This window comes from Oryctolagus cuniculus, chromosome 1 (genome assembly GCF_051225735.1).
Source record: "Oryctolagus cuniculus isolate XC-2025 breed Fujian yellow rabbit chromosome 1, ASM5122573v1, whole genome shotgun sequence".
NCBI classification, from domain to species: Eukaryota; Metazoa; Chordata; class Mammalia; order Lagomorpha; family Leporidae; genus Oryctolagus; species Oryctolagus cuniculus.
The window spans coordinates 133,233,707-133,508,460 of record NC_142867.1 but is presented as its reverse complement, the minus strand read 5'-3'; the positions used below and the strand labels follow the sequence as shown (position 1 = coordinate 133,508,460).

Sequence of the window (274,754 nt, the reverse complement as noted above, 5' to 3'; positions counted from 1 at the left end):
GGGCCCCTGCAAGCACATGGGAGATAGGAAGGAACTCCCTGCTCCTGGCTTCAGATCAGCTCAGCTCTGGCCATTGCGGCTATCTGGAGAGTGAACCAGCAGATGGAAGACCTCTCTCTCTACCTCTCTCTGTAACTCTCTGTCAAATAAATAAAATAAATCTTTAAAAAAACACTACAGCATTATAAACAAGCATAATGGAGTCAAAATCAATTGTGATGCCATACACCATCATTGTGATCACAAAAACAATGACTAGAAGACTACTATTGTGAGGTCATAATCTATCGCAAAGCTGTTAAAATAATTGTGGTGTCATAAACCTACCACTGTGGTATAGTAATAAATTGTGATGTCATGAATAACTTTTGTGTTGTCACAATGATCTTTGTGATATTATAAAACTACCTCTGTGGTGAAAAAGGGATACTAACCCACTGTTGGTGGGAATACAAACTGGTTAAGCCACTATGGAAGTCAGTCTGGAGATTCCTCAGAAACCTGAATATAACCCTACCATACAACCCAGCCATCCCACTCCTTGGAATTTACCCAAAGGAAATTAAATGAGCAAACAAACAAGCTGTCTGCACCTTAATGTTTATTGCAGCTCAATTCACAATAGCTAAGACCTGGAACCAACCCAAATGCCCATCAGCAGTAGACTGGATAAAGAAATGGGACATGTACTCTATTGAATACTATACAGCCATCAAAAACAATGAAATCTGGTCATTTGAAACAAAATGGAGGAACCTGGAAAACATCATGCTGAGTGAATTAAGCCAGTCCCAAAGGGACAAATATCATATGTTTGCCCTGATTGGTGACAACTAACTGAGCATCAAAAAGGAAACCTGATAAAGTGAAATGGACACTATGAGAAACAATGACTTGATCAGCCCTTATCATCACTGTTGATCTACAACTTAATACTATATCCCTTTTAGTATTTTTGTTTGTTCTACTTAATACCATTGGTTGAGCCATGTAATTAACACACAATTATTCTTAAGTATTGAAATTTAACTGAAAAGTGATCTCTGTTAAATATAAGAGTGGGAAAAAGAGAGAGTGGGGATCTACAATTTGGGACATGCTCAATCTGACTTGTCTCAAGTGGTGGAGTTAGAAATATGACAGGGGATTCCAATTCAATCCCATCAAGGTGGCATGTACCAATGCCACCTCACTAGTCCAAGTGATCAATTTCAGTTCACAATTGATCATAATGATAGGCCTAAGAGTCAAAGGGTCACACAAACAAGACTAGTGTCTGCTAATACTAACTGATAGAATAAAAAAGGGAGAGAACGATCCAACATGGGAAGCGGGATACACAGCAGACTCATAGAATGGCAGATGTCCTAAACAGCACTCTGGCCTCAGAATCGGGCCTTGATGCATTCGTATCTGGCTGAAGAGCCCATGAGAGTATTTTAGGCATGAAAAGCCAAGACACTCAGGCAAAACAACAACAACAACAACAACAAAAAAAACACCTAAATTAAAGATCTCTGTGAGATCCCAGTGGAAAGAATGGGCCATCAAAGAAGGAGGTACCTTTCTCTGAAGGGAGGAGAGAATTTCCACCTTGACTATGGCCTTTTTATGATGACCTATTATCAATTCACCTAGTGATCTTATAGTTAGCCTTACTCTAAGTAGAGTATTTCAGCAAATAGTGTAAAGATAAAGAAAACAAAACAAAATAAAGCAAAACTGAAGATTGTTCATAAATGGAAGAAACCAGGGCTATAAACAATCACCCATTCTCCAAATGACTATCCTGCTTGAATACATTACATTTCAGGTATTCTGTTAGTTGCATCAGATCAGGGAAAACATATGGAATTTCTTTTTTGGGGGGACTTGCACATTTCACTAAGTATAATGGTATAAGTGGTGATCATCTTGTTGCAAAATAAAGGATTTCATTTTTTTGTTTGCTTTTACAGCTCAGTAGTACTCCATAGTGCATATATACAATATATGTATATGGACAGCTGGGTTGATTCCACATCTTAGCTATTGTAAATTGGTCTGCAATGAACTTGGGGGTACAGGTATCTCTTTCATGTACTAATCTTTTGATTTGGTTAAATTTCAGGCATGAAATGGCAGGATAATACGGAAGGTCTATACTCAGGTTTCTGAGTTATCTCCATACTGTCTTCCACAGTGGTTGCACCAGTTTACATTCCCATGAGCAGTGGATCAGAGTACCTTTTTTTGCCACATCCTTGCCAGCATTTGTTGATTATTGTTTTCTGTATGAGAGGCATTCTAACTGGAGTGAGACCAACTTCATTGTGCTTTTGATTTGCATTTCCCTGATGGTTGTGAACCTGAGCATTTTCCCAAGTGTCTCCCATATAAATTTCCTCTCTTGAAAAACACCTGTGTATGTTCCTTGCCCATTTCTTTATTGGATTGTTTATTGTGTTGTTGTTGAATTCCTTGAGCTCTTTATATAATCTGGATGTTACCCTTTATCAGTTGCACAGTTTGCAAATATTTTCTCCCATTCTGTCAACTGCCTCTTCATTTTGCTGAGTGCTCCTTTGCAGAGCAGAAGCTTTTCAGCTAGATTAATCCTATTTGTTGATTTTGGTTTTGATTGCCTGTGCGTCTGGGGTCTATCCAAGAAGTCTTTGCCTATGCCAATGATTTGCAGAGTTTCCTCACTGCTCAATAATAATTTGATGCTATTGGGTCATAGATTTAATTCCTTTATCCATTTTGAGTGGATTTTTGTGTAGGGCATAAATTAGGAGTCCAATTTCCTACTTCTGCACTTGGAGGTCCAGTTTTTCCAGCATCATTTGTTAAAGAGACTGTCCCTGTACATGGATTGATTTTGCTATTTTATTAAACCTAATAACATCACAGCTTTCTGTAGACACATGGATTGAATTTGGGAGTTTCTATTCTGTCCCATTAATCTATACTTCTGTTTTTCTCCCAGTACCAGGCTATATTGATTATCCTGTAGTTTGTTTTGAAATCTAGAATTGTGAGGTCTCTAGCTTTGTTTTTGTTGTACAAGATTGCTTTAGCTATCCAGGTTCTCTTGTGTTTCCATATGAATTCTAGCATCATTTTTTTTCTGGATCTGAAAAGAATGTCATTGAAATTTTGATTGATATCTTATTGAATCTCTAAATTGATTTTGTAAGTATGGATATTTTGGTGATGTTGATTCTTCCAATCCATGAATATGGGAGATTTTTCCATTTTTAATGTCTTCTTCTATTTCTTTCTTTAGTGTTTTATAATTTTCATCATAGTAATCTTTGAATTCCTTGGTTAAGTTTATTCCAAGATATTTGATAAATTTGATTCTTTATGGAGCTACTGTGAATGGCACTGATCTCATAAGTTCTTTTTCAGCCATGGCATTGTCTGTGCATACAAAGGCTCTTGATTTTTCTGTGTTGATTTCATATAGCACCGCTTTACCAACTCTTTTATGAGTTCCAATAGTCTGAGTGAAGATTTTTGGATCTTCTAAGTATAGGATCATGTCATCTGCAAATAAGAATAAAATAAGAATAACTTGAGTTCCTCTTTTCTAATTTCTACCCTTTTGATTTTTTTTCTTGTCTGATGGCTCTAATTAAAACCTCCAGAACTATATTAAATAACAATAGTGAAGGCCAGGCCGGCGCAGTGGCTCACTAGGCTAATCCCCCACGTGCAGCTCTGGCTCCCTGGGTTCTAGTCCCGGTTGGGGCACCAGATTCTGTCCTGGTTGCTCTTCTTCCAGTCCAGCTCTCTACTGTGACCCGGGAGTGCAGTGGAGGATGGCCCAAGTGCTTGGGCCCTGCACCTGCATGGGAGACCAGGAGAAGCACCTGCTCCTGGCTTCAGATCAGCGTGGTGCACTGGCCACAGTGGCCACTGGGGGGTGAACCAAGGAAAGGAAGACCTTTCTCTCTGTCTCTCTGTCTCTCTCACTTACTCTGCCTGCAAAAAAAAAAAAAAAAAAAAAAAAAAAGAGTCGACATCCTTTTCTGGTGTCAGTTCTGGGGGGTGGGATGTTGACAGTTTTTCTCCATTCAATAGGATGCTTGCCATGGGTTTGTCTTATGTTGCCTTGATTGTGCTGAAAAAGGTTCCTTCTATACCCATTGTTCTTGAGGTTTTCAATCATAAAAGATGTTGTATTTTATCAAACGCTTTCTCTGAAACTATTGATATTATCATATGATTTTTATTCTTATTATTTGTGAATGTGGTTTATCACATTGATTGATTTGTGAATATTGAACTATCGCTGCCTTCCGGGGACAAATCCCATGGGGTCAGGGTGCATTATCTTTGTGATGTGTTGCTGGGTTCGACTAGCTAATATTTTGTTGAGGAGTTTTGTGTCTACGTTCATGAGAGAAATTGTTCTATAGTTCTCTTTGTTGCATATAGTTTCCAGGTTAAGTATTAGGATAATGCAGGCTTTGTAGAAGCAGTTTGGGAGGATTGCCACCCTTTCAATTGTTTTGAATAGCTTGGGAAGAATTTAAATTAATTTAGTCCCTGCATCCAATGGCGCGGCCTCCTCTGGGCGCCGGCCCCGCCCCTGAACCTGTCACTCAAATCTCTGCAGCCAATGGCACAGCTGCCTGTCACTCACACTCCCAGCGCCCGCCTCCAGAACTGTCACTCAAGCCCCTCCAGGCGATAGTGTAGCCGTCAGTCATTCCCAGCCGCTGCGCCCGCCCCCTGACCCATCCAGCCCCTCCGACCGATACCCCCGGGGCCTGCGCACTGTCCCCACCTCTTCCCTGTCACTCAAGTCCCTCCAGCCAATGGCACAGCCGTCTGTCACTCACACTCCCTGCGCCAGCCCCTGCCTGTCAATCAAGCTTCTCCAGACAATGCCCCTGCGCGTTTGTCCCGCCTTCGGCTGTCACTCAAGCCCCTCTGGCCAATGCCTTGGCCCCTGTATTCTTTTCCCGCCCCTGATGTCATTCAAGTATCTCCAGTCAATGCTGCGGAGCTTACGCTGGTCCCGCCCAGGAATTAGATTGACAGCCCCTCCAGCCAATGTCCCGGAACCCTGGCGCGGGCCCGCCCCCAGCGCAGACGGACCACCGTGCCCATCATGGCTGCCAGCGCGGTGCTGGCGATGTATGCGGTGCTGGCCGCCGGCGCGGGTCCCGGGGCGGTAGGCGCGGGGTCGCTGCGGGCCGGGGGCGTCCAGGGCTCGCGCTGCGCGGCCCGGTGCCTGAGTCTGCGGCTGTTGCAGGTACGCGGGGCCCCGCCAGGGGGGTGCGCGACGCGGAAATCCGCCCGGAACGCGATCGCGGGGCTCCCCCGGCGCCCCCAGACCCCCAGGGACCCCCGCGGGTCTCTCAACCAGCGGCGTTCCAAACGTGCCCGGCCGTGGGCCGTCGGTGTCCCCTTAGAGGAGCCCCGGCCCCCAACCTGGAGGCTTCCAGACGCGAAAATGCGCCAGGGACTCGATCTCGGGGCTCCTCCAGCGCCCCCAGACCCCCAGGGACCCCCGTGGGTCTTCTTCAACCAGCGGCGTTGCAAAAGTGCCCGGGTGTCGGCCGTCGGCCATCTGTGTCAACTCAGAGGAGTCTCAGCCCCCAACCAGGGGATTCCCAACGCGAAAATCCTCCCGGGACGCGATCGCGGGACTCCTCCAGCGCCCCAGACCCCCCACGGAACCCAGAAACCCTCAGGGACCCCCGCGGGTTTCCTTAAACCAGCGGCGTTGCAAAAGTGTCCTGGCATCGGCCATCGGTGTCCCCCTCAGAGGAGCCCTGGCCCCCAACCAGGGGATTCCAGAGGCAGAAATCGGGCCAGGACTCGGTCTTGGGTTCCCCTGGTGCCCCCAGACGCCCAGAGGCCTCCGAGACCTCCACGGATCCCCGGAGATCCCCATGGGTCTCAGTAAACCGGCGGTGTTGCAAAGGTGCCCGGGCGTCGGCCTTGGTGTCCCCCTAGAGAAGACTGGCTTTCACCAAGGGGGGGATCCCGACATGGAAATCAGGCCAGGAAGTGATTGCGGGGCTCCCCCTGCGCCTGGAACCCTCTAGGTCCTCAGGGACCCCCACGGATCCCCAAGACTCCAGTAAACCTGCGTCGTTGCAAAAGTGCCCTGACATTGGCCCTTGGTATCCCCTTAGAGGTGTACTGGAGGTGAAAATCTGCCCTAAAGGCTATTGCTGGGCTCCTCCAGACCCCCAAGGCTCCACAGAGACCCCCCAGCGACCCCTGAGACCCCTGGGCAGCAGCAGCTTTGAAAAAGTGCCTGGGCCTCGGCCATCGCTGCCCCCCACGCAGGGCCCCCAGAGTCTCCAGGGTTCCAGACCTTTCTGTGGGGGCTGGGGACAAGGGGCATGGGGAGGCTCTGACTAGAGGAGACTTGAGAACCCCCCTAGGGTCCTAAGGAGATGGGGGGGCGGGTAGAAAATAAAGGAAAAAAATCACTGTAGGGTGCTGTGCCTGGGGGATGTGAATGTGTGTGTCTATTGGTTAATACTTAATGGGGTCCTGAAACTTGGAAAAAAATCACTGTGGGGTGCTGTGCCTGGGGATGGGGGGTGTGAATGTGTGCCTGTTTTTTTTTTTTTTTTCTTCCCTCCCGCAGAACAACGGTTCCCTGGTTTGGTGCCAGAATGACAAGCAGTGTTCGACGGTAGGATTCCTAGACGTGGATGCAATCCATGTATGAAACACACGTGTTGGACACGGGAACTCCACAGGGAGCAGGTGCACAGTTGCCCAGGTTATTGATAGACATTCCTATGTACAATGTCAGGGATCAGCCCAGGCTCTTGTCATTGACTCGGGGACCCCGTGCACCTGCTGAAGACGCAAATGGAGTCCCCGGGGACCCCGTGGACCTGCTGGAGACCAGGATGGGGCTCCTGGGAGACCCAGATGGAGTTCCTGGCGCAGGCTCAGGGCCCTGTGTACCTGCTAGAGACCTGACGGAGCTCCTGGGGGCTCCGTGCACCTGCTGGAGACTGGGATGGAGCTCCTGCTGCAGGGACAGGGTCCCGTGAACCTGCTGGAGACCCGGATGGAGCTCTTGGGGATCTGTGCACCTGCTGGAGACCCGGATGGAGCTCCTGGTGTAGGCTCATGGCCCCGTGCACCTGCTGGAGACCCGGATGAGCTCCTGGTGCAGGCTATGGACCCCGTGCACCTGCTGGAGACCCGGATGGAGTTCTGGGGACACTGTACACCTGCTGAGCGCCGGATGGTACTCCTGGTGCACCTGCTGAGCCCCAGATGGACTCCTGTTGCCATCTGATTAACCTCCTTCTTCTCTCCCAACAGTGTCTGGAGCCCTGCAAGCACCCAGGGGAACTGGAGACACAGCCATGTCAGAGTTTCTGTGAGGTGAGTATGTCGGTTTCTACCCCCCCCCCCCCCCCAGCGGCTGACTGCGGGTTTCAAAGCCTCTCATGGCCAGCTCTGCCGGTTTCAAGGCCCGCCGTCTTTCTCCCCTCCCCCCAGCCGCTGTTCCCTGTGTGGAGCCACGAGTGCCTGAGCAGCTGCACCTTCGTCCGCTCGGCGCTGGCGGCCAAGCAGGGGACGTGTCCGGCCCCTACCCAAGCCAGCGGCTTTGCCGCGGCCTGCGTGGTCAGCTGTGAGGCCGATGCCGAGTGCCCCGGGGGCCGGAAGTGCTGCCCCAACGGCTGTGGGCGCACCTGCCAGGCGCCCCGGGGGGCCTTCCGAGGTCAGCAGGGCTGTCAATCACGGTGGGGGCGGGGCGGGGTTGCTGTGAGCTCCAGGGGTCTCAGGGGTCTCCAGGGGTCTCTGTGACTCCCAGGGGTCTGTGATGGTCCCAGGGGGTCTCTGGGGGTCCCTGGGGTTCTCTGAGGGTCTCTCTGACTCCCAGGGGTCTCTGGGGGTCTGCAAGGGTCCCAGGGGTTCTAAGGGATCCCTAGGGGTCTCCGAGGGTCCCAGGAGTTCTCAGGGGTCTCTGTGAGCTCCAGGGGTCTCAGGGGTCCTTGGGGGTCTCTGTGACTCCCAGGGGTCCCCTGGGGTCTCCCTGACCCGGGCTCCTCCACCCTAGGGGTCCCCCTAAAACCCCGGAGGCAGCTACGGCTCAGGGAGCTGGGGTCAGGGCCCCTGGAGGTCCGGTGGTCGTCCAGGTTCAACGTTTCCCTGGAGCCCGTGGTGTACGTGGTGCAGCGCCGGTGGAATTATGGGATGGCGCCCAGTGAGCGTGGGGCCACTGCATGGGAGACAGTGGCCCAGGTCAGTTATTGAAATATTTAGATTGGTGGGAGGGGCCTGGTGGCCATCTTGGGTCCCCATCCATCATTTTTAATTTCCGGTTCACATCTGGGCCATTTTCTGTATCCTCTGTTCCAGACCACAGACCAGCGAGTCTGGCTGCCCGATGTCCGGCCCGGCCGCTGGTACCAGTTCCGAGTGGCCGCCGTCAACGTGCACGGTACCCGGGGCTTCACCACTCCTGGCAGGCACTTCCAGTCATCCAGAGGTCAGTGAAGGGCCCCACCCCTCCAGGCTCCTCCGTGCCTGGTCGATCGGGGGCTCCGTGGCTGTGGCTTCCCCAGCCGTGGCTCCGTGGCCTTGGCCCCTGTGGCTCCCCACACCTGGTCCATGAAGCTCCTGTTGTCCGTGGCCCGCTCCATGACCCTGGCTCCCATGGGGGCCATGGGCCCCCAAACCCGGTCCACCGGAGGCTCCTGTGGCCGTGGCTCCCCCACATCCGGTCCCTGTGGCCATGGCTCCATGGCCCATGCCCACGCTCAGACCAGCCCCCGGGTGGCTTTGTCATGCCTCACAGGCCCCTCTCCACTGGGTTGCAGCTCCGTCGGCCCCACCGGCCCCGGCCGACCTGCGTGTGCTGAACTCCACCGTGCGCGATGCCGACGGGACCGTGGCCGCCACCGTGATCTGGGAGCCCCCCGAGGACCCCGACGTCCCTGTGCACCACTACAGGGTCTCCTGGGGCCACGCGACCGAGGGGCAGTGGCGGAGGAAGACGGTGGACAGGGTGAGCGTGGTGGGGGCGGGGCTGCGGCCCCCTCGCAGGGGTCCCGGTAACCCGAGGGATCCCAGTGATCTCAGGGATCTCAGAGATCACTGGGATCCCAGGTAATCTAAGGAATCTCTAAGGAATCCCAGTATTCGGACGGATCCCACTGAGGGATTCATGTAATCTGAGGGACCCCTGGGATCTGAGGGACCTCCCCCCCATTCCGCAGCGCCAGAGTTCAGTGACCCTGCAGCGCCTGCGCCCCAGTAGCGTCTACACCGTGCAGCTGCAGGCTGTGAGCCACTGGGGGCCGACGCGGCTGCGGGGCCCCAAAGCTGCCCTGCACTTCACGGCCGCCGGTGGTGAGTGACCTTTCCGGACACCGGAAGTCCTGCCCACTCCCGCTCACGGTGAGTGGCATTTCTGGACACCAGAAATCCTGTCCACGTACTTCTGCTTACGGTGAGTGACGTTTTCTGCAGTAGTCCCGCCCACTCCCGCTCACGGTCAGTGACGGTCCGGACACTGGAAGTCCCACCCACTCACTTCCGCACACTGGAAGTCCCTGTGACACCTCCTGACTCTTTTAGAGCTGTCGTCAGATGTGAATGTCACTCTGATTGACATGTGTCTATTACCTTCACAGATGTATTGTTCCCATAGGGCCCCAGCTCCAGTGCAAGGCATTGACAGAGTCAGCATCACTTGGACTTCCCAGGAGCCTTTGCAGTGAGCGCTCCTGTCAATCATGGATCATCAGCATTTTGAACGGACTTCCCAGAAGCCTTTGCAGTTGGGGCTCCTGTCAATCATACGTCATCATGGAAACGCCAAGAGGACTTCCTAGAAGCCTTTGCAGCAAGTGCTCCTATCAGTCATGTGTCATCTGTGTGCCTAATAGACTTCCCAGAAGCCTTTGCGGTCGAGGCTCCTGTCAATTGGTACACAGTTCCAACTCACACACGCATGACTGCCACACCCATGAACATGCATGTGCGAGCCTGGCTACATACGTGTGCACCCACACGGCAGCCACATGCAGGTCCGGGGTCACAACCTTTGATGGACAGGCGGCTGCATGACCATGTGACTTTTTTTATTTAATTCTCATCCCTCCCAGTTGGGCCATGTGGAAAATTGCAAGATGGCTTTCCTGTCACCCGGTTATTTATTGACTGAAATAAACGTGGTCAGGGGTTTTGGGGGTCTTTCTGTGCGGTGGCCATGTTGTCCTGAGGGTCCGGGCTGCCCCATCCATCAAATCCGGGGGTGGGTGGAACCTTCAGTTTCCTGGAGTTCACCCTTGGGCCCCTAGACTGGGGTTACTGGTTCTGAGCTGCTGCTCCATACTTGCCAAGTCATGTTTCTATACCTGCTAAGTCATGGTTTCATACCTGCCAAGTCATGATTTCTATATCTGCTGTCATGCTGAGTCATGTTTCCATATCTGCTGAGTCATATACTTGCTGAATCACCCTTCCATGCCTGCTGAGTCATGCTTTCCATACATGCTGTCATGTTTCTACACCTGCTGAGTCATGGTTTTACACCTGCCAAGTCATGCAGCTATCAGCTCTTGTGGTGACTCAGCAGAAAGTGCTCAGTGCCAGGGACTGACTCTGCTGTGCAGTGACTGACAGCATGGCTTCTCTGTGACTGACAGCTGCTCCAAGAGACCTGGGGTCTCCACCTGGGCCCCTGAAGATCCTCTGAGGGCCACCCCTGATCCCTGCTCCATTCTGCACAACCAGGGCTGGATTGACGGTTTCCCAGTCCAGTCAGGGGCGGGCTCTGAGGGTGAGTGACAGGTTCCTGGTACAGTCGGGGGCAGGCTCTGAGGCAGACGGACAGGTTCCCAGTTGGTTCATCTGCATCTATAAGGAACACCTGTTGCTTCGTTTGTGATGAACACTTTATGGGAGTCATTGTGGACCCTGAGCCCAGGTTCATGTCTGTGTCAAAGATGGCCGACTGATCCATGGATGGAGCCACAGGTTCATGTCCAGGATAAAGATGGCCGACCGAGCCACACGTGGCCCCAGGACCATGTCCAAGATAAAGATGGCCAACAGCCACGGATGGAGCCAGATTTGTGTGTGTGACAAAGATGGCCAACAGCCATGTTGGGAGTGGCCCCAGCTGCCCAGCAGGTGCATGGCTACGGCCCTGAGGCCCCAGCCGCCCAGAGCTTCAGCCATGGCTTCCAGACCATGTGGGGCCAGCTGGTTGGGGACATTGGACACAGAGCCCCGGTGCTCTGCCACCACCTCTAGGATGGCCCCTAGGATTGCCTGGTGGTGCGGCTCGGTGTGTGGTGTGAGGGGCGCAGCCTCGCCAGGGTCACGGGCCAGGTTGAAGAGCAGGGGTGGGTCATAGCTCGTCATGTGGGTGGGACCCTGGCACAGGCACACGTGGGTGGGGAAGCAGCTGTTGGCACCAGCTGGGCGGAACTTGGGCGTGAAGAAGGCCTTGAACACGGCTGAGCCTGGGGGCGGATCCAGGCTGTCAGTCATGGGGAGGGATGGGGCTGGGCTGTCAGGGTTGCGGGTGGGGCCAGGTCTGTCAGTCACAGGGAAGGGCTGGGCCAGGACTATCAGTCATGGAGGACCTGTCAATCAACTATGGATGACCTGTCAATCATGGGGATGACCTGTCAATCAATAAATCACGGGGCTGACATCTACCTCTATCCAGCATGCCCCAGGGTCCATGACCGCCCTTCCCAGCATGCCCTGGGATGCACACTCACTGTTGTATGGCAGCCAGCGCACGGCCTGCAGGTAGGCGTTGCAGTAGTGGAACAGGAACTCATGGGCCAACCGCTGGCTCTGCCCCCAGAGGAGGAGCATCAGGTCCCACCCATCAATCACCCTGGGGGAGTGGGGGCTTGTGCGTGACTGACTTTGGGGTCCCTGGGGGAGTCTTCCTTGAATCCCAGGTCCCATATGTCAACCACCCTGGGGGCAGGGCTTGCATCTGTCAATCACCCTGAGAGGAAGGCTTGTGTGAGATTGACTTTGGGGGTCCCATGTCCCATCTGTCAATCACCCTGGGGCAGAGCCTGCATCTGGCAATCACCTGTTGTGGGGCAGCAGCGCCCCTGTGAGCTCAGCCACGGTGGGGAAGATGTCCATGTTGCTTGTGGCCGCATCCACCTCGCATCCGGCAGGGATGACCCCAGGCCAGCACAGAATGCCCAGCACCCAGATGCCGCCCTCCCAGTTGTTGGCTTTGCCACCTGCAGGGGACAGATGGGGGAGAAGGCAGCTGCTGGATCAGCCTTATCCATGGGGTCTCATTATGACATGGTCTGGTTCCATCCTATAGGTTCAATGATTCTATGTTGAACATGACGGACTCTTATTATGACAGAGTTCCCTCTCTGACCTCATAGATGCTATCTGGACCATGGGGGACTTTTATATTGACAGTTTGCTCTAGGAGGTACTCTTATTATGACACAGACCCCTCCATGATGACCCAGAAGCCTGCAGCTCGACCCTGGGGACTTTTATTATGACACGGCCCTCTCCATAACATCTTAGGTTCAATATTGACCAGGAGGGACTTTTATTGTGATAGGATCAGCTCTAGGGGAAACTTTTATTGTGGCATGACTACCCAGATGCCTGTACTTCAACCACCGGGGACTCTTATTATAATAGTGTCCTTTTCATGACATCATAGGTTTGAGCTGGACCATGGGGGAATTTTATCACAGGATCTGCTCTAGGAGGGACTGTTATTATGACACGGTCCTCTCCAGGACAAACCAGATGCCTCCATTTTGACCGTGAGGGACTTTTATTATAACGGGGCCTGCTCTGGCAGAGACACTTATTATGACAGCGTCCCCTCCAGGATGCCCCAGATGTCTCCATTTTGACCATGGGGGCTTTTATTGTGACACGGTCCCCTCCAGGATGCACCTGATGCCTCCCCCTGGGCCTTGGGGGACTCTTATTGTGACACTGTGACCCTGAGACTGGTCTGTACCCCTGCTGACCCCTGTAGATGCCATTACTGCCCCTGTGGACCTCGCCTGTGGCCATCACCTCCTCCACGTGGGCGCCCTGGTCAGATGAGAAGTAGACGAGGGTGCAGCCAGCCAGGCCCAGCTTGTCCAGGACCTGCAGGATCCTGCCTGGACCAGAAAAAAAAACAAATTATCCGGTGCCAACCAGCTCGGGGACCAAGATGGCCTACAGGGACAAATTCACATTGCAATTTGAGATTTGGCCCCCTGTGGCGCCAAATTCACGTTGCAATATGAGATTCAGCGCCAGAGACACATGCGCATACCCACGCTCCAGTCTAACTCCTCCACTGTGTCGCCATAAGCCCCATGCCAGCTTCTGTGGGCAAACTCTGGGGAGGCGAACAGGGCTGTGTGCACATGGATATAGGACAGCAGCAGCAGAAAGGGCTTCTGGGAGTTCCTGGAGGGAGGTGGGCAAAAAAAAAAAAAAAAAAGGGCAAAATACTTGAACAGGTAATTTTTTGGTTCATAGAAGGCAATGCAAAATAGACACCGGAAATAGGCAAGAGGGGTTCAGAGTATATCTAAAATGGCTGCAGGAAATGGGTATAAAACATTCACAGCCAATCTGGAATGGCCACTGGAAGTAGATGAAAAAGCGTTTAGAGCCGATCCAAAGTGGGCACTGGAAGTAGGCATAAAACGCTCAGACCCTACCCAAAATGGCCACCTGAAGTGGGTGTAAAAGCCCTCAGACCCGACCCAAAATGGCCTCTGAAAGTGAGCTGAAAAGCACTCTGAGCTAATTCAAAATGGCCACCGGAATTGGGTAAAGAAGCTCAGAGCTGATCCAAAATGGTCACCGGAAGTGGGCATACAGCATGCAGATCCACTCAAAATGGCCACCGCGGACTCACCACCGTATGAACCCCGTGGCCTCCTCCGTGAGCCTCTGCGTGAGGTTCCCATAGTCCAGAGGCTGCTGGGCCACTTCGAAGTTGCACATGAGGAAGCAGTGGAGTGGCCAGAAGTAGCGTCGGAACAGGAAATGGCCACCCAGCAAGATGACCACGGGCAGCAGGAGGCCCAGGAAGGCAGCAGGCGGCAGCGGGCCAAGCCGAGGCAGCGCAGGGCGGCCAGGGTCAGAGCAGCGGCACCCAGGGCCTGCATGGGGACCACCACGATCCAGCACACGGCGCCCTCAAACACTGTGCCAGCCCCCAGCTTGCAGTCCCGCAGGTTGGTGGTTGGGAGCCCGAAGAACTGGTCGAAGCCGTGGACCTGCAGGTGGTGGCAGAAGTCGCGCGGGTGCCGGCAGCTCAGGCCCAGGTGCCACTTCCCTGGGACGGGAAGTTCATTGGTGACAGACAGCCTGGTCCCACCCTGAGGCTCAACTTCCTGTCACGTGACTGGAAGTGCCTTCTCCTGCCTTCCCTGTCTGCATTTGACAGGGGTGAGGGCCGGTGATTGACAGCCTAAGCCCACCCCCGATGGCCAACTTCCAGTCACGTGACCGGAATGCCTTCTGCTGCCTTCCCCTGGATGGGGTCCATCCTTGCATGTTGCTGCTACTTGACCGCATTTTGCCTACCTTTTTTATAAACGGAATTCCCGCCTACACCAGAAGTCCCGCCCACTCCAGAAGTCCCACTTCGGAAGTTCTGCCCACCCTGGAAGTCCTGCCCCCGCCCTGGGCATTCCAGAACCTTCTGTACCGACAATCGCTGTGGTGTAGCCGCGGGCTTTGGCCAGCCTAGCGAACGTGACCTCGGTGGCTGGGAGACCCCCAGATGAAGCCGGGAACAGGAAGACACCCACCCGCGACTGCGCAGCCATGCCTGGGGGGTGGGGAAGAGATGAAGCCCCACCTCCTATACCCCTGCCACGCCCCCACCTCAGAGGACAAGGTCAACCCTCCCCGGCCCTTCCCCCACCCCAGGGCAAGCCCCACATTTTCCCAGCCCCACCCCCATGAACCACAGACCTGAGCGCACCGGGTAGTGTCCAGTCAGGCTGCGAGCCTGGTGTGCACAGTGGAGCTGCAGCCAAATGCTGGGTCAGTTTTCACGCCATCACGTGCCAGCTGGTCAATGTTCAGGGTTCTAGAGGGCGGAAGAGACCCAGATGAGCTGTGGAGGCTTCAAGATGGCTAAGGGACCCGGATGACTGTGCTACAAGCTGGCCGCCATGGAGGTACAAGCTGGCCACCTGAGAGACCCAGATGAGCCCCTGAGGCTACAAAATGGCTACCCAAGAGACCTGGATGAGCCCTGGAGGCTAGAAGATGGCCGCCTGAGAGACCCAGATGACAGTGTCACAAGATGGCTGCCCGAGAGACCCGGATGTCCGACCTGAGTGTCCTGTTGCCATAGCTGCCGAGGTCACCAATGCCGAGGTCATTGGCCAGAAGCAGGACGCTGTTGGGGGCCGTGGTGGCAGTGTTGGTGTGGCCTTGGCTGGGACCCAGGAAGAGGAGGAGGAGGAGCACAGAGAGACAGCGGTGTCAAGGCTCCCTGCCCCTCTCTGTTTCAAGGCTCACCCTCTTGTCTTCTTCAAAGCTCTCCGCCATGACTTTCACTACAATAAAACAGGGCGTGGCTCTCAGCCTTGAGTGGCGGGCTCTCCATTCCAATGATTGTCAGGAGGAGACAGGGCTTTGAGTTGATTGGCTTTCTGGCTTGCATCAGTGATGGGCGGGTCACTGAGTAGCTATGGACTACTTATTGAGTGCTTATTGTTTAATGACCAATTATTGGTTATTGATAAACTATGGACTATCGATTGGTTATAGATTATTGATTGGTTGTCGGTTATTGGTCATTGGCTGATTATTGGTGATTAATTACTGGTTATTGATTAATTTTTAAGTTTATTTTTCATTGATCTCTGAAATTGAGGCTTAAATTTTATTCATTTTTCTGTGAGAGACCAATATCAGAAACCAATAACTGATCAATGAGTGACTGATAAGCACCAGCCACCAACCAATAGCTAATCAATAATAACTAATCTATAATTGATAACTGATGAACAGTCAATGCCCAACAGCGATAACTAAGAGCTAACCAATAACCGATAGCTAATCAACAACTAAATAATAATCGATAACTAATCAACAACTAGCCAATACCCAATAAGTAAGCAATAAGAACTAAGCAATAAGAACTAACCAATAATCAATAGCTAACCAACAGCTAAACAATGATCAATAACTTGCTAATAACTAATCAATAAGCAATCAATAGCTAATCAATAAACAATAATTTACCAATAACTAATCAATAACTAACCGATAACTGCTAATCAAAAACCAATCGCTGACCAATAAGGAATAGCTGATCAATAACCAACCAATAACTGACCAATAACCAATAACTAAGCAATGGCTGATCAATAACTCAGTGATCACCAACCCATCACTGATCCATAACTAACCAATCACGGACAAAAAACCAATCACTGATCCATAACGAACTAATCACGGACCAAAAAACAATCACTGACCAATCAGCCATAGCTAATTGATAACCCGATCCAGACACGTCTTCACCGGCGGTCCTGTTATCCACAGTGGTCAGACATGGTCAGACTCGAATGCCCATTTCCTGGGTTCTAGAACCTTCTGCACTGGCCCTGGCCAGAATCTTCTGCTTCTTGGGCTGCTAATTTTACTTCTGTGATAGATGGTACTATGTTTGCTATAACTATATTGGATTTTTTAACATTATTTTTTCAATTCAGTTGAAATGGTCTGTGCTGTCATTTGGTCTATATTAACTTATTTTTATTTTTCCTCCCAAGTCATTCATTTTTTCTTACAGTGATAATAGACTTTTCACAATTGCTTGACTTTTTCAATTATATCTATTACCAGTGTGTGTGTGTGTGTGTGTGTGTGTGTGTATACACACACATATTTATTTGAAGATCAGAATTATACAGAGAGAAGAGAGGCAGAGAGGGAGAAGGAGAGAGAGAGAGGTCCTCCATCAACTGATTGTCTCCAATTGGCTGTGACTGCTGGAGCCAAGAGCCAGGAGCTTCTTCTTGGTCTCCCACATGGGTGCAGGGACCCAAGGACTTGAGCCAACTTCTGTTGCTTTCCCAGGCCATAGCAGAGAGCTGGATCAGAAGTGGAGCAGCTGGGGCTGGTACCATGGCTCAATAGGCTAATCCTCCACCTGTGGTGCCAGCACACTTGGGTTCTAGTCCTGGTCAGGGCACTGGATTCTGTCCTGGTTGCTCCTCTTCCAGTCCAGCTCTCTGCTGTGGCCCTGGAGTGCAGTGGAGGATGGCCCAAGTCTTTGGGCCCTGCACCCACATGGGAGACCAGGAGGAAGCACCTGGCTCCTGGCTTCAGATCAGCGCTGTGTGCTGATTGCAGCAGCTATTGTGGGGTGAACCAGTGGAAAAGGAAGACCTTTCTCTCTGTCTCTCTCTCTCACTGCCCACTCTGCCTGTCAAATAAATAAATAAATAATAATAAATAAAAAAAATAGAAGTGGAGCAGCTGGGACATGAACCAGCGCCCATACGGAATGCAGCACTGTAGGCAGCAGTTTTAACCACTATGCCACAGAATCAGCCCCACCAGTGTATATTTTTAATATCTTAGTCTGAGCCAGCACAACACTATGTGTTTAGCCTGGTTAGCTTTTTTTGAAGGCATCAGCACAAAATCTGTAGGTTTTCTGAAAACTGTCATGTACACAGTTTCTCACAGTCATGTTATTTCATTTAGCAGGTAACATGTTTTATACTTTTTGCGTATTTATGAAACTCTCAATTTTGCCTTTGATTTTTAAAACTTCCACACTATAATCCAAAATATGTAAATCTGTCCTTTCATACATATATTATAGAACATAACATGATCTTTGTATTATTTAAATTTCTGAGATTTTTTCATATTTTTAATATTAATGAAATTGTGAACTATTTATCAATAACTTCTGTTATTGATAAAAAAAACTTTGTTTTTCAAACAATTATTTCCCCTTGCAAATGACTTATTACTTCTCACAGTAATCATATCTTATTTCATAATGTGTATGTCCATTTTTATTTTTGTCAGTAATCACACACATGTTTTTATAACAGATGTATAACCTGTGTATCACTAACATCCTAGTAAGACGGGGGTGATACTATGATCCCATGCCAATCTTGGTTTACATTTTCATTGCTAGTTCATCAGATTGCTCAAAGTTCTGTAAGATCTGGAATACTTCATGTATATACTTCAGAGTCTTGGATCAGTTGTATTCATTCTTCCTTTCCAATTAGCACATTTTACCTTTTCCAGATCTTTACCACTTGTGTATGAAATTTTCTATCATGCATTTTAGACACTGCTATAATTCCTGTACCATTCCATGTAAAATGGAAACATCATGATTTAAGGGACTCCAGTTAAGAATATTTTTAAAAGATTTTCATTCATTTTAGAGGTAGCTTTAGTTACATACAGATAGAGGGAGAGACAGAGATAAAGTTTTTCAATCCACTAGTTCACTTCCCAAATCGCTGTTACAGCTGGAGCAGGGCAAATCCAAAGCCAAGGGCAGAGATTTTCTGGGACTCCCAAGCAGGTTTGGGGCCTAAGTACTTGGCCCATTCTCTCTACTGCATCCCCAGGCCATAGCAGAAGGCTGGATTGGAAGAGGAGCAGCCAGGACATGAACCAGCACACATCTGGAATGCCAATACCACAGGCAGGGCTTAGCCTACTACACCACAGCATCAGGCCCTAAAAAATATGTTAAACTTTGCTGTAATGAACTATTTTTCATCAAATACCTTTATGTTTGCTAATTTCTCTATTATTACTCCACCAAGTTTTTCACTTTTTCTTATAGACTTAGGACAATATTTAATGTACATCTCTCTCTCTCTCTTTCTGGCCAGGAGCCAGAAGCTTCTTCCAGGTCTCCCACATTGTTGCAATGAACCAATGACTTGGGCCATTCGCTGCTACTTTATTAGGGTCAATAGCAGGAATCTGGATTAGAAGTGGAGCACCCAGGAATTCATTTGCTCCCTATACGGGATGCCAGTACCAGTCCTGCAGTTTCTAATTCTGCCCTTACAGTGCACTGCCTACCCTTTTATTTTTTAACTATTAATCCCTAATCAAGTGTGGTACATCATTCCCTATTCCACCTTCATCCAGTCATCCATTAATGAACATGAAGATTGATTCCATATATTAGATATTGTGAATAGAGTGCTATAAAAATCGGGTACAGAAAGCCCTTTCTTATACCAATGTCATTTTGTTTGGGTAAATTCCCAGGAGTGGGATGGCTGTGTTATATGGTACATCTGTAGATTTCTTAGAAATCTTCATATCGTCTATAATGGTTTACATGCCCACCAACAGGGTATTAGAGTCCACTTATTCCCATATCCTCACCAGAATTTTTGATTGTGTGGAAGATAGACATTCTAATCAGGTTGATATGATACATAATTGTGTCTTATTTGCATAACTATCCTGAACATTTCATGAGTCTGTTGGCCTTTTGAATTTCATCTGTTGAAAAATGTCTTTTCATGTCCCTCACCCATTTCTTACCTGTGTTGTTTATTTTGTTGTTGTTGAGTTTCCTGTGCTTCTTATTTATCATGGATGTTAATCTTTCTTCACATGTATGAGTAATAAAAATTTTCTACCACTCTGGCTGTTCTCATTAAAACCATCCTATATGTCTTGAAGTCTGATATTTTGCCTCTGGCTTTGTTTAGTGTTTAAGATTGTTTTAGCTTTTTTTTTTTTTTTTTTTTTTGACAGGCAGAATGGACAGTGTGAGAGAGAGACAGAGAAAGGTCTTCCTTTTGCCGTTGGTTCACCCTCCAATGGCCACCGTGGCCGGTGCTCGGCGGCCGGGGCACCGCGCTGATCCAAAGGCAGGAGCCAGGTGCTTCTCCTGGTCTCCCATGGGGTGCAGGGCCAAGCACTTGGGCCATCCTCCACTGCACTCCCAGGCCACAGCCGAGAGCTGGCCTGGAAGAGGGGCAACCGGGACAGAATCCGGTGCCCGGACCAGGACTAGAACCCAGGGTGCCAGTGCCACAGGTGGAGGATTAGCCAATTGAGCCACGGCTCCGGCCTGTTTTAGCTATTTGGAGCCTCTTATATTTCCCTATCAGTTTTAGGATTTTTGAACTAGATATATGAAGAATGCCCTTGGTATGTTAATTGGGATTACATTAAATCTGTAAAATGCTTTGGGTATTATGGGCATTTTGATGATATGAATTCTTACAATCCACATAGAAATTCTTTTCATTTTTTTGTGTCTTTTATTTCTTTCCTTAATGTTTTGTAATTTTCATTGTAGAGATCTTTCACATCTTGGTTAAATTTATACCAAGCTATTTTAATTTTTATCTCTATTGTGAGTTGGACTGATCTTAGAAGTTCTTTCTCAGCAATGGCATTGTTTGTTTATACAAATATTATTGATTTTTGAGTATTGATTTTATAATTTGCAACTTTACCACACTCTGAGTTACAAAATTGTCTTAGTGGATTCTTTTGTTTTCCCAACAACAAAACGGGGATAATTAGATGGTATCCCTTTTATTTGTTTTTGTTTTCCAATGTAGCCAAATCCAAAACTATATTGGATAGCACTGGTGGATATAGGCATACTTTTCTGGTTCTGGATATTAATGGAAATGCTTCCAATTATTTCCCGTTCAATGTGATGCAGGCTGTTTTGTTCCTTCTGTACTCATTTTGCTTAAGGTTTTTTATCATGAAAGGAAGATGTATTTTATCAAATGCTTTTCTCTGTGTTGAGATAACCCTGCAGTTCTTATTCATCAATTTGATAATGAGATGCATCATGCTTATTGATTTCTGTGTCATGAACCATTGTTATATACTTGTTTCTCTGGGATAAATTCCACTTGCTCTGGGTGGATGATCTTTTTGACTTGTTGGATTTTTTAGCTAGGATCTTGTTGAGGAACTTTGTGCCAGTGTTCATCAGGCATATCAGTTTATTGTTCTCTTTTTATTGTATCTTTTTCCAGTTTTGGAATTATGATGATGCTGGCCTGATAGTAGTTTGGCAGGTTTCCTTCCCTTTTAAACTGTTTTAAATAATTTAAGATGAATTTAAATTAGCTTTTTAAAAGTTTGGTAGAATTCAGCACTGAAGCCATCCAGTCCTGGGCTTTTCATTGTTGGGAGGGTCTTTATTACTGATGCGGCCTCCATCTTGGTCATTTGTCTATTCAAAATTTCTGTGTCTTCATGCCTTAATTTTGGTAGATTGTATGTACCCAGAAATCTATCCATTTCTTCTAAGTGTTCCAATTTGCTGCCATGTAGCTATTTGTAATGATTTTAATGATTCTTTTTGTTTCAGCACCATCAGTTAAAAGAACTCTTTTACATTTCTATTATTATTAATTTGGGTCTTCTGCCATTTTTCATTAGTTGGGCCAGTGCTTTATTGATTTTGCTTATTTTTTTCCAGAGGACAGACTCTTTGTTTCACTGATCTTCTGCATCATTTTTGGTTTTCACTTTTTAAAAAATTTTCTCTAATTTTATTATTTTCTTCTGATTTGTGCTTATTTTTCCATGTCCATGAGATTTGTTCTTAGGTTAATACTTGATGTATTTCCAAATTCTTGATGTGGATAGTAATTGCTATAATCTTTTCCCTTAATACTGTTTTTGCTGTATCACAAATATTTGCTATGCTATTTTATTGACATTCATTTCAAGGAATTTTAAAATTTCTCTCTTTGTTTTTTTTTTTTTTCTATGACCCTTTATTTATTCAGGAGCTTTCTGTTCAGCCTTCATGTGTTTTTATACTTTCTTTTTTTTTTCATATTTTTTGACAGGCAGAGTGGACAGTGAGAGAGAGAGAGACAGAGAGAAAGGTCTTCCTTTACTGTTGGTTCACCCTCCAATGGCCGCTACAGCCGGTGCACTGCAGCCAGCACACCACACTGATCTGAAGCCAGGAGCCAGGTGCTTCTCCTGGTCTCCCATGTGGGTGCAGGGCCCAAGGACTTGGGCCATCCTCCACTGCACTCCCGGGCCACAGCAGAGAGCTGGCCTGGAAGAGGGGTAACCAGGACACAATCCGGTGCCCTGACCGGGACTAGAACCCAGGGTGCCAGTGCCACAGGTGGAGGATTAGCCTATTGAGCTGCGGCACCGGCCAGTGTTTTTATACTTTCTAGAGTGTCTTATTTTAGTATTTTCCAGCTTCATTCTATTGTGATAAGAAATTATACATGATGTGACTTCATTTTAAAAAATTGAGATTTGCAGCTGGAGCCGTGGCTTAACAGGCTAATCCTCTGCTTTGCTGTGCCGGCATACCGGGTTCTAGTCCCGGTCGGGGTACTGGATTCTGTTTCGGTTGCCCCTCTTCCAGGCCAGCTCTCTGCTGTAGCCAGGGAGTGCAGTGGAGGATGGCCCAAGTGCTTGGGCCCTGTACCCCATGGGAGACCAGGAGAAGCACCTGGCTCCTGCCATTGGAGGGTGAACCAACAAAAGGAATACCTTTCTCTTTGTCTCTCTCTCTCACTGTCCACTCTGCCTGTCAAAAAAAATTGAGATTTGCGTTATTTATTAGTATAGAGTTTATCCTATAGAATGTTCAATTTACAGACGAAAACTGTGTATTCTGTGGCGGTTGGATGAAACATCCTAGATATCAGATCCATTTTGTCTATAGTGTAGATGATCTCTTTGCTTTTTGATTTTTCACTTTGTTGATCTATGCACGATGAAACTCAGGTGTTGGAGCCCTCCATTATTATCACCGTGGAGCCTCTATTTCCCTTAAATCCATTAACATTGTTGTAAGTAACTGGGTGCTCTAGCATTGAGTGGATATTCACTTAGTATAGTCACATCTTCCTGTTGAGTTGATCTTTCTATTATGACATAATGGCTGCTTTCCCTCTTTTAACAGTTCTAGTTTCAAATTCTATTTTGTCTCATATTAAAAGAGTTACTCCTGCTCATTCTTGATTTACAGTTGCATGGAGCATCATTTCTCATCCTTTCACTTTTAGTATGTGTATGTTTGTGAGGTATGTTTCTTGTAGGCAGCATATAAATGGATCTGGCTTTTTAATCCAAGCACCCTGTCTTTATATTTAAAATGGAGCATTCAGTCCATTTACATTCAAGGTTATTATTGATAAGTGGTGATTTGGTCTTGTCATTTTTCTGTACATATTCATGTTATCTACTTTGGATCTCCTTTATACTATTATTAGATTTTTCTACCTTCAAATTCTTCCAAGAAACTATCTTTATCTATTTCTGTGTGTAAGACAACCTTAACTATGATTTGTAAGTCTGGATCAACCATGACAAATTCAATTTGTTTGTTCTGGAAGGTCTTTATTTCATCTTCATTTATAAATGAGAACTTTTCTGTGTATAGCATTTTGGGTTGACAGTTTCTTATTTTTTTAGACTTGAACTATCACTCCATTCTCTTCTCACCTGTACAATTATTGATGAGAAATCTACTGTCAATCTAAATAAAGATCCTTTAAAGATAATCTGCTGGTACTGTGGTGCAGTGGGTTAAAGCCCTGCCCTGAAGCGCTGGAATCCAGTATGGGCGCCAGTTCTGGTCCCGGCTTGCTCTTCTTCCAGTCCAGCTCTATGCTGTGGCCTGGGAAAGCAGTAGAAGATGTCCCATGTCCTTGGGCCCCTGCACCCACATGGGAGACCTGGAGGAGGCTCCTGGCTCCTGGATTTGGATTGATGCAGCTCTGGCTGTTGCAGCCATCTGGGCATTAAACCAGCAGATAGAAGACATCTTTCTCTATCTCTACCTCTCTCTGTAACTCTTTAAAATAAATAAAATAAATGTTTATAAAAATTAAGATAATCTGGCAGTTCTCTAGCACATGTTAGGACAATTCAGTTTCTTTGTGTTTTAATTTTGAAAGTTTGAATATAATGTGTAGTGTTGAAGATCTACTCTGATCTGGATGTATGGGATTCTGTGCTTCCTGTTCTTGGTTGTCCATGTCATTGTGCAAATTACAGAAATTTTGAAATGTTCTGCTTTTATTTCACTAAATATGTTTTCTGAGTCATTCTGCCTGTCCACTCCTTCAGGAATGGCCAAGAAATGTGTACTTTGTTGCTTGATGGTGCCCCATAAATCACAAACACTTTTTTCCCCCAGTTTTTTCTTGTGCTTTATTGTCTGAGAGATTTCAGAAATGTTGTCTTCCAGCTCAGCTCTTCTTCAGCCTGAGTCTGTTGTTCAGGCTTTCCCTGTGTTTTCTCTTTGACATGTTGAATTCTTCATTTCTAATATTTCAGTTAGATTTTTAACATCTTATTAGCAGAATTCCTCATCCATATAATTCACAGATTTAGCTGATGTAATTTCTCCTCTGTTTTTGAATTATCTTTCAATCTTTTGACTCCATTTCCATGCATTTCATCAGTTTCCTCATGTTCACAGTCTAATACTGAAGTCTTATGATGTTCCTTTTTGGAACCAGATTGTATTCCTTATTTACGTTTCTTATATTTCTATTCTAATTTTTATGAATCTGGATAAGCAGTTGTTGATATTTCCTGTGAATTCTTTGTTTTTGGAAATGTTCCTCTAGGCATAGTGGGATGTCAGCAACTTTGGGAGATATCTAGAAGTGTGTACTAGGTGGAGCAGGAGCTCTGGCCAACATTTGTGGTTGGGGCAGAATTCAGTGATAGCTCTCTGTAACGAGTGAGGTTGAAGAGATCATTACCCTGGCTTGTGTGATCATGCCTGTGCCCTTCTCTTTGCCAAGGTGACCCCTTTGTGCCTGCACCCCCATCGCTAAGGCACATGAACTACATAATCTGTGCATTCTGTAGTGTGAACGTTGAGCCATCTTCATTGTCCATTCCCAGCACTGTGTGAATTCTAAACTTCTGAAATTGGACTTGGTAATTGCCCAAAGACCCAGCCACACCCTGTTAACTTATTGATCCCCCCACCTATTGCACAGTCACAGCATTCCCACAGTCACAGGGTGCAGTATTCCTGCAGTCACAGGCTTCATGGAATCCACTCTGCCCTGCAAGCCTCCCCATCCAGAGAGCCACCCCATACCTGATCTAGGTCCCTGATCCAGGAGTGAAGCAACATGGCCTCTGTTCCCAGAGTTAAGTGGGCACATTGCCCTCTGCCAGCTAGTGTTCCTGCACTCAAAGTCAGTGTGGATTATGGATTTCACATTCTGACAAAATTCACCAGATATGCTTGGGCTGCTACAGCCTTATTCTGGTAAAATGGAGCTGTCCCATCTAGCTGATGCATAACCTGGTTGAGGGGTGAAGAGAAAATAAATATGCCCCCCATTCAAAAATTTTAGAACTCTTTCCACTGCCAACTCCTCTGCCTGGATCCAGTGGTCATTTTCCATGCATGTCCTGACCAGTTCTCAGCTACAGTACTCCAGGGTACTCCTACTCATCTCAGGTCTACTCAGTGTGCACATAATTCCTTTTTGGGGGCACATTTAAATCTGCCTTCATTTTCATTTTCATTTCTTTTTTTATTTTTATTTTTGCCAAGCAGAGTAGTGAGAGAAACAGAGAGAGAGTTATAGACAGTGAGAGAGAGACAGAGAGGAAGGTCTTTCTTCCATTGGTTCACTCCCCTAATGGCCACTATGGATGGCGTGCTGCACCCATCTAAAGCCAGGAGCTGGGTACTTCCTCCCGGTCTCCCATGTGGGTGCAGGGACCCAAGTACTTGGGCCATCCTCTGCTGCCCTCCCGGGCCTCAGCAGAGAGCTGGACTAGAAGAGGAGCAACCGGGACTAGAACCTGGGGTGCTGGTGCCGCAGGCAGAGGATTAGCCTAGTGAGCCATGGCACCAGCACATTTTCACTTCATTGATTGTAAAAGTTGCTTTTTTATTTTGGATAATGCATATATTCTTTATCATAAATGACTTTTGTGAGTATTTTCTTTCAGTTTTGACCCTTTTTCCTTGACATTGTCTGTCAGAAGAGATGTTTCTCATTTTCATAATGTCCAGTTAGTAATAATTTATTTCATATATTATGCCTTCAGTGTTGTATCAAACCTCAACATCACACCTAAATTTTTCTACATAATTATTTTTTTGGATAGATTTTCATTGAATTATACGGTCAATGTTTGTAGCAAGATTATTTCTGATCCATTATTTTGTATTCACTCCTTTGTCAGTTTACTACCTACACTTGGAAAGGTCAGGAAGCCATGACTGGGAGTGGAGCAATATATTGAATTCCAGCCCCTCCAATATAGGATGTAGGCATTTTAACCAATGCAAAACACACACCACTTTATTCATTTCCTTTAAGATATAGGCCTATTCAGAATGCATACTTTTTCTGGTGTGAGTTGAAACACATAGTTTTTCTAGGAACTTGTGTGTTTCTTCTAGGTTACAAATCTAATACCTTAAAGGGCAATTTAATACCATTAATCCAGGATTATATATGCTTTAAGTGGGAAGGCTGGTCAGTGCTACTCCAGCATAACCAAAGGGAATAGACAGCTTTCTTTGCCTCCTGTGTTTACATTTGTTCTTATAAGCCATCTTGTCTGAACAAATCTGGGCTTATTTAGTGTTGATTTCCAAAGTATTTTAGTAAGTTATAAAATAAGTCTGCTTACTGCTAATATAAAAACTTCCATGATCTCATTTAGATGCCTTTAGTGTTAACAATATGTTAACAATGTCTTTGTTGGGTTAGACTTCAGATAATCCCTAAACTAAATATCTTGTAATCTAGCTGTTCTCCTCCATCCCAATAAGTTCACTCCATTGAGCCTCATGTAGTTCACCTGATCCATGCCCATCCACCCCTTGATCATGGACTTGTAGGGACTCAAGCTTTCATCTTTGATGTTTCCCCCTCTTTAGCTTATTTCCTGTACAGATTAGAGATATATTAGCTGCCCCAAAATTTGACAGCTTCTGCAGTTCTGTACTGACAAGTTGTGCCTGAAATCCAGCCCATTGTGCAGTAGGAAGCTGTTTTCCCAGAATTACCCAAAAAAGCTATATTACCTGATTTGAAATTTTCTGCCCAGTTGCCCCAAACATATATTTCCTGCTGTCATGCTGTTATGGCAGGAGATTACAACTAGGCATTGAAAATGAAATTATCTGATATGATTTCTACATCCATATTTTGATCCATTGAGAGTATATGCTGGTTTGTCATATGAGAAAACATGTATTTTTTCAAATATATTTTGATACAATTTAAGATTCTAAAATCTTAGTTTTATGAATTTTAACTCTTGAAAATTTGACAGAAGTTAGATGATTTCTAGTTTGGGAGGGGGCTTTAGTTGTTTCTGTATACTTTTTAGCATTCTTTAGATTTTTAATTATGTATTATTTGAATTATTCAAAAGTAATATAATGCAGTGGTTAAGAACATAAAATGAGGTACTACTACCGTGAAATACAACTTTGCCTACCACCAAAATTCATGTTAAACTTCTAACCTAAACAGGGATGCTGTTTGGTATCGAGGCCTTTGCGGGGGAGATAATTAGTTTTAGATGAAATCATGGAGGCTCCATGATGAAATTAATGGTTTTGTGAGAGGCCAATGGAGACAATGGTTTATTCTGTACCCCATGAGGACATGGAAAGCAGTTGTCTGCAAGCCAGGGAGCAATAATTTATCAGGAACAGAATCTGCCAACATCATGACCTTGTACTTCCCAGTCTCCACAGCTGTGAGATAATTGTCTATTTCTTAAGCCACCCAGTCTATGGTATTTTGTTATAACAGCCAGAACTGACTCATGGAGATTTTTATAAAGGGTTTCACATGGTATCCAGTTAGGAGATCCAGATGCTTCTGTGATCAATTACAATAATGAATTCTGTTCTTATTTAATAATTATCCCCTTTAGACCATGAACTCCCACAAGCACAATCTATGTCTGTCTCATTCATAGAACAGTGCTGTCAAAGTAAAGCCACATCAAAAGTTACCTGATAAATGAGTGAATGAACCAGTTAAAGGAGTAGGAAGAGACACACATGCACACATGCACACATGCACACACACACACACATGCACCTTGAAAGTTTATATGTGATAAGGAAGTAGTTGTGCCATCTGTTGTTTCTTCTAAACTCTTCCATGGGATGAAGGGAGCCAGCCAGGAGCTTCCACCCCACTCTCAGCTCAGAAAGAACCCCTATTCTTTCTAGGGGCTGCCACTCACCTCCCACCCCGGATGAGTCCTAGAGCTCATATGAACATTTTAAAACAATATAGCAATTTCCTAATCAAACACTTTCTATTCTTCAGTCTTAAGACAAAATCCAAATAATTAATATGATCATGTAAAGTTGTCAGATCCAGTCATGGTCCACCTCAGTTTCCTCCATTCTTGCCTCACCCCAGCCCCATCTGAAGTATTGTTCTACGTCATATTGAGGGGCAGGACTTGTGCATTGAGTCTTCACTCTGCCTTAGACAGTACAGACCCCAGAGCTTGATATTAGTACTGCTTCTTCTTAAAAGACTTGCAGATCACACATGTAATCTTCCCAACCTGGAAGCACGCTGGGCCCCCTTGATTTACTCTTTCAAAAAACCTGGACTTCTTTTCCAAACAGTAATAATTATACACTCTTTCATGCAGTAATTTGTGTGATGTCTGTCTCCTCTAGCAAGCCACTAGCTCAATTATAGCTCCAACTCAGAGTATGGCACATTTGCATGTGCTCAGTTATGGCTGGTAGAATGAACAGAAATGTCCATTAGAGATGTGTCCCTAAAGCTGTCCCAGCCTGGGAAATGCAGTGTTAAATGAGCCATAGTGGTCTTCTGGAGCAGCTCAGGTTTTAGGATGACAACAAAAACAGGCTTCGTGGGACAGTGGTGTAGTGCAGTAGGTTAAGCCACCATCTGCAGTGCTGGCATCCCATGTCATAGTTCCAGTGTTAGCACTGGCTGCTTTGCTTTCAATACATCTTCCTGTGAATGTTGGAGAAAGCAGTGAAATATGGCCTAATCCTTGGGCCATAGCTCCCAATGGAGAGACCTGAATGGAGTTCCAGGATCTTGGCTTTGGCCTGGTCAAACCCTGCTGTTGCGACCATTTTGGGAAAGAATCAGTGGATGGAAATCTCTTTCTCATTTCCTTTCTATCCACTTCATGATTCTACCATTCAAATAAATAAAATAAATGTTAAAAAAATCAACACTGTAATAATGGAGACCAAAGTCATTTCTAAAAGAGTCTTAACATGTGTGTGACTGTGGAGGAAGTCTAGAGATAAGGTGAATCAGGTAAGGCCATTGGAGCTGAGGAAGTTATTTTCTTTACATTTGGGGGCTAGAGGCAAACAAATTGAATTTGTCCTATGTACTCTTGAAAGGCCAGAGCTTTTCAGGCTTTCCAGATTAGGCTCATGAATGGCAAACATTTTAAGCCTATAGCATATGCACATATAAATATGCATATGCTATTTACTAACTTCATCTGTACACATTAAAAATCAATAGAGGTGTGGGTGCTGTGGCATAATAGTTTAAGCATCTTTCTGTGGTGCCAGCATACCATGTGGGCATTAGTTTGAGTCCCAGTTGCTCCACTTCCAATCCAGCTCCCTGCTGATGATCTGAGGAAATACTGTGGTATGGCCCAAATTCTTAGGCACTTGCATCCACACAGAAGACACAGAAGAAACTCCTGGCTTTGAAATGGCCCAGGTCTAGCCATTTCAGCCATTTGGGAGTGGGCCAACAGATGGGGAGTCTCTCTCCCTCTCTCTGTAACTCTGCCTCTCAAACACATAAAATAAATGTTAAATAAAGAAAAGGCACTGCAGTGATGGTGAAGGAAAAAGCCTAGGCTATTGCACAGCATGCAGTGTGTGTGTGAGGGTGGGAGTTGGGTGGGGTGGGAGCAAGGGACCTGCACAACTTCCATGGTGACAGTAAAGTCAAAGCAATTTGGTGTTGCAGAACATTGTAGAAATAAAGATAGGAAATGGAAGGACAATTGGCAAGAAGGTAAGTGGGAGAGACAACTAGGGACAACTGTGCATGGAATGAAAGGATGCCATAGCAAAGTCTGCAGGAGTTTGGCTGTGTCCCACAGGACCTGTGAAGAAGTGATCACATGACAAAAGGTGACTGGTCTTCACCCAGATTGCCTGTAGGCTAGTAGTCCCACTTCAAGCCATAGGATATTTTGTCAGCCTAAACAGTGGAGAATGCATGAGTCAGGCACTGTGACTGACGTGCCTGAGCAGCTTTACCTACTTCAACTGAGTGAGCTTAATAAACTTGCAGTGTGGCACGTGTGGATGAGCCATGCCACTGAGCCTGGGTGGGGAGCTGTAAAGCTGTCTCCCTGAATTGCTGGAGAGAGCATGAGCTGGAGAACAACAATCCTGTCATGGTGGGAACCAAGGGTCCTGTTTGGAGAATTAATTCACTAGGGATGGGTTATTTGGTCTGGGGGCTTTTGAAATCAGTGGACCAGCATGTTAGGTGCCAGGGTCAAGGTCAATGTTAGTGTTTGGAAGGGAGCAGATGGGAGACTCAGTAAACAACCAGGACCTATTATTGTATGAAGCATGCAGCTCAAAACCACCTACCATTAAAAGGCTGGGAACTGAGTGCTTAGTTGGCCCCACAGGCCCAGAGGATGGGGTCTCACCTCTATGCTGGTTTCAGATTTTTGCAGGTGGTTACTAGGTGGCACCAGTATGGGACAGCACAGTTGGTCTAAAACTGACTACAAAAGCTTTGAGCTGAGTTGTAGCCTTTAGCTCAGAGTTCTTGGAAGATGGGTGATGAGGGGCTGGGGTTGCAGTGAGAGTTGGGGGTGGGGTGGGTGCAGAGAGATTCTTCCCTAGAACTCCAAGGACTTCAACCTGGACATATGCTGCAGGCAGAGGGTCTCACCCCATTAGATATCCACCTGCAAGAGGCAACTGTGGCTTGCATTGGCACTGACAATTGTCCACATGCTGACTAGCCCCAGGAAAAGGTTCCCCTGGCTTCTATGCAAAAGACTTCCTGGCCCCAAGGAAGTATGTCTTCCCACAGGCTTTCTGAAGATCTTGGCATTGCATTGTGTACCCATAGATCCCAGATATCCTGTTTGGTGGCTAGCATGTGTAGCTTCCCCTGGCCCAACACCTTAAACTCCACTCCATCCAGTTTTGACTCCTTGGGCCTCAGAAACCTAAGGCTCCAATCCTGTCCAAGTTGTTCCCCTCCCCTACACAGACCTCTCCCCCCTTTCCCTCACACACAAGCTTCCAACCTTCACAGGATCTCTGACACTACTTTGGCCAGTTTCTTGAGCCCAAACGCACATCTGCTTACACCATTACAACTCTCAACTCTTCTGTATGAAATGCAGCCTGACAAAAATCCAGGAGCTGATGAGAGATTGGAGCCTGCAAAGTTTAGCACGACCCCGGGGTGGGGCTGCATGCACTGTCTCACCTTGTCCCCCTCAGAAAGAGAACACAAAAGTGCAGGCAATGGGCTCAGGGAACTTGCTGCCAGCCCAGATGAAATGAGACATCTTGCCAATACCCTACACATTGCCCCTCTCCCCGCCAAAGTCCCTGGAACAGTGGTGACCATGCCTTCCTGCAGCTTGATGGTGGGACCCAGGATGTTCTCAGGGTGTATCCTAAAAGGGGATGGGGAAGATGCAGATGCTGGAATGCCACCAAATCTTCCATGTAACATGTCATTGACATGACATGGGAAGACATCTTCCTGGAAAGGGATGCATGTCAACACACAAAGTGTGATGCAAGCAGTTATGGTCAACTGGTTCATGACAGGTTTTTTTCACTGACACACTGGGGTACCTCTATTATGCTTGCCCATCATATTTTGTCCACTTTGGTTGTGCAAGGTGTTAATCCATTCTGGAAGGCTCAACAGTGTTCTGGATGAGAAGTTCATTGGATCCTTCCATGAGAAGCATTGTGAGTCCTGAGCACATGCCCGACACCTACTCCCATTTATAGACAATACTCTGGGTGGTAATGCATCCCTTCTTGTGAGCTACTAGCATTGACCCCTTGATCATGCCCCTCCAGGCAGGCCACGTGGATACCAAGAAATAACACTGTGCCCTTGTGGATCCTGACAACCCAGAGCCCTGGCCCCAGGCTGGTTCTAGGCCAACCTGGCCACAGAACCCCTAGTTGAGTATGATTATGGGAAGGAAATGCTGAACATTCTTTGGTATTGAGGTCAGCCACTGGGCTCTGGGTCCATTCTCTGTGGGATCTGGCCTGGAATGCTGGAGGCCAGCCAGTGTGGCAGGGACCAGGTAATGCCTACATATGTTCAAAGCCACCCAAACCCACTGTGGACTCTGAAGGCAACTGTTTGTGGCCCAAGCCTTGAGTGCTTTTCCCCAACTCAGCATGGCATGGACAGGACAGTTGGATATATTCCTTTTTCCCAGTGCCCTATATTAATAGATCACCCTACCTCCCCTTGCAGTTGATGAAGCAGGGCATTGCATCTCTGACTGGAATGCCTGTTGACCAAAGCTTGCCACAGTTTTGAGGTCTGCAGAAGTTCAATTAGAGCCTGGAATAAATCTTAACTAAGGAATGGTTCTTCTGTTGGGGGTCCCCCTTCTAGACACCTAGATTCCCAAAGGTTGGTGCCATCTCACAGAACCCCAGACTGGACAGCAGTTAGTCAACAGGTTTGATGCTTCCACTGGGTGCTGGGATTCTTGCCTAGGTGGCTGAGAGCACTGCTGGCATGTTGTTGCCCTTGTCTGCCATTGCAATATGTGTGCCTGTGCAGGCAAATGAGGCACCCATTGGGTGGGTGTCCATTACAACATAAGACCCTGGGGCCCTTGATCCTATCCTTGATAGAAGTACAAACCTGACATGGGTTGCTTGGAATATGTGCAATGGGGCAAGTAGAGTCCCTAAGTATAATAGAGTAGTATGTGTGAATCAGTCTCCTTAGTGTGGGAGCCATAAATGTGTCAGTGTGAAAGAGAATCAGCTGCTCATGTGGGTAGGGGAGAAATGGAAATGTGGCATGCTGGTATGGAATGAGAGGTAGGTTGACCTTGAATACAGGTAACAGGTTCCCACATAATAAATTGTGATTTTATATGATTTATAGAGGTCATAATCATTTGCAAAATAATAAAAACTATTAGATGTCATAATTGTAGCACTGACATCATAATCAATGTTGATATCACCATTGAGATGTGATAAAATATACCATTGTGGTTTTATAAAATCCATTGTAATCCCATTTTATATACCATTGTGATATCATAAACCAGCATTGTATAATAAAGTGTGGTGACAAAAAAATTGTGATATCACAATAAATTTTAGTGTCACTATCATTGTGATGTCATAAACCCAAGATTATGATGCAGTAATCAATCATAGTTTCATCAACCACCAATGTGAATTCATAATTTATTGCATCATAAAATTTATGATTTTATAATTGATTGGTATGTCATAGGTTCCATTGATATGTTAAGATGAATTGTTATAAAAACAATTTTGATGCCCTAAAGCCCAATGTGAAGCAATAAACCTAACTTGTGACATTATAACCAACTGTGATGTAAAAGAAATGCAGATGATATCATAATCTATGGTGATGAGATAAGCCAAAATTTTGATAGCATAATCCTACCATGTGGTGTTATAAAAAACAGATGTCAGGCTGGCACCATGGCTCACTTGGCTAATCCTCGGCCTGTGGTGCCGGTACCCCAGGGTTCTAGTCCTGGTTGGGGTGCTGGTTCTGTCCCAGTTGCTCCTCTTCCAGTCCAGCTCTCTGTTGTGGCCCGGGAAGGCAGTGGAGGATGACCCAAGTGCTTGGGCCCTGCACCCACATGGAAGACCAGGAGGAAGCACCTGGCTCCTGCTTTGGATTGGTGCAGGTGCTGGCCATAGTAGCCATTTGGGGAGTGAACCAATGGAAAGGAAGACCTTTCTCTCTCTCTCTCCCTCTCACTAACTCAGCCTGTCAAAAAAAAAATAAAAAAAAAACAAAAAACTGAGATGTCATAATCCACCATGTGATGTCACTTTCTTCATGGTGTTATAGATTTTATTGTGATATCATAATAAACCTTAGGTCATGAAATATTGTGGTATCATTAATATTTTATAGATGTCATGAACTTATCATTGTTACATTATAAACCAGCAATTTTGTTATAATAATTTCTATGACATAAACCTGTGGAAAAAAAAAACCATCCTTGTGATGTCATAATTATTGTCATAAAGGCACTGCAATGTCATAATCATTGGATGTGATTAACTACAACATTCTTATCATAATTCAGTCTTTGTGATGCTATAATTTTATATCATAAAAACATTCACTGTGTCATAATTTTATATGATAAAACATGCTAGGCTCATAAAAAACAATGTGATGTCATAAGCCACCTTTGTGAAATCATAATTTCAGTGTTATTAAAAGGATTTGATGTCAACTGTGATGTCATAAAATCCATTGTGATGACATAGGTCAATATTTAGTCTTAATGAATTGTGGTAACATACAGCACTATAATGATGTCATAATTTTTGTAATGATATGTACAAGTCTAAAAACCACTGTGAATAAAAACATTGGTATGCTATCAACCTACCATTGTGATGTCATAAACCACCTTTGTGAAGTCTATCAATTTTGATGTCATGAAAACAGTTTGATGTTATAGGCCAACACTGTGATTATAAAACAAACCACTGCGATCTCATAGAGCAACCATTATTTTTTATTTTTTTATTTTTCAATTTTTTATTACTCATTTTGAAGTGAGTACACAAAATAACACAACAGTTAAGAGAGTTTGAAAATATGACAATTGGGGGGGCTAGAAACATACATTTTGGTATTATTACAAGCTAAAGTTAGAAATATTGTTTACTTTTATTTGAAAGGCACAGAGAATGAGAACGAGAGGAATAGACACAGAATTTCTCAGTTTGTTCACTCTCCAAATGCCTGCATCAGAAAGGGAACGGCTGCACCAGACTAAAGCCAGGTGCCTGGAACTGAATATGCATCTCCCACGTGGGTAGCAGGGATCCAGGTATTTGAGTCATCACCTGCTGTCTCCTATGGTCAGCATTACTCACGGGAAGCTGAAATTAGAAGTAGAATTAAGGCTCAAGCACACACACTCAAAAAGGGATTCAGGAGAGGCAGCAGGCGCATTTGTCAACATTGTTATTTATTTTCATTTTATTTGAAAGGCAAAGAAACACACACAGAGATCTTATATCTTCTGACTCAATTTCCAAATGCCCACTTCAGCCAGACCTGGGACATGAGTTGACCTTGATTGGCCTCTCATGCGCGTGGCAGGGAATCATCAAAGATGGATGATGAGAAACAGTAGTGAGAACCCAAATCAGGTATTCTGATATGGAATGCAGGCATCCTAAGCAGCAAGCTCAGCTTTTATACAAAGGTCCAACCATGAAGAGGCATTTTGGCCACTGTGTCAAATACTCAACACAAGAAAAATTATTAAATCTGTGTTGCCTGACTTTTTTCTTCATGTAGCTTTCCTTTGACTCTGGTTCACAAATATGCTCTTAATTTCTGAGTGTTTTCTCATACTCCTATGCCTGTCACAATTTAGGAGGGATAAAAGCTTATCACTGATCTAACAGACTCTCTTAAAGAGTTTTTTCAAGAGTGACATTTCTCATATAAAAATGATTTTTTGTTTAAGTTTATTTTATTTGAGAGGTGAAGTAGAATTACAGAGACAGGACAGAGAAAGGCCTTCCACCCACTGGTTTACTCCTCAAAGGTGGACACAGTGGCCATAGCTCAGATCAGGAGCTTCTTCCAGGTTTCCCACATGGGTGCAGGGGTCCAAGCACTTGGTCCATCTTCCACTGCTTTCCCAAACCACAGAGAGTTGGATCAGAAAGGGCACAGCCAGGACATGAACCAGCCCTCATATGGGAGGCCGGCGCCACAGGTGGAGGCTTAGCCTACTATGCCACAGCACCAGCCTCAATGACTTTGTTTTTAATGAATAGCACCTCTTCTTTTACACACTGCATAAAACATTGAAAAACAGAAACAGAAACAAAAGTAGCAATATTTGACAACAGATGAAATTAAACATGAGAAAGTTGCAGAAGACTAGGAAAAAAATTCTATTTTGTGATTTGGCCAAGGCTTGCTGATAATAACCCCTTAAACAAGTAAATGGAGAAATTAATGATGTAGTTTTAATTTTAGACTTGTTGATCTTGAGTTGAAAATTGCATAGCTACAAAGAAACATCCAACAAGAAGTACAGACTGTAGTCTGAAGGCTGTGGAAGAGGCCCGTGATGTAGGGAAACAGGATTTTCAGAGCACAAAGGGTCAGATTCGTTAAGGAGAATTACAGAAATTTATGAATGAGAGATCACATGGGATACTTGCATGAGTGATGATGAGAAATAGAAGAATTCAAGAAAAAGAAACCATCAGTGGTATCATGACAAAGAAAAAATTTTCGGGGCCAGCGCTGTGGTGCAGCAGGTTAACACCCTGGCATGAAGCGCTGGCATCCCACATGGGTGCCAGTTCTAGTCCTGGCTGCTCCTCCTCTGATCCAGCTCTCTGCTATGGCCTGGGATAGCAGTGGAAGATGGCCCAAGTCCTTGGGCCCCTGCACCCATGTGGGAGACCCGGAAGAACCTCCTGGCTCCTGGCTTCGGATCAGCGCAGCTCCAGCATTTGGGGCCATCTGGGGAGTGAACCAGCAGATGGAAGAACTCTCCTTCTCTGTGTAACTCTTTCAAGTAAATAAAATAAATCTTTTTTTTTAACAGGCAGAGTGGACAGTGAGAGAGAGAGAGAGACAGAGAGACAGGTCTTCCTTTGCCGTTGGTTTACCCCCCAGTGGCCACTGCAGCCGGCACGCTGCGGCTGGCGCACCATGCTAATCCGAAGGCAGGAGCCAGGTGCTTTTCCTGGTCTCCCATGCGGATGCAGGGCCCAAGCACTTGGGCCATCCTCCACTGCACTCCCGGGCCCAGCAGAGAGCTGGCCTGGAAGAGGAGCAACTGGGACAGAATCTGGTGCCCTGACCAGGGCTAGAACCTGGTGTGCTGGCACCACAGGCGGAGGATTAGCCTATTGAGCCGCAGCACCGGCCAAATAAAATAACTCTTTTCAAAAAAAGAAAAAACAATTTTCAGGAGAAGATCATGTATAGCAGTTCAGAAAAGCAGTTTAAATCAGACATGAATTTAGCCTTTTGTTTATGATGCCAGTCAAGATAACTTAATCATATTACAGAGTGCCTTGATTTGATTTCCAGGTCTGGCCCTTGAGTCCAGGTTTCTACTAATGCTGCAATCTTTCTACTTCTGAAATATGTAAGTTCAAAATGTGGTAAAGATTCAGTAAGGCAAAGTCTAGAGAATAGTTTTCAGCTTAGACTATACTTGACAGTATTGATACATTTAATAATTGAATTAAGGAGTCAGCTCTGTGGCTCAGGGATTAAAGCAACCACCTGCAGTGCTGGCATCCCATATGGGTACCAGTTCAAGTCCTCGATGCTCCACTTCCAATCAAGCTCACTGGTAATGTGCCTGGGAAAGCAGAGGAGGGTGGTCCAAGTCCTTGGGCCCCTGGACCCATGTGGGGGACCCACAGGAAGCTCCTGGCTCCTGGATTTGGATCAGCTCTGCTCTGGCCATTGTAGCCATTTGGGTAATGGACTAGGATGAAAGATCAATCGCAATCTCTCTCTTGATCTCTCTCTCTCTCTATCTCTGCCCTCTGTAACTCTGCCTTTCAAATAAACAAATCTTTAAAAATAATTGAATTAAGACTACTTTGAGTAGCTTAAAGTGCAAATGTAGAATGAAATTATTTGCCTGAGTATATACTTTAGGATAGTCTGCACCACAACCTGCTGGGAAAAATATATGGAGAGTTAAGAACATCCAAATGCAGTTAAGAGTTAGGAAACAGCTTGAATAGATATTTCTCAGAAGAAGAAATACAAATAAATGGTCAACAAGTATGTTGAAAAATGCTCAGTATCACTAGTCATAAAGGAAATGCCTATTAAAACATACTGAGGGGGGAGGGTTGATGCCATGGTGTAGTGGGCCAAGCCTCCATCTGCAGTGCCAGCATCTCAGATGGGCATGGGTTCTAGTCCTGGCTGCTGCTCTTCCAATTCAGCTCTCAACTATGGCTTGGAAAAGCAGTGGGAGATGGCCTAAGACCTTGGGCCCCTGCACCCATGTGGGAGACCTGGAAGTAGCACATGGCTCCTGGCTTCAGATCAGCCCAGCTCCAGCCATTGTGCCCATTTGGGGAGTGAACCAGTGGACAGAATACCTTTCTCTCTGTTTCTCCCTCTCTCTTTCTAAAACTCCATCTCTCAAATAAATAAATAAAATCTTCACACACACACACACACACACACACACACTGGAATATCATCTTACTCCAAAAAGACAAAAAAAGGGGGGGGGGTCTAGTGATCATGTAGATTTTTAAAAATCATTATATATTGTTAATGGGAATGGAAATTAGTACAGGAATTATGGAAAACAGTATGGTCCTTCATAAAAGAAAAAAAAAAAACTAAAAATCAATCTACTACTCTATTCCCAGGTAAAAAGGAAATGAAATCAGCATATCAAAGAATTACCTGCACTACTGTATTGACTAAACACTGCTGACAATAGTCAAGATAATTCAGTCATAAAAGAATGAAATATTGTTTACTGCAAAATGAATGGAACTGGAGATCATTAAGTCAACTGAAATAAGCCAGATACAGAAAAAAAGTGTTCTCTACATTAAACAATAATGGGTCAAAATACAGGATAATGTAGTTGATACTATATGCACCTTGAGTTAAGCCATTGCCTGTAGCACCAGCATCCCACATGGACACTAATTCAAATCCTGGATATTCCACTTTACTTTTTTTTTTTTTTAAAAAAGATTTATTTATTTATTTGAAAGGCAGAGGGACACACACACACACACACACACAGGTGTCTTCCATCCCCTGGTTTACTTCCAGAATGGCCACAATGGTAGGATTGGGTCAATCTGAAGCCAGGATCTTCTTTTGGATCTCCCATGTGGATGCAGAGGCCCAAGGACTTGGGCCATCTTCTACTGCTTTCTCAGGCCATTAGCAGAGAGCTGGATCAGAAGAGGAGCCTCTGGGACTCAAACATGTGTCCATATGGGATGCTGGCACTGCAGGCAAAAGCTTTTCCCAGTACACCACAGCACCAGCCCTCTGGCTATTCCTCTTTCAATCCAGCTCCCTGCTAATGGCTTGAGAAGGCAGTGGAAGAAGGCCAACGTATTTAGGACCCTGCACCTTTGTGGGAGACCCAGTTGAAGCTCCTGGCTGCTGACTTCAATATGGCCCAGTCTTGGCATTTATAGACTTTTAGGGAGTGAACCAAGAGATGGAAGATCTCTCTTTCCCTCTCTCTTTATCTCTCTCTATGTAATTCTGCCTTTCAAATAAATAAAAAAAAAAACAGAATTATGATTACTAGAGACTGGGAAGAGTGAGGGCTCTGGGTAGAGGGAGTTTGAATAGCAATCACCAAAACAAAGTGAGATAGAAGTAAGAAGTTCCAGTGTTTCATAACACATGGTGCCTGTAGTTCACAATATGATATTCTGTAAAAAGAACAGGAAGAAAGGGGAAAAAACACTGGAAGAGAGCAGCTGGTAAGACCTAAACACAAAGAAAAAGGTATATAAAAGCTAGTTCTCTGGTTTGTTCAAATTCTGTTGTGTGTATGTGCTCAAATATAATATTATATAAGGAATACATGTTGGGGCTGGTGCTGTGGCATAGCAGGTAAACCCACCACCACCTGCTGTGCCAGCATTCCATATGGGCACCAGTTCAAGTCCCGGCTTCTCCTCTTCCTACCCAGCTCTCTGCTACGGCCTGGGAAAGCAGCAGAAGATAGCCTAAGTCCTTGGGCCCTTGTACCAGCATGGGAAACCTGGAAGAACCTCCTGGATCCTGGCTTCGGATCAGCACACCTCTGGTCATTGCAGCCAATTGGGGAGTAAACCAGTGGATGGAAGACCTCTCTCTCTTTCTCTGTCTCTCCTGCTCTCTCTGTGTAATTCTGACTTTCAAATAAATAAATAAATCTTTAAAAATAATTTATGAAAAAGAGAGTACATGTTTATAAACAAAAACTGCCTAAATAAAATTACAAAAAAAGCAGCAATGAGGTCTCTGAAAAAAATTAAGAAAACAATCCCATTTACAAAGCACAAGAGAAGAGGAGCCTAAATTCTCCAATGATGTTAGGGATTCTTTAAATACACATAGTCTTAGAATCAACAAGTCAGCTGACACCATGGCTCACTTGGCTAATCCTCCGCCTGCAGCACTGGCACCCCTGGTTCTAGTCCCAGTTGCTCCTCTTCCAGTCTAGCTCTCTGCTGTGACCCGGGAAGGCAGTGGAGGATGGCCCAAGTGCTTGGGCCCTGCACCTGCATGGGGGACCAGGAGGAAGCACCTGGCTCCTGGCTTCGGATTGGCTCAGCGCACTGGCCATAGTGGCCATTTGGGGGATGAACCAACAGAAAAGGAAGACCTTTATCTTTGTCTCTCTCTCTCACTGTCTAACTCTGCCTGTCAAAAGCAAACAACAAAAAAAAGAATCAACAAGTCATGATTGTCTTTTCATTGTACTTTCTACTCAGTCCTTACTTGATTTACAGCAGGGTTATCTGATATTCTGTAAGTGCCACCATTGGAAAATTAACCTTGAACTTAGATAGAAGGATAGTTAACACTGGTTTTTTTGAGATTTATTTATTCATTTGAAAGGCAGAGTGAGATAGAGACAAAAAGAAATTTTCCATCCTCTGGTTCACAACTCAAATGCCTACAACAGCTGAAGACTGGGCCAGGCCAAAGCTAGGAACTCCTTTTGGGTCTCCATGTAAGCAGAAGGTACCCAAGGAATTGAGACATCATCTGCTGCCTCTCAGGGGCATTACTAGAAAACTGGATTGTAAATGTGGAATGTCCATGACTTGACTAAGACATTCCAACATGGAATGTGGTGTACCACACCACAAACTGCCTTATGCTGCTTTATTTATTGTTAATACTGCTGTCAAATTAAAGACAAGGTGTTTATAAACTTGGAACCATATATCAGTTTAAAAATCAGGCTGATGTTGAGTGTTTATCCAGGTCATTAAGAAGTCTGTGTCCTACATTAAAGTAGCTGGGTTCAATCTCCAGCTCTTTCCCCTGACTCCAGCTTTCTTTTAATGCAAACACTAGTAGTGGTGATGGCCCACTACTTCCCATCACCTATGTAGGAAACCTGGACTAAGTTCACAGCTCCTACTTTTAGTCCTGATGCCTCCCTCACAGTTGTGGGTATTTGGTAGAGTGAACCAGTGCACGTAAGTTCTGTCTTTCTATGTCCCTACCTCTAAAATAAAAGCAAACAATAAAAAATGAATTAATCATACATTGCACAACATGTTTTTTGAAGTCAGATCACATAAAGAAAAAAAGTGTTTGAAAACAATTAAATGAAGATACAACAAAAGATTTACCTTATTTCCACATGATCTGTAAGAAAAATGCTTATTCAAAATGATGATGTCAACAGTTGGCTGGGTTGATATAACTTCTGCTAACTCACAGGAATGATGGAAATTGTATACAGGACAGGAGAAAAGAATTGGGAACATTCTGTTATAAGATATCTATACTACCAATAAAATGATATTATATTATTTCAATTGAGTTTGGGGATATTGAAAATATATACTGAAAACTCTTATGGCAATTACTAAAACAATTTAAGAAATCTGTATCCTGGACAATTTTTTTTAAAGGTGATTGGATTTGATTCCTCTTTTTTATTTTTTTTTATTTGAAAGGCAGACAGTTACAGAGAGGCAGAGGCAGAGAGAGAGAAAGAGAAGTCTTCTATCCACTGGTTCACTCCCCAAACAGCCTGGGCCCATAAAAAGCCAGGAGCCAGGAGCTTCTTCTGGGTCTCCCATGTGGGTGAAGGGGACTAACGACTTGGGCCATCTTCTACTGCTTTCCGAGGCCACTGTAATTTACTTTATTTGTGACTTGCCAACACTGGAGAGAGCTGGATCAGAAATGCAGGAGCGGAGACTCAAACCAGTGCCCATATGAGATGCCAGCATTGCAGGCAGGGGCTTTACCTGCTACACCACAGAACCAGCCCCTCCTTGGTATCTTAACCAAAGACAGAAAATGGACTCCTCCAAAACCCTCAATTAAAATAAAAGAGCTGTGGGCATTTCACATAGTGGTAAGGAGGCCGTTCTGAATGCCCTCCTCTCACATTGGTGTGCTTGTACTTGAGTCCTGGCTCTACCCCAAATTCCAGGTTTCCACTACCGCATACACTGGAAAACAGATGACTCAAGTACTCAGGTCTTTGCTAACACGATCTGGAATATACATTAAGTTCCTCCATTCTGGCCAGGGCCGTCTCCAGATCTTGGCAGGCATTTGAAGAGTAAAACAGATGGTAGATTACTCTGTCTCTCACTTACTGTGTGTCTGCCCTTTATAAATAAATGAATAAAACAATTTAAAAACAGAAGGCTGGAATTGTGGATAACTAACTTTGATTCCAGTATCTGATACCTGAACACCAGTTTGAGCCCTGGTGCTCAGCTTCTGATCCAGCTCCCTGGGAACATGGTGTACGTACTTGGGCCCCCATCACATATATAGGAGACTCAGAAGGAGTTCTTAGTCACCTGGCCATGGTGACTACTTGGAGAATGTACCAAGGAGATAGTCTTTCTATAATCTATATAGGTAATCTATACAGATTATATAATTATATATAATTTACATATAAAATATAATATATATAATCTATATAGGTAATCTATATAGATTATAGAAAGATTCTATAATCTATATAGCCTTTCTATAATCTGTCTCTGACTTTCCATCGTTCAATTATGTATTAATTCTACTATATCAAAAGTATTTAAAAATGCATTATCTAAATAAATCATTTAAAAGGTAGAGACTGACACATGAAAATTAAAATAGAGATCCAACTTCTTGTTGTCTCCTGGAAAACCATTTAAATATAAAGACACACAGAGGAAATTTGAGGCCATTTTGGTCAAAGAACAACAAATTTCTCTGGCGTAGGAGAAATAAAGAAGTCTGTTGTACAACATGGTGGCAATATTTAATCACAGTATACTCTACTATGGCAAATAACAAAGAGATTAGATTTTAAGTGTCTTCATCATTAAAAACAGGTATGTGATGTAATGGATGTGGTGACTGACTAGATTTATTCATTACCAGTGCATGAATAGTTTTAAACATCATTTTATGTGCCGTATGTTCAATTCTGTCAACATAAAATAAGTATGTATTTAAAAGGTCAACATGAAGGCATAGATTGATTAAACATAAACATTCAGTCTATTATAACACCTTTACCATGATATCTGGAAACCCAATATTCATTTCAGACTAATTAGTGTTTAAATCAGAAAACCTACAAGTGAAGCAGCAGCCAGTCCTCCAAGAAGACATTACAATGAGTCTACCAAAGTACTTAATTAGAGCATCAAACTACATAGGAAAAATGTACAGAACTCCAAGGAGAAATACATCCACCACTGGTAATCAGTATAAATAAATACAATAGTATCCATGCTTAATCAGTGGCTTTTAGTAGTTAGCAATATGCAATCATATAGAAATATCAGTTAACAGTGGATGGAGAAAATAAATCAGGTCACCCCAAGTGTTGGCAAGACACAAATAAGCAAACACACATGAAAAGTTAGACAGTTTATCCATCTACTCTATCAACACTTCTTACAGAATCAGAATTTAACCACAATCTCTAACCTAACAATATTTTCCTATTATTTTAAATAATTTACCATAAACTAGCATGTGAGGAACATGAACCAGGAAATACTGTCAGGGCCAGCATTGTGGCAAAGCTGGTAAAAAATGTCTGTAACACCAGCATCCCTTATGGGCACCAGTTCGAGACCTGGCTGCTCCACTTCTGATTAGCTCCCTGTTAAGGTGCCTGAGAAAGAAGCAGACCATGGTCCAACTGCCTGGGCCCCTGCACCCACATGAGAGATTGGGAAGAAGCTCCTGCCTCTGACCTGACCCAACCCCAGCCATTGCAGGCACTTGAGTGAACCAGCAGATGGAACATCTATTTCTCTCCCTTTGTCTCTCCCTTTCTGCCTTTCAAATAAATAAATCTTGAAAAAAGAAAAAGAAAGGTATTGTCACCAATATAAAAAAGTAAATTTCATGCTATTCAAGTCACATGTAGTGAATTGGCAGAATCACACCCTCAGACAGTGATATGCATGGATGAAACTGAGGCAAAAGAAAAATGGAGGGGGGAGGGGCTGTGGCATAGAGGGCTAAACTGCTGTCTGCAGTGCTGGCATCACATTTGGCCTTTGGTTCAAGTCCTGGATGCCTCACTTCTGATCCAGCTCTCTGCTAATGTGCCTGGGAAATCAATAAGATCGCCCATCTTAATCACTGATTTTTTTTTTCACATTGGGGTGTCAGGTAGGCATTCTTTGCTTCCCTGTTATATATAATGTTCCTAGATACAAAACAAGTGTTTTTTTTTTTTCTTTGACAGGCAGAGTTAGACAGTGAGAGGGACAGAGAGAAAGGTCTTCCTTCCATTGGTTCACCCCAAAATGGCTGCTACCACTGGTGTGCTGTGCTGTTCCGAAGCCAGGAGCCAGGTGCTTCCTCCTGGTCTCTCATGTGGGTACAGGGCCCAAGCACTTGGGTCATCCTCCACTGCTCTCCTGGGCCACGGCAGAGAGCTGGACTGGAAGAGGAGCAACTGAGACAGAACCAGCACCCCAACCGGGACTAGAACCCAAGGTACTGGTGCCAAAGGTGGAGGATTAGCCTAGTGAGCCATGACGCCGGCCCAAAATGAGTCTTTTAAAGAGAGAATTTTCTTGTGGAAAAAAATATTATTAATAATATTTTACCTGAAGCTGAATGAAATGTGACATAGGTTAAATACTTGGTAGTTGGCCAACGCCGTGGCTCAATAGGCTAATCCTCCACCTAGCGGTGCCAGCACACCGGGTTCTAGTCCCGGTCAGGGTGCCAGATTCTGTCCTGGTTGCCCCTCTTCCAGGCCAGCTCTCTTCTGTGGCCAGGGAGTGCAGTGGAGGATGGCCCAAGTGCTTGGGCCCTGCACCCCATGGGAGACCAGGAGAAGCACCTGGCTCCTGCCTGCCTTTGGATCAGCACAGTGCACCGGCTGCAGCGCGCCGGCCGCGGCAGCCATTGGAGGGTGAACCAACGGCAAAGGAAGACCTTTCTCTCTGTCTCTCTCTCTCACTGTCCGCTCTGCCTGTAAAAAAAAAAAAAAAAAAAAAAAAAAAAAAAAAACAAACTTGGTAGTACCGTGAACTTCTTAGGGCAATTGGCTTTTGGCAATATGGGAGATCTATACATTTAGAGAAATTTTCTTTGCCAGGCTTAATGCTTCCCATAAACACGGTTTATCCCCCTCAATCTAACGGAAAAATTTAATCCCAATTTTAGAAATTAAGAGGTGGGACCTCCTAAGTGGTGACTAAGACACATCCACTCACGTGAATAATGGGGTAATGGGGGTCATCTCCCAGAGGCTCTGTTCTGTTAGACACTTTGTATTGGCCTCTCCTGCTTGCCCCTTTTTTTTTTTGACAGGCAGAGTGGGCAGTGAGAGAGAGAGACAGAGAGAAAGGTCTTCCTTTTGCCGTTGGTTCACCCTCCAATGGCCACCATGGCCGGCGCGCTGCGGCCGGCGCACTGCGCAGGAGCCAGGTGCTTCTCCTGGTCTCCCATGGGGTGCAGGGCCCAAGCACTTGGGCCATCCTCCACTGCACTCCCTGGCCACAGCAGAGAGCTGGCCTGGAAGAGGGGCAACTGGGACAGAATCTGGCGCCCCGACCGGGACTAGAACTCGGTGTGCTGGCACCGCAAGGCGGAGGATTAGCCTGTTGAGCTGTGGCGCCGGCTCCTGCTCGCCCTTTATTTGGCCACGTGGTCTCTGTGCTACCCCAGGCCTCTGCCACAAGACCATCACCAGAGGCTGCTGTGGAACTTCGGAGAAAAACCCATGAGACAAGTAATATTTCTAATAACTTACCCAGTCTATGATACTGGGTTATTATCAACAGAAAGGAGACTCGGGTTCCCAGGAAGAACTGCTCTGACCAGACTGGTTACCAACATGAAACCCTGTTTCCAACTCAGAAGAATCAGGTCACCCCGGGGCAAAAAGGTGGCACAGAGGACCCCCAGATCACAGCCCCCCCCACACTCACAGTCCCCCCCCCCCACAAAGGCCATGTGTAAAGTCTGGAGTCTAAGGACTCTCCTGGCACAGAGGACCCCCAGATCACAGCCCCCCCCACACAAAGGCCATGTGTAAAGTCTGGAGTCTAAGGACCCTCCTGGCACAGAGGACCCCCAGATCACAGCCCCCCACGCACAAAGGCCATGTGTAAAGTCTGGAGTCTATGGACCCTCCTGGCACAGAGAACTCGCAGATCACAGTCCCCCCCCCCCCCACATACACAAAGGCCATATGGAAAGTCTGGAGTCTGAGGACCCTCCTGTCCTCGCCACAGATTCGTGGAAGATGCAGGACTTGAGGACTGAGCCAAAGCCACGGACTGCAGTGATGGGAGGAGATGCCCAGGGCCCATCTGCTGGCCCAGCTCAGAGGGAACTGGGCCCACACTCACCATTTTCCAGCTGTGAGGCATCTGGTTGTCCTGAGAACTCGGTAACGACGCTAACGATCGAAGCTCACAGAGAGGCAAAGCGGAGCCACCTGGAGTCACCTGGAGCCACCACCAGAAACAGAGCCGGGAAGCGGAGAATGGCGGCGGGCAGAAGGAAGACGCATGCGCAGTGCTCTCCAGGCGAGGCTGATGCAAAGGATCATTCACACAGCCAGTGAGCATGCACGACAAAAGAGAAGACGCAGCCAATCAGAGTCGCCTGTGGCAGGAAGGCGCTCTACGGGGATTGTGCCGCCTTGGGAAACTAAGGGGTGTGGCTTGAGCGCACAGCTGCCGCTGACTCGGATTCTTCGGATGGATACTGCCAACAGTAGGTGGCGCTGTCACCCCCTGACGAGCTCCCCTCTTGAGATAGCTCCTTCCTCCGTTTTCTCTGATCCTGCTAGGCTCTTGTGACTTCTTAAGGTGAGTTATACTTGCCAAATGTTTACTGGATTCTGGGTCTTTATATTTTTTCAGGGAGTTTATTTAAGATTTTTAGTACCGACTTGAATACTCGATTCATCATTCTTCGTCTCGTTTCTCTTACATTCCTACTCTATATCCCTTAAAATTGTTTCTATTTGTTTCTTGGTGGTGCGTAGTAACACCCTTTAATGTGTGTATTGCTGTTGTATTCAGTAATCGTGCTTAATTCTTTTTTAATAAAAAATTATTTATTTAATTATTTGAAAGGTAGAGCTATAGACAGGCAGAGACAGAGAGACGTCCTCCAACCCCTGCTGCACTCCCCAGATGGCCACAATGGCTGGAGTTGTGCCAATCCAAAGCCAGGAACCAGGAGTTTCTTCTAAGTCTCTCACACAGAAGCCATCTTCTGCTTTCCCAGGCCATGGCAGAGAGCTGGATTGGAAGTGGAGAGTGCCCATATGGGATAGCTGCACTGCAGGCGGTGGCTTTACTCGCTACACCACAGCGTCAGCCCCAATGCTTAATTCTCTTATCAGCTTGTTTTTAATTTGATTGTATCTGATTAACTCCATGTATAATAGTGGCATTTTTAAAAGATTTATTTATTTGAAAAGCAGAGTTACACACAGAGAGAAGGAGAGACAGAGAGAGAGAGGTCTTCCATCCACTGGTTTACTCCCCAATTGGCCACAACGGCCAGAGCTGCACTGATCCAAATCCAGGAGCCAGGAGCTTCTTCCAGGTCTCCCACATGGGTGCAGGGGCCCTTGGATGTGGGCCATCTTCTGCTGCTTTCCCAGGCCATAGCAGAGAGCTGGATTGAAAGTGGAGCATCCAGGACTCAAACAGTGCCCATATAGGGTGTCTGCACTGCAGGTGGTGGCTTTACTTGCTATGCCTCAGCGTCAGCCCCAATAGTGTCATTCTTGTATATAAATTTAGTTGCTTGGGGGACAGCACTGTGGCATAGTGGGTAAAGCCACTGCCTGCAGTGCTGGCACCCCATATGGGTGCCAGTTCGAGTCCCAGTTGCTCCACTCCCAATATAGCTCTCTGCTATGACCTAGGAAAGCAGTAGATGATGGTCCAAGTCCTTGAGCCCCTGCAACATGTGGGAGACCTTGAAGAAGCTCCTGTCTCCTGGCTTTGGATCTGTGCAGCTCCAGCCCTTGTGACTATTTTGGGAGTGAAGCAGCAGATATACAATCTCTCTCTGTGTCTCTCTTTCTGCCTCTGCTTCTCTGTAACTCTGCCTTTCAAATAAAATAACTCTTAAAAAAGGTCACTTAAAAACTGAGCCTTGTACCTAATTTATCTGTTTCTTGTTTAGTTTCCTTTATTGCAACTTCAAAATAATATTAAGGAGAGATAGTGAGAGGAGGCAGCCTTGTCCAGGTGTGTGGGATCTCAAGAAAGCATGTTTTAATGTTCTGTGTTTATTATACTGTTCGTTATAGATCTATTGTAGACCATTTTAACCATAATAAGAGAATAGCTACTTTTGTTTTTTAACATTTATTTATTTATTTATTCGAAAGAGTTATAGAAAGAGAGAGAGGTTGATTTTCCATCTGCTGGTTCATTCCCCCAAATGGCTATAGCAACCTGGGCTGGGACAGGTTGAAGCCAGTAGCCAAGAGTTTCTAGGTCTCCCAAGTGGGTGCAGAGGCCCAAATTCTTGGTTCATTCTCTGCTGCTTTCCCAGGTGCATTAGCAGGGAGCTGGATCAGAAGCAGAGCAGCCGCATCCATATGGGATGCCAGCACTGCAGACAACTGCTTAATCTGCTGTGCCACATTGGTGGCCCTAAGAATTGTTCTTTTTTTCTCTTCTGCTAACAGTTTTTTTTTCTGGATGCTTCATTTTATTAAATACATTTTAATATTTAATCCAGATGATCATGTGATTTTCTTGTGTTTCACCCACATGATTTATTTTGGAATGCTAATGACTTTTGCATTTTGTGGTATATTCTGCTTGTTACATATCTATTATGTTTTCATGTTTGGTTAAATAAAATATTTTTCTCAAAATATGTGTATCTGCCTTTATAAAAAGTGATATTTTATTCTACCTTTTATTTCATGTTGATATGACCCTATCATCTGTGGAATGCTGGATTCAGAAAAGAATTTCAAACTTGGTTCTTACTCATTGCCACTGTGGGTAAATCTGGGAAGTTGAGAATTTTTTTCTTCCTCAATTATTTAGAATGTTCTATAAGTCTGGGTATGAAACTGGACTCTTAAAAATCTTGCCTTTAAATATTTCAGAAAATGCTCTATCTTGTTGACACCAATCCATGCCTTTTCTTATGTATCTCAGACAACACCACAAGAGCCTTCTATGTCCTCATCCACTGTTGTACATCAAGTACCCCACTTTCTGTGACAGTTTGGTCATCTGTTAATCTACTGAAGTACATAATGATTTCATACGAGTGAGAGCTATTATAAATAAAATTGTCGCATGCATTTTCTTGCTGGACTGTACATGGGTATGTTTTCACACCAACTGAGGAACTTTATAGGGACATCTTTTTTAAAAGATTTTATTTATGTATTTTAAAGTGAGAGTTATGTAGAAGGAAAGAGAGAGATATCTTCCCGCTGCTGGTTCACTCTCCAAATGGTTGGGACTTGGACAGGCCAAAGCCAGGAGCCAGGAGGTTCTCTCCCAGGTCTCCCACATGGATGCAGGGGCCCAAGAATGTGTAACATCTTCTGCTGTTTTCCCAGGTACATTAGCAAGGCGGTGTATTGGAAATGGAACTTCCAGGATTGGAAATGTAACTTCCAGGACTCTTAACCAGCATCCATATGAGATGCCAGTGCTGTATGCAATGAATTAACCTGCTATGCAACAGTGCTGGCCCCAGGGACAACATTCTTTTAAAGATTTATTTATTGGAAAGGAGAATTACAGTGAAAGACAGAGATCTCCTATCACTGGTTCACGCACCAAATGGCTGCAACAGATAGGTCTAGGCCAGGCTGAAGCCAGGAGCCAAAAGCTTCTTCTGGGTCTCCCATATGTATGAGTAACAGGAGCCCAAGTACTTGGGTCATTTTCCATTGCTTTCCCCAGGCAATTAGCAGGGAGCTAGATCAAAAGTGGAGTAGCCACAATAAAAGCCTCAGCCCATACAGGATGTCAGCATCACTTATGGTGGCTTAACCCACTGCACCACAAAGCCAAACCCAGAAGGACATCTTTGCTGTGTTGCAAGGTGATACTGTTGGATGTTTTACAGTATCATCCATCACCAGATGTCTTGTAAATTGCCATTATGTGTTCTGACTGATAATGAATGTGATTTTTTAATATTCCATCTTCATAAACTTTTGGCACTACCACATTTATTTGCTCTTTATAACTATTTTAAAATTGTTTCATGTGTTTGTCTCATTGCTGTTTTAATTTGCATTTTAATTCTCAATTCACTCTTTTATCTCATAATTTTCTAATGTTCAGTATATTCTGTGTGCCTATTTTGGATCTGTGTGTATTCAATGTAAAGATTATTCTTTATTAATTCGGTGTTTTAAATTGGAGAATTTATTGCCTTATTGTTAAGTTTTACAAGCCCTTAATAAACTTTACACTCAATTCCTGTAAGCAAATATTTTGAAATATTATGTCCTAGTGTGAGATCTAGCTTCCATATTTTCAATGGCATTTTTGAGAAGGCATTTTTAATTTAACAGACATCACATGACATTTTTATGGATAATACATTCAGTGTTTTACATAACAGAATTTTTCTCATGTGTTTTAATACTAGATTTAACATTTTTTCCACTCTACATAGGAGTCTCTACATCGTGCTGAATGAGTTTATATTTTATGCACAAAACATTTGTCTTTTATTTATTTACATTGTCATCCATTTGCACCATCTCCATTTATTGGAAAGACTACATATTCTAATATTCTCTAGGGACTGACTCTGTTCCTTTGGCTAAGATCAGTTAAGCATAAGTATTTATGCCTTTCCACTTATCCATGTCTAATTTTTGTCTAGCATCATGTAGGTTCACAAAAAGCCATGAAATCAAGAAATGTAGATTCCTCATGGTTTCTCTACACTTCTCAGTATTGTCTAGACTTCTAAAGTTTGGACAAATGTTTGTCATTTTCTCCAGAATAACCTGATATGATTTTTATTACATTGTACTGAATCTGTTGGTCCAAATAGGAAGAAAAGATATCTTAAAAATATACTGTCTGTCAGTCATTAAGAAAGCATCTATTCCATTTATTTAGATTTTCTTCATTTTCTTTTATAGGTTTTCATAATTTTGGCATACATAGTTGCATACATGGCCCTGAATTTACAGTTCACTTCTTATTCTTTACTTCTTCATTGTCATCCTTGTTTTCTTTCTCTTTCTCTTTCTATAGATACAGATGACATGACCCTTTTTTCTCTTTTTTGTTATTATTAATGCTATTATTTTTCTTTTACACTCTAGTTTTTCCTTCCTGGTATTTATAATAGTAGTTTACTTTGTGTGTGAACATTTTGCTTCATTTCCTCCATCAGTTTTCATCATAATTTGGATTATGGACTCCATTTCTGCTTGAGTATCCAAAATGATATTATTATTTGAATTAAAATGATTTAGTGAAAGGACATAGAGTGAGAGCCCATGGCTATCAGTTAAATCCTCTTATTGTCCTGCACTTAGAGCTAATACAGGGTATAAAAATATGCCTTTCTTGCCTGCCATGTGTTGCCTACAGTTACCTGGCTTGAAACATTCACCTCATCCTTAGTTACTCCTGAATTACTCTGAAGTAGACTAAAGATTACATGGGGTTTGAAATTACTATCTGCTTTGGGAGGCCAGCACTGTGGTGCAGTAGGTTAATGCCCTGGCCTGAAGCGCTGGCACCCCATATGGGCACTGGTTCGAGACCCAGCTGCTCCAATTCCAATCCAGCTCTCTGGTATGGCCTGGAAAAGTAGTAGAAGATGGCCCAAGTCTTTCGGCCCCTGCACCTATGTGGGAGACCCTGAAGAAACTCCTGGCTCCTGGCTTCAGATAGGCGCAGCTCTGGCCTTTGTGGCCAACTGAGGAGTAAACCATCAGATGGGAGACTTCTCTATCTCTCTCTGCCTCTCCTCTCTCTGTGTAACTCTGACTTTCAAATACATCTTAAAAAATATAGTGATTGCTTTGGTTCATGGATATGGAAATGAACATGTTAAAGTCACACAAAATTTCAGTGTAAATGCATATTCAGTCTCTTCAGATTTTAAAAAACAAAACCTAATATTGTACACAAATGACATGACTATGAGGAATGCATGGTCTGAAATAAGGAAACATAAACCTCATTACTGTGTGGCACAGTTTTGCAAAACAGTCATACATGTGTGCTGGGCATTGAAATGTAGAAGGATTATTGGAATAGAGGTGTTTATTGTTGGATCTGAGGAAGCAGTGGTGTGTGTTTAGAAGAAAAGCTACTAGCAGAACACTGTATATGTGAATTTTGACAATGTGGATGTGTTTGAGTGTATTATTGAGGTTGAACACTTGACTTAGGAGTCTTCTTGAAAATATACAGTAAAGCACTTTTATATTTGATCTAATGATGTGAAGTATTATATACATTTTGACAAAATGTCCAAGTTTCTTGAAAGAAAGGGACAGATGTAATGCAGCAGGTTAAGCCATCATGTGGGATGCCTGCAACCCTTATCAGAATGCCAGATCATATCCAGCTATTCTGCTTCTGATCCAGTCCTTGGTAATGCACTCTGAAAGGCCACAGTTGATGCATTGTTTGAGCTCCTACTACCTCTATAGAAGACCTGGGTGGAATTTTAGGCTCCTTCTTTGGTCTGGCCCAATCCTGGTTATGTTTAGTTATTTACACATTGAACTAGTGAATGGGAAATTTCTACCTGGTCCTACATCTGTTCCTCCCTGCCTTTTAACTAACAAAAAGAACATTTTATTGTGGTGTAACATAATTTTGAAATCAATTAATATGAGGATTCTTCAAAAAGTCCATGAAGTGCATATTGAGAAATGAATATTCATGACATAAAATTATATGTATATATAAACATAGATATATATATATAATATTTTTAAAAGAGAAAGAGAGACAAATCTCCCAATTGCTTGTTCGCTTCCTGAATACCACAACAGCTGGATTAAGCCTGGCTAAAAAAAGAACTTGAATCATCTCTTATTGCTTCCAAGGGTGCACATGGTCAGGAATCTGACATTGGTATCCGAGACAAGATTTGAATTGAGGCATTTTGTTATGGGATGCAAATTTCCAAAATGATGTCTTAAATACTAGGTTAAATTCTTTCCCTTAAACTTGTATTTCATTTCTGTTTTTCATTGGGATTTTTACATGCTATTATATTTCTTTTTGTGGCCTCTAAAACACACAAGTTGAGATTAAATCTTATAGTGCAAATTTAAAATGAGTTTTTTTGACATTTCCTTCATAGAGATAACAAAAGAAATTGAAGCAACTAAATACATGCATGAGAATGTCAAGATAACATATAATCTAAGGAGAAGATCATGGCTAGGTTGAATGTTTTGCTGTGTCAACATTGTTGTTGCCAAAGACATTAAGAAAAAAAATTGTTGGATTACTTTAAAGAGCCAGGAACTTTGAGATGTCAAAGACACTTGAAAAAATGATGATCCCAAAGATAATCATGGGTTTTCTTTTGCTTAAAGTAAGAAACCCATAAGAACATTTGACAGAATTATTTATTTAGAAATAACTTATATTTTAAGATTTGCTAATAAAGAGACCCAGGGAAAAATCACTGGTGATTATTTTAAATCAAAATATGAATGTGTGAGGAAAAGTCAATTGACTAGGAACCAGCTACAATCCTGGACTGCCCTCGCTGAGGCAGGTGCCTGGTATGGAAGGCAGACTTATTAATGGTGGTGTCCTGCTCTCCATAACTGAGTATCTAATTTAAAGGCACACAACCTAGGGTGAAGCACAGAGCCAGAGAAATTTATAAACCTAACAAAGGAATTTTCTCTCCACACAATCCAACCTGGGCACATATTCCTAGTCTGATGACTCCTCTCTTCCTTGCTTAGAGAAATTGGCTGCTCTGTTGAAAGCCAAAGATGAAGTGGATGGTAAATACCAGCTGGAATTAGGAGTTAAGAGACTCAATAAGGAGGCCATGCCAGGGACATAACTCTAAATGGTATCCAAAGAAAACCCAAGGAATAAGAAAAATAGGGACACTTTAGGGTCCTCTACCTGAAGGCAATGTGGCTGCTCACCCACCCTCCCATCAACTGGCCTCAGTTGAGAGAGGTCCAGCAGCACCCTGGAGAATCTCCTCACCTTTTTGCAGAGGCTGAAGATCCACCTCAGACAATATGCAGAGAAGGCATCTGAGGTCCAGGAAAGTGCAGTGGCTTTTTTAAAAGACTTATTTATTTTAAAGGCAGAGTAACAGAGTTAGAGATCTTCCATATGCTGATCACTCTCCAAATGGCTGCAATAGTCAAGGCTACAGCAGCCTGAAGCCAGGAACCTGGAGCTGATCTAGGTCTCCTACATGGGTGCCCTGGACCCAAGTACTTGGGGCAGATTCTGTTGATTCAGACACATTAGTAGGGAGCTGGAAGAGAAGTAGACCAGCCAAGACTACTGAGTATTTCAATATGGAATGCTGGTGTAGTAAGTGATGGCTTTATCCATTGCACCACAACATTGACCACAATGTAGTGGTTCTTTATATGTATTTTGTATCTCGGAGTATCCCATACATCTGGAGAAAGCCTCAATGATTGATGATAACCCTACTCAGTTGAGGTGCTCTTTAGTGTTTAACAACTGAGGTGTGACTTAAGAAAAAGAAGACAAAAAGATACAGAGGAATGCTGCCCTGTTATCTGTGGCCCCCATTCTATTGGAGATAACAGAAACAGAAGAGATGCCACGGGTGAGTGACCATGGCCTCCACTGAAGGATCACAAGGAAGGCTACTAAAAAGTTGATAGTCAGGTGCTTATTGCAAACAAGGGCAGTAGGAACTGAAATGTTTGAGCTGTCCCCAGAGAGGTGAGGAATCAGGTAGGACTGATTCATGCCAACTTCTTTTGAATGAAGACATGTGACAGGGCCTTGGGACTCTCCAGTTGGCTCCAGACCACTAGATTCTCACCCTCTCTGAGGATCCCATGTAAATTTAGTGGGAAGCAAAGGTAAATTTATGTTCAATACTGGTGCCATGTCAGTGGTGTTAAATACCCAAAAGGAAGATCTCTGTGATAAAACATATAATATAAAAAGACTATCAGGAAAATGAGAGACTAACAGGCTTCTGGGAAATAAGGGTAAAAACGCGAATGGCATTCCTTCTGCATTCACCAGAATCTCCTGCTCTCTTTAAGGAAAAGACATTATCTAAGTTAGGGGACTCAAGAACCTGGACTAGGATAGCATTGAGATTCAAGTCCCTAAAACTTAAGGGTTTCAGCTCATGTCTGTATTGCAAAAATACTGGTGCCTGAACAGGAAGAGATTCCTCCAAGCATCCTGAGCAGAATTAACTTGGAAGTATGAGCACAGGGCTGAGTGTGATGAGTAGCCAGCTCCATTCTGTCACTTCCCCTCTTCGTGGAGGAACGACACTAAACCCTGCGCTGTTCTTTTGTCTGCTCGGCCCTCCCCGGGTTTGCTGCTGGTTCTTCCCGGGTTGGCTACTGTCCCTTCCACTTCCATGGAAGGGTGGTTCCCCCTGCCACTTTCCCCACTTCTGCGGGGGAGCGGCACACTGCCGGCCGGCTCTCTCGGGGGCTACACAGGTGTTCCTTCAGATAGATGTTCCTGGTGCATGTTGTCTCTCTCCTCCTTTATAGTCCTCTTCCACCAATCCCAACTCTGCTACCCACACGCTGAGTACGCTGCTCTCCTCCAATCAGGAGCAGGTCCTACAGTTTATTGGTTGAACTGGAGGCAGCTGTGTAGAAGCTGTTTCCTCCTCTCCCAGCACCATATTGTGGGAGAGCAGATGCATAGAATAAGTCTTAATTCCAGTAACTTAGTCTAGTCCGAGTTGCTCCCAGTTGCTCCCCACACATTCCAGTAAGAGTAGAATTAAAAAAGATGGATCCGGCCCAGCGCTGTGGTGTAGCCAGTAAAACCACCTCCTGCAGTGCCGGCATCCCATATGGGTGCTAGTTGAGTCCCACCTGTTCCATTTACAATCCAGCTCTCTGCTATGACCTGGGAAAGCAGTAGGATGTACCCATGTGGGGACCTGGAAGAAGCTCCTGGCTCCAGATTGGCCCAGCCACAGCCATTGTGGCCACTTGGGGAGTGAACCAGCAGATGGAAGACTTCTCTCTCTCTCTCTGCCTCTCTGTAACTCTGCCTTTCAAATAACTAATAAAATAAATTATTAAAAATAAAGTAAATAAAAATATAGGGGAGGCTTTTAGCATAATGGTTAATATGCTGCTTGGGGTGCCTACAACCTATATGGGAGTGTCTGGGTGTCTGGGTTCAAGTTCCAGCTTTGTTTCTAATTCCAGATTCCTGGGAGGCAGCAGATAATAGCTCAAGTAGTCAGGTGCTTTTCACTCATATAGGAGACTAAGATGAGTTCCCAGCTCCTAGCTTTGCTCTAGCCTAGACTGCACTATTGTATGGACTTGGAGAGTAAATCAGCAGATGGAAGATCTATCACAAATAAAAATTAAACTGTGCTGGCATTGCAGTACAGTGGGTTAAACTGCCACCTGCAAGACTAGACCTCATTTAGGAGTGCTAGTTCAAGTCCCAGCTGCTCTACCTCTGATCCAGCTTCCTGCTAGTGTGCCTGGGAAAGCAGTGGTAGATGGCCCAAGTACTTGTATCCTTGCACCCATGTGAAATGACCAAGATTGAATTCCTTACTCTTGGGTTTGGCCTGGAACAACACCAAATGATCATGGCCAATTGAGGGAGGGGTGAAACAAAGGATGGAAGATCTCTTTGTTTCTCTGTCACTTTCTGTCTCAGATAAATAATAAAAACCTTTTAAAATAATCCAGAAATTCAAGAATAAAGATCTATCCAAGATCTTAGGACTTTCAGCAATATGGTCCTGACATACATCCTATTGTACCTAATTCCTACAATTTTTTGGCAAGTCTACCCAAGGATAGTGAGTTCTATACAATGTTGTATTTAACAAGAAAACTTTTGTTCATCCTGTTACATTCTGAATCCCAAAGGAAATTTGCTTTAGAATGGGAGGCTCTAGACTCCCACTAGAAGCAATAGTACTGCTGGACTGTCTTACCCAAAGGGTTTGACAATTTCTATCTTCAAATAAATCCTAGGTTTTGCTTTAAGAGAAGTAAAATACACAGAACTGGGGCTGACGTTGTGGAATAATGAGTAAAGCCACTGCCTGCAGTGCCGGCATCTTATATGGGTACCTGTTCTAATCCCAGCCCCTCCACTTCTGATACAGCTCTCTGCCATGACTTGGGAAAGCAGTAGAAGATGGCCCAGGTCCTCGGGCCCCTGCACCCATGTGGGAGACCCGGAAGACGCTCTGGGCTGCCAGCTTCGAATTGGCACATTTCTGGCCATTGCAGCCAATTGGGGAGTGAACCAGCAGATGGAATATTTCTCTCCCTCTCCCTCTCCCTCTCCTTTTCCCTTTCCCTCTCCCTTTCTCACTCTCCTTCTCCCTCTCCTTCTCTCTCTGTTTAACTCTTTCAAATAAATAAATAAATCTTAAAAAATACAAAGAACTACATTTCAGTATGTAGATAATATCCTGAAAGCCACTGATACTAAGCAAATCTCTGATGAGAACATTGTAATCATGTTAGGTTTCCTGAATTAAGTGCAAATTCATCACCAAAGTAAGCAATGAAAAAGATACTTTTTTTTTATATCTTCAAGCTGTCTCATATGTTGTTGCTCTTTTTTTCTATTCTTATTTTTAGTTTGTCCTGTATATACTTCTTTTTAAAGATTTTATTTATTTGAGAGGTAGAGTTACAGATAGTGAGAGGGACAGACAGAGAGAAAGGTCTTCCATCTGCTGGTTCGCTCCTCAAATGGCCTCAATGGCAGGAGCTGAGTCGATCCAAGGCCAGGAGCAAGGAGATTCTTCTGGGTCTCTCACGCAGGTGCAGGGGCCCAAGTGCTTGGGCCAACTTCTACTGCTTTCCAAGGCCATAGCAGAGAGCTGGATCAGAAGTGGAGCAATTGGGACTAGAACCTGTGCCCACATAGGATGCCAGCACCACAAGTGGAGGATTAACCTTCTGTGCCACAGCGCCAGCCTATGTTCTGTATATACATTTAAAAATAGGTAGGAGAAAGGAAAGACAAAAATCAGTAGGAGGCACCCATAAATATGACCTCAAGTGGGCATCATGGATGATAGACTACAGCAGTAGCAGACCTCTTCAGGGATTGAAAATGGAAAACATCATGTGCATGCTCAGAACACTAGATCTACATCCTAGCATCTCCAATGTCATGATGATTCATCTTTTAATGTTGCTATTTTAGCTTCCTCCAGGCAGAAACTACAAAATAGGTGAATAAAGATAGTGAAGAAATCCTGAGTGTTATGTAAATGACATTGAGTGCAGATTTAAAAAAAAAGAACTTGATGATTATCAGTTTGGTTTGGAGGCACTACATTCTGCCTCCAATGCAGTGTTCCTCAATGGAGGAGCTATTGAATAAGTGGAATTCTTCCTGGCACGTGTAACAGACAGTCCTCACCCACTAAAGATGTCCAAATCCCCCAAACCTGTTAATGTATATGGCAAAACAGAGTGCAGGGCCTGGCGCTGTGGTGCAGTGAGTTAACACTCTGGCCTGCAGCACCAGCATCCCATATCAGTGCCGGTTCAAGACCTGGCTGCTCCACTTCTGATCCACCTCTCTGCTATGGCCTGGGAAAGCAGTACAAGATGGCCCAAGCCCTTGGGCCCCTGAACCCACATGGGAGACCTGAAAGAAGCTCCTGGCTCCTGGCTTTGGATCAGCACAGCTCCGGCCATTGCGGTCATCTGGGGAGTGAACCATCGGATAGGAGACCTCTCTTGTTCTCTCTCTTGCTCTCTCTCTCTCTTTCTCTTTGCCTCTCCTCTCTCTGTGTAACTCTGACTTTCAAGTAAATAAATAAATATTTAAAAAAAGAGTGCAAATGTGATTGCATTAAGTCCTTGGAGTAAGGAGGTTAGCCTGGATAAAGTAGGTGGACCAATTCCAATTATGGGAATGGCTTTCCCTTCTGTGTGAAAGTTATAATTTTTCTACCTTCAAAAATGGTGGGGCTGTAGTGGGTAAAGCTGCTACCTGCAGTACCAACATTCCATATGGGCACCAGTTCGAGTCCTGGCTGCTCTACTTCCAATCCAGCTCTCTGTTATGGCCTGGGAAAGCAGTAGAAAATGTCCCAAATGCTTGGGCCCCTGCACTTGTGTGGTAAGCCTGGAAGAAGCTCCTGGCTCCTTGCTTTGGATCAGTGTAACTTGGCCATTGTAGCCAATTGGGGAATGAACCAGCAGGTGGCAGGCCCCCCTCTCTATGCCTCTGCCTCTCTGTAAATCTGACTTTTAAGTAAACAAATAATATCTTTAAAAAATAGTTTAAATGCTCTCTAACAAGATGCTGTAGGAATCTTCTGGGAGCTGGGAAAAGCAAGGGAATAGATACTCTCCCTAGACACTCTCAGAAACTCTAAGAAAGTAATCATGCTCACATCTGGATGTTAAACACATGATCCCTCTATTGGACTCCTACAGAACTGTAAGAAAATCAATGTGTTGCTTCAAGGTACTCAGTTTGCATAACTGGTGACAGCAGCAATGTCCTGAAACACTGCCTGATAATGAGAATCTAGTGCCATCAGTGTTCCTCAGATTTTTAGTATCCCTGAGGTATTGCAACACTTGCCCCAGCTGAGACTCACTACATTCATGAATGGTGACTTGTCAGAAAAATGGAGAATGGGGACGGCACCACAGCTCACTAGGCTAATCCTCCACCTGCAGCACCAGCACCCTGGGTTCTAGTCCCGATTGCTCCTCTTCCAATCCAGCTCTCTGCTGTGGCCTGGGAAGGCAGTGGAGGATGACCCAAGTCCTTTGGCCCTGCACCTGCATAGGAGACCAGGAGGAAGCACCTGGCTCCTGGCTTCGGATCGGCGCAGTGCACCGGCTGTAGTGGCCATTTGAGGGGTGAACAAACAGAAGGAAGACCTTTCTCTCTCTCTCTCTCTCTCTCTGCCTGTCCAAAAAAAAAATGGAGAATGGAATAATTAGATTCTAAGATAGAAATAACACATTTTGGTTAGCATTAATATCATCTTTGATACCTTTGTAGGCCTTAGTTTCTACCATAAATAAAATTGTGAGGCAAAATAAGTTCACACTATATTATTTATATCTTTCAAATGAAATCTATGTAGCAAGCAATATAATTTCTAACTTTCTGAACAATATCAATTTATTTACCTGTACATCCATGCATGACTTATCACTAGCAGGAAATTTAATGGAGTCTAAAAGGAAGGGAGATATGTTTTTGATTCTAAAAGAATATAAAGGGGTAAAACATGTAATAGCAGGTAAAGCCACCACTTGGGAATGCCGAATCCCACATTGTTGTGCTGTCTTGAGTTTCAGCTGCTCTTTTTCTGATCCAGCTTTCTCATGATGCAGCTTAAGAGGCAGCAGATATTGGCTCATATGCCTAGGCCCCTGCCATCCATGTCCAAAACCCAGATGGAATTCCAGGCTCCTAGTTTTTACCTATCCCAGTCATTAGAGTTTCAAAACATAACTTTCTTTCTGTTATTCTGCCTCTCAATTAGAGGAATTTTTTTTTATTTTTTAAAGATTCTTTTTATTTATTTGAAGGGCAGATTGAGGGAGAGAGAGAGAGATCGATCTTCCATCTGCTGGATCACTCCCCAAATGACCCCAATAACCAGGGCTGGGCCAGACTGAAGCCAGGAGCCAGGAGCTCCTTCCAGGTCTCCCAAGTACTTGGGCCATCCTTCCTTGCTTTCCTAGGCACATTAACAAGAAGCTGGATCAGATGTGGATCAGCTGGATCTCAAACCAGCACCCATATGGGATGCCAGAGCGCAGACGGCAGCTTTAACAACTGTGCCATGTGGCCAGCCTCAAAGGAAATAATTTTTAAATGAAATACAGATATTTATTTAAAATAACTTAATAAGAAATGTGGTACCAAAAGCTCAATTTTGTTATTGTGAAAATTTTTAATTTCATATATGAAACAAAGAAATAAAGATTTATTGTATTTGACTGAAACAAGGAATCACACTTTGGTAATATTAATAGTATAGGTAATATTTTTTAGGATATGAGTCTTCAGGAACTTATTGGAAAAATGCATGTTTTCCATAAACTTACTGAGGGAAATTTAATTTATGCCAGTATATTTGTATAATTTTCAAGTAGTGCAATCATATGTTAACTTACATTAATGTGATTTTAGTGGTTTTGCAAATACTCAGACTTTGAGGAGCTGTAAAGAGGCTAGAGGGGGAAAGGACAGGAGGCAGGACAAACATAGCAGAACACTAGCAAATAAAGAGTCAACAACAACAAAAAACCCAACATTTTGGGCCTTTGACTGAGACTGCTGAGTGCTAGTTCTAGTTATTTCAAGATTGTTCTTGTTATTGCAATACTATGCTAACTGAATATGGAGGTAGAAAACAGCATGAGACAGAGGACCAGGACAGGAGGTCTCACCCCTAGCTACATGTTATATTTCACCTTGGAAGCCCTGGAAATATTCTGACCTGACCCCTCTGACCAATGTTGTAATTTAAGTTGTCTAGGTGAAGGGCTGGCATTGTACGGTGCAGTGGATTATTTTGGCTGTATAAGTAATTCTTTCCTTTTGCAATAACTGGTGTCTCTCACTTGAGATATATAAAGAGTCAGGTGACGGATGCCCTGCACTCATCCAATAACATCGACTTTCACATTAAATTCTTTATTTACAAGATGGATAACTTGAAAAATCATTTTCTACTAAGCAATATAATTTATGTTTTATTTTTAAAATTATAAAATGAATTAATTACACATCCTGGCAAAGGAACAGTTTTGCAAGAAGTTTCTTCATTTTATAAAAATGTTTATTTATTTATTATTTGAAAGGCAGAGTTACAGAGAGGCAGAGACAGAGAGAGAGAGATCTTCCATCTGTTGGTTTACTCCCCAGATGGCTACAATGGTCAGAGCTGCACTGATCCAAAGCCAGGGGCCAGGAGATTCTTCCGGGTCTCTCACTCAGGTGCAGTGGCCTATGGACTTGGGCCATCTTGTACTGCTTTCCTAGGCCATAGCAGAGAGCTGGATCAGAAGTAGAGCAGCTGGGTCCCCAACCAGTGCCAATATGGGATGCCAGCCCTGCAGGTGGCGGCTTTTCCTGCTATGCCACAGTGCCAGCTTCCTTGATGTTAACATCTAATTTATTGAGATATTATGCAAGAAAATTCACAGATAGGCCGAAATTATTTCAGATGCTGATTTTTTCTCCTGGAATCATAGAGCTTTGGATGTTTATTCTTTTTTTTAAAAGATTTTATTTTATTTATTTGACACATAGAGTTACAGACAGTGAAAGAGAGAGAGAAAGGTCTTCCTTCCATTGGTTAACTCCCCACATGGCTGCAATGGCCGAAACTTTGCTGATCCAAAGCAAGGAGATAGGAGCTTCTTCCTGGTCTCTCACATGTTCAGGGGCCCAAGCACTTGGGCCATCTTCTACTGCTTTCCCAGGCCACAGCAGAGAGCTGGATTGGAAGAGGAGCAGCCAGGACTAGAACTGGAGCCCATTTGGGATGCTGGCACCACAGGGAGAGGATTAACCTACTGTGCCATAGTGCCAGCCCTGAATATTTATTCTTAAATGCCTCAATTTGATACATTTTAATTAAAAATTTTATGAATGAATGGATTAATGCTGAAAAACATCATATCAAAATGTCATGTTTGCATCTTTTTGGAAATAAAATAAAATGTAATGAAAAAGGATGCTGGCACTGGATGAAATCAGAAATTTTATGCTAAACTGATTACCATGATAGTTCAGTAACTATATCAATCACAAATTATCAAATTCCTAATGATTCTCCCTAAATCCTTGAAGTGTTTTGAACACCTCAGGAATTATACACCTCATCACTGTGGGAGGCAACTTTGCAATGCCTCCTCCAGCACAGAACCGTGGAGGGCCTATGAGGACAGATCTGTGCTCTCTGCAGGACTGGGGATAAAGGAGCCCAGCATTTCCTGTAGGGTGTTAACCCCTGATCAGCCAATGATCATCTGCTTCCATACAGTCAACTCAATCCTGAACAACATGGTGGCTGAGACCAGGGTAGCAGTGAGAGACCCAAACACCATCAAGGCCACCAGATTAGCCTCCCCTAGGCTGGCCTCTTGCCTCCAAACTATCTTTTTGAATGATATCTGTGGTAGACCAGCACCTGCATGGTGTGGTACTGACCTCATGATAGTTTTCCACCAGAGCTGAGGTGAGCCCTAGGTGTGTATCTACAGTGGTAGGGGATTTGTTAAGGTAATATAAGCTGACAACTCTTGCCACCATATACACTGGGCAGAGATGGTCAAAAGCATGAACTTGCTCCCAACAGCAGGCCCCTTTGGAATGGACAACTGATCTCAACTACTAGGCGAAAATGCCTGTTTCACATTATCTTAATTAGAAAGCAAATCATATCTACATACATCTTGTAAGCTAAACTGTGAGTGGAAGTATAGGATCTAGCTATGTTCCTCCCACATATGGGGCTGATCGTCTGCAAGACCCCGGGTCATCACTGATGCCGGGCCTCCTTGTTAGAGGCCTGCCCACACCACAGTTCCCTAGCCCAGGATGGGGGACAAGTGGAGAACGGTGGGCAAGGGCCAGGGTATTGTTGGATCAGGTGACTGTGGAAGTTCCCCTGGGCAAGGCTGATGGAACATGTGGCTACTTTATTTTTTAAGACTTATTTATTTATTTGAAAGGCAGTTACAGAGAAGCAGAGGCAGAGAGAGAGAGAGAGAGAGAGAGAGAGAGAGAGATCTTTCATTCGTTGGTTCACTCCCCAAGTGGCCACAACATCGAGAGCTGGGCCAATCTGATGCCAGGAGCCTGGAGCTTCTTCCAGGTCTCCCATGTGGGTGCATGGACCCAAGGATTTGGGCCATCTTTCACTGCTTTCCCAGTCCATAGCCAAGAGCTGGGTAGGAAGTGGAGCAACCAGGTCTCGAACCAGCACCCATATGTGATGCTGGCACTACAGGCAGCGGCTTTAACTGCTATGCCACAGTGCCAGCCCAGATATGTGGCTCTTGAGTCTATGTACATGCTCCACTGATAACAGATTTCCATTGCCAAGAAGCTGAAGACCATGCATGGCCCCACCAGCTTCGCATACCTTTGTCACTGGTTGGCTGGCCACAGGCTTTGCCTTCACCCACAGCGATGGTGAAGCAGCTACCAGAATGAGAGAAAAGATGTCACTCAGTGTAGCTGTAGGGGGGATGGCAAGAAATAACTCAGGAAGCTCCTATGAAACTAGGCAGCCCACAGCCTAACAGGAAGTCAGCTTACCAGAAGTTACCAGGCAGCCAACCATGTTCAACTTTGATGCTTCTCTCCAACAAGCAATGGAGGAAAGAATTTCTGAAAAGTCAGAAGAGAGTTTGTATTGCTGGAATGAAACTGCAGAGAAAGTGCTTTTAGAGCACTTAATGACTTGCAACTGAGAGTCCTATTTTAAGAAATACCTTGAAAACAGTTCCCTATATAAGTATTTTATACATCAGAGGAAGAGAACCTGCTTCCCAGCTGATTTTCATCCCCACGCTTTGCTGCCTCCATGTTACAGCCCCTCTGACTTTGAACCCTCTGAAATGTAAAGTTAATCACACCCAAGCCATCCACTAAATACTACAAATAATTCCAAGATGTGGTCAAGCTTCTCACTTTTGCACCATTCAGAGGAAGAAAAGGGCCCAGTGTCTCACTCCAAATTCTGCAATGTTCAAGCCATGTGTGCTGCATTGTACAGCTGATGTCCACTTTTGAACCACAGATCCTCCCCAGAAAAAGAAGCTAGCATCTCCAACACCAAGCTAACCTCTTTCAAAGAGTCCACCTGAATACTGAGACTGCAGCTGAGTCATCAAACAGACTGAGGTGTGAGCAAAACATGGCATATGTAGATGAGAAAGTGGGTGCTGCCCTTCACAAGATTTCTATGCTCACCTCAGAGACAGGTGTCTGTAGGTCTCAGTTGTGGGGACCCATGGCTGGCCATGGGCCCACATGCTAAGGCTCGGCTTGCTGACCATTTGCAATAGTTACTGCTGTGTGGATGTTTATGGTTTTTGTTGAGCTGTGATATCGGGACCGTTTCATAACCCCAGGCTAGAGTCAAAACAACTATGGCCTTGGGGCTTCCCGTACTTTTCCCACTGACCAAGGCTGAGAAAACACCAGGTGGAAGCTTGTTGTTAGCACCCGAGTCGCCTGCTACGTGACCAGGAGCTTGATTGGATGAAGGCGCGTGATCACCTTTATGGTTGGACAAGGAACACATGGACTGTGCGTGATCAGGCACTCGATTGGAGCGCCGCCACATGGATTGTAGCATGGACTAAGCTTGCTTACATGCTTCTGCAATGTTATACTATATAAGCTGTTTGTGATATGGTACGGGAGCTTCCCCTTTCTTTTGGAGCTCCCCTTGCTCAAGGGTTTCTTTTTTCTATCCTGTTTAAATAAAAGCACTGAAGACCGATCAGCTGGGAGCAGTGTCGTTCCTTTGCAGGCAAGGGAGCGACATCAGTCAGTCCATGTCCCCACAACAAGTCCATATTTCTATCTCTACATGCAGCTCTCAGGTGCTCAAAGAGGTTGTCGTGGTTGTTGTAGCCCAGGGCATTGTGCAGAGCCCAAAGCTGCCAATGACGAGCACAAATGATACCAAGATCTCCTCCACTGTCCCTGTTCCTGTGTTTCCCCTTAAGTAGTCAAAGTCACTACTCAGATTCACTCATCCATAAAAGAAGCCCCATATGTAGCCTCCCAGGATGTAGCAAGCTCTACATAAATTCTCATATGATGGTTCCCATGAGAACACATAAAGAAGAAAAGCCTTTTTGATGTAGGTGGAAAGATTGTGAAAGATGTTTTGTGTGTTCTGATGAACTGTCCAGACACTGGCAAACCCACACAGGGGAGAAGAAATTTGCCTTCCCATGTGTGACCAGCAGTTCATAAGAAGTGACTGTTTGAACAAGCAGGCCTACCTCTATTTATCAAACAAAAAGCTGCCATACTGGCAAATAAAAGCAAGCAAGTTAATTGACATTTATATACCCCCAACCTCTGCTCCACACAGTGACAGCGGAAGCTGAAAAATTAGAACTAACTTTGGTAACAATCAGGAACCCTTTTTTATGTACTTTAATATAATTTTAGCTTATAAATAAGAATAATATTTCATGTTCTAATTGAAGAACACTCCTAGGGTATGCTCTTTGACTACCATGCTTGGTGTCAGTATTTTGCACTTAGTCAATATTTTAGTTCCAAAATTCTTTTGATAAACATTTTTGTGACTCCATTGAATTAAATCACACTAGGAAAGAATGGGCCAAATTAGAATTGACTTATCTGCCTAGCACTTAAATCTAGTCAAAAGAAATTGCAACCTCCCCACCCAGCATGTGGCTCAAGTACACCTAGAAAGTGAGGTGGCATATAAATGAAATTGCATAGAGAGTGCCAATCTCTGTCCATAGAATTCCTTCCTAATTTGCTTGTTGAAAATGCAGTAGCCTTAATTAAACCAACAGAATTGTGGGCTGAGGAAGACAGCTCCTCTCTGCAACAGAATAAGGCAATACTGCCAAGTAAGCATTGGGACCTGCCTATCCTCAAAGGTTCTATGCATGTGTAGTGCAACCCTTTTGCTCTATTAGAAATTGATTTCTATGTTCCCAAAGTTGTATTTATGAAGTATATGAGATTTGTATACCTTCACAAAATGTTTCTGGGAAAAAATAAAAACAACAGAGTCTTTATTAAAAGAAAAAGATATTAACTCCTGTGGGCAACACATATGAACTTATTTTTAGTAAGCTTTTTCTTTTGAAGAATTTTGGGCTCACAGTGCTAAAGAAAACAAAAAAAGCAAAAAATGATACAAATGTGAGCATTTGAACAAATATCTCTTTTTCTTAGAATGCATGTTTTATAAAACACAGAGATATACCACTGACAAACACAAGTCAATTGGACTGTTGTTTTGTGATTTGAAGTCTAGGAAAGCAATCCTTTATTTTTCCTACAGATACTATCAATTTTGTTGTGATATCAAACTAATTCTAAGTTTAGATACCCCATGGGAAAGTTGTTTGCTCTAGTGGAAACAAAATGAATACAATCCCCAGGACCATTTGCCACAAACACCCCACTATCTATAAAATAGTATCTTTGTCATAAGTCATTATACAGAAAACATAGTTATGCTTAAAAATGTAAGCTCAGCTATTACAATTTTTTTCAGCAAAACTATTAATTCAAAAAATTGTGCATCTTAATATTCTGAGTGAAATATTTTCTCTACTTCCCAATAAAAATGTGATAGTTTATTATCTTGAGAATAAGAAGTGAGAGAGTGTATAAAGAAAAATACATCTTTTTTTAACTTTTATTTAAAAATATAAATTTCCAAAGTACATAATATGGATTACAATGGCTTCCCCCCCATATCGTCTCTCCCACCTGCATCCCTCCCCTTTCCCACTCCCTCTCCCCTTCCATTCACATGAGGATTCATTTTCAATTCTCTTTATATACAGAAGATCAATTTAGCATACATTAACTAAAGATTTCAACAGTTTGCTCCCACACAAACATACAGTGAAAAATAATAGATGATTTTTAAAATGATGATGGAATCAGATCAGACCTATTGTCATGTTTAATCGCAGTGAGAGTCAAGTTGGGAATTGATAATTTTTTTTTTTACAGAATATCAGTTTAGTATACATTAAGTAAAGATTTCAACACTTTACACCCCTATAGAAACACAAAGCGAAATATACTGTTTGAGTACTCATTATAGCATTAAGTCTCAATGTACAGCACATTAAGGACAGAGATCCTACATGAGGAGTAAGTGCACAGTGACTCCTGTTGTTGACTTTACAAATTGACACTTCTGTTTATGGCATCAGTAATCTCCCTATGCACCAGTCATGAGTTTCCAAGGCTATGGAAGCCTTTTGAGTTCACCGACTCTTATCTTGTTTAGACAAGGTCATAGTCAAAGTGGAGGTTCTCTCCTCCCTTCAGAGAAAGGTACCTCCTTCTTTGAAGACCTGTTCTTTCCACTGGGATCTCACTCACAGAGATCTTTCATTTAGGGTTTTTTTTTTTTTTTGCCAGAGTGTCTTGGCTTTCCATGCCTGAAATACTCTCATGGGCTTTTCAGCCAGATCAGAATGCCTCTAGGGCTGATTCTGAGGCCAGAGTGCTGTTTAGGACATCCGCCATTCTATGAGTCTGCTGAGTATCTCGCTTCCCATGTTGGATCACTCTCCCCTTTATTTATTCTATCGGTTAGTGTTAGCAGGTACTAGACTTGTTTATGTGCTCCCTTTGACTCTTAGTCCTTTCATTATGATCAATTGTGAACTGAAATTGAGCACTTGGAATAGTGAGATGGCATTGGTACATGCCACCTTGATGGGATTAAATTGGAGTCCCCTGGTATGTTTCTAACGCTACCATTTGGGGCAAGTCAGCTTGAGCATGTCCCAAATTGTACATCTCTTCCCTCTCTTCTCCCTACTCTTATGTTTAACAGGGATCACATTTCAGTTAAATTTCAACACTTAAGAATAACTGTGTATTAATTACAGAATTAAACCAGTCATATTAAGTAGAACAGACAAAAAAACTACTAAGAGGGATAATGTATTAAATTGTTCATTAACAGTCAGGGCTATGCTGATCAAGTCACCGTTTCCCATAGTGTCCATTTCACTTCAACAGGTTTCCTTTTTGGTGTTCAGTAAGTTGTCACCGATCAGGGAGAACATATGGTATTTGTCCCTTTGGGACTGGCTTATTTCACTCAGCATGATGTGTTCCAGATTCCTCCATTTTGTTGCAAATGACTGGATTTCGTTGTTTCTTAATGCGGTATAGTATTCTAAAGAGTACATATCCCATAATTTCTTTATCCAGTCTACCGTTGATGGGCATTTAGGTTGGTTCCAGGTCTTGGCTATTGTGAATTGTGCTGCAATAAACATTAGGGTGCAGACCGCTTTTTTGTTTGCCAATTTAAACTCCTTTGGGTAAATTCCAAGGAGTGGGATGGCTGGGTTGAATGGTAGGGTTATCTTCAGGTTTCTGAGGAATCTCCAGACTGACTTCCATAGTGGCTTGACCAGTTTGCATTCCCACCAACAGTGGGTTAGTGTCCCTTTTTCCCCCACATCCTCTCCAGCATCTGTTGTTGGTAGATTTCTGCATGTGAGCCATTCTAACCAGGGTGAGGTGAAACCTCATTGTGGTTTTGATTTGCATATCCCTGATTGCTAATGACCTTGAACATTTTTTCATGTGCCTGTTGGCCATTTGGATTTCCTCTTTTGAAAAATGTCTATTGAGGTCCTTGGCCCATCTCTTAAGTGGGTTGTTGGTTTTGTTTTTGTGGAGTTTCTTGATCTCTTTGTAGATTCTGGTTATTAACCCTTTGTCTGTTGCATAGTTTGCAAATATTTTTTCCCATTCTGTCGGTTGTCTTTTCACTCTCCTGACTGTTTCTTTTGCAGTACAGAAACTTCTCAATTTGATGCAATCCCAATAGTTGATTTTGGCTTTGACTGCCTGTGCCTCCCGGGTCTTTTCCAGAAATTCTTTGCCTGTGCCAATATCTTGAAGGGTTTCTGCAATGTTCTCTAGTAGCTTGAGGGTGTCAGGTTGCAGATTTAGGTCTTTAATCCATGTTGAGTGGATTTTTGTGTAAGGTGTAAGGTAGGGGTCTTGCTTCATGATTCTGCACGTGGAAATCCAGTTTTCCAGCACCATTTATTGAATAGACTGTCCTTGCTCCAGGAATTAGTTTTAGATCCTTGATCAAATATAAGTTGGCTGTAGATGTTTTTGTTGATTTCTGTTGTTTCAATTCTGTTCCATTGGTCTATCCTTCTTTTTCTGTACCAGTACCATGCTGTTTTGATTACAACTGCCCTGTAGTATGTCCTGAAATCTGGTATTGTGATGCCTCTGGCTTTGTTTTTGTTGTACAAGATTGCTTTAGCTATTTGAGGTCTCTTGTGCCTCCATATGAATTTCAGCATCATTTTTTCCAGATCTGAGAAGAAGGTCTTCGGTATCTTGATTGGTATTGCATTGAATCTATAAATTGCCTTTGGGAGAATGGACATTTTGATGATGTTGATTCTTCCAATCCATGAGCATGGAAGATTTTTCCATTTCTTGGTATCCTCTTCTATTTCTTTCTTTAAGGTTTTGTAATTTTCATCATAGAGATCTTTAACGTCCTTGGTTAAGTTTATTCCAAGGTATTTGATTGTTTTTGTAGCTATTGTGAATGGGATTGATCTTAGAAGTTCTTCCTCAGCCATGGCATTGTTTGTGTATACAAAGGCTGTTGATTTTTTTTTAAACTTTTATTTAATGCATATAAATTTCCAAAGTACGACTTATGGATTACAATGGCTTTCCCCCCATACCATCCCTCCCACCCACAACCCTCCCCTTTCCCACTCCCTCTCCCCTTCCATTCACATCAAGATTCATTTTCGATTATCTTAATATACAGAAGATCAGCTTAGTATACATTAAGTATGGATTTCAACAGTTTGCTCCCACACAGAAACATAAAGTGAAAAATAATAGATGATTTTTTAAAATGATGATGAAATCAGAGCAGACCTATTGTCATGTTTAATCCCAGTGAGAGTCAAGTTGGGAATTGATAATTTTTTTTTTTTTTTTTTTACAGAGGATCCGTTTAGTATGCATTAAGTAAGGATTTCAACAGTTTGCACCCCCATAGAAACACAAAGTGAAATATATTGTTTGAGTACTCGTTATAGCATTAAATCTCAATGTACAGCACATTAAGGATAGAGATCCTACATGAGGAGTAAGTGCACAGTGACTCCTGTTGTTGACTTTACCAATTGACACTCCTGTCTATGGCATCAGTAATCTCCCTATGCTCCAGTCATGAGTTTCCAAGGCTATGGAAGCCCTCTGAGTTCTCCGATTCTTATCTTGTTTAGACAAGCTCATAGTCAAAGTGGAGGTTCTCTCCTCCCTTCAGAGAAAGGTACCTCCTTCTTTGATGGCCTGTTCTTTCCACTGGGATCTCACTCGCAGAGATCTTTTGCCAGAGTGTCTTGGCTTTCCATGCCTGAAATACTCTCATGAGCTTTTCAGCCAGCTCCGAATGCCTTTAGGGCTGATTCTGAGGCCAGAGTGCTATTTAGGACATCTGCCATTCTATGAGTCTGCTGAGTATCTCACTTCCCATGTTGGATCACTCTCCCCTTTATTTACTCCATCAGTTAGCGTTAGCAGGTACTAGACTTGTCTATGTGCTCCCTTTGACTCCCAGTCCCTTCACCATGACCAACTGTGAACTGAAACTGATCACCTGGAACAGTGAGATGGCATTGGTACATGCCACCTCGATGGGATTGAATTGGAATCCCCTGGTATGCTTCCAACTCCACCACTTGGGGCAAGTCAGCCTGAGCATGTCCCAAATTATACATCACTTCCCTCTCCCATTCCCACCACCATGTTCAACAGGGATCACATTTCAGTTAATTTTCAACACTTAAGAATAACTGTGCATCAATTACAGATCTAAACCAGTCATATTAAGTAGAACAGATAAAAAAAACTACTAAGAGAGATAATGTATTTAGTTGTTCATTAACAGCTCAAACTATCCCTCTTTGCAGATGACATGATTCTGTATTTAGGGGACCCAAAGAACTCTACTAAGAGACTATTGGAACTCATAGAAGATTTTGGCAAAGTAGCAGGGTATAAAATCAATGCACAAAAATCAACAGCCTTTGTATACACAGACAATGCCATGGCTGAGGAAGAACTTCTAAGATCAATCCCATTCACAATAGCTACAAAAACAATCAAATACCTTGGAATAAACTTAACCAAAGACGTTAAAGATCTCTACGATGAAAATTACAAAACCTTAAAGAAAGAAATAGAAGAGGATACCAAGAAATGGAAAAATCTTCCATGCTCATGGATTGGAAGAATCAATATCATCAAAATGTCCATTCTCCCAAAAGCAATTTACAGATTCAATGCAATACCAATCAAGATACCGAAGACCTTCTTCTCAGATCTGGAAAAAATGGTGCTGAAATTTATATGGAGGCACAAGAGACCTCGAATAGCTAAAGCAATCTTGTACAACAAAAACAAAGCCGGAGGCATCACAATACCAGATTTCAGGACATACTACAGGGCAGTTGTAATTAAAACAGCATGGTACTGGTACAGAAACAGATGGATAGACCAATGGAACAGAATTGAAACACCAGAAATCAACCCAAACATCTACAGCCAACTTATATTTGATCAAGGATCTAAAACTAATTCCTGGAGCAAGGACAGTCTATTCAATAAATGGTGCTGGGAAAATTGGATTTCCACGTGCAGAATCATGAAGCAAGACCCCTACCTTACACCTTACACAAAAATCCACTCCACATGGATTAAAGACCTAAATCTACGACCTGACACCATCAAGTTACTAGAGAACATTGGAGAAACCCTTCAAGATATTGGCACAGGCAAAGAATTTCTGGAAAAGACCCGGGAGCCACAGGCAGTCAAAGCCAAAATCAACTATTGGGATTGCATCAAATTGAGAAGTTTCTGTACTGCAAAAGAAACAGTCAGGAGAGTGAAGAGACAACCGACAGAATGGGAAAAAATATTTGCAAACTATGCAACAGACAAAGGGTTAATAACCAGAATCTACAAAGAGATCAAGAAACTCCACAAAAACAAAACCAACAACCCACTTAAGAGATGGGCCAAGGACCTCAATAGACATTTTTCAAAAGAGGAAATCCAAATGGCCAACAGGCACATGAAAAAATGTTCAAGGTCATTAGCAATCAGGGAAATGCAAATCAAAACCACAATGAGGTTTCACCTCACCCCGGTTAGAATGGCTCACATTCAGAAATCTACCAACAACAGATGCTGGCGAGGATTTGGGGAAAAAGGGACACTAACCCACTGTTGGTGGGAATGCAAACTGGTCAAGCCACTATGGAAGTCAGTCTGGAGATTCCTCAGAAACCTGAAGATAACCCTACCATTCAACCCAGCCATCCCACTCCTTGGAATTTACCCAAAGGAATTTAAATTGGCAAACAAAAAAGAGGTCTGCACCCTAATGTTTATTGCAGCTCAATTCACAATAGCGAAGACCTGGAACCAACCTAAATGCCCATCAACGATAGACTGGATAAAGAAATTATGGGATATGTACTCTTTAGAATACTATACCGCATTAAGAAACAACGAAATCCAGTCATTTGCAACAAAATGGAGGAATCTGGAACACATCATGCTGAGTGAAATAAGCCAGTCCCAAAGGGACAAATACCATATGTTCTCCCTGATCGGTGATGACTGACTGAACACCAAGAGGGAAACCTGTTGGAGTGAGGTGGACACTATGGGAAATGGTGGCTTGATCAGCAAAGGCTGTTGATTTTTGTGCATTGATGTTATACCCTGCTACTTTGCCAAACTCTTCTATGAGTTCCAATAGTCGCTTAGTAGAGTTCTTTGGGTCCCCTAAATAAAGAATCATGTCATCTGCAAAGAGGGATAGTTTGAGTTCTTCCTTCCCAATTTGTATCCCTTTAATTTCTTTTTCTTGCCTAATAGCTCTGGCTAGAACTTCCAGAACTATATTGAATAGCAGTGGTGAGAGTGGGCATCCCTGTCTGGTGCCAGATCTCAGTGGAAATGCTTCCAACTTTTCCCCATTCAATAGGATGTTGGCTGTGGGTTTTTCATAGATTGCTTTGCTTGTATTGAGGAATGTTCCTTCCAAACCCAGTTTGCTTAGAGTTTTCAGCATGAACGGGTGTTGTATTTTATCAAATGCTTTCTCGGCATCTATTGAAATAATCATATGGTTTTTCTTCTGCAGTCTGTTAATGTGGTGTATCACATTGAAAGTCTTGCGCACATTAAACCATCCCTGCATACCAGGGATAAATCCCACTTGGTCTGGGTGGATGATCTTTCTGATGTGTTGTTGCATTCTATTGGCCAGAATTTTATTGAGGATTTTTGCATCTATGTTCATCAGGGATATTGGTCTGTAATTCTCTTTCAGTGCTGCATCTTTTTCCGGCTTAGGAATTAAGGTGATGCTGGCTTCATAGAAAGAATTTGGGAGGATTCCCTCTTCTTCGATTGTTCTGAATAGTTTGAGAAGAATTGGAGTTAGTTCTTCTTTAAATGTCTGGTAGAATTCAGCAGTGAATCCATCTGGTCCTGGGCTTTTCTTTGTTGGGAGGGCCTTTATTACTGTTTCAATTTCTGTCTCAGTTATGGGTCTGTTTAGGTTTTCGATGTCTTCCTGGTTCAATTTAGGTAGGTTTCATGTGTCCAGGAATCTATCCATTTCTGATAGGTTTCCCTGTTTGCTGGCATACAAGTCCTTGTAGTAATTTCTGATGATTCTTTTTACTTCTGTGGTGTCTGTTGTTACGTTTCCTTTTTCATCTCTGATTTTATTGATTTGGGTCTTTTCTCTTCTTTTTTTAGTTAGTTGGGCCAGTGGGGTGTCAATTTTGTTTATTTTTTCAAAAAACCAGCTCCTCGTTTGGCTGATTTTTTGTAATGTTTTTCTTGATTCAATCCTGTTGATTTCTTCTCTGATTTTAATTATTTCTCTTCTCCTACTAGATTTGGGTCTGGTTTGCTGCAGTTTTTCTAGATCCTTGAGATGCGTTGAAAGCTCATCTATTTGGTGCCTTTCCAATTTCTTGATGTAGGCACCTATTGATATAAACTTTCCTCTTAACACTGCTTTTGCTGCGTCCCATAAGTTTTGGTATGTTGTGCTGTTATCCTCACTTACTTCCAGAAAATTTTTTATTTCTCTTTTAATTTCTTCTATGACCCATTGTTCATTCAGGAGCATGTTGTTCAATCTCCATGTGTTTGCGTATGCTCTAGGGATTCCTGAGTTGCTAATTTCCAACTTCATTCCTTTATGGTCTGAGAAGCTGCATGGTATGATTCTAATTCTTTTGAATTTGCTGAGACTTGCTTTATGGCCTAGTATGTGGTCAATCCTAGAGAAGGTTCCATGTACTGCTGAGAAGAATGTAAAATCTTTAGCTGTAGGATTGAAAGTTCTATATATATCTGTCAGATCCATTTGGGCTAGAGTGTCATTTAAATCTACTGTATCCTTGTTGATCTTCTGTCCTGTTGATCTGCTATTTCTGAGAGTGGAGTATTGAAGTCCCCCAGTACTATTGTATTGGGGTCTAAGTCTCCCTTTAAGTCCCTTAACAAATCTTTTAGATAAACCGGTGCCCTGTAGTTAGGTGCATATACATTGATAATTGTTATATCTTCTTGTTGTATTGATCCCTTAATCATTATATAGTGCCCCTCTTTGTCTCTCTTAACAGTTTTTGTGGTAAAGTTTATGTTGTCCGATATTAAGATGGCTACGCCCGCTCTTATTTCATTTCTGTTGGCATGGTATATCTTTTTCCAGCCTTTCACTTTCAGTCTGTATGGATCTTTGTTGGAAAGATGTGTTTCTTGTAAGCAGCAAATAGATGGGTTTTGTTCCTTAACCCAGTCAGCCAATCTGTGTCTTTTAACTGGACAGTTCAGGCCATTCATGTTCAATGTGACTAATGATAAGTGGTAACTTTGCCCTGCCATTTGCCAAAGATAAGTTCTAATATATGCCTTGAATTCCCTGTGATCTTTTGCTGTGAGGTTTCCTTCCTTTACCTTCTTTCATATTGATGACCGTGTTTCTGTGTTTCTGTGTGTAACACATCTTTAAGCATCTGTTGCAGGGTGGACGAGTGGCGACAAATTCTTTCAACTTCTGTTTGCTATGAAAAGTCTTTATTTCACCTTCATTCACAAATGATAGCTTGGCAGGATATAATATTCTGGGCTGGAAGTTTTTCTCTCTTAGTACCTGGGCTATGTCTCGCCATTCCCTCCTAGCTTGTAGGGTTTCTGATGAGAAGTCAGCTGTGAGTCTGATTGGAGATCCTCTGAGAGTAATCTGACGTTTCTCTCTTGCACATTTTAGGATCTTTTCTTTATGTTTCACTGTGGAGAGTTTAATTACAACGTGTCGTGGTGAGGATCTCTTTTGGTCGTGTTTATTAGGGATTCTGTGAGCTTCCTGTACTAGGATTTCTCTGTCCTTCTCCAAACCTGGGAAATTTTCTGCTAATATCTCACTAAAAAGGCCTTCTAATCCTTTCTCCCTCTTCATGCCTTCAGGAACTCCTAGAACCCGAATGTTGGGTTTTTTAATAGTATCCCCAAGATTCCCGACAATATGTTTTAGATTTCTAATTTCCTCTTCTTTTCTTTGGTCTGACTGTATCCTTTCCTGTTCTCTGTCTTCTAAGTCCGATATTCTCTCTTCTGCTTCACCCATTCTGTTTGTAAGGCTCTCTATTGTGTTTTTCATTTGATCTATTGAATTCTTCACTTCAGTCATTATCACAGTTTCCTGTTGTACTGGTTGTTTCATTTCATTTTGATTCCTCCTTAATATTTCATTTTCACGAGAGAGATTTTCTATCTTGTCCATTAAGGATTTCTGTAGTTCAAGAATTTGTTTTTGAGAACTTCTTAATGTTCTTATCAATTTTTTTTGAGATCTGCTTCTTGCATTTCTTCTATCTCATCATCTTCATAATCTTGAATTTGGCTGTCTTTTTCATTTGGGGCGTCATAGTGACTTCCTTGTTTTTATTACCTCGGTTTTTGCGTTTCTTATTTGGTATATTGGAGATATTTGGTTTCTTCACTGTGGTGCTTTTACTTGTTATACTATGACTCTAGATTAAGTGGACTATCTGTTTTTGATGGAGCCTTAGGGCTTGAGATGGGTGTGGCCTGAGCGCTCTTTTTGGTGTGCCAAAAGTGACACTCCCAGGTTAGGCGTGGTAGGTCTCTCTCTCTCTTTCTTTTTTTTTTTGATTCAAAAGGGAAGTAATTCCACACAGCTGAACAAAGTTGGAGGTAGTTAGCAGGCAAATGATATACCCACAGGAGCCAGAGATCGGAAGCTCTTTCCCAAGGACCACACAGGGAATCTGTTCTGCCCTCAGGGTGGGCTCAGATTCTCCTTCAGTCTCCCACTGGGTTGACAAAGTTACGGAATTGTAGCATCTCGGGAGAGTACTCATGTGAATTCTGTGAGTTCTCTCCCCCACCGTCTCTTTTTTCACAGTCTCAGTTCAGTAGCACCACAAATTTACTAGGTCCTAATCTCCTGTTAATTCGCCCTGCCCAGAGTCAGGTTTTTCTGCTGGGCTCAGGGCTGGTGCAGACCTGAGGTCGCTCTGCTTATGATGTATGTCCAAGATGGCACCTGCTCTTTGTCTTGCTTGCACTTGAGAGGTGAGTGGAGAGAGAGAAACCTGTGTCCATACCAGTCACCCCCTTTTTTTTCTCTCTCTCTCTTCCAGTTAGCCTGGTGAACTTCCCCCCCCCCCCCCGGGGGTTGTTCCCTCTAGTCTCCTCTCTCCGCTTGTCTGCCAGTGTCTCGGGCTATTGAGGTTCAGCTCACCTCGCGTTCCAGCGCTGGTGTGTTGAGTCTGCCGCTGGTGTCCCGAATTGTGGGCTCCCACGCTCTCCACGCAGGTCCGCTGTGAATCACGCATTCCGGAAGAGTTTCTTCTGCTGTTTCCTCCCCTACTCTTCCTTGAACCTGTAGTATCTCTACTTTTATTAAACTGTCTCTCCCCGGACTATCAGTGTGCTCCTTTCCTATTCTGCCATCTTGCCTCCTCCAAGAAAAATACATCTTAAGAATGTATTTACAATCTACATTTTTTAAAAAAGAAGAATTTTTCATTTCTTGGTTTGCCTTTTAAATTTATAACATTATTGATTTTTAAGTATTTTCATTCATTCTCACTGTTTAATTGCAATTTACTACCTACCAGAATTAATTGCTCCCCAGCCACATATGATTTTTTCTTCACTTCACAGAAAAATACTTGATTGTGTTTCTTTTTTTTTTTTTTTTTTTTTTATTTTTGACAGGCAGAGTGGACAGTGAGAGAGAGAGAGACAGAGAGAAAGGTCTTCCTTTGCCGTTGGATCACCCTCCAATGGCCGCCGCTGCAGCCGGTGCACCGCACTGATCCGATGGCAGGAGCCAGGATCCAGGTGCTTTTCCTGGTCTCCCATGGGGTGCAGGGCCCAAGCACCTGGGCCATCCTCCACTGCACTCCCTGGCCATAGCAGAGAGCTGGCCTGGAAGAGGGGCAACCGGGACAGAATCCGGCGCCCCAACCGGGACTAGAACCCGGTGTGCCGGCGCCGCAAGGTGGAGGATTAGCCTATTGAGCCACAGCGCCGGTCTTTTTTTTTTTTTTTAAAGGCAGATTGGACAGTGAGAGAGAGAGAGAGAGACAGAGAGAACGGTCTTCCTTTTCTGTTGGTTTACCCCCCAATGGCCACTGCGGCTAGCCCGCTGCAACTGGCGCACTGAGCTGATCCAAAGCCAGGAGCCAGGTGCCTCTCCTGGTCTCCCATGCAGGTGCATGACCCAATGACATGGGCCATCCTCCACTGCACTCCAGGCCACAGCAGAGAGCTGGACTGGAAGAAGAGCAACTGGGACAGAATCTGGCACCCCGATCAGGATTAGAACCTGGTGTGCTGACTCAGGTGGAGGATTAGCCTATTGAGCCGTGGAGGAAACAAGTAGGTAAAATAATTTAGCATTATTTTTACAAAATTGAAGCCTATAAAAAGAGAGCTCTAAAACCACTACAGAAATTTTCTGAGTGCAAGCACCCATGCATATTGCTGTTCTTACATTAGATTTACATCAGCATCAAAGGGAACAATTTATTGCTCAATATTCAAAATTTTCCTTCTCCTCAGTGCTCCTTTTTAGAATAGTGCCTGTAGGTAGACCAAAGACATACTTTTTATTTTATTTTTTATTTATTTGACAGGTAGAGTTATAGACAGTGAGAGAGACAGAGAGAAGGGCCTTCCTTCTGTTTGTTCACCCCTCAAATGGCCACCATGGTCGGCACTGTACCAATCCAAAGCCAGGAGCCAGGTGCTTCCTCCTGGTCTCCCATGCAGCTGCAGGGGCCTAAGCACTTGGTTCATCCTCCACTGCCCTCCCAGGCGACAGCAGAAAGCTGCACTGGAAGAGGAGCAACCAGGACTAGAACCTGGTGCCCATATGGGATGCCAGTGCCTCAGGTGGAGGATTAACCAAGTGAGCCAAGGAGCTGTCCCCAAGAGGTACTTTAAAATATAACAATAAACAATTCAGGAATGCTCATTCTCCTACTCTGTTTTCTTTGAACTTAGACTGACAAGGATACAACCCACTCGGCAAAGAAAAATGCCTAAATATTAGAGCACTGCTCCTGACCCCTACTTATTTGTTCCTCTACATAGGATTTATGAATGATTTACATGATTAGGGATATTGGAAGGGTGACATGAACTACTGTACCTCCTTTTTTGTATTTAGGAGCTTTTTAGTAGCCCTAGGAGTGAGCATGAGTTCTCTGCCCTTTGTTATATTGTAAATTTAGCCAAAATTCCCTGCTCTATAAGTGTCTAGGTAAGGCTGCAATGTGCTGGGCACAATATAAGGACACTTTGATGCTAAACACCAAGTCTAACAACTCTCTGTGCTATAAAGCTCAGTTTATGATTTTAGGATGTCTTACTTCCATGTCTACCTGGAATTATTCAGAATTCAGACAGGGAAAATGGGAATGCACCCTTCACTGCAACACATTTTATGATACTCATCATTTATGTTCAGGAATGATTTAAAATTTAACCAAAAACCCTATAGTAAATTACAGAGGTGGTGGACTTACCAACATCTATATTTCTAATTAATATCCACATATATAGTTATATCTATGGATGATTTGACAGAAATTTGAGACCCTTGGGAATTTGATGATACAAACATACTTGGATTTGATGAGTTCAGACCAATTATCACACCTAATATTTTAATGCAAAAATGGAGCAAAGGTAATAAAATTGTAAAGCAGCCCTCCCTGCACAATCTTATAATAACTTTATTTATAGAAGTGTGAGGTTTCCAATAAATTATTACTAATCAAAGATATTTTTCAAGTACATATAATTTTATATAAAATAAATTATTAATATTAATGACTTTGAAACAAATTGTCTGTACACACAAACAATGTTCAAATTGTTTTCAGCTTGCAAATTTTTTATGGAAAATAATTAATATAGGCAGGTTATAAATATTATGGAAGTTAAATATATATGTAAGTTTTTCAATAACTTTTAGCTTTCAAACATCTTCAATAAACTTTATTTAAGCAAGGTATAGAAGAAATTACTATATCTCAGCAATTTAGAATAGGAATTCAGTGTGTACTACTTGTGTATATTCAAATATCTAGTTGTTTTTTAAAATTTTATTTGGGCAATGTGAATTGAAATAAAAGTGGATAATTGACTTTTAGCATAAGAATGAATTCAGTTTGTGTTAATTCACCCCATATTCATCAATTATAAATATGGTACAAGTAAATGAACTAAATCCTGATGATCCCTGATCTAAAAGGGCAGAGATAATAATTCCTTTATAAGGAAAATGTAATAACATCACATTGATATTTATGACATAGTAATGTAATTAATTTGACAGCATTTATCATATAGCTTACTTGGAGATTATGGTATTTGGGTTCAAACATTATCTTATATTGCCTTTTGATTTTTTCCTTTATTTTATAAATGTGAGCAATAAACTATTATAATTTTTCTGACACTAGCATTTCTTTGAGAAAGCATGCTTGATTTAAAACATAAATAAATTTTGAGTTGGAAAAGGTGAGTAGGTAAATACATTAAATTTATTTCCACATAAAAACTAGTTTGGGTTTTGTATAATTTCAGTTTGTTTTACATTTCATAGACTGCAGAACAGTTCTTTGTGAACTTCTTCTATAATATAAAATTGAATACTTATGTGATCATTGAATCTGCTGCATTTCATAAAAACATATTTTGCTGTTTTTTTAAAAAATATTTTCTTGGACGGGAGGAGGCAAGATGGCGGAATAGGAAGGGAGCACACTGATAGTCCGGGGAGAGACAGTTTAATAAAAGTGGAGATACTGCAGGTTCAAGGAAGAGTAGGGGAGGAAACAGCAGAAGAAACTCTTCTGGAATGCGTGATTCACAGCGGACCTGCGTGGAGAGTGTGGGAGCCCACAGTTCGGGACACCAGCGGCAGACTCAACACACCAGCACTGAAACGCAAGGTGAGCCGAACCTCAATAGCCCGAGAAACCGGCAGGCAAGCGGAAAGAGGAGACTAGAGGGAACGACCCCCGGGGGGGGAAGTTCACCAGGCTAACTGGAAGAGAGAGAGAGAGAGAGAGAGAGAGAGAGAAAGGTGACTGGTATGGACATGGGTTTCTCTCTCTCCGCTCACCTCTCAAGGGCGAGCAAGACAAAGAGCAGGCGCCATCTTGGACATAAGTCATAAGCAGAGCGACCTCAGGTCTGCACCGGCCCTGAGCCTAGCAGAAAAACCTGACTCTGGGCGGGGCGAATTAACAGGAGATTAGGACCTAGTAAATTTGTGGTGCTACTGAACTGAGACTGTGAAAAAAGAGACGGTGGGGGAGAGAACTCACAGAATTCACATGAGTACTCTCCCGAGATGCTACAATTCCGTAACTTTGGCAACCCAGTGGGAGACTGAAGGAGAATCTGAGCCCACCCTGAGGGCAGAACAGATTCCCTGTGTGGTCCTTGGGAAAGAGCTTCCGATCTCTGGCTCCTGTGGGTATATCATTTGCCTGCTAACTACCTCCAACTTTGTTCAGCTGTGTGGAATTACTTCCCTTTTGAATCAAAAAAAAAAAAAGAAAGAGAGAGAGAGACCTACCACGCCTAACCTGGGAGTGTCACTTTTGGCACACCAAAAAGAGCGCTCAGGCCACACCCATCTCAAGTCTCTAAGGCTCCATCAAAAACAGACAGTCCACTTAATCTAGAGTCATAGTATAACAAGAAAAAGCACCACAGTGAAGAAACCAAATATCTCCAATATACCAAATAAGAAACGCAAAATCCAAGGTAATAAAAACAAGGAAGTCAACATGATGCCCCCGAACGAAATTGACAGCCAAATTCAAGATTATGAAGATGATGAGTTAGAAGAAATGCAAGAAGCAGATCTCAAAAAAAATTGATAAGAACATTAAGAAGTTCTCAAAAACAAATTCTTGAACTACAGAAATCCTTAATGGACAAGATAGAAAATCTCTCTCGTGAAAATGAAATATTAAGGAGGAATCAAAATGAAATGAAACAACCAGTACAACAGGAAACTGTGATAATGACTGAAGTGAAGAATTCAATAGATCAAATGAAAAACACAATAGAGAGCCTTACAAACAGAATGGGTGAAGCAGAAGAGAGAATATCGGACTTAGAAGACAGAGAACAGGAAAGGATACAGTCAGACCAAAGAAAAGAAGAGGAAATTAGAAATCTAAAACATATTGTCGGGAATCTTGGGGATACTATTAAAAAACCCAACATTCGGGTTCTAGGAGTTCCTGAAGGCATGAAGAGGGAGAAAGGATTAGAAGGCCTTTTTAGTGAGATATTAGCAGAAAATTTCCCAGGTTTGGAGAAGGACAGAGAAATCCTAGTACAGGAAGCTCACAGAATCCCTAATAAACACGACCAAAAGAGATCCTCACCACGACACGTTGTAATTAAACTCTCCACAGTGAAACATAAAGAAAAGATCCTAAAATGTGCAAGAGAGAAACGTCAGATTACTCTCAGAGGATCTCCAATCAGACTCACAGCTGACTTCTCATCAGAAACCCTACAAGCTAGGAGGGAATGGCGAGACATAGCCCAGGTACTAAGAGAGAAAAACTTCCAGCCCAGAATATTATATCCTGCCAAGCTATCATTTGTGAATGAAGGTGAAATAAAGACTTTTCATAGCAAACAGAAGTTGAAAGAATTTGTCGCCACTCGTCCACCCTGCAACAGATGCTTAAAGATGTGTTACACACAGAAACACAGAAACACGGTCATCAATATGAAAGAAGGTAAAGGAAGGAAACCTCACAGCAAAAGATCACAGGGAATTCAAGGCATATATTAGAACTTATCTTTGGCAAATGGCAGGGCAAAGTTACCACTTATCATTAGTCACATTGAACATGAATGGCCTGAACTGTCCAGTTAAAAGACACAGATTGGCTGACTGGGTTAAGGAACAAAACCCATCTATTTGCTGCTTACAAGAAACACATCTTTCCAACAAAGATCCATACAGACTGAAAGTGAAAGGCTGGAAAAAGATATACCATGCCAACAGAAATGAAATAAGAGCGGGCGTAGCCATCTTAATATCGGACAACATAAACTTTACCACAAAAACTGTTAAGAGAGACAAAGAGGGGCACTATATAATGATTAAGGGATCAATACAACAAGAAGATATAACAATTATCAATGTATATGCACCTAACTACAGGGCACCGGTTTATCTAAAAGATTTGTTAAGGGACTTAAAGGGAGACTTAGACCCCAATACAATAGTACTGGGGGACTTCAATACTCCACTCTCAGAAATAGCAGATCAACAGGACAGAAGATCAACAAGGATACAGTAGATTTAAATGACACTCTAGCCCAAATGGATCTGACAGATATATATAGAACTTTCAATCCTACAGCTAAAGATTTTACATTCTTCTCAGCAGTACATGGAACCTTCTCTAGGATTGACCACATACTAGGCCATAAAGCAAGTCTCAGCAAATTCAAAAGAATTAGAATCATACCATGCAGCTTCTCAGACCATAAAGGAATGAAGTTGGAAATTAGCAACTCAGGAATCCCTAGAGCATACGCAAACACATGGAGATTGAACAACATGCTCCTGAATGAACAATGGGTCATAGAAGAAATTAAAAGAGAAATAAAAAATTTTCTGGAAGTAAGTGAGGATAACAGCACAACATACCAAAACTTATGGGACGCAGCAAAAGCAGTGTTAAGAGGAAAGTTTATATCAATAGGTGCCTACATCAAGAAATTGGAAAGGCACCAAATAGATGAGCTTTCAACGCATCTCAAGGATCTAGAAAAACTGCAGCAAACCAGACCCAAATCTAGTAGGAGAAGAGAAATAATTAAAATCAGAGAAGAAATCAACAGGATTGAATCAAGAAAAACATTACAAAAAATCAGCCAAACGAGGAGCTGGTTTTTTGAAAAAATAAACAAAATTGACACCCCACTGGCCCAACTAACTAAAAAAAGAAGAGAAAAGACCCAAATCAATAAAATCAGAGATGAAAAAGGAAACGTAACAACAGACACCACAGAAGTAAAAAGAATCATCAGAAATTACTACAAGGACTTGTATGCCAGCAAACAGGGAAACCTATCAGAAATGGATAGATTCCTGGACACATGAAACCTACCTAAATTGAACCAGGAAGACATCGAAAACCTAAACAGACCCATAACTGAGACAGAAATTGAAACAGTAATAAAGGCCCTCCCAACAAAGAAAAGCCCAGGACCAGATGGATTCACTGCTGAATTCTACCAGACATTTAAAGAAGAACTAACTCCAATTCTTCTCAAACTATTCAGAACAATCGAAGAAGAGGGAATCCTCCCAAATTCTTTCTATGAAGCCAGCATCACCTTAATTCCTAAGCCGGAAAAAGATGCAGCACTGAAAGAGAATTACAGACCAATATCCCTGATGAACATAGATGCAAAAATCCTCAATAAAATTCTGGCCAATAGAATGCAACAACACATCAGAAAGATCATCCACCCAGACCAAGTGGGATTTATCCCTGGTATGCAGGGATGGTTTAATGTGCGCAAGACTTTCAATGTGATACACCACATTAACAGACTGCAGAAGAAAAACCATATGATTATCTCAATAGATGCCGAGAAAGCATTTGATAAAATACAACACCCGTTCATGCTGAAAACTCTAAGCAAACTGGGTTTGGAAGGAACATTCCTCAATACAAGCAAAGCAATCTATGAAAAACCCACAGCCAACATCCTATTGAATGGGGAAAAGTTGGAAGCATTTCCACTGAGATCTGGCACCAGACAGGGATGCCCACTCTCACCACTGCTATTCAATATAGTTCTGGAAGTTCTAGCCAGAGCTATTAGGCAAGAAAAAGAAATTAAAGGGATACAAATTGGGAAGGAAGAACTCAAACTATCCCTCTTTGCAGATGACATGATTCTGTATTTAGGGGACCCAAAGAACTCTACTAAGAGACTATTGGAACTCATAGAAGAGTTTGGCAAAGTAGCAGGGTATAACATCAATGCACAAAAATCAACAGCCTTTGTATACACAAACAATGCCATGGCTGAGGAAGAACTTCTAAGATCAATCCCATTCACAATAGCTACAAAAACAATCAAATACCTTGGAATAAACTTAACCAAGGACGTTAAAGATCTCTATGATGAAAATTACAAAACCTTAAAGAAAGAAATAGAAGAGGATACCAAGAAATGGAAAAATCTTCCATGCTCATGGATTGGAAGAATCAACATCATCAAAATGTCCATTCTCCCAAAAGCAATTTATAGATTCAGTGCAATACCAATCAAGATACCGAAGACCTTCTTCTCAGATCTGGAAAAAATGATGCTGAAATGCATATGGAGGCACAAGAGACCTCAAATAGCTAAAGCAATCTTGTACAACAAAAACAAAGCCAGAGGCATCACAATACCAGATTTCAGGACATACTACAGGGCAGTTGTAATCAAAACAGCATGGTACTGGTACAGAAACAGATGGATAGACCAATGGAACAGAATTGAAACAACAGAAATCAACAAAAACATCTACAGCCAACTTATATTTGATCAAGGATCTAAAACTAATTCCTGGAGTAAGGACAGTCTATTCAATAAATGGTGCTGGGAAAACTGGATTTCCACATGCAGAAGCATGAAAGAAGACCCCTACCTTACACCTTACACAAAAATCCACTCAACATGGATTAAAGACTTAAATCTATGACCTGACACCATCTAATTATTAGAGAGCATTGGAAAAACCCTGCAAGATATAGGTACCGGCAATGACTTCTTGGAAAACATCCCAGAAGCACAGGCATTCAAAGCCAAAATCAACTATTGGGATTGCATCAAATTGAGAAGTTTCTGTATTGCAAAAGAAACAGTCAGGAAAGTGAAGAGACAACCGACAGAATGGGAAAACATATTTGCTATCTATGCAACTGATAAAGGGTTGATAACCAGAATCTACAAAGAGATCAAGAAACTCCACAAAAACAAAACCAACAATCCACTTAAGAGATGGGCCAAGGACCTCAATACACATTTTTCAAAAGAGGAAATCCAAATGGCCAACAGGCACATGAAAAAATGTTCAAGATCACTAGCAATCAGGGAAAAGCAAATCAAAACTACAGTGAGGTTCCACCTTTCCCCAGTTAGAATGGCTCACATTCAGAAATCTACCAACAATAGATGCTGGAGAGGATGTGGGGAAAAAGGGACACTAACCCACTGTTGGTGGGAATGCAAACTGGTTAAGCCACTATGGAAGTCAGTCTGCAGATTCCTCAGAAACCTGAATATAACCCTACCATTCAACCCAGCCATCCCACTCCTTGGAATTTACCCAAAGGAATTTAAATTGGCAAACAAAAAAGCGGTCCGCACATTAATGTTTATTGCAGCTCAATCAATTCACAATAGCTAAGACCTGGAACCAACCCAAATGCCCATCAACGGTAGGCTGGATAAAGAAATTATGGGACATGCACTCTATAGAATTCTATACAGCAGTCAAAAACAACGAAACCCAGTCATTTGCAACAAGATGGAGGAATTTGGAAAACATCATGCTGAGTGAATTAAGCCAGTCCCAAAGGGACAAATATCATATGTTCTCCCTGATTGGCGACAACTAACTGAGCACCAAAGGGGAAACTTGTTGAAGTGAAATGGACACTGTGAGAAACAGTGACTTGATCAGCTCTTGTCCTGACGGTTGATGTACAATGTAATACTTTATCCATTTTAGTATTTTTTTTTGTTCTAATACCATTGGTTCAACTCTGTAATTAACATACAATTGTTCTTAGGTGTTTAAATTTTAACTGAAAAGTGATCCCTCTTAGGAATTTGGAAAACATTATGTTGAGTGAAATAAGCCAATCCCAAAGGGACAAATACCACTTGTTCTCCTTGATAGGTGTCAACTAACTGAGCACCAAAAAGGAAACCTGTTAAAGTGAAATGAACACTATGAAAAATGGTGACTTGATCAGCCCTCACCCTGACTGTTGATGAGCAGCTTAATATGTTATCCCTCTTAGTATTTTTTTTGTTTGTTCTACTTAATACTTTTGGTTGAATACTGTAATCAATACACAATTCTTCTTAAGTGCTGAAACTTAACTGAAAAGTGATTGCTGTTAAATATAAAAGTGGGAATAAGAGAGGGAAGGGATGTGCAATTCGGGACATGCTCAAACTGACTTACCTCAAACAGTAGAGTTAGAAACATACCAGGGGATTCGAATTCAATCCCATCGAGGTGGCATGTACCAATGCCATCTCACTAGTCCCAGTGATCAATTTCTGTTCACAACTGATCATAATGAAAGGACTAAGAACCAAAGGGATCACAGAAACAAGAATAGTGTCTGCAAATACTAGCTGATAGAATCAAAAAGGGAGAGAATGATCCAACATGGGAAGTGAGATACACAGCATACCCATAGAATGGCAAATGTCCTAACAGCACTCTGGCCTCATAATCAGCCCTTAAGGCATGAGGATCCGGCTGAAATGTCCATGAGAGTATTTCAGGCATGGAAAGCCAAGACACTCTGGGGGAAAAAAAAACCTAAATGAAAGATCTCCGTGAGTGAGATCCCAGTGGAAAGAATAGGTCATCAAAGAAGGAGGTACCTTTCTCTGAAGGGAGGAGAGAACTTCCACTTTGAACATGGCCTTCTCTAAATATGATCAGAGTCAGTAAACCCAGGGGCTTCCATAGCCTTGGCAGCTCATGACAAGAGCCTAGGGTGATTACTGAGGCCATAAACAAGAGTGTCAATTTGTTAAGTCAACAACAGGAGTCACTGTGCACTTACTCCTCATGTAGGATCTTTGTCCTTAGTGTGCTGTACATTGAGATTTAATGCTATAACTAGTACTCAAACAGTATTTTTCACTTTATGTTTCTGTGTGGGAGCAAACTGTTGAAATCTTTACTTAATGTATGCTAAACTGATCTTCTGTATATAAAGAGAATCGAACATGAATCTTGACATGAATGGAAGAGGAGAGGGAGTGGATAAGGGTAGGGTTGCAGGTTGGAGGGACGTTATGGGGGGGAAGTCATTGTAATCAATATTCTATACTTTGGAAATTTATATTCATTAAATTTTAGTTAAAAAAAATAAAAAATATTTTCTTTATTTGAGAGGTAGAGCCACAGGCAGAGGGATAGACAGAGAGAAAGGTCTTTCATTTTCTGGTTCAATCCCCAAATAGCCAACATGGCTGATCCAAAGCCAGGAACTTCCTCTAAGTATCCCATGGGGTGCAGGGACCCAAGACCTTGCCATCTTCTACTGCTTTCTCTGGCCATAGGTTGGATCGAAAGAGGAGCAGTTAGGACAAAAACCAGCATACTATGGGATGCTGGCACTGCAGGTGGAGGCTTATCCTACTAGACGATAGTGCCGGCACCCCACATTTTGTTCTTAATAAGTCTATTATAAACATTTTAGAGTGAATGAATAAAGCATTTTGGAATAGAAGGCATGGATTTGTGAATGAATGAAGAAAATAACAAAGGCACACTGAAGTAAAATATAAATTCTCTATGTGTTCTTAAGATTATGTATTATGTCAATAGTTTAAATTAATAATTAGAATTTCAATTCATTTTGTAAATTTAATAGCAATGTTTTATCAGTTATTTTATGTTAAAGAAGTGTAAGCATCCTTCAAGAAGGTTGTAGAAAGTGGAATTAATATTTAGGGAGTGAATATATTGCTTAATGGTTAAGATGCCCAAGTCCTACATTAGAGTACCTAGGTTTCATTTCTTTCTTCAGCTCCTGAATATAGCTTCTGTTAACGCAGACATTGGGAGACAGTTGTGATGATCAAGTAATTGAGGCTCTGCCACCCATGTGGGAGACCTGAATTAAGTTCCAGGCTCTCAGATTTAGCCCTTTTACAAGACCAAGTCTATTGTGGGCATTTGAGAACCTAGCTTTCAGATGGAAGCTCTGCTCTGTTTATATCTTTCAAATAAATAAATGAATAATTTATTTTGGTGAAAATAAATTCTGTTGTGGATATAGCTTCATACTACTACCTCTATGATTTTTATGAATAACTTTCAGATAAGGACATATAATTCAATTCAAATAAGGAAATAAAATTTATAAATAATTCAAAATCTCACACATTTTGAGGTTTAAAAATACCATCTTGAATGAATGTATTATCAGCATAAATTAAGAGTTAATATTCTATTGATGTTGGTATCAAAGTAATGCTGGCTTCATGAATAGAGTTTGGCAGAGTTACATCCTGTTCGATATTTGTAATAGTTTGCAGAGTATTGGAGTTACTTCCTCTTTGAATGTTTTGTAGAATGTAGTAGTGAAGCCATCCAGGACTTTTCTTTGTTAGAAGATTTTTGGTTACTACTACAATGCCATTGCTTGTTTTGGGTCTGTTTTAATTGTCTTTATCTTCTTGTTTTAATCTCAGTAGGTTATATGAATTCAGGAATGTATTCATCACTTCAAGGTTTTCCAGTTCATTAGCACATAGTTCTGCATAGTAGTTTCTTATGATCCTTTGTATTTCAGCAGTGTTGGTTGTAATGTCTCCTCCTTCATCTTTAATTTTCTTTATTTGATTTTTTCCTTTTTTTTCTTTGTTATTCTGGCTAAAGTTATTTTTATTTTGTTTATCCTTTTTGTTTCATTGATCTTTTATATTACTTTTATAGTTTCAATTTCATTTATCTTTGCTCTGATTCTTGTTTTTTACCTCCTGATTTTAGTTTGTTTTCTTGTTTTTCTAAGTCTTCAAGATACATCATTAGGTACTTAATTTGAGACATTTCCTTTTTTAATGTAAGCACTTAATGCTACAAACTTCCTTCTTAATACTGCTTTTGCTGTATCCAACAGGTTTTGATATATAGTATTTTCATTTATTCAAGAAGATTTTTGGTTTTCTTTTTAATTTTTTCAGTTACCTGTTGTTCATTCAATGGCATGTTGTTTGATTTCCAAGTAGTTATGAGTGTTCTATTGTTTTTATTATTGATTTCTAGTTTTATTCCTTTATATTCTGAGAAGATACATGGCATGATTTCAGTCTTTTTAAATTGGTTATATCAAAACCAAACACAATACATGAAATCTACAGACCTATACCCTTAATAAACCTAAATGCTAAGGATTCTCAACAAAATACTGGCAAATCAAATAAAAAATCACATCAAAAAGATAATACATCATGATAAACTGGGATTTATCCCAGAAACACAAGGGTGGTTCAACATTCACACAACAATAAACATCCTCACATCAATAGAATGAAGAACAAAAAGTGTATGGTCATTTCAATAAATGTATATAAAGCATTTGATAAGATTCAACACCTCTTCATGATAAAGACCCTCCATAAATGATGCATCGAAGGAATGTTCCTTAATATTATAAAAGCAATATATGGCAAATCAACAGCCAGTATCATACAGAATGGGGAAAACCTGAACCTATTTTCCCTCAGATCTAGAACGAGAAAAGGATGTTCACTTTCACTATTCTTATTTAATGTAGTACTAGAAGTTTTAGCAAGATCAGTCATGGAGTAGAAAGAAATAAAGTACATCAAAATGAGAAAAATGTGGTCAAATTTTCCATGTTTGAAGATGACATGATGTTGTAGATGGAAAAACCTAACCATTCCACCAAAAAACTGTTTAAATTGAGAAATCAAGTCAATAAAGTTACAGATTACTAAATAAACATAAAAAAAACCTAAGTAGGTTAATTTTTTCCTCCAATGTATCACAAATAAGTAAAACTGTTTTCTAATTACCAAAGTGATTATATTCCAGTAGCAAATCTCTGATACTTGACCTAAAGTTATAGTTTTGTGGTCTGGCATTGTGATGCGGTGAATTAACCTGGCTTGAATTCTGGTTTCTTCATTTCCAATATGGATCCCTAGTAATGTGTCCCAAGCCCTTTGGTCTTTGCTATCCATGTGGGAGACCAGAATGGAGCTCCTAGCTTCTTGCTTTGGTCTGGTACAGACCTGGATGATGCTCATGCAGCTATTTGTGTAGTGAACCCAGTGGGTGAAAAGTTAGTCTCTCTCTCTCTCTCTCCTTCTCTTTCTCACTCTCTCTTTTTACCTCTCCATATTCCTCTGTTTCTCTTTGAGAATCAAATTTTTTTTTTCAAAAACCAATTTTAGAAATCACAAAAAAAGAACAAATGTTTTGGCAAATAAAACATATGGTTGCTGGTAAACAACTAAGTATATAAAAAGTTTTTAACATCATTAATAATCGCAAAGACTCAAGTCCACAATGGGATATTATTGTGCATTTATTCGAACAGCTAAAGAAGAGGACAAGGAGGAAGAAGGATTATAGAGATTAAGGAGTAAGACAACAGACATTTCCATTCCTTGCCTTTGCAAATGCAAAATGGTGCACATACTTTGAAAAAATAGTTTGACAGTCAATTCTGAAGTTAAGTACATACTTATTGCTTTACTCAGCAAATCTACTACTATTTACTAAAGTCAACAGAAAAATTAAGTTCATAAAAACTTTATACATGTGTAAAACTATTGAATTATTGTCATCCAAAACTGCATTATTTCCTTCCATAGGTGAATGCATAAACTAGGATGCACCCATCCAATGAAATTCCATCCCCAAATCGAAAGAAATAATTTTGTACTCACATGACCATGGGCGTGCACCTTCTGGATAGGTTAACGCCGGCGAGACCTCGGAGACACCAGACGTGTTTATCGGCTTTTCAGCTTCCACTTTATTTTTCAGCAGACTCGGGTTACATGTTGCATACGCCTGCCGTCTTCGCCTCCTCCAACCCTCTTATATCTCCCTCCCACCTTCCACCTGTTTATATATGATTCACGGAAAACATGTTACCAACTCAGCAAGAAACAAAACTTAGTAAAATGTGGGAAACATGCAATAACAGGATGCTTAAAGCCAAAACAGGATCTTGCGGTTAGCAACGGGCAGGGTGGAAAAAGCCCAGCACTAAACTTCTTGTGCTTGTACATGTCGGGAGGGGCACAGCTGGCCAGACTGTCCCGTTCCCTGACACATGACAATGCAGGTTAATTTTACAGATCTTTCATAAGTGAAAATCAATGAAAAGGCTCCACATGGTACAATTCTATAGAAGATACACATTTGTATGACATCTTGCACCAAATAAAAATAAGATGAGAAACAAATCAGGGTCTTCATCCCTGTTGCTGCCACTTCTGCTGCTGAGGCTGCTGGCAGAGGTGGGAGGATCTGGTGGAGGCAGGAGGAGCCGGGCAAGGGAGCAAAGAGGAAAGAGTGAAGTATGCCCTTCAGCCTGACGGAACAGCAGGAGCACCCTGGGTCTGCGGCTGTGCCTGTGGCAGCTGCTGCTGCCCACCCACTGGACAAAACTGAGAGCTTGTGCCCACAGCCATGTCCTTCTCCACCGGCTGTGGCTACCAGTCCAGCCCCAAGCACACCGTGACCATCAGAGATGCCACACAGCTGCCTCATGCCTGCAGCACCATGCCCATTTCGGGGGTGGGAGGGCTCCTCACTACCATGAAGTGGGGAACCCAAAACATTTATGGCCCGAAGTTTCTGTTGGATCCATTTGCTCCAATGGCTCAGACCCTGCCCTATAATCTGTCCTAACATCTTTTTTATTATTATTATTTTTTATTTTTTGACAGGCAGAGTGGACAGTGAGAGAGAGAAACAGAGAGAAAGGTCTTCCTTTTGCCGTTGGTTCACCCTCCAATGGCTGCTGTGGCCGGCGCACTGTCCTGATCCAGCAGGAGCCAGGTACTTATCCTGGTCTCCCATGGGGTGCAGGGCCCAAGGACTTGGGCCATCCTCCACTGCACTCCCTGGCCACAGCAGAGAGCTGGCTGGAAGAGGGGCAACCGGGACAGAATCCGGCACCCCAACCAGGACTAGAACCCCGTGTGCGGGTGCCGCAAGGTGGAGGATTAGCCTAGTGAGCTGCGGCACTGGCTGTCCTAACATCTTAATTCCAAAGTAGAAGTAAAGAATCTGAACAACTTAATCATGACTGAAAGCAGGCAGTTTGGGGATCACACTCAGTTTCTGTTGGATATCAGACTTTCTTGGTCAAGGGTTAGAAGAAAAGCAGCAGCACGGAGACTTGTTTTTATCTGATTTAACCAATAGGATCAACACTGGAAAGACAAAAGAGGCAGTATGAGCAGTACTCCTTCCAGTTTGCACTTCCCCCTTCCTCCAGGTGCCAAATGGTGAGATGATGAGCTCCCTCCAAGCATTTTTCCTCCTCTTCCTGTTATTATTCCCACTTAGATTAGATTGAAGGCCCTGGGACTATTTCCATAGAACCAGGCAGTCTGTAGTGGAAACAGTTAAACTAGCTTCCTTGGACATTTTTCTATTGAGAACCATCCTGTCCCCTTCAGATCTGTCCCAAACCAAATATCAGCCCACCAACAACTTCCTGCTGAGTCTTGGGAAGGGATACAGAGGTTTGGTGGTTTCTGCATTATTCACATTCCTTACCCTCTGTCCTCCCTGGCTCTGGATCCTGCCCATGCTTCAGTGCTGCAGGACTCTGGGTTTGGGTCTTTAAAACATCATGTGAAATGACAATAAAATTCTTTGCTAATCACCTTATTCTCTGTTCATTCATTGGCCACATTCTTTGTCATCAATAGAACAAGTTCCCAGGACTCAAATCAGTGGTAACAATTTCAATTATGTAACATTCTGGGAAGCAGAAGAACTATGGGAACAGTAAAAAGACCAATGATTCTCAATAGATGAGGGTTTGAGGAATTAATAGGTAGAGAACAATTCCCAGGGCAGTGAAACTCTTCTGTGAGATGCTCAAATTGTGGGGCATGTCCACCCAAATGTGGACTATCCCAGTGCAGTCCATCAGTTATATCTAGTGTATCACTGTAGTACAGGATATGTGTCTGGAAGCAAGAGGTATAAGGGAATAATTTTCTTCAGTTTTGTTGTAAGCACAAAATTGCTCAAAAAATAAAGTCTGCTAAGTAAAACAGGAGAAAATATTTGCAAATTATTTATCTGGTAATGGACTTCAAGACGTAATGGAATTCATGACATAAAACAATGAACAAAGAATTTGAATACTTTTTCAAAGAAGATATACACATGGCAAATAAATATATGAAAAGTTGCTCAACACATCAGCCACCAGCAAATGAAGATCAAAACCAGAGTAAGGTACAACTTCATAGACACACACACACACACACACACACAAACACACAAGTGTTGGTAAGGAGGGGTTGAAATTGGAGCCCTCATGCAGTACTAGTGGGAATGTAAAATGCTGTATACATTTTGGAAAACAGTCTGGCAGTTCTCCAAAAGTTAAATATAGATTTGCCATATCCAGAAGTTCTATTCTTACATATAAAACCAACAGACACTAAAATATATCTACACAGATGCTTGCATTCAAATTTTTGTTAACCAGTGAATGAACAAAACTGATATCCATACAGCAGAGTATTTCAAGTCAAAAGAAATTAAGTACTGATATATGATACAACATGATAATGTGGCAGATACAGTAAGTGAAAGAAGCCATTCACAAAGAACTACATTATATGAGTCCATTTACATGAAATGTCCAAAAGAAAACAATCCATTATAGATAGAATATAATTATATATTCTGTGGTAGGTGGTTTGGAGGAAATATATTTTTATTTGCAATGAAAGAGAGAGAAAATAAAAAAGCTTGGACTGCAGTCAAAGGGGTTTTAGAGACATAAGAAAGACAATGGTTACAGTAAGTAGTATGGAAACACCTGAGGGAAGATGGAACCTCAGACAAAAGGCAGAGAGGTACCCAAAGGCTCTCATGAATGAGAAACACCTGAGAGACGATCAAGGCCACATGTGGAGGAGCTTGAGAATATGGACATTCCCATGGGATGCAGGTACAAGGAAGACGTTCAAAGAAAAATGTGGCAGAGACACAGGACTGGAGACTTATGAAGCTGGCACATACTGCAGGTGAAAGGACTAGACATTGAAAGTTGACATGGATGACAGAGATTTTACAAACTACAACATATGAGGGAAAACATGAACACTGAGGTGGCTGCAGGAACATGTAGGTTTACTTTTCACCTATCTGTCAATATATGGGCAGCCATGGCCTGAACATAAGGTGTTTGGAAATGCACAAGGGAATAAACTGAATGAAGATAAATCAGTGCTTGGAGAGAATTTACAAACTTAAATTAAAATGTTGAATAAAATACTGAAAACAATCATTTTGGCTTCTTTCTCAAGCATGAAAAAGCTGGAAGAAAACGTAACAGCAGAAATCAATGAAATGCTGGTAGTAACAGGAATGAAATAAAGAATAAAGTAACAGAAGGAAATTAAGAAGGGTAAAATGTATGTTCAAACATATTAAGAAAACTAATATTCCATTAGTAAAGGTGATTGAGGACAAGAGGAAGTAACAAAGGATTTCAAGAAATTGAAACAGAACCATTCTCTACAAAGCTTATAGACTTCTCCACGATACCAAGAGGATTTTGTAGAATTCTTAGAAACAAAACTTGGTTACATAATCAAAGTCCATCTCATTTTGAAAACTATTTTTCCAAATACAAATACAACATGAAACAGGAAAAAATGGCTAAATAATTTGAGCCAATTTTTGTAAAACCAAGCAAGCCAAAGAAGGAAGCTCCACAAGGAAAATATAAGATCCAGACATGGAATTGTTTCAAGTCCAATTTTAAGTTTCTCACAGTCATTCCAAGTAGAAATCAACTGAATTTTAAAGTTCTTTTCTGGAAAGCAGTATGACACAGATTATGAAAATTGGAGCAGGACTGAAATAAAAATGAAACTAAAAGAATCTGTCATAAACATATAATTATTCTACACTTGATCTTAGCCAAAAGGCCGAGAAGTGATAGCATATAATTATTCTAAACAAAATACCTTTACATGAATTAAACCATATATGAAACCCTACAGTGTGAACCAAGACACTATAAATATGGGAATTTTTAATATTCTTGAGCAAATCATATACATAAATGAAAAATACAAGAAACTATATTATAATTTGCATAAAATGTAATAAAAATATTTGATAACATTTAGGATCCAGCCATAATAAATCAATTGTCAGAAAAATGATTAAAATTATTTCCTTACATATATCAAAATTATCTGAAAACACCTACAAAAAACTACTTAATGCAGGATCACAAAAATATATTTCCTTGGAATCTCACACAGTCAAGGCTACCTCCTCTGATTTTCTCCTGGAGATGTAGCCAGGGAAACAAATACAAACGTGTGAGTACCAAGTATAAATATCAACTTTTAAGCAGTATGTCTGTCAGTATATGTGGCTGACACTATTACATAACGAGATAATTCAACGTAATCAAAAAGCAAAAAACAAACTGATAAGTTAATTTAGTGAGGCCTCTGGGTAGAGGATAATCAACTGGATTTGACTGCTAATAAACAAACAGAAAATATTGATGTACCAGACAGACTAGGAAAAACATATTTACAAGAGAAATGAATCAAAAATGATAAAATTACATAATATCTTAAACATTTTCCCACATATTTTTAGAAAAGAGAAAATGTCCTGAGAAATGTCCTGAGAATAACAAAGAAAAACAAAAGCCCAGTGGCCGGCGCCGCGGCTCACTAGGCTAATAATCCTCCGCCTAGCAGCGCCGGCACACCGGGTTTTAGTCCCGGTTGGGGTGCCGGATTCTGTCCCGGTTGCCCCTCTTCCAGGCCAGCTCTCTGCTGTGGCCAGGGAGTGCAGTGGAGGATGGCCCAGGTGTTTGGGCCCTGCACCCCATGGGAGACCAGGAAAAGCACCTGGCTCCTGGCTCCTGCCATCGGATCAGCGCCGTGCGCTGGCTGCAGCGCGCCGGCCGCGGCAGCCATTGGAGGGTGAACCAACGGCAAAGGAAGACCTTTCTCTCTGTCTCTCTCTCTCACTGTCCACTCTGCCTGTCAAAAAATAAAATAAAAAAAAAAGAAAAACAAAAGCCCAGGAGTCAATAAACAATCAGTAAATTAACTCACTGGAAGTGGGCTACCACAAGCTGCAGATCACAGGATTCTGGCAAGAACACGAGGGTGACTGCCACCACTGCTGCCGGGAGAGCCAGGGCCATGGACCGTGAAGATTCAGACTTGAGCCCCAGCCAGGACTTTCAGTCTGTAAACTTGGTACAATCACAAGCGAGCATGTCCCCTGCTATGGAGGATACTGATTGGTTACAATTCTGGAAGTTAACTGGCTTTGCAAACTTCCAATCAGGTGCACCGGTGGCAAGATTGCATAATCCCACAGGATCTGCACGTCACAGTTGTATCCAGGCTGCAGAGATGATCTGCTCAGATTATTCATCCTTTGCTGCTCTGGGACGAGGAAGCCAAACACCTGAGAAGCTGAGAAATGGTGAGTCTATGGTGCTGGGTGTAGCAAGAAAGGGAACATGGAGCTGGCCGAACTGCTGGAACTGGCTGTAGGGTGATGTGGACTTCCTCATGGTCATCTCTGGAATTGGGGGACACTTGTCTGATATTGGGGCAGCTCTTTTTTTGTCTCCTGCACCTGTTTGGTGAGATCTAGCCCCTGCCCCTCCTCCATGCCTCCAGGCAACCTGTCCTGCCCTGTATACAGCAACATCAGCTTGGCCCTGGAGCCCTCAGCAACTTTGTGTCCACTGCCATCTAGCTGATTTTACTGCCTGGAGCACCAAGTACAATTTTGTTCAGAAACAGTGAGAGTATACCCCATTGCCCTGTTTCTGATGTTAGCCTTCCATCTGGTGCTTACCTGTAATAGCAAGCATGATGTTACCAACAGGGCCACATGTATGTAATTTATCATGGTAAAGAAGTTTCCTTCAAACCGAATTTTGTATCAGAAATGTTAGACTTTGTCAAATGTTTTTTTTTTTCTGTATTCATTCATATGATTGTGAGTCTTTTGACTGTTAGAATTTATTTATTCTCATTGATTCTTTAGTGTTAAGATAAACTTGCAGCCAGTGCTGCGGCTCACTAGCCTAATCCTCCTCTGCCTTGCGGCGCCGGCACACCAGGTTCTAGTCCCGGTCGGGGTGCCGGATTCTGTCCCGGTTGCCCCTCTTCCAGGCCAGCTCTCTGCTGTGGCCAGGGAGTGCAGTGGAGGATGGCCCAAGTCCTTGGGCCCTGCACCCCATGGGAGACCAGGAGAAGTACCTGGCTCCTGCCATCGGATCAGCGCAGTGCACCAGCCGCAGCACGTTGGCCGTGGCAGCCATTGGGGGGTGAACCAATGGCAAAGGAAGACCTTTCTCTCTGTCTCTCTCACTGTCCACTCTGCCTGTCAAAAAATAAAAAAAAGATAAACTTGCATTTCTGTGATAGCTTATGTAGTTATTCTGTTATTCATACAGTTATGTTTACACATTTTATTTGTTTTCTGTGGCTGCTGGAACAAAGGATTTGATGGGTTAAAATAGGAAATTTGTTCTTACAGTCCTAGATAGCAGAAGTCCAAAATCAGTATCACTGTGTGAAAATCAAGGCTCTCCAAGGTTCTAGTGGAGCAGCCATTCTTTGCTGCTTCCAGCTTCTGATGGCGGCTGGCATTACTGGGCTCTTGGTCACAACTCTACAACCTTCAGGGCCAAGATCTGCACAAATCTTTCTTCTCTGGATTCACAATCCTTTCTCTTCTGTTTTCATTGAGTCTACCTCTTGAGTTTATTCCATAGCAAACAATGGTGGCTTTTAGGGAACACCTGAATCCAAGATGATCTGTACAGCCTACAGCCTGTTTTAAAATTTTATTTTTCAAGGTTTATTTTATTTATTTGAAATGCAGAATTGCTAGAGAGAGAGAAAGAGAGAGATAGAGATAGAGAGAAATCTTACATCTGCTGATACACTCTCCAAATGGCCCACAATGGTTGGGGCTGGGCAAGGCCAAAACCAAAAGCCAGGAGATTGTTCTTGGTCTCCCATGGATGCAGGGATCCAGCATTTGGACTCTCCTACACTGAGTTCCCAGACACATTAACAGGAGGCTGAATCAGAGGTGGAACAGCGGAACTTGAACCATTGCCCCTATGGGATACTGGTGTCACAGGTGGTGGCTTTACCCACTATGCCATGATTCTGGCCCCTAAAACCTTTTATTTAATCACATATGCAGACACCTCTTTTCCTCAGCAATATAACATTTACAGACTGCAAGCATTAGGACCTGATATATTTGGAGTCCATTGTAAGCATATGCCTCATGTGGTTGAATTTAGTTTGCCAGCATTACTTGAGGATTGTTTCCATATTCATGAGGGAAACTTCTCTGTAGTTTTCTTCAAAGATTTATTTATTTTAGAGTGATGGGGGATGGAGGAAGGAAATCTTTTCAGTCACTCATCAAATGCCTCCAATAGCTGGTGCTGGGCTAGGCCAAAGCCAAGAGCTAGAAACTCCATCTGGATTTCCCATATGGAAGGCAGGAACACAAGCACTTGGGCTATCATCTACTGTCTCCCAGATGCATTAATCTGAAACTGGATCAGAAGTACAGAGTAGTCAGGGCTTTAACCAGGATCTCCAATGCAGGATGTGGTCATACCAAGTGGGAGCTTAACTTGGTGCATCACCATACTTCCCAGAGCTGTAGTTTTCTTTTTTATGTATCTGTTTATAACTGTGGTATCTGTATGATATTGACCTTCATAAAATGAGTCCATATTTTGTGTACTTTGGGAGAGATTACAAGATATTGGTATTATTTTTTAAATGCTTGGTAGAATTCACTAAGGAAAATATATGGGTCTGGATTTTGAGTAATTTTTTAAATTATTGATACAGTTTATTGTTATTTTATTGTTATTATTTTAGGATGCTAACATTTTTAGTTTCTTAAGTAAGTGTGATAGTTTATACTTTTCTAGCAATATATGTATTTCATCTAAATTGTCTAACCTGTTGACTTACAATGATTCACAGTATTTGTTTATAATAATTTTAACAAAAGATTTTATTTATTTATTTGAGTGGCAGAGTTACAGACAGAGAAAAGGAGAGAGAGAGAAAGAGATCCTCTATCTACTGGTTCACTCCCCAAATGGCTAGAATGGCTAGGGCTGGGCACCAGGCCAAAGCCAGGAGCCAGGAGCTTCTTCCAGGTTTCCCACATGGGTGCAGGAGACCAAGGACTTGGACCACCTCTGCTGCTTTCCCTGGGGGCATTAGCAGGGAGCTGGATCAGAATTGGAACAGTTGGTGCCTCTATGGAATGCCAACAATGCAAATGGTGTCTTAATCTACTTACCACAGTGCTGGACCCTGTTTATAACCTTTTAAACTTCTGTAAGATTAGTGTAACATGCCCTTTACATTTCGTCATTAGTGATGTGTCTTTTTTTTTTGTTTGCATTATTCTACCAAAAACCTTTCCATCTTATTGACCTTTACAAATAACCAACTTTTGATTTCTCTGCTTTTCTCTATTGCTTGATACTTCTTATTTAAAGAGGCTTTTGGCAAATTAAATTATTTCTGGATGGACAGCTATATCATATAACTAACTGTGAAAGGCAAAGAATGCCCAGGAAATGAAATTCAAGTCCCTGAAGGCTGTATAAAAAAAAAAAGAAATGAGCAGATTCTTTTAATGGGTGGGTGCACTGTGGTAGAGCAGGCTAAGCTGTTGACTATGATGCCAGGTTCCAATATGGGTGCTGAATCAAGTCTCGGCTGCTCTGCTTCCAATTTAGCTACCTGCTAATGTATCTGGGATAGCTGTGGAAGATGGCCCAGCCCAAGTATTTGAGCCCCCTGCTACCCACGTGGGAGACCTGGATGTAGCTCTTGACTTTGGCCTGGCCTGAACTTGGCCATTTGTTAGTGAATCAGCAGATGGAAGATAGCTCTCTTTCTCCTCCTCTCCCTTCCCCTCTCTCCTTCCACCACCTCCATCTTCTATAACCTGACTTTCAAATCAAATAATTAAAACTTAGGAAAGGAGTAATGGGAACATGAATAATCTCAGTAAATTATTTTTACTGTACTTGTACATTAAAAAGTATAATGATCTATAATTTAATATATATAACTTATTATTGGTACCTCAACTAACTCTTCAAAAATGGTGAAATCATGTCATTCACAGATTGGCAATAAATGCATTAAGATATTTCTAAAATAAGAAATAGATAATAGTGGTAGAACTGAAGGATTGTGGGCCCAGGAAAAGGGAATAGGAGGATGATAGAAACTGATAAGGCCATATTAGCCATTTTATGCAAATTTATCTATTAGTTCTGGGCATGCATCCCATTGACATGCTAAAATGATTTTGTATTTGAAAAGAAATGTTCAAATTTCATAATTAAAAGTTTATATTGCTCTTTATAGAACATAGATATAAGTTCTGAGGTTTACTAATATTTAATAAATTTTATCAGATTCACACCATTGCAGTTTGCTTAATGACAAATGTCATTGAATTGTAGGTGACTGATCAGAATTACAAAGCCATATAGTAAACTAATAGGCTAAGTTCATAATTTTATAGAACAATAAAACTTGAAATGAACTGAAACTGTCAATAGCAGCTAACAGACAAGTTTTTATTTGTCTAATATCTGTGTTCCAGAACATTCCCCCCCCCTTCCCAGAGGGTGTGATTGTAGCCCAAGCTTCTCCTAGTAGGAGAGTAACAGGTTTTGTATTAAGATAATTTCTTATATTCACTCAGTCTCCTGCATCCCTTTACTAATGATCTCTGGATGGATCCTTGTTCACTTAAGGACTTTAGGTTATGAACTGATCCAAATTTTGCCTATACTGAATCTATTTAAAGTGTCTCCCATGTTTCTCTTGCCTGAAAACATTCATTAGTCAGTTGATTCTGCCTTTTTCAGTATTCACACAGGATAAACCTGGTGTTTCTATTATGTAAGTCACTAAAGGCATTTTAATTTTGCCCAATATACCCAATGCACTTATGCTGATAAGCCATTGATACCTCCCAAGATTTCTGCTTCCTTTGGTTTTATCAAAACACCACTCCCATGATTTCATTGTGGCATCAAGCATTGCTGAGTTTCAAATCAATCATATTAGCTTCTACCCATGAAAATAAAAGGACAAATGTGCCATTGAAAAGGGTCTTTTTACCTATAATAATGTTCTTATTATCCTCATTTTTGTAAATGATGAATATGCAAGAAATGTGTAACAAATGCAGATGGGCATTCACAGGTGAATTATTTTCACAAAATAAGTTAAGATTAAGAAAATCAGGAAGCAATTCAGGGTCTCCCATGTCAATGGCACTACTAAGCACTGTGTGTAGGAGATGGGGATTGGAGATGATTGGCAATTTATAATTCACACTTTATCTTATAAAACTGCAATGGATGAACTCCTTGAATGTTTTCATGAGCATGTTTACTCATAATCATGACAGAAGATAATTTTATATATATAAATTACTAGGGATATGTGCACAATCTAGTGAAATCATCAATAAGTATATCATTTACACAGAAAAATTGTTTGTAAAATCATTTATTTATTTAAAGACAGAATTATGGAGACAGAGAGAGAGACAGAGAAATCTTTCATCCACTGGTTCACTCCCCAAATGGGTTCAATGGCCAGGCTGGTGCTTACCTAATCTAGGAGTGTGGAACTCCATCTAGGTCTCCCACTTGCATGAAAGTGGCCAACTACTTGAGTCATCTTCTGCTGCTTTCCCAGGTGCACTAGCAGTGAGCAGGATGGGAAGGGGAGCTGTCAGTGTCCATATGGGATGTTGGCATTGCAGGCAGTAGCTTAACTCACTGCACCACAACACTGGCTCCCTGCAGAACTTTCATCGACAAACAGCATAAACAGAAGCATCCATTATTATTGTTTAAAAAATCACTAAAATTGTTCCTGTCCCATGTCTTTAATCTTATCATACAAAAATCTAAGCTGTATTTAAACATAATACAATGTTAAATTCAAATTTTGGTGTGTTCTCTTGAAAACATCTTACAGTGTGTCACTTTACTCAATGTTGAAATAAAGTTAGTTTTACCATACAGAATAAATATTTCTAAATGCAAAATGCAAGATGCAAAAGATTTAGTGTTTGTCTCTGGGACAAATTACTCACAGCTCCTTTAATTTAGAATAGACAATCTGTGAAATATATTTGTGGATTTTCATCAAAATAAAAATCACAAAATAAAAATAGTTCTGATCTACCTTGAATTTATTATTTATTTCATATTTATTATATAATCATTTTCTCTAGTATTACTTTTGTAAACATGTTTCATCAATGACCTTAATATAAATTGTTTTATAAGGATAATTCTAAAATAAAAATTATTTTTATATAATATCTTTTTTTACAAAGTGACAGTAACATCGGTAAATAAGCAAATTCATAGATAATGATACTTTGTCTTTTTTTAGGCAATAATTCTTTCATATATAAAGAAAACTGAAAACTACATTTCTCTCTGAACATAATGTGTTGTCACTAACACACAGTAATGGAATTACCTCAGACAGACTTTAAATTTTAATTTTTGGATCACAAACATTAACCCAAATGTTTGTTTTTTCAGTTTCTAAATCCTACAGAATTCGTGATCGCCTTTATTATCTAACTTTGCTGTGCTTCTCACCAATACACGGTCACTGTCTGGATGAATACATGTCCTCACAACCCCTACAATGGAATAGATTTTTTAAGCCCATTTTTATTGAGGAAGCAGACACAAAATAAATAGGAAATGAATCTTTTTAAAATTTCATTTTAAGAGCTTTGGATATGAAAGATACAAGTTGAATATATAAATATGTTTTTCCAGATATTGAAAAATACCTGAAATCATATACACTAGAATTCTGAACCTCTCAAGTAAGTCTGGGCAAAGATTTTCACTTATGTTATGCAATTTCTAAAAGAGGTATTTGACAGGTCCACAGCATGAAGAGAGAAGCAAAATAATACATTTTGATGCAAATTTTTCCATTGTGTTCTGATTCTTGTTTAAAATTATTTCTTCCATCTGTTTTATTAATTGATCAAAACCAGAAGAACCATAAACATTTAATGATATACGTTGGTTTCTAGCAATAGTTTGCATTTATAAACATTTTCAAGCATTTTAGAGGATATCAGAAAATTACTTTTTGGTGGACAATTAGGGTATAGAAAATAAGTAGTAGAAGATAGCAAAATTTAGATACATGTATATTTAAGTCTGTCTGTCTATCTATCTATCTATCTATCTATCTATCTATCTATCTATCTTAGGAAAGGGATATCACTCCCCAAATCCCTGCAATGGCCAGTTCTAGGCCAGTCCAAAACCAGGAGCTCAGAATTCACTCAGGGTTCTGTGTAGGAGGGAGGGACTCAAGCACCTGTATCATCACCTGGTGTCTCCTAGGTTGCCCATCACCAGGAAAATAGAATCAGGAGTGGACCTGGGACTCAAACCCACACACTCTGATGTGGGTGTTCCAAGAGGTGTCTTAACCATTAGACCAAATTCTCACCCTATGCCTATTTTAAATATACCTGACTGAATAATTGACTAATTTTTATTATTTATGGCTAATTTTTAGGATTTATACTATTAAACATATATGCTTTAATATTTAATATTTTCCCGAAAACAAGCTACCTGTAATTAGCAATCCAGAATAATAGATAAGTATTTTTTCTCATTTTCATAGAACATTTCAAGAAAAAGATCCTGTTTTATAACAACACTTCAAAAAATTTCATTCAGGACCGGCGCCCTGGCTCAATAGGCTAATCCTCCACCTTGCGGCGCTGGCAAACCGGGTTCTAGTCCTGGTTGGGGCACCGGATTCTGTCCCAGTTGCACCTCTTCCAGGTCAGCTCTCTGCTGTGGCCAGGGAGTGCAGTGGAGGATGGCCCAAGTCCTTGGGCCCTGCACCCATGGGAGACCAGGAGAAGCACCTGGCTCCTGCCTTCGGATCAGCACAGTGCGCCGGCCACAGTGCGCCAGCTGCAGCAGCCATTGGAGGGTGAACCAACGGCAAAAGGAAGACCTTTTTCTCTGTCTCTCTCTCTCTCACTGTCCACTCTGCCTGTCCAAAAAAAAAAAATTCATTCAGCTTTAACTATACAATTAAAATTGCATGAACATCAAGCAAGTATGTATTTTTAAAAATTGTACTAAAAACATGATCATACAGCCTCAACCAATTAGAAAAATAATTCTGAATAAATACAAATCATGTAATGATGAACAGCAAAGATACAATTACATGCATTTTTAAATAACAAGAATAATCATTTCTGTTAAAAATAAAGCTATGGAGTGGAATGGGCATTTGGCATAGGGGTTAAGATGCTGCTTGGGAACTTTGAGTCCCATATCAGAGTGCCCGTGGTTAGTCCCAGGTCCATTTCTGATTTTAGTTTCTTGGTAATGCAAGCTGCATGTGGTGGTCCAGTAGTTGAGTCACTGCCACCCTGAGGGAGATCTGGCTCCTAGCTTTGGCCCCTGCTGGTCCTGGCTCTTAGAGTATTTTGGGATCTGAACCAGCAGATAGGAGTCTCTCTCTCTCTGTCTCTCTCTCTCTCTCTCTCTCTCTCTCCTCTCACTCTGTCTCCTTTATTTCTGCTTCCCTGCCTTTAAAATAAATTAAATAATAAATTTAAAGATATATTAACAAAGACACCAATAAATAAGCCAATAAAAATCTCAGTCAAAAATTTCAATATTAGAAAATAAGAGAATAAAACAAGGAAGAGTAAAAATGAGAAATGTCTTGTTAAAACAAGAATAAATACATCCCAGGGCAGGCACTGTGGCATAGCAGGTAAATCTGCCACCTGCAGTGCTGGCATCCCATATGGTGCCATTTCAAGTTCCAGCTGCTCCACTTCTGATCCCGCTGTCTGCTATGGCCTTTGCCCTTAAGGCATTCGGATATGGCTGAAGAGCCCAAGAGAGTATTTTAGGCATGGAAAGCCAAGACACGCTGGAAAAAAAAAAAAAGAAGACCTAAATGAAAGATCTCTGTGAGTGAGATCCCAGTGGAGAGTATGGGGCCATCAAAGAAGGAGGTACCTTTCTCTGAAGGGAGGAGAGTACTTCCACTTTGATATGACCCTGTTGGAATAAGATCAAAGTTGGCAAACTCAAAAGGCTTCCATAGCCTTGGCAACTCATGACTAGAGCCTAGGGAGATTACTGACGCCATAAACAAGAGTGTCAAATTGTTAAGTCAACAACAGGAGTCACTGTGTACTTACTTCTCATGTAGGATCTGTCCTTAGTGTGTAATCCAATGTGAAGTAATGCTAAAACTAGTACTGAAACAGTATTTTACACTTTGTGTTTCTGTGTGGGTGCAAACTGATGAAATGTTTACTTAATATATACTAAATCGATCTTCTGTATATAAAGATAATTGAAAATGAATCTTGATGTGAATGGAATGGGAGAGGGAGCGGGAGATGGGAGGGGTGTGAGTGGGAGGGAAATTCTGGGGGGAGGAAGCCATTGTAATACATTAACTGTACTTTGGAAATTTATATTTACTAAATAAAAAATTTAAAAATTTAAAAAAAGAAATTATAACAACTTAAAAAAATCTATAGGGAGAAATCTCAAGCCTGCTAAAATAGCTATTACAGAAGACAAAAGATAATGTTGGTGAAAATGTTAAAAAGGGGGATCTTTGTATCTCCTTGGCAAAAATATAGAAGTACATGTCTGTTATGGAAAATCCTCAAAAATATTAAAAAGAGATCAACCATATAATGCGATCAGAATGCTTCTGGCATACATCCAAAGCACAAAATTGTTGAACTCTTCACTTAGTGTAGAGTTGGTCTTCTGTGTATAAAGTTAACTGAAAGTGAATCTTAGTGGAGAATGGAACAGGGAATGGGAGAGGAAGGAGGAAGAAATGTGGGACAGTGGGTGGAAGGGCAGGTATGGTGGGAAGAATCACTATATTCCTAGAGTTGTATATGAAATGCATCAAGTTTGTATTCCTTAAATAAAAGGTTGTCAAAGAGATAGGTTCACCTGTTTCCATTGCAACATTATTTACAAAGACAGGATATGACATCTACTTAAATACCCATCAGTGGATGAATGGATAAGGAAAATGTGGTGCAAGAGAGTACCTCAAAATGTGGAGGATGTAACTGAAGGAAAACTTTGTTTCACTGCAAAACTTTTTTGAACCAAGCATAATTTCTCCATAATTCCCATTTCCTGAGGAAGGACTCTTTGAAGACACACATATATCATTAACTTCTTGCACCAAAATAAACTCATATTTTAATTCCATTTTCAAAACTTTTTTAAGTATCCTTGTATACAAAAAATGCAATACAACTCAAATTTCAAGGATAAGGGGGTTCATTGTCGTGCAAAACCACAAGTGAATCGAGAACATTATCCTAGGTTAAATAGCCAGGCACAGAAAGACAAGCAGTACATGATCTAATTTACATGTGGAATTTAAAAACTTAAACTACAGTGGCAGAAAGGGGATAGTGGTTAGTAGGGACTGAGAAACAGGGGAACTGAAATGATCGTGAAAGCACACAAATGTTTAGTTGGAAAGGAGATCTATTGTACAACACAGTGACTCTAGTTAATAACAATGTAGTCCTGAAAATTGCTAAGGGAGGGATTTAAGTATTCTCATCACAAATAAAGTATGTGGGAAAAAATAAGCGTATTACAATCCAACAACTTGCTTTATGTGCAGAATGCAAATATTATACACAGACTTAAATAGCAGGCCTTGTTTTATTTTTGTTTATAGAAACCCTGTTTTGTTGTGGCAGCCAGGAACTCCTGGAGAAAGGCACCTCATTAAGCCCCAGCAAAGGTGTCAAAGATAATAATTCCTCCTCCCTACATAATATGGATTTATTTATTTATTTATTTTTAAAGATTTATCTATTTGAAAGAGTTAACAGAGATAGGTAGAGACAGAGAGAGGGCTCTTCCATCCATTGCTTCACTCTTCAATTGGTTGCAATGGCTGGAGCTGCACTGATCCAAAGCCAGGAGCCAGGAGCTTCTTCTGGGTCTCCCAACTGGGTGCAGGGTCCTAAGCACTTGAGCCATCTTCTACTGCTTTCCCAAGCCATACCAGAGAGCTGGATTGAAAGAGGAGCACCCAAGACTTGAACTGACATCCATATGGGATGCTGGGGCTTCAGGCCAGGGATTTAACCTAGTACACCACAGTGCCGGCCCCATCCTAATATGGATTTAATGTATCCCCAAAGTTCATGTGTTTATGCTTTAAATCCCAATGTGATTAAATTTGGAGACAGATTTTGAGTGGGAGATAGAGTGAGATGTGAGATTCTTTTTTTTTTTAAGATTTATTTATTTGAAAGGCACAGTTACACAGAAAGAGAAGAGGCAGAGAGAGAGAGAGAGAGAGAGAGAGAGGTCTTTCATCCATCCATTGTTTCACTCCCCAAATGGCCACAATGGCTGGTGCAGGGCTGATCTAAAGCCAACAGCCAGGTTTCCCATGGAGGTGCAGGGGCCCAAGCACTTGGACCATCTTCCACTGTTTTCCCAGGCCATAGAAGAGAGCTGGATTAGAACAGGAGCAACTGGGACATAAATCAGTGCCTATAAGGGATTCCTATACAGCCGGCAGAGGCTTCACCCTCTAACCCACAGGCTCTGCCCCTCATTCAGGGCTATTTTGGCAATACTCACCTCTGAATTACTTGAAGTGAATTTTGAATCCTGATGAAAATTTAAGAAAAAGACAGTGGGATTTTCACAGTAACTGGTAAAAATTATTTTAACTGAATTAATATATCCAGATAAATTTTATATCTCTCTTTGCTCAATTTTTGCAGCTGTTTGGGGGAGTGAAGCTGCAGTGAGAAGATCCTCTCTCTCTTTCTTTTCCTCTCTTCATTTCAAATAAATATATCATTCAAAAATAATTTTCCAGACAAATGCTAAATAAAGACAGTTTCAGACTGAAATAATTAATCTCCTGAAAAGCTGCACTCCAAGAAATGTTCAAAAAAGTTCTTTCAGGAAGAGAGGAAATTACATCAGATAGAAATGTCTGACTATTTAAAAGACTGGTAAGAACTAAAAGTAAATATATTTTTATTATCTCATATTATTAGAATATTTCTGAAGAATAATTAACTTTTAGGCAAACCAGAAACTATCCAAAATTTTAAACATATGTATAAGCAAATTCTATGATAATTACTCATAAAACATGAATGTCAGAAAGAACACATATGAGTACTCCACATAAAGTGTTATAATGCCACTTGAAATTAGACTGTAATAAATCATATATAAGTGTACATTGAAAGTTTTATTGAAAATGGAATTCAAAGGTAAAGTTTGGGTCAGGCATTGTGGCACAGAGTTAAGGCACCACTTGATATGCCTACATCCAAGTCAGAGTGCCTAGGCTTGGGTCTTGTCCCTGCTTCTCATCTGGCTTCCTTCTAGTGCACATTCTGGGGGGTAGCAAATTATGGTGCAAATACTTGAGTCCTGGGACCAGCGCCGTGGCTCACTTGGCTAATCTGGGTTCTAGTCCCGGCTGTTCCTCTTCCAGCCCAGCTCTCTGCTGTGGCCCGGGAAGGCAGTAAAGGATGGCCCGGGTGCTTGGGCCCTGCACCCGTGTGGGAAACCATGAGGAAACACCTGGCTCCTGGCTTCGGATCATCGCAGCGCTTGTCATAGCAGCCATTTGTGGGGTGAACCAATGGAAGGAAGACCTTTCTCTTTGTCTCTCTCTCTTACTGTCTAACTCTGTAAAATAAAAAAAAAAAATACTCGAGTCCCAGCCACCCACATTGGAGAAACAGATGGATTTCCTGGCTCCTGCCTTCCATCTGTTACAGTTGCATTTGTTGCAGGCATTTGGGAAGTGAACCAGTAGATGGAAGGTATCTCTCTCTCTCTTCCCTCCTCTCCCTCCCAAACAAATCAAAATACAGCACGATATTCCCTGTGTTTGGTAACTGTAAAAATACTTGCATGTGCCTACCAAGCAAAAACAACAGTAATAGGATTTAGAATCTTTCAGATCACATAGAGAGCTAGATACAGTGCCTTGTTCATAATAGTGTTTCATAAATATTTACTGATTTGATTAACTGAGTTTTCTCTCACATTAAAAGATGATTAACTTCGGAAAGATTGCCATAAACCAGGAATGAGGTAACTAAAAGTTTCTGGGGTCATTGCTATGGCACAGCAGGTTAAACTGCTGCTGCCTGCTGCGTCAGCATCCCATGTGGGCATCTGATTCAGCTCCCTGGTAATGTGCTTAGGATGAGCAGCGGAGGATGGCCCAAGTTCTTGGGCCCCTGCACCCACCTGGGAGATCTGGTTGAGGCTCCTGGTTCCTGGCTTCGGCCTGGCCCAGACCCAGTTGTTGGGGCCATTTGGAGAATGAAGATCTCTCTCTCTCCTTCTCTCTCTCCTTCTCTTTTTCTCTCTATAACGTGCCACATGGGAGACCAGGAGGAAGTTCCTGGCTCCTGGCTTCAGATCAGCGCCCATCATTGCAGCCATTTGGGAATTAAACCAGTGGAGGGAACATTTCTCTTTCTCTCTGCCTCTGCCTCTCTGTAACTCTGCCTTTCAAATAAATAAATCTTAAAAAAAGAAAACTACATATACTTTATTATTGGCACTCCTGGATTAATGAAATTAAGTGACAGATGAATTCAAATGTGTTTGAAGACCTATGTACTATTAGATCACAACAAAACTTCATAACTGCCACACAATAAAAAAATACACTCAGCAACATAACCATCTGTCTTTTGGAACTGTATAGCATGTTTTTTCCTGAGTTTAATTTCATAGCTTTATCACCAACATTGCTAATGGTACCTCAAGAAAGAAACTTGAAATGGAGCGTCTGCAATTGCAAAATGTTTTCTGTATTATACCATTGTTTGTATTCTTACCTTTGAAACATTTAATTTTAGACTTACATTATATTATTTTTTAATCTAAACTTGTGTTCCCAAGGGTATGTCTGGGTAAGATTTTAACTGAGCTAACCACACTTTTTCAGACTACAGTAAATTTTACTGAAGTAAGAAATGATTCCATTAAAGATAAAATGAAGTCAATAATATTTCTACACATGCTAGAAGATCAAGGATAAAATAGGTAAAATCCATTAAAGATTTAATTAAAAAACCAAATTTTACCTCCAGTGTTTATCAATCTAAGGGGTAAAATGATAGCTTTTGAAGCTACTGAAAAGCACTTTAAATAGATGCTGAGAACAAAGTACAATTTCAAATTTGCTTCATATGTTTTTGTATACCTTGAAATAATAAATAGTAAAACAAAAAACAAAAACAAAAAATACTTGCATGTGAAGTCTTAAATAAATTCATGTACATTTATATATGTGACAAGTAATTCTATGGCTAGAAACTTATTCTAAAGGAATCAGCATAAATGTGACTAAACTGTATTGCAAAGATGCTTTTTATTTAAAAGGTTTATTAATTTATTTGTAAGGCAGAGTTACAGAGAGGTAGAGGCAGAGAGAGAGAGAGACATCTTCCACCCACTGGTTGACTCCCCAGATGGCTGCAACTACTGGAGCTGCGCCAATCTGAAGCCAGAAGCCAGGGGCTTCTTCCAGATCCCCAATGTGGGTACAGGGGCCTAAGGACTTGGCCATTTTCTACTGCTTTCCCAGGCCACAGCAGAGAGCTGGATTGGAAGTGGAACAGCTGGGACTCAAATTAGCATCCATATGGGATCCCAGCACTGCATGTGGTGGCTTTGCCACAGCTCCAGCCCTGCAAAGATACTTACTACAGTAAAGCATATGAAAAAAAGAGTTTGAATTAAATTGTGGCACATTTATTTGAAGAAATATTTTTATTCTTTAAAGTAGTCTGGGTATGGGCATAGTGATTAAGATTCTAATTAGAAGACCCTCATCCCATATCAGAGATCCTGGGTTCAAGTCCCAGCTTTGTCTCTGGATTCCAGTGTTCTGCTAATGTACATCCTGGGAGGCAGCACGCAATGGCTCATGTAGTTGAGTTTCTGCCACCACAGGGAATGCACCTTTGGCTGCTGACTTCACTATAGGCATTTGAGGATGAACCAGTAGATGGGAATCTCTCAGGTGGAAGGGGCCTCAGATTCTTAGGATTATCTGCTGCCCTAACTTGAGTACCTAGCTGGCACTGTTACATAACAGTCTTTCATTGTGCTGTTCAGCTACATATCTGGGGACATTTGTTATTTCTCTCTAGCCTGTCATAATAGAAAAAGCTAGAACTATAAACAAGCCTCAACTCAACCAAGATTAAAAAATCAAGCTAGTGGCCACCGCTGTGGCTCAATAGGCTAATCCTCTGCCTACGGCGCTGGCACACCGGGTTCTAGTCCCGGTCGGGGCGCTGGATTCTGTCCTGGTTGCCCCTCTTCCAGGCCAGCTCTCTGCTATGGCCCGGGAGTGCAGTGGAGGATGGCCCAAGTGCTTGGGCCCTGCACACTCATGGGAGACCAGGAGAAGTACCTGGCCCCTGGCTTCAGCTTTGGGTCAGCATGATACGCCGGCTGTGGTGGCCATTGGAGGGTGAACCAACGGCAAAGGAAGACCTTTTTCTCTGTCTCTCTCTCTCACTGTCCACTCTGCCTGTAAAAAAAATCAAGCTGGTGGAATAGAGCTGGTGCTTATTAAGTGTTTTCTGAATAATGAATACTATCACACTGGGAAAAACAAACCAGCCTAAGATGCAGAGATAACTCACTTTCTCATGAATCTGGCTCCATGGTTTTGTTGTACTGTACTTAGTAAAAGAAGATTCTGTCTCAAGTAAGCACCAGTGCCCACACACCCCTAGGGACAGGGAATTTACTTCAGTGAAAAATCAGAATTTGCTTCATTAGGTATCCATCCATGTGCAAGATGGGCAAGATCAGCCAAAGAGAAATGCATTTCCCAGCCACTCCAGAGAAAGAGTCCAATGGCTTTTAATGGACATCCCAGTAGTCCATGTCTGCAGCTTTTAAATAGTTGAGTTTACAATTGCATTTAATTTCACTAAACTTAAGTTATTGATCCTGATCTCTGTTGCCTGGAAGCCCAGTCCTGTTTGTTAATTGACCTACTGATTCCTGGTCACATTAACCATTCATGAAGGAATGAAACTTGGGTAATGTGGACTGGTGGGCTAGTGAAGTAGAAAAGGTGAGGGCTCTGCAGGGAAGTGATTTTAAGTAGTAACAATAACTTCATAATTAGCCCACTGGTTTGTAGTGCATGCAGTGATACAACTGAAACAGGCAGACAAACCAGCAGTCATACTTCTATTGTAAAATTAGATTAGGTCAATTATCTACCGTTGAGTGATTTCACAGTTACTTATCGCAAAATGAAGCACTTGCTGCATGTGACAAATCCATAGGTCAGCCCACAGTGCTTAGGTTTGGAAGTACAATTAGTTTTGTCTCTCTTCTACCTTCATGATAGAAAATTTTAATGCCCAGAAATTTCCAACAAATCAAGAACATGACCATTAACTAAGTAAGACTATATAGAAGGATTTACTTATCTGCCTTGGAATTATTATATAGGCACTTGTTGAAAGTGATTAACTTGACAGAACAGGCTCCTAAATAAGTGGAATAATTGTGTTCCTGATAAGTGTGTATAATTACATAATTACATGGACCAAGAGAAAGCATGGAAGGATTCACAACAGAAGCTAATATTGGTTACCATTACAGTGGGCATTGAAGTGGTGAAGAGTACACAAATATTCTTAAGATTTATTGCATTATTTAGGCAATGCTTATTATATGCTAGGAATTATTTTAGTTATTTTATAAACATTCACTCATTTAATCCCCTAACAACTATTTGGCATTGGTTTGTTATTTTCCTGCCCTACAGATAAGGAAAATAAGGCCCAGAATATTCTGAAATCACTTGGGCAATCTGATTAAGTGGTAGTTTTGAAATTTAACACCGTAGACTGGGCTTATAGGTGCTATGCTCTTCTGCCTGTATAAAGTGAGACACCAACAAAATAACCACTATTTGGCATAGTAAGACTCCAGGTAATTTTTACTCTTTCACATATTATTCCAATATTTTTAATGATGAGCATGAATAATTCATGCAATTAGAAAAAATAAAGTATTAGGCTCACCTAATCAGACCAGGGCCTAATTTATTCATTTAGCAACATTTGTTGAGTTCTTACTATATCCAGCCAGTATGCTGGATATTTATTATTATGTACAATAATAAATATATAAATATCTTATTTAATATGGACACAGTTTCTTTTATATTACTATTTTTGCCTGCATTTTACATATGTAGAAATAAAGACTTAGAGAAGAAGTAGCTTTTTCAATTCTATGGAGGAAGGTTGTAATAAAGAGAAAAACAAATCCAAGATTTCCTGGGCCTATGCCTTGCAGAATTATACTGTGAGCTATATATGTAATCTAAAACCTTCTAGTAGCCACATTTGCAATTTAAAATAGGTGAAAATAATAGTAAATATTACTGTTTTTGAGAGTCTGGTTCATTCTTTCAACCCTTCCTAAAAAGAGTGGCACCAGGGGTATGATAGTACCATTTAATATCCAAGCCCATAATGACCTCCTTTTACATGATTGAGCTGAAATGAATCCCATTGTTGGAATCAACACTTTCTGCTGGCCCAATCTAGGTAACATCTGTGATAAGATAGGTTTTTTTTTTTTTTTTTTTTTTTTTTACAGGCAGAGTGGAGAGTGAGAGAGAGAGACTGAGAGAAAGGTCTTCCTTTTTGCAGTTAGTTCACCCTCCAATGGCTGCCACGGCTGGCGCATTGTGCTGATCTGAAGCCAGGAGCCAGGTGCTTTCTCTAGTCTCCCATGCGGGTGCAGGGCCCAAGCACTTGGGCCATCCTCCACTGCATTCCCAGGCCACAGCAGAGAGCTGGCCTGGAAGAGGGGCAACCGGGACAGAATCCGGCACCCCGACCGGGACTAGAACCCGGTGTGCCGGCGCCGCAAGGTGGAGGATTAGCCTATTGAGCCACAGCGCTGGCTGATAAGATAGTTTTAATAACATTTGTAGCAATGGCCATTGCTAGAAGAAAATCGTCTACCCAGCCAGTGAGAAGGTCTATAATGACAAACAGGTATTTTGCTTTCCCTACTGTAGTTGTAGTCTATCTGGATACTTTGAAATGGCCTCAACCCTGGGGACTATTCCCCTATTGCTATTTGTATTGTCTTTTTACTTATTGTTTGACAGGTTATACATAATGTACATGCCTGTTTAGTGATAGTGTAGCTATGTAACTGTAGCTTCCAAGTATTATTCACCCATGGCCTCAGGGCACCAATGGCTCCTTCTGTGTAATATTACCATAAATTCTCTCATCAATGGTTTTCAGATTGTTTCCTTCACATCAAAGAGTAGCCAGTTTTCTTTATTATTTTGGGTGGCCTAATATTAACCAGTTCCTTTTCTCTCCCACTCTGGTGAACTAGGGCTTTGCAGTTGTCAGAGCAAGACTTGAATCAAATGGTATATTTTAATCTATTTAGAAAAATATGTTTAGCAATTTCATCACCTAGTCCATTTCCAATAGCTTCAAGGGCTTTTGGCACCCATTTACATAGTACACAGGTATTTAAGTGGAGATCAAGAAACTAATATCTGTGTAATTAATTCTTTCTGAACCAGTTATTTTCCCTTACCATTTCCATTTATATGACCCTTTATGTACAGATTTTTTCAAAAGTTTGTAGCACATGATAAGTATTCCTAGAGTCTGTGTAAATATTCCCTACTTAGCCCTTAAGAAGCCTTGGAGCCTAATTAAGGGTATACAACTCACAGGTTTGAGCAGACTTTTGGGTAATCCATCACTTTCACATATTGAGTAGCTATCACCATCCAGAATTGCGTAACGATTATGCCTTTTTCCTCCTATTACTCAAGATTAACTATTCACAGATAGCCTCATTGGCTCATGTAAGGGAGCCTCTCATATCTGGTCTAATGTTGATTTCGTACTCTATAATGCATAAACAGTTATAGTCAGATACTATTTAACCAGCTTCCCCTTTCCTAAAGAATAGCCTCATATTTTAGGATTCTGGAATTTGTCAACCCTCTTTTAGCTTTTTGGTTTAGATATTTTTTTTACCTGAAGTGGGGTGCTCACTATAAGTGCTCTTCCACAAGCTTATTTTCAGCGTTCTTACACTAATAAGGCACTACAGGATCTACTTGTACATATTCAGGCCATCTCTTAGAACTGTGATCGAGAAGTTTAGATACAATGACTACTAGCTGCTTTTTCCTCCCCGATTCTGGATGAGGACTCCAAAATCTACACCCTAATACAACATGACCAAAGATTAAAAAGGTTTTCCAGAGAGGGAAGTGCTAGGACAGCGGCTTTTATGAGGACCTGCTTTCAATATGTTCATTTCTTGGACCTCCTCTGTGGATCACTGTGAAGGCTCAGGGTTTTTTTTTTTTTTAATAAAAGTTTGAGATAAAGATTTTTTTTGGAATAGAAATGAATCCATAATCAACAATTCTGTTAACCCTAACAGCTTTCTCACCTCCCATTAGGTTTTATGTAAACTCAGGTATACAACACCTGATATGCTCTTAGGGTTGATTTGGTGCTTTCTTTCACTGATTAGATTCCCCAAATATCTTACATATCTTTCTACAAATTGAAGCTTATATCTAGAAATTCACAGCCCTCTTCCTTCAAAAAAGTTATGAGGATCCATAGTGGCTACAAATACCTCCATCTGCCTTTTTAAAATCTAGAATCAGGAGGTCATCTCTGTAGTGTAACATTTAGACTTCTTGCACAGGCAGACATAAGTTTGCAAGAAATTCTAAAATCTTGTCTAAAATTTGACCAAATAATTTGGTTGCTTCAGTAAATCGCTGGAGCAATGAAGTTCATGTGTATTGTATTCTTCCCCCATAGGGATTTTCCCACTCATAAGCAAAGTGGTCTCTGCTCTTTGTCTCTAGTGGGCAGACCTAGAAAGCAAATTTTAAGTCAACAACACTAAACCATTTGTGGTCATGAGGAATCTTACTGGGCAAGGTGTAAGGATTCTGCACTACAGGTGACAAGTCTGTACAATGTGGTGGATAACACTTAAGTCCTGTGATGGTCTACAAGATCCGTAAGATTTACTATAGGAAGAACTAGAGTGTTATATGGAGATACAAAGGATTCTTACAGTTCATCTGTAATAAGATCCCCTGTTATAGGCTGACGTCCCTTTCTTCCTTCATTCGAAATAGGATATTATCTTTTATGAACTATATGACCTAGCTGTTTCAGTTTAGTTTTTACAGGCATAATTTCAACACTCTTTTTAACCCCATACTGAGGGGCCAATGTGTTTTTCTTCTTTTTCTCTAAGTAAGTTAATTTGGACTTTTACATATGTCCATTTCCACTGTGAGTCCAAGTCCTATATTTGACAATTAGTACTCTGCCTAGGAGCTTGATTCCCTGCTCCAGAAAATATAGGAAGGATTCTTCAATTTGTCCCAATCCTAATTTAACTTTTTCCCTCCCAAATAGGCTTTTTCTTACAATTTGTTGAATTTTTTTTTAAAAAGATTTATTTATTTATTTTAAAGTCAGAGAGTTACAGAGAGGCAGAGGCAGAGAGAGAGGTCTTCCATCTGCTGGTTCACTCCCCAAATGGCTGCCATGGTTAGAGCTGGACTGATCTGAAGCTAAGACCCAGGAGCTTCCTCTTGGTCTCCCATGCCAATGCAGAAGCTCAGGGACTTGGGCCATCTTCTGCTTTCCCAGGCCATAGCAGAGAGCTGGATCAGAAATGGAGCATCTAGGACTTAAACTGGTGCTCATTTGTGATGCTGGCACTGCAGGCAGCAGCTTTACCAGCTATGCCACAGCACCAGCAAAGAATTTGTTGAATTCTTTACTTAGTGAAAGGTTAAGCTTGTGGTTATAAACTGAAAGTATGTCACTGTAAAATTAAAAAAAAATAGGGGCCAGCCCTGTGGTGTAGTAGGTAAAGCTACCTCCTGCAGTGTTGGCATCCCATATGGGCACCAGTTCAAGTCCCAGATGCTCTACTTCCAATACAGCTCTCTGCTGTGGCCTGGGAAAGCAGTAGAAGATGGTCCAAGTCCTTGGGTTCCTCCACCCAAGTAGGAGACCTGGAAGAAGGTTCTGGCTCCTGGCTCTGATTAATGTAGCTCTGGCCATTGGTTTGTATAATTTTATGCCCTATGGTTGGCAAGTGTGGGAGGACTCCACCTCTAGATTCATCAAGTGTTCTAGGGAAGACCTGTTGAAAACAATCCCTTTGAAATCGGACATGACCCCTCAAAATTTACACCAAAATGTGGACCCTTAATATTCCCCAGAAGTGCTATCTGGGGTGCCACATATGCTATCAGAATTTGGGGTGCCATACGATTTCACCATATGCTTATTAATAAATCCCCAATATTAATAAGCTTGAGAGGCTTCTTGCCTAATATTTAGAGAAGAATTCTAAATACTGACACTGATAAATCAGACAACATTGTACATTTTAAGCCTTTATTCAGTGTGAAAGGTGCATAGAAGAGTGAAAGCTTTATTTAAGAGAGAGAGGTAAATCTGGGTTTATACTGAGCACCAGGAACCAACATTGTGGAGGAGAATCCAGGCCAGGAAGCCTAGGGCATGTGGCCCTAAGGCCATACACCCTGGAGATGCAGGGCTACAGCAAGCCCCCTCCTGGCAAGAGGCCAGGGAAAAGAGAAGAGGCAGACACACTGTGTCCCAGGCTTTTAACCCACTTCCAAAGGGGAGTGGTCAATTAACCTGATTGTCTGGTGGGCACCCAGGTGTGGCCAGGTTGGGGGATGAAGTCACACAGGGGCATGGTGAAGGTATCAGGTAGGGCATGAGGTCACACAGGGGCGTGCAATTTTAACATGTATTCCTGCCTACTTCACCTTGACCCCCTGCCCAACATAGTCCTAACTGAAGGTCATAAGGAGAATTATCATTCTTTGTTTTATAACTCAAGACAACTTTGAATAAACATCCTGGCTTTCTGCAATGGTGACACTCAGTAGCTCTAGCAGTACATTCACCACATTCACCAACTTTTGGAGATACTCCTTCCCTCTATGATTTTCTAGTCCCAGTGAGATCTCATTTCCCTATGGGGAAGCCTTTTTTAAAATTTTTGTCCAATTTTCCACTGTGGATATCAAAGTTTTGCCTTTTGCTATTGTTTCTACTCCTTCCTTCTCATAAAGACTTTTTGAGCTTCTGTTAATAATTCTTATCCAGCCAGCTGTTAGTTACAAAGTTGCCTGTTAACAGCCATTGTCTCAGCTGATTCTCAAGATATAGCCTAGAGCATGTTCTCATTTGAAATAAAGATTTTGTAAGAAAGCCAGGGGGGTTTTCTTTTTCTTGTTGACTTAAATGCTCTTGAGATATTTTGTGGCCTTGGGGTTGACTTTTGAATTCCCTTGATCAAATCCCTTCCTCAAATCTTGCATTCTTCCTTTGGGGAATAATTCCATTGGTGATCATTGGGAACTTGTCTGCAACTGAGGAGACTCTGGTCCAGGGTGTCTTCTCTTTCCCAAATGGTCATAACCTCCCTCCCAATCACACCCTGTCTTGTGAATGATATACTCATTATTTTACTCATATATTTACTCATATATTTATTTACTCACATATTTATTTATTTGAAAGGCAGAGTTGGAGAAAGAGAGAGGGAGGGAGGGAGAGAGAATCTGCCATCTACAAATGGCTGGGCCAGGCTGAAGTCAGCAGGCAGGACCTTCATCCAGATCTCAGATCTCTCACATGGTGCAAAGGGCCAAGCACTCCAGCCATCTTCTGCTGTGCTCTGGCTCATTAGCTGGGAGCTGGATTTAAATCAGAACAATCTGGACTCAAACCAGCACTCACAAGAAATCCTGGTGTCAAAGGCGGTGGCTCAACCCCTGGTGCCACAACTCTAGCATTGTATTTGTAGATTTTGTTGACTAGAACAGACAACTGTCCTGCCTGGTGATTTTACCACCTGGACTCTGTTTTAACCCTTGAAAACAGTGCTGAAGACACCACAGATGGTGCTTTCTTGGTGGCAGTGAGCACAAGAGAGCACAGTCTACTGACAACACCAAAAGCCACAGCTTGCCAGAGGAGCTAACATGGAAATGGTCAGGAGCTTGCTGCCCAGAGCATAGCTGGTGGCCATGTGTGTTGCCAGGGCCCCAGGTAGGGGGTGAGGCAGTCCCACATCTGCCTGGACAAGGACCCACATTCAGCAGTAGGTAGAGGAGGGCAAACACTTCAAAGATGGCAGAACTGACAACTGCTGCTTTCAGCCATGGGTAAACTGGAAAACTGAACTGTTTAGAAGGTCAGAGTCCAAGCCTGATGAAGTCTGGCTCCAGATGTCAACCCAGCCTCTTGAGAGAACTGCCTGGAAGCTTGCCCCCAACCAGGTGGACATTGCCAGTGATGCATGGCCTCTGCTGGGGGTGGAATCCAGACACTGCCCCTTGGCTCCTCATGCGAGTCTGGGCAGGAGCTGGAGAGTTCTAGCCAGGATGAAAATAAACCCATGGTGGCCATGCAGGCCATTCACTCAGCTGTCAGCTAGACATACTGCAGACCACTGGTGACCCACCTGCTGACACCAGACACCAGGAGCAAGGAAACCTGAATCTGACTTGCCTCCCCATTCTTCAGCAATCCCAGATGCAATCCCAGATGGCAGAGGCAACTATTGTCCCTCTCATGGTGGCCACAACCCCAAGGACATATATGCACGTGGTGGCTGCTGAAGTCTGAATGTTGTCCTAGCTGGACCTCAACTTCACATAATAGAGTTAAGGATTCTTTTAAGCAAATAAAGACTTCAGACCATGGGTATGGGATTCCTTCATCCATTTCATGTGGATACACTTTTTACTTTAAGCTAGTTCCAGCCAGTGTTGTGGTACAGTGGGTAAAGGTGCCACCCATAATGCTAGCATCAAGTCCTGGCTGCTCTACTTTCAATCCAGGTACCTGCTAATATTGCTGGGAAAGCAGCAGAAGATGGCTCAAGTCATTGGATCCCTATTGTGGGAGACCTGGATGAAGCTCCTAGCTCCTGGCTTAGGCTTGGCCCTGTCCTGGCCCTGTCCTGGCCCTGTCCTGGCCATTGCAGCTATTTGGGGAGTGAACTAGCAGTTGGAAGACCTCTTTCTCTTCCTCTTCCTCTTTCTATCTTTCTGCCTTTCTTTCTCTGTAATTCTTTCAAATAAATACATAAACCTGAAAAAACCTAGTTCCTGTCTGTGATACCAATTTCTTTTACATGTTGGTATTCAGGTCTTCAACCAGAAATAAACTAATTTATCCAGAAATAAACTATAAATACGCTCATCTTAGTATTACCTTTGGTACCATATTATGAATACTAAAATTTACACACAGAAAAGAGATATACTGTGAAATCCTGTATGAATACATGACACTGAATTAAGTAACTGCTTCTGTTTTTTTTTTTTTTTTAGACAGGCAGAGTTAGACAGTGAGAGAGAGAGACAGAAAAGTCTTTCTTCCATTGGTTTACCCTCTAAATGGCTGCTATAGCTGGCACTGTGCCGATCTGAAGCCAGGAGCCAGGCGCTTCCTCCTGGTCTCCCATGTGGGTACAGGGCCCAAGCACTTGGGCCATCCTTCACTGCCTTCCTGGGCCACAGCAGAGAGCTGGACTGGAAGAGGAGAAACTGGGACTAGAACCCAGTGCCCATATGGGATGCTGGCACTGCAGGCCTTGGTGCCAGCCCCCGTAACAGCTTCTTAAAATGCTACATGCCAATTTTTCCTTGTGATTGAAAAAGAAATATTTTTCATTTGTAGTTCAATGTAATCTGTCTAAATATCATGACTCACAAAGGAAAAATACTGTATTTACATGGTTTAGTGTAAAATAGACATAAATGACATATTCCTAATTTTACCATAAATTTTGGTATAACTGCAAAGAATATAAGAAAGGAAATCTGTTGTTACACATTGCTAACCTATCCCATGTACTCAACACTAAAATCTGCAGTTTAGTCTTTGATTAAAAATTAAATTAAAAATTACTTTTTCAGTATTGTTAAGCTATATTGGCTATACTGGCACTATAACACTAACTTTACCAATTTTTTTCAAGATTACATCTAATTAAGATGTCACAATGACAATATAACAATGACAATATAACAATATAGCAATGTATTTTCTTTCAGATCATTTTAGCAGTTCCATCAGCAAAAGTAATAGAATCTCAAGGAGAAATCTAAATGGGATTATAGATGAGACATTATTTGTTAACATATTATCAAAAAGAGCTTTTTTTAAATGAAAAAATTACTGTGCAATTAGGATTTATGGTGCCCCGGGTTAATCACCTATAAACATACTTTAGAAAATAGATGTTGACTGTAAGTGAGGAGAACTGAGTTCCCACTGTGGTTAAATGTGCCTGGAAGAAGCACAGTGGCTGCTGATCAGCAGGAGGGAGGTGACAAGGCCAGCACCATGGTGCAGCAGGTTAAGCCACCACCCATGATGCTAATATCCTATATCAGTGCTGCTTTGACTCCTAGATGCTCTACATCTCATGCAGCTCCCTGCAAATATGCTTAAGAAAACAGCAGAAGATGGTCCAATGCCTGGGCCCCTGAAATTCACATAGGAGACCCAGATGGATTTCAAGGCACTTGGCTACCACTTGGCCCAGCCCAAGCCATTGCAGCCCTGTGGGAAATAAATCAATAAATGTAAGAGGTTCTCTCTCTCTCTCTCTCTCTCTCTCTCTCTCTCTCTCTCTCTCTTATTCTGTTTCTCCTTTCCACTCTCTCAGTAATCTCTATAGCCTTTCAATTAAATAATTCTTAAAAATAAAAAAATGCCTCTGATTTTTACAATTTTGACTGAATTTAGTTAAGAAAATGAAATGGGGATTAAGACATACTGTTTTATCTTGACATTAAACTTCAAAGTAAAATAAAGGATGGCATCTTACATCTTCATCAGGATTTCCAGAAGGGCCCTCTGAACCACATGTAACAATACCACTCTAAAAACAAAAGTAGTAAAAAAATAATTTTACTCCTACCAACACAATAATACAGTTATAGACATAAATGAAAATATCAAAGAAAATTAAATCAGTAATGTTTGGAATGTTATGTAGTATCTCTCAGATCATATGTTCAGCAGGAAATTTTAGCTGCACAAATACAGATATCTTAGAAGTATACACTGGGTACATTCTCAGCATTTGAATATAAATACTCTGACAAAAAGAAGATATTCCTTAAGCCTCAGTCCACAGGACAGAGCTCCCAACTGGATTGTCATTACTTGCTACATTAGGATGGGCCTAGAAAAATAAGTTGTACACTATGAGAATACTGTAATCAATACACAATTCTTAAGTGCTGAAACTTAACTGAAAAGTGATCGCTGTTAAATGTAAGAGTGAGAATATGAGAGGGAAGGGATGTGCAATTCGGGACATGCTCAAGCTGACTTACCTCAAATGGTAGAATTAGAAACATACCAGGGGATTCCAATTCAATCCCATCAAGGTGGCATGTACCAATGCCATCTCACTAGTCCCAGGGATCAATTTCTGTTCACAATTGATCATAATGATAGGACTAAGAACCAAAGGGATCACATAAACAAGACTAGTGTCTGCAAATACTAGCTGATAGAATAAAAAAGGGAGAGAATGATCCAACATGGGAAGTGAGATACACACAGACCCATAAAATGGCAGATGTCCTAAACAGCACTCTGGCCTCAGAATCAGCACTTAAGGCATGTGGATCTGGCTGAAAAGCCCATGAGACTATTTCAGGCACAGAAAGCCAAGGCACTCTGGGTGGGGGGGGGACCTAAATGAAAGATCTCTGCGAGTGAGATCCCAGTGGAAAGAATGGGTCATCAAAGAAGGAGGTACCTTTCTCTGAAGGGAGGAGAGAACTTCCACTTTGACCATGGCCTTGTCTAAATATGATCAGAGTCAGTGAACTCAGGGGGCTTCCATAGCCTTGGCAGCTCATGACAAGAACCTAGGGTGATTACTGACGCCATAAACTAGAGTGTCAGTTGTTAAATCAACAACAGGAGTCACTATGCACTTACTCCTCATGTAGGATCTTTGTCCTTAGTGTGCTGTACATTGAGATTTAATGCTATAACTAGTACTCAAACAGTATTTTTCACTTTATGTTTCTGTGTGGGAGCAAACTGTTGAAATCTTTACTTAATGTATGCTAAACTGATCTTCTGTATATAAAGAGAAACAAAAATGAATCTTGATGTGAATGGAAGGGGAGAGGGAGTGGGAAAGGTGAGGGTTGAGGGTGGGAGCGATGTTATGGGGGGGGGGAAGCCATTGTAATCCATAAGCTGTACTTTGGAAATTTATATTCATTAAATAAAAGTTTAAAAATAAAAAGAAAAATAAGTTGTAATGACTGAACCTTATATAAATTGGTCTCCATGTTTCCTTGATGTTGCTCATTGGTACACTGGTTACACCAGGTTCACAAGGAGGCCCTGTAGGTCTTATATCACCCTAAAATTGGGAAGAAATTGTATTCAAAAATCACTGAAAATAAAAATACTAAATCCTCAATTCTCTGCAATATATTATCTAGTTTTCATATGACTAGCTCATGCCTTCCAAGTCTGTGAGTTTGGGAAAGTTATTTAACCTTTTTCTTGTACAGTTTCTTTTTTTTTTAAAGATTTATTTATTTACTTGAAAGTCAGAGTTACACAGAGAGAGGAGAGGCAGAGAGAGAGAGAGAGAGGTCTTCCATCTGATAGTTCACTCCCCAGATGGCCGCAATGGCTGGAGCTGCACTGAGCTGAAGCCAGGAGGAGCTAGGAGCTTCCTCTGAGTCTCCCACATGGGTGCAGGGGCCCAAGGACCTGGGCTATCTTGTACTGCTTCCCAGGCCATAGCAGAGAGCTGGATCAGAAGTGGAGCAGCCGGGTCTTGAACCGGCATGCATATGGGATGCTGGCACTTCAGGCCAGTGCATTAGTCTGTTACACCAGTGTCGGCCCCTGCACAGTTTCTTAACCTGAAAAAAAAAATTGAAATAATCATGGTGCTTACCTCACTAGCCCACTATGGTTGTGTAGATAATTACTGAATGTGAAAAACCCCAAAGTGTTCTGGCACCGAGACAATCTCAGTGGAGATGAGAATCATCACCATCAACTTGCTCTTCATCAGTGACATCAAAAACTGCCTCTTTTATTCACTAATCTCTTGGAAACTCAACAAATATGATGATGACAATGTGGTAACTTTTGTTAACCTAATTGCTTTTTATTTTTTGAAAATTATTTTCTAATGCATATTAAATGACTTCAAAAATAAAACAGTCCTGTCACTATTTTATTGGTATTCAATAATTTGTTAATTTATTAACAAAAACTTTGTTATTCTTATTCAATAATTTGATAATTCATTCTATTATGTTCTTTTAAAATATTTCATAGATGTATAACCTTTTATTTCTGATAATATCATGAGATGATGACCTTCTATGAAACCATTTCTTAACTTCAAAGTTGGTATATAATCCACTATGAGAGTTTTCATCATGGCATGAAATAAAAAATCTGTTATTTCAGAAGCAATGGCACATAATTCATGGTATTGGAAGACATTCTCATAAAGGAACCAAATGATAACACCTTAGGCACTGAAGAAACTTTGAAAAAATATTGCATGCATTTCTGTAAAAATTATTTAACCCAGATTATTCACATTGATCTTATTTGTTTTCTTATTGCTACATAATGAAATTTAATTATAAAATCTTATTTGATCCCCACGTAAACCTTGAGGTCTCCTTACAACAAAGGAATCTTTAAAACAGACAAGAATAAGAGTTACACACTGTTCATGACATCTCATTCTCATATTCCTTTTTTTTCTCCCAAAGAAAACTTTTATTTAAGGACTACAAACTTCATGCATTTCATAAATACAACTTTAGGAATATGATGATACTTCCCATCATAACTACCCTCCCACACTCCCACCCTTCATCCTCCTCCTTCTTCCATTCCCTGTCCCATTCTCCACTAAGATCCATTTTCAATTAATTTTATACACAGAAGACCAACGCTGTATTAAGTAAACAGTTCAACAATGTGCACAAAAAAACTGTTCCTCAACAGTGGAGACAAGGACTGTTCGAAGTCATTGCATCTTGTAGTTAATTTCACTTCTTTTTTTATAGAAACTTAGTTAATTTTAAAGAAGCATCCAAGAATGATACAACTTTTGTAAGCACTTAAGCATAATTATAATACAACTATTTGAGGACAGAAGTCCTGCATGGGAAATTAGTGCAGAGTGACCTCTGCTGTTAATTTAACAATTAACGCTCTTATGTATGATGTCAGTGATCACCAGAGGCTCTTGACCTGAGCTGCCTAGGCTATGTAAGCCTTTTGAATACACAAACTCCATCAATATTTAGCCAAGGCCATAAGCAAAATGGAAGTTCTCTCCTCCCTTCAAAGCAAAGTACCTCCTTTGATGACCACTTCTTTCCACTGGGGTCTCACCCACTGAGGTCCTTCATGTGAGGACTTTTTTGCCAGAGTATCTAAAGCTTTCCTCATGTGAAATGCTCTCGTGGGGATTTCAGCCATAGCAGAATGCCTTACTGGCTGAATCTGAGGTCAGAGTGATATTTAAATTGATTGTCATTTTATGAATCTGCTGTGTGGACTGCTTCCCAGTTGAAACAGTCACTCCTTATGATTCTATCTGTTATTATTTCCAGATACTTAATTCTATCCATAAGATCACTGTAACACGGTGGTATTTTTACCACCCAGCATAAGGGAATTTGGGGTTCCAAAGCAAGTTTTTAAACTGTACCCTTAGAATAAGTCCATAGAAATGAGTGAAGAGCTATACAACTTTACAGTTACAAACTTCATATATTTTATAAATACAACTTTAGGAATATGGTGATTCTTCCAACCATGCCCCCCTTCCCACCTGTATTCGCACCCTCATCCTTTTCCCTCTCTTATTCCCACTCTTATTTCTTTTTTTCTTTTTAAAAATCTTTTATTTAATAAATATAAATTTCCAAAGTACAGCTTTTGGATTACAGTGGCTTTCCCCCCCATAACTTCCCTCCCACCTGCAACCAACCCATCTCCTGCTCCCTCTCCCATCCCATTCACATCAAGATTCATTTTCAATTATCTTTATATACAGAAGATCAATTTAGTATATACTAAGTAAAGATTTCAACAGTTTTCATCCACACAGAAACACAAAGTGTAAAGTACTGTTTGAGTACTAGTTATAGCATTAATTCACATTGTACAACATATTAAGGACAGAGATCCTACATGGGGAGTAAGTGCATAGTGACTCCTGTTGTTGATTTAACAACTGACGCTCTTGTTTATGGCGTCAGTAATCACCCGAGGCTCTTGTCATGAGTTGCCAAGGCTATGGAAGCCTTTTGAGTTCACCAACTCCGATCTTATTTAGACAAGGCCATGGTCATAGTGGAAGTTCTCTCCTCCCTTCAGAGAAAGGTACCTCCTTCTTTGATGGCTCGTTCTTTCCTCTGGGTTCTCCCTCACAGAGATCTTTCATTTAGGTCTTTTTTTTTTTTGTCAGAGTGTCTTTTTTTTTTTTTTTGATAGGCAGAGTGGACAGTGAGAGAGACAGAGAGAAAGGTCTTCCTTTTGCCATTGGTTCACCCTCCAATGGCCGCCGTGGCCGGCGCACTGCGGCTGGCACACCGCACTGATCCAATGGCAGGAGCCAGGTACTTATCCTGGTCTCCCATGGGGTGCAGGGCCCAAGCACTTGGGTCATCCTCCACTGCACTCCCTGGCCACAGCAGAGAGCTAGCCTGGAAGAGGGGCAACCGGGACAGAATCCGGCACCCCAACAATGACTAGAACCCGGTGTGCGGGCACCACAAGGCAGAGGATTAGCCTAGTGAGCTGAGGCGCCGGCAAGAATGTCTTGTTTTTCATGCCTGAAATACTCTCATGGGCTTTTTAGCCAGACCTGAATGTCTTAAGGGTTGATTCTGAGGCCAGATGCACTCTTATTTCTTACTGAGATCTATTTTCAATTGACTTAACACACATATGTTTAACTCTATGTTAAGTAAAAAGTTCAAAAATACTATGAAGCAAAACTGTTCCTCAACAGTCAAGAATAGGGCTTCTCAAGATATTGCTTCTCCAAGTGTGAATTTCACCTCTACAGATTTCTTTTTAGATGCTGTGTTAGTATCACAGGTCAGGGAGAAAATCTGGTAATTGCTCCTTTGGTATTGGCTTATTTTTCTAAGTATGAATTTTCCATATGCATCCATTTTGTTGCAGATGACTGGATTTCATTTTTTTTTTACTGCTCAATATTATTCCATGATGTACATATCTCATAATTTCTTTTTTTAACAGGCAGTGTTAGACAGTGAGAGAGAGACAGAGAGAAAGGTCTTCCTTCCATTGGTTTACCCCCCAGTTGGCTGCTGCAGCTGGTGCACAGTGCCGATCTGAAGCCAGGAGCCAGGTGCTTCCTCCTGGTCTCCCCTGTGGGTGCAGGGTTCAAGCACTTGGGCCATCCTCCACTGCCTTCCCGGGCCACAGTAGAGAGCTGGACTGGAAGAGGAGCAGCCAGGACAGATTCCGGCATCCCAACGGGGACTAGAACCTGGGGTACCAGTGCTTCAGGTGGAGGATTAGCCTAGTGAGACACGGTGCCAGCCAATCTCATAATGTCTTTATCCAGTTTTCTGTGGACAGCATTTGTGTGTATTCCATGTCTTAGCTACTGTGAATTGAGCTGCAATAAACATGGGGGTGCAGATAACTCTTTCATATACTGATTTCATTTCTTTTTGGTAAATTCTCAGGAGAGGGATGGCTGGGTCATATGATAGATCTATATTCAGATTTCTGAGAAATCTCCATACTGTCTTCCATAGTGGCTTTTTGCAGTTTACATTCCTACCAACAGTAGATTAGTGTTTTTCCCCCACATCCTTTCCAGCATTTGCTGTTCATTGATTTTTGTATGAAATGGAGGTGAAATGAAACTTCATCGTAGTTTTGACTTGCATTTCCCTATTGGCTAGTGATCCTGAGAATTTGTTCATGTGTCTTTTGGCCATTTGGATTTCCTCTTTTGAAAAATGTCTGTTTAAGTCCTTTGCCCATTTCTTCACAGGGTTGTTTGCTTTGTTTTCCTTGAATTACTTGATCTCTTTATATATTCTGGTTATTAATCCTTTGTCAGTTGCATAGTTTGCAAATAGTTTCTGCCATTCTCTCAGTTCACTTTCACTTTCCTGAGTGTTTCTTTTGCAGTACAGAACCTTTTGGTATGATGTAATTCCATTTGTGAATTTTGGCTTTGATTGCCTTTGACTCTGGGATCTTTTCCAAGAACCCTTTGTCTGTGCTAATGTATTGCAGGGCTTCTCCAATGTTCTCTAATGATTTGATGGTATCAGGTTGCAAATTTAGGTCTTTAATCCATGTTGAATGGATTTTTGTGTAAGGTGTAATGTAGTGATCTTGTTTCATACTTTTGCATCTGGAAATCCATTTTCCCCAGCACCATTTGTTTAAGAGACTGTCCTTGTTTCAGGAATTGGTTTTAGCTTCTTTGTCAAATATAAGTTCATTGTAGATGCTTGGATTGATTTCTGGCATTTCTTTCTGTTCCATTGCTCTGTCTTTCTGTTTTTGCACTAGTACCATGATATTTTGGTTGTAACTGCCCTGGAGTGTGTCTTGAAAATTGGTATTGTGATGCCTTTGGCTTTGATTTTGTTGTATAAGATTGTTTTAGCTATTCAGGGTCTCCTGTGTTTCCATATGAATTCCAGCACCATTTTTCCTATTGCTGAGAAGAATGTCCTTGGTATTCTGATTAGCATCACATTGAATCTGGGTTGACTTTTTTTCTCTTAAGACTTGGAATATATCTCGCCATTCTCTCCTAGCCTGAAGGGTTTCTGGTGAGAAGTCTGATGTGAATCTAGTAGGAGATCTCCTGAAAATAATCTGGTGTTTCTCTTGTACACATTTTAGAATCTTTATGTTTTACTCTAGAGAGTTTGAATACAATGTGTCATGGGGATATCTTCTCTGGTCATGTCTATTAGGAGTTCTATGTGCTTCCTGTGCTTGACTGTCCATTCCTTTCTCCAAGTTAGGGAAGTTTTCTGTTATTATTTTACTAAAAGGGCCTTCTAATTATTTCTCTCTTTTCATGCCTTCAGGAATTCCTAGAATCCATAGGCTGCATCATTTGATTGTATCTTTAGATTACCATCACCATTTTTTAGTTTTCTAATTTCTTCTTGCGACCAAAAATTTCCTGTGATTTGTCTTCTAATTCAGATATTCTTTCTTCTGCTACACTGATTCTTCTGTTAAGATCAAGAAGGAGACAATAGATTTAAATGACACTATAGCCCAAATGAATCTAACAGATATATACAGAACTTTTCATCCTACACATAAAAAATTTACATTCTTCTCAGCAGTACATGGAACCTTCTCTAGGATTGACCACGTACTAGGCCATAAAGCAAGTCTCAGCAAATTCAAAAGAATTAGAATCATACCATGCAGCTTCTCAGACCATAAAAGAATGAAGTTGGAAATTAGCGACTCAGGAATCCCTAGAGCATACGCAAACACATGGAGATTGAACAACATGCTCCTGAATGAACAATGGGTCATAGAAGAAATTAAAAGAGAAATAAATTTTCTGGAAGTAAGTGAGGATAACAGCACAACATACCAAAACTTGTGGGATGCAGCAAAAGCAGTGTTAAGAGGAAAGTCTATATCAACAGGTGCCTACACCAAGAAATTGGAAAGGCACCAAATAGATGAGCTTTCAACTCACCTCAAGGATCTAGAAAACCTACAGCAAACCAGACCCAAATCTAGTAGGCGAAGAGAAATAATTAAAATCCGAGAAGAAATCAACAGGATTGAATCCAAAAAAAAAAAAAAAAACATTACAAAAAATCAGCCAAACGAGGAGCTGGCTTTTTGAAAAAATAAACAAAATTGACACCCCCATTAGCCCAACTAACTAAAAAAAGAAAAGACCCAAATCAATGAAATCAGAGATGAAAAAGGAAACATAACAACAGACACCACAGAAGTAAAAAGAATCATCAGAAATTACTACAAGGACTTGTATGCCAGCAAACAGGGAAACCTATCAGAAATGGATAGATTCCTGGACACATGAAACCTACCTAAATTGAACCAGGAAGACATCGAAAACCTAAACCGACCCATAACTGAGACAGAAATTGAAACAGTAATAAAGGCCCTCCCAACAAAGAAAAGCCCAGGACCAGATGGATTCACTGCTGAATTCTACCAGACATTTAAAGAAGAACTGAGTCCAGTTCTTCTCAAACTATTCAGAACAATTGAAGAAGAGGGAATCCTCCCAAATTCTTTCTATGAAGCCAGCATCACCTTAATCCCTAAGCCGGAAAAAGATGCAGCACTGAAAGAGAATTACAGACCAATATCCCTGATGAACATAGACGCAAAAATCCTCAATAAAATTCTCACCAATAGAATGCAATAACACATCAGAAAGATCATCCACCCAGACCAAGTGGGATTTATCCCTGGTAATCAGGGTTGGTTCAACATTTGCAAATCAATCAATGAGATACACCACATTAACAGACTGCAGAAGAAAAACCATATGATTCTCTCAATAGATGCCGAGAAAGCATTTGATAAAATACAACACCCTTTCATGATGAAAACTCTAAGTAAACTGGGTATCGAAGGAACATTCCTCAATACAATCAAAGCAATCTATGAAAAACCCACGGCCAACATCCTATTGAATGGGGAAAAGTTGGAAGCATTTCCACTGAGACCTGGTACCAGACAGGGATGCCCACTCTCACCACTGCTATTCAATATAGTTCTGGAAGGTCTAGCCAGAGCTATTAGGCAAGAAAAAGAAATTAAAGGGATACAAATTGGGAAGGAAGAACTCAAACTATCCCTCTTTGCAGATGACATGATTCTTTACCTAGGGGACCCAAAGAACTCTACTAAGAGATTATTGGAACTCATAGAAGAGTTTGGCAAAGTAGCAGAATATAAAATCAATGCACAAAAATCAACAGCCTTTGTATACACAGGCAATGCCACGGCTGCGGAAGTCTCATTCACAATAGCTACAAAAACAATCAAATACCTTGGAATAAACTTAACCAAGGGCGTTAAGGAACTCTACGATGAAAATTACAACACCTTAAAGAAAGAAATAGAAGAGGATACCAAGAAATGGAAAAATCTTCCATGCTCATGGATTGAAAGAATCAATATTATCAAAATGTCCATTCTCCCAAAAGCAATTTATACATTCAATGCAATACCAATCAAGATACCGAAGACCTTCTTCTCAGATCTGGAAAAAATGATGCTGAAATTCATATGGAGGCACAAGAGACCTCGAATAGCTAAAGCAATCTTGCACAACAAAAACAAAGCCAGAGGCATCACAATACCAGATTTCAGGACATACTACAGGGCAGTTGTAATCAAAACAGCATGGTACTGGTACAGAAACAGATGGATAGACCAAAGGAACAGAATTGAAACACCAGAAATCAACCCAAACATCTACAGCCCACTCATATTTGATCAAGGATCCAAAACCAGTCCCTGGAGTTAGGACAGTCTATTCAATAAATGGTGCTGGGAAAACTGTATTTCCACGTGCAGAATCATGCAGCAAGACCCCTACCTTTCACCTTACACAAAAATTCACTCAACATGGATTAAAGGCCTAAATCTATGACTTGACACCATCAAATTATTAGAGAGCATTGGAAAAACCCTGCAAGATATAGGTACCTGCAAAGACTTGTTGGAAAATACCCCAGAAGCACAGGCAGTCAAAGCCAAAATTAACATTTGGGATTGCATCAAATTGAGAATTTTCTGTACTGCAAAGAAACAGTCAGGAAAGTGAAGAGGCAACCAACAGAATGGGAAAACATATTTGCTATCTATGCAACTGATAAAGGGTTGATAACCAGAATCTACAAAGAAATCAAGAAACCCCACAACATCAAAACAAACAACCCACTTAAGAGATGGGCCAAGGACCTCAATAGACATTTTTCAAAAGAGGAAATCCAATGGCCAACAGACACATGAAAAAGTGTTCAAGATCATTAGCAATCAGGAAAATGCAAATCAAGACCAAAATGAGGTTTGACCTCACCCCGGTTAGAATGGCTCATATTCAGAAATCTACCAACAACAGATGCTGGAGAGGATTTGGGATAAAAGGGACACTAACCCACTGTTGGTGGGAATGCAGATTGGTTAAGCCACTATGGAAGTCAGTCTGCAGATTCCTCAGAAACCTGAATATAACCCTACCATACAACCCAGCCATACCGCTCCTTGGAATTTACCCAAAGGAAATTAAATTTGAAAATAAAAAAGCTGTCTGCACATTAATGTTTATTGCAGCTCAATTCACAGTAGCTAAGACCTGGAACCAACCCAAATGCCCATCAACAGTAGACTGGATAAAGAAATTATGGGACAGGTACTCTATAGAAAACTATACAGCAGTCAAAAACAATGAAATCAGGTCATTTGCAACAAGATGGAGGAATCTGGAAAACATTATGCTGAGTGAATTAAGCCAGTCCCAAAGTAACAAATATATGTTCTCCCTGATTGGCGACTACTAACTGAGCACCAAAGGGGAAACCTGTTGAAGTGAAATGGACACTATGAGAAACAGTGACTTGAACAGCTCTTGACCTGACTGTTGATGTACATGTAATACTTTATCCATTTTAGTATTCTTTTTGTTCTAGTACCATTGGTTGAACTCTGTAATTAACACAAAATTATTCTTAGGTGTTTAAACTTTAACTTAAAAGTGACCCCTGTCAAATATAAGAGTGGGAATAAAAGAGGGAGATGTACAATTTGGGACATGCTCAATCGGACTTTCCCCAAATGGTGTAGTTAGAAACGTGCCAGGAGATTCCAATACAATCCCAACAAGGTGGCATATACCAATGCCATCTCACTAGTCCAAGTGTTCAATTTCAGTTCACAATTGATCTCACTGATAGTTCTAAGAGTCAAAGTGATCACACAAACAAGACTATTGTCTGCTAATACTAACTGATAGAATCAAAAAGAGAGAGAACGATCCATCATGGGAAGCAGGATACATAGCAGACTCATAGAATGGCAGATGTCCTAAATAGCACTCTGGCCTCAGAATCAGCCCTTAAGGCATTTGGATATGGCTGAAGAGCCCATGAGAGTATTTTAGGCATGGAAAGCCAAGACACTCTGGAAAAAAAAAAAAAAGAAGACCTAAATGAAAGATCTCTGCAAGTGAGATCCCAGTGGAAAGAATGGGGCCATCAAAGAAGGTGGTACCTTTCTCTGAAGGGAGGAGAGTACTACCACTTTGATATGACCCTGTCAGAATAAGATCGAAGTCGGCAAACTCAAAAGGCTTCCATAGCCTTGGCAACTCATGACTAGAGCTTAGGGAGATTACTGACGCTATAAACAAGAGTGTCAAATTGTTAAGTCAACAACAGGAGTCACTGTGTACTTACTTCTCATGTGGGATCTGTCCTTAGTGTGTTGTCCAATGTGAAGTAATGATACAACTAGTACTGAAACAGTATTTTTCACTTTGTGTTTCTGTGTGGGTGCAAACTGTTAAAATCTTTATTTAATATACACTAAATTGATCTTCTGTATATAAAGATAATTGAAAATGAATCTTGATGTGAATGGAATGGGATAGGGAATGGGAGAAGGGAGGGGTGTGAGTGGGAGGGAAATTATGGGGGGGGAAGCCATTGTAATCCATAAACTGTACTTTGGAAATTTATATTTACTAAATAAATAAAAATATAAAAAAAATTTAATGAGGTGAACAAAATGTGGGTGTATAATCAAAGGATAGAAGTTGATACTTTTATGGTTAAGCCTGTGACTATATATTAAGCCTGTGATTATATAGTGTACTGAAAATGTGTCTTTGCAAAACTCCAAAAAAAAAAAAAAGAAAGAAGGAGGAGGATTGAGGGAGGGAGGGAGGAAGGGTGGTCAGGAAGTATGGTTATCTTAGAATTGTACATGAAAATACATGAAACCTATTTTTTTATATTAATGGAATTAAAACAAATATTTTAAACATTGATTTAATTGGAGGATGGAGATAAAAGTGAAATATGATGAATATAGTTGATAACAATGAATAATATCCTCCAATATTGTTGGGAAAATAGATTTAAGTAGTCCTAACTCAAAATATGTGCAAGATGATATGTATGTTAAGTCACTTTCTTTAGGCATTCTATGATGCATACCTATTTCAAAAACAATATATGCAGTGATACTTCAAAAATTCTTTTATAATGAAACAAATTATTTTGATTCAGAAAAACTTAAAGTTCATATATAGATTTTATAACACTTATTTTCATTGAGTTTTTTAAACATCCTCTTATCTGCATAGATTTCAAGTTTTCATGCACCAAAATAAATGTACTTTTATATTCCATTTTCTTCAAACTTTTTGAAGTACCCATTGTCCATAATAAATGAATATATAGTTTTTGTATCTTAATTGTTAACTAAAATGCTTGTCAAATGAATAAATAAAATAAAAATCAGAAAATATTGGTATATTTTAAGCCCGAAGTTCTCTTTTTAGTCTCTGCTGTTTTAAAAAGTTCATTTATCTTCTTGAGACTGGATAGTTGCTGGATAAGAACAAATGGTAAGATCCAGTTAGGAGACTAGTCTGGTTGGATGTTCCATCACTGACTTAGCTAATCATTTTCTGATGGCATTGTAAATGTTATCCTCAATTTCTCCAATTTATTTGTTGATTTATTGCTATTACAAGCAACACTGTGAGGAACATCCTGTGCAGACGTCTTTGTGATCTATTCCTTTTGTTTCCTTAGAATGAACACCTAGAAATGAAATTACTTTGTCAAATAGTGTGATTAATCTAGTCTCTCATCACAAAAGGCATCCTACCCTTTGGAGTCATGGTGCTTGAGCTGTGGTCACTTGAGAAAAGATAAAGTACTGATTATTTTTATGGAAGCATTGAGCCTTTCAACTAGAAACTATAATTTGAATATTACTAATAGCCACAGCTGACAAGGGAAGTTTTTCTTTTTCATAAAATGTTACTGTGGTAATGTAAAATTGAAGATAGAAGTTCATTAAAACATATTTTGTGGGGGTCAGTGCTGTGGTGCAGCAAATAATGCCCTGGCCTGAAGTGCCAGCATCCCATATGAGCACTGGTTCAAAACCCAGCTGCTCCACTTCCAATCCAGCTCTCTGCTATGGCCTGGGAAAGCAGTAGAAGATGGTCCAAGTCCTTGGCCCCTGCACCCATGAGGGAGACCTGGAAGAAACTCCTGGCTCCTGGCTTTGGATCAGCACAACTCTAGCCATTGCAGCTAATTGGGAAGTGAACCATCAGATGGAAGACCCCCCCTCCTCTCTCTGTGTAACTTGATCAAATAAATAAATCTTTTAAAAAATAAAAAAGTATTTTGTGAAGCTTATACATATATAGACTTCACAATATTCAGTATAAATAATTGGACTGATTGATGGAAGTGCAAATAACAACGTATCCTCATACCCTAGGTTAAAAGGGGAATGATCATGATGCAATATAGGCAGCAGTTTGTCATCAATTCATTAGTTAATTTGAAAAGTTTTTATGTGTTGTTTGAACAAAGTGGTAAATTTTAGAAAGATGAAGTCTGTAGATAAATTTGAATTTTTGCTAAACAATGTAATTTTTGGTTTGATGATGTTCCACACAGTATTAGGGTGTCCTGCATTATATCTGGCAGACCCATTCTTCTACCAATGCAGGATTCACATACTGCATATACATATTATCTTCCAGTGAAACATGTTTAACTTAAGCCTTTAGAGATTTAGCTTTAAAACTATGTTTCTGAAGGATTTTCAGGCTCTAGAGTAAAACCTCCAAGGACAACCTAAGAGAATCTAGAGAAAAATATGACAATGAGGTGAGTTTGGGGCAACTGGTCTTTGTTTCCAGTACGTCAATGAAATATTAAAGGGAGTGTGCAAGACTAAATGAAAGAAATGGGAAAAGAAAAGACCCAGTCACTTTCCTTGCTTTGTTTCTTGAATATGTATGATTGGAAAAATTAATCTTTGCTCATTAAAGTGGACAGAAATGCATTGCTGAACAACAATAAATATTCATTAAATCAGGTAACTGATGCTCATAGAATATTCTTATATTAGAAAAAATATAATACTGTGTTTTCATTATGAGTTCTGGGATGATATGATGAGTCTTAAAAATTAATAGAAAATATGGAATATAAAAATATACCTGGATTTAAATTTTTTTTTGACAGGCAGAGTGGACAGTGAGAGAGAGAGAGAGAGACAGAGAGAAAGGTCTTCCTTTTTGCCGCTGGTTCACCCTCCAATGGCCGCCGCGGCCAGCGCACTGCACTGATCCAAAGGCAGGAGTCAGGTGCTTCTCCTGGTCTCCCATGTGGGTACAGGGCCCAAGCACTTGGGCCATCCTCCACTGCACTCCCGGGCCACAGCAGAGAGCTGGCCTGGAAGAGGGGCAACCGGGACAGAATCCAGCGCCCCAAGTGGGAATGGAACCCGGTGTGCCAGCGCTGCAAGGCAGAGGATTAGTCTAGTGAGCCGAGGCGCAGGCGGATTTAAATATTTTTGAAAGAATATTTATTTTTAATGCCATATTTCCAAAAGCTTCTCAATGTGCCCTTGTTTAGGCTAAGCAATCTCCCATGAATCACATGTTATTTTTGTACCATCCAATATTCAGAATCTTTTCTTATTTCCTTTAAGGTTGTACATTATGACTAAAAATAAATAACCCAGCACATCTGCAGTTGTTAAATTCTGGACATTTTGGTTGCAGGCAAGATGGAGGAATAGGAAGGGAGCACACTGATAGTCTTGGGAGAGACAGTTTAATAAAAGTGGAGATACTGCAGGTTCAAGGAAGAGTAGGAGAAGAAACAGCAGAAGAAACTCTTACAGAAAGAGTGATTCACAGTGGACCTGCGTGGAGAGCGTGGGAGCCCACAGTTCAGGACACCAGTGGCAGACTCAACACACCACCACTGGAACGCGAGGTGAGCCGAACCTCAATAGCCTGAGACACTGGCAGGCAAGCAGAAAGAGGAGCCTAGAGGGAACAACCCTGGGGGGAAAAGTTCACCAGGCTAACTAGAAGAGAGAGAAAAAAAAGTGACCGATATGGACACGGGTTTCTCTCTCTCCACTCACCTCTCAAAGGTGAGCAAGACAAAGAGCAGGTGCCATCTTGGACATACGTCATAAGCAGAGCGACCTCAGGTCTGCACCGGCCCTGAGCCTAGCAGAAAAACCTGACTCTGGGCGGGGTGAATTAACAGGAGATTAGGACCTAGTGAATTTGTGGTGCTACTGAATTGAGACTGTGAAAAAAGAGACGATGGGGGAGAGAACTCACAGAATTCACGTGAGTACTCTCCAGAGACACTACAATTCTGTAACTTTGGCAACCCAGTGGGAGACTGAAGGAGAATTTGAGCCCACTCTCAGGGCCGAACAGATTCCCTGTGTGGTCCTTGGGAAAGAGCTTCCAATCTCTGGCTCCTGTGGGTATGTCATTTGCCTGCTAACTACCTCCAACTTTGTTCAGCTGTGTGGAATTACTTCCCTTTTGAATCAAAAAAGAAAGAAAGAAAGAAAGAAAGAAAGAAAGAAAGAAAGAAAGAAAGAAAGAAATCTACAACACCTAACCTGGGAGTGTCACCTTTGGCACACCAAACAGAGCTCTCAGGCCACACCCATCTCAAGCCTCTAAGGCTCCCTCAAAAACAGACAGTCCACTTAATCTAGAGTCATAGTATAACAAGAAAAAGCACCACAGTGAAGAAACCAAATATCTCCAATATGCCAAATAACAAACGCAAAAACCGAGGTAATAAAAACAAGGAAGTCACTATGATGCTCCCAAATGAAAAAGACACCCCAATTCAAGATTATGAAGATGATGAGATAGAAGAAATGCAAGAAGCAGATCTCAAAAAATTGATAAGAACATTAAGAAGTTCTCAAAAACAAATTCTTGAACTACAGAAATCCTTAATGGACAAGATAGAAAATCTCTCTCGTGAAAATGAAATATTAAGGAGGAATCAAAATGAAATGAAACAACTAGTAGAACATGAAACTGATAGTGACAAGAAATCATAATGAAGTGAAGAATTCAATAGATCAAATGAAAAACACACTAGAAAGCCTTACAAACAGAATGGGTGAAGCAGAAGAGAGAATATCGGACTTAGAAGACAGAGAACAGGAAAGGATACAGTCAGACCAAAGAAAAGAAGAGGAAATTAGAAATCTAAAACATATTGTTGGGAATCTTCAGGATACTATTAAAAAACCCAACATTTGGGTTCTAGAAGTTCCTGAAGGCATGGAGAGAGAGAAAGGATTAGAAGGCCTTTTTAGTGAGATACTAGCAGAGAACGTTCCAGGTTTGGAGAAGGACAGAGACATCCTAGTACAGGAAGCTCATAGAACCCCTAATAAACACGACCAAAGGAGTCTCACCACAACACGTTGTAATTAAATTCTCCACAGTGAAACATAAAGAAAAGATCCTAAAATGTGCAAGAGAGAAACGTCAGATTACTTTCAAAGGATCTCCAATCAGACTCACAGCTGACTTCTCATCAGAAACCCTACAAGCTAGGAGGGAATGGCGAGATATAGCCCAGGTACTAAGAGAGAAAAACTTCCAGCCCAGAATATTATATCCTGCAAAGCTCTCATTTGTGAATGAAGGTGAAATAAAGACTTTTCAGAGCAAACAGAAATTGAAAGAATTTGTCTGAACTCATCCAACACTGCAAAAAGTGCTTAAAGATGTGTTGCACACAGAAACACAGAAACACGGTCATCAATATGAAAGAAGGTAAAGGAAGGAAACCTCACAGCAAAAGATCACAAGGAATTCAAAGCATATATTAGAAGTTATCTTTGGCAAATGGCAGGGCAAAGTTACCACTTATCATTAGTCACATTGAACATTAATGGCCTGAACTGTCCAGTTAAAAGACACTGATTGGCTGATCGGCTTAAGGAACAAAACCCATCTATTTGCTGCTTACAAGAAACACATCTTTCCAGCAAAGATGCATACAGACTGAAAGTGAAAGGCTGGAAAAAGATATACCATGCCAACAGAAATGAAAAAAGAGCGGGTGTAGCCATCTTAATATCGGACAACATAAACTTTACCACAAAAACTGTTAAGAGAGACAAAGAGGGGCACTATATAATGATCAAGGGATCAATTCAACAGGAAGATATAACAATTATCAATGTATATGCACCTAACTACAGGGCACCGGTTTATTTAAAAGATTTGTTAAGGGACTTAAAGGGAGACTTAGACCCCAATACAATAATACTGGGGGACTTCAATACTCCACTCTCAGAAATAGACAGATGAACAGGACAGAAGATCAACAAGGAGACAGTAGATTTAAACAACACTATAGCCCAAATGGATCTAACAAATATCTATAGAACTTTTAATCCTACAGCTAAAGATTTTACATTCTTCTCAGCAGTACATGGAACCTTCTCTAGGATTGACCACGTACTAGGCCATAAAGCAAGTCTCAGCAAATTCAAAAGAATTAGAATCATACCATGCAGCTTCTCAGACCATAAAAGAATGAAGTTGGAAATTAGCGACTCAGGAATCCCTAGAGCATATGCAAACACATGGAGATTGAACAACATGCTCCTGAATGAACAATGGGTCTCAGAAGAAATTAAAAGAGAAATAAAAAATTTTCTGGAAGTAAATGAGGATAACAGCACAACATATCAAAACTTACGGGATGCAGCAAAAGCAGTGTTAAGAGGAAAGTCTATATCAATAGGTGCCTACATCAAGAAATTGGAAAGGCACCAAATAGATGAGCTTTCAACTCACCTCAAGGATCTAGAAAATCTACAGCAAACCAGACCCAAATCAAGTAGGAGAAGAGAAATAATTAAAATCAGAGAAGAAATCAACAGGATTGAATCAAAAAAAAATTACAAAAAATCAGCCAAATGAGGAGCTGGCTTTTTGAAAAAAATAAACAAAATTGACACCCCCCTTGGCCCAACTAACTTGTGGGGAGCAACTCAGACTAGACTAAGTTACTGGAATTAAGACTTATTCTATGCATCTGCTCTCCCACAATATGGTGCTGGGAGAGGAGGAAACAGCTTCTACACAGCTGCCTCCAGTTCAACCAATAAACTGTAGGACCTGCTCCTGATTGGAGTAGAGCAGTGTACTCAGTGTGTGGGTAGCAGAGTTGGGATTGGTGGAAGAGGACTATAAAGGAAGAGAGAGACAACATGCACCAGGAACATCTATCTGAAGGAACACCTGTGCAGCCCCCGAGAGAGCCGGCCAGCGGTGTGCTGCTCCCCCGCGGAAGTGGGGAAAGTGGCAGGGGGAACCACCCTTCCACAGAGGTGGAAGGGACGGTAGCCAACCTGGGAAGAACCAGCAGCAAACCCGGGGAGGGCCGAGCAGACGAAAGAACAACGCAGGGTCCTGTTTCGTTCCTCCCCGAAGAGGGGGAGCAACATAATGGTGCCGTGACTTGGATATGAAGCCTAGGCAGGGTTCAGTGTCACTCCTCCATGAAGAGGGGGAGCGACATAATGGTGCCGTGACTCGGATAGGAAGCCTAGGCAGGGTTTAGTGTCATTGCTCCACGAAGAGGGGGAGTGACATAACTAAAAAAAGAAAAGACCCAAATCAATAAAATGAGAGATGAGAAAGGAAGTGTAACAACAGACCCCACAGAAATAAAAAGAATCATCAGAAATTACTACAAGGACTTGTATGCCAGCAAACAGGGAAACCTATCAGAAATGGATAGATTCCTGGACACATGCAACCTACCTAAATTGAACCAGGAAGACATCGAAAACCTACACAGACCCATAACTGAGACAGAAATTGAAACAGTAATAAAGGCCCTCCCAACAAAGAAAAGCCCAGGACCAGACGGATTCACTGCTGAATTCTACCAGACATTTAAAGAAGAACTGAGTACAGTTCTTCTCAAACTATTCAGAACAATTGAAGAAGAGGGAATCCTCCCAAATTCTTTCTATGAAGCCAGCATCACCTTAATCCCTAAGCCGGAAAAAGATGCAGCACTGAAAGAGAATTACAGACCAATATCCCTGATGAACATAGATGCAAAAATCCTCAATAAAATTCTCGCCAATAGAATGCAACAACACATCAGAAAGATCATCCACCCAGACCAAGTGGGATTTATCCCTGGTATGCAGGGATGGTTTAATGTTCGCAAAACAATCAATGTAATACACCACATTAACAGACTGCAGAAGAAAAACCATATGGTTATCTCAATAGATGCCAAGAAAGCATTTGATAAAATACAACACCCTTTCATGATGAAAACTCTAAGCAAACTGGGTATGGAAGGAACATTCATCAATACAATCAAAGCAATCTATGAAAAACCCACAGCCAACATCCTATTGAATGGGGAGAAGTTCGAAGCATTTCCACTTAGATCTGGTTCCAGACAGGGATGCCCACTCTCACCACTGCTATTCAATATAGTTCTGGAAGTTCTAGCCAGAGCTATTAGGCAAGAAAAAAAAATTAAAGGGATACAAATTGGGAAGGAAGAACTCAAACTATCCTTCTTTGCAGATGATATGATTCTTTATTTAGGGGACCCAAAGAACTCTACTGAGAGATTATTGGAACTCATATAAGATTATGGCAAAGTAGCAGGGTATAAAATCAATGCACAAAAATCAACAGCCTTTGTATACACAGGCAATGCCACGGCTGATGAATAACTTCTAAAATCAATCCAATTCACAATAGCCACACAAACAATCAAATACCTTGGAATAAACTTAACCAAGGGCGTTAAGGAACTCTACGATGAAAATTACAACACCTTAAAGAAAGAAATAGAAGAGGATACCAAGAAATGGAAAAATCTTCCATGCTCATGGATTGGAAGTATCAATATCATCAAAATGTCCATTCTCCCAAAAGCAATTTATACATTCAATGCAATACCAATCAAGATACCGAAGACCTTCTTCTCAGATCTGGAAAAAATGATGCTGAAATTCATATGGAGGCACAAGAGACCTCGAATAGCTAAAGCAATCTTGCACAACAAAAACAAAGCCAGAGGCATCACAATACCAGATTTCAGGACATACTACAGGGCAGTTGTAATCAAAACAGCATGGTACTGGTACAGAAACAGATGGATAGACCAAAGGAACAGAAATGAAACACCAGAAATCAACCCAAACATCTACAGCCCACTCATATTTGATCAAGGATCCAAAACCAATCCCTGGAGTTAGGACAGTCTATTCAATAAATGGTGCTGGGAAAACTGTATTTCCACGTGCAGAATCATGCAGCAAGACCCCTACCTTTCACCTTACACAAAAATTCACTCAACATGGATTAAAGGCCTAAATCTATGACTTGACACCATCAAATTATTAGAGAGCATTGGAAAAACCCTGCAAGATATAGGTACCTGCAAAGACTTGTTGGAAAATACCCCAGAAGCACAGGCAGTCAAAGCCAAAATTAACATTTGGGATTGCATCAAATTGAGAATTTTCTGTACTGCAAAGAAACAGTCAGGAAAGTGAAGAGGCAACCAACAGAATGGGAAAACATATTTGCTATCTATGCAACTGATAAAGGGTTGATAACCAGAATCTACAAAGAAATCAAGAAACCCCACAACATCAAAACAAACAACCCACTTAAGAGATGGGCCAAGGACCTCAATAGACATTTTTCAAAAGAGGAAATCCAATGGCCAACAGACACATGAAAAAGTGTTCAATATCACTAGCAATCAGGGAAATGCAAATCAAGACCAGAATGAGGTTTGACCTCACCCCGGTTAGAATGGCTCACATTCAGAAATCTACCAACAACAGATGCTGGAGAGGATGTGGGGGTAAAGGGACACTAACCCCCCTTGGTGGGAATGCAAATTGGTTAAGCCACTATGGAAGTCAGTCTGGAGATTCCTCAGAAACCTGAATATAACCCTACCATTCAACCCAGCCATCCCACTCCTTGGAATTTACCCAAAGGAAATTAAATTGGCAAACAAACAACATGCTGTCTCCACATTAATGTTTATTGCAGCTCAATTCACAGTAGCTAAGACCTGGAACCAACCCAAATGCCCATCAACAGTAGACTGGATAAAGAAATTATGGGACATGTACTCTATAGAAAACTATACAGCAGTCAAAAACAATGAAACCCGGTCATTTGCAACAAGATGGAGGAATTTGGAAAACATCATGCTGAGTGAATTAAGCCAGTCCCAAAGTAACAAATATATGTTCCCCCTGATCGGCAACTACTAACTGAGCACCAAAGGAGAAACTTGTTGAAGTGAAATGGACACTATGAGAAACAGTGACTTGATCAGCTCTTGTCCTGATGGTTGATGTACAATGTAATACTTTATCCATTTTAGTATTCTTTTTGTTCTAGTACCATTGGTTGAACTCTGTAATTAACACACGATTTTCTTAAGTGTTTAAACTTTAACTGAAAAGTGATCCCTGTTAGGAATTTGGAAAACATTATGCTGAGTGAAATAAGGGAATCCCAAAGGGACAAATACCACTTGTTATCCCTGATAGGTGACAACTAACTGAGCACCAAAAAGGAAACCTGTTAAAGTGAAATGAACACTATGAGAAACAGTGACTTGATCAGCCGTCACCCTGACTGTTGATGAGCAAATTAATATGTTATCCCTCTTAGTATTTTTTTTTGTTTGTTCTACTTAATACTTTTGGTTGAATACTGTAATCAATACACAGTTATTCTCAAGTGTTGAAACTTAACTGAAAAGTTGTAGCTGTTAATAAGAGCGGGAATAAGAGAGGGAAGAGATGTGCAACTCGGGACATGCTCAAGCTGACTTACCTCAAATGGTAGAATTAGAAACATACCAGGGGATTCCAATTCAATCCCATCAAGGTGGCATATACCAATGCCATCTCACTAGTCCCAGGGATCAATTTCTGTTCACAATTGATCATAATGATAGGACTAAGAACCAAAGGGATCACATAAACAAGACTAGTGTCTGCAAATACTAGCTGATAGAATAAAAAAGGGAGAGAATGATCCAACATGGGAAGTGAGATACACAGCAGACCCATAGAATGGCAGATGTCCTAAACAGCACTCTGGCCTCAGAATAAGCACTTAAGGCATGCAGATCCAGCTGAAAAGACCATGAGAGTATTTCAGGCATGGAAAGCCAAGAAATTCAGGGGGAAAAAAACTAAATGAAAGATCTCCACGAGTGAGATCCCAGTGGAAAGAATGGGTCATCAAAGAAGGAGGTACCTTTCTCTGAAGGGAGGAGAGAACTTCCACTTTGACCATGGCATTGTCTAAATATGATCAGAGTCAGTGAATTCAGGGGACTTCCCAAATCTCTGTCAAACTTGTTGGAGGGGAATTAATTATCAGTCCCCTCTGCAAAAGGGGTCCATTTCTTTTTCCAAAACACAAAAACTCATCTTGGTAGTGCTGCCGGGAGATTTCTAAGCATGACACGCCAATTGGTTGTGGTTTTCATTTCCTAAAGGATCCTCTGTCTAAACTCTTGTTTGTATTGTGTCAGAATACAAAATGTGGGAGGGAAGAAGGCAAAACCAACTCGGACCCAGAAACCATTCAGGAAATTGCCGCTCAAGAACCCAAAAGTCGGCTGAAGCACCCAAAACAATGACAGACAGCCAGAATGGGAGAAAGCCAACAGCTGTGCCCTGATAGAAAAAGCCCATTCCTTCTGTGTCTTGAACTCCATATTCCAGCCTCAAAGTCAAAGCTCACATCAGAAAATTCATTACAAACCATGATAAATAAGAAAAAGGGGAAAAAAGCCAAAGAAATGCAAGATTCCTTTGTGATATTGGACTTGATTTAGTCACAAGGAAACCGGCTCTTTCTAGATTCATCCACCCCTCCCAGCTGACTGGCTTTGGAAACTAATTGAATTCACCTGAAAATCTCTGTCAAACTTGATTGGAGGGGAATTAATTATAGGTCCCCACTGCAAAAGGGTTCCATTTCTTTTCCAAAACACAAAAGCTCATCTTGGTCGTGCTGCCGGGAGATTTCTAAGCATGACACGCCAATTGGTTGTGGTTTTTATTTCCTAATGGATCCTCTGTCTAAACTCTTGTTTGTAATGCGTCAGAATACAAAATGTGGGAAGAAAGGAGGCAAAACCAACTCGGACCCAGAAACCATTTAGGAAATTGCTGCTCAAGAAACCAAAAGTCAGCTGAAGCACCTAAAACAATGATAGAAAGCCAGAATTGGAGCAAGCCAACAGCTGTGCCTTGACTGAAAAAGCCCATTCCTTCTGTGTCTTGAACTCCATATTCCAGCCTCAAAGTCAAAGCTCACATCCGAAAAGTCATTACAAACCATGATAAATGAGAAAAATGGGAAAAAAGCCAAAGAAATGCAAGAGTCCTTTGTGATATTGGGCTTGATTTAGTCACAAGGAAAATGGCTCTTTCCAGATTCATCCACACCTCCCAGCTGACTGGCTTTGGAAACTAATTGAATTCACCTGAAAATCTCCGTGAAACTTGATTGGAGGGGAATTAATTATCAGTCCCCTCTGCAAAAGGGTTCCATTTCTTTTTCCAAAACACAAAAGCTCATCTTGGTCGTGTTGCCTGGAGATTTCTAAGCATGACACGCCAGTTGGTTGTGTTTTTTCTTTCCTAATGGATCCTCTGTCTAAACTATTGTGTGTATTGCGTCAGAATACAAAATGTGGGAGGGAAGAAGGCAAAACCAACTCGGACCCAGAAACCATTCAGGAAATTGCCGCTCAAGAACCCAAAAGTCGGCTGAAGCACCCAAAGAATGACAAAAAGCCAGAATTGGAGCAAGCCAACAGCTGTGCCTTGACTGAAAAAGCCCATTCCTTCTGTGGCTTGAACTCCATATTCCAGCCTCAAAGTCAAAGCTCACATCCGAAAAGTCATTACAAACCATGATAAATAAGAAAAATGGGAAAAAAGCCAAAGAAATGCAAGAGTCCTTTGTGATATTGGGCTTGATTTAGTCACAAGGAAACCGGCTCTTTCCAGATTCATCCACCCCTCCAAAGCTGACTGGCTTTGGAAACTAATTGAATTCACCTGAAAATCTCCATCAAACTTGATTGGAGGGGAATTAATTATCGGTCCCCTCTGCAAAAGGGTTCCATTTCTTTTTCCAAAACACAAAAGCTCATCTTGGTCGTGCTGCCGGGAGATTTCTAAGCATGACATGCCAATTGGTTGTGTTTTTTCTTTCCTAATGGATCCTCTGTCTAAACTATTGTTTGTAATGCGTCAGAATACAAAATGTGGGAAGAAAGGAGGAAAAACCAACTCAGACCCAGAAAGCATTTAAAAAATTGCTGCTCAAGAACCCAAAAGTCGGCTGAAGCACCCAAAACAATGACAAAAAGCCAGAATTGGAGCAAGCCAACAGCTGTGCCTTGACTGAAAAAGTGCATTCCTTCTGTGGCTTGAACTCCATATTCCAGCCTCAAAGTCAAAGCTCACATCCGAAAAGTCATTACAAACCATGATAAATAAGAAAAATGGGAAAAAAGCCAAAGAAATGCAAGAGTCCTTTGTGATATTGGGCTTGATTTAGTCACAAGGAAACCGGCTCTTTCCAGATTCATCCACCCCTCCAAAGCTGACTGGCTTTGGGAACTAATTGAATTCACCTGAAAATCTCCGTCAAACTTGATTGGAGGGGAATTAATTATCGGTCCCCTCTGCAAAAGGGTTCCATTTTTTTTCCAAAACACAAAAGCTCATCTTGGTCGTGCTGCTGGGAGATTTCTAAGCATGACACGCCAATTGGTTGTGTTTTTTCTTTCCTAATGGATCCTCTGTCTAAACTATTGTTTGTAATGCGTCAGAATACAAAATGTGGGAAGAAAGGAGGAAAAACCAACTCAGACCCAGAAAGCATTTAAAAAATTGCTGCTCAAGAACCCAAAAGTCGGCTGAAGCACCCAAAACAATGACAAAAAGCCAGAATTGGAGCAAGCCAACAGCTGTGCCTTGACTGAAAAAGTGCATTCCTTCTGTGTCTTGAACTCCATATTCCAGCCTCAAAGTCAAAGCTCACATCCGAAAATTCATTACAAACCATGATAAATAAGAAAAATGGGAAAAAAGCCAAAGAAATGCAAGAGTCCTTTGTGATATTGGGCTTGATTTAGTCACAAGGAAACCGGCTCTTTCCAGATTCATCCACCCCTCCAAAGCTGACTGGCTTTGGAAACTAATTGAATTCACCTGAAAATCTCCGTCAAACTTGATTGGAGGGGAATTAATTATCGGTCCCCTCTGCAAAAGGGTTCCATTTTTTTTCCAAAACACAAAAGCTCATCTTGGTCGTGCTGCTGGGAGATTTCTAAGCATGACACGCCAATTGGTTGTGTTTTTTCTTTCCTAATGGATCCTCTGTCTAAACTCTTGTTTGTATTGCATCAGAATACAAAATGTGGGAGGGAAGAAGGCAAAACCAACTCGGACCCAGAAACCTTTCAGGAAATTGCCGCTCAAGAACCCAAAAGTCGGCTGAAGCACCCAAAGAATGACAAAATCCAGAATTGGAGCAAGCCAACAGCTGTGCCTTGACTGAAAAAGCCCATTCCTTCCATATCTTGAACTCCATATTCCAGCCTCAAAGTCAAAGCTCACATCCGAAAATTCATTACAAACCATGATTAATGAGAAAAATGGGAAAAAAGCCAAAGAAATGCAGGAGTCCTTTGTGATATTGGGCTTGATTTAGTCACAAGGAAACCGGCTCTTTCCAGATTCATCCACCCCTCCAAAGCTGACTGGCTTTGGAAACTAATTGAATTCACCTGAAAATCTCCGCCAAACTTGATTGGAGGGGAATTAATTATCGGTCCCCTCTGCAAAAGGGTTCCATTTCTTTTTCCAAAACACAAAAACTCATCTTGGTCGTGCTGCCGGGAGATTTCTAAGCATGACACGCCAATTGGTTGTGTTTTTTCTTTCCTAATGGATCCTCTGTCTAAACTATTGTGTGTATTGCGTCAGAATACAAAATGTGGGAGGGAAGAAGGCAAAACAAACTCAGACCCAGAAGCCATTTAGGAAATTCCCCTCAAGAACCCAAAAGTCGGCTGAAGCACCCAAAACAATGACAGAAAGCCAGAATTGGAGCAAGCCAACAGCTGTGCCCTGATAGAAAAAGCCCATTCCTTCCGTATCTTGAACTCCATATTCCAGCCTCAAAGTCAAAGCTCACATCCGAAAATTCATTACAAACCATGATAAATGAGAAAAATGGGAAAAAAGCCAAAGAAATGCAGGAGTCCTTTGTGATATTGGGCTTGATTTAATCACAAGGAAAATGGCTGTTTCTAGATTCATCCATCCCTCCAAAGCTGACTGGCTTTGGAAACTAATTGAATTCACCTGAAAATCTCCATCAAACTTGATTGGAGGGGAATTAATTATCGGTCCCCTCTGCAAAAGGGTTCCATTTCTTTTTCCAAAACACAAAAGCTCATCTTGGTCGTGCTGCCGGGAGATTTCTAAGCGTGACACGCCAATTGGTTGTGTTTTTTCTTTCCTAATGGATCCTCTGTCTAAACTATTGTTTGTAATGCGTCAGAATACAAAATGTGGGAAGAAAGGAGGAAAAACCAACTCAGACCCAGAAAGCATTTAAAAAATTGCTGCTCAAGAACCCAAAAGTCAGCTGAAGCACCCAAAACAATGACAAAAATCCAGAATTGGAGCAAGCCAACAGCTGTGCCCTGATAGAAAAAGCCCATTCCTTCCGTATCTTGAACTCCATATTCCAGCCTCAAAGTCAAAGCTCACATCCGAAAATTCATTACAAACCATGATAAATAAGAAAAATGGGAAAAAAGCCAAAGAAATGCAAGAGTCCTTTGTGATATTGGGCTTGATTTAATCACAAGGAAAATGGCTGTTTCTAGATTCATCCACCCCTCCCAGCTGACTGGCTTTGGAAGCTAACTGAATTCACCTTAAAATCTCCATCAAACTTGATTGGAGGGGAATTAATTATCGGTCCCCTCTGCAAAAGGGTTCCATTTCTTTTTCCAAAACACAAAAACTCATCTTGGTCGTGTTGCCTGGAGATTTCTAAACATGACACGCCAATTGGTTGTGTTTTTTCTTTCCTAATGGATCCTCTGTCTAAACTCTTGTTTGTATTGCGTCAGAATACAAAATGTGGGAGGGAAGAAGGGAAAACCAACTCGGACCCAGAAACCATTTAGGAAATTGCCGCTCAAGAACCCAAAAGTCGGCTGAAGCACCCAAAACAATGACAAAAAGCCAGAATTGGAGCAAGCCAACAGCTGTGCCTTGACTGAAAAAGCCCATTCCTTCCGTGTCTTGAACTCCATATTCCAGCCTCAAAGTCAAAGCTCACATCCGAAAATTCATTACAAACCATGATAAATGAGAAAAATGGGAAAAAAGCCAAAGAAATGCAAGAGTCCTTTGTGATATTGGGCTTGATTTAGTCACAAGGAAACCGGCTCTTTCCAGATTCATCCACCCCTCCAAAGCTGACTGGCTTTGGGAACTAATTGAATTCACCTGAAAATCTCCGCCAAACTTGATTGGAGGGTATTAATTATCGGTCCCCTCTGCAAAAGGGTTCCATTTCTTTTTCCAAAACACAAAAACTCATCTTGGTCGTGCTGCCGGGAGATTTCTAAGCATGACATGCCAATTGGTTGTGTTTTTTCTTTCCTAATGGATCCTCTGTCTAAACTATTGTTTGTATTGCGTCAGAATACAAAATGTGGGAGGGAAGAAGGGAAAACCAACTCGGACCCAGAAACCATTCAGGAAATTGTCGCTCAAGAACCCAAAAGTCGGCTGGAGCACCCAAAACAATGACAGAAAGCCAGAATTGGAGCAAGCCAACAGCTGTGCCTTGACTGAAAAAGCCCATTCCTTCCGTGTCTTGAACTCCATATTCCAGCCTCAAAGTCAAAGCTCACATCCGAAAATTCATTACAAACCATGATAAATGAGAAAAATGGGAAAAAAGCCAAAGAAATGCAGGAGTCCTTTGTGATATTGGGCTTGATTTAATCACAAGGAAAATGGCTGTTTCTAGATTCATCCATCCCTCCAAAGCTGATTGGCTTTGGAAACTAATTGAATTCACCTGAAAATCTCCATCAAACTTGATTGGAGGGGAATTAATTATCGGTCCCCTCTGCAAAAGGGTTCCATTTCTTTTTCCAAAACACAAAAGCTCATCTTGGTCGTGCTGCCGGGAGATTTCTAAGCGTGACACGCCAATTGGTTGTGTTTTTTCTTTCCTAATGGATCCTCTGTCTAAACTATTGTTTGTAATGCGTCAGAATACAAAATGTGGGAAGAAAGGAGGAAAAACCAACTCAGACCCAGAAAGCATTTAAAAAATTGCTGCTCAAGAACCCAAAAGTCAGCTGAAGCACCCAAAACAATGACAAAAATCCAGAATTGGAGCAAGCCAACAGCTGTGCCCTGATAGAAAAAGCCCATTCCTTCCGTATCTTGAACTCCATATTCCAGCCTCAAAGTCAAAGCTCACATCCGAAAATTCATTACAAACCATGATAAATAAGAAAAATGGGAAAAAAGCCAAAGAAATGCAAGAGTCCTTTGTGATATTGGGCTTGATTTAATCACAAGGAAAATGGCTGTTTCTAGATTCATCCACCCCTCCCAGCTGACTGGCTTTGGAAGCTAACTGAATTCACCTTAAAATCTCCATCAAACTTGATTGGAGGGGAATTAATTATCGGTCCCCTCTGCAAAAGGGTTCCATTTCTTTTTCCAAAACACAAAAACTCATCTTGGTCGTGTTGCCTGGAGATTTCTAAACATGACACGCCAATTGGTTGTGTTTTTTCTTTCCTAATGGATCCTCTGTCTAAACTCTTGTTTGTATTGCGTCAGAATACAAAATGTGGGAGGGAAGAAGGGAAAACCAACTCGGACCCAGAAACCATTTAGGAAATTGCCGCTCAAGAACCCAAAAGTCGGCTGAAGCACCCAAAACAATGACAAAAAGCCAGAATTGGAGCAAGCCAACAGCTGTGCCTTGACTGAAAAAGCCCATTCCTTCCGTGTCTTGAACTCCATATTCCAGCCTCAAAGTCAAAGCTCACATCCGAAAATTCATTACAAACCATGATAAATGAGAAAAATGGGAAAAAAGCCAAAGAAATGCAAGAGTCCTTTGTGATATTGGGCTTGATTTAGTCACAAGGAAACCGGCTCTTTCCAGATTCATCCACCCCTCCAAAGCTGACTGGCTTTGGGAACTAATTGAATTCACCTGAAAATCTCCGCCAAACTTGATTGGAGGGTATTAATTATCGGTCCCCTCTGCAAAAGGGTTCCATTTCTTTTTCCAAAACACAAAAACTCATCTTGGTCGTGCTGCCGGGAGATTTCTAAGCATGACATGCCAATTGGTTGTGTTTTTTCTTTCCTAATGGATCCTCTGTCTAAACTATCGTTTGTATTGCGTCAGAATACAAAATGTGGGAGGGAAGAAGGCAAAACCAACTCGGACCCAGAAACCATTCAGGAAATTGTCGCTCAAGAACCCAAAAGTCGGCTGGAGCACCCAAAACAATGACAGAAAGCCAGAATTGGAGCAAGCCAACAGCTGTGCCTTGACTGAAAAAGCCCATTCCTTCCGTGTCTTGAACTCCATATTCCAGCCTCAAAGTCAAAGCTCACATCCGAAAATTCATTACAAACCATGATAAATGAGAAAAATGGGAAAAAAGCCAAAGAAATGCAAGAGTCCTTTGTGATATTGGGCTTGACTTAATCACAAGGAAAATGGCTGTTTCTAGATTCATCCACACCTCCCAGCTGACTGGCTTTGGAAACTAATTGAATTCACCTGAAAATCTCCGTCAAACTTGATTGGAGGGGAATTAATTATCGGTCCCCTCTGCAAAAGGGTTCCATTTCTTTTTCCAAAACACAAAAACTCATCTTGGTCATGTTGCCTGGAGATTTCTAAGCATGACACGCCAATTGGTTGTGTTTTTTCTTTCCTAATGGATCCTCTGTCTAAACTCTTGTTTGTATTGCATCAGAATACAAAATGTGGGAGGGAAGAAGGCAAAACCAACTCGGACCCAGAAACCTTTCAGGAAATTGCCGCTCAAGAACCCAAAAGTCAGCTGAAGCACCCAAAGAATGACAAAATCCAGAATTGGAGCAAGGCAACAGCTGTGCCTTGACTGAAAAAGCCCATTCCTTCCGTATCTTGAACTCCATATTCCAGCCTCAAAGTCAAAGCTCACATCAGAAAATTCATTACAAACCATGATTAATGAGAAAAATGGGAAAAAAGCCAAAGAAATGCAAGAGTCCTTTGTGATATTGGGCTTGATTTAGTCACAAGGAAACCGGCTCTTTCCAGATTCATCCACCCCTCCAAAGCTGACTGGCTTTGGAAACTAATTGAATTCACCTGAAAATCTCCATCAAACTTGATTGGAGGGGAATTAATTATCGGTCCCCTCTGCAAAAGGGTTCCATTTCTTTTTCCAAAACACAAAAACTCATCTTGGTCGTGCTGCCGGGAGATTTCTAAGCATGACACGCCAATTGGTTGTGTTTTTTCTTTCCTAATGGATCCTCTGTCAAAACTCTTGTTTGTATTGCATCAGAATACAAAATGTGGGAGGGAAGAAGGCAAAACCAACTCAGACCCAGACGCCATTTAGGAAATTCCCCTCAAGAACCCAAAAGTCGGCTGAAGCACCCAAAACCATGACAGAAAGCCAGAATGGGAGCAAGCCAACAGCTGTGCCCTGATAGAAAAAGCCCATTCCTTCCGTGTCTTGAACTCCATATTCCTGCCTCAAAGTCAAAGCTCACATCAGAAAATTCATTACAAACCATGATAAATGAGAAAAATGGGAAAAAAGCCAAAGAAATGCAAGAGTCCTTTGTGATATTGGGCTTGATTTAGTCACAAGGAAAATGGCTGTTTCTAGATTCATCCACACCTCCCAGCTGACTGGCTTTGGAAACTAATTGAATTCACCTGAAAATCTCCGTCAAACTTGATAGGAGGAGAATTAATTATCGGTCCCCTCTGCAAAAGGGTTCCATTTCTTTTTCCAAAACACAAAAACTCATCTTGGTCATGTTGCCTGGAGATTTCTAAGCATGACACGCCAATTGGTTGTGTTTTTTCTTTCCTAATGGATCCTCTGTCTAAACTATTGTTTGTATTGCGTCAGAATACAAAATGTGGGAGGGAAGAAGGCAAAACCAACTCGGACCCAGAAACCATTTAGGAAATTCCCCTGAAGAACCCAAAAGTCGGCTGAAGCACCCAAAACAATGACAAAAAGCCAGAATTGGAGCAAGCCAACAGCTGTGCCTTGACTGAAAAAGCCCATTTCTTCCGTGTCTTGAACTCCATATTCCAGCCTCAAAGTCAAAGCTCACATCCGAAAATTCATTACAAACCATGATAAATAAGAAAAATGGGAAAAAAGCCAAAGAAATGCAAGAGTCCTTTGTGATATTGGGCTTGATTTAGTCACAAGGAAACCAGCTCTTTCCAGATTCATCCACCCCTCCAAAGCTGACTGGCTTTGGGAACTAATTGAATTCACCTGAAAATCTCCGCCAAACTTCATTGGAGGGTATTAATTATCGGTCCCCTCTGCAAAAGGGTTCCATTTCTTTTTCCAAAACACAAAAACTCATCTTGGTCGTGCTGCCGGGAGATTTCTAAGCATGACATGCCAATTGGTTGTGTTTTTTCTTTCCTAATGGATCCTCTGTCTAAACTATTGTTTGTATTGCGTCAGAATACAAAATGTGGGAGGGAAGAAGGGAAAACCAACTCGGACCCAGAAACCATTCAGGAAATTGTCGCTCAAGAACCCAAAAGTCGGCTGGAGCACCCAAAACAATGACAGAAAGCCAGAATTGGAGCAAGCCAACAGCTGTGCCTTGACTGAAAAAGCCCATTCCTTCCGTGTCTTGAACTCCATATTCCAGCCTCAAAGTCAAAGCTCACATCCGAAAATTCATTAGAAACCATGATAAATAAGAAAAATGGGAAAAAAGCCAAAGAAATGCAAGAGTCCTTTGTGATATTGGGCTTGACTTAATCACAAGGAAAATGGCTGTTTCTAGATTCATCCACACCTCCCAGCTGACTGGCTTTGGAAACTAATTGAATTCACCTGAAAATCTCCGTCAAACTTGATTGGAGGGGAATTAATTATCGGTCCCCTCTGCAAAAGGGTTCCATTTCTTTTTCCAAAACACAAAAACTCATCTTGGTCATGTTGCCTGGAGATTTCTAAGCATGACACGCCAATTGGTTGTGTTTTTTCTTTCCTAATGGATCCTCTGTCTAAACTCTTGTTTGTATTGCATCAGAATACAAAATGTGGGAGGGAAGAAGGCAAAACCAACTCGGACCCAGAAACCTTTCAGGAAATTGCCGCTCAAGAACCCAAAAGTCAGCTGAAGCACCCAAAGAATGACAAAATCCAGAATTGGAGCAAGGCAACAGCTGTGCCTTGACTGAAAAAGCCCATTCCTTCCGTATCTTGAACTCCATATTCCAGCCTCAAAGTCAAAGCTCACATCAGAAAATTCATTACAAACCATGATTAATGAGAAAAATGGGAAAAAAGCCAAAGAAATGCAGGAGTCCTTTGTGATATTGGGCTTGATTTAGTCACAAGGAAACCGGCTCTTTCCAGATTCATCCACCCCTCCAAAGCTGACTGGCTTTGGAAACTAATTGAATTCACCTGAAAATCTCCGTCAAACTTGATTGGAGGGGAATTAATTATCGGTCCCCTCTGCAAAAGGGTTCCATTTCTTTTTCCAAAACACAAAAACTCATCTTGGTCGTGCTGCCGGGATATTTCTAAGCATGACACGCCAATTGGTTGTGTTTTTTCTTTCCTAATGGATCCTCTGTCAAAACTATTGTTTGTATTGCATCAGAATACAAAATGTGGGAGGGAAGAAGGCAAAACCAACTCAGACCCAGAAGCCATTTAGGAAATTCCCCTCAAGAACCCAAAAGTCGGCTGAAGCACCCAAAACCATGACAGAAAGCCAGAATTGGAGCAAGCCAACAGCTGTGCCCTGATAGAAAAAGCCCATTCCTTCCGTGTCTTGAACTCCATATTCCTGCCTCAAAGTCAAAGCTCACATCAGAAAATTCATTACAAACCATGATAAATGAGAAAAATGGGAAAAAAGCCAAAGAAATGCAAGAGTCCTTTGTGATATTGGGCTTGATTTAGTCACAAGGAAAATGGCTGTTTCTAGATTCATCCACACCTCCCAGCTGACTGGCTTTGGAAACTAATTGAATTCACCTGAAAATCTCTGTCAAACTGGATAGGAGGAGAATTAATTATCGGTCCCCTCTGCAAAAGGGTTCCATTTCTTTTTCCAAAACACAAAAACTCATCTTGGTCATGTTGCCTGGAGATTTCTAAGCATGACACGCCAATTGGTTGTGTTTTTTCTTTCCTAATGGATCCTCTGTCTAAACTATTGTTTGTATTGCGTCAGAATACAAAATGTGGGAGGGAAGAAGGGAAAACCAACTCGGACCCAGAAACCATTTAGGAAATTCCCCTGAAGAACCCAAAAGTCGGCTGAAGCACCCAAAACAATGACAAAAAGCCAGAATTGGAGCAAGCCAACAGCTGTGCCTTGACTGAAAAAGCCCATTCCTTCCGTGTCTTGAACTCCATATTCCAGCCTCAAAGTCAAAGCTCACATCCGAAAATTCATTACAAACCATGATAAATAAGAAAAATGGGAAAAAAGCCAAAGAAATGCAAGAGTCCTTTGTGATATTGGGCTTGATTTAGTCACAAGGAAACCGGCTCTTTCCAGATTCATCCACCCCTCCAAAGCTGACTGGCTTTGGGAACTAATTGAATTCACCTGAAAATCTCCGCCAAACTTGATTGGAGGGTATTAATTATCGGTCCCCTCTGCAAAAGGGTTCCATTTCTTTTTCCAAAACACAAAAACTCATCTTGGTCGTGCTGCCGGGAGATTTCTAAGCATGACATGCCAATTGGTTGTGTTTTTTCTTTCCTAATGGATCCTCTGTCAAAACTCTTGTTTGTATTGCGTCAGAATACAAAATGTGGGAGGGAAGAAGGCAAAACCAACTCGGACCCAGAAACCATTCAGGAAATTGTCGCTCAAGAACCCAAAAGTCGGCTGAAGCACCCAAAACAATGACAGAAAGCCAGAATTGGAGCAAGCCAACATCTGTGCCTTGACTGAAAAAGCCCATTCCTTCCGTGTCTTGTACTCCATATTCCAGCCTCAAAGTCAAAGCTCACATCCGAAAATTCATTACAAACCATGATAAATAAGAAAAATGGGAAAAAAGCCAAAGAAATGCAAGAGTCCTTTGTGATATTGGGCTTGATTTAATCACAAGGAAAATGGCTGTTTCTAGATTCATCCACCCCTCCCAGCTGACTGGCTTTGGAAACTAATTGAATTTACCTGAAAATCTCCATCAAACTTGATTGGAGGGGAATTAATTATCGGTCCCCTCTGCAAAAGGGTTCCATTTCTTTTTCCAAAACAAAAAAGCTCATCTTCGTCATGTTGTCTGGAGATTTCTAAGCATGACACGCCAATTGGTTGTGGTTTTTCTTTCCTAATGGATCCTCTGTCTAAATTCTTGTTTGTATTGCGTCAGAATACAAAATGTGGGAGGGAAGAAGGCAAAACCAACTCAGACCCAGAAACCATTCAGGAAATTGCCGCTCAAGAACCTAATAGTCGGCTGAAGCACCCAAAGAATGACAAAATCCAGAATTGGAGCAAGCCAACAGCTGTGCCTTGACTGAAAAAGCCCATTCCTTCCGTATCTTGAACTCCATATTCCAGCCTCAAAGTCAAAGCTCACATCAGAAAATTCATTACAAACCATGATAAATGAGAAAAATGGGAAAAAAGCCAAAGAAATGCAAGATTCCTTTGTGATATTGGGCTTGATTTAGTCACAAGGAAACCGGCTCTTTCCAGATTCATCCACCCCTCCAAAGCTGACTGGCTTTGGAAACTAATTGAATTCACCTGAAAATCTCCGCCAAACTTGATTGGAGGGTATTAATTATCGGTCCCCTCTGCAAAAGGGTTCCATTTCTTTTTCCAAAACACAAAAACTTATCTTGGTCGTGCTGCCGGGAGATTTCTAAGCGTGACATGCCAATTGGTTGTGTTTTTTCTTTCCTAATGGATCCTCTGTCTAAACTCTTGTTTGTATTGCGTCAGAATACAAAATGTGGGAGGGAAGAAGGCAAAACCAACTCAGACCCAGAAGCCATTTAGGAAATTCCCCTCAAGAACCCAAAAGTCGGCTGAAGCACCCAAAACAATGACAGAAAGCCAGAATTGGAGCAAGCCAACAGCTGTGCCCTGATAGAAAAAGCCCATTCCTTCCGTGTCTTGAACTCCATATTCCAGCCTCAAAGTGAAAGCTCACATCCGAAAATTCATTACAAACCATGATAAATAAGAAAAATGGGAAAAAGGCCAAAGAAATGCAGGAGTCCTTTGTGATAATGGGCTTTACTGGCTTTGGAAACTAATTGCATTCACCGGAAAATCTCTAACAATTTGGTGGTGTTAGGTCGTAGATTTAAGTCTTTAATCCATGTTGAGTGAATTTTTGTGTAAGGGGAAAGGTAGGGGTCTTGCTTCATGTTTCTGCACATGGAAATCCAATTTTCCCAGCACCATTTATTGACTTGACTGTCCTTACGCGTGGGATTGGTTTTGGATCCTTGATCAAATATGAGTTGGCTGTAGCTGTTTGGATTGGTTTCTGGTGTAACCCTAATTGGTTCCACATGGAGTCAAATCCTCCACACATTCGAGTTTTCCTGGCAGAAAGCTTCAGAGACCCGAGCAAACATGATATTTGTGTTTATAAACATGACATTCGATCCACTTGCCGAAGAGAAAGATTGTGCTTTTCTCCAAAACCACTTTGAAGGTGATTTTTCTCTTACATTTCACCCGAATGCCACAACACATTGCCCAGATATGCATGGAGGAAATCAGAAATACCTGGTGTGTTGTGGCTATCTCAGTCCCAGATCTTGCCACAGCCTTTTTGTTTGTTTGTGTTTTCTGGACATTATCTATGGCCTTTACTGTTTTGAATGCATTTTAGCATGTAACTTTTTGTTTTCTGACGGCAAACGCTAATTGGTTCCACATGGAGACTTATTCTCCACACATTGAAGTTTTCCTGGCAGAAAGCTTCAGAAACCCGAGCAAATATGATATTTGTGTTTATAAACATGACATTCGATCCACTTGCCGAAGAGAAAGATTGTGCTTTTCTCCAAAACCACTTTTACGTCGATTTTTCTTTTATATTTCACCCAAATTCCACACCACTTTGTCCGGATATGCCTGGAGGACAGCAGAAATATCTGGTGTGTTGTGGCTATCTCAATCCCAGATCTTGCTACAGCCTCTGGGTTTGTGTGTGTTTCTGGACATTATCTACAGACTTTATGGTTTTGAATGCATTTTAGCATGTACCTTTTTGTTTTCTTCTGGAAAATGCTAATTGGTTCCACATGGAGTCAATTCCTCCACACATTCGAGTTTTCCTGGCATAAATCTTTAGAAACCCAAGCAAACATATTTGTGTTTATAAAAAACATGATTTTTGCTTCACTTGCCGAAGATAAAAAATTGTGCTTTTAACCAAAACCATTTTGACAGTGATTTTTTGGTTAAATTTCACCTGAATTCCACACCACATTGTCGGGGTATGCCTGGAGGAATGCAGAAATATCTCGTGTGTTGTGGCTATCTCAGTCCGAGATCTTGCTACAGTCACTGTGTTTGTTTCTGTTTTCTGGACATTATCTACAGACTTTACGGTTTTGAATGCATTTTAGCACGTAACTTTTTCTTTTCTTTTTTTTTTTTTTTTGCTTTAAAACTTTTATTTAATGAATATAAATTTACAAAGTACAGCTTATGGATTACAATGGCTTCCCCCCCCATAACGTCCCTCTCACCGGCAACCCTCCCCTTTCCCACTCCCTCTCCCTTTCCATTCACATCAAGATTCACTTTCATTTCTCTTTATATACAGAAGATCTGTTTAGCACACATTAAGTAAAGATTTCAACAGTTTGCTCCCACACAGAAACATAAAGTGAAAAATACTGTTTGAGTACTAGTTATAGCATTAAATCTCAATGTATAGCACACTAAGGACAAAGATCCTACATGAGGAGTAAGTGCACAGTGACTCCTGTTGTTGACTTAACAAATTGACACTCTTGTTTATGGCCTCAGTAATCACCCTAGGCTCTTGTCATGAGCTGCCAAGGCTATGGAAGCCCCCTGAGTTCACTGACTCTGATCATTTTTAGACAAGGCCATGGTCAAAGTGGAAGTTCTCTCCTCCCTTCAGAGAAAGGTACCTCCTTCTTTGATGACCCATTCTTTCCACTGGGATCTCACTCGCAGAGATCTTTCATTTAGGTTTTTTTTCCCCCAGAGTGTCTTGGCTTTCCATGCCTGAAATACTCTCATGGGCATTTCAGCCGGATCCGCATGCCTTAAGTGCTGATTCTGAGGCCAGAGTGCTGTTTAGGACATCTGCCATTCTATGGGTCTGCTGTGTATCTCACTTCCCATGTGGGATCATTCTCTCCCTTTTTTATTCTATCAGCTAGTATTTGCAGACACTAGTCTTGTTTCTCTGATCCCTTTGGTTCTTAGTCCTATCATTATAATCAATTGTGAATAGAAATTGATCACTGGGACTAGTGAGATGGCATTGGTACATGCCACCTCTATGGGATTGAATTGGAATCCCCTGGTATGTTTCTAACTCTACCGTTTGAGGTAAGTCAGCTTGAGCATGTCCTGAATTGCACATCTCTTCCCTCTCTTATTCCCACTCTTACATTTAACAGCGATCATTGTTCAGTTAAGTTTCAGCACTTAAGAAAAATTGTGTATTGATTACAGTATTCAACAAAAAGTATTAAGTAGAACAAACAAAAAAAATACTAAGAGGGATAACATATCAAGTTGCTCATCAACAGTCAGGGTGAGGGCTGATCAAGTCACCATTTCTCCTAGTGTTCATTTCACTTTAACAGGTTTCCTTTTTGGTGCTCAGTTAGTTGTCACCTATAAAGGAGAACAAGTGGCATTTGTCCCTTTGGGATTGGCTTATTACTCTCAGCAAAATATTTTCCAAATTCCTAACAGGGATCACTTTTCAGTTAAAATTTAAACACCTAAGAATAATTGCGTGTTAATTACAGAGTTCAACCAATGGTATTAGAACAAAAATATACTAAAATGGATAAAGTATTACATTGTACATCAACCGTCAGGACAAGAGCTGATCAAGTCACTGTTTCTCCTAGTGTCCATTTCATTTCAACAAGTTTCCCCCTTGGTGCTCAGCTAGTAGTCGCCGATCAGGGAGAACATATGATATTTGTCCCTTTGGGCCTGGCTTAATTCACTCAGCATGATGTTTTCCAGACTCCTCCATCTGGTTGCAAATGAATGGGTTTTGTTGTTTTTGACTGCTGTATAGTATTCTATAGAGTGCATGTCCCATAATTTCTTTATCCAGTCTACTATTGATGGGCATTTGTGTTGGTTCCAGGTCTTAGCTTTTGTGAATTGAGCTGCAATAAACATTAATGTGCAGACAGCTTGTTTGTTTGCCAATTTAATTTCCTTTGGGTAAATTCCAAGGAGTGGGATGGCTGGGTTGAATGGTAGGGTTATATTCAGGTTTCTGAGGAATCTCCAGACTGACTTCCATCGTGGCTTAATCAATTTGCATTCCCACCAACAGTGGGTTAGTGTCCCTTTTTCACCACATCCTCTCCAGCATCTGTTGTTGGTAGATTTCTGAATGTGAGCCATTCTAACCGGGGTGAGGTGAAACCTCATTGTGGTTTTGGTTTGCATTTCCCTGATTGCTAGTGATCTTGAACATTTTTTCATGTGCCTGTTGGCCATTTGGATTTCCTCTTTTGAAAAATGTCTATTGAGGTCCTTGGCCCATCTCTTAAGTGGGTTGCTTTTTTTTTTTTGTGGAGTTTCTTGATCTCTTTGTAGATTCTGGTTATTAACCTTTTATCTGTAGCATAGTTTGCAAATATGTTTTCCCATTCTGTTGGTTGCCTCTTCACTTTCCTGACTGTTTCTTTTGCAGTACAGAAACTTCTCAATTTGATGCAATCCCAATAGTTGATTTTGGCTTTGACTGCCTGTGCTTCTGGGGTGTTTTCCAAGAAGTCATTGCCGGTACCTATATCTTGCACAGTTTTTCCAATGCTCTCTAATAATTTGATGGTGTCAGGTAGTAGATTTAAGTCTTTAATCCATGTTGAGTGGATTTTTGTGTAAGGTGTAAGGTAGGGGTCTTGCTTCATGCTTCTGCACAATGAAATCCAATTTTCCCAGCACCATTTATTGACTAGACTGTCCGTACTCAAGGGATTGGTTTTGGATCCTTGATCAAATATGAGTTGGCTGTAGCTGTTTGGATTGATTTCTGGTGTAACACTAATTGGTTCCACATGGAGTCAAACCCTCCCCACATTCGAGTTTTCCTGGCAGAAAGCTTCAGAAACCCGAGCAAACATGATATTTGTGTTTATAAACATGACATTCAATCCACTTGCCGAAGAGAAATTGTGCTTTTCTCCAAAACCACTTTGAAGGTGATTTTTCTCTTACATTTCACCCAAAAGCCACAACACATTTTCCAGATATGCCTGGAGGAAAGCAGAAATATCTGGTGTGTTGTGGCTATCTCAATCGCAGATCTTGCTACAGCCTTTTTGTTTGTTTGTGTTTTCTGGACATTTTCTGTGGACTTTAGGCATTTGAGTGCATTTTAGCATGTAACTTTTTGTTTTCTTCCGGCAAATGATAATTGGTTCCACATGCAGTCAAATCCTCCACAGATTCGAGTTTTCCTGGCAGAAAGCTTCAGAAACTCAAGCAAACATGATATTTGTGTTTATGGACATGACATTCAATCCACTTGCTGAAGAGAAAGATTGTGCTTTTCTCCAAAACCACTTTGATGGTGTTTTTTTGTTAAATTTTTCCAAATTCCACACCACTTTGTCCGCATATTCCTGGAGGAAAGCAGAAATATCTGGTGTTTTGTGGCTATCTCAATCCGAGATCTTTCTACAGCTTCTGTGTTTGCTTGTGTTTTTGGACATTATCTATGGACTTTAGGCATTTGAATGCATTTTGGCATGTAACTTTTTGTTTTCTACCAGTATACGCTGATTGGTTCCACATGGAGTCAACTCCTCCACACATTGAAGTTTTCCTGGCAGAAAGCTTCAGAAACCCGAGCAAACATGATATTTGTGTTTGTAAACATGACATTGGATCCACTTGCCGAAGAGAAAGATTGTGCTTTTCTCCAAAACCACTTTGATGACGTTGATTTTTTTTGGTTAAATTTCACCCAAATTCCAAAACCACCTTTTCCGGATATGTCTGGAGGAAATCAGAAATACCTGGTGTGTTGTGGCTATCTCAATCCGAGATATTGCTACAGCCTCTGTGTGTGTTTGTGTTTTCTGGGCTTTATCTATGGACTTGACGGCTTTGAATGCATTTTAGCATGTAACTTTTTGTTTTCTACTGGCAAACGCTAATTGGTTCCACATGGAGTCAAATCCTCCGCACATTAGATTTTCCTGGCAGAAAGCTTCAGAAACCCGAGCAAACATGATATTTGCGTTTATAAACATGACATTGGATCCACTTGCCGAAGAGGAAGATTGTGCTTTTCTCCAAAACCTCTTTGATGGATATTTTTGGTTAAATTACACCCGAAATCCAGAGCACTTTGTCCGGATATGCCTGAAGGAAAGCTGAAATATCTTGTGTGTTGTGAGTATCTCAATCTGAGATCTTGCTACAGCCTCTGTGTTTGCTGGAAATTATCTATGGACTTTAGGCATTTGAATGCATTTTAGCATGTAACTTTTTGTTTTCTACCGGCATACGCTAGTTAGTTCCACATGGAGTCAACACCTATATACATTCGAGTTTTCCTGACGGAAAGCTTCAGAAACCCGAGCAAACATGATATTTGTGTTTGTAAACATGACATTGGATCCACTTGCCGAACAGAAAGATTGTGCTTTTCTCCAAAACAACTTTGACGGTGATTTTTGGTTAAATTTTACCCGAATTCCACACCACTTTGTTCGGATATGCGTGGAGGAAAGCAGAAATATCTGGAGTGTTGTGGGTATCTCAATCTGAGATCTTGCTACAGCCTCTGTGTGTGTTTGTGTTTTCTGGGCTTTATCTACGGACTTTACAGTTTTGAATGCATTTGAGCATGTAACTTTTTGTTTTCTACCTGCAAACGCTAATTGGTTCCACATGGAGTGAAATCTTCTGCACATTAGATTTTCCTGGCAGAAAGCTTCAGAAACCCGAGCAAACATGATATTTGTGTTTGTAAACATGACATTGGATCCACTTGCCGAAGAGAAAGATTGTGCTTTCCTCAAAACCACTTTCACAACGGTGATTTTTTTGGTTAAATTTCACCCAAATTCGACACCACTTTATCTGGATATGCCTGGAGGAAAGCAGAAATATCTGGTGTGTTGTGGGTATCCCAATCCGGGATCTTGATACAGCCTCTGTGTTTGTGTTTTCTGGACATTATCTATGGACTTGACGGTTTTGAATGCATTTTAGCAGGTAACTTTTTGTTTTCTGCCGGCAAACACTAATTGGTTCCACATGGAATCAATTCCTAGATACATTCGAGTATTCCTGGCAGAAAGCTTCAGAAACCCGAGCAGACATGATATTTGTATCTGTAAACATGACATTAGATCCACTTGCCGAACAGAAAAATTGTGCTTTTCTCCAAAAACCACTTTGACGATGATTTTTGGTTAAATTTCACCCGAATTCCACACCACATTGTCTGGATATGCCTGGTGAAAGCAGTAATATCTGATGTGTTGTGGCTATCCCAATCAGAGATCTTGATACAGCCTGTGTGTTTGTTTGTGTTTTCTCGACATTATCTATGGACTTTAGGCATTTGAATGCATTTTAGCATGTAACTTTTTGTTTTCTGCCGGGAAATGCTAATTGGTTCCACATGGAGTCAAATCGTCCCACATTCGAGTTTTCCTGCCAGAAAGCTTCAGAAACCCGAGCAAACATGATATTTGTGTTTGTAAACATGACATTGGATCCACTTGCCGAAGAGAAAGATTGTGCTTTTCTCCAAAACCACTTTGATGACGTTGATTTTTTGGTTAAATTTCACCCAAATTCCACACCACCTTTTCCGGATATGTCTGGATGAAAGCAGAAATACCTGGTGTGTTGTGGCTATCTCAATCCGAGATATTGCTACAGCCTCTGTGTGTGTTTGTGTTTTCTGGGCTTTATCTATGGACTTGATGGTTTTGAATGCATTTTAGCATGTAACTTTTTGTTTTCTACTGGCAAACGCTAATTGGTTCCACATGGAGTCAAATCCTCCACACATTAGATTTTCCTGGCAGAAAGCTTCAGAAACCCGAGCAAACATGATATTTGTGTTTGTAAAATGACATTGGATCCACTTGCCGAAGAGGAAGATTGTGCTTTTCTCCAAAACCTCTTTGATGGATATTTTTGGTTAAATTGCACCCGAAATCCAGAGCACTTTGTCCGGATATGCCTGAAGGAAAGCTGAAATATCTTGTGTGTTGTGAGTATCTCAATCCGAGATCTTGCTATAGCCTCTGTGTTTGCTGGAAATTATCTATGGACTTTACAGTTTTGAATGTATTTTAGCATGTACCTTTTTGTTTTCTGCCGGCAAATGCTAATTGGTTCCACATGGAGTCAAATCGTCCCACATTCGAGTTTTCCTGGCAGAAAGCTTCAGAAACCCGAGCAAACATGATATTTGTGTTTGTAACCATGACATTGGATCCACTTGCCGAAGAGAAAGATTGTGCTTTTCTCCAAAACCACTTTGATGACGTTGATTTTTTTTGGTTAAATTTCACCCAAATTCCACACCACCTTTTCTGGATATGTCTGGATGAAAGCAGAAATACCTGGTGTGTTGTGGCTATCTCAATCCCAGATCTTGCTACAGCCTCTGTGTGTGTTTGTGTTTTCTGGGCTTTATCTATGGACTTGACGGTTTTGAATGCATTTTAGCATGTAACTGTTTGTTTTCTACTGGCAAACGCTAATTGGTTCCACATGGAGTCAAATCCTCCTCACATTAGATTTTCCTGGCAGAAAGCTTCAGAAACCCGAGCAAACATGATATTTGCATTTATAAACATGACATTGGATCCACTTGACAAAGAGAAAGATTGTGCTTTTCTCCAAAACCTCTTTGATGGATATTTTTGGTTAAATTACACCCGAAATCCAGAGCACTTTTTCCGGATATGCCTGAAGGAAAGCTGAAATATCTTGTGTGTTGTGAGTATCTCAATCTGAGATCTTGCTACAGCCTCTGTGTTTGCTGGAAATTATCTATGGACTTTAGGCATTTGAATGCATTTTAGCATGTAACTTTTTGTTTTCTTCCGGCATACGCTAGTTAGTTCCACATGGAGTCAACTCCTATATACATTCGAGTTTTCTTGACAGAAAGCTTCAGAAACCTGAGCAAACATGATATTTGTGTTTGCAAACATGACATTGGATCCACTTGCCGAACAGAAAGATTGTGCTTTTCTCCAAAACAACTTTGACGGTGATTTTTGGTTAAATTTTACCCGAATTCCACAGCACTTTGTCTGGATATGTGTGGAGGAAAGCAGAAATATCTGGTGTGTTGTGGGTATCTCAATCTGAGATCTTGTTACAGCCTCTGTGTTTGTTCGTGTTTTCTGGACATTATCTACAGACTTTACAGTTTTGAATGCATCTTAGCATGTAACTTTTAGTTTTCTGCTGGCTAACGCTATTTGGTACCACATGGAGTCAAATCCTCCACACTTTCGAGTTTTCCTTTCAGAAAGCTTAAGTAACCTGAGGAAACATGCTATTTCTGTTTGTAAACATGACATTAGATCCACTTGCTGAAGAGAAAGATTGTGCTTTTCTCCAAAACCACTTTGACAGTGATTTTTTGGAAAAATTTCACCCAAATTCCACACTACATTCTACAGATATGCCTGAATGAAAGCAGAAATATCTGGTGTGTTTTGGCCATCTCAATCCTGATCTTCCTACAGCCTTTGTGTTTGTTTGTGTTTTCTGGACTTTATCTACAAATTTTAGGTTTTGAATGAATTTTATAATCTAACATTTTGTTTTCTGCTACCAAACGCTAATTGGTTGCGCATGGAGTCAAATCCTCCACACATTCGCGTTTTCTAGGTAGAAAGCTTCAGAAACCCAAGCAAACATGATATTTGTGTTCGTAAAAACATGACAATGTATCCACTTGCCAAAGAGAAAGATTTTGCTTTACTCCAAAACCACTTTGATGGTGACTTTTTGGTTAAATTTCACTCGAATTCCACTCCACCTTGTCAGGATATGCCTGGATGAAAGCAGAAATATCTGGTGTTTTGTGGCTATCTCAATCCCAGATCTTGCTACAGCCTCTGTGTTTTTTTGTGTTTTCTGGAGATTATCTACGGACTTTATGGTTATAAATGCACTTTAGAATGTAACATTTTTTTTCCACCGTAAATGCTATTTGGTTCCACATGGAGTCAAATCCTCCAAACATTCGAGTTTTCCTGTCCGTAAGCTTCAGAAACCTGAGCAATGATGACATTTCTGTGTGTAAACATGACATTCATTGCACATGGACTCAAATCCTCCACACATTCAAGTTTTCTAGGCAGAAAGTTTCAAAAATCAAAGCAAACATGATATTTTGTTTGTAAACATGACATTGGATCCACAAGCCAAAGAGAAAGTTTGTGCTTTTCCCAAAACAACTTTGATGATGATTTTTGGGTTAAATTTCACCCAAATTCCATATTTTGTGTGGATATGCCTGGAGGAAAGCAGAAATATCTGGTGAGTTGTGGCTATGCCAATCTCAGATCTTGCTGTAGCCTCTGCGTTGTGTATTCTGGGCATTATCTAGTGACATTAGATTTTGATTGAATTTTACCATGTAACTTTTTGTTTTCTTCCCACAAAAGCTAACTGTTTCCACATGGAGTCAAATCGTCCACACATTCTGGTTTCCCAGGCAGAAAGCTTCAGCAATACGAGAAAACATAATATTTCTTTTTGCAAACATGACATGGGATCTACTTGCTGAAGAGAAAGATTGTGCTTTTCTCCAAAACAATTTTGATGGTGATTTTTTGGATAAATTTCACCCGAATTCGACACCAGTTTGTCTGGATATGCCTTGATGAAAGCAGAAATATCTGCTGTGTTTTGTCTATCTCAATCCCAGATCTAGCTACAGCCTCTGTGTTTGTTTGTGTTTTCTGGACATTATCTATGGACTTTACGGTTTTGAGTGAATTTTATAATCTTTTAGTTTTCTGCTGGGAAATGCTAATTGGTTCCACATGGAGTCAAATACGCCCCACATTCGAGTTTTCCTGGCAGAAAGGTCCAGACACCTGAGCAAACATGCTATTTGTGTTTGTAAACATGACCTTGGATCCATTTGCCAAACAGAAACATTGTGCTTTTCTCCAAAACCACTTTGACGGTGATTTTTTCGTTAAATTTCACCTGAATTCTACACCACCTTGTCCGGTTATGCCTGGATGAAAGCAGAAATATTTGGTGTGTTGTGGCTATCTCAATCCCAGATCTTGCTACAGCCTCTGTGATTCTTTTTTTTTTTTCTGGACAATATCTTCCGACTTTACAGGTTTGACAGAATTTTAGCATGTAAGTTTTGGTTTTCTGTTGGCAAACTCTAATTGGTTCCACATGGAGTCAAATGCTCCACACATTTGAGTTTTCTAGGCAGAAAACTTCAGAGATCCGAGAAAACATGGTATATGTCTTTTTAAACATTGCATTGCATCCACTTACAAAATAGAAAAACTTGTAATTTCCGCCAAAACCATGTTGATGGTGATTTTTTGCTTAAATTTCACCCAAATTCCACACCTTGTCCGGATATGCATGGATGAATGCAGAAATATCTGGTCTGTTGTGGATATTGTGTTTTCTGGACATTATCTACGGACTTTATGGTTTTGAGAGAATATTAGCATGTAACCTTTGGTTTTCTGCTAGGAAAGGCTAATTGGTTCTACATGGATTCAAATCCTCCGTGCATTCGAGTTTTCCTAGCAGAAAGCTTCAGAAACCTGAGTAAGCATGATATTTTGTTTGTACACATGACATTGGATCCACATGCCAAAGAGAAAAATTGTGCTTTTCCCAAAACCACTTTGATGATAATTTTTGGGTTAAATTTCACCTGAATTCCGCAACAGTTTTTCTGGATATGCCTGGAGTATCTGTTGAGTTGCGGCTATGTCAATCCTAGGTCTTGCTACAACCGTTGCGTTTGTATGTGTGTTCTGGACATTATATAGGGACATTAGGTTTTGAGTGAATTTTACCATATAACTTTTTGTTTTCTGCCTGCAAACACTAATTGATTCCACATGGAGTCAAATCCTCCACACATTCAAGTTCTCCTCGCAGAAAGCTTCAGAAACCTGAGGAAACATGATATTTGTGTTTGTAAACATATCAGTGGTTCCACTTGCCTAAGAGAAAGATTGTGCTTTTCTCCAAAACAACTGTGATGGTGATTTTTTGGTTAAATTTCACCCAAATTCCACACCACTTTGTCCGGATATGCCTGGAGGAATGCAGAAATATCTGGTGTGTTGTGGCTATCTCAATCCAAGATCTGGTTACTGGTTACTGACTTAAAACCTATGTGAAACTGGTATCAATTATAAGCTAGTATCAATAATCTAGTATCAGTAAACTAGTATCAATTATAATATTGACAATACCAGTTACAATCTTAACAATTTCAATTATAATCTTGACATTAATCCAGGTATTGATTTTAATCATATGTAGAACATAGACAAATTACATTTTTATCATTAATCTATGTGTAGTCTATCTGCTTCCAAGCTTGATCGATCATGCTAGGGGGTTTCTGTGCTCTGCCAAGTGTGATGTAGTGGACTGCTATTATTCAACTGTTTCAGATCATAGTTTCAGAGCAGAATCTCATGGTGTGTGGGGGGGCACCTTTCCAGAATGGAGTCTCAAGTGCTCCAAACTGGAGTCCCTACTGGTAAGGTGTTACTTCAAGATATTAACCTTTTATCAGTTATATAGTTTGCAAATATTTTCTACCACTCTTCACTTTGCTTAGTGTTTCCTTTGCAGCACAAATCTTCTAAGCCTGATGTAATCCCTTTTGTCTCTTTCTGCTTTCATTGCCTGTGCTTCTGGGGTCTTTTCCAAGAAGTCTTTCCTATGCCAATATCTTGCAGAGTTTTCCCAATGTTTTCCTCTAGTAATATGTTGATATCAGGTCATAGATTTAGATTCATGAGCAGTTGTGAGTTGATTTTTGTATGGGTGTAAGTACAGGTTTTGTTTCATATGTCTGCATGTTGAGATCCAATTTTCCCAACACTATTTGTTGAAGAGACTGCCCTTTCTCCAGAGATTGATTTTAGCTGGTTTGTCAAAGATTAGTTGGTTGTAGCTGCATGGATTAATTTTTTTGGTTTATATTTTGTTTCATTGGTATACATGTCTTTTTTTCTTCCAGTCCCAGGCTATTTTGTTTGTAACTGCCCTGTAGTATGTCTTGAAATCTGGTCTTCTGATACTTCCAATTTTTTCTTGTTTAACATTGCTTTAGTTATTTGGGGGTCTCTTGTGTTTCTACACAAATTTTAGCATTCTTTTTTCTAGATCTGAGAAGAATGTTCTTGGAGTTTTGATTGGGATCTCATTGAATCTATAAATCACCTTGGGTAGTATAAAAATTTTGATGATATTAATTTTTCCAGTTCACAAACATGAAATATTTTTCCATTTTTTGTGTGTTCTTCTATTTTTTCCTTTAATGTTTTGTAATTTTCATTGTTAAAATCTTTCAAATTCTTAGTTACATTTATTCCAAGGTATTTAATTTTTTAGTAGGTATTATGGTTGGTATTGTGGTTACAAGTTCTCAGCCTGGACTCATCATATACAAATATATTTAGCTTATCCAATTCCCAAAGGATTCAAAGTTCACTTTTTTGGTACATTATAAAAATTGTAAAAGGTATTGTTAATAATCCATCCCAGATAATAATTCCTGTCAGATCATTCATAGAAAGATACAATTATAAATGTGGATGTTAATTATAAGTGTAGGTGCTAACCCACTGTTGGTGGGAATGCAAACTGGTCAAGCCACTATGGAAGTCAGTCTGGAGATTCCTCAGAAACCTGAATATAACCCTACCATTCAACCCAGCCATCCCACTCCTTGGAATTTACCCAAAGGAGTTTAAATTGACAAACAAAAAAGTGGTCTGCACCCTAATGTTTATTGCAGCACAATTCACAATAGCCAAGACCTGGAACCAACCTAAATGCCCATCAATGGTAGACTGGATAAAGAAATTATGGGATATGTACTCTTTAGAATACTATACCGCAGTAAGAAACAACGAAATCCAGTCATTTGCAACAAAATGGAGGAATCTGGAACACATCATGCTGAGTGAAGTAAGCCAGTCCCAAAGGGACAAATACCATATGTTCTCCCTGATCGGTGACAACTGACTGAACACCAAAAAGGAAACCTGTTGAAGTGAAATGGACACTATGAGAAATGGCGACTTGATCAGCATAGCCCTGACTGTTAATGAACAACTTAATACATTATCCCTCTTAGTATTTTTTTGTCTGTTCTACTTAATATGACTGGTTTAATTCTGTAATTATCACACAGTTATTCTTAAGTGTTGAAAATTAACTGAAATGTGATCCCTGTTAAACATAAGAGTAGGGAGAAGAGAGGGAAGAGATGTATAAATTGGGACATGCTCAAGCTGACTTGCCCCAAATGGTAGAGTTAGAAACATACCAGGGGATTCCAATTCAATCCCATCAAAGTGTCATGTACCAATGCCATCTCACTATTCCAAGTGCTCAATTTCAGTTCACAATTGATCATAATGAAAGGACTAAGAGTCAAAGGGAGCACATAAACAAGTCTAGTACCTGCTAACACTAACCGATAGAATAAATAAAGGGGAGAGTGATCCAACATGGGAAATGAGATACTCAGCAGACGCATAGAATGGCAGATGTCCTAAACAGCACTCTGGCCTCAGAATCAGCCCTAAAGGCATTCGGATCTGGCTGAAAAGCCCATGAGAGTATTTCAGGCATGGAAAACCAAGACACTCTGGAAAAAAAAAAAAACACACCTAAATGAAAGATCTCTGTGAGTGAGATCCCAGTGGAAAGAACAGGTCTTCAAAGAAGGAGGTACCTTTCTCTGAACGGAAGAGAGAACCTCCACTTTGACTATGACCTTGTCTAAACAAGATAAGAGTCGGAGAACTCAAGGGGCTTCCATAGCCTTGGAAACTCATGACTGGAGCATAGGCAGATTACTGATGCCATAGACAGGAGTGTCAATTGGTAAAGTCAACAACAGGAGTCACTGTGCACTTACTCCTCATGTAGGATCTCTGTCCTTAGTGTGCTGTACATTGAGGCTTAATGCTATAACGAGTACTCAAACAGTATATTTCACTTTGTGTTTCTATGGGGGTGCAAACTGTTGAAATCTTTACTTAATGTATACTAAACTGATCTTCTGTTAAAAAAAGAGAAGAAATTATCAATTCCCAACTTGACTCTCGCTGGGATTAAACATGACAATAGGTCTGATCTGATTTCATCATCATTTAAAAAATCATCTATTATATTTCACTTTATGTTTCTGTGTGGGAGCAAACTGTTGAAATCTTTACTTAATGTATGCTAAACTGATCTTCTGTATATAAAGAGAATTGAAAATGAATCCTCATGTGAATGGAAGGGGAGAGGGAATGGGAAAGGGGAGGGTTGCGGGTGGGAGGGACATTATGGGGGGGAAGCCATTGTAATCCATAAGCCGTACTTTGGAAATTTATATTCATTAAATAAAAGTTAAAAAAAATATATAAGTGTAGGAGTTGATGAATCTGCCAGAGTTTACTGTGGTATTTTTGGTTAAATTTAAAATCATTCCTGATTGCAAACTGATGAGTATCATAACATTTGTGGCAGTGAAGTGTGTTCATAACTTACATTCCTACTTTCTCTGAATTCTGAATGATTCAAGCTGGACATGGAAAGAAGTCAAAATGTAAGCTTTCTAGCCCATAGAGTTGTTGGTCTTGGTGCTTAGCAACAAAGATTCCCTTCCATTGCCCTAGTACATTACATTGCATACTTACCTAATCACAGAGTACAGGTTTTTTGCTAAATTTACAGTATAAAACAGGGCAGACAAAACTCATGTTCTCTCATAGGCATCCTAGAAAAGTGCTAAATAAAGAAAAGGGGGGTGGTAGCTCATTGCCTCTTTCCAATATCTCCATTCATGAAAGTCATTCATAAATCCCACATAGAGGAACAAGTGAGCAGGGGTCAGGAGCAGTGCTCTAATGATAAGGAATTTTACTTTGTGGAGGGGGTTGTATCCTTGTCAGCCTACATTCAAAAAAGATACTCTGTCCCAGGAAAACAAGAAGACTAGGAAAGTCAGCATACCCAAATTATTTCTTTTAATTTTAAACTCTCTTGTGTCCAACTGTGGTCACTATGTTAAAAGGAATATTTAGAAGAATGTGAAAATTTTGAATGTTGAGCAAGGAGTTGCTCTCCTATGACACGGGTGAATCTATTGTAAGAACAATATGCATGAGTACATTCTTATAGAATATTTCTGCAGTGGTTTTTGATTTCTTACAGATTTGAGTTTTATAAAATGATGCCAAATCATAATATTTACTTGTTTACTCAAGAGACACAAATATTTTCCTTTAAAGTGAAGAAACAAATTGTAAATGTTGAGAAGCAATTAATTCTAGTATGTGGTAATTTGCAGTAACCAGTAAGGATGACTAAAATACAAATTTAAAATGCAAACCAAGAAGTGAAAAATGTTTTTGTTACTTTAAAAATGAACATTACAAATTCTCTCCTTAAAATATATTTCACCAGTGACGTGGCTCACAAGGCTAATCCTCTGCCTGCAGTGCTGGCACCCCATGTTCTAGTCCCAGTTGGGGTGCTGGTTCTGTCCTGGTTGTTCCTCTTCCAGTCCATCTCTCTGCTGTGGCCCAGGAGAGCAGTGGACGATGGCGCAAGTGCTTGGGCCCTGCACCCACATGGGATATCGGGAGGCCATGGTGGCCATTTGGGGGGTGAACCAATGGAAGGAAGACCTTTCTCTCTGTCTCTCTCTCTCACTGTCTAACTCTGCCTGGCAAATAAATAAATAAATAATGCTTTGTACACTCTCAGTTCTTATTCTGAAGATGTTAAAGTGTATCACATTTTTATTGAGAAGCAAAGAAAAATGTTTCATTTTAGAATATTAAAAACATACAATTTTAAATTTTGCTGAACAGTTTGTAATAGTTGAATTTGTATTTTTAGGCATAAATATGTTTTATTCTTGATGTATTATGACAGATATATTATTTTAATGGTAGTGGAATGTATGAGGTAAATGATCCAACAGATTTGTTTTCATTAGATCAAACTTTCCATGGGGTACCTAAACTTAGAATGAGTTTGATATCACAACACTATTTACATTCTCTGTAAGAAAAATAAAGGATATTTGTCAATAGATTTCAAATCACAGAATGAGATAGTCCAATTTATTTTTGGTTCTCAGTGATGTATTGCTGTGTTTTATAACACCATGCATTCATGAAAAATAGATTTTTATTCAAAAGTTCACATTTGTACCAATTTTTTTCTGTAGGTCTAAAATTTTTCTAAAGGTCAATCTTTCTATAAAAAGTTCATATGTGTTGCCTGATGTAATCAATTTTTTTCTAGATTTATTTTTATTTATTTGAAAGACAGAGTTACATAGACAGGTAGAGACAGAGAGAAAAGTCTTCAATCTGCTGGTTCACTTCCCAATTGGCTGCAGAAGCCAGAGCTGAGCTGATCTGAAGCCCAGAGCTGGGTGCTTTTCTCAGGTCTCCCACATGGGTGCAGGGGCCCAAGGACTTGAGCCATCCTCTGATGCTTTCGCAGGTGCATTAGCAAGGAGCCAGGTCAGAAATGGAGCAACTGGGACTCAAACCAGCACCCATATGGGATGCTGGGACCATAGGCCAGGTTTTCAACATGCTGTACCACAGCACTGGCCCCTGAATTCAATTTCTAAAGTGTATACACTGACAAGAAGAAGAATTACACAAAGTACACTCATCTAACAAGGCATATCTTTGCTAAATTTAAAGACAATGGCTTTACCTGCTACACCTAATGCTAGGCTTAAGTATTTGGTTTGGAGCAATACTCATCTTCAGTTTTCATAGGTTTTATCAGAAAGTATTTGATAGTAAATCCTTTTAGTGAATATATGAAATAGATCAAACATTGAATTTGTGAAAAAAAATGCTGCCATTCAGATCATGCCAAGTCTAAGGCTTTGCCACTTCATGATTATATATCCTTGGGCAAACCAGTTACTTACCTCTTCATGCCTCAGTTGCATTTTCTTTAAAGTTAAGATAACAGGAGCTACCTCCATTTTTCTGGAAACATAAAATTCTGGAAACATCACCTGGTATAAAATAAATGTTAGCAATTATTATTATTATCTATTCACATTTTCCTAAATAAAGGTATTTAAATATCTGTGCCTTTATGCTTAATGTTGTAGTGTACACATTTAGATACAACTCAAAATTTATTTGAAATTATATACATTCAATTTTTGTAAAACTTCATATTTTGCTTGACATGGTAACTCAAACTGGATTCCATTCATTTTAATTTGATGAGTGAGCCATTTCTTATCTAATTCCCTAGATAATATAACTTATTCACTCATTTGTGCTTTGTGATGATACCTGCCTCTTTTTCAAAACAGTAACTAAACTGCATCATTTTAGGTCAAAAATAAATCAATAGAGTAAATTGGTATTTAAAGAAAGGGACTATTCTTTGGCAGTAATCTTAAACTAGCATATTGATGCACTTTGGTAAATGCATTGGAGACTTGCTAATTGTGTATGTGTATTTGTGAATGTATGTACGGTACATGGGTGTGTGTGTGTGTGTGTGTGTGTGTGCTCAATTTAAAGCTACAATAAAATTGTAGCATTATACAAAGAAATAATTCTAGAAAATCATGGTTTGCAATAATTTTTGCTCTTTGGAGATTATGATGTTTAGATGATGCCTAAAAAGTTCCTGTGAATTTTTTTCAGAATTCTAGTAATATACAACACTGAAATTCATACAGAAGGGGAAAATAGTTGGGTTCAAAGATATCATTAGACTATAGAACCAATCAGCCATAATTCAGGCCCCCAAATTAAACTACTTGTATGAGAAAATTTAAGTAGTTGTATTCATGTCACATATTGTTTGCAAACAAACGTATCTTTTTAAAAATTATTTATTTATTTATTTGAAAGCCAGATTTACACAGAGAGAGAAGAGGCAGAAAGGAGAGAGAGAGGTCTTCCATCTGCTGGTTCCCTCCCCAACTGGCTGCAATGACTAGAGCTGCACTGACCCAAAGCCAGGAGCCAGGAGCTTCTTCTGGGTCCTCCATGTGAGTTCTGGGGCACATGGACTTGGACCATCTTCCAGTGCTTTCCCAGGCCTTAGCAGAGAGCTGGCTCAGAAGTGGAGCAGCTGGGACTCGAACCAGCACCCATTTGGGATGCTAGCAGTGCCAGGCTGCAGCTTTACCCGCTATGCCACAGTGCCAACCCCAAATGTATCTTAATATAACTGTATTTGATAAACACATAACATTAGTGTTGAAAGAATAAATACTTATAAACCTCAATGAAGGCAATTTGTCATTAGGTAACAAAACCATGAAATACTATTCAATTGATTTCTAGTCCAGATATTTTTTCATAAAGAAATTTTAAACAGAATTATATTGATGCCAAAATATTCACAATAGAATGATTCCCAAAAGTGCAAACATATGGTAATCATTTACATTGGATGATGCTTGATAAAATTCATCCATAAATTTAATGTAGTCTATCATTTAATAAATCCTTTAAATTAATTGAATTAGTTGAGGATATGCTTTGAATAGTGTCTATAAAAAGTGTAGGGCAATAATTTATACTGACAATCATTTAATGTGTAGAAATCAATGCCCATAATGTTAATTGTATGATAGAATTATAGATTTTCTTGAAACTTTCAATATTCTTGTTTTCCATGCTGCCTTGTTTTACAATGAGAAAAACATTTAAAAAATTACTTGAGGGGGAGAGACTGTAGCAGAGCTCTCATCTGTTGGTTCACTTCTCAAACACCAACAATGTAGATCTGAGTCAGCCTAAAGCTAGGAGCTGGAACTGAATGCAAGGCTCCCACATGAGTGGGGAACCCTACTACCTGACCAGTCAGCACTGCCTCTCAGGGTCTGTGCTGGCAGGAGAGTGGAGTAAGCATCCGGAGCCAAGATGTGAAGCCAAGTTCTCCAACGTGGGACACTGTTCCCAAAGGGCATCTTTTTAAAAAAGATTTATTCCTTAATTTAGGAGGCACAGAGAGAGAGAGAGAGAGGTCTTCCATCCTCAGGGTTTTTCTCGAAATGGCTGCAATGGCCAGAACTGGGCCAATCAAATGCCAGGAGCCAGGAGCTTCCTTCAGGTCTCCCATGTGGATGCAGGGGCCCAAATCCTTGTGCCATCTTCAACTACTTTCCCAGGCCTTAAGCAGATAGCTGGATCAGAAGAGGAGCAATCAGGACATAAACTGACACCCATATGGGTTGTCAGGGCTGCAGGTGAAGGCTTAACCTACTAAACTGCAGCACCATCCCCCCAAAATGGCATCTTAACTGCTAAGCACAATGCCTTCCCAATGTTATCTTCATTAGAAAGAAAGGTATACCTGCATCCTTTTTGTAAGTTTGACTGTGAGTCGAACTATACGAACTAGTTGTCTCCCTCCCTCAGGCTGGGCTGGTTGTCTAGAACACTCTGGGTCACCACTGACCCCAGGCCTCTTGGGTAGACCCCCTCATGCAGCACAGTCCCCTAGCCCATGGTGGGGCATGAGTGGAGAGGGGTGGTGAGGACCAGGGCAGCACTAAATCAGGTGACTGTGGAATTACTCTGGATCACACTGCTGCTGGTGATTGGGAGCACATACCACTGATGCAGATTCTCATGGTTGGGAAGCAGCAGCTCAGTGGCCAGTGCCTCACACACACATTCCACTGGTTGGCTGGCTGCAGGCTCTGCCTGTGCCCACAGCATAGAGCAGGTGGAGCAACTGCCTGAATGAGGAGAGGGCAGATGGCACGCAGCATAGCCATAAGTAATGGAGGAAACAATTTCTCAAAGGTCAGAAGAGTTTGAATTTCTGGAGCAAAACTGCAAAGTACTTTTAAGACACTCAAAGTCAGTGACTTGCAACTGGGTGTCTGATTTTACAAAATTCCTTGAAAACAGACCCATTGCATAAGTATCTAACACATCAGAGGGAGATAATCTGACTCTGAGGACATCCTATTTTCATTTCCACATTTTGTTGACTCTACCTTACAGCCACTCAGAATTTGAACCCTATTGTCAATCTGATTGCACCATCTACTTCAAGTAAAATACCTCAAGTCATTTTCCAATCCAGTGAAGCTGCACATTGCTGCACCATTCAGAGGAAGAAAACATCCCAATGTCTCTCCTCCAAGTTGCCCAAGGCTCATGCAGTCAGTGTGTTGCATCCTGCAGCTGATGCCCACCTTTGTAGCCACCGATCCTGCCAGTAAATGCAGCCAGCATCTCCAAGTGTTAAGGACAACCCCTTTCAAAGAATCCACCTAAATGTAACACTGCAAGGGAAAAACATACCTTGTGCAGCTGGGTCACCAAACAGAGATGTGAGTGAAACAGTGGCAGAAGTTGATGAAAAAGAGGGTGCTCACTTTGACTTTTCTGTGCCTACCTCAGAGACAGTCATGTATAGATATCAGCTGGCCCATGTCCTCAGGACAAAAGCTGATGATGGGTTCTCAGGTGCCCAAAGCAGCTGTCATATCTCTTGTACCTCAGTGCTTTTTACAAAGCCCATAGATGCCAATGGTGAGCTCAGATGATACCAGGCTCTCCCATTGCCTCCATTCCTGGGTTTTCCCATTTAGCAGCTAAAGTCTTTTCTCAGATTGACTCTTCCAGAATAAGAAGTCCCATCTGTAGTTATCCAGGATGTGACAAGACCTACTTTAAAATTTCTCATGTGGGACCACAGCTGTGTTGTCTGCAATAGCCTGCATCACCTATGGGTGCCAGTTCAAGTCCTGGCTGCTCTGTTTTGGATCCAGCTCCCTGCTAATATACCTGGAAAAGCAGTGGAAGATAGCCCCAGTACTTGGGCCCCTGTACTCACATCGGAGACCCAGATGAAGATCCTGGCTCCTGGGTTCAGCCTGGCCAAGCCCTGACCATTGTGGCCATTTAGGGAATGAACCAGTGGATGGAAGATCTCTATCTCCCTCTTGCTTTCTGTAATTCTGACTTTCAAACAAACAAACAAATAAATAAATCTTTAAAAAACTCTCATGCGATAGTCCCCAGGACAACACATACAGGAAAAAACCCTTTTAGCTGTAAGTGGAGAGGTTGTGAAAGGTGGTTTGCCCCTTCAGATGCACTGTCCATGGCCCTTCAGGCCAGGGCTTTAACCCACTGCACAACAGCGCCGGCCCCAATTTTTATCCTTTTTAAGGAATGACCATACTGTTCTCCATAACATCTGTACTAATTTGTGTTTTCACCCACCATATATGAAGGTTTTCTTTTCCCATATGCTCTCTAGCATTTGTTATTTTTTATCATTTTGACATAAAGATGATATAGTATTGTTCATGGTTTTGTGTATTTTTGAATCAGATAATTTGTTTATTAAATATTTGTTTATTTGAAAGGTGGATTTAGAGAGAGAGGGAAAGACAGAGATAGCTTTCATCTGCTGGCTCACACCCCAGAGTTTCAACAGCTGAGCCTGGGGCATGCTGAAGTCAGGAGCTTCATCCAAGTCTCCCACGTGAGTGGCAAGGACCCAAGTCCTTCGTCCATCTTCTGCTGGTTTCCCAGGTATTTAGCAGTGAGCTAAATTGGAAGTGGAGATTCCTAAACTCAAAGTGGAACTCACATGATATGCTGGCCTCACAGATTGCAGCTTACCCCACTTAGCCACAATGCCAGCCCCTCTATCAATTTAATTCCTCAAAAATAGGTCAGTAATGTTGGCATCCATCTCATTTTTTCTGTTATTATTCAACTTATTGATGTCTTATTTTTGTTCACATTATTCCTCTCAATTGCTCTACCTGAGGTGAGTAGGGCTGCTGTGTTGCTTAAATGCAGTGTGTGCTTTAGATTACTCATTTACTGAGTGCATGCCATTCACATAGCACTTCACTGAAGTTCTGCTATGTCCCAAATCCTCTTCTAGGCACAGAATTCAGACCACTTTTCTCTTAGGCCTAGATCTTGCCTTTAACATACTACTTGGAATTTAGTAGCTCATGAAATCTGCAGACTGCATAAATGAATGAATATTTTGAGGTCTGTGCTTTTGTGGAGGAACTTCATAAGAGACAGAAGGAATAAAATAAATCAAAAGTATCCACAGTATATAGAATGTATACTATTTTACAAGTCATAGAGAAGAGGAAGAAGAAGGAAAGTAGTGAGACTAGAAAGTTTGTGGCAAGACTAACAGGCACTGGTCAAGAACTTAATAAGCCCATTAGGAAAGCAGTAAGGTTTCTTTACCCCCCTGTAGACTCTGCTCTCCTGAGGTGAACAGGGTCCTCTAAATCCACTTGCTGCACACACAAAAACCTGAGCATTGTATTCTCCCACAGGTGTTGGAGACTGATATTGTGTTCTGATTTATATTTACATAGTGGCTAGTGACATCGGGCATATTCACATGTTTTGACCATTTACATTTCTTTTGAGAAATGTCTATTCAGATCCTTGCCTGTTTCTTCACTGTATTTTTTGGAGTTTTTCCAATTTATGTAAATGTTCTGGAAATCTGTAAACATTCAGAGTTTTAATTTTCCCTGCCATTCTGTTCGCTGTATCTACACTCTGATGTTTACTTTGTTGTGAAGAAGTATCTTAGTTTGATATACTCAAATGTCTCTGTTTTTATTTTTGTTACTATTGCTATTGGAATCTTACCCAAAAGCTATGGTTTGTTGACAATATTTATAGTTTCCCTATGTTTACTTGGGTTTTGGTCTTATGATTAGATTTTAATTCACTGTGAGTTCACTTTCACATAGTGTAAGAGATGTTGGAGTCTATTTTCAGGCTTCTACATATGGATAACCAAGTTCCTCTGCACCACTTGTGAAAGAGATTCTTCTTTCTCCAGGTCATTTTAGTTCCTTTGTTAAATATGAGTTGCTGGTAGAAATTTGGGTTTATTTCTATGCTACCTATTCTTGTCCATTGAACTATGTGTCTGTTATTATGTCAGTGCTAACACCTCTTCTTTTTTTTTTTGCAGTTTATTTATTTATTTGAAAGGCAGAGTTACAGAGAGGTAGAGGCAGAGAGAGAGAGGTCTTCCATCCACTGGTTTACTCCCCAAATGGCCACAATGGCCGGAGCTGTGTTCATCTGAATCCAAGTGTCAGGAGCCTCTAACAGGTCTCTTTGCAGGTGCAGGGGCCCAAAGACGTTGGCCATTTTCTACTTTTTTTCTCAGGCTATAACAGAGAGGGATATAAGAAGTAGCTGGGAAACATACTGGCACCCATATGAGATGCCGGCACTGCAGACGGTGACTTTACCTGCTTTGTCATAGTACTGACCCTTGTAATATGTCTTAAAATATGGTGTGATGTCTCCAGCTTTTTTTTTGCTTTATAATATTGCTTTAGATGTTAAGCATCTCTCATGTTTCTATATGAATTTTAGCATCATTTTTTCTAGCTCTGAGAAGAACATCCTTGGTATGTTGATTGGGATGGCATTGAATTTGCAAATTGCTTTTGGTAGTATGGACATTTTGATATTATTCTTCCCATTCACAAACACAAGTTTTCTGTGAGACTGTCAAAAAGCCTTGACAAAAATTGGACTTTATTACACAAAACTTGGTCACTTTTTGGGATCATTTAAATCCATATTTTTGCACTAATATTTGATAAATAATGAAAGACTTTCTCTGAGCATTTTAGTAGGAGAAACTAAAATATTTATTTTATCAATTTCTTCAAATATTGTTTAGATGTGATATTCAAATATTGTTTAGAGCCATTGTCTGTATTCCCTCTAAATTAGGATCTTTTTGCTTTTTGCCTGTTAAACTTGCCCTTGATTCAACAACCCTTTTTAATGTAATGTAAACTGAAAATGTCATTTCATAAGCTAAAAAAATGACAAAGAAGGAAAAAGAAGGGAGGGAGGTTGAGTATATAATTATGTTCTCTGAATTCTTTCTATAAACCATATTGAATCTTTTAAAAGGTAATTAAAATTAAAACTCTAAATTGGACCATTATGACCAATATTTAAAACAAGTGATTAAAAACTGTAGATGCCTTCAATTTTGATTATCATTCTTATTTAGACTATCTGAAAGAAATCTGGTTTCTCACTTTAAAATACACCAGTGTATTAGAATTCAGTATTAAATGACTTTGTTTAAAAGTGTTATTTAATCTATTGCTTTAAGTGGTAATACTATGGCCATTGTAAAACAAAATCCTTATCATTTTTCATAAAACAGAAAGGGCCTTTAAAACATCATCACTAAAAATATTAAGAGACCTAAAATATAACAGTCTTAAAACCCGAGCGCCTCAACCACCGCTGCCGCCAGCCCGGGAGAGCCCTGAGCTGCCGCTGCCCGCCGGCTGGGAGCGGACGAGCGACTACGACGGCCTCTTCTTCTACATCGACCACGACACGCGTCAGACCTCGTGGATGGACCACGCGACCGACAAAACTCTTCTGGATCCAGTGGGCGTGAATCGGAGGACCTACTGGGAGAACAAGGTCGCCAACCGCGCGCGAAAGCCGAACCGCAGGACCGAGCCGCGGGACTGAGCCGCGGAAGCCGAGCCGCGGGACTGAGCTGTGCAAGCTGCAGGGTCTGCGCGCAAGTGCTCGAAGGGGAGTGCAACAGCGGGGAGACTTGGGAAGTCCAGGGCTCCGAGTCCACACATCAGCGCTGGAAGGAGAGCAGACCTGCGTGGAGAGCGTGGGAGCCCACAGTTCGGGACATCAGCGGCAGACTCAACACACCAGCGCTGGAACGCGAGGTGAGCCGAACCTCAATAACCCGAGACACCGGCAGGCAAGCGGAGAGAGGAGACTAGAGGGAACGACCCCCGAGGCGGGGGGGACTTCACCAAGCTAACTGGAAGAGAGAGAGAGGGAAAAAAAAAAAGGTGACTGGTATGGACACGGGTTTCTCTCTCTCCACTCACCTCTCAAGGGCGAGCAAGACAAAGAGCAGGCGCCATCTTGGACATAAGTCATAAGCAGAGCGACCTCAGGTCTGCACCGGCCCTGAGCCTAGCAGTAAAACCTGACTCTGGGTGGGGCGAATTAACAGGAGATTAGGACTTAGTAAATTTATGGTGCTACTGAACTGAGACTGTGAAAAAAGAGACGGTGGGGGAGAGAACTCACGGAATTCACGTGAGCACTCGCCAGAGACGCTACAATTCCGTAACTTTGGCAACCCAGTGGGAGACTGAAGGAGAATTTGAGCCCACTCTAAGGGCCGAACAGATTCCCTGTGTGGTCCTTGGGAAAGAGCTTCTGATCTCTGGCTCCTGTGGGTATATCATTTGCCTGCTAACTACCTCCAACTTTGTTCAGCTGTGCAGAATAACTTCCCTGTTGAATCAAAAAAAGAGAGAGAGAGAGAGAGAGAGAGGTTTACCACGCCTAACCTGGGAGTGTCACCTTTGGCACACCAAACAGAGCTCTCAGGCCACACCCATCTCAAGCCCTAAGGCTCCATCAAAAACAGATAGTCCACTTAATATAGAGTCATAGTATAACAAGAAAAAGCACCACAGTGAAGAAACCAAATATCTCCAATATGACAAATAACAAACGCAAAAACCAAGGTAATAAAAACAAGGAAGTCACCATGAAGCCCTCAAATGAAAAAGACACCCCAATTCAAGATTATGAGGATGATGACATAGAAGAAATGCAAGAAGCAGATCTCAAAAAATTGATAAGAACATTAAGAAGTTCTCAAAAACAAATTCTTGAACTACAGAAATCCTTAATGGACAAGATAGAAAATCTCTCTCGTGAAAATGAAATATTAAGGAGGAATCAAAATGAAACGAAACAACTAGTACAACAGGAAACTGGGATAGTGACTGAAGTGAAGAATTCAATAGATCAAATGAAAAACACAATAGAGAGCCTTACAAACAGAATGGGAGAAGCAGAAGAGAGAATATCGGACTTAGAAGACAGAGAACAGGAAAGGATACAGTCAGACCAAAGAAAAGAAGAGGAAATTAGGAATCTAAAACATATTGTCGGGAATCTTCAGGATACTATTAAAAAACCCAACATTCGGGTTCTAGGAGTTCCTGAAGGCATGGAGAGGGAGAAAGGATTAGAAGGCCTTTTTAGTGAGATATTAGCAGAAAATTTCCCAGGTTTGGAGAAGGACAGAGAAATCCTAGTACAGGAAGCTCACAGAACCCCTAATAAACACGACCAAAAGAGACCCTCACCACGGCACGTTGTAATTAAACTCTCCACAGTGAAACATAAAGAAAAGATCCTAAAATGTGCAAGAGAGAAACGTCAGATTACTCTCAGAGGATCTCCAATCAGACTCACAGCTGACTTCTCATCAGAAACTCTACAAGCTAGGAGGGAATGGCAAGATATAGCCCAGGTACTAAGAGAGAACAACTGCCAGCCCAGAATATTATATCCTGCAAAGCTATCATTTGTGAATGAAGGTGAAATAAAGACTTTTCATAACAAACAGAAATTGAAAGAATTTGTTGCCACTCGTCCAGCCCTGCAAAAGATGCTTAAAGATGTGTTACACACAGAAACAAAGAAACACGGTCATCAATATGAAAGAAGGTAAAGGAAGGAAACCAAGGAAGGAAAGCTCACAGCAAAAGATCACAGGGAATTCAAAGCATATATTAGAACTTATCTTTGGCAAATGGCAGGGCAAAGTTACCACTTATCATTAGTCACATTGAACATGAATGGCCTGAACTGTCCAGTTAAAAGACACCGTTTGGCTGATTGGGTTAAAAAACAAAACCCATCTATTTGCTGCTTACAAGAAACACATCTTTCCAACAAAGATCCATACAGACTGAAAGTGAAAGGCTGGAAAAAGATATACCATGCCAACAGAAATGAAAAAAGAGCAGGCGTAGCCATCTTAATATTGGACAACATAAACTTTACCACAAAAACCATTAAGAGAGACAAAGAGGGACACTACATAATGATTAAGGGATCAATTCAACAGGAAGATATAACAATTATCAATGTATATGCACCTAACTACAGGGCACCGGTTTATCTAAAAGATTTGTTAACGGACTTAAAGGGAGACTTAGACCCCAATACAATAGTACTGGGGGACTTCAATACTCCACTCTCAGAAATAGACAGATCAATAGGACAGAAGATCAACAAGGATACAGTAGATTTAAACGACACTATAGCCCAAATGGATCTAACAGATATATACAGAACTTTCAATCCTACAGCTAAAGATTATACATTCTTCTCAGCAGTACATGGAACCTTCTCTAGGATTGACCACATACTAGGCCATAAAGCAAGTCTCAGCAAATTCAAAAGAATTAGAATCATACCATGCAGCTTCTCAGACCATAAAGGAATGAAGTTGGAAATGAACAACTCAGGAATCCCTAGAGCATACGCAAACACATGGAGATTGAACAACATGCTCCTGAATGAACAATGGGTCATAGAAGAAATCAAAAGAGAAATCAAAAACTTTCTGGAAGTAAATGAGGATAACAGCACAACATACCAAAACTTATGGGACGCAGCAAAAGCAGTGTTAAGAGGAAAGTTTATATCAATAGGTGCCTACATCAAGAAATTGGAAAGGCACCAAATAGATGAGCTTTCTATTCACCTCAAGGATCTAGAAAACCTACAGCAAACCAGACCCAAATCTAGTAGGAGAAGAGAAATAATTAAAATCAGAGAAGAAATCAACAGGATTGAATCAAGAAAAACATTACAAAAAATCAGCCAAACGAGGAGCTGGTTTTTTGAAAAAATAAACAAAATTGACACCCCATTGGCCCAACTAACTAAAAAAAGAAGAGAAAAGACCCAAATCAATAAAATCAGATATGAAAAAGGAAATGTAACAACAGACACCACAGAAATAAAAAGAATCATCAGAAATTACTACAAGGACTTGTATGCCAGCAAACAGGGAAACCTATCAGAAATGGATACATTCCTGGACACATGCAACCTACCTAAATTGAACCAGGAAGACATCGAAAACCTAAACAGACCCATAACTGAGACAGAAATTGAAACAGTAATAAAGGCCCTCCCAACAAAGAAAAGCCCAGGACCAGATGGATTCACTGCTGAATTCTACCAGACATTTAAAGAAGAACTAACTCCAATTCTTCTCAAACTATTCAGAACAATTGAAGAAGAGGGAATCCTCCCAAATTCTTTCTATGAAGCCAGCATCACCTTAATTCCTAAGCCGGGAAAAGATGCAGCACTGAAAGAGAATTACAGACCAATATCCCTGATGAACATAGATGCAAAAATCCTCAATAAAATTCTCGCCAATAGAATGCAACAACACATCAGAAAGATCATCCACCCAGACCAAGTGGGATTTATCCCTGGTATGCAGGGATGGTTTAATGTGCGCAAGACAATCAATGTGATACACCACATTAACAGATTGCAGAAGAAAAACCATATGATTCTCTCAATAGATGCCGAGAAAGCATTTGATAAAATACAACACCCATTCATGATGAAAACTCTAAGCAAACTGGGTTTGGAAGGAACATTCCTCAATACAATCAAAGCAATCTATGAAAAACCCACAGCCAACATCCTATTGAATGGGGAAAAGTTGGAAGCATTTCCACTGAGATCTGGGACCAGACAGGGATGTCCACTCTCACCACTGCTATTCAATATAGTTCTGGAAGTTCTAGCCAGAGCTATTAGGCAAGAAAAAGAAATTAAAGGGATACAAATTGGGAAGGAAGAACTCAAACTATCCCTCTTTGCAGATGACATGATTCTTTACCTAGGTGACCCAAAGAACTCTACTAAGAGACTATTGGAACTCATAGAAGAGTTTGGCAAAGTAGCAGGGTATAAAATCAATGCACAAAAATCAACAGCCTTTGTATACACAGACAATGCCATGGCTGAGGAAGAACTTCTAAGATCAATCCCATTCACAATAGCTACAAAAACAATCAAATACCTTGGAATAAACTTAACCAAGGACGTTAAAGATCTCTACGATGAAAATTACAAAACCTTAAAGAAAGAAATAGAAGAGGATACCAAGAAATGGAAAAATCTTCCATGCTCATGGATTGGAAGAATCAATATCATCAAAATGTCCATTCTCCCAAAAGCAATTTATAGATTCAATGCAATACCAATCAAGATACCGAAGACCTTCTTCTCAGATCTGGAAAAATTGGTGCTGAAATTTATATGGAGGCACAAGAGACCTCGAATAGCTAAAGCAATCTTGTACAACAAAAACAAAGCCAGAGGCATCACAATACCAGATTTCAGGACATACTACAGGGCAGTTGTAATCAAAACAGCATGGTACTGGTACAGAAAAAGAAGGATAGACCAATGGAACAGAATTGAAATACCAGAAATCAACCCAAACATCTACAGCCAACTTATATTTGATCAAGGATCTAAAACTAATTCCTTGAGCAAGGACAGTCTATTCAATAAATGGTGCTGGGAAAATTGGATTTCCACGTGCAGAATCATGAAGCAAGACCCCTACCTTACACCTTACACAAAAATCCACTCAACATGGATTAAAGACCTAAATCTACGACCTGACACCATCAAGTTACTAGAGAACATTGGAGAAACCCTTCAAGATATTGGCACAGGCAAAGAGTTTCTGGAAAAGACCCGGGAGGCACAGGCAGTCAAAGCCAAAATTAACTATTGGGATTGCATCAAATTGAGAAGTTTCTGTACTGCAAAAGAAACAGTCAGGAGAGTGAGGAGACAACCGTCAGAATGGGAAAAAATATTTGCAAACTATGCAACAGATAAAGGGTTAATAACCAGAATCTACAAAGAGATCAAGAAACTCCACAAAAACAAAACCAACAACCCAATTAAGAGATGGGCCAAGGACCTCAATAGACATTTTTCAAAAGAGGAAATCCAAATGGCCAACAGGCACATGAAAAAATGTTCAAGGTCATTAGCAATCAGAGAAATGCAAATCAAAACCACAATGAGGTTCCACCTCACCCCGGTTAGAATGGCTCACATTCAGAAATCTACCAACAACAGATGCTGGCGAGGATGTGGGGAAAAAGGGACACTAACCCACTGTTGGTGGGAATGCAAACTGGTCAAGCCACTATGGAAATCAGTCTGGAGATTCCTCAGAAACCTGAAGATAACCCTACCGTTCGACCCAGCCATCCCATTCCTTGGAATTTACCCAAAGGAATTTAAATTGGTAAACAAAAAAGCGGTCTGCACCCTAATGTTTATTGCAGCACAATTCACAATAGCAAAGACCTGGAACCAACCTAAATGCCCATCAACGGTAGACTGGATAAAGAAATTATGGGATATGTACTCTTTAGAATACTATACTGCAGTAAGAAACAACGAAATCCAGTCATTTGCAACAAAATGGAGGAATCTGGAACACATCATGCTGAGTGAAATAAGCCAGTCCCAAAGGGACAAATACCATATGTTCTCCCTGATCGGTGACAACTGACTGAACACCAAAAAGGAAACTTGTTGAAGTGAAAGGGACACTATGGGAAACGGTGACTTGATCAGCATAGCCCTGACTGTTAATGAACAACTTAATACATTATCCCTCTTAGTAGTTTTTTTTGTCTGTTCTACTTAATATGACTGATTTAATTCTGTAATTAATACACAGTTATTCTTAAGTGTTGAAATTTAACTGAAATGTGATCCCTGTTAAACATAAGAGTAGGAATAAGAGAGGGAAGAGATATATAATTTGGGACATGCTCAAGCTGACTTGCCCCAAATGGTAGAGTTAGAAACATACCAGGGGACTCCAATTTAATCCCATCAAGGTGGCATGTACCAATGCCATCTCACTAGTCCAAGTGATCAATTTCAGTTCGCAATTGATCATAATGAAAGGACTAAGAGTCAAAGGGAGCACATAAGCAAGTCTAGTACCTGCTAACACTAACCGATAGAATAAATAAAGGGGAGAGTGATCCAACATGGGAAGTGAGATACTCAGCAGACTCATAGAATGGCAGATGTCCTAAACAGCACTCTGGCCTCAGAATCAGCCCTAAAGGCATTCAGATCTGGCTGAAAAGCCCATGAGAGTATTTCAGGCATGGAAAGCCAAGACACTCTGGCAAAAGATCTCTGTGAGTGAGATCTCAGTGGAAAGAACAGGTCTTCAAAGAAGGAGGTACCTTTCTCTGAAGGGAGGAGAGAACCTCCACTTTGGCTATGACCTTGTCTAAACAAGATAAGAGTCGGAGAACTCAAGGGGCTTCCATAGCCTTGGAAACTCATGACTGGAGCATAGGGAGATTACTGATGCCATAGACAGGAGTGTCAATTTGTAAAGTCAACAACAGGAGTCACTGTGCACTTACTCCTCATGTAGGATCTCTGTCCTTAATGTGCTGTGCATTGAGATTTAATGCTATAACGAGTACTCAAATAATATATTTCACTTTGTATTTCTATGGGGGTGCAAACTGTTGAAATCTTTACTTAATGCATACTAAACTGATCCTCTGTAAAAAAAAAAAAAAGAAAAGAAATTATCAACTCCCAACTTGACTCTCACTGGGATTAAACATGACAATAGGTCTGATCTGATTTCATCATCATTAAAAAAAAATCATCTATTATTTTTCACTTTATGTTTCTGTGTGGGAGCAAACTGTTGAAATCCTTACTTAATGTATACTAAGCTGATCTTCTGTATATTAAGATAATCGAAAATGAATCTTGATGTGAATGGAAGGGGAGAGGGAGTGGATAAGGGGAGGATTGTGGGTGGGAGGGACGGTATGGGGGGGAAGCCATAGTAATCCATTATTCGTACTTTGGAAACGTATATTCATTAAATAAAAGTTAAAAAAAAAAAGAAAAAAAAATAAAGTACACTCCTGAAAAAAAAAAAAAACAAAAAAACAAAACAGTCTTAAAACCCAAGTGATACCATTCAAAATTTTCAAATATGCAGGGATAGTTCGTGTCAAGTAACTAAATAATTGTTAAGTGTATATATGTAATAGCTTCTATAAATTCTTTTGGCAAGGGCTGGCACTGTGGCATAGTGGGTGAGGCTGCCACCTGCAGTGCTGGTATTCCATAGGGGCATCAGTTCAAGACCTGGCTGCTCCACTCCCTATCCAGCTCTCTGCTATGGCCTGGGAAAGCACTATAAAATGGTCCAAGTCCTTGGGCCCCTGAACCTGCATAGGAGACCAGGAAGAGGCTCCTGGCTCCTGCCTGCTAGTCGGCACAGCTCCAGCCATGGAGGCCAACTGTGGAGTGAACCAGTGAATGGAAGACCACTCTCTCTGCCTCTCCTTCTCTCTCTGTGTAATTCTGACTTTCAAATAATATAAATAAATCTTTAAAAACTTCTTTTGGCAAATAGATGAAGCTATTTGTTATACATTTCAAATAAATAGCAAACATACTAGAAAATATATTGAATAAAATTTAAGCAACTCATAGCTATACACAGAAATTTCTCACCATAACAACATAGCAACCACTAAATTTCCAAACTTAATTTTCCACAACTTAGAATCTTTAACTCCAGAAGGAGTACTAAATTGACAGAACAGTGGCCTATGTATCAGGATACCTAATTCTAATACAGAATTATCCCTGCTACAACTTACCTATGTGACCTTGAACAATTCACTTTACTTCTCTGGGCCTTGGCATTTAGCATCCTCATGTGATAAAGGAGGCTTGGATAATATCAGTTGTACTCAAGATAGACTTCAACGATCTCTCAGTTTCCAAACAGGCACCTTAAGGGAAAGTAATACTTTAGATCAAAGCTTACATTTTTAAATATAAATATATTTTAAACTGTTTCTACAACTAGTACAAAACAACACATTCAAATGTGTACCATGCCACTTTTCAATATTTGGGAATAATTAATGCATCATTTTAGAGCATTGTCTTGAGGCCAGCGCCGTGGTGTAGCCAGTAAAGCCACTGCATGCAGTGTGGGCATCCCATATGGAGGCCGGTTCAAGTCCCGGCTGCTCCACTTTCCATCCAGCTCTCTGCTAGAGCTTGGGAGAGCAGTAGGAAGTTGGCCCAAGTCCTTGGGCCCCCTGAATCTGCATGGGAGACCCTGAAGAGGTCCTGGCTCCTGGCTTCAGATTGGCATATCTCTGACCTTTTAGGCCATTTTGGGAGTGAACCAGCAGAGGGAAGACCTCTCTCTCTCTCTCTTCCTCTTGTTCACTATCTGTGTAACTCTGCTGGTATCCCATCTGGGCAAAGCGTTCTAGTCCTGGTTGCTCCTCTTTCAGTCCAGCTCTCTGCTATGGCCCGGGAAGGCAGTGGAGGATGGCCCAAGTGCTTGGGCCCTGCACCCGCATGGGAGACCAGGAGAAAGCACCTGACTCCTGGCTTTGGATAGGCACAGCTCCAACTGTGGTGGCCATTTGGGGAGTGAACCAATGGCAGGAAGACCTTTCTGTCTTTCTCACTGTCTATAACTCTACCTGTCAAATAAAATTTATTAGTTTTTCATAAAAACTGCAGTATTGAAAAGGTTCTAAAATCCCTCTAATTCTAAATGTCTGTGACTGCTAACTCATTAGCACATATTGCATTCTTTATATCTGGGTAATCATGATAATTCACTTTTAAATGATTAACAGATCTGCTTTACATATAAATGCATGCTTTACCAAAAATCATACAATAAGCAGGCTACATACTTTACTTCAAGTAAAACTGCCATATCCAGTACTACAATTGTAAATAAGACAGTTTCAATTGTTCAGCATTATCAATTATAAATTCCCATAGCGTAGCAATAGTCATAAGAATAAAGGGGCCGATGCTGTGGCATAGCAAGTAAAGCTGTGGCTTGCAGTGCCGACATCCCACATGGGTGCCAGTTCAAGTCCTGGCTACTCAAATTACTATCCAGCTTTTTAGGCAAGTAAGACTTACTATCCAGCAGTAGAGGATGACCCAGACCCTTGGGCTCCTGCACCTGCATAGGAGACCCAAAAGAAGCTACTGGCTCCTGGCTTTGGATCGGCACAGCTCCAGCCATTGTGGCCAAATCAGGAGTGAACCAGCGGTTGGAAGACTGCTCTCTCTCTCTCTCTCTCCCCTTCTCTGTGTGTGTAACTCTGACTTTCAAGTAAAATAAATAAATCTTTTTTAAAAAAGGACTAAATAAAAGGAAGGTGAAGATTACAAAATTGTTTAACTTTCATTTAAGAAATATAAATTTCCAAAGTACAGCTTTTGGATTGCAGTGGCTTCCCCTCCCCCATAACTTCCCTCCCACCCATAACCCTCCTATTTCCTGCTCCCTCTCCCATCCCAGAATATTACAAAATTGTATGAAGGACATTTGTACAGTATACAAATATACTGATTTCTAATGTAATATTTGAATACTTGAAGCAGGAAGGCTAAGAACTTCTTTGCCAAAATAACATGTTTTGTCCAGTGTAAAACCCATTTGCCATCCCAATACACAAAGGGATTTGGGGCAATAAGGAAAAAAGAAGTCCACACATGCAGAAATGTTAAGCAAAACAAAATAGAGAATGTATTTAGTTTCATGCAAATCACATGAGAATTAATAGTATTCCACCAATTTCCAACAAATATTTTTAACTTTAATGAATGAATGAATTTTCAGTTACATAGCAGAAAACTTCTACCCTCTCCCATAAAACTGAAAGAGAAACTTTTTAAAAGTAAAAACTGATGAAAGAATTCTGCAATACACGTTAATGTTAAGTAGCCCAGCAGAGTTTACTTAGAAATACAAACACACACACAGAAAATAAATACATTAAAATCTTACTGAATAGTTCAGTAATAGTTCAGGATCCAATATAGTGTGCAAAAGATTCTGGATTTCCCAGTCACTTTGTATAGGAAATGATTTGCTTTGCTATGTCGCATGTAACTTTAGATTCCTGAACATCTCCACATTGCTTCTTACCCTGAGTCCCAGCAAATACAGGAACACAGCTGTTGAATCATTCATTTTCTGGATTTGGGAATATCAAAGAATTAATGAGTATAGAAAGTTGTACAGCAGAGACCAAGAATATCCAAGGGAGGTCAGGAAAACCAATTGAACAAGTCAAAATACTAAGAATGTATACTGAATGCTCTGTTTTTAATATGTCTTACTTACCTAAAAAGACATGAGGGCTATTGCTCTCTCTCTTAATACAACTAAGGAGAAGATATCACCAATGCTCGAGAAAAATGAATAGACAGCAGAGCTAACACAAAATCCCAAAAATCCAAAATAGAATAACTGGATATGCACTCCTTACACACATCCTGAAGTGGCAATGAAGTAGAACAAATCTAAAATTAGAAAAAATTCTTTTTTAAAAGATTTATTTATTTATTTGAAAGTCAGAGTTACACAGAGAGAGGCAGAGAAGAGAGAGGGGTCTTCCATCCACTGGTTCACTCCCCAGTTGGCTGCAATGGCCAGAGTTGTGCCGATCCAAAGCCAGGAGCAAGGAGCTTCTTCCAGGTCTCTCACATGGGTGCAGGGGCCCAGGACTTGGGCCACCTTCTACTGCTTTCCCAGGCTATAGCAGAGAGCTGGATCTATATGAGATGCCAGCACTGCAAGTGGTGGTTCTACCCACTACACCACACTGCTGGCCCTGAAAATTCTTGTCAAATTAAGAACATTTAACCTTTGTTTTAGAATGAATTATTAAAATATCTAAACTGGGGGAATACATAATTTCTTTCTTTAGAAATCAGAAGAGAAAAACAACACTTCAAGGCTACTGTGACACCACACAGAAGGAATGGAGAATCATGACCTCAATTAGCCTAGGGACAGAATAAAAGGGAGGGAAATAGGAACAACAGAATTAAGATGAATAAGCTTTGACAGCGGAGAGAATCTGAATGTAAAGAAAAGGCATGCAGTTAACTGAAACAATAGAGATAAGTCCGAGAGGAAAAAACATTGTTAAGACATATTAATGGGACCAGAGCTGTGGCTTAGTAAAGTCAAAAAAAAATTAAAATTTGTTTTTAAATTATATAATTAAAAAAGATAAAAAAGATGTTCAATCTTAAGTCTCTACAGCATAAGATAAACATCAATTTTCCCAGGTTCTATTTGCATTTATTAACAAAGTTTCATGGGTATAATCACTAGAGTGGCTGCAATAAGTCTTTTTATAAAAATTTTTTTTTATTTTGACAGGCAGAGTGGACAGTGAGAGAGAGAGACAGAGAGAAAGGTCTTCCTTTTTCTGTTGCTTTACCCCCCAGTGGCCGCTGCGGCCAGTGTGCTGCGGCCGGCACATTGTGCTGATCCAAAGCCAGGAGCCAGGTGCTTCCTCCTGGTCTCCCATGCAGGTGCAGGGCCCAAGCACTTGGGCCATCCTCCACTGCACTCCTGGGCCATAGCAGAGAGCTGGACTAGAAGAGGAGCAACTGGGACAGAATCTGGTGCTCCCACCAGCACTAAAACTCGGTGTGCCTGAGCCACAGGTGGAGGATTAGCCTATTGAGCCATGGCGACTGCCTCCAATAAGTCTTAACCTGGGATGCAACTAAATTTAACAAGGATACTCAATAGGAATTTTAGAAGAATTCCAAAATATGTATCAGAATAAAAATAAATATTTTACTTGGTACATCTCATTTTAACTATACTATTGTCTAAATTTCCAATTGTCAGATGTACTAAAAAAGTCCCAGAAGCAGCAGAGTTGATCCAACATGATGAGGAATAAAATAAAGTTTTTCAGTTACAACTTGCCTAGAGAACATGAGAATTCGCAGATCCCAGATTAAAATAATCAAGAAGGCCCAATAAAAGAAAACTCAATGTCTTCATACACTAACATTTATTACCTCAGATTTATTTAACAAAAAGGTGATTATTCCAGCTATATCCCATTAGGTAGCCCAATTTTACCTGCTAAATCCAGTAAAAAAAAAAAGCACCTCATGATATATTACTAAAATCATATTCCTATATGCCATCCACCATGTCCACTGTACCTTATACCTAATGTTAAAAGATCTGATGAAAATCAATAGATAAATGATGTGTCTTAACAAAGTGTGGCAAATGTGTTTTATTCAAAGTTTTTCCAAAAACCCCGCAGTCTCAGTTTGCCTTCACCTTGAAAAGACACTTCTGAGGTTTACAAATCAGTCCAGCTTCTTTGGGCCTCCCTCCAATGAAAGGGGCTAAAATCCATCAAAATAAACTCTAAGCACTGTCCTTGTGCTCCCAGTGACTTTTTCACTCTAGGGTCTCACAAACCTTCTGAATTCTTTAGATCACCTGTGATGTCCATTTGTTCTCAAAGATGCAAGTAATTTCCCCTCTTGGAACCTTGTTATTAACTGTGCTGTATGAGAAATGAAGTCTCCTACACACCTTGTGCTTTTGATTCTCCAAATCATGTTGTCTGCTAGGACTTTGGCCATGAATATAGGACAGCAATACCTGAACATGATTACTGAGATCACCTTAATAAAGGATAGATTGGGGCCAGCACTGTGGTGCAGTGGTGTCATCCTTTACCTGCAGTGCTGGTACCCCATATGTGTACCAGTTCTAGTCCCCATTTCTCCTTTTCCCATCCAGCTCTCTGCAATAGCCTGGGAAAGCTGTAGAAGCTGTTCCAAGTGCTTTGCTCCCTGCCAAAATGTGGGAGACCTGGAAGCTCCTAGCTCAGATTGGCCCAGCTCCAGACATTGCAGTCATTAGGGAGTAAATGAGCATATGGAAGACATTTCTCTCTGTCTCTTCCTCTCACTGTCTGTAAGTACACCTGTCAAATAAATAAATAAATTCTATATATATGTACATTTATTTATATTTGCATGTATATAAATATATTCATATATATTCTATCGTTTGAGGTAAGTCAGCTTGAGCATGTCCCGAATTGCACATCTCTTCCCTCTCTTACTCCCACTCTTATATTTAACAGAGATCACTTTTCAGTTAAGTTTCAACACTTGAGAATAACTGTGTATTGATTACAGTATTCAACCAAAAATATTAAGTAGAACAAATAAACAACAGAAATACTGAGAGGGATAACGTGTTAAGTTGTTCATCAACAGTCAGGGCAAGGGCTGATCAAGTCACCGTTTCTCATAGTGTTCATTTCACTTTAACAGGTTTCCTTTTAATATATAATAATTATAAACAGATAATATCCAAGATGGTGGAATAGTGAGGGCATGCACCGATAGTCCGGGAAAATTTAGTTTAATAAAAGCAGAGTTACAGTAGCCTCAGTAAAAGGATCAGGAAAAAAATTGCAGAGGAAACTCTTCCGGAGCTAGTGGCTGTGACTCAGAGGACGTACTGGGACAGAAGGGTCACCCACCGCACGGAAGCCGAACCGTGGGAGCCGCAGAATCTGAGCGCCAGTGCAGGAAGGGGGGTCAATGTGACACAGACACCAGCGGGGAGAGGAGGGATGCCCAGGGCTCCGAGTCCACACATCGGCGATGGAAGCGGAGGTGAGCTCAGTAACTGGAGACATTGGTGGGGAAACGGCAGACAGAATTTTAGAGGGAAGCGGGCTTTGAAGCGGGAAAGTTCAACAGACTGACTACAGGAGAGAAGGAAAAAAAAAAGGTGGGGGTGTACTGGTACAGACAAGTTCCTCTCTCCCCCGACCTTGCAAAGGCAAGCAAGAGACAAAGAGCTGGGATATACATAATAAAAGAGGAGAGTTAAGGCTACAATTCAGTAGCATAGGCAACCCAGTGGAAGCCGCAGGAGAAACGGAGCCTGCACAGACTCTTTGGGTAGAAGCCAGAGATCGGAAGCTAGATACCATCCATTCTGCTCAGCCTTGCAGTATTACTTACATCCTGAATAAAAAATAAAATAAAATAAAATAAATGAATAAATAAATAAATAAATGAAGAGAGATTTACCATGCATAACCTGAGGGTGTCACTTTGCACACCTGTAACCCTGAAGAACCAAGCAGAGCTCTCAGGCCACACCCATCTCAAGCCTCCAAGGCTCCTCCAACAGCAGGTAGTCCACTTAACACGGACACAGTATAAAAAAAAACACCTCACAGTGAGGGAAAAAGAATTAACCATGCCAAGCAATAAACACAGAAATCGAGGGAACAAGACCAACGATGACACTATGACACCTCCAAATAAACAAAACACCCCAAGCCAAGATTCTGAAGATGATGAGATAGAAGAAATGCAAGATACGGATTTCAAAAAATTTATGATAAGAACATTTAGAAGTTTTCAAAAGCAAATCCTTGAACTACAGAAATCCTTATTGGACAGGATTGAAAAATTCTCTTGTGAAAATGAAATTTTAAGGAAGAATCAAAATGAAATGCAGAAACTAGTGGAACAGGAAAGTGTGATAGTGAAGAGAAATCAAAATGAAATGAAGAGCTCAATAGATCAAATGACAAACACATTAGAGAGCCTTAAAAACAGAATGGGGGAAGCAGAAGAGAGAATATCGGACTTAGAAGACAGAGAACAGGAAAGGATACAGTCAAACCAAAGAAAAGAAGAGGAAATTAGAAATCTAAAAAATATTGTTGGGAATCTACAGGATACTATTAAAAACACCAACATTGGAGTTCTAGGAGTTCCTGAAGGCATGGAGAGAGTGAAAGGATTAGAAGGCCTTTTTAGTGAGATACTAGCAGAGAACTTTCCGGGTATGGAGAAGGACAGAGACATCCTAGTACAGGAAGCTCATAGAAACCCCAATAAACATGAACAAAAGAGATCCTCACCACGACACGTGGTAATTAAACTCACCACAGTGAAACATAAAGAAAAGATCCTAAAATGTGCAAGAGAGAAACATCAGATTACTCTCAGAGGATCTCCAATCAGACTCACAGCAGACTTCTCATCAGAAACCCTATAAGCTAGGAGCGAATGGCGAGACATAGCACAGGTGCTAAGAGAGAAAAACTGCCAGCCCAGAATATTATATCCTGCTAAGCTCTCATTTGTGAATGAAGGTGAAATAAAGACCTTTCATAGCAAACAGAAATTGAAAGATTTTGCTGCCACTCGTCTGGCCCTGCAAAAGATACTTAAAGATGTGCTTCACTCAGAAACACAGAAACACAGCCATCAATATGAAAGAAGGTAAAGGAAGAACACCTACCAGTAAAAGAGCATGGGAAGCTCAAAGCATATACTAGAAAATATCTCCGGGAAAATGGCAGGGCAAAGTCACTGCATATCAATAGTCACATTAAACGTTAATGGACTTAACTCTTCAGTTAAAAGACACCGATTGGCTGATTGGCTTAAGGAACAACACCCAACTATTTGTTGCCTACAAGAAACACATCTCTCTAACAAAGAGGCATGCAGACTGAAAGTGAAAGGTTGGAAAAAGATATTCCATGCCAACAGAAACCAAAAAAAGCAGGTGTATCCATATTAATATCAGACAAAATAAACTTTAATACAAAAACTGATGAGAGACAAAGAGGGGCACTATATAATGATTAAGGGTTCAATTCAACAGGAAGATATAACTATTATAAATGTGTATGCACCTAATTACAGGGCACCGGTCTATTTAAAAGATATGTTAAGGGACTTAAAGGGAGATTTAGATTCCAATACAATAGTACTGGGGGACTTCAATACTCCACTCTCAGAAATAGACAGATCATCTGGACAGAAGATCAACTGGGAAACAGCAGATTTAATTGACACTATTGCCCAAATGGATCTAACAGATATCTACAAAACTTTCAATCCTATATCTAAAGCTTTTACATTCTTCTCAGCAGTGCATGGAACCTTCTCTAGGACTGATCACATACTAGGTCATAAAGGAAGTCTCAGCAAATTTAAAACAATTAGAATCATACCATGCAGCTTCTCAGACCACAGCGGAATGAAGCTGGAAATTAGCAACTCAGGAAACCCCAGAAAGTATGCAAACAAATGGAGACTGAGCAATATGCTCCTGAATGAACACTGGGTCATTCAAGAAATCAAAAGAGAAATCAGAAACTTTCTGGAAGTAAGTGAGGATAACAACACAACATATAAAACTTATGTGATATGGTAAAAGCAGTATTGAGAGGCAAGTTTATAGCAATAGGGGCCTATATCAAGAATTTGGAAAGAAACCAAATTAAATGAGTTTTCAGCACATCTCAAGGACCTAGAAAAACTGCAGCAAACCAGACCCAAATCTAGTAGGAGAAGAGAAATAATTAAAATCAGAGAAGAAATTAACAGGACTGAATCCAAAAAAACATTACAAAAAAATCAGCCAAGCAAAGAGCTGTTTTTTTGAAAAAATAAACAAAATTGACACCCCTTTGGCCCAACTAACTAAAAAAAGAAGAGAAAAGACCCAAATCAATAAAATCAGAGGTGAAAAAGGAAACGTAACAACAGACACCACAGAAATAAAAAGACTCATCAGAAATTACTACAAGGACCTGTATGCCAGCAAACAGGAAAATCTATCAGAAATGGATAGATTCCTGGACACATGCAAGCTACCAAAATTGAACCATGAAGACATAGAAAACCTAAATAGACCCATAACTGAGACAGAAATTGAAACAGTAATAAAGGCCCTCCCAACAAAGAAAAGCCCAGGACCAGATGGATTCACTGCTGAATTCTACCAGACATTTAAAGAAGAACTAATCCCATTTCTTCTCAAACAATTCAGAACAATCGAAAAAGAGGGAATCCTCCCAAATTCTTTCTATGAAGCCAGCATCACCTTAATCCCTAAGCCAGAGAAAGATGCAGCACTGAAAGAAAATTATAGACCAATATCCCTGATGAACATAGATGCAAAAATCCTCAATAAAATTCTCGCCAATAGAATACAACAACACATCAGGAAAATCATCCACCCAGACCAAGTGGGATTCAACCCTGGTATGCAGGGATGGTTCAACATTCGCCAATCAATCAATGTGATTCACCACATTAACAGACTGCAGAAGAAAAACCATATGATTATCTCAATTGATGCAGAGAAAGCATTCGATAAAATTCAACACCCTTTCATGATGAAAACTCTAAGCAAATTGGGTATAGAAGAAACATTCCTCAATATAATCAAAGCAATTTATGAAAAAAACCCACGGCCAGCATCCTATTGAATGGGGAAAAGTTGGAATCATTTCCACTGAGATCTGGCACCAGACAGGGATGCCCACTCTCACCACTGCTATTTAACATAGTTCTGGAAGTTTTAGCCAGAGCCATCAGAAAGAAAAAGAAATTAAAGGAATACAAATCAAGAAGGAAGAAGTCAAACTATCCCTCTTTGCAGATGATATGATTCTTAGAGGATCCAAAGAACTCTACTAAGAGACTAAAAACCATCAATTATTTTTCATTTTATGTTTCTGTGTGGGAGCAAACTGTTGAAATATTTTCTTAATGTATGCTAAACTGATCTTCTGTATATAAAGAGAATTGAAAATGAAAAAAAAACAGGTAATATTATATAATTTATTATATGTACTATATATATAATATATATATATATATTATGGAGATTACTTCAATAGCCAGAGTGTGGCCAGGTTGAAGCCAGGACCTTCTCCTCCAATGTGTGTGGCAGCAACCCAGGCACTTGGACCATCTTTCACTGCTTTTTCAATCCATTGGTAAGGAGCTGGATCAGAAATAATTATATATTTGTATATAAATAATAAATTTATATATAATAATTATATCTCATATATTTATAATAATTATATGTAATTCTATATTATATATAGAAATATATAATATAATATGATATATGATAATATATAATATAATATATTATATAAAGAACTATATAATATATTATAATATACATATATATATATATAAATATATATATGATGTACCAAAATGTGGCATTCTCCATTTGGCAGAAGGGACAGGCTCCAATATCTACTGTCTATGTCTGTATGTCAGTATAATGCAGGAGGCAACCCCTCTACCAAATAAGAAAAGCTATTTCAGTTCAGCTGGACATCATTCTGCTGACTGTTGACCTTATTACTGTTAGTCTGGATGCTTTCATTGGTTGCAATCCAGGACCCAATTTTCCCATAGATATAAACATCATCAAACATGAAAATTTGGTAAGAAAAGCTTAAACTGAGAGTTATGATTAATAACTATTTAAAAAAAATTCTCAGAACCCATCTAATCCAAACCTTGGACAATTGGAAGCTGTTGTACTTGGCCCACCCATAAATGAAATGGATTCTAAATCCTTTAATTGCAAGGAGAGTATCATAGACATTAATGCTCCAAACGGATCCAGTTCCCTGCTAACGTGTCTGGAAAAGCGGCACAGGATGACTCAAATATTGGGGCTCCTGCACCCATGTGAGAGACCTGGAAGAAGCCCCTGGCTCCTGATATCAGTCTGGCCTAGCCACAGTCATTGCAGCCATTTGAGGAGTGAACAAACCAGGAGGAAGATCAATCTCTCCCACTCTCTCTTTCTAGTGCTGCCTTTCAAGTTCTTAAATAGATCTTTTAGAAAGTAGATCACTTCAATAAATTTGCCATTGCTCAGTCATGATGACTTTTACTACCTTAAGTTCTTTTTCAAAAGATTTATTTATTGGAAAGGCAGAAAGAGGAGCTGGTGGTTGTGGTGAAGTGGACAAAGCTGCTATCTATTACATTGGCATCCTGTATGTGCACCAGTTCAAGCACCAACTATTCCATTTCTGATCCAGCTCCTTATTAATGGACTGAAAAAGCAGTGAAAGATGGTCCAAGTGCCTGGGATGCTGCCACACACATCGGAGGAAAGCTCCTGGCTTCAACCTGGCCACACTCTGGCTATTGAAGTCATCTCAAAAATGAATTAGGTGGTAGAAGATTTCTGCCTCTCCCTCTCTCTGTAACTCTTTCAAATAAGTAATTAAATATTTTAATATGAAAAAAAAGGCAGAGAGACACAGAGACAAAGCAAGAAGGAAAGAGAAGCAGAGAGATCTCCAATCAGCTAGTTCATTTTCTATATGGCTACAACTGTGCAAGACCAGGTTCTCAAGTCCCCATTTAGGTTACAGTTCTCCAAATTAGATGACAGGAATGAAAGAATTTGAGCTATCATCCATTGCTTCCCAGGGATATTAATGTGAAACTGATTTGGAAGTGGAGTACCCAAAACTCAGATTAGCGCTGCAATATAGGATGTGGGCATCTGTTGTGATGGCTAACAAATTGGAAAACCTAGAGGAAAAATCAACAGATTCCTGGACATACACAATATACCAAAATTGAGTCATGAAGACACATAGAAAAGCTAAACAAATCAAAAACCAAGACAGAGATTGGATGAGTAATAAAGACCCACCCAACAAGGAAAAGTCCAGGATCAGACAGCCTCACTATTGAATTCTACAGGACTTTTAAAGAACTAATTCCAATTCTTCTCAAACTATTCAAAACAATTGAAAGAGAGACAATCCTCTCAAACTCCTTCTATTAATCCTGCATCACCTTAATTCTTAAACTAGAAAAAGATACAGTGGAGAAAGAGAACTATAGAAAAATATCGCTGATGGGGGCCAGTGCTGTGGCACACTGGGTTGATTCTCCACCTGTGGAGCCAGCATCCCATATGGGTGCCAGTTCTGGTCCCGGTTGCTTCTGTTCCAGTCCAGCTTTCTGCTCTGGACTGGGAGGGCAGTGGAGGATGGCCCAAGTGCCTGGGTCCCTGCACCCACTTGGGTGACCAGGGAGATGCTCCTAACTCTGGCTGCTGATTGGACCAGCACCACCTGTTGGGCTATATGGAGAATAAACAAGGAGATAAAATACTTATGTCTCTCTGCCTCTGCCTCTGCCTCTCCCTCTATGTAGCTCCACCGTTCAAATAAATAATTCTTTTGAAAAAGTCAACAAACAATAAAGGCTGCTGGAGAGGTAGAGAAAAAGGTACCCTAACCTGCTGTTGGTGGGAATGAAGCTAGTACAGCCGTTATGGAAGGTAGTATAAAAGTTCCTCAGAAATCTGAAAACAAACATACCATATGATCCTGCCATCTGACTCCTGGGAATTTATCCACATGAAATGAAATAGAATATGCATAGGCATGAGTTATCTGTACCCTCTTGTTTATTACAGCTCAATTCACAATAGCTAACATGGAATCAACCCAGATGTCCATCAGCTGGTGACTGGAAAAAGAATATGAGCTATATATACAGTGTAAAATACTATTCAGCCACAATTGAGAATGAAATCCTATCCTTTGTAACTAAATGGATGAACTGGAAACAATTATGCTTCATGAAAGAAGCCAGTCCCCAAAAGACAAATACCATATGTTTTCTCTGGCTGGTGGTAATTTATATATAGACAACAAAAAGTAGCATAGGAGTTAAATTGACATTTTGAGATTTCAGTATTGTTCATAGCACTTTTCTGTACTCTTTGATAGAGTATACAACATATACTCATTGATATTTCTGCTACTACTTGCTGAATTCTTTATTTTGTAGAGGGTTAAAGCTTGTGATTCTAAAATAAAATCAAAGCATGCAGCTGTAAAAATTAAAAGAAAATAAAACAAGAAGGAGGGAGTTGGAAATATGAGACCAAGGGAAGATAGGGTAGGATGTTATCAGTTTGCTCTTCAATCTGTATATATAAATTACATGAAATTTGTTCACTTAATATGCATTTAAAAATATAAACTTAACACTAGAAGAAAAAGACCTGAGATCAATGTTTTCTGGATCACCACTAATAAAATTTAGTCTTCATTTATGTCTGACCATATTTAATTTCTTATTTATTTATTTTATAAGAAAATTAACATCACCATTCCTAACAAGTCCATCCTGCTTCATCCATATCTATCAGTTCCCACTCTGCTAATAATTTTTCATGAACTTAAATCCATATCATCTTAAAAAGATGCAATGCGGGGCTGGCGCTGTGGCATAGCAGATAAAGTTGCTGCCTGCAGTGCTGGCAAGGCATATGGGTGCCAGTTCAAGTCGTGGCTGCTCCACTTCTGAACCAGCTCTCTGCTATGGCCTGGAAAAGCAGTAGAAGGTGGCCCAAGTCCTTGGGGCCTTGCACACATGTGAGAGACTCGGAAGAAGCTCCTGGCTTCGGATCGACACAGACCAGCCATTGCGGCCAACTGGGAGTAAACCAGCAGATGGAAGACCTCACTGTCTCTGTCTGTCTGTCTGTCTATCTCTCTCTCTCTCTCTACCTCTCCTCTATTTGTGCAACTCTTTCAAATAAATAAATCTTTAAGAAAAAAAAACTGATTCATGTTATTGTTTATGTGTTTTAGAGGCTTTGCAGATGTTGATTACATGTGCCATGAAAACCCATTGAAATGCAAATCCTATAATAGGCAACTCCATGTTCACTAAACTGGTAAAATCCAGTGCATGTGTTGAGAAAAACACACTAGCAATAAATTTCAAAATGCTGTTAAATATTATAAGTGGCTGTCAAAGAGCTAGAAATCTGACAGTGACTCATTATGTCATTTATTTAGTACATAATGCTGAGAAAATCAGAAGTATTTGTTAAAACTTCTGCTAAAATGCACTAGATTTATAATTTTTAAATGCATCTTTCCTATATGTAATGCAGTCCTGTGCTTTCCTAGGCCATTAGCAAAAAGCTGGATTGGAAGTGCAGAAGCAGGGACTCAAACTGGTGCCCATGTGGGATGATGCTGGTGCTGCAGGTGGATGCTTACTCTACTATGCCACAGAGTGGGCCCAGTGAAAGGTTTTAGGAAGACATCTTTCATGTAGACTAGGCTGCAATATTGCAAGGTAAGGTTTAGCTTTTATTCCCACACATCAGTATTCATCTTTTAGAAACTATAAATACTGAATATCATACATATATACATAAATATAGGTAACTGCAGATTTTGTTGTCATTCTTTCTAATTCTCTTTTTAATGCCTGCTAATAGGCCATCTTATGGATTATTATATTGATGTTACCTGTACACAACCATCAGGCATTTCCACTGTTGAATGTGTTTATGTGTACAGGCAGTTTTGTTTGTGTATACATGAATGCACATTTGATGGAGATAGCACTGACAGTAATACTGTGAGAAATCCTAACGCTGATTTCATACTTTCTGTCCTCCGCAGAGATGGCTGTCATTGAAGTAGACCACAGGGCCCCCTTTTGCTGTTATGGACTGAAATGTGCCTCCCTAAAACTCAAACACTGAAGTGCTAACCACCAACATGACTCTACCTGAAGAAAGTGCTTTTAAGCAGATCAAATGATAGATGTGTCTGCCTCATCGGAGAAAGTCTTCTGGAAAAAATGAGCCTATTAGGACCTTGATCTGATATTTTCAACCTCACAACTCTGAGAAGTAAAATTCCATGATTTAAATCATATTCTCTGTGGTATTTTCTTAGCAAATTAATATATCCTCATTTCTGCCAGCATTTTCTGCTGTCATCTAGAAGGTCCTTGTGATTAGCAGACACATATAGAAACTAAAAACTATGATTTTAGATTACCAAGTATCTACTAACACAAAAAAGATATCCCAGAAGCAACCTACTACCATCCTCCAGGACCCAGAAAAAAACAGGAATGAGTCAAGTTGCAGGGCAGTAGAAAAAAGTGAATAATGAAAGATCACAGCAGAAATAAATAAGGAAGGGTTTGGTGCTGTGGCGTAGTGGGTTAAAGCCTTGACCTGCTGTGCATGCATCCCATATATTGCTGCTAGGAGACCAGGTGCTCCACTTCCAATCCAGCTCCCTACTAATGCACCTGGGAAATCGGTGGAAGATGGCCCATGTTCTTGGGTGCTGGCACCCACATGAGAGACTTGGAAGAAGCATCTGGCCTTTCAAATAAATACATAAATCTTAAAAAAATAGAAGCAGTGTTAGCACTGTTGGAAAAACAGACACATAGTTCAATGGAAAAGAATAGGCAGCTGAAATAAACTGACTTTTCTACAGGCAACTCCTATTTAACAAAGGAAATAAAACAAACAGGAGAAAGAAGAATCCCTTTAGCAAATGGTTTAAAGGAAAGTGATTATCCATATGTAGAAGCCTGAAAATATGCCCCAACACCTCATACACTATGTAAAAGCAACTCAAGGTGAATTAAAAGTCTAAATATAAAACCAAAAACTAAGTAAACATATGAGAAACTGTAAAACATTAGCATAGACAACAGTTCTGGGTAAGATTCCAAAAGCGCAAGTAACAAAAATAAAATATACAAATTTGAGCATATCAAATTAAGATACATCTTCACAACAAAGTAATCAACAGAGTGAAGATACAATGGGCAGAATGGCAGAAAACACTGAAAACTCTGAATATGACAAACGATTGATAGCCAGAACATACATATATAGAACTGGAAAAACTCCAAACAAGAAGCAAAATGTACAGTTAAGAAATGGGCAATGATCAGAATAGATGTTTCTCAGAAGAAGAAATCTAAATGGTCAAGACATATATGAACATGCCCAATATCACTAGCCATTAGGGAAATATAAACCAAAACCAATAGCAGACTCCATCTGTGGGAGAAGACAATGCTTGGGTTTTCATTTGTGCAACAAGTGGGTTTAGAGGACCCTGTTCACCATTAGAGGGCAGAGTCTACATGGAAGTAAGGAAACCTTAATGTTTTCCTAATGGGCTTGTTAAATTCTTGACCAGTGCCTATTACCTTTGCCACATACTTTCCAGTCTCACTACTTTCCTTCTTCTTCCTCTTCTCTGTGGCTTGCAAAACCAGTATACCTTCTATATACTGAGGATACTTTTGTTTTGTTTTATTCCTTCTGTCTCATGATGTTCCTCTAAGAAATCACAACCCTCAAAGTATTCATTCATTTATGCAGTCTGCAGTTTTCATGGGCTACTACATGGCAAAGTACTAGGTTAAAGGAAAGGTATAGGTCAGGAACTGAGCAAAGTTCACAATGATGAAGCCATTGGGGAAATGAACCTGATGCAAGACCTCTCTCTCTCTCTCTCTCTCTCTCTGCCTCTCCTTCTCTCTCTGTGTAACTCTGATTTTCAAATAAATAAATAAATCTTTAAAAACTAACTAAATAAATATAGTAATAACCTGGTGGCAATACCTTTCTATCAGAACATGTGAAGCATTCAAACACAGTTTGTCCCAGAAAGTCAGCCATAGTTTTCAAGGACACATCTTCTACTCCACTTGCGGACATCTCTGTCGGGGGAAAGGGACACTTATTTCTTCCCCTCTTCTTTCTTACCACTCTCACAGTTATAACTTCTATAGATGCTTCCACAGACCAGTCTCTATGAAATTGTAGAACTAATATCCTCCCATGTCAAAAATGTCATGGGTTTAAACACAGAACCCAAAATAAGACAAGTAACTGGCCTTCTTAATTACACAGTGTGGAATGTAAGATTCTCAGTGGATCAGTGGGTAACTGTAAAGTACTGGGCAGAGGAAAACTGTTACTTATCTGTATTTATGATGCTGTAATTCTCCACTTTATGCAAACTCAGATTAAAAGAGCTCCAGTTAGTGGGCAGCACTGTTGCATAGTGGGTAAACCTACTGCCTGCAGTGTCAGCATCCCATATGGGTGCCGGTTGGGATCCTGGCTGCTGCACTTCCCATCCAGCTCTCTGCTGTGGCCTGGGAAAACAGTTGAAGATGGCCCAAATCCCCTATCTCCTGCACCCACCTATGAGACCTGGAAAAAGCTCCTGGCTCCTGGTTTTGGATCCAAACAGCTCCAGCCATCTATCTCTGCTTCTGCCACTCTGTAATTCTGCCTTTCAAATAAATAAATAATTATTTTAAAAAACAGCTTCATCCCAGAAGAAGCTCCTGGCTACTGGCTTCAGACTGCCACAGCTCCAGCTGTTGCTGCCAATTGGGGAGTGAACCATCGGATGGAAGACCTCTCTCTCTCTCTCTCTCTCTCCTCCCTGTGTAACTCTTTCAAATGAATAAATAAATCTTTAAAAAAGTAGCTCCAGTTATTGACAACACAGTAGACTTGCATTGATTTTAGTTCCCTTCTCACTTTGCAAAGGGATCAGTGGCAGGTAAAAACAGTTGACAGCCTTGCTAACAGGAGAAGAAATAGTTGAAGACAGAAAATGAAAAGCAGCCAAATAAATCATCAAAGAAAGAGAAGTGGACCCCATCCAACACAAACCTTTAAAAGTGGATGCTCACAATTAACGAGTGAAACAGCTGCCCACTGAAATCTTTTCTAGGGAGGGAAGATGTCCTAAGTTCTGCTTCTGTAAACTCCAGTCATAAATCTGTCCTAATAAATCTGTCCCTGGCATCTCTTTTACAAGCATACTGGACCCACTGACCATTGGAAATGTGGTCCTAAGTCATGTAGGCTGCCATTTAAACTCACCAATGCTGTAACAGCTAAGAAACTTGAATTTGATGCTCAATTCTCAGGAAATCATTCCAGTTGAGCCTAGGGCCATTAATATAAACTCCTTGGATTCTCCACTGTCTCTGTGCCTGTTTGAAAGAAGGGAGTTTTCCCACCCCAGGTTTCTGTAACAGCTTCAAATTCCAGATTGGAAAAATCTGATAATTAATACTTGAGAGGGATCAATGCACAAAGCAGCTATTCACACTTCACACTGCTCCCTCTGGGAAAAATCTGAACACTCAGGGCCACACCCAACAGGTGTGTCTGCGGGGACCCCACCAGGAAGATGAGGTGCAGGATGAGAGCAGTGGGGCAGATCCTAGTCAGATCCTCCTTCCCACCCCTCTGCTGCCCCAGGCTCCCTGCTGAAGGCCATCCAGCCCCACCCTGCAGGAACCAGCCCAGGAAACATCAAGAGACCTGGCCAGACTGCATTCTGAGACCACCCACAGTGGGAACCCAGCTTATTTAACTGTGGAGAGCGGGAGTCTTTCCGCCTTCCTTCCCTGCATGTGCAGGTTCCCAGAACGGTGCCCTCTCTCTCCTGTAACCACTAAATAAAGTACATTAAGGACAGTTTGGGTGAGGTTCTGCAAGGGAGAGTCTGGGTGCTGGGAGCCTGGGAAGCAGAGGTGGGAGACAGAGCAGCCCGGGTCCCAGCCCTGACCTCAGGGGAAACTGCCATGATCTCTGGCGCCCAGGCACCCACCCTTCTCCCACACACATCTCCGCCCCTTCCTGCATGCCAAACCTGCAGCAGAAAGTCCTGGGAGCAGGTACCCTTTCTTCCGGACACACGGGGAGCGAAGTGGGGAGTGCAGGGAAGAGAGTCCCTGGCACGTAGGACCCACAGGCGGAGGATGAAGAGGGAAGAAGCAGCAGGAGGCAGGCTTGGGGTGAGCACTCGGAAACTGCCTGGGATCCCGTGTGCAGAGCAGGAGATGCAGTAAATGCCAGAGAAGGAGCAGCACAGCCCCCAGGGCTGACCCTGAGCAGGGAATGAACTCACTCTGGTCCAACTCAGAGCCCCACGGACTGGCACTAGCACACGCATGTGCACAGGCATTCGGAAGGCAGAATACATCGGAGCTCCTGGGAACTCTGGGAAATGGAGTCCAGGCCGCAGCATCCCTAGAGACACCAGCTGGCCCTCCCCAAGGGCTGCAGTCTGGGGCGGGTGCCCACAACCAGAGGGCATTTGCTTTTGTTAAGTCCCTCCTTCCTTTCCTTCCCACCCCAAAATCTCAAGGATCAGTTGCTGTTCTTCCTTTCCTGAATCAAATCTTAAAGAGTGACACTGCTGCTAACTGACCCCAAATCCTGGCTCCCTCATAACCTCTGTCTCTTCCAGAAAAATCTTATTTACTACTTTGGCCCTAGAAATCATAAATGGCTATGATAGAATGTAACTTTTAACAGAGGTGTAGAAGGCACGGTTTAATATCCAGTTTTGAGAATACAATTTTCATTTGTGATTTATTGATGTTTATAGTTCTTTTAAGATTTATTTATTTATTTAGAAGTCAGAGTTACAGAGAAGGAGATGCAGAGAGAGAGAGAGAGAGAGGTTTTCCATCCGCTGGTTCACTCCCCAGTTGGCAGCAGCGCCACAGCGCCGACCCCTTATAGTTCTTTTCAAATCATTTTACACTGTCTTTTTATTCATCTAGTACAGAGACAGAAGAATGGACACAGAGCTTACATAGCTGAGTATTCAAGGAGACAGGTTAAGGGGTTAAATGCCTTATAGCATATCATTTATACCTTAGATTAATTCTGGGGCCAGTATTATCTGGAGTTTACAAAGTAGAAACTGAATGGAAAGAGCTTAGAAAAACATGGTGTTTTTTAATATCATTAACAAGTCTAAGTTAAAGGCCAATCAAGGGGCCAGCACTGTGGCATAGCAGGTAAAGCTACTGCCAGCATTGACATTCCATATGGGTGGAGGTTGAGTCCCGGCTACTCTGCTTTCAATCCAACTCTCTGTTATGGCCAGGGAAAGCGGTGGAAGATGGCCCAAGTCCTTGGGCAGCTGCACCTGTGTGGGAGACCCAGAAGAAGCTCCTGGTTCCTGGCATTGGATCAGTACAGCTCCAGCCATTGTGACCAATTGGTGAGTGAACCAAAAGATGGAAGATCTCTCTCTCTCTCTCCCCTTCTACTCTGTGTAACTCTGACTTTCAAATAAATAAATAAATCTTTTTTAGAGAGCTAATCAACATATAATACTAGCTTAAAAATCTTTCTTTTGTCTTGGGTCTCAGTTTTTAAAATCTGATTTCTCAAAGGGAAAAATGTGAGAGAGATGAAGAGTACCTAAAAAATAATTTACTGTAATTATTTACTGTAATAATTTACTGTAATGATTTACTATAATTTACTGTAATAATTTACCATAAAGAACCACATAGGATTATAACTTGTCTAGAAAACAAAGGAGATTCAAAGTTGCTATTATTTCATGGTTATTTTTCTTACTTTTAATATCAAGGTAGTATATAAATATTACGCACTCCTAGGTATTTTGTTGTTTGATATGTTTTATTTTTAAGCAGAAATTTAAAGAGATAACTGGGTAACATGGAGTTCCGTGTTTCTGATTACTTCTCTCAATTAGAGATCATGGGATTAGAGTTGGTGCTAGATTAAGAATACTTAAATCTTTATCCACTGACTTCACACCAGCATTCACTATGTTAAACAATATTCTTTGGGTAGATTGCTCTTTCTTGCCAGACTGTAAACTTCATGGGGTCTAGAAACATATTTGCTTTGACACTAAAACTCAGCATCTTGACAGTCATTTAGTTGAATAAATAAATGATATACAAAATAAATATTTCTGCCTCTCAATAACTGCCTAATAGAGAAGGAAATAGAAATCAATTTGATGACTCTCAGTATTAGGTGAATATATAATTTGTTGTTCTGACATAAGCTTGGTCATGAAAAGGGCATATTAATAATTACACAGAGTTGAAGTGTATGAACACCTAGGGCCAAGCGCGTTAACTGTTCACCCTAGCTATGTAAGGCATTCCATGTCAATAGGAGAGGGAAGGGAGTGTAGGTGGGAAGGTGGTTACGGTGGGAAGAATCACCATGCTCGTTAATTAGCAGCAAAGAGAGAATCTGTGATCATTTGTTGCTTAAGAAAGGGTGATAGGCATTATTTAATTATAATGCAGGCATCAGTGTTTTCCTGTCTCTGAAATAGGAAGTCTATAACTCAGAATTCCTTGCTCTATCATCAAAACAATTCAAAACAAAAACCTAATTAAGCATAAGAGGAAGTTATGCATTAGAAGTCTATTCTAATCTCTAAGAGGTTCAGGAGTTGGAAAATTCATCCAAAATCTTGCTGCAAAATGTCCCATACATTTTCCATGACCACTACCCGTAAGCATAAGCTCTTTTAAAGAAAAGATTTATTTATTTGAAAGTCAGAGTTACACAGAGAGAGCAGAGGCAGAGAGAGAGAGAGAGAGAGAGAGAGAGAGAGAGAATCTTCCATCTGCTGGTTTACTCCCAATTGGATGCAATGGCCAGAGCTGAGCTGATCCAAAGCCAGGAGCTAGGAGCTTCTTCCAGGTCTCCCATGTGGGTTCAGGGGTCCAAGGACGTGGGCCATCTTCTACTGCTTTCTCAGGCCATAGCACAGCTGGATTGGAAGTGGAGCAGCCAGGACTCGAACCGGTGACCATATGGGATGCTGGCACTGCAGGTGGCAGCCTTACCTGCTACGCCAGAGCACCAGCCCCCATAAGCCCTATCTTCTGTAGAACCAGCACCCCAGACACCAGCCACCACATGGCATCCCATGGCACACTCACCCCTGGCAGTGTTCTGCAGCTCCTGCTCCTCTCCACTTTCACTGGAAGAATCTGCAACTCCTTTTTTTCATGCAAGTAATTCTGATTCAGATGATGTCCCTGACACAATTGGCTGGCAAGTGCCATGGCATGTGTCCATGACCTAGCTAAATGCAAAGCTGGAACATTTTAAACTTTTCACTGCCATGGTGAGACATGGACTCCATCTAATGAAGTAGGGGATTTTTCAGGGAGTCTAGAGAATCAAATATGACAAAATGACAAATCTTAACCAAAGAGTGCCATGGTAGAGATGAAGAGAACCCAAAATGTATTTTTCTATCTTTTCTGAGTTAAGTGACTAAAAACAAAGCCAATGAGGGTTAAACAGACCCATTCTGAAAATTCCTTAACATCTTCATTTCCATCCAAATTAATAGATTACTTGAAGAAAATAAATTTTACATAAATGAAAATGCAGTACCACAGACAAGCGTACAGTACATAGGCCCTCAGTTAGCTTCAAGCCATCTGGGTCCATTAATGTGTTCTTCCAGAACCAAAGCTGCAGTACAATAGAACCACAGCCTCTGACATTCCTCCTCCACCCTGATCGATTTTGGGTTTTCCTCCCACCTCCCCTCTCCTGTGAATACATCAGTAGCAGGACAAATGGAATCCAAAGATACGATGATGTTATTTAACGTGGAATAAACATAGTGTTTTAGTCAGTACAATCCTCAATACTACAATAATAATTCCGAGTTCACTGATTATGAAAGTATATGAAATCTATTCCTAAGTAATCATAACATCGAGAGCTGAATGTAGACTTTCAGAGTGAAAGAAACAGAGAATTGTGTAGAGATGTGTATCTCTATAATACAGATTTACCGCTGTACTTTATAGACAGTACACCATGTTTGTATTTTCTTTTCTTTTTTTGCATTCTGGCATAGTTTATTACATCCAGCTTGTCACTTTGGAAATTTTATGATTCGACACTAATATACAACAAATTTTGCATCCTTACAGATAATATAGAGCACCCTAGGCCCTCCCAAGGGCAGGAAACAGACCAAGAGCTCATAGACTGGCTGCAACTGCAAGAAGCAGATGAAGATATCATCAGAAAGATACATATTCCTGAAGTGTGGCTGCTGAGCAGTTCTGCCCTTATGGATCTCACCTCTGTTTCAGATCATTAAAGAAAGTTACATGCTTTTTGACATTTCTAAAGATTTCACTAATGAGAATCTAAGATATCTTCACTACGCTAAGAGCCTCAGAACAGCCCAAAGACTTGGGCCATTTTCTACTGCTTTCCCAGGCCATAGCAGAGAGCTGGATCAGAAGAGGAGCAGCCGGGACTAGGACCGGAGCCCATATGGGATGCTGGCACTTCAGGCCAGTGCTTTAACCTGCTGTGCCACAGCACTGGCCACAATGTAGTATTTCTAATAGAAGAGTTGGTTAAGTCATTAACTCCTCTAAAATACAAGTTAAGTGTTAGTTTTTAAACTTTGATTCATTCATGAGAAAAATAAAAGGTTAATTTTCTCTCTTTGCTTCTGGGTATGTAAATTTTATTCTAAGAAATTAATCATGACTTTTACATCTCAGACCCTATTATGAGTAAGTAGAGAATATTCTATCAAAGGAACATTTCTCCAATTAAAGAAAACACTATGGGCATCCCATATGGGCACTGGTTTAGTCCTTGCTGCTCCACTTCTGATCCAGCTCCTTGCTATGGTCTGGGAAAGCAGTAGAAAATGGCCCAAGTGCTTGGGCCCATGCACATGCATGGGAGACCTTGAAGCTCCTGGCTCCTAGCTTTGGATGAGCCCAGCTCCAGACATTGCAGCCAACTGGAAAGTGAACCAGCAAATGGAAGACTTCTCTCTCTCTCTATGTAACTCTGCCTTTCAAATAAATAAATAAATCTTTGAAAAAAAAAAAGATGTCCAAGTCTTACATCAGAGTACTGGGGTTCAGTGCCTAGCTCTGGTTTCTAACTCCAGCTTCCTGCAAATACCGATCCTATAAGGCAGCACTGATGGCTCAAGTATTCAGGTTTCTGCCCACACATGGGAGATTAAGATTGAGTTCATGGGCTGGCGCCATGGCTCACTTGGTTAATCCTCTGCCTGTAGCACTGGCATCCCATTTGGGTGCCGGGTTCTAGTCCTGGTTATTCTTCTTCCAGTCCAGCTCTCTGCTGTGGCCCGGGAGGGCAGTGGAGGATGGCCCAAGTGCTTGGGCTCCTGCACCTTCATGGGAGACCAGGAAGAAGCACCTGGCTCCTGGCTTTGAATTGGCATAGTGCCAGCTGTAGTGGCCATTTGGGGAATGAGCCAGCAGACGGAGACCTTTCTTTCTGTTTCTCTCACTATCTTTATCTCTACCTGTCAAATAAATAAAAAAAATTGAGTTCACACTCCTGGCTTCAGACTGACCCAGTTCTGGCTGTTGCAGGCATTTTGGGGAGTAAAGCAGAGAATCAGAGTGCATTTTCATTCTCTCTCCCTCTGCCTCCCAATTAAGTAAAAAAAAAAAAAAATTAAAGAAACTCAAACTGGACTAAAGGTAATAATATAGGTAAGTGTCCCACTTCTTTCATATGACTAACCACTAGGTACTAAAAGTTTTCATTTTTTCCACTCACCACATCCTTTTCCCATGACATTTAATTTCCTAGGTTTTAAATTTTCTTTTCCCTAGGTAAAATGTGACCACTTGGTGCCAATGCTGTAGCATGAGGTAAGACACTGCCTGCAATGCCGGTATTCCATATGGGTGCTAGCTGAGTCCCTGCAGCTCCCCTTCCAATCTGGCTTCCTGCTAATGGTCCCAGAAAAGCAACAGAAGATAACTGGGGCCTTGCCACCCACATGGGACACCCAGATGAAGTTCCTGTCTTCAGTCTGGCCCAGCCCAGGCCACTGCAGCCACCTGAGGAGTAAACCAGCAGATAGATAATCTCTCTTCCACTCTGCTACATTTTCAAATACATGCATGAATCTTCCTTCCAACGGCAAAGGAAGACCTTTCTCTCTGTCTCTCTCGCTCACTGTCCACTCTGCCTGTCCAAAAAAAAAAAAAAAAAGGAAAAAATAAAAATAAAAACCACTTAAGCTTTCAAAGGTATACAATAAAGAAGCTTACAGCACTGATAAATTCAGGACCTAAAACATCTTAATGATTGAAAAAAGCAAAGCAAAGAGCAATATACAGAAAAGCATATATTTTGGTCCCTAAATTTCTAAACCATGAACATGATTATTACATAAATATATTTATATATTTTTAAGATTTGTTTTATTTACTTGAGAAAGGTATTCCATCTGCTGGTTCATTCCCCAAATTACTGAAAACCTGGGGATGGGCCAGGGCAAAGCCAGGAGTAGGGGCCAGTGCTATGGCACAGCAGATTAACACCCTGGCCTGTAGCACTGGCATCCCATAAGGGCACTGGTTCAAGACCCAGCTGCTCCACTTCTGATTGAGCTTTCAGCTTATGGCCTGGGAAAGCAGTAGGAGATGGCCCAAGTCCTTGGGCCCCTGCAACTAAGTGGGAGACATGGAAGAAGCTCCTGGTTCCTGGCTTCAGATCAGTGCAGCTCCAGCCATTGCAACCATTTGGGGAGTAAACCATCAGATGGAAGACCTCTCTCTCTCTCTCTCTCTCTCTCTCTCTGTGTGTGTGTGTGTGTGTGTGTGTCTGTGTGTATAACTCAAATTAACAAATCTTTAAAAAAAATCCAGGAGTCAGGGAAATTTCATCCAGGTCTCTCACTTGGGTGCAGGACCCAAGGATTTGTACCATATTCTGCTGCTTTCCCAGGTATGTTAGTAGGGAGCTGGATCAGTAGTAGAACATGCAATTGGTGCCCATAGAGGATGCTAGTGCTGCAGGTGCTGGTATAACCCATTTTGCCACAGTGCTGGCCCTGTAACAATGTTTAATTCCTAGTAATTAACAGGGAAGAAAGAAGTATGGCAGGATACCTTTTTTTAAAAAAATTATTTTATGTATTTGAAAAAGTTATATAGAGAGGTAGAGAGTGAGGTAGAGAGAAAGAGAGAGAGAGAGAGACAGACAGAGAGAGAGAGAGAGAGAGAGAGAGAATCTTCTGTCTGCTGGTTCACTCCCCAAATGGCTACAATGGACAGAGCTGAGCTGATCTTAATCCAGGAGCCAGGAGCTTGGGCGAAAAGGCCCAAGGACTTGGGCCATCCTCTACTGCTTTCCCAGGTGCATTAGCAGGAGGCTGGACTGGAAGTGGAGCATCTGGGACTCTACCAGCACTCATATGGGATGCCTGTATTTCAGGCCAGGGCTTTAACCTGATGTGCCACAGTGCTGGCTCCAACAGGTGACCTTTTACTCTCAATAATCTCTTCTTGGTATTGGCAGCAGTTTATAATTTTTTTGTTTATTTGCCTTCTTCTTAATCTATATTTGTAAAAACTTACAACAAGTTCCAGCACCCTGAGAACCTCCATCACAAGGGCATACAATCAGATGTTTGTCCAGAAAAGGGTGGTGTAGATGCAACGTGGAAAATGCAAGGTGAGTTGAGTCATCCTTCTCAGGCTGTGGTTTCCATGGGCAACTTTTACAACCAACTGCCTTATTTGTTCCTCTTCCACAGAGTAGAAAACATGTTAAGTCATCCTATTTAGCCAAAAGCCAGTGGCAGCACTTAAATATGTCATCAATCCAGGGCCAGCATTGTGGCACAAAGGGGTAAGTTGCCAACTGCAACAGCAGCATGCCTTATGGCACTGCTTTGAGACTCACCTCCTTCACTTCTCATCCAGCTCTTTGCTTGGGAAAGCAGCAAAGATTGCCCAAGAGTTTGGGTTCCTGCACCCACATGGGGGACTGGGACAGAGTTCCAGGGTCCTGGTTTCGGCCTGGCTCAGCCCCAGCTATTGTGGCCATCTGGAAGTGAGCCAGCAGATGAAAGACAGAGATCTCTCTCTCTCTCTCTCTTCCTTTTACCTAAACATACATTACATAAATAAATGAAAATGCATCCATATAGCAACTTTTTGAGGAAAAGTCTTCTGATTATTGCAGGTATTGTCTCAATGCATAAAAATATTCAGATACAAAAATTCTAAACTGATTTATATTTATATTTGGCAACCACATACTTTTCAGAAAAAATTGTCTGCCATTCAGTATCAGGTATCAGTCTGAAAGCATTCATTAAAAAAATCAAGTAATTTTACTAAACACAAAAACCTCTAGTATAGGCTGCATATAAACCAGTTGCTTCCATGGGTATACACAGATTGATTTTTTTTTTTGACAGGCAGAGTGGACAGTGAGAGAGAGAGACAGAGAGGAAGGTCTTCCTTTGCCGTTGGTTCACCCTCCAATGGCTGCTGCGGCCAGCGAGCTGCGGCCGGCGCACCGCGCTGATCCGATGGCAGGAGCCAGGAGCCAGGTGTTTTTTTTCCTGGTCTCCCATGGGGTGCAGGGCCCAAGCACTTGGGCCATCCTCCACTGCACTCCCGGGCCACAGCAGAGAGCTGGCCTCGAAGAGGGGCAACCGGGGCAGAATCCGGCGCCCCGACCGGGACTAGAACCTGGTGTGCCAGCGCCGCTAGGTGGAGGATTAGCCTAGTGAGCCGCGGCGCCGGCCACAGATTGATTTTTGTTAATTTACAGGGATCACTGCACTTCCCTGGCATGGAGCTGTCTGAAGAGTTTAAACACTGATGGGTGTGGAATTATTTCTGATATTTGCTTATTATCCAGAGTGCATTCATTAAATATCTATCATGAACTTCACACTCTATAAATCTGTTTCAAATATGTTGGTATTTAATGGTACTTACACACTTCCAAACTGAGCTAATCCTCCTAACTTCTCTCTGGAATAGCCATGCCTTTGACATTGCCTTTTTTGCACACATATGGAAATGCATAATATGCTTCTGTATGGTACTTCAGAGTTTATAAAAGGCTTTTCAGGTAAGATTTACATAACATCATGTGAAAGTGGCCAAAGGACACAGTCTTCTCATTACTGAGGGGAGAGGCATGAAGTGACTCTCTGAACAGTTACTCAGATTCTATCAGTCAGGTTCAGAATCTTATTAGGTATCAGATACACATCTAGATTTTTTTCCCTACTGTCTCTTTGTCAGAATTCCCAGCCTATGAGTGAACTTCAGTCTGAATGAATGCTAATATTCAAGGTTCTAAGTGAAAAAATTACTGAGGTTTGTATTGGTGAGTAAAGCATGTGTCTAAATGTTACTTGTATTTCATAATAAGTATTGAATCATATGAAACTGAATATAAGATTATGCAAATTTTTAAGATGAAGAGCATATATTTAAAACCACATTCTTACATTTTGCAAACGTGTTGAAACACCTTACTGGAGCATGTGTTTGGCATAGTGGGAAAGCCTTCCACATCCCAGTCAGAATGCCCGGGGCTCAAGCCCTAGCCCTGCTTCTGCTTCTGGCTTCCTGCTAACAGAACCCTGGGAGGCAGCAGCTGATGGCTCAAGTACTTGAGTCCCTGCCACCTATGTGGGAGACCCACACTGAGTTCCTGGCTTCAGCCTGACCCAGCTCTGGTTGGTGCAGACATTTGAGGAATGAGCAGTAAATGCAAGGGCTCTCTCTGCTTGCAAATAAACAAAAATAAATATACAGACCTTTTCTTAAGGTGTCTTGCTCACATCTAAATGATTTCCCTTTTCACAGTAAAATACCTAACTGTCCTCTTTAGTAGCAATGCATGTTTTGCTCTCCATGTCCACTCCTAAGCTCCAAGTACTGGCAGCTCACCTTAGCATGGTGACTGGTTCCAATGTTCAAGTACTCATCTCCCATTCTCTTTTGGTGGGTCTACCAGAAAGAAAGGAGAGTGTCTACAGTGATTAATATCTTACTGTTGCTCTTGCTGTCCACCTGCAGGCCTGAAGGATGACCAACTGAATACACACTGTGAAGTTCTGGACGTAGTTTCCAAAATTCAGTCACTTTGCAGCTGAGGGACTCTGTCCTGTCAATCACCTGAAAGCCTGCAGGAGTAGGGAGAAGCTGTGTTTGAAGAATTCACAAATAAAGTGCATTGAAGCCAACCACTACCATCCCCACCACACCCCTAATTCAGGGTTCTGGCAAACCCCAAACCAGGAGTTTGGGACCAGGAGTGGTTCAGGAGGTGACCTCGACTCCTTACTCTGAACAGCTCCAAAGTGCCTGGTGCACCCAACAGGAGCTCAGCACCTCGACCTCCTGCCCTCCTGCCCTCCTGCCCTCGCCACCAGGACGTCTGGCTCCCAGAGCCTCCAGGAGGCCCGCAGCAGCCCTGCAGGTCCAGGCACACTGGGATGTGCATCCAGAGCTAACCCAAAATACAGGCCCAGCTCAAGTGTCACCTCCCCACAAAGTCACTGTTTCCTACTCCCTCCCGGAAGGCTGCAGGCCAGCACCCGGCACCGGGAGTCGTGGCATTTGGGGTTCACCCGCTCTCCCACAAAGGAAGATGCCCCCATGGGAACCCCACTCCACCTGCGGGCAGGGCTGGGGGAAGAAGGGCCGAGCCAGCCTCCACCCTAGGACTGCAGCCTGGGAAAGTCCAGGGCCCCAGTGCCCTTGCTGGGCATGGGGTCTCCCTAAGTGTGCTCTGAGTCAGGGCCTCAGCCATCCGCAGCTCCCTTGCTTCCAGAATCTGCTGCAGGGCAGCTCAGTCTCGACCTGGCGGGGGGCCTTGGGCCAATCTTCGCTGCCCTGGGGCAGGACCAGGGCTGCCAGATGTGCCCCATGCTGGGCTGGCTATAAAGGTGGTGGTCATTGGTGGGCAGCTGGTAGTTGCAGTGTGTGCGGGTGACATGGGTGGTGTTAGGTTCTTGTCCATTTTGTACCTTGGGGCTAGAATGCAGGTGGTGACCCGAGAGTCAGGAGGGGCAGGAGAAGAAGAGACAGACCTGGTGAGTGTGACCACCCACCTCTCCCGCCAGCCCTGCTGGCTGAGGCTTGCAGAACGTGCTGCACTTGGGGAAGCAATGAAGGCCGAGTCTTAGCAGGAAAACCAAGTGTGCGGTGCTGATTTGCTCACTGACGCAGCATCTGTGTAGTCTGCATGGGCAAACAGGGGGAAGGGCTTGGTAGGAGGGCTCTGGAGGTGCACTGGGCCCTTGTGCAGCTGCCTGCTGTAGGCATCCAGGGCAGTAGAGTCCTGTGGGGTCCCTAGAGATCCTGGCCATGCTGTGCTTCCATCATCCACACTCCTGCACTGCTGCTGGGGGCAGTGCTTCTGCCGTTGATATCTCATTCGAGTCCATGGTCATTTTCTCATGATGGGCTGATCTCACACAGTGGCAATCATGGAACAAATCACTGTTCTGCGGCATCTGCCTCCCAGGAGTGTTGCAGGTGGACAGGGGGACACGGGTGATTGATGGCACCTCCTGTGCGTGGTCTCTGGCCCATTCAGGACCGAAGGTGGAAAGGGAAGCAGAGGAGCTGGCTCAAGGCAGTCCCACTGCGGGTTCCATCAGGAGCAAAATGTCTCCCAATTGTGGTAAACCTTACAGGGAAACTGTCTCCTTTTGTGGGCCAGAGACAGCATCTGCTTTATTAGCTGTGCAGTGTATTGATAATTAAAATTTGGGCAGTCCTATCTTTAGTCCTCACAGAGTAGTTACATTCTGAGGAACTGATGAAACTGCTCAGTACTTCGGGACTGAGTGTAATATTAGGTGGGTAAGCCTGTTGTTGGCTTTTGGTTTATAGCTATTAGGTGACTTTATTTGGTAAAAATGCATTCAGGCTCAGTAGTGTATTCAAGGATGAGCACTTAGTGAATTGTCTTTTTTTTTTAAGATTGAAGACTGGGTTGAGCTACCTATGGCAAAACTCCACCATTCCTGGGAAGGCCACAATTGGCAAGAAAAGCAGGTAGCAAGCTTTCATCAAGTAAGTTGAGATTCCTGTGTTTGCAATCTGAACAGCTCACTACTGAGCTGGGAGGGCAACTGCTCTGAGCACAACTCATTAGAGAACTGCTCTTGCAGACCTTCCCTGAAGGAAGCACTGTTGTGGTCAGAAGCATTCCAGGAGCTGCTGGCCAGCAAATGTGAATTAGACTTGAATTTAATCCATTGCAAGTATCACAAGAGTGCAGAAAGGCTGTGTCCTCAAATGAGCAGCTCACCAAGGAGAATTCGACTTAACCTAGAAGTTCTGTTTATCTCCATTTATTTCTCAGCATATTCACACCATGTGGGGAAGATAAATCACCCTTCAGCTCTGCAATGGCAGTGCTCTTGGTTGAGGCTGAGGATGCCTTTCATTGCATGCAGTGTTTGCAAGAGACTTAGTTCCCTGAGGATTTATGCCTCTCCTGTAAATACATTTTTGGCATTAAAACAAACTGAAGTATTTATGTTTTAGTAGTATGGAACCAACTTAAGTATTTTGCCTACTGGCACCTTTGTCTTTAAAGAGCTAAATCCACAGGATTACAGGATTGAGTAAAAACTAGAGAATAGCTAATCCTAGTACTAGAAAAGCACAGGGATTATTTGATCATTAGCTTCCTCATATTCCTCATGTTTCTTTTTCTTTTTCTACCTTCTCTTCCCTACCTACAGATGGTCTGGCTGTATTGGAGGCTTTTCTAAAAACTGAATTCTGTGAAGAAAATATAGGCTACTGGCTGGCTTGTGAAAACTTCCAAAAAAATCCACCCACCCCAGAAGCTATCCTTATATCCAAGATAAATATATGCACTCTTCTTAGAAAAAGGCCCCAAAGAGGTAAGACACAATTCCTCATTTCAGCATAAAGTGTACACTCTTGACATCAAGAAGCAACAGAAGAAGCAAAGACATAAGACTAAAGCAAGGGCCAGGCATCTGAAAAGCTTCCTCTCCTGGTGTCCTGGCTTTCAAATAAGTATCCCCCTACCTGGCAGGTGAAGCTCATCACACATTACAGCTTCTGATTTTCACTTTCAAAGAGCAGAGCCCCCTTCTCTAACAAAGGATAATGAGTGATCTTTGTTTCAGATGAACATGCTTTCAAACCAAAACTCTTATTATCCAAAATATACAAGAAGCTACAACTCCCAGCTTTACAGCTGCCTGGAAAAGGGTGTATTGCTTGATGGAGAATAACTTTTTGAAGTTGTATTTATTTGCAAGGCAGAGTTACAGAGAGAAAAAAAGAGGGAAAGACAGAGGTTCACTCCCTTCCTCCAGGTCTCCCATGTGGGGGCAGAGGACCAAGCGCTTGGGCCATTCTCTGCTGCTTTACCCAGCAAAGAGCTGGGGAAGAAGTAGAGCAGCTGGGAGTCAAACTGGCATCCATGTGGGATGCTAGTGCTGCAGGCAGCAGTGTAACTTGCTATGCCACAGCACCAGCCCCCAGAAAGAACTCTTATCCCTGGTCTTTCTTTTGAGTCAGAATGCTAGCAGGACTTGTGTTGAAAACCACAGATCACTACAGAACCCCATGAGAAGAAAAAGGAGCCCCAGAGTAGAGTACATGTTCTGTTTCCTAAGGCAGAAGATTTTGACTGCCAGAGACTGACATTAAATTCAGCCTGGGTGTTTGAAAAACATCCCTCACAACTGTTGATTCCAGTTCAGGTAGTAAATCAGGAAGCTGGTGACTGTCCAGGAGATACCTGTATCAGAACAGCTTCCACCACCGTGAAGACACAGGCAGGAAATACATGGTCTGAGTGGGGTGGGTCTCGCTGGAAAAGCAGGACTCTGAGATGGAAGATAATGCAATGGAATGCTGTTGATCTAGACTCACTTAAAATCAATAGGTCTGGGATTCTGTGGCCTTAGCTACCTAGCTCTACATCTTTCCTTAAATCCATCCATGTCACCACATGGTTTTAGTTCTAGGTTTTAAGTCCAAACTAATGTAACTTGTTTATTATGTAGAATCATCCATTCTATTGTTGTGTATTGCTGAACTGGAAGTGATGTTTGAATTGTTAAATGGTATTTAAAATAGTGAGTGCTCGTGTGTAGAAAACCACAGTGGCTGTTCCAAGTGCCAAAAACTCTTGAAGGCAGCTAAGCTTTGAAGTGGTCTTTGCATATTTGAATACATTTATTTTGATAAATAATGTCATTGAATACTCAGAGTCCAGGTGTGAGTTGATTTGATTTTGGTAACTGGAAATATGACCAACATAAGATCTTTGTAGTAGAGAAGAAGCATGCATTACTGAATCTGTGCAGGGAGAACTGACAGCCCCCAGAGCTGAGATGAGCGTGGCAAGGAAGATGCTCTTTTCTAAACCTAAGTCACAGCACATCTTTAGAATGACCCAGGGTTAAAATTACTAACAGAATCTTTTATTAAACATCAAGGTCTTTGATGAGAATAGAACATTGACCTAAATCCCTTCTTGAGGATTAAGAACCAGCTAAATAGCAGGCTGCGGTGGTGACGTCGAAGGGGTTGGGGCCCAGGGTCGGGGGTCACAGGTCCCAATGGCTGGCCCAGAATGGTCGCGGGCTCCCCGGGTCATGGTCCGGCACTGCAGCACGGGGCTCCAGAGGTCAGGGGAAGCCTGCTGGGCCACTACCTGCTTCCTTCCTTGGGCAGAGGTCAGGGATCACAAAGTGACCTAAAGTGACCAGTTCAGGGCAGAAATCCCTGAGGAACCACTGGGTCCTGGGCCTGGCCCATGGGTGGGGCAGAAGCAGAGGGGAGATGCACAGGACCTGCGGGCCAAGGCTGCAGGTGTTCCCGTTGGCCCCCGGGCACCCACGGGGCCTCAGCCCCTCTCACAATGGAACTGCATGTGTACCTCACACCATTTTTACCCCTAATTCCACTTTAAAGAAAGGTTTATCAAGGTCAGTGCCGTGGCATGGGGGTGCAACCACAGCCTGCAGGGCCCACATCATGGGTGCCAGTTCGAGTCCCTGCCACCCCACTTCCTGTCCCACTCCAGCCAATGAGTGCAGCAGTGATGGACAGGCGCTTGGACCCCACACCACGCAGGAGACCTGGGCGGGGGCGCTTGGGTCTTCAGCCTCGCCCAAACATTGGGGGATCAAACCAGCAGATGGAAGACCCCTGTCTCTATGCCTTTCAAATAAATCTCTTAAAATAAATAAAAAAGAAATGCAAAAAAAAAGAACCAGCTAAATAGAAGTGAACTGTATGGAGACAAACACCAATGTTACAGTACTCAACTCTCCACTGCTCCAATGAACAAAGAAGACAAATAAGAGGGATATAGGCCTCCCCTTTTTTGTTATCCTTTCCTTGGTTCCAACTAGCATGAGCTTCCAGAAAATGTACAGGGAATCCATTCTCTTCTGTGGTCAATACATGATCTCAGAATTTCCCTTATTCATTTGCCTAACAGATTTTGATTATGTTACTCTAGGTAAAGGGAAGGCAACAGAACTGCCCTTTTCCCCAATTTTAAAATCTGTTATTTATTTGAAAGGCAGAGTTACAGAGAAAGGGTAGGGACAGATCTTCCATCTGCTGGTTCACTTCCCAAATTGGCCTCAGCTGAGCCAAGCTAAAGCCAGGCACTTCTTCCAGGCCTCCCATATGAATGTAGTGGTTCAAGCACTTGGGCCACCTTCTGACGCTTTGCCTGGCACATTAGCAGGGAGATAGATTGGAAGTGGAGCAGCTGGGACTTGAATCAGCACCCATATGGGATGCTGGCACAGCAGGCCATGGCTTTACCCACTGTGTTGGTACCGTGTGTGTGTGTGTGTGTGTGTGTGTGTGTGTGTATGTATGTATTTTTATTTCAAAGACCCATTTATTTATTTGAAAGGCAAGGTTAGATAGGGAGAGACATAAAAAGAGAGATCTTTCAACCTCTGGTTTGTCACTCCCCCTCTTCGTGGAGGAACGACACTAAACCCTGCCTAGGCTTCATATCCGAGTCACGGCACCATTATGTCGCTCCCCGTCTTCGTGGAGGAACGACACAAGACCCTGCGCTGTTCTTTCGTCTGCTCGGCCCTCCCCGGGTTTGCTGCTGGTTCTTCCCGGGTTGGCTACCGACCCTTCCACCTCTGTGGAAGGGCAGTTCCCCCTGCCACATTCCCCACTTCCGCGGGGGAGCGGCACACTGCTGGCCGGCTCTCTCGGGGGCTGCACAGGTGTTCCTCAGGTGTTCCCCTTAGATGTTCCTGGTGCATGTTGTCTCTCTCCTCCTTTATAGTCCTCTTCCACCAATCCCAACTCTGCTACCCACACGCCGAGTACGCTGCTCTCCTCCAATCAGGAGCAGGTCCTACAGTTTATTGTTTGAACTGGAGGCAGCTGAGTAGAAGCTGTTTCTCCCTTCTCAGCATCATATTGTGGGAGATCAGATGCATAGAATAAGTCTTAATTCCAGTAACTTAGTCTAGTCCGAGTTGCTCCCAGTTGCTCCCCACATGGTTCACTCCCCAAATGTCCACAACAGCAGAGGCTGGGCCAAGCCAAATCCTGGAGCCTGAACAGTGGATAATCTTTAGTTAATTTAAAATGAATTGGCTGTAGCTGGTGCTGTGGCATATAAGGTAAAGCCACCACCTGCAGTGCTGGCATACCTTATGGGCACTGGTTCATGTCCCAGCTGCTCTGCTTCTAATCTAGTTACCTGATAATGTGCCTGGGAAAGCAGCAGGAGATGGCCCAAATACTTGGGCCCCTGAATCCATGTGGGAGACCTGGAAGAAGCACCTGGCTTTGGATTAGCCCAGCTCCAGCTGCTTGCAGCCACTTGGGGAGTAAATCAGCAGACAGAACATCTCTGTCTATTTATGTGTCTCTCTCTATAATTCTGTCTTTCAAATAAATAAATAAATCTTTAAAAAAGGTTTATTAACGTATGCTATAATCCAATCCAGTAAAAGTAAGAGAAGCATTAAATATTGCTACCTATATTTTTATTTATTTTTTTTTAATTTTTAAAACTTTATTTAGTAAATATAATTTTCCAAAGTGCAGTTTATGGATTACAAAGGCTTCCCCCCCATAACTTTCCTCCCACCCACACCCCTCCCATCTCCCACTCCCTCTCCCATTCCATTCACATCAAGATTCATTTTCAATTATCTTTATACACAGAAGATCGATTTAGTATATATTAAGTAAAGATTTCATCAGTTTGCACCACAGAGAACATAAAGTGTAAAATACTGTGTGAGTACTAGTTATAGCATTACTTCACATTGGACAACACATTAAGGACAGAGATCCCACAAAAGGAGCAAGCACACAGTGATTCCTATTGTTGACTTAACAATTTGACACTCTTGTTTATGGCATCAGTAATCTCCTTAGGCTCTAGTCACGAGTTCCCAAGGCTATGGAAGCCTCTTGAGTTCACTGACTTCGATCTTATTTAGACAAGGTCATAGTCAAAGTGGAAGTCCGCTCCTCCCTTCAGAAAAAGGTACCTCCTTCTTTGATGGTCCATTCTTTCTACTGGGATCTCACTCACAGAGATCTTTTATTTACGTCCTTTTTTTTCTTTTTTGCCAGAGTGGCTTTCCATGCCTAAAATACTCTCATGGGCTCTTCAGCCAGATCCAAATGCCTTAAGGGCTGATTCTGAGGCCAGAGTGCTGTTTAGGACATCTGCCATTCTACAAGACTGCTGTGTATCCCACTTCCCATGCTACCTATATTTTATATAGTCTAAGTATTGTATAAACTAAAATATACAACACTAGGAGTATGCTATCAGTAATTACACTACCAATCTCAGTGATTATAAATAAGAATTTTAGTAACTATACTGATTCTGAACAATGATTCAATGATTCTGTTTTTAAATTTAAAAATGCCCATGAACTTAAATGTTTCTGTGTAGCTCCTAATAGAACTACAAGCCTTAGAAGTTCTATGCTGTTTAACATTTCATCATCAGTGTCAACTCGATTATTACACTGCCAGTTTATAAAACACTTCACAGTCATGTGAACCTTACCATAAGATAGGACTGTGTAGAATAAATCCTTTAACTATAAAGACAATCTTATCTCACAAGGGAGGAAGATCCAGAGCGGTCGAATGAATTGCTAATGTCACTTAGCTCTGTCGGCACAGAAACAAGGAAAGCTCTCAGCTTCCTGCCACCTCCCCTTACACCACCTGCCTCAACTCGATGAGCCTGTAATTTTAAGGACACTCAGGCTCCATGAGTTTAAAGGAATTTTTCAAGGTTATATGACAAGTACCAAAGCCAGAAGTAAAAATTATTGCTTCCATCTTTCTCTTCCTTATCCACTATGGAAGTCTGATTTACAGTCATGCATTATTCAAATATCATTTACAACCAAGAAGCATTATTTTTCCCCAAATTTAACAATGAAACTACTTTTTTCCAATGAGGAAGTTGTTTTAATGGATGATACAAACATACTTGTTTTGTTTTTTAATTTGAGATGCAAAGAAATGAACAAGTAGACAGAGAAGTGGTATTCACCCTCTAGTTCACTGCTGAAATGTCCACAGTGGCCAGGGCTTGCCCAGGAGCAGGGAACCCAATCATCTGAGCCATCACTTGCTAGCTCCCAGGGTCTGCATGATCAGGAAGTTGGAGGCAGGGGCTGGAACCGGGAATCAAACCCAGAAACTCCAATGTGGGACACAGGCATCTGAACCACAAGGCTACACCCTGGCTTCCAGACTTGTTTTGTTCACCAGTCCTCTGAAAATGAAAGTTAATTACAACCTGAAATCCAAGACTCTGGAGTCCTCAGGTGTGTGTGTCTATGCAAGTTTATGCATGAGAGTTAGGTTGCCCAAGAGTCTGCAGTTTAGAGAGAACAGAAGAGTGAAACATGTGTCAGAGGATGTCAGCATTGGAGAGGTGGCTGTGCTCTAGTCAGAGGCTGAAGAGGACAAGTCCACAGAGAGCAGCAGCACCAAGGGAGAAGGCTATACTAGCAAGTAAGGAGAAAAAATGTTGAAAAATAAATATTTTAAAAAGATCCAGGACCAGCGCTGTGGCACAGTGGGTTAAAGTTCCAGCTTGCAGTGCCAGCATCCCATATGGGCACTTCGCTCCTGGCTTTGGATCAGCCATTCTCACTGTCTAACTCTGCCTGTCAAAAAAACAAACAGGCAGAGCCAAGATGGCGGAATAGTGTGGGCACACACTGATAGTCCGGGAAAAGACAGTTTAATAAAAGTGGAGTTACTGTAGCCACAGGAAAAGGCTCAGGGAAAAATTGCAGAGGAAACTCTCCCGGATCTAGTGGAGGTGACACGGAGGACCTACGAGGAGAGCAAGGTCACCCACCACATGGAAGCTGAGCCACGGGAGCTGCACCACCACAGAAGCAGAAGCTGAAACTGAGACCAAGAAGCCGCGCCGCTGCAGAAGCCACACCGCAGAGTCTGCACGCTAGTGCTGGAAGATGAGGTGAGATAAAAACCTCAGTAACCCAAGACATTTCGGGGAAAGGCAGAAAAAGCCTACAGGGAACGAAAGCCCCACTGGGGAAGGTCACCAGGCAGATTGGAGGAGAGAAAAAACAAGCAAATAAGGGGAACCGGCATGGACATTAACTTCTCTCTCCACTCATCTTACAAAGCTGAGCAAGACAAAGAGCTGGCACCATTTTACATATGGAAAGAGGTGCTGGCCCTTAGCCAAGCAGAAAAACCTGACTCTGGTGGGGAGAAATAACAGGAGGTTAAGACCTAGTTAGTGAAAGTGAGGAGCTAACGAACTAAGACTGAAAATCTGAGGGGAGGGCGAGAGAACTCACCAAGCACACAAACTCGGTAACTTGGGCAAACTGGGGAGAGACTATTGAGAAATTTGAGACCACACTGAGGGATGCATAAACTCTTTGTGTGGTCCCAGGGGTAACCAGACAATTACCCACAGGTGCCAGATTTCATACATCAACTACCCCCAATTCCACTCAGCTGTGTGGAATTACTTCCCAACTGAGTCAGAAAAAAAAAAAAGAGAGAGAGTGAGAGAGAGTGAGCAAGTGAGAGAACAATCTGGGTGAGTCACCTTTGGCACACCCTTATCCCCAAAGAACCAAACAGAACTCTCTGGCCACACCCATCACAGCCTCTAAGGATCCATCAAAAGCAGACAGTCCATTTAATCTAGAGTCACAGGATAACGAGAAGAAACCAAACATCTCCAATATGCCAAACAACAAACGCAAAAACTGAGGTAACAAGAACAAGGAAGACACTATGACACCCCCAAATGAAATAGACACCCCAATTCAAGATTATGAAGATGATGAGATAGAAGAAATGCAAGAAGCGAATCTCAAAAAATTGATAACAACATTAAGAAGTTTTCAAAAACAAACTCTTGAACTACAGAAATCCTTAATGGACAAGATAGAAAATCTCTCTCGCAAAAATGAAATATTAAGGAGGAATCAAAATGAAATGAAACAACTAGTAGAACATGAAACTGCAAAAGTGATGAGAAATCATAATGAAATGAAGAATTCAATTGATCAAATGCCAAACACATTAGAGAGCCTTAAAAACCGAATGGGTGAAGCGAAGAGAGAATATTGGACTTAGAAGACAGAGCACAGGAAAATATACAGTCAGACCAAAGAAAAGAAGAGGAAATTAGAAATATAAAAAAATATTGTTGGGAATCTTCAAGATACTATTAAAAAAACAAAAATTTGAGTTCTAGGAGTTCCTAAAGACATGGAGAGGGAGAAAGGATTAGAAGGCCTTTTTAGTGAGATACTAGCAGAAAATTTCCCAGGTTTGGAGAAGGACAGAGACATCCTAGTACAGGAAGCTAATAGAACTCACCACAGTGAAACATAAAGAAAAGATCCGAAAATGTGCAAGAGAGAAATGTCAGATTACTCTCCGAGGATCTCCAATCAGACTCACAGCTGACTTCTCATCAGAAACCCTACAAGCTAGGAGGGAATGGCGAGATATAGCCCAGGTACTAAGAGAGAAAAACTGCCAGCCCAGAATATTATATCCTGATAAGCTATCATTTGTGAATGAAGGTGAAATAAAGACCTTTCATAGCAAACAGAAATTGAAAGAATTTGTTGCCACTCGTCCAGCCCTGCAAAAGATGCTTAAAGATGTGTTACACACAGAAACACACAAACACGGTCATCAATATGAAAGAAGGTAAAGGAAGGAAACCTCACAGCAAAAGATCACAGGAAGTTCAAAACATATATTAGAAAATATCTTTGGCAAATGGCAGGGCAATGTTACTACTTAGCAATAGTCACATTGAACGTTAATAGCCTGAACTGTCCAGTTAAAAGACACCGATTGGCTGACTGGGTAAAGGAACAAAACCCATCTATTTGCTGCTTACAAGAAACACATCTTTCCAGCAAAGATGCATACAGACTGAAAGTGAAAGGCTGGAAAAAGATATACCGTGCCAACAGAAATGAAAAAAGAGTGGATGTAGCCATCTTAATATCAGAGAACGTAAACTTTACCACAAAAACTGTTAAGAGAGACAAAGAGGGGCACTATATAATGATCAAGGGATCAATTCAACAGGAAGATACAATGATTATCAACATATATGCAACTAATTACTGGGCACAGGTTTATTTTAAAGATTTGTTAAGAGACTTAAAGGGAGATTTAGACCCCATTACAATAGTACTGGGGGACTTCAATACTCCACTCTCAGAAATAGACAGATCAATAGGACAGAAGATCAAAAAGGAGACAGTAGGTTTAAACGACACTATAGCCCAAATGGATCTAACAGATATCTACAGAACTTTTCATCCTACACAGAAAGCATTTATATTCTTCTCAGCAGTACATGGAACCTTCTCTAGGATTGACCACATACTAGGCCATAAAGCAAGTCTCAGCAAATTTAAAAGAATTAGAATCATACCATGCAGTTTCTCAGACCATAAAGGAATGAAGTTTGGAAATTAGCAACTCAGGAATCCCTAGAGCGTATGCAAACACAGGGAGATTGAACAACATGCTCCTGAATGAACAATGGGTCATAGAAGAAATTAAAAGAGAAATCAAAAATTTTCTGGAAGTAAATGAGGATGACAGCACAACATACCAAAACTTATGGGATGCAGCAAAAGCAGGGTTAAGAGGAAAGTTTATATCAATAGGTGCCTACATCAAGAAATTGGAAAGGCACCAAATAGATGAGCATTCAATGCATCTCATGGATCTAGAAAATCTGCAGCAAAGCAGACCCAAATCTAGTAGGAGAAGAGAAATAATTAAAATCAGAGAAGAAATCAACAGGACTGAATCAAGAAAAACATTCCAAAAAATCAGCCAAACGAGGAGCTGGTTTTTTGAAAAAATAAACAAAATTGACACCCCATTGGCCCAACTAACTAAAAAAAGAAGAGAAAAGACCCAAATCAATGAAATCAGAGATGAAAAAGGAAATGTAACAACAGACCCCACAGAAATAAAAAGAATCATCAGAAATTACTACAAGGACTTGTATGCCAGCAAACAGGGAAACCTTTCAGAAATGGATAGATTCCTGGACACATGCAACCTACCTAAATTGAACCAGGAAGACATCAAAAACCTAAACAGACCCATAACTGAGACAGAAATTGAAACAGTAATAAAGGCCTTCCCAACAAAGAAAAGCCCAGGACCAGATGGATTCACCGCTGAATTCTACCAGACATTTAAAGAAGAACTGACTCTAATTCTTCTCAAACAATTCAGAACAATCGAAAAAGAGGGAGTCCTCTCAAATTCTTTCTATGAAGCCAGCATCACCTTAATTCCTAAGCTGGGAAAAGATGCAGCATTGAAAGAGAATTACAGACCAATATCCCTGATGAACATAGATGCAAAAATCCTCAATAAAATTCTCTCCAATAGAATGCAACAACACATCAGAAAGATCATCCACCCAGAATATGTGGGATTTATCCCTGGCATGCAGGGATGGTTTAATGTGCGTAAAACAATCAATGTGATACACCACATTAACAGACTGCAGAAGAAAAACAATGTGACTATTTCAATAGATGCCAAGAAGGCATATGATAAAATACAACACACTTTCATGATGAAAACTCTAAGCAAACTGGGTTTGGAAGGAACATTCCTCAATACAATCAAAGCAATCTATGAAAAACCCACGGCCAACATCCTATTGAATGCGGAAAAGTTGGAAGCATTTTCACTGAGATCTGGTACCAGACAGGGATGCCCACTCTCACCACTGCTATTCAATATAGTTCTGGAGGTTCTAGCCAGAGCTATTAGGCAAGAAAAAGAAATTAAAGGGATACAAATTGGGAAGGAAGAACTCAAACTATCCCTCTTTGCAGATGATATGATTCTTTATTTAGGGGACCCAAGGAACTCTACTAAGAGACTATTGGAACTCATAGAAGAGTTTGGCAAAGTAGCAGGATATAAAATCAATGCACAAAAATCAACAGCCTATATATACACAGGCAATGACACGTCTGAGAATGAACTTCTAAGATCAATCCCATTCACAATACCTACAAAAACAAATACCTTGGAATAAATTTAACCAAGGACGTTAAAGATCTCTACGATGAAAATTACAAAACCTTAAAGAAAGAAATAGAAGAGGATACCAAGAAATGGAAAAATCTTCCATGCTCATGGATTAGAAGAATCAACATCATCAAAATGTCCATTCTCCCAAAAGCAATTTATACATTCAATGCAATACCAATCAAGATACCAAAGACATTCTTCTCAGATCTGGAAAAAATGATGCTGAAATGCATATGGAGACACAGGAGACCTCGAATAGCTAAAGCAATCTTGTACAACAAAAACAAAGCTGGAGGCATCACAATGCCAGATGTCAGGACATACCACAGGGCAGTTGTTATCAAAAGAGCATGGTACTGATACAGAAACAGATGGATAGACCAATGGAACAGAATAGAAACACCAGAAATCAATCAACATCCACAGCCAACTTATATTTGATCAAGGATCCAAAACCAATCCCTGGAGTAAGGACAGTCTATTCAATAAATGGTGCTGTGAAAATTGGATTTCCACAGATAGAAGCATGAAGCAAGACCCCTACCTTTCACCTTACACAAAAATCCACTCAACATGGATTAAAGACTTAAATCTATGACCTGACACCATCAAATTATTAGAAAGCATTGGAGAAACCCTGCAAGATATAGGTACTGGCAAATACTTCTTGGAAAATACCCCAGAAGCACAGGTAGTCAAAGCCAAAATTAACATTTGGGATTGTATCAAATTGAGAAGTTTCTGAACTGCAAAAGAAACATTCAGGAGAGTGAACAGGCAACCGACAGAATGGGAAAAATATTTGCAAACTATGCAACACATAAAGGGTTGATAAACAGAATCAACAATGAGATCAAGAAACGCCACAACATCAAAACAAACAACCAACTTAAGAGATGGGCCCAGGACCTCAATAGACATTTTTCAAAGAGAAATCCAAATGGCCAACAGGCACATGAAAAAATGTTCAAGATCACTAGCAATCAGGGAAATGCAAATCAAAACCACAATGAGGTTTCACCTTACCCCGGTTAGCATGGTTCACATTCGGAAATCTACCAACAAAAGATTCTGGAGAGGATGTGAGTAAAAAGGGACACTAACCCACTGTTGGTGGCAATGCAAACTGGTGAAGCCACTATGGAAGTCAGTCTGGAGATTCCTCAGAAACCTGAATATAACCCTACTGTTCAACCCAGCCATCCCACTCCTTGGAATTTACCCAAAGGAAATGAGATTGGCAAACAAACAAGCTGTCTGCACATTAATGTTTATTGCAGCTCAATCAATTCACAATAGCTAAGACCTGGAACCAACCCAAATGCCCATCAAAAGTAGAATGGATAAAGAAATTATGGGACATATACTCTATAGAATACTATCCAGCAGTCAAAAACAATGAAACCCAGTCATTTGCAACAAGATGGAGGAGTCTGGAAAACCTTATGCTGAGTGAACTAAGCCAGGCCCAAAGGGACAAATATTATATGGTCTCCCTGATTGGTGACAACTAACTGAACACCAAAGGGGAAACCTGTTGAAGTAAAATGGACACGATGAGAAACAGTGACTTGATCAGCTGTTGTCCTGTCTTTTGATGTACAATGTAATACTTTATCCATGTTAGTATTTTTCTGTTCTAGTACAATTGGTTGAACTCTGTAATTAACACACAATTATTCTTAGGTGTTTGAATTTCAACTGAATAGTGATCCCTGTTAAGAATTTGGAAAACATTATGCGGAGTGAAATAAGCCAGTCCCAAAGGGACAAATATCATATGTTCTCCCTGATCGGTGACAACTAACTGAGCACCAAAAAGGAAACCTGTTAAAGTGAAATGAACACTATTAGAAACGGTGACTTGATCAGCGCTTACCCTTAGTGTTGATGAACAACTTAATACGTTATCCTTCTTAGTAATTTTTTGTTTGTTCTACTTAATACTTTTGGTTGAATACTGTAATCAATACAGTTATTCTTAAGTGTTGAAACTTAACTGAAAAGTGATTGCTGTTAAATATAAGAGTGGGAATAAGAGAGAGAAGAGATGTGCAATTCAGGACATGCTCAAGCTGAATTGCCCCAAACGGTAGAGTTAGAAACATACCAGGTTATTCCAATTCAATCCCATCAAGGTGGCATGTACCAATGCCATCTCACTAGTCCCAGTGATCAACTTCAGTTCACAATTGATCATAATGATAGGACTAAGAGCCCAAGGGATCACAGAAACAAGACTAGTGTCTGCAAATACTAGCTGATAGAATCAAAAAGGGAGAGAACAATCCAACATGGGAGCGAGACACACAGTGTGTACAGTGAAGTACAGTGTGGTTTAATGCTATAACTAGTACTCAAACAGTATTTTTCACTTTGTGTTTCTGTGTGGGTGCAAACTGTTGAAACCTTTACTTAATATATGCTAAACTGACCTTCTGTATATAAAGAGAATTGAAAATGAATCTTAATGTGAATGGAAGGGGAGAGGGAGCAGGAAAGGGGAGGATTGTGCGTGGGAGGGAAGTCATTGAGGGGGAAGTCATTGTACTCCATAAGCTGAACTTTGGATTTTATATATATTTAATAAAAGTTAAAAAAAAGACTAATGTCTGCTAATACTAACTGATAGAATAAAAGAGGGAGAGAATGATGCAATATGGGAAGTGGGATACACAACAGACTCATAGAATGGCAGATGTCCTAAACAGCACTCTGGCCTCAAAATCAGCCCATAAGGCATTTGGATCTGGCTGAAGAGCCCATGAGAGTTTTTTAGGCATGGAAAGTTAAGACACTCTAGCAAAAAAAAAAAAAAGGACCTAAATGAAAGATCTCCTCTAGTGAGATCCTAGTAGAAAGAACAGGCCATCAAAGAAGAGGTACCTTTCTCTTAAGGTAGGAGTGAACTTCCACTTTGACTATGACCTTGTCTAAATAAGATCGGAGTTGAAGAACTCAAGAGGCTTCCATAGCCTTGGCAGCTCATGACAAGAGCCTAAGAAGATTACTGACGCCATAAACAAGAGTGTCAATTTGTTAAGTCAACAACAGGAATCACTGTGCACTTACTACTCATGTAGGATTTCTGTCCTTAATGTGCTGTACATTGTGATTTAATGCTATAACTAGTACTCAAACAGTAGTTTTCACTTTGTGTTTCTATGTGGGTGCAAACTGTTGAAATCTTTACTTAATATATGCCAAATTGATCTCCTATATAAAGAGAATTGAAAATGAATCTTGATGTGAATGGAATGGAGGGAGCGGGAAATGGGAGAGTTGCATGTGGGAGGGAAGTTATGGGGGGGGAAGCCATTGTAATCCATAAGCTGTACTGTTTTACTAAATAAAAGTTTAAACAAACAAACAAAAAAAAAAAAACAAAAAGAAGTGGAACAGCCAGGTCTCAAACCGGCACCCATTTGAGATGCCAGCACTTCAGGCCAGGGCATTAACCCACTGTGCCACAGTGCTGGCCTCAACTTTTTACTAGTTCAGTGTATATAACTATGTTGGTACTGAACCACCTCTACTATATCATCGATAAGACCAATAAATACAAAATCAGACTTTATGTTTTACAAAAATTTAGGAGATTCTATGTTACAATTTGAATAACATGATAAACATGTTACTGTTATAGCAGCACAGAGACTACAAACAAATTTGATTTCCGGCTTGATATTTCTAATGCTTTATAATCATAATTTTATGTTGTCAAATATTTATTTCACAATTTTAATAAAATACACTCATAAATCTGCTATATCACAATATAATGCAAACAAAAATAAACAACTTACTGGTGGTGTGTTCATTTTCTTTGGCCTGGGAAGACCACCTATTCTTAGGTGTTTAAATTTTAACTGAAAAGTGATCCCTCTTAGGAATTTGGAAAACATGATGTTGAGTGAAATAAGCCAATCCCAAAGGGACAAATACCACTTGTTCTCCTTGATAGGTGACAACTAACTGAGCACCAAAAAGGAAACCTGTTAAAGTGAAATGAACACTATGAAAAATGGTGACTTGATCAGCCCTCACCCTGACTGTTGATGAGCAGCTTAATATGTTATCCATCTTAGTATTTTTTTGTTTATTCTACTTAATACTTTTGGTTGAATACTGTAATCAATACACAATTCTTCTTAAGTGCTGAAACTTAACTGAAAAGTGATTGCTGTTAAATATAAGAGTGGGAATAAGAGAGGGAAGAGATGTGCAATTCGGGACATGCTCAAGCTGACTTACCTCAAACGGTAGAGTTAGAAACATACCAGGGGATTTGAATTCAATCCCATAGAGGTGGCATGTACCAATGCCATCTCACTAGTCCCAGTGATCAATTTCTGTTCACAATTGATCGTAATGATAGGACTAAGAGCCCAAGGGATCACAGAAACAAGACTAGTGTCTGCAAATACTAGCTGATAGAATCAAAAAGGGAGAGAATGATCCAACATGGGAAGTGAGATACACAGCAGACCCATAGAATGGCAGATGTCCTAAACAGCACTCTGGCCTCAGAATCAGCCCTTAATGCATGTGGATCTGGCTGAAATGCCCATGAGAGTATTTCAGGCATGGAAAGCCAAGACATTCTGTGGGAAAAAAGAAAAAAAAACTAAATGAAAGATCTCTGCGAGTGAGATCCCAGTGGAAAGAATGGGTCATCAAAGAAGAGGTACCTTTCTCAGAAGGGAGGAGAGAACTTCCACTTTGACCATGGCCTTGTCTAAATAGGATCAGAGTCAGTGAACTCAGGGGGCTTCCATAGCCTTGGCAGCTCATGACAAGAGCCTAAGGTGATTACTGAGGCCATAAACAAGAGTGTCAATTTGTTAAGTCAACAACAGGAGTCACTGTGCACTTACTCCTCATGTAGGATCTTTGTCCTTAGTGTGCTCTACATTGAGATTTAATACTATAACTAGAACTCAAACAGTATTTTTCACTTTATGTTTCTGTGTGGGAGCAAACTGTTGAAATCTTTACTTAATGTATGCTAAACTGATCTTCTGGATATAAAGAGAATCGAAAATGAATCTTGATGTGAATGGAAGGGGAGAGGGAGTGGATAAGGGGAGGATTGTGGGTGGGAGGGACGTTATGGGGGGAAGCCATTGTAATCCATAAGCTGTACTTTGTAAATTTATATTCATTAAATAAAAGTTAAAAAAAAAGAAAAAGAAAAAAAAATAACATTGTGTTAATCATGTGTTTTTTTATTTAATAAATGTGAATTTACAAAGTGCAACTTTTGTATTGTTTTGGCTTCCCCCCCATCCTCCCTCCCTCCTGTGACCCTTCCCTCTCCCACTCGCTCTCCCATCCCGCTCTTCATCGAGTTTCATTTTCAATTACCTTCATATACAGAAATCAACTTAGTATATACTAAGCAAGGATTTCAACAGGCTGCCTTTACACAACCGCACAAGGTATAGGGTATTGTTCAACTAGTAATGTTGTCTTTAAGTTTCATAGTAAAGCACATTAAGGACAGAGATCCTACATGGGGAGTATGTACCCAGTGACTCCCGTTGTTGATTTAACAATTGGCACTCTTATTTATGATGTCAGCAATCACCCGAGGCTCTTGTCATGAGCTGTCTAGGCTATGGGAGCCCCTTGAGTTCACCAACTCTGAACTTGTTTAGTCAATGCCGTATCACAGTGGAGGGTTATAAAGTCAATTGAAAATAAATCTCATTAAGCATAATGTTTGGAATAACACAGGAAGGAGGAATTTTGTAACTGTGAAGCTTTATTGTCCTGCATACTTTCCTACAGATTACATCTAAAGGTACAGTTTAAAATCTTGGTATGGGACCTCAAATCCCATCAAACTGGATAGTAAAAATTTTTAAAGTGAACATATTAAGTGGTAAATTGATAATATAGATAGGATTACATGTTAAATGGATCATATAAATAATATGAAATGTCTGGTCAAAATAAACAGAATTAAAAAGGAGAGAATATTCCAACATGGGAAGCAGTACACAGAGAAGAAACATAGAATGAGAATCACATTAAAAAACACTCTGTCCTCAGAATCAGCCCATAAGGCATTCTGGTCAGGTTAAAGTTGCATGAGAGCAACTCAAGCATCAAAAGCCAAGACAATGTGGTAAAAAAATGTTCTACATAAAGGATCTTTGTGAGAGAGACCCCAGTGGAAATAAGTGGCCATAAAAGAAGGATGTACTTTTGTCTGACAGGTGGAGAGTACTTCAACTTTGCTTGTGGACTTGTCTAGATACTGACACAGATTTTGGATACAAAGGCTACTATAGCCTTTGGAGCTTCTATAACCTAGGCAGCTCATGACAAGAGTTTCGGGTGATCACTGATATCATACATAAGAGTGTTATTTGTTAAATTAACAACAGGAGTCACTGTGCACATACTCTTCATAAAAGACTTCTGTCCGCAATGAATTGTATTATGAGAATTAACTGTAAAACTGGTTCTAGGTTTGTGTGTGTGTTTGTCAGTGTGTGTTTGTTCGTGTGTGTAAATTGTTGAAATCTACTTTGTAAAAGTTGGTCTTCTATGTATAAAGTTAAATAAAATGTATCTTAAAGGATAATGGAACTTGGAATGAGCAAGGGAAGAGGAGTGGGGTGAGAGTGGAGGAGGGAGGGCAGCATAGTGAGAAGAATCACTATATTCCTAAAGTTGTACTGATGAGATTGGTACTCATTAAATAAAATGTTTCTTTGAGATATAAAAAGAAACAAGAGGAATGATTTGTATGTTTCCTGAGTAATCGCTTGACTCACAAGACAAAATGCATGATGCAAAAGAATTCATCTTCAACCACACACTAACGAAGTGGAACTCTAGTGGTTAAATTTTAGGGTTTCAAACTCATATTTGAAAGGCATGTGTTAAAAACAGATGAATTCTTATTTCAGCTCAATTCACAATAGCTAGAACCTGGAATCAACCCAAATGCCCATCAACAGTAGACTGGATAAAGAAATTATGGGGCATGTACTCCATAGAATACTATACGGCAGTAAAAAACAACTAAATCTTGTCATTTGCAACAAAATGGAGGAATCTGGAAAACATCATGCTCAGTGAATTAAGCAAGTCCCAAAGGGACAAATATCACATGTTCTCCCTGATTGGTGACAACTAACCAAGCACCAAAAGGGAAACATGGTGAAGTGAAATGGATACTATAAGAAACAGTGACTTGATCAGCCCTTGTCTTACTGTTGATGTACAATGTAATACTTTATCCATTTTAGTATTTTTTCATTCTACTTAGAACTATTGGTTGAACTCTTTAATTAACACACAACTATTCTTAGGTATTTAAATTCAACTGAAAAGTGATCTCTCTTAAATGTAAGAGTGGGAATAAGAGAGGGAGGAGATGTACAATCTGGGACATGCTCAATCGGACTTGCCCCAAATGGTGGAATTAGAAATGTGCCACAGGATTCCAATTCAATTCCATCAAGGTGGCAAGTACCAATGCCATCTCACTAGTCCAAGTGATCAACTTCAGTTTACAATTGATCATGCTGATAGGCCTACGAGTCAAAGGGATCACAGAAACAAGACTAGTGTCTGCTAATACTAACTGATAGAATCAAAAAGGGAGAGAACGATCCAACGTGGGAGGTAGGATACACAGCAGACTCATAGAATGGCAGATGTCCCAAACAGCACCCTGGCCTCACAATCAGCCCTTAAGGCATTCGGGCCTGGCTGAAGAGCCCATGTGAGGATTTAAGGCATGGAAAGCCAAGACACTCTGGCAAAAAAAAAAAAAAAAAAAAAAAAAAAAAAACCCAGTCTAAAGGAAAGATCTCTGTGAGTGAGAACCCGGTGGAAAGAAAGGGGCCATCAAAGCATCAAAGAAGGAGGTACATTTCTCTGAAGGGAGGAGAGAACTTCCACTTTGACTCTGTATTGTTGACATAAGATCGAAGTCAGTGAACTCACAATGCTTCCATAGCCTTGGCAACTCATGACTAGAGCCTAGGGTGATTACTGATGCCTTAAACAAGAGTGTCAATTTGTTAACAACAGGAGTCACTGTGTACCTACTCCTCATGTAGATCTCTGTCCTTTATGTGTTGTTCAATGTGAATTAATGCTATAATTAGTACTCAAACGGTATTTTACACTTAATTGGTTTGTGTGGGTGCAAACTGTTGAAATTTTTTTAACATAGACTAAACTGATCTGTACATAAAGATAATTGAAAATGAATCTTGATGTGAATGGAATGGGAGAGGCAGCAGGAGATGGGAGGGTTGTGGGTGGGAGGGAATTTATGGGGGGGAAGCCATTGTAATCCATAAACTGTACTTTAGAAATTTATATTTAGTAAATAAAAGTTAAAAATGGATAAATTCAAATGTGGGAACAGGTTTTATGATGATTATTATTTGCTTTCCCTTTGTTTTCAATTCTGATAATCATACTGTATTTCTAAACACACATCTGCTTGTCACAGATACATGTATAAAATATGGAAAACATCATGCTATTCTACTTTAAGATACTTAAACATGAAGCTACTATTCCTATGGCAACTTATATCTAATCCATCAAGTTATTTGCTGTGACCTAATCAAATAATTAGTGTGTTATTCATGGGTAATATTCAAGAATTCATAAAACTACTACAGTACATTTACTAGACTAAAATAATGAGTCTTACTGTGGGTGCATTTAAATTCATTGCACAAAGCAAAAGTTCCAGTCTCTGGGAATTAATTCAAAACTCTTGAAATCCATTTCTCTATACATTCATCTGATGATCTATCAAATCTTTATTTATAGCTCTGAGAGTCAGATCTTAACTTTCTCTGTTCGCTAGTTTCTTCTATAACTCATGCAAGATATCAACACAAGAATTACATAGAGCCTCTACTGCCACTGTTGTTCTTGTCTAACAGGGAATGGCCATGGCTAATGTGAACTTCAGTGGGAGTAAGACAGTGTACTGGTTTTAGTCCCACAACATCTCCCTGGTTTCCTTTATTGCACAGATATGATTTTCCCTGTTCAAATTCCTGTGTTTTCTCTATACTGCCATTGTCCTAAGTGATATTCTACAAATGTGGGAACCTTAAACTTGAGCTTCCAAGCCTAGGTTCCCTCATCTCAGAGCTCAGAAACTAGTACATGATGAAAAAATAGGTCTCAATTTCATATTGCTTGAGATAAAAATGAAATTTCAGGGATTAATGAGCTAGCTCAGCACCATGGACTTTGTGAGTTTCTATGTCCTTTCCTGGAATTTGCTCTCTTTGTTCATCACACACCTCTGCCAACAGGAGTTGTTCCTTCTGGGAATGGAGATATAGCTTCCAAGGGAAACTCCAATATGAGAAAAAATGTGACCATCATACTCGCCAAAAATTGGCTAATCATAAGCCACTCCTTTAACTCTTCTGAGTTAATAAGGAAGCTATAGTGATTAATTTGTCCTGAATACAGAAGATTATATAGTCCAAGTGGCATAAATAAAGGGAGTGATGAACAAAGAGTGAGTCTAGCTAATTAAAATAACCTCAAGGGTTATTAACTGAATTTAGCCTTTTCTTTTTAAATATTTAATTATTTGAAAGGCAGAGAAATGAAAGACAAAAACAGAGACACAGACACATGAAGCATCTTTTTCTTGGCTCACTTCCCAAGATGCTAAAATACACAGGTTTTGGCGAGGACAGAGCCAGGAGCAAGTAATTTTATTTACATCTGCTATATGGGCACATTCCAAAGCATTTGGGTCATGTTCCATTGCCTTCCCAGGTTCATTAATAGAATATACACAAAGTAACACTACAATATAGGAGGCCAGCATTGCAAGCAGTGGCCAATCCCATTGCAAAATAATGTGTGCCACAAACACTAGTCATTTCAGATCCATCATTAAAAATATTTAGTCATATATCTCTGTTGCCTCATCATGTATTTTTCTATTAATTCAGTTCATAATTTTATTGTTTAAAAAGACAAACAATATACACCTTGAAGTTTTAGACATACCCATTTGATAAGAAGAGGAAATCAAAGGGATACAAATTAAAAAGTGGGAATTCAGATTATTCCTATTTGAAAATGACATGGTTCTCAATATAGGGAAGCCAAAAGAGTCCACTAGTAGATGATTAGAATTCATAAAAAAAACTTTGTTAAAGTAGCAGAATACAATAATAACACACGAAAGTTAATAGCCTTTCTATACACAGACATTGCCATGGCCAAACATCTAAACAGAAAGATTTCCAATCAACAACCTAAGTATCCATCTCAAGAGTCCTAGAAAACAAGAATAAACCAAATACAAGATGAAATTAATAGCATAGGTCATAAATGGAATGTTAACATTAAAGATAAGCAAAATAAAGATTTTGTTTTTAATAGAAGAAACACTCCTTTCACTAGGTTATAAAAACTAGGTTCAAGTAAATAAAATCAAAGAAGGGGAAACTACAATGCATATCACAGATATAATAGGCATCACTAATTTATATTAACAAGGATAAATAAAATTGTAAAAAAATGTTTATTTTTGGATACATATAACCTACCAAAACTGAGCCAAGTAGATATAACATATCTGAGAATCCAGGTCTCCCACGGGGTTGCGGCTTTGGGTGATGATCATTGTGAATGTTGTTCTTTAGCTGCAGCCAACATGCTCTCCATGCAGGATGTTGGTTGGTCATAGAGGAAGCCACCTGCTAGCAGGAGGTAGGAAGTACACAGTGACCTTACTTTCTGCTTGCTGTCACTGCCAATCTACAAATGCCCTTTAGAAGAAGCCTATTGGCAAGCCAGTGGTGGTTACAAGATAGCAGAATAGGGAGGGAGCTTATTTCTCTAGCCCAGGGGAAAATAGTTTTAAATAAGTGGTAGTCTTGGGGAAGAGTTATGAAAAAAAGGCAAAGGAAACTCTACTACATGGAGGGCATGGGCACCCATGGCTCAGGACTCCAATATCCAAGAGCCTATGCACCATTGCTGCAAAGTGAGGTGAGAGAAGATGGCAGGAGCCTGAGACTCTGGTGAAAAAGCAGAAGGAAGACCCTACAGGAAGTGAGGTTTGAAGCTATGTGAGGGAAAGTGCACCAGCCTAACTAGAGGAGAGAAAAAAAGAGGGTATGAACACATTTCTCTCTGATCACCTTACAAAGCCATACAAGCCAATAGAGCAGGGGCCAATTTGGACATACATAACAGCTGCACCAGCTCATTTCTGTGCCTGGCAATCAGCTGAATGGAGATTCCTGACTCCAGTGGGGAGAAATAACAGAAGGTTAGGAGCTTGTGAATGTGTGAAGCTTCAGAACCAGGACTGTGGGAAAAAAATGAGTGTGTGTGGAAGAACTCATGGTGTGGATGAGACTTTGAGCAGTCTCAGTGGGATACCACAAGCTCCAGAAGTCCTGGACACCTGGTGAGAGACATTGCTGGAAAATCTTAACTTATACTGAGAATTGCACAGATCCTTTGTGCGGTCCTTGGGACAGAGCGGAGGAATATTATATCCACTTTGGCTAGTGCTCAGGCACTGGACTCCATCAAGGAGAAGAGCTCAGCTGAGCAGAAATAATTCCTTTCTGATTAAAAAAAGAGAGTGAAGATTTACCATGTCAAACCGGAGAGTATCAACTTAGGCATGCCCTTAACTCTAGAGAACTGAACAGAGCTCTCTGGCTACATCCACTACAAGCCTCTAGACATTCACTGAAAGCAGACATTCCACTCATCTACAGAGTCATAGTACAATGATAAAAGCTGCCAAAGTGGGGGAAAAAAGAAGAAACCAACGAGTACCTCCACAAATGCTGAACAACAAATGCAACAACCCAAGAGACAAGAATAAGGAAGACAACATCATGCTCCCAAAAGAACAGAACACTTCAATACAAGATTATGAAGATGATGAGATAGAAGAAATGCAAGAAATAGAATTCCAAAAATTGATGATAAGATTATACAGAAGTAATCAAAAGCAAAAGCATGGACTACTAAAATCCATGGAGAACATGAAAGAAAAACTCTCATGAAATTAAAATCCTTTTTTAATTTTTTTATTTAGTAAATATAAATTACCAAAGTACAGATTATGGATTACATAGGCTCCCCCCATAACTTCCTTCCCACTTGCACTCCTCCCATCTCCTGCTCCCTCCCCTATTCCATTCACATGAAAATTCATTTTCAATTCTCTTTATATACAGAAGATCGATTCAGTATATGTTAAGTAAAGATTTCATCATTTTACACCCACACAGAAACACAAAGTGTAAAAATACAGTTTCAGTACTAGTTATAGCATTACTTCACATTGGACAACACACTAAGGACAGAGCCCACATGAGAAGTAAGTACACAGTGATTCCTGTTGTTGACTTAACAATTTGACACTCTTGTTTATGGCGTCAGTAATCTCCCTAGGCTCTAGTCATGAGTTGCCAAGGCTATAGAAGCATTTGGGGTTCCCCGACTTCGATCTTATTCTGACAGGGTCATAGTCAAAGTGGAAGTTCTCTCCTCCCTTCAGAGAAAGGTACCTCCTGCTTTGATGGCCACAATCTTTCCACTGGGATCTCACTCGAGCAGATCTTTCATTTAGGTTTTCTTTTTTTTCCCAAAGTGTCTTGGCTTTCCATGCCTAAAATACTCTCATGGGCTCTTCAGCCAGGTCCGAATGCCTTAAGGGCTGATTTTGAGGCCAGAGTGCTATTTAGGACATCTGCCATTCTATGAGTCTGCTGTGTATTCCTGCTTCCCACGTTGGATCGTTCTCTCCCTTTTTGATTCTGTCAGCTAGTATTTGCAGACACTACTCTTGTTTTGTGATCCCTTTGACTCTTAGACCTATCAGTGTGATCAATTGTGAACTGAAGTTCATCACCTGGACTAGTGAGATAGCATTGGTACTTGCTACGTTGATGGAATTGAATTGGAATCCCGTGGCACGTTTCTAACTCCACCATTTGGGGCAAGTCCGATTGAGCATGTCCCAAATTGCACATCTCCTCCCTCTCTTATTCCCACTCTTACATTTAAGAGAGATCCCTTTTCAGTTAAAATTTAAACACCTAAGAATAGTTGTGTGTTAATTAAAGAGTTCATCCAGTAGTACTAGAACAAAAAAATACTAAAATGGATAAAGTATTACATTGTACATCAACAGTCAGGTCAAGAGCTGATCAAGTCACTGTTTCTCATAGTGTCCACTTCACTTCAACAGGTTTCCCCTTTGGTGCTCAGTTAGTTGTCGCCTATCAGGGAGAACATATGATATTTGTCCCTTTGGGCCTGGCTTAATTCACTCAGCATAATATTTTCCAGATTCCTCCATTTTGTTGCAAATGACCGGATTTCATTGTTTTTGACTGCTGGATAGTATTCTATAGAGTACATGTCCCATAATTTCTTTATCCAGTCTACTGTTGATGGGCATTTGGGTTGGTTCCAGGTCTTAGCTATTGTGAATTGAGCTGCAATAAACATTAATGTGCAGACAGCTTTTTTGTTTGCCTATTTAATTTATAAGGAGGAATAAAAATGAAATGAAAAAACTCAATAGAACATGACATCGAGATATTGAAGAGAAAACAAAATGAAAATGAAGAATTCAACAGAACAAATAAAAAATGCATTTGAGAACCTTAAAATCCAAATCAGGCAGAAGAGAGAATATCAGATTTAGAAGACAGAGCACAGAAAAGTATACAGTCTAGCTAAAGTCTGCAAGAGAAAATTAGAAATCTAAAACATAGTGTTGAGAATCTATAGGATACAATATATAAAAAAACAAGATTTTGGGTTCTTGTAGGTTCTGAAGTTATGGAGAAAGAGAAAGTGTTAGAATGCCTTTTTTAAGCAAAATACTAGCGAACTTCCAACAGACATGACCAGAAAAGATCATCAACAGAACACATTGTAATCAAACTCACCACAGCAAAGCATAGGAAAAAGATTCTAAAATGTGCAAAAGATAAATGCCTGATTACTTTCAAGGGTCTCCAATTAGATTCACATCAGACTTCTAATCAGAAACCCTGCCAGCTGGGAGAGAATGGTGAGATATAGCCCAAGACTTAGAGAAAATACAGTCATCCTATTATATTATACCCTGCAAAGGTCTCATTTGGGAATAAAGATGAAATAAAAGCCTTTCATAACAAACAGAATGAATTTGTCACCACTCATCCATCCCTGCAAAGGATGCTGAAGATGTTTTACAAACAGAAACACAGAAACACAGTCATCAACAGAAAGGTGGTAAAGGAAGAAAACCTTGCAGTAAGGGATCACAGGAAGTTCAAACTATATATTAGAAATATCTTTGGGAACACGGCAGGGCAAAGTCACTTCTTATCAGTAGCTGCACTGAAAGTAAATGGCCTCAACTCTCTAGAGATCCCAGTGGAAAGAACAGGTCATCAGGTACCTTTCTCTGAAGGGAGGAGAGAACTTCCACTTTGACCATGGCCTTGTCTAAATATGATCAGAGTCGGAAAACTGAAAAGGCCTCCATAGCCTTGCCAACTCCTGACAAGAGCCTAGGGTGATTACTAATGCCATGAACAATAATTGCAATTTGTTAAGTCAACAACAGAAGTCACTGTGCACTTACTCGTCATGTAGGATCTCTGTCCTAAATGTGCTGTACATTTTTACTTAATGCTATAACTAGTGCTCAAACAGTATTTTACACATTGTATTTCTGTGTGGGTGTAAACTGTTGAAATCTTTACTTAATATACGCTAAATTGATCTGCATATAAAGATAATTGAAAATGAATCATGATGTGAATGGAAGGGGAGAAGGAGTGGGAGAGAGGAGGGTTGCAGGTGGGAGGAAAGTTATGGGGGGGAACCATTGTAATCCATAAGCTGTACTTCAGAAATTTATATTCATTAAATAAAAGTTTAAAATAAAAGACACAGCCTGGCTGAATGGATTAAAAAACAAAACCCATTTATTTTCTGCTTTCAAGAAACACATCTTTCCAACAAAGATGCATGCAGACTGAAAGTGAAAGGTTGGAAAAAGATATTCCATGCCAAAAGAAACCAAACAAAGAGCTGATGTAGCCACCTTAATATCAGAAAAAATTGACTTTAACACAAAAAATGTTAAGAGAGACAAAGAAAGGCACTATATAATGATTAAGGTATCAATTAACAGGAAGATGTAACTATTATAAATGTATATGCACCTAATTACAGGGCACCAGTTTATTTAAAAGATATGTTAAGGAACTTAAAGGGAGACTTAGACTCCAATACAATAATATTGGGGGGCTTCAATGCTCCACTTTTAGCAATGGACAGATCAACCAGACAGAAATCAACAAGGAAACAGTAGATTTACTTGACACTAGAGAACAAACAGATCCAAGAGATATGTACAGAAATATTCATCCTAATGTTACAGAATACACATTCTTCTCACTAGTGCATGGAACTTTCTCTAGGATAGACCACATATTAGGCCATAAAGCAAGTCTCAGCAAATTTAAAACAAATCAAAATCATACCATACATCTCAGACCACAATGGAATGAAGCTGGAAATCAGCAACTCGGGATTCTCTAGAGCATAAGTAAACACATGGAGAATGTCAGCATGCTCCTGAATGAACACTGGGTCATAGAAGAAATCAAAAGAGAAATCAAAAACTCTCAGGAAACAAATGAAGATAACAACACACCATATCAAAACGTATGGGATACAGCAAAAGCAGTGTTAAGAGGAAAGTTTATAGCAATAGGTGCCTACATCAAGAAATTGGAAAGGCACCAAATAAATGAACTATCAATGCATCTCAAAGATCTAGAAAAACTACAGCAAACCAGACCCAAATCTAGTAGGAGAAGAGAAATAATTATCAGAGAAGAAAATCAACAAAATTGAATCCAAAAAAATACAAAAGAGAAGCAAAATTTTGAAAGGATTTTTTGAAAAAAAAAATAAACAAAATTGACTCACCATTGGCACAACTAACCAAATAAAGGAGAGAGAAGACACAAATCAATAAAATTAGACATGAAAAGGAAATGTAACAACAGACACCACAGAAATAACAAGAGTCATTATGAATTACTACAAGAGTTGTATGCCAGCAATCAGGGAAATCTGTCAGGAATGGATAGATTCCTGGGCATAGGCGACCTACAAAAATTGAAGCAAGAAACATAGAAAACCAAAAAAAGACCCATAAGAAAGTCAGAAACTGAATCAGTAATAAAGGCCCTCCCAACAGAGAAAAGTCCAGGACAAGAGAGATTCGCTTCTGAATTCTATCAGACATTTACTGAAGAAATAACTCCGATTCTTCTCAAGCTATTCAAAACAATTGAAAGAGAGGGAATCCTCACACATTCTTTCTACAAAGCCAGTATCACTTAATTCCTAAACCTGAAAAAGATGTAGCAGAGAAAGAGAATTACACACCAATTTCTCGAAAGACCATACAACAAATACACAACAAAATTCAAGCCAAAATAATCCAACAACAAATTAGAAGGATCATCCAACCTGACCAAGTGGGATTTATCCTTGTATGCAGGGATGGTTCAACATTCACAAATCAATCAATGTGATACACCACATTAACAAACTGCAGAAGGAAAATCATATATTATCTCAATAGATGCAGAGAAAGCATTTGATAAATTACAAAACCATTTCGTGATGAAAACTCTAACCAAATTGTGTATAGAAGGAACATTCCTCAACATAATTAAGGCAATTTATGAAAAAACCCACAGCCAGCAACCTATTGAATGCAGAATAGTTGGAAGCGTTTCCACTGAGACCCAGTTCCAGACAGGGATGCCAAATCTCACCATTGCTATTCAATATAGCACTAGAAGTTCTAGCCAAGCCATTAGTCAAGACAAAGAAATTACAAGGGGTACAAAAAGGGAAGGAAAATGTCAAACTATACATCTTTGCAGACAACGTGACTCTATTTAAGGTATCCAAAGAACTCCACTAAGAGACTATTGGAACTCATAGACGAATTTGACAAAGTTGCAGGATATAAAATCAATACATAAAAATCAACAGCCTTTGTATACAGACACTGCCAGAACTGAGAAATAACTTCTAAGGTCAATCCCATTCACAACAGCTACCAGAAAAAAAAAACAAAACAAATAACTTGGAAAAAACTTAACCAAGGATGTCAAATATTTCTATAATGAGAATTGCAAAATCTTAAAGAACTAGAGGAGGATACCAAAAAATGGAAAAATATTCCATGCTCACTGATTGGAAGAATTAATATCATCAAAATGTCCATTCCTCCAAAAGCAATTTACAGATTCAATGTGATACCAATGAAAATATCAAACATATTCTTATCAGATCTAGAAAAAATGATGCTGATATTCATATAGAAACATATATTGAGGCACAGGAGACCTCAAATAGATAAACGAGTCTTATACAACAAAAACAGAGCTGGAGGCACCAGAATACCAGATTTCAAGACATACTACAGGGCCATTATAATCAAAACAGCATGGTACTGTACAGAAACAGATGGATAGGCAATAGAACAGAATAGGAACACCAGAAATCAATCCAAACATCTACAACCAATTTATATTTGATCAAGGAGCTAAAACCAATTTCTGGAGCAAGGAGAGTCTTTTAAACAAATATTGTTGGGAAAACAGGATTTCCACATGCAGAAGTATGAAGCAAGATACCTATGTTACACCTTACACAAAAATCCACTCAGCATGGATTAAAGATCTAAATCTATGACCCAACACCATAAAATTATTACAGAACATTGGAGAAAGTCTGCAAGATATAGGCACAGGGAAGACTTCTTGGAAAGGATTAATAACCAAAATCTGGCAGGCACCACAGCTCACTTGGCTAATCTTCAGCCTGTGGAGCTGGCACCCTGGGTTATAGTCCTAGTTGGGGTGCCAGGTACTGTCCCAGTTGCTCCTCTTCCAGTCCAGCTCCCTGCTGTGGCCTGGGAAGGCAGTGAAGGATGTCCCAAGTGGTTAGGCCCTGCACCCACATGGGGGACCAGAGGGAGCATCTGGCTGCTTGCTTCGGATCGGTGCAGTGTGCCAGTGTAGCAGCCATTTGGGGGGTGAACCGATGGAAAAGGAAGACTTTTCTCTCTGTCTCTCTCTCTCTCACTGTCTAACTCTGCCTGTAAAAAAATAACCAGAATCTACAAAGAGATCAAGAAACTTCACAACAGCACAACAAACAACCCACTTAAGAGATGGGCCAAGAGCCTAAATAGACATTTTTCAAGAGGAAATCCAAATGGCCATCAGACACATGAAAAAATGTTCAGGATCACTAGCCATCAGGGAAATGCAAAGCAAAACCACAATGAGGTTTCACCTCACTCCAGTTAGTATGGCTTTCATACAGAAATCAACTAACAACAGATGATGGTGAGGTGGTGGGGGCAAAGGCGCAATAACCCACTGTTGGTGGGAATGCAGACTGGTAAAGCCACTATGGAAACAGCTTGGAGATACCTCATAAATCTGAATGTATCCCTACCACATGACCCAGCAATTCCATTCTTTGGAATTTACCCAAGGAGTATTAAATTGGCAAATAAAAGAGCTGTCTACACCTCAATGTTTATTGCAGTGCAATTCAGAATGGCTAAGACATGGAATCAACCTAAATGCCCATCAACAGAAGACTGGATAAAGAAGTTAAGTGATATGTTATGTATTCTACAGAATACTACACAGTGGTAAAAGAAATGAAATCTGGTCATTTGCAACAAAATGGAGGAATCTGGAAAACATCATACTGAGTGAAATAAGCCAGTGAAACTGACACTATGAGAAGCAGTGACTTGATCAGCCCTTGTGATGACTGTCAAGGAACAGCTTACTATTTTATTCATTTTAGTATTTTCTTTTTCTACTTAATACCATTGGTTGAGCTTTTTACTTAACACAGAATTATTCTTAGGTGTTTAAATCAAATTGAAATAAAAAATAAGAGTTGGAATAAGAGATGGAGGGGATATACAGTTTGGCACATGCTCCCAGGTATTTACCCCTAAGGGTAAAGCTTAAAACTTGCCATGGGACTCGAAATACTAAAAATTGGCATGTGCCAATGCCACCTTACTAATTAAAGTGATCAGTTTAAGTCCATGACTGATCGTAAAGAGGATTAAGTGTCAAGGGAGCACACAAATAAGACCAGTGTCTGCTAATAATTGCAGAATTAAAAAGGAGATAACAACCCAGGATGGGAAGCAGGTCACAGAGCAGACTCTTAGAATGACAAATGCCGTAAACAGAACTCTGGCCTCAGAATCACACCTTAAGGCATTTGGATCTGGCTACAAAGCACATGAGAGTAGTTCAGGCATGGAAACACAGGACAAAATGTGGCAAAAATGACCTTAAAGAAAGACCTCTGTGAGTGAGATTCCAGCAGAAAGAAGCAGACATTAAGGAATGAGGTACCTTTCTCTGAAGGGAGGAGAGAACTTCCAGTTTGATTATGACCTTGTATAAATAATGTTGGACTTTGTGAACTCAAGAGGCTTCCATAGCCTTGGCAGCTCATGAAAAGAGCCTCAGAGGATTACTGACATCATAAATGAAAGTCTGAACTGTTAAATCATCAACAGGAGTCACTGTGCACTTGCTCCCTATATTGGGACCTGTGTACTTAATGTTTTTTACTATGAGAATTAACACTATAACTAGTTCTCAAACCATGCATTATACTTTGTCTTTCTGTGTGGGTGCAACCTGTTGAAATCTTTACTTAGTATAGAGTTGATCTTCTGTATATAAAGATATTTAAAATGAACCTTAATGAAGAATGGGATTGAGAGGGAGTAGGAGATGGGATGGTTTGTGGGTGGAAGGGTGGTTATAGAGCAAAGAATCACTATAATCCAAAGGTTGTACTTTTGAAATTTATATTTATTAAATAAAAGTTTTCTATAATTATAACATATCTGAATAGAGCAATACTGAGTAAGAACATTAAATCAGGAAAAATGTGTTCAAATGAAAGATCAGCAACAAATATCTTCATTAATAAAATCTACAAAATTAAAAAAATAACACCAATCTTTTGAAAAGTTAGAGAGGTAACTTTTCCAAACTCATCATATGAGGCCAGCTGGTAAAGCCATTATGGAAGTCTGTCTGGAGATTCCTCAGAAACCTGAATATAACCCTACCATGCAACCCAGCCATCCCATTCCTTGGAATTTACCCAAAGGAAATTAAGTTGGCAAATAAAAGAGCTGTCTATATCTTAATGTGTATTGCAGCTCAATTCACAATAGCTAAGACCTGGAATCAACCTAAATGCCCATCAACAAAAGACTGGATAAAGAAATTATGGGATATGCACTCTATAGAATACTATACAGCAGTAAAGAAATGAAATCTGTTCATTTGCAACAAAATGGAGGAATCTGGAATACATCATGCTGAGTGAAATAAGCCAGTCCCAAAGGGACAAATATCATATGTTCTTGAGCAGTGACAACTGACTGAGCACCTAAGAGGAAACCTGTTGAAGGGAAGTGTACGCTATGAGAAAAAATGACTTGATCAGCCCTTGTCCTGACTGTTGAAGAACAACTTACTATTTTGTTCCTTTTAGTATTTTTGTTCTACTTAATGCCATTGGTTGAACTCGTTAATTAACATGCAATTACTCTTAGGTGTTTAAATTTAACTGAAAAGTGATCTCTGTTAAATATAAGAGTGGAAATAAGAGAGGGGGGAGATGTACAGTATAGCCCATGCTCATCAGACATACCCCTAGTGGTAGAGTTAGAAACATGCCAGGGGATTCCAATTCAATCCCATTAAGGTGGCATGTACCAATGCCAGCTCACTAGTCAAAGTGATCACTTTCAATTCATAATTGATCATAACGACAGGATTGAGAGTCAAAGAGATCGCCTAAACAAGACTAGTATCTGATAATACTGACTGATAGAATTAAAAAGGAGAGAACAACCTAAGATGGGAAGTGACTCATAGAATGGCAGCTGTCCTAAACAGCACTCTGGCCTCAGAATCAGCCCTTAAGGCACTTGGATCTGGCTGAAGAGCCCATGAGAGTATTTTAGGCATGGAAAGCCAAGACACTCTGGCAAAAAAAAAGACCTAAATGAAAGATCTCTGTGAGTGAGATCCCAGTGGAAAGAATGGGGCCATCAAAGAAGGAGGTACCTTTCTCTGAAGGGAGGAGAGAACTTCCACTTTCACTATGGCCTTGTCTAAATAAGATCAGAGGTGGTGAACTCAAGAGGCTTCCACAGCCTTGACAGCTCATGACAAGAGCCTCTGGTGATTACTGACGTCATAAATTAGATTGTCAATTGTTAAGTCAACAACAGGAGTCACTGTGCGCTTACTCCCCATGTAGGCTCTCTGTCCTTAATGTGTTGTACTATGTGAATTAATGGTAAAACTACTACTAAAACAGTACTCTATACTTTGTGTTTCTGTGTATGTGCAAACTGTTGAAATCTTTCCTTAGCATATACTAAATTGATCTCCTGTATATAAAAATAATTGAAAAAATGAATCTTGGTGTGAATGGTATGGGAGAGGGAGTGGGAGATGGGATGGTTGTGGGTCGGAGGGGGGTTATGCGGGGGGAAGCCAGTATAATCCAAAAGTTGTACTTTGGACATTTATATTTATGAAATAAAAGTTAAAATATAAATAAATAAACCTAAGTTTAATTAAGGGAATTATAAAAAGTTTTCTATAATAATAACATCTCTGAATAGAGCAATACTGAGAACATTAAATGAGGAATAATGTGTTCAAACGAAAGATCAACAACAATTGTCATCATTGCTAAAATCTACAAAATTAAAAAAACACCAATTTTTTGAAAAGCATTATACAAATTGTTAGGGAGGTAACATTTCCAAACTCATTATATAAGGCTAGTTTTTCGTAAAGTGACCTGATAGATGCAAGATCTCTGTTTATCTCTGATTCTCTTTTTTCAAATAAAAACTTACACAGCAGTGTCCCTGCTGAATATAATGCAACACTGTCATCCTAATAGAATTTATATTAGAATATAGGTGGAAAATTTGATAGTAATTGAATCCAGTTTGGAATCCAAAAAATAAAATAAAATAAAATAAAATGGTCAGATATCATAATCAAGTCAGATGTAATATAGGAACAGGGAAAATATGAATGTAATTCATAACTCCAATAATTCACATCAATCAAAAATAAACATCAGTATAATAAACTAGATGCAGAAAACATTTTGTATAAAATTATACATTCACTTATGAGAAGTAAATTGAGCAGAACACTTACAGATTGCATATAATTCAATTACAAAACCCTTGCATTTGAGGAACCTGAGCCAGATTCTATTGAATGCTAACAAAATGAAAGCATTTACCCTATAATTGGAACCATAAAATGATGCACATTTTTTACTTTTATATTCAATACTGCAATGTAAGGTCTAGGCAAAACAAAAAGAAAAGGGAAGGAAATAAAAGACATAGATATAGAAAAGAAGAAATTGAAATTGAAATTATTTATTTTTCCAGATGATTTTATGGAAATGCAATGAGTTCAACAACAGGCCACCTGAACTGGTAAATGACTGGTAGATTTGTAGGATACAAAGTAAGCACAAAAAATCAGAATAAGTTTTATATACCTATACTATTGTGAACCCACTGAAAAAATAAATTAAAGAAGAAATTAAATTCACAATAAGAAATAAAATACCCTGGATAAATTTGACTTGTGATGTAAAATGCCTCTACAGCAACAATTCTAAAGCCATGATAAGGAATCTGAGATCAAAAAGACCGCTCATATTCACAGATTGAAATACTTTCTAATATTTCCATATTATCCAAGTTAATTTGCAGATACAATATGCTTTCCATCAAAATCAATGGAATTCATCATGTATCTAGAAAAATAAACCTAAACCTCATATCTTCACATATATTAAACAAAGTTCCACATAGAAAAGTAACTCTTGAGAAACAGAACACGTCTGGGGTCACAACAAATGAGTTCAATACATACCATAGATGTATGGTAAACCCTGGCATAAAAACTGATGAATAGACCAGTGTAAGAGGATAGAGGCTCCCAAAAAGAAACACCGATACATACAGACAATGGATCTTTTACAAAGCAAACAAAAATACACCGGAAAAGGTATAGTCTATTCAGTAAATTGTCCAGAGGCAACGGGATATCCATATGGACATGACTAAACCCAGATGACCACCCCTCTTTTCCTAAACAAAGTCAACTGAAAGTGAGTCATGGATGTAAATGTAAGAACTGAAACTTACAAAATATAGAGAAAACTATAAGACATTGACATAAGCAATGGCTTCTTGATAAGATACCCTAAGAACAGGCAATAAAAAACTAATAGAGAAACCTTATATCAAACTAACAAGATAATTCGCAACAAAGAAGACAATCATCAGAGTGAAGATAAAACCCCCCTTAACTCCTTTAAAACCAGCATCACTTTAATTCTAAAACCAGGTATATGTACAAAGCAAACTAAGACCAATATATTTGATAAATACAGATGCAAACAATCCTCAAAATACTTGCTAATCAAACATAACAACACATTAGAAATATAATTCACCCAGACCAAGTGGGAATGCACTAGATAAAATATGTCCTTGATAAAAACCTTGAACTGGGAATAGAAGGAATATTCATGAACACATTCAAGGTAGTTTATGACAAACACAGAGCCACCATCAAATTGTGTGGGTAAATTGGAAGCATTTCCACTAAGATCTACAAGGATGCTCACCCCCATAATTGCTATTCAATATAGTTCTCGAAGGCTTACTGAGAGCCACCAGCAAGCAAAATCCAAGCAAAGGGATACAAATTGGAAAGGTTGAAGTCAAATTATTACTGTTGATAGAAGATATGATTTTATATATAGGGAAGCCAAAAGACTCCACCAAGAGACTATTGGAACTCAAGAGAGGTTGGTAAATTTGCAAGATAAAATCAATACACAAAATTCAATAGCATTTGCATAAAAAGACAATGCTATGGCTGAGAAGGACATGCAAGATCAGTTCAATTCACAATAGCCAAACAAATTGGAATAAATTTAAATAAAGAGGTCAAATATCTCTACAATGATAATTACAAAACATTTTTAAAATAAATAGGAGAACATAAAAAGGGAAATATCTGTCATGCTCATGGATTAGAAGAATTAATAGAATCAAAATGTCCATACTACTGAAAGCAATTTACATGTTCAATATGATCCCAATCAAAATAGTAACGACATTCTTCTGAAAAAGAAAGATAGAAAAATTGATGCTAAAATTCATATGGAAGCCCAAGAGATCCTGAATAGCTAGAGCAAACTTAAAGAATAAAACAAAACCAGAGTCATCGCAATATCAGATTTCATGACAACTACAGGTCAGTTAGAATCAAAAAAGCCTAATACTGGCACAAAAATAGACATGTAGACCAATGGACTGGAGTAGAAATTCCAGAACTTAATACACTCGTGTACACCCAACCGATCTTTGACAAAGGAGCCAAAATCAATGCCTGAAAAAAAGGTACTCTTCAACAAATGTTACTGGAAAACTTGGATTCTGCATGTAGAAGTATGAAACAAGACCACCACCTTACAATTTATACAGAAATGAACTATAGATGGATCAATGATATAAAACAATAACCTGATAACATCAAATTACTAGATGAAAATATTGGGAAACTCAGCAAGACATTGGCATACACACGGAATTCTTGTTAAATACCCCAGAATGATAGGCAATCAAAGCAAAAATAAACAAATAGGATTGCATTAAGCTAAGATGCTTATGCACTGCAAAGGAATTGCTCAACATATTGTAGAGGCATCCAAGAGAACAAGAGAAAATATTTGCAAATCTTGCAATGGTTAAAGGTCTGATATCCAGAATCTACAAAGAGTTCAAGTAATCCAGAACAGCAAAAACAACAAAAATCCTGTCAAGCAATGGGCAAAGGACAAAACAGACATTTTTGAAGGATGACATTCAAATGTGTCGCTCCCCCTCTTCGTGGAGGAACGACACAGGACCCTGCGCTGTTCTTTCGTCTGCTCGGCCCTCCCCGGGTTTGCTGCTGGTTCTTCCCGGGTTGGCTACTGTCCCTTCCACCTCCGTGGAAGGGCGGTTCCCCCTGGCCACTTTCCCCACTTCCGCAGGGGAGCGGCACACCGCCGGCCGGCTCTCTCGGGGGCTGCACAGGTGTTCCCCTTAGGTGTTCCCCTTAGATGTTCCTGGTGCATGCCGTCTCTCTCCTCCTTTATAGTCCTCCTCTGCCAATCCCAACTCGGCTGCCCACATGCCGAGCACGCCGCTCTCCTCCAATCAGGAGCAGCTCCTGCAGCTTGTCAAGTTGGTGAGAGGCAGCTGGGTAGAAGCTGTTTACTCCTCTCCCAGCGCCATATTGTGGGAGAGCAGATGCATAGAATAAGTCTTAATTCCAGTAACAGTCTAGTCCGAGTTGCTCCCCACAAAATGGTCAACAGAAACATTTAAAAATGCTCAGGATCATTAGCCATCAGGAAATGCAAACCAAAAGGATGATGAGAGTGAAACCTCGCCCCAATTAGAGTGGCTATCTTTCAAAAATTATAAAACAATAAATGCTAGCAAATATATGGGTGATAAAATACTACAATCCACTGCTGGTTAAATTGTAAAAGAGTACAACCATTATGGAACACAGTCTGGTAATTTTTCAGTAATCTGAAAATTGTTCTACTGTATACACAGCCATTCCACTCCTAAAAATTTACCCAAATGGAATGAAATCAGCATAAGGAAGACTTGTCTGCACCTTATGTTTATTGCAGATCAATAGCTAAGATCTGACATCAACCAAGAGATTCATCAACTGAATAATGGTTAAAGAAAATGTGGTATATATACACTATGCAAAACTACTCAGCTATATAAATTAATAAGATCTTGTCTTTTACAACAAAGTATATGCATATGGAAGCCATTATTCTCAGTCAAATAAACCAGCACAAAATAAACAAATAAACAAAGCACAAAGAAACAAAGCACAAAAATGCAATGTTGAGTTTTGGTTATTGCTTACAATCCTTGTCTGTACTCTTGATAAGCAGTGATTTTTCTACTTGTTCCATTCAACTCTTTATTTGGTGCAGAGTTCAGCTTGTGATTATAAAATAAATTGAAATTATGCAATTATAGATATAAAAAGAAAAAATAAGAGAGGAAGGAGGACAGAGGGTCGGCGCATGGGCAAGAGGGAGGTTAGGGTGGGAAATATTATGCTCTTAAGTCTGTGTATATGAAATACATGAAATTTGTTCACCTTATATGAATAAAATTATTTTAATACCCCAGTAGACTGGGATAACGTATTTGCCAATTCTGCATTTCATGAAGAACTGAAATTCAGAATACATATGAAACTGCTGAAATTATGCACAAATATATCTAAGAATTGGGAAAGGATCTGAACAGGCATTTCTGTAAAGAAGAAATACCCATGGTCAACAAAAATGGGAAAAATGCAATATAATTATTATATAGGAAAATGCAAATCAAAACACACTAGGTGTCACCTCACTAACAAATGCTAGCGGGGTATGAAGAAAAGAAAACTTTAATATGTTATTGGAGCCTGCACTGTTGTGTAGCAATTAAAGCCACCACCTGCAGTGCCAAAATCCCATATGGGGACTTGAGTCCCAGCTGCTCCACTTCTGATCCAGCTCTCTTCTGTGGCCTGGGAAATCAGTGGAAGGTGGCCCAAGTCTTTAGGCCTCTGCTCCCACATGGGAGACCCAGGAGGAAGCTTCTGGTTCCTGGCTTTGTTTTGGCCCAGCTCTAGCCATTGCAGCCATTTGGGGAGTGAACCAGTGGAGGGAAGATCTCTCGCTTTCTATCTGTAACTATGACTTTCAAATAAATAAATATTTTAAAATATAAGATATTGATGAGAATGCAAGTTAGCCTGAGCATTATGAAGACTTAGTATGGCCATCCCTCAAAAAATGAGAAGGGATAAACCTCTCCAACCATTGTGTATGTATCAGAAGGAAATTCAATCTGCATGCAAAAGAGATTTCCGCTTTCTGTTTTGACTACAGCAGTATTCATAGTAGTAAATATTTGGAACCAACCTAGGAATCTATCAGTGTGTTACAGGTTTTCCAGTCCTAATTCAGTGATTAAAAAGGATTGAAATATTATTTGCTTCAAAATGGGTGGAACTGGAGATCCTTAAGTGAAGTAAGACTGGCATAGGAAGAAGTAAATTTCACATGTTCTCTGATATATGGGTTTCTAAAAAATGGTGGATATAAATATAAATGTTTTTAATTAGGATGGGAAGATTCATTACTGAAGATACTGGGTGGTACGATAACGGATATAGAAACAGAGTTAGAAAGAACGAACCACTGGCAGTGTTCCATAATACAGTGTTGTGACTTTAGTTCATGATAAGATACACTGTATAAGAAATTGGAATGGAGGAGCTTGTAGGCCTTAAACACAAAATAAGCAAGGAAAATCCTCATTTTCTAGATTGATTAAATTATGTTGTGTACGTACTCAAATGTTGCACTGTATCCTGTGATAATATAAAAGTAGTGTTAATCAAAGACTGAGCAAAATTTTAAAAATCAGAAATGTCTCTATATTCTCTCAATGAACTGTCTGCAATATGTGATTAACCAAACTGCATCATTTACAAAGCATAAGAAAGTAATAAGGCAATAATCTCCAGTCCTGCTAAGGATTATTTAAATAATCTTAAAATCTAAACATCAAGGTTGCCTTTCCCATTGAACTTTCTGCTCATCCCTTGCATGCCTTTCTGATATTCTATGAATGCCATTGTTGCAAAGCTAAACTTGAACCTAAATGGAAGAATAGTTGTAAGGTTTTAATATGTATTTATTTACTTGAAAGGAGGAGGGACAGTAGTGGATAGATCTTCCATCCACTAGTTCACTTGTCAATGTTTGCAAAACCTGGGACTGGTTCCAGTTTAATCTAGGAGCCAGGAACACTTTTTGTATCTCCAATGTAGGCAGAAGGTACATGGGTACTTAAGACATCATCAAATGCCCCTCAGATACATTGTAGCAAGAATCTGGAATGGAAGTGGGGAATGGCCAGGACCTGAATGAGGAAGATAAATATGAGAAGAGGGCATCCCAAGTCGTGGCTTAACTCACTGCTCATGACCCCATCCCTTTATACTGTTTCATTCATTCTTAATACTGTTGTCAACTTACAGGCATGATGTTCAAACTTGGATCCATGTATTTCAGTTTAAAAAAAGGCTTAGGGTAACTGTTAAGTTTAATAAAACTGTATTCCACAATTGAGGACCCGGGTGCATTTTCTGATTCTGATCCTAACTCCAGCTTCCAATTAAAGCAGACCCTGGGAAGTCATGATGATGTCTCAAGACATGTGGTTTGTGCCACCCACATGGAAAACCTGAAGTGAGTTACCTGCTCTCAGGTTTAGATCTGATCCCTCCCTGGAAGATGTGAGCATTTGCAAAGTGAACTTGTGAATAGGAGCTCTTTCTCTCATTCATTGTCTCTTGTTTTCTATCAAGTAAATTAGAAAATAATTCATCAGACATAAAGAGCAACATAGTCTTGGAAGTCATCCAAGTAAAGAAAAGGCTGAAAGCAAATGGAGGTATAGGAAAATATTTGTATTCTTTATTCCAATGTAACCTAACAGATAATATTATCATTTTAATAAAAGCTTAACAATGAACAGTGTTGTTACAGTTTCTGATCATTAAAAATAATGACAGAAATTGTATAAACAATAGGAGTAAAGAGTTGAGAACATTCTTTTATGAGATATCTGAGCTTCCAAAGAAATAGTGTTCCAAACCAATTTTATGTGCTAAATACATTACATTTTTGTGAACTTAAGATACATATGTACAGATTTCAAAAGTAAAATAGAATGAAGATATAAAAATGATGAAATAGAAAATATGCAGAAACATGGTCCATTATAACACCATTACATTGAAGCCTGGAAAAGCAATATGCACTTCAGGTTAATCAGGATTTGTGTCAGAAAATTTAAAAGGGTTACACAGTGAGATGAGCAGATCATTTTCTATGAGGATAGTACAGTGTTTCATATCAGTGTTCATAGATAGAGCATCAGAATATTTAAGAAAAATGCTTACAAAACTGCAAGGATTGCCCAGTGTTTATCAGAACAAATAAATGCAATGGTATAAATACCCAACCAGGGGTAATTAATAGTTATCCATATGTCATTGTGCAGATACATCAGCTAACACTAGATGGAGAAAATAAATAAATAAATAAATAAGGTCACTTCAAGTGTTGAAAAAGCACAAAAATCAGTATATATGGAAGAAAAGATAGACAATCCATTTTAACTATCAATATTTCCTACAGAAGCACAGTCTATACACAATCTATAACATGACAGCATTTTGCCATGATGTAATAAAAAAGGCCAAGAATTAGCAGATGAGCAACAAAAATCAAGAAGGATATTGTCACAAATACCCAACAAAGCTAGCAAAACTCATGGTTTAGAGAAACAGAAAGTAAGCAAACAAAACCATCAAAGAACCAGGACTTTCCTCTTGGGGGCAGAAGTAGAAGAGATTGGGAAAATACCTGAACTGACCAAGGCCCCTATATTTTCCTGAATATTAGTTCTATGGATGTTAACATTCTTATTCAACTTTAGCAGAAAACAAAGATGTCAACAATTGTCTTCTTTTCAGGTTTTATTACTGTATATTAGGGATCTATGCAAGAGTATATATGCCTAACATGAAATCATGGCACATAATTTCTAAACTGGTGTACTAAGTGCAATTGAAAGGAAGCAACCTATTTATCCCACAGTATCAAGGGACACCAAACTCAGGTTCCCAGACTTTGGGGATCACTCTCAGGAGATGCAGACTAAGGGGATTCACTCTCAGGAACTAAGACAAACCTCGGCAGCCAGAACATTTAATTCTGAGAGTTCCACACTTTTTACTTTTCCCTCCCAACAGTTTGCATTGGCTCCCTCCTCCAAGGTCTTAATTCTCACCAGAAATCAAACACTTAAAATCAGTTTAAGTCTGTGACCTGTGCAGTCATTTTCATGATCACTAACACCAAATGTGTGTTGTTTGCTTAATATCAAACAACACATCTATAACACCTGTGACTCACCAACAGTTCAATTCTGCCATTATATAGAGTTAGTAGACATAATGGATTAAGATTTTAGCGTCAACACATCCCAGGCATATACCAATGAAAAGCATGTATTTGATTTTCTGGCTCCAGTCAAAATTATGAAGTTATCCAGAGATCCCCTCTAAAGCTATCTTATTTGCATGAGCTTAGCTATGGCCTGAAATTTGTGTATTAGACAGAATCATAGCCACTCATATTGCCCATGAAATATCTGAGTCTTAAAATCAAAGGTACAGGAATTCAGGAGAAAAGAATTTTTTTTTCTTTTACCAGTCACAAATGAACTCTCAAATTTATAAACCATTTTATAGCCAGCAGAATCTGATATTCTGAGATATTCTCAAATGCTACAAGCTATCATTTGACTAAACCAAATTTGCATGCATAATGAAACTACTGTGTGTTCAACAGTTTATTTGATTTTCAGTTCCCACACCAGTTAGCTTGGGGTTGGGGAGTGAAGAATGATTGGCCTTTACAAAGATTTTACTCTCCACACAAGGGTGTGAAGGCAGTTAATACCTATTAGGAGAGATTAATCATTGGGAACAGGTGGGACCCTAATGAAGCGATTAGGCTAAATCAATTCATGTGATTATTGAGTGACTGCTTATTCCCAGCTGTGTGCTATAGAAACTACTTCATATTTGAACCTCCTGCAATTTCATTATTTGGTCATATGGTCTCTGTGCCACCCAAACCTCTGCCAACAAGATGACCATCAACAGATACTGCCCTCCGACCTTGGACCCAAACCATGAGACAAATACCATTTCTTTCTAAATTACTGAGTCTGTACTATTCTGTTATTAGCATCAAACAAAACCTGACTCAGAACCTAGGAAGAGCTGTGCTGGCAGGACTGAATTGTAAACTAGTGACCTCGTTTCTCAACCAAAGGATATCAGATCACATGTGGAAGTTCATTTCTCCATGTGGATTCTGTAATCACCATCAATTTGGAAAGCTGTGCAGCCCCAGGGTTCACACAAACCCTTTTCCTTTAGACACAGGACAGGACACCAGGGTCCTGGCTACTGGCCCAGCTCACCTCCTGTGACCATAGAATACTGGTTTCTGACACTCACCACTTTCCAGCTTCCAATGAGTCCCAGAATCCTCCTGAGGGCTCCTGAGTGTGGTGAGGGAAGTTCACAGAGCAGCAATGGGTGAAACACCTGAGACCTCTCTCAGGAACAAACCCAGAAAGCCTAACATTGGAATGCCAGAAAAGAAGATGCTGTGCGGTTCAGCAGTGTTGCCTTTGAACACCTGATTGTAAAGTCTGCCCTAACAATGAGCATGCATAACATCAGAGAACACACAGCCAATCCAAACGCTCCTAGCATGAGGGCCGTAGCTTGGGGTTGTGTCAGGTGGGGGCAGAGAGGAACTCTGCTTGGTCTCAGGTCTGAAACTGCCTCATCTTTGCAGCTTGATCCTCCCAACAGCAGGGGCCGCTCTCACCTCCCTGATGATCATGACATCAGAGCACTGTCCCTCCCTCCTTTTTCCAGGACCCTATCAAAATCTTGTGACCCTTGGACTTTCAATAATGGTCTCATGTGTAACAGAATGCTGAATCTTTCCGGTATTCTGGGTCTTTATCAGGGTCTTTATATTATTTATATTCTTGGCTCTTTTTTAAGGTCATTTGACTTTAAAAAAAAATTGACTCCAGGACTATTTTAAGATACTAAAAAATACATTACATAGATTGACCTCTCTTTCTCGTGTTTCTATTACAGATATTCACTTGTAGTTCTGTATTCTGTAATTTAATATTGTTGTCTGTTTCGTTCTTACTGGCATGTCCTAACACATTGGGTTTATGTATTGATCTTATACACAGTAATCCTGCATAATTCTCTGGTCAGTTTTTATTTGTTTTGAATTTTATGGGATTATCTCCGTATATAATAGTTTAATTAACCTTTATTGATGGTTTTGCTGCTTAAAAGCATATCCTTATACATAAAGTTTTCTGTTTTTTAAATTTCCTAACTGCACATCTAGGACATTGTTGAAGACAGAAAATGAAAGGATAGCGGCTTGTACAGCTGTGTTCTGAGGGAAATAGCTTTCAGTGTTCTATGACAATTATGCTCTATATTACAGGTGCATTGCAGCCCATCTTAGTTATAATAAATAATAACTATTTTTACTGCTTTACTCACAGTTTATTTTTGTGATTAGATGCTTAATTTTATTCAAAACTTTTCATCTTTTAATTGCAGTTACCATGTGATGTTTTTGTGTTTCTCTTCCACATGAATTATTTACATGATTTATTTTGAACTGTTAAACACCTTGGCATCTTTGACTCTATCTTGCTTTTCTATTGATCTCTTGTGATTTCATATTTTGCTCTATATTAACATTTTGCTTAAAATATTTGTACCTTTTTTTAATAAAGATATGTTCTTTAAGTTCCTTTTTAGTTCATGTCTTGATCTGACTGTGGCATCAATGTAATACGGTGTTCAGAAAAGAAATTAAATCATATTCCATATTTATTACCACTTTTTATGAATCTGGGAAATTGAGGAGTGTTTTACTGCCTTGAATATGAGGGAAATTCTACAAATCTAGGCCAGAAATTTTGCTTTTGAATTTGTTCATTGGTTATTTTGATTTTTCAAATACTGAGTCAATTATTTTGTTTCTATAGCAGATTCCTATGTTATTGAAGATTTTTGATAAATTTATTTCATAACGTGGTGGCTCTGGGTTTAAGTTTTTTAAAAATACTTATTTCTATGCATTTCAGAATATTCTTTAACTGTGTTGCTAAACTTTATTAATTTGGTCAAGAACAATGCTGTTTGGATTTCTGTCACTGGTTATCTGTGTTGCATATTTTTACTTTTTTTAAGATTATACTAGTCTTTATTAATTCTACTCATTTTATAAAAAATATTAATTTATTAGAAAGGAAGAGTTACAGAGAAGCAGAGGCAGAGAGAGAGATGTATTCCATCCAAGATTTACTCCCCAAATGGCTGAAATGACCAGAGCTGGGCAAACCTGAAACCAGGAGTCAGCAGACTCTTCTGGCACTCACATGTGGGTGCAGGGGCCCAAGGATGTGGGCCATCTTCTACTGCTTTTCCAGGCCATAGAAGAGAGCTGTATTGGAAGTGGAGCAGTTGGGACTTGAACTGGCACGTATATTGGATGCCAACGCTGCAGACGGCAGTTTTACCTGATACACCACAGTGCCAACCATCTGCTCATATGTTTTCAAAACACTTTTCCTTTATTATTTGTTTCTGTGGTACAGTCTTACTAAAGGCATTATATTGATGGTATTCTCCATTTTCACTATCCTATATTGCTGTATAGTTCATCTTAGATCTTAAGAAGGATGTCACGATGATTAGGTCTCTGTCTTCTCACATAATATCTTGAGCCTATAAATTTATCTGTGCACTGATTTATATGACATCTCCTCTATTTCTTTCTGTGTTTGCCAATCCTCCATCACTGCCAACTATTTGCCTCGTGATGTCTCAAGCCCTATGTGCCTTCCAGCTATGCCAGACTTTATGTATCTCTGATCTTGCTCCTGAAACCATGTATTATCAGCAATTTTACCATTTTCTGTGGCTGGGTCTGATGTTCATCCTTGTAATCTTGCATTTAAAAAATCTTTGACATCCAAGCCTGCTCTTAGTAGCCTATCCTTGTGCCTGCAGCAAGGGCTGGCTTCAGGGTCTGCATCCCTTTTGTTTACACCACGTCTTTCCTCAAGTGGCTACTACTGTGCTTGTATCTTATGCCAATCCTCATGAGTCTCCAGCTCCTCTACATGTAGCCATTATCTTCCCCTCACATGCTGACCTCCCTGATTCATACAGCCCATGTCAGGACACCTGTGTCTCCATTCCTTTATACACATTGACTTCACTCCTAATTCCTGGTTATTGCTGCATTCCTCTAAAGAAGGCTAAAATTCCCAATTGGTTTGCAATATTTGTCTCACTGTTGCAAATATATTGAGAATTACTGCCTGGCCTGAAAGTCGGTTGGTGGACAATCAGTTGAGAAATCACACAGATATTCGCTATCAGTACAGCTGCAGTGTCCTTTCAGATTTTTCAAAACAAAATGCTAATGTTACACATAAATGGCATAACCACAAACAATGCCTGCCCTGCAACAAGGAAACAGAAACCACTTATTATTGAATGATACAACTGTGCAGAATAGATATTCAAAATATAACCTATTTAAATACTGGATTTTGAATATAAGTATATATTTGACCCTCAGGTCAAACCAAATCTCCTGGCTCTGATGTCTAACAGCCCCTGAAATTAGGCTCTCACTATCAAAGTGCCCTGGAAAATCCCCAAACACAAGCATCCAAGAAGCGTGCACAGCAGCAGCTTCCTGCCACACTACTGAGTGTACCACCATGTGATGTCCTCCCTGACTTCCCTTTATCCATTATCCACCAGCTGGTACCCAATCTGACCATCCACAACAAAAGCAGAATACTCTCTACTTGATGCTGTCCTGAAGGGGGTCCTAAGTTGATGGATTTCAGGGAAATCTCATAGGTTCCTCTGGACCTTCCTCAACACTGATGAGGCTCATCCACCCATATAGTCACCAGATAGTCACCAGTGATAGGCCCACTGGCATACTGGGTCTGAAACCCCACAGGCACTCCTCTGGATGACAGTCACCTTTTACTGGCTCATGACATAGATAATTGTGGCCTGATTGGAGACTGAATTATAGGAGATGCTCTCTTCAATTCATATTGCAGTGCATCAGCCCTGCTGGGTCACTGACAGACTTAGGATAATTTCATGGTCAACATTATTAATGCAGGACCCATGTTTTCTCATGAAATCTGGCATTGTTCCTCCCCACCTCTCATTTTCCATTTCTGATCCTTGGCATGCATTGAATTTGTGATAGTCTAATATCAATCTCCAGTATCTGTCTGATTTTAACTATCTAAACTGTTGAATTAAATCTGGATATGTTGGAGTTCACAATCTCTGATTCTTGCCTCATTTATTTTTAAATTTAAAACATAAATCCAGTATCAGTATGCCAACTTTCAAAATTGATAATTTAGTATTATCGAATATCCATTGTTTCTGAAATGTAACATAGATTCTGACTTAGGTATAGTTGGAAGGATGATTAGAGGGTTTCATTTGTATCTGCTCTTACATTGTAGGTCACGGATCCAATGTTTTGTCCTTCCCATTACCAAGTATTTTCCCTCCATTTTACAATTTGAGAGCAGAGAAGTTAACCATGTTGGGCTAGGGGAACCAATAGAAAAAAATTAGAAAAGGGAGGGTTTCTCAATGTGAGAACACTCATCAACAACAAAGGTTTTAACCCATTGTCAAAGATCCCAAAGGATGATGGTAATACTACGATGATGTTTGAAAACTTAAACCAAAAACAGTCCATGCTAAGGGAGGTAGAAATAGCTGAATTTCTGTGATAGAGAAAGAAACAATCAAAATCTCACAGGAATTATGCTACAGTTGCTAAACTGATGCAGCTGAAAAAGTTATAAAATGACTATGTTCTACAAGAGGCCCAAAGACATTCAATTTACAAAAGCAATAAAATTGGTGTTGGTGTGAAGGGCACTGTTACTGCTGAGAATCACAGAGGTGGATCTTTTCTGTGGGTCATTCCTCATGGTAGGGAATGTCATAAACACTGGGAACTCAGATAGTAACTTGAATGTTAAGATTCCAAAATAATAGCGACTATGGTAGAAAACAGTGCTCTAGTCCAAGGTAAGTTTTCAAAGAGTCTATTGGTTCCCCTAGCCCAACATGGTTAACTTCTCTGCTCTCAAATTGTAAAATGGAGGGAAAATACTTGGTAATGGGAAGGACAAAACATTGGATCCGTGACCTACAATGTAAGAGCAGATACAAATGAAACCCTCTAATCATCCTTCCAACTATACCTAAGTCAGAATCTATGTTACATTTCAGAAACAATGGATATTCGATAATACTAAATTATCAATTTTGAAAGTTGGCATACTGATACTGGATTTATGTTTTAAATTTAAAAATAAATGAGGCAAGAATCAGAGATTGTGAACTCCAACATATCCAGATTTAATTCAACAGTTTAGATAGTTAAAATCAGACAGATACTGGAGATTGATATTAGACTATCACAAATTCAATGCATGCCAAGGATCAGAAATGGAAAATGAGAGGTGGGGAGGAACAATGCCAGATTTCATGAGAAAACATGGGTCCTGCATTAATAATGTTGACCATGAAATTATCCTAAGTCTGTCAGTGACCCAGCAGGGCTGATGCACTGCAATATGAATTGAAGAGAGCATCTCCTATAATTCAGTCTCCAATCAGGCCACAATTATCTATGTCATGAGCCAGTAAAAGGTGACTGTCATCCAGAGGAGTGCCTGTGGGGTTTCAGACCCAGTATGCCAGTGGGCCTATCACTGGTGACTATCTGGTGACTATATGGGTGGATGAGCCTCATCAGTGTTGAGGAAGGTCCAGAGGAACCTATGAGATTTCCCTGAAATCCATCAACTTAGGACCCCCTTCAGGACAGCATCAAGTAGAGAGTATTCTGCTTTTGTTGTGGATGGTCAGATTGGGTACCAGCTGGTGGATAATGGATAAAGGGAAGTCAGGGAGGACATCACATGGTGGTACACTCAGTAGTGTGGCAGGAAGCTGCTGCTGTGCACGCTTCTTGGATGCTTGTGTTTGGGGATTTTCCAGGGCACTTTGATAGTGAGAGCCTAATTTCAGGGGCTGTTAGACATCAGAGCCAGGAGATTTGGTTTGACCTGAGGGTCAAATATATACTTATATTCAAAATCCAGTATTTAAATAGGTTATATTTTGAATATCTATTCTGCACAGTTGTATCATTCAATAATAAGTGGTTTCTGTTTCCTTGTTGCAGGGCAGGCATTGTTTGTGGTTATGCCATTTATGTGTAACATTAGCATTTTGTTTTGAAAAATCTGAAAGGACACTGCAGCTGTACTGATAGCGAATATCTGTGTGATTTCTCAACTGATTGTCCACCAACCGACTTTCAGGCCAGGCAGTAATTCTCAATATATTTGCAACAGTGAGACAAATATTGCAAACCAATTGGGAATTTTAGCCTTCTTTAGAGGAATGCAGCAATAACCAGGAATTAGGAGTGAAGTCAATGTGTATAAAGGAATGGAGACACAGGTGTCCTGACATGGGCTGTATGAATCAGGGAGGTCAGCATGTGAGGGGAAGATAATGGCTACATGTAGAGGAGCTGGAGACTCATGAGGATTGGCATAAGATACAAGCACAGTAGTAGCCACTTGAGGAAAGACGTGGTGTAAACAAAAGGGATGCAGACCCTGAAGCCAGCCCTTGCTGCAGGCACAAGGATAGGCTACTAAGAGCAGGCTTGGATGTCAAAGATTTTTTAAATGCAAGATTACAAGGATGAACATCAGACCCAGCCACAGAAAATGGTAAAATTGCTGATAATATATGGTTTCAGGAGCAAGATCAGAGATACATAAAGTCTGGCATAGCTGGAAGGCACATAGGGCTTGAGACATCACGAGGCAAATAGTTGGCAGTGATGGAGGATTGGCAAACACAGAAAGAAATAGAGGAGATGTCATATAAATCAGTGCACAGATAAATTTATAGGCTCAAGATATTATGTGAGAAGACAGAGACCTAATCATCGTGACATCCTTCTTAAGATCTAAGATGAACTATACAGCAATATAGGATAGTGAAAATGGAGAATACCATCAATATAATGCCTTTAGTAAGACTGTACCACAGAAACAAATAATAAAGGAAAAGTGTTTTGAAAACATATGAGCAGATGGTTGGCACTGTGGTGTATCAGGTAAAACTGCCGTCTGCAGCGTTGGCATCCAATATACGTGCCAGTTCAAGTCCCAACTGCTCCACTTCCAATACAGCTCTCTTCTATGGCCTGGAAAAGCAGTAGAAGATGGCCCACATCCTTGGGCCCCTGCACCCACATGTGAGTGCCAGAAGAGTCTGCTGACTCCTGGTTTCAGGTTTGCCCAGCTCTGGTCATTTCAGCCATTTGGGGAGTAAATCTTGGATGGAATACATCTCTCTCTCTGCCTCTGCTTCTCTGTAACTCTTCCTTTCTAATAAATTAATATTTTTTATAAAATGAGTAGAATTAATAAAGACTAGTATAATCTTAAAAAAAGTAAAAATATGCAACACAGATAACCAGTGACAGAAATCCAAACAGCATTGTTCTTGACCAAATTAATAAAGTTTAGCAACACAGTTAAAGAATATTCTGAAATGCATAGAAATAAGTATTTTTAAAAAACTTAAACCCAGAGCCACCACGTTATGAAATAAATTTATCAAAAATCTTCAATAACATAGGAATCTGCTATAGAAACAAAATAATTGACTCAGTATTTGAAAAATCAAAATAACCAATGAACAAATTCAAAAGCAAAATTTCTGGCCTAGATTTGTAGAATTTCCCTCATATTCAAGGCAGTAAAACACTCCTCAATTTCCCAGATTCATAAAAAGTGGTAATAAATATGGAATATGATTTAATTTCTTTTCTGAACACCGTATTACATTGATGCCACAGTCAGATCAAGACATGAACTAAAAAGGAACTTAAAGAACATATCTTTATTAAAAAAAGGTACAAATATTTTAAGCAAAATGTTAATATAGAGCAAAATATGAAATCACAAGAGATCAATAGAAAAGCAAGATAGAGTCAAAGATGCCAAGGTGTTTAACAGTTCAAAATAAATCATGTAAATAATTCATGTGGAAGAGAAACACAAAAACATCACATGGTAACTGCAATTAAAAGATGAAAAGTTTTGAATAAAATTAAGCATCTAATCACAAAAATAAACTGTGAGTAAAGCAGTAAAAATAGTTATTATTTATTATAACTAAGATGGGCTGCAATGCACCTGTAATATAGAGCATAATTGTCATAGAACACTGAAAGCTATTTCCCTCAGAACACAGCTGTACAAGCCGCTATCCTTTCATTTTCTGTCTTCAACAATGTCCTAGATGTGCAGTTAGGAAATTTAAAAAACAGAAAACTTTATGTATAAGGATATGCTTTTAAGCAGCAAAACCATCAATAAAGGTTAATTAAACTATTATATACGGAGATAATCCCATAAAATTCAAAACAAATAAAAACTGACCAGAGAATTATGCAGGATTACTGTGTATAAGATCAATACATAAACCCAATGTGTTAGGACATGCCAGTAAGAACGAAACAGACAACAATATTAAATTACAGAATACAGAACTACAAGTGAATATCTGTAATAGAAACACGAGAAAGAGAGGTCAATCTA

The 274,754-nt window shown here is 40.7% G+C and overlaps 1 protein-coding gene, 2 long non-coding RNA genes and 1 pseudogene across 31 annotated transcripts; 1 reads left to right on the top strand and 3 right to left on the bottom strand.

Moving 5' to 3' along the window:
- The first annotated feature begins 5,083 nt into the window (after positions 1 to 5,083).
- On the top strand, positions 5,084 to 10,171 carry LOC138842988 (anosmin-1). Of its 24 annotated transcripts, none has more exons than XR_016222337.1 (9): positions 5,084 to 5,248; positions 6,602 to 6,649; positions 7,297 to 7,359; positions 7,477 to 7,699; positions 8,039 to 8,223; positions 8,341 to 8,470; positions 8,802 to 8,989; positions 9,201 to 9,433; positions 9,635 to 10,171. XR_016222337.1 is itself a non-coding variant. In XM_089315116.1 (9 exons), the coding sequence occupies exons 1-8, from the start codon at positions 5,105 to 5,107 to the stop codon at positions 9,339 to 9,341; spliced, it is 1,122 nt and encodes a 373-aa protein (XP_089171242.1). In that variant the 5' UTR covers positions 5,084 to 5,104; the 3' UTR covers positions 9,342 to 9,381; positions 9,635 to 10,171. The 24 variants fall into 24 exon arrangements, 12 of the variants coding, with proteins under 12 accessions (XP_089171242.1, XP_089171239.1, XP_089171258.1 ...); XR_016222336.1 differs by having other exon boundaries at positions 9,618 to 10,171; XR_016222366.1 differs by having other exon boundaries at positions 6,602 to 6,723; positions 9,618 to 10,171.
- A 24,580-nt stretch (positions 10,172 to 34,751) lies between these two features.
- Positions 34,752 to 47,357, bottom strand: LOC138846651 (uncharacterized). The gene is made up of 2 exons (XR_011384183.2): positions 46,808 to 47,357; positions 34,752 to 35,128 (listed from the first exon to the last, which is right to left on the bottom strand). It is a non-coding gene; the product is annotated as an uncharacterized LOC138846651 (long non-coding RNA).
- A 49,539-nt stretch (positions 47,358 to 96,896) lies between these two features.
- LOC127489599 (U2 spliceosomal RNA) lies at positions 96,897 to 96,997 on the bottom strand (annotated as a pseudogene).
- A 28,985-nt stretch (positions 96,998 to 125,982) lies between these two features.
- LOC149128641 (uncharacterized) lies at positions 125,983 to 266,865 on the bottom strand. 6 transcript variants are annotated; one of them, XR_016222454.1, is made up of 6 exons: positions 266,455 to 266,865; positions 221,369 to 221,604; positions 214,568 to 214,802; positions 192,949 to 193,083; positions 177,277 to 177,366; positions 173,148 to 173,359 (listed from the first exon to the last, which is right to left on the bottom strand). It is a non-coding gene; the product is annotated as an uncharacterized LOC149128641 (long non-coding RNA). The 6 variants fall into 6 exon arrangements; XR_016222455.1 differs by having other exon boundaries at positions 221,473 to 221,604; XR_016222451.1 differs by lacking the exons at positions 173,148 to 173,359; positions 214,568 to 214,802 and adding an exon at positions 125,983 to 126,277 and having other exon boundaries at positions 221,473 to 221,604; positions 266,455 to 266,858.
- Between the last annotated feature and the right edge of the window lie 7,889 nt (positions 266,866 to 274,754).

Excerpts from the sequence above, each read along its gene's own strand:
- LOC138842988 (XM_089315095.1), top strand. The coding sequence starts at position 6,986 with ATGGAGCTCCTGCTGCAGGGACAGGGTCCCGTGAACCTGCTGGAGACC. Across the intron at positions 7,360-7,476 it reads CATGTCAGAGTTTCTGTGAG|CCGCTGTTCCCTGTGTGGAG; the intron begins GTGAGTATGTCG and ends CCCTCCCCCCAG. Across the intron at positions 7,700-8,038 it reads GCCCCGGGGGGCCTTCCGAG|GGGTCCCCCTAAAACCCCGG; the intron begins GTCAGCAGGGCT and ends CCTCCACCCTAG.